Raw genomic sequence first — 288,358 nt, 5'->3', positions numbered from 1 at the left:
TATGAACAATATTGAGTTTGTGATGGCACAATCACATCACAAAAGATTTACCTTCACTCTGCAAACTCAATATAGGCAATAACAGTCTATTACAAGCAGAGCAATACAACATCAAAGGAATGTTTAAAAGAACCAGACAGAACCTTTAAATCAACACAATTGAGTTATCTTCCCCCAAAGGAAGTACCATGGGAGAGTGCATAGCATGGTTTTTCAAGAGGTATTACTAATTTACTATAAGTTACATTTAATACACTTTCAAAATGTGGTTTGTAATCTTTCTCCACTTTTTAGAACACAGAGCAATAAATTAAAAAAGAAACAGTCCCCAAAGAGCAAGAGACTTGGAGGAAAAAAATGATAATAATTTTATTCTTTGAGGTTTAGCATTTCAAATAATTTTTCTACGGCTGAAAAGGTTGTATTGGATCTTTTCTTTCTCAATTTCAGTAAGATTCTTTATCAATGGATCTGGAGGAATAATAGTAAACTTTTACAATTTATATTTACAAAATTAATATTCAAGTTCTGTTAAAATAGCAACATTCATCACAATATTTTCAAAAATAATAAGAATTCTCTTTAACACCACCAATAAAGAAGTAAGCAACTGTATTTTGCCTTCTTATGACTGAGATGAATATTAGAGAGGCTGTGTTTCTTATCCAAGTCATGTCAAAAATGGTAGTAGAATTTATTGTAAAGTAGTACTGCTCATTGTCAGTTCTTAGGTATTTTCTCAGCATTTTACTATTTCCAATGCATTTCTTAATTTATATAACAGTGCTTTTCATGTAATATTAAAAAGTATTGATATGAAATATTACTTTTCTATGTATAAAAAGATTTTACTTTTCTACAAGCATAGCACAGGTTTTGTTGTTATAAACTTTAGCCTAAATCCATATATTTGTGTTTCCCATAAAGATAAAGGGAATGCTTGAGTATTACCAAAACTTCTCATCATCTATTAATATCTGATATTTGCATATATAAAGTCATACATTTCTATATGATGTTAATAGGACTGTTTCTCCAATTCTTTCAAATGTTTTTTGCCTTTTGTTCAATATTTTTGTTTTTGCCTAAGTTATCCTGATTCATACCAGAGACATATATGTGAAAAGGCTTTAAATTCTAGATAATTTGTATCTATCATGGCTTTTCAGTAAATGAATTTTTAGTACTAAAAACACACCCACAGCAGGTGCACGAAACTGCCTGTAACACATGGCATATGGGAACGTACAAGGGTTTGTCCCTTTTGATATAGAATGGTTTTATTGGCATCATACTGTAAGAGTTTATAATAAATCAGATAGTATATGGATTTATACTTAAGTGTCTGGTGTTTGAAAATAAATAATTCATGTTTATAATGCTTTTAATTTTATAACCAGCTTCCTAAATTTTTCAATTGAGCTTTATGTCAAAACCATTTCATCTGAAATTGCCTATTACCAGATAATCTTTTTCAGGTATTTGAGTTGTATTGCTGTTTTTCTTTTTTGAAGCATGCTCTTTTTTAAAGTCCATTCAACATTTTCATACTAATATTGTGAATTCAGATGCAAAATTCTGAGCCATACTTGTCACATTCTTGCCTGGGCAGTAGCAAGTAACTTCATCAGTTATTACATACCCTTGGTGAGTCTTTTTTGGTAAGGGTTTTTTTTTTTTTTTTTGAGTTCCATTATTTGAAACAATTGCTGTGAATGTAATAGAATTTTCATATTTTATATTGATGTGATTGGGATAAGTGTTCCCAACATGTGTTGGTAAGTTTAGCTTGTTAGCTTGTTTACAATTATCAGACCTGCTCCATTCAACTCATAACTAGGAATTCACATTTTCTCCCATCCATTCAACCAATTTTCTCACTAAGATCCGATGTCTAACAAGAAGCTTCATGTTATATGCAGTTCCTATGTTGTAAAGTCAACCACACTGATATTTCTCCACTGTCTGACATAAGCCCAGTGGTTAAAAGAATACATACTCCGGAGTCAAACCTGACTTTGAAATTCTGCTCAACTACTTAATAGCTATGTGACTGTGCCTTGTTTCTCTTCTATAATCAGAGATAACAATAATATTTATAGGTTTTTATAATGATTAAGTCAGCTTTTGTTTATAAAATGCCTAGCATTATGGCATATATTAATAGTATGCCCTCATGAGATGTTAGCTATTCTTATTGAAAAAGTATGTTCACAAAAGCTCTGACACCTTTCAATTCATGTTACGAGTCTCATAAAGTTTATCCAACCATGGAGCCTACTGGCTGTGATAAAACAAAATAAGAATGTTGACTCTTGTGCAGAGATTATAGAACCAACACCTGTTGCCTAACAGTAGTGGGACTCATACCAAATATCAATGAATGAGTAACCACCCTAAACAGCTATCACAGTCATAAGGCAGTTGGTTCTATAGTCTAGACCTGTTTAAGAACTGAACCAAGTCACCTGCTGACTATAACAGCCATTCAGAGAAGTGATATAAAACTTAATGTTAGTGATTATCTCTTATGATATAACATCATGTATATATTGCCTTCCAAGTCTTGCTTAAAGGACACTTTAGAATTGATACTTGTGAGTGTTTCAGTAATAGGAATGAAGCACCATCCATTTTTTCTAAATCATAGCCTATAAAAAAACTGCAATTCAATGACATCTAACTCATCAGCATTTTTAATTAAGGTAGAGAGGAGAATATGACTATTGTCAGAAACAGACAATTCATAGCTGTTGGCTTAATATAAATTTTCTAAAAAAAGACCATATTTTTGACCAGTGAAGCTTGAAATAAGTTTACAACAAATGTTTTATTAAAGTTTATTAATTTTCTTCCAACATTGGTTATTAATTGACCAACTTTATGCTTGGATTTTATCTGGGAATATTTCTTTTGCTGGATTAGTTGTCCCTTTTTGTCCTTGACTATTTTCTACAAAACACAAGCTGGAATCAAGATTCCCGGCAGAAATATCAATAACCTCAGATATGCAGATGACACCACCCTTATGGCAGAAAGTGAAGAGGAACTAAAAAGCCTCTTAATGAAAGTGAAAGAGGAGAGTGAAAAAGTTGGCTTAAAGCTCAACATTCAGAAAACGAAGATCATGGCATCTGGTCCCATCACGTCATGGGAAATAGATGGGGAGACAGTGGAAACAGGGTCAGACTTTATTTTTTGGGGCTCCAAAATCACTGCAGATGGTGACTGCAGCCATGAAATTAAAAGACGCTTACTCCTTGGAAGGAAAGTTATGACCAACCTAGATAGCATATTCAAAAGCAGAGATATTACTTTGCCAACTAAAGTCCGTTTAGTCAAGGCTATGGTTTTTCCTGTGGTCATGTATGGATGTGAGAGTTGAACTGTGAAGAAGGCTGAGCGCTGAAGAATTAATGCTTTTGAACTGTGGTGTTGGAGAAGACTCTTGAGAGTCCCTTGGACTGCAAGGAGATCTAACCAGTCCATTCTGAAGGAGATCAACCCTGGGATTTCTTTGGAAGGAATGATGCTAAAGCTGAAGCTCCAGTACTTTGGCCACCTCATGTAAAGAGTTGACTCATTGGAAAAGACTCTGATGCTGGGAGGGATTGGGGGCAGGAGGAGAAGGGGATGACAGAGGATGAGATGGCTGGATGGCATCACTGACTCAATGGATGTGAGTCTGAGTGAACTCCAGGAATTGGTGATGGACAGGGAGGCCTGGCGTGCTGAGATTCATGGGGTGGCAAAGAGTCGGACACGACTGAGCGACTGAACTGAACTGATTTTCTACAAAGTAGCAAAAGTAGCTCATCCTTTCACTATTCCTTGCTTGACTGCCATAACTATGTTAGAAAACATTCTTCTTTCCTTCCTAAGACAATTCTGTGAGTGGCACTGAAATAGTTAACACTATTTTGGTAGGTACATTCATAGTTCATTTAATATATATTTATTTCTTTTCATTGTGATTATATGTATTTATTTGAGCTTACTCTGTGTCTACTATTTTCCTTTGAATTCCCTCTAGGCAGAGTTTATATTTTCTACTTTTTTTCTCCAATTTCCTCTGTACTTGGTACAGTGCTCTTCAAAAGCACTTAACTATGGCATATAGTATGTACACAAGACCATAACAAAGGATAGATTTGTTTAGGATCCATTCAAAGATCAAGATGTCTTTAATGATCTGAATGGTTCCAAGTCTTATATTTTATTATTTTTTTAAATTTGAATAGGGATCAAAATCTTTCAAGAACAGATATGACTGGCATATTTTCAGAGATTGCACAGCAAATATGAATAAGTAAATCAATGACTGAATGCATGAGGACAGATAGGAGAGTTCCAGCGTCTTTATGTAAATCACAGCCAATTAATGCAAACTAAGAATTTCTAGGTTTTAGAAATGTTCTTTGTGGCCTTTTCAAATACAAAACAAAATGTAAGTATTATATTACTTTATATCTCAATGGTAACTGATAGGCAAGGTGAGGTTCCCATGTATACCTAGTCTAGTTATTAAAGGGGATTTACTGTTTTTCAAATTAAAAACCTTTGATACCTTAACCATATTTCTTCTAAAACTTATGCAATTTTGAGTTATTTCTTAGATATATATTTCTCATTAACAGTTAATGCAACTATAGAGTTTTTAGTTAAGATTATCCTTGATTCATAGGCTAATTTGAGAAGGTTTGCCAAATAAATCCTAATAGGAATAAAAGGCCAAGCACATGTCACCTCATCTTCTAGACCCTTTTGATACTATATGATATAGTATATTATGTGCCCTGATTTTTTCTCTCCAGTGGTGTATAGTCCATTGGATAACTCAACTACTAATTATAGAAACAGAAAGCCTGTTCCTAGAAGGCTAAATAATTGTATGGGAGGGTGATTATGCATATGAATATTCAGTTTGTGAATGGTTTTGTGAATGTATGTCTGTGGTGTTTTGATTTAAATCATCAACTTTGCATTATGATTGTAGAGCAAGTTTTCCATTGTTCTTTGTACTCCGTCCATGCTACGAATAAAATCAATGTCTATGTGCTTTTAGTAATTCAAGGTGGCATTTATAATTTTGTTGCAATATGAATTAGTATAAGCTTATTTAAACAGTCAGTAGTATTAACACAATTCAAGGCATTGCCATAACTCAGGTATAGAAACTCTGGTTTATTACTCAAGGTTGAAGGGCCCTTTATTTAAAATTCACCTTAATAAAACCTTCAAGTTGAATGTAAGCCAATTACTCCGAGGAAGCTACTTAAATATCTTTTCAAAGAAAATCGACTACTGAAGCAGCCCTTTTGAGAATCAAATTAAGAAATTTGGCCAGAAAAAAAGGCACTGTGTATTTGACAGTCAAATTGGACCTAAGGAGTTAGTGAAATAATGCTGAAAGAACCCTGTTTACCCTCTGTGCATTTGCAACACTATAGGATGGGCTCCAGGAGTCCTGTCTTGCTGATATACCTCTCCTGTGACCCCTACAAGGCAGAGAGGCCTGTGATGAGGGTGTCATCACTTCTAAATGTGGTCCTGTTTCTGTATGCTAGCCATTAATGGGCATTACCATAAACCAAATCAATAAGTTCCCGGTATTATTTGAAAACCAAGCTTCCTGGTAGTGGTTATACCATAGCAATAAAATAAACCTAGGATGTTAGAGCTGAATGGGCTTCCCTGGTAGCTCAGCTGGTAAAGAATCCGCCTGCAATGCAGGAGACCCCAGTTCAGTTCCTGGGGTCGGAAGATCTCCTGGAGAAGGGATACGGTACCCGCTCCAGTATTCTTGGGCTTTCCTGGTGGCTCAGATGGTAAAGAATCTGCCTGCAACATGAGAGACTTGCACTTGATCCCTGGGTCAGAAGATCCCTTAGAGGAGGGCATGGCAAGCTACTCCAGTATTCTTGCCTGCAGAATCTCCACGGACAGAGGAGCCTACAGTCCATGTGGTTGCAAAGAGTCAGACACAACCGAGCAACTAAGCACAGCACACAGAGCACAGAGCTGAATACTTCTTCTTATATTGCTTTATGAAGTTTTAAACAAAATAAGCAAAAAACATTCTAGATATGGTGTACATTTATTTGTTTCAATATTTTAAAATTTAAGCTTTATGTCTTTTCTGAACATGCAGAATTCAACTTGAAATGATTTAATGATATCACAGCTCAACTAAGTAAAATCTCAAGATATCTTTCATCTTATGCGTCTATTAGAAATTGCCCTCTATCCTGTAATATGGAAAAGGATATGAAAATTATTTGTATATATATACATGCATGTGTATATATATATATGTATGTATATACATATATATATATATATATATATATCAGTCACTTTGCTGTACACCAGAAACTAATACAATGTTGTAAGTCAACTATACTTAAAACAAAATATCCCTCTTGGTACACCCAGTACCTAGATCTTGGTCTCTAATACCATTTTGCACTAAAAGGAATCAAGACTTCTTAGAGAAATGGCTGAGTTCAGAGCTGGCACAGGATATACAAGATGAGCTAGAACATCTTGTTAGGCCAGAACTAAGGAAGTGCTAAAAATAAATAAATAATGGAGTATGTTACAAAGACTAGGGAGATTGCTTGAAGGTATTCCACTGGTCAAATCAAGAACAACTTTAACATAAAATAATTAAGTACACTAATGAATTATAAGCAATTCAAAAATTTGAAATCAAGATTCATATCAATTATAAATAGATAAATAAGCAAAGAGTAGAGAAAGGAGTATGCTAGATTACATTAAAATGTTGAATGCCAACTGGCAGATAAGAAGGGAATGCAAGAGAGAAAATCAGCATTATGTCATCATCATAGTAAAGACTAGATCAGGCAAGAATGATCAATGAACAATATATATGGAGAGAAATTCTGATGAACAGAATATTATTTACGCTGTCTTAAAGGGTCTTTGGAGAATTACAGGGCAACCCACTCCAGTGTTCTTGCCTGGAGATTCCTTTGGACAGAGGAGCCTCATGGGCTGCAGTCCATGAGGTCGCAAAGCATCTGACACAACTAAAGCGACTTAGCATGCATGCACAAAGGGTCTTAGCATAGATCGCTTATTAGTTCCAGTGGGAAAATGACAGTTATATGGTGGAGAAATTAGACAATACATTGATTGGGTTATGAAAATTAACACCACCAATGAGGAGTGTATAGGCATCACATGCCTTCAGATGAGGTACCCTCAGAAGGCCATAAAGTCACCTAGGTATCATTCTGGCAAAGAGACTTAGAAAATATAAGCAGCATAAGTTAATATTATATAAATTCCAAATTAGGAACACTCTTTAAAAATGAAAGCTTTTTTTTTTTTAAATGGGAGATTGTAGTCTTCAAAATGTCAATAGCATAAAATCACAGAGTAATTAATGGAAATGTCCTGGATTTTAAAAGACTACAGAGACTGCAAATCAAAACTACAGTGAGATATCACCTCATACCAGTCAGAATGGCCATTATTAAAAAAAATTTTACAAATAGTAAATGCTGGAAGGGATGTGGAGTAAAGGGGACCCTCTTACACTGTTGGTGGGAAGGTAAATTGGTATACCCACTATGGAAAAGAATATAGAGTTTCTTAAAAAAACTAAAAACAGAGCTACCATCTGACCCAGTAGTCCCGTTTCTGGGCATATATACAAAGAAAAACATGGTTCAAAAGGATACATGCAGCCCAATGTTCACTGCAGTGTTGTTTACAATAGCCAAGATGTGGAAGCAAACTAAATGTTCACTGACAGATGAATGGATCCAGATGTGGTATGTATACACAATGGAATATTACCCGGCCATTAAAAAGAATGAAATAATGCCCTTTGTTTAACAACATGGATGGACCTGGAGGTTATCATAAAAAGTGAAGTAAGTCAGAGAAAGACAAATAGCATATTATACTGCTTATATGTGGAATCTAAAAAAAAATGACACAAATAAATTTATTTATAAAACAGAAACGGACCCAGAGAACAAACATGGTTACCAGGGAGGAAGGGTCAGGGCAGGGGTGGATAGATTGGGAGTTTGGGACTGACATATACATGCTGCCGTATTTTAAACAGATAACCAACAAAAACCTATTGTATAGCACAGGGAATGCTGCTCAATATTTTGCAATAACCTAATTGGTTTTACATAATATCCTTTACAATTCAAAAGAATTTGAAAAAGAATAGATACATATATCTGCATAAATGAATCACTTTGCTATACATCAGACACTGGCACAACATTGTAAATTAACTATGTTCTAACATAAATTTAAAAAAAAGATTATAGAAATGTTCTGAATTTTAAAAGACTACAAAGATACGAGAACTAAACACGATACCACAGCCTAGAGTGGATCCTCAACTGTAGAGGGAAAAGGTATTGTATTCTAATTCCAGTTCCTAGGACTGAAACTGAAGGATGGTATATATGATAAAGGCATTCTATCAGTCTTAAATTTACTGAAGTTGTTAACTGAACTGTGGTTATCGAAGAGAATATGTCTATTCTTAAGAAATATCCACAGAAGTATAAGTAATAAAGGACCATGATATATATATTATATATATATTCTATACTTTATTAGAAGTATATTACTTATATATGAGTGACTGAGTGAAGTCGCTCAGTCGTGTCCGACTCTTTGCAACCCCATGGACTGTAGCCTACCAGGCTCCTTCCTCCACAGGATTCTCCTGGCAAGAGCACTGGAGTGGGTTGCCATTTCCTTCTCCAGGGGATCTTCCCAACCCAGGTATCGAACCAGGGTCTCCCGCATTCCAGGCAGACACTTTAAACTTTGAGCCACCAGGGAATATAAAACTCACTCTGAAGTGGTTCAAAATTTATGCGTATGCAAGCTGGATTTAGAACAGGCAGAGGAACCAGAGATCAAATTGCTAACATCCATTGGATCACAGAAAAAGCAAGAAAACAAGTTCAGTTCAGTTCAGTCGCTCAGTCGTGTCGGACTCTTTGTGACCCCATGAATCGCAGCACGCCAGGCCTCCCTGTCCATCACCATCTCCTGGAGTTCACTCAGACTCACGTCCATCGAGTCTGTGATGCCATCCAGCCATCTCATCCTGGGTCATCCCCTTCTCCTCCTGCCCCCAATCCCTCCCAGCATCAGAGTCTTTTCCAATGAGTCAACTCTTCTCATGAGGTGGCCAAAGTACTGGAGCTTCAGCTTTAGCATCATTCCTTCCAAAGAAATCCCAGGGCTGATCTCCTTCAGAATGGACTGGTTGGATCTCCTTGCAGTCCAAGGGACTCTCAAGAGTCTTCTCCAACACCACAGTTCAAACGCATCAATTCTTCAGCACTCAGCCTTCTTCACAGTCCAACTCTCACATGCATACATGACCATAGGAAAAACCATAGCCTTGACTAGGTGGACCTTAGTCGGCAAGTAATGTCTCTGCTTTTGAATACACTATCTAGGTTGGTCATAACTTTTCTTCCAAGGAGTAAGGGTCTTTTAATTTCATGGCTGCAGTCACCATCTGCAGTGATTTTGGAGCCCAAAAAAATAAAGTCTGACACTGTTTCTACTGTTTCCCCATCTATTTCCCATGAAGTGATGGGACCAGATGCCATGATCTTCGTTTTCTGAATGTTGAGCTTTAAGCCAACTTTTTCACTCTCCTCTTTCACTTTCAAAAAACATCCAAAAAAACATTTATTGCTTTATTGACTATGCCAAGGCCCTTGATTGTATGGATCATAACAAACTGGAAAATTCTTAAAGACATGGGAATACTAGACCATCTTATCTGCCTCCCGAGAAATCTGTATGCAGGTCAAGGAGCAGCAGCTAGAACCATACATGGAACAACAGACTGGTTCCAAATTGGGAAAGGAGTACATCAAGGCTGCATATTGTCACGCTGCTTATTTAACTTATATGCAGAGTATATCAGACAAAATGCTAGGCTGGAGGAAGCACAAGCTGAAATCAAGATTGCCGGGAGAAATATCAATAACCTCAGATAGGCAGATGATACCACTCTTACGGCAGAAAGTGAAGAGGAATTAAAGAGCCTCTTGATGAAAGTGAAAGAGAAGAGTGAAAAAGAAGGTTTAAAACTCAACATTCAAAAAACTAAGATCATGGCACTTAGTCCCATCACTTCATGGCAAATAGATGGGGAAACAATGGAAACAGTGACAGAGTTTATTTTCTTGGGCTCCAAAGTCACTGCAGATGGTGACTGCAGCCATGAAATTAAAAGACACTTCCTCCTTGGAAGAAAAGCTATAGCCAACCTAGACAGCATATTAGAAAGCTAAGACATTACTTTATTGACAAAAGTCCATCTAGTCAAAGCTGTGGTTTTTCCAGTAGTCATGTATGGATGTGAGAGTTGGACCACAAAGAAAGTTGAGCACCGAAGAATTGATGATTTTGAATTGTGATGTTGGAGAAGACTGTTGAGAGTGTGTTGGACTGCAAGGAGATCCAACTAGTCCATCCTAAAGGAAATCAGTCCTGAATATTCATTGGAAGGACTGATGTTAAAGCTGAAAATCCAATACTTTGGCCACCTGACGCAAAGAACTGACTCGTTGGAAAAGACCTTGATGCTGGGAAAGACTGAAGGCAGGAGGAGAAGGGAATGACAGAGGATGATATGGTTGGATGGCATCACCGACTCAATGGACGTGAGTTTCAGCAAGCTTCAGGAGTTGGTGATGGACAGAGAAGCCTGGCATGCTGCAGATCATGGGGTCACAAAGAGTAGGACATGACTGAGTGACTGAACTGAACATGCAGAAACAGGGTGAGAGAGAACTTGAACTAGTGATTAATCAAATGAGGTCAAATAACTGTAATAAATGTATCTTTTAAACAAAGTATCAGGATGTTATTTGAACTATACTTTTTCTTGAACCTTTTGAAAGATTGAAATTATTTCCAGATAGAAAGTTAAAAATAAGAAACCAGCTCTGCTGAAGCAGCATATACAACAAGAAAAACACTGCTATTTCCCACTGGCAAATTTATTCCAGCATGTAATGAAGTATGCTTAAAGCTATTATGTGACAACTAGGAATTACTGTGTGCCCACATCACAGGTAAACTTGATTCTGATTAATGTAGTAGGCAGTCTTGATAGTTAACTAAACTGCCTTCAAATCAAAGGCAGTGTAGTGCAGGTCATAGGATTGGGTTAACTGTAAAAAGCCTTGTTCTTCAGTCCCTGGGTGATACCTGACACACTCAGGCACTAACTCTGTAGGCTTGGGTACAGAAGATAAGCAAAAAGTCACACAGTGGTTCCTTTGCATTTGCCCCAGCAGCCAAGTTTAAAAGGACAAACAGTCTGTACTGCAAGGCAGGTTAGATGCTTAAATGTCAGAGAAGCCTTGTTAGGACCTATCTGTATGCACAGAAACGATCGTGTGTTCCAAAAAGAAGAGAGTACATTTCACGAAGGGAAATGAGAATAAAAGACTGTATCCTGTTTTACTGTTCCCAGAAGACACAGGAAAAAACCCTTTTAACAATTTAGATGTTGTCAGCTTTACTGACCTATGTTTTGTGTCAGTCTCAAAACCAAGGGAAAACATACAAAATATTTACATGTTTCTCATCTGAGGGCACAACAGGGAAGCCAAACGGCATTAGTCTTCACTTTTAAAGGTGGCATCTACTTTCAAATACTAATGAATTTCAGAACATCGCTAAGATGTAAATCATGACGGATTCTTTGCCTTGTTTGCTCTCCACTACAGGCTCTTCTTATGAAAGGCTAGTGAAAGATTTATTCCTTTCAAAAACACATTCGCTAAATAAAGCCTTCTCTTGTTTTTGCTTGCTCAGAGATAATTTTTTATTTTTTTTTCATTTCATCTTCTTAAAGTATATTTCCTATACAAATGGAATTATTTAGCTGAAATTACTTGTAAAATAAATTATTTATTATCAGTGATGAATAGGTGATTTTTAGTCCTTTTCTCAATAAATTGAGATTCTTTGGTTGAGATTGATAAGCTGTTCAAACTCAGGTGGAATTTAACACGGAGAAGTCTTAAATAACTGAGAGCTGAAGTTGTCAGAAAGGGGGATGAGGAATACCGACACTGCAAGGAGGGAGTTCTCTGACTGGCTTGGGTTCGGTGGCTCAGCACTGCCGCCCAATCTTAGGTACCCCTCTGCACCAATTCTGTATCCGTTTTGAAGTATTTCTCACTTTATAAAGCTCTTTGTTCAACACAGAAGGCTTCTTTCTGTTTGTCATCTTCTGTTCTTTATTAATGAGTGAGAAGATGGCACTTTGGTTAATTCAAGAAGCAAATAGAAATGGGAAGAAAAGTTAGGGTCTTAAATTATAATCCTCTGTGTTAAAAATGGGCTTCCCTGGTGGCTCAGATGGTAAAGAATCTGCCTCCAATGCAGAAGACCCAGGTTCAATGCTTGGGTTAGGAAGATCCTTCGGAGAAGGAGTGCAGCCCACTCCAGTGCTCTTGCCTGGAGAATCCCATGGACGGAGGAGCCGGGCGGGCTACTGTCCATAGGGTCGCAAAGAGTTGGACACAACTGAGCAACTAATGCTTCCCTGTGGCTCAGCTGACCAAGAATCTACCTGCAATGCTGGAGACCTGGCTTCGATCCCTGAGTTGGAAGATCTCCTAGAGAAGGAAGGGAAAGGCAACCCCTACTCCAGTATTCTGGCCTGGAGAATTTCATGGACTGTACAGTCCATGGGGTTGCAAAGAGCTGGGCACGACTGAGCGACTTTCACCAAAGACTAAAAGAGCAACTAAAAACTATTAAAAATAGGTGGGGGGATTTTACCCTAGGGCAAGTCATCACATTTCTTTAGATTTGTTTATTCTTATTCAAAACTTGTGAAACAAAAGGAATTAAATTGGTGAAAGAGATTAAAACTATTCACATGAGTTTCATTTAAATAATAAGCAAATCCTAAGGAATAAGATGGATTCCTGAGCCAGAACTCCCACCTTTATTTCCCTGAGTTACTTTCCATTAAGCCCCCGTTTCTTAGTTTATAAAGTGGCAATAAAACAAGTACTTGTCTCATAAGCTTCTCAGAAGACTAACTGAGATAATTAACAGGGCCTGATAAATAGTAAGTGAAAACAGATACTAGTTGTTGGTGTTTTCACTACAATTATATTAAGAGCATTTTGTTGACCCTGCAAAAGTCATGGCATTGGATCTGCTCACAACACTTGAACTGTCTTTTCAAGACCTCTTGTCCAATCACTATGTCCTTATTTTTCCAAGGTACAATTCTAGAGTCACTAATACCTTTGAGGATTATAAACTTACATGTCTGGTTCTTTCTACTGGGATAACAAACTCTTTAAGTGCAGAGACAAGATGTTTGTCTTGACTTTGGACCTTAGAACAAAGCCCAGCCTGCACTCAACTCAGAACATGTTAACATTTATTAGGCACTAACCAGTGCATTTTTTTTTTAATAGTTCTGTGTAGTCTTGCCACCTCTTTTTAATATCTTCTGCTTCTGTTGGGTCCATACCATTTCTGTCCTTTATTAAGCCCATCTTTGCATGAAATGTTCCCTTGGTAGCTCTAATTTTCTTGAAGAGATCTCTAGTCTTTCCCATTCTATTGTCTTCCTCTATTTCTTTGCATCGATCACTAAGGAAGGCTTTCTTATCTCTCCTTGCTATTCCTTGGAATGCTGCATTCAAATGGGTATATCTTTCCTTTTCTCCTTTGCCTTTAGCTTCTCTTTTCTCAGCTCTCACCATGCAAAATGCGGGGCTGGATGATGCACAAGCTGGAATGAAGATTTCTGGGAAAAATATCAATAACCTCAGATATGCAGATGACACCACCCTTATGGCAGATGAAAGTGAAAGAGGAGAGTGAAAAAGGTTTAAAACTCAACATTTAAAAAACTAAGATCATGGCATCTGGTGCCATCACTTCATGGCAAATAGATGGGGAAAAAGTGGAAACAGCGAGAGACTTTATTTTTTTTGGCTCCAAAATCACTGCAAATGGTGACTGCAGCCATGAAATTAAAAGACGCTTGCTACTTGGAAGAAAAGCTATGACCAACCTAGACAGCATATTAAAAAGCAGAGACATTACTTTACCAACAAAGGTTCATCTAGCCAAAGCTATGGTTTTTCCAGTAGTCATGTATGGATCTGAGAGTTGGACTATAAAGAAAGCTGAGTGCCAAAGAATTGATGCTTTTGAACTGTGGTGTTGGAGAAGACTCTTGAGGGGCCCTTAGACTGCAAGGAGATCCAACCTATCAATCCTAGGGGAAATCAGTCATGAATATTCATTGGAAGGACTGATTCTAAAGCTGAAACGCCAATATTTTGTCCACCTGATGTGAATAACCAACTCATTGGAAAAGATCCCGATGCTGGGAAAGATTGAAGGTGGCAGGAGAAGGGGATGACAGAGAATGAGATGGTTGGATGGCATCACCGACATGATGGACATGAATTTGAGTAGGCTCCGGGAGTCGGTGATGGACAGGGAAGCCTGGCGTGCTGCATTCCATGGGGTCACAAGGAGTCAGCCATGACTGAGTGACTGAACTGAACAGAACTGAACTGAATCAGTGCTAGGCCCTGCTGTAAGCATCTTAACCTTTTATTTCAAATTTTAGTATTATCTCATTCTACCTCTAGGAGGTAGAGAGTATTACAGCATGATCTTAATTTACAGATGAGGAGACTGAGGTACTGAGAAGCTGAAAATTTGATGAAGGTCACACAGTAAAAGATGAATCTGGTGCTTTGACACCAGCTATCTTTCCAGAGAGCCTGTATGGTTATCCATCTTGCATACTGCCTCATGGGGAATGTCCAATATGTATAAACACTTGGACATATCTCTACTCTTCTGAAGCAAATTATAAGATCTTAGCCAAATGGTGTGACCTGCTAACCATGTGAAAATAGCTGGGGCATGTCTGTACTTTGTTCTAAGTAGAATAAGACAAAAGGCTGCTCTTCCCACTAGATTAAGTAGAGTGTATTTCTTAATGCTAAATGAGAAAATCAAATCCCAAGATTTTATAAAATTGAATCTCTCACTTGATTTGAGCTAACCATCCTCAGTCCGGGGAGTCTCAAATTTTAACAAGCATCAGAATTACACAAAAGACTTGTTAAAACAGAGATATGGAGAGCACATGCCCAGAGTTCCTTATTCAGTATAACTGGGATAATTGAATTTCTAGTAGGTTTCTTATAATGCTGACCTGGAAATCACACTGAAAAGCACTGTCCTAGAACAGAATTCAACTTACAGTTCTATGTAATGTACCTTTACAATTCCTTGATTCTTTACTCGAAGTCTCATAACATTTATTTTAAAAAATTGTTATACACAATCATGCAGCTGAACATCACAGATACCTGACCATGATTTCCATTTAAAAATTCTGGAAATGGCATTTCAGGGAGTGATGTCAGCATCATAGTGGAATTAGACGCTCCTCTGTCTCGCCCATTCAATCTACTACTAGTAAAACTTCCAAAACTCAACATAGGTTTCTCTGCCCAACACACCAGGACACCAGAGAGATCCACACACCTGTACATCATAAATGGGGGTGGGGGTGGTGCTGGAACACATAGAAGAAGTGGAAATGGGGGAACAGGATAGGTGGTGCCTGTGATCCCATCCCCTTTCTGTGATGGATGAGCCTGCAGCCCCAGAGAACCCAGTAGCAGCAGAAAAGGGAACATGTGACTCCAGTCTCCCTGTCACAGCATCACCTATGGCCACAGGGAACCCGGCTGCAGTGGTGGCAGGGTTCATCCCTCCAGTCACAGCAGCGCCCACACTCCAGCCCCTGCCCCTAATCTGTAGTCCGTGAAGGTGACAACTCCAGACATGGCAGAGGTGCCCACAACCCTGGTTCCCCACACTACCCTCTACCACCCTCCACCGCAGAGGCAGTGCCTGGGACCCAGGCAGCCGCAGATGTCACAGAGGCACCCACCATCCCAGTGTGACAGGTGGCAACAGTAGCAGCAGCAAGGCGTATGCAAACCTGGAGGCACCAGCAGCAACAAGGGGACCTGCAACTTCCAGCAGAGGTAGTGGTGGGTGGGAAGTGCCAATTTTCAAATATTGCCAGAGGCAGTTCAGGTTAGGGTGGGGGTGAGGTGCAAACTTGAGATACAGCGCCACCTACTGGAAAAAAGAAAGGCCTCTACCTACCACCTTGCTGAATTGCTAGAATCAAAATTTTTAAAGCTCTACCTAAAAAAAGAGGTGTTCACTACTTCCAATGTGCCAGCAGAGAAAAAATCCATCAAGCACCATGAAAACCCATGGTAACATGGTATCATGAAAATAAAATGCCAATTTTCCAGAAGCCAAAGTTAAATTTGCAGAACATTATGTTCTAACTGATAAAGAATTCAAAATAGCTCTCATAGAGAAACTCAATGAACTACAAAAAAAAAAAAAAAAAAACAGAAAGCCAGTTCAATGATATCAGGAATAAAATTACTGAACAGAATAAGTACTTTGCCAAAGAAATTAAAACTAAAAAAGAACCAAATGGAAATTCTGAAACTGAAGAAGTCAATAAATGAGGTGAAGAACCCATTTAAAAAGACATTGAAAATAGAGAATACCACATGGAAGAGAGAATTAGCATGCTACAAGAGAAATCTAGGAATCCCTCAGGTAGAATAGGAAAGAAAACTAAGTATTTTAGAAATGAAAAATTTCTGCAAGAACTATCTGACTGAATTCAGAAAGGCAACACAAGGATATTTATCCTAGAAGAGGAGAGGAGAAAGTTTATTTGAAGAAATAATACTTGAAAAGTTTCCAAATCTGGAGAAGAAACTGGATACACAAATTCACAGCTAAAAGAACACCTAATTATCTCAACACAAAAAGACCTTCTCTATGATACATTATATTAACGCTGTCAAAAGTCAATGATAAAGAAAGAATTTTAAAGGCAGCCAGAGGAAAAGGGATTTCCCAATGACTCAGCAGTAAAAAATATGCTTGCAAGGCAGGAGACACAGGAGACATGGGTTTGATCCTTGGGTCGGGCAGATCCTCTAGAGTAGGAAATGACAACCCACTCCAGATTTCTAGCCTGAAAAATCCCATGGATAGAGGAGCCTGGTGGGCTTCAGTCCAAAGGGTCACAAGAATCAAATATGACTGAGCAACTGATCATGCATGCACAGAGAAAAAGTCAGCAGCTTACAAAGTAATCTGCATTCAGCTAAAAGCAGATTTCTCAGCAGAAACTACAGCCCAGGAGAGATTGGAATAACAAATTCAATATGTTGAAAAAATTTTCAGCCAAGAATACTCTATCCAGCAGAGTTATCCTTCAGAAAGGAGGAAGAAATAAAGGCCTTTCTAGAGAAACAAAAACTGAGGGAGTTCATCACCACTAAACTCACTTTATAAGAAATGTTGAAAGGAGATCCTCTACTTGAAATGAAAAGGCAAAAATACACAAAATTTTGAGGAAGGTGATAGAATCAGAAAACTGCTACTCTATATCAGAGTATATAGTACTTTATATCAGGTTGTTAAACATTTAATTATAGCATAAAGTTTAAAGAGAAAAAAGCAAAAAATAACAATAGTTACTTCAATTGGGTAACAAACTTACACCATAAAAAAGTGATAACTTGGGACAACAAAAGCATAAAAGGGGAAAAGGAAAACTAGAGAACCCATACAGGCAAATGGAGAAAAGATTCTATCAGCAAAAAAAAAAAAAAAAAAAAAAAAAAGGCTATTTTCTCTACAAGACCCTTTATAAAAACCTCGCAGTAACCACAAAACATAAATTAGAGCAGAGACATGAAACATAAAATAAGAGGAAATTGAGAAAAACATCTTGCAAAACCACCAAACTAAAATGGCAGACAGAAACAGAAGGGGGGAAATTTAGGAAAAAAAAAAAAAAGTCAATACAGAGCAACCAGAAAACAAAAGATAGAAGACAAAAGTAAGTCCTCATTTATTCATAATCACCCTAAATGTAAATGGATTGAATCCACCAATCAAAAGACACAGAGTAGCTAAATGGAAAGAAGACTCAACTATATGCTGCCTCCAGGAGACTCATCTCAACATTAAAGACAAACAAAGGTTCAAAGAGATAGGATGGAAGATGAACAAACAAATGGCAGCCAAAAGAAAGTGGGTGAGGCCATAGTCATCAACAAAATAGGCTTCAAGCCAAAAACAGCAACAAGAGACAAAGAAGGACATTATACAATGAAAAAAGGATCATTCACCAAGAAGATATAACATTTATTACTATATATACCACCTAACATAATAGCCCCGAAGTATTTAAGGCAATTATTAACAGATGTAAATGGAGAAACTAACAGCAAGACAATAATAGCAGGGAACTTTAACACCTCATTTATAACAATGAACAGATCATTCAGACCAAATGTCAACAAGGAAACGGGGGCCTTAAATGAAACATTATACCATATAAACTTAATAGATACATACAGAACATTCTGTCCAAATCAATAGAATACGCATTCTTTTCAAGCACACATGGAGCATTCTTAACCACAGACCATACATTGGCACATAAAACAAGTCCCAATAAACTTAGAAATCATATCACACATCTTTTCCAATTACATGGTATAAAATTAGAAACCAAGAAGAAGAAAGTTGAAAAATCACAAATACATAGAGACTAAAAAAAACGCTCCTAAACCACTACTGGATAAACAAAGAAAAATGAGAAATCAGAAAACTCCTGAAGACAAATAAAAATGAAAACACAACATACCCAGATCTATGGGATGCAGCGTGAGTGGCCCTAAGAGGGGAATTTAGAGCACACAGCTAGCCCAGGGGGCGCTCGTGGTGGAGAACCCACTCACCAGTGCAGGAGACGTAAGAGACGCAGGTTCGCTCCCTGGGTCAGGAAGATCCCCTGAGAAGGAAACGGCAACCCACCCCAGTATTCTTGCCTGGAGAATCCCATGGACAGAGGAGCCTGGCGGGCTACAGTCCATGGGGTCACAGAGAGTCGGACACGACTGAAAGACTAACACTGTCTCTTCTACACTAGAAACAAACAAAAATCTCAAGTAACAATCTAACCTTAAATAGAAAGGAACCAGAAAGAGAAGAAAAAATAAAGCACAAAGTCAGTAGAAAAACAGAAATAGTAAAAATCAAAGGGGAAATAGAAAAGACTAAAAAACAACAGAAAAGATTAGTGGATGTAGGAGCTGGTTCTTTGAAATGACAAACAAAATTGACAAAGCTTTAACTAGACTAAGAAAAAAAAGAAAAAGGCTCAGATAAATAAAATCAGAAACTAACCTAGATAGTATATTGAAAAGCAAAGACATTACTTTGCCGACTAAGGTCCGTCTAGTCAAGGCTATGGTTTTTCCAGTGGTCATGTATGGATGTGAGAGATGGACTGTAAAGAAGGCTGAGAGCTGAAGAATTGATGCTTTTGAACTGTGGTGTTGGAGAAGACTCTTGAGAGTCCCTTGGACTGCAAGGAGATCCAACCAGTCCATTCTAAAGGAGATCAGCCCTGGGATGTCTTTGGAAGGAATGATGCTAAAGCTGAAACTCCAGTACTTTGGCCACCTCACGCAGAGTTGACTCATTGGAAAAGACTCTGATGCTGGGAGGGATTGGGGGCAGGAGGAGAAGGGGACGACCGGGGATGAGATGGCTGGATGGCATCCCTGACTCGATGGACGTGAGTCTGAGTGAACTCCGGGAGTTGGTGATGGACAGGGAGGCCTGGCGTGCTATGATTCATGGGGTCGCAAAGAGCTGGATACAACTGAGCGACTGAACTGAACTGAAAGAGAAGTTATAACAGAAAACATAGAAATGCAAAAGATTACAAGAGAATACTATGAACACCTCTGTGGGCTGTGCTTGTGCTGTGCTAAGTCACTTCCATCGTTTCTGATTCTTTGCAGCCTCATGGACTGGAGCCCACCAGGTTCCTCTGTCCATGGGATTCCCCAGGCAAGAATACTGGAGTGGGTTGCCATGCCCTCTTCCAGGGGATTGTCCCAGCCCAGGGATCAAACCCATACCTCTTCCATCTTCTGAATTGGTAGGTGGGTTCTTTACCATTAGTGCCACCTGGGAAGCCCATGTGAAATATAAAATCAGTTCAGTCGCTCAGTCATGTCTGACTCTTTGCAACCCCATGGACTGCAGCATGCCAGGCTTCCCTGTCCATCACCAGCTCCAGAAACTTGCGGAAACTCAGTCCATCAAGTCAGTGATGCCATCCAACCATCTCATCCTCTGTCATCCACTTCTCCTCCTGCCTTCAATCTTTCCCAGCATCAGGGTCTTTTCAAATGAGTCAGTTCTTTGTATCAGGTGGTCAAAGTGCTGGAGTTTCAACTTCAGCATTAGTCCTTCCAATGAATATTCAGGACTGATTTCCTCTAGGTTGACTAGCTTGATCTCCTTGCAGTCCAAGGGGCTCTCAAGAGTCTTCTCCAACACCACAGTTCAAAAGCATCAATTCTTCAGCATTCAGCTTTCTTTATAATCCAACTCTCACATCCATACATGACTATTGGAAAAACCAAAGCTTTGACCAGACAGACCTTTGTCAGCAAAGTAATGTCTGCTTTTTAATATGCTGTCTAGGTTGGTCATAGCTTTTCTTCCAAGAAGCAAGCATCTTTTAATTTCATGGCTGCAGTCACATCTGCAGTGATTTTGGACCCCAGGAAAATAAAGTCTGTCACTGTTTCCATTAATAATAATAAGAAATGAACAAAACAAAAATTTAGTTTCCATCTGACACCATACAGTAGGCCCCCTTTACTCATTTTTCCCTTTCCCACCCCTACCCCTCTGGTAATCATTAATATGCTCTTTGTATCTATCTTTGTTTTGTCTATTATTATTATATTATAATAATAAATAAATAATAATGGGTCAGATACAACTTAGCAACTAAACAATACAACCCCTTGAGACAAGGCAAGATGCCTCCACGGCAAAATCATGATGGAAATTAGGGAGGTCTTTCTCCCAAGGCTTAAAAAATAGCTTCCATTGTGGTAGAATGAACCATCAAGAGAAGGATATGAGAGCAAAGGCTTTTGGGAGTGCAGAGAAGTGCCCTGTGCCCTGTCCTGTGGAGCCAGTGAGGAAATGCTGCACAGAGCATTTAACATGGGCCACAGACACATTCATAGATTTCCACATGCTCACACATTTTAAAAGAACCAGAAAGATGTGTACACGGCAAAGCACAGTGGAAAGTGGTGGGGGGTGTTATCCACACTGACAAAGTCCTGTTTGAGATGGTTAGCAACCTGTATAGGAAATGAGAAGATACCATCAACTCCACAAATGATTTCTTGGTCAGATATACCCCACCTCAACACTTCGGACTCTGTGACCCCAACTTAAACACATTCCCCACAAGATGACAGGGAACCACAGACTGACCAAGATTAATTGCTCACAGCCCTAGAAATTAGTTTGTACAAGTGAATTTGTGACCTGAGAATTACGTTCAATAAAAACCTAGACAGGAAAGTCCTAAGCATTTATACTTAGTAAACAACAATAAATATCATTTATCATCTCACGGGGGTAAAACGGTTTTAGGAATTTCAGGAAATATTTTTAGAAGCCAAAATACTACAGGGAACCCAAAATAGTTCAGATTTTTATGGAAACCCCTACTAGATGGATTGTATTATCTGTAGTATTAGACATAGTTTTCCTCTGCTTGTCAAAAAGTCATTTTCATATACGTCAACATTTAAGTCTTAGAAAATAACAGAAACATATCTAAAATTCTGAGGGGTTATTTTTTTTAAGTGTCTCTGTGGTGTTGTTATTTTATGATTCTCCATTTTCTTATACCCCATTCCAGGATAATAACAGAATATATAAAGTATATAATTAGCACTGTACTTAGAGAATAACATATCTGAAAACTGGGTATAAAATCATATCAAGTTTTAAACATTTTCATTATTAAGGGCAGTAATCCATACTCTTTGTTAAGGCACATAGTTAAATCTTATATAAATGAATGTAGTCCATTTAATCCTTCTATTTTTAAGGGCTGTGAATTTTGTTCATCACAAAATGCCACCGGCATTTAGCTTTCCCGTCTGGAATTCAAGTAGTTTTCCCTTCTAATTTTTCAGCTAGTTGCTATCTTCTTGCTGACTAGAGGACTGAAATATAGCTACTACCTGGGCTCTCTGACATCCAGGTAGACATCTTGGAAACACTGATGGGATTGATAACAGGCCGTTTTATAGGACCTTAAAAGTGACTCAAGAAGTGAACAAGGCCCATTAGACCTTCTGTCATGCATATGATGGGGAAAAATATACCACCGTAAGACCCACTCAATTGTCCCGCTGTGACAGCAGTAGCTATTGTGCGGGAGAGGACTGGGGAAGGTGGCTCCATAAGGTTTTGCCTGGTGTTTATGCTCTGCTGGCTAGTGGGAGTTTCAGGTACAGTACTCTAACAGAAGGGGCTTTGTGATAGGCTATCAGTGACAAACAAGAACGACAACATGCAGCCCAGTGGTTCTGACAAGAAGGAGAAGCTCAACAAAAGGAGAATGACCTATTTCGGTCTCCCATTTCAGTCTAACATTTACTGCCTCACACAAAGCTTACCTTGGTGTGTTGGCGTCCAAACCACATCTGAACCTGGTACAAAATGATGAGAGTCAAGCTGGGATATTTTTAATGGATTTCTTTTCTTTGTACCCTGCTTTGAACTGCTTTTAAACTTACAGATGCTTGGCAGAAAGGTCCAAGCAAAGAAACTGAGAAAGAGAAACATGGGAAAGTGTGTTCCCAGATTAAGGTTTTATTTTTACTTTTACATACATGGTGTGTAGCCTTGTGTGCATTAAATATATCACACTGCCTAGTCTTTGATGTATATATAAGAACATAATAAAATAAGCTTCCTTTTTTTCTTACCAAAAAGACTGCTTTTTCATCAAGATCTATATATAAGCTCATGTCAATAAATATTTATTGAGCAGCTACTATTCAATATTGGGCTTCCCAGCTGGCACTAGTGGTAAAAAATCCGCCTGCCAGCGCAGGAGACACAAGAGAGGAGTGTTCAATCCCTGGGTCAGGAAGATCCCCTTGAGTAGGAAATGGCAACCCACTCCAGTATCCTTGCCTGGAAAATTCATGGGCAGAGGAGCCTGGTGGACTACAGTTCATAGGGCTGCAAAGAGTCTGACAGAGCGACTTAGCACACACACGCACTCAGTATTACATTATATCTTGATGGGAGAGACAGATACAAGGTAACCAATACATGGAAATTGAGACACGCAGCCAAATGATTACAAAGGATGATATACTGTTATCAGTGCCCCATTCCCTATCAAGGCACTTCCAAGCTTTTCCCATGTTCATTAACTCAACAGTTTTACCTTCTCACCTCCTCACTTCTGACACATGACATCATCTATTACCTGAGAAACACCCAGTTTGAGAAAAGTCACTTCACCTGTCATCATATAGAAGTTTTTTTTTTTTTTTTAAGATAATGTGTCAGAGAAGCAGTATATGTATATGTAAACGCTCAGTCGTGTCCGACTCTTTGCGACCCTATAGACTGTAGCCTACCAGGCTCCTCTGTCCGTGGGATTTGCCAGGCAAGAATACTGGAGTGGTTTGCCATTTCCTTCTCCAAAATATTTATTGAAGTGAGTTTATATGTAGTTTTTGATGAAAAAGCATTCTTTTTTGTAAGAAAAAATGAAGCTTATTTTATTTGGTTATTATATATGCATCAAAGACTAGGCAATATGATATATTTAACACATACAGGGCACACACCATGTATGTAAAAGCAAAAAAATAAAACCTTTAATCTGGGAACATACTTTTCCATGTTTCTCAGTTTCTTTGTTGTTTGTTCTTGGACAATTCTTCCAAGGGTGTCTGTTCAAATGGAACCTGCTGCTGCTGCTAAGTTGCTTCAGTCATGTCCGACTCTGTGCGACCCCATAGATGGAAGCCCACCAGGCTCCCCTGTCCCTGGGATTCTCCAGGCAAGAAGGCTGGAGTGGGTTGCCACTGCCTTTTCGGTCAAATGAAACCTAATAGACTTTGATGGAAACCAGAGGTAGTCCTCAGATTTAAAGTTAAAACTCGAATTCAGAGCTATACCAACATGTGATCATTCTCTGGTCTTCCTCCTAATTTTTCCCATGACTTAGTCCAACTTTTATTTCATTTTTATAGTCTCTTGAAAGGGAAAATAAAGAAAAGGAGCGAATTTTAGCCACACTCTATATTCCAAGCCCTGTGCTAGCACTTTAGATAGTGTGTCTCATTCAATCCTCAGCACATCCCTCTGTGATCTTCATACAGACAGGGACACTGAGGCTCAGCAAGACCTCACAGATAGATGGGATTCAAACCTATGTCCGCCTGAATAGGATGTTCTCTATGCATGACACTGATACTATATCAGCTGCTTCCATTGTACAAAGCACAGGAAAGGAGTCAGAAAGATGGTAGGTGCTTATGAATTAATTACATCAGATATTTCACACTTTTATTATTGACCTATGTTCAAAAGTCCCTTTTAAAAAAAAATCAGTCCTGAAAAAGTGTCAGTCTATTATCCTACATCACTCCTTGCTTTCACTATTAAATTTTATTTTCAAAGAATTTATAGGCATTTTAATGTACAGTTTTAGGTTTAGAGAATAATTGAGCAGATAATATCTAACATTTCATACAGCAACTTCCTACCTCCTACCCCTACACACAATTTCCTTTATTATTAACATCTTGCTTTACTGTAGTTGATTTGTTAAAATTGATGAAGCAATATTGATACTTTATTATTAATTACAGTCCATAGTTTAGTGTTCACTCTTGGTGTTGTACAGTTTGATGGGTTTTAACATGTATTCATCATTATATTGCATTAACATATAGAACAGTTTCAGTATCCTAAAATTCCCTGTGCTTCATGTACTCAGCCCTTCCAGCCCTTCCTCCCCTTCATCCCCGCGAGCCCCTGGCAATCACAGATCTTTTTACTGTCTCTATAATTTTGTGTTTTCCAAAATGTCATATAGCTGGAATCATACCATATCTACCCTTTTCAGACTCGTTTCTTCCACTAAGCAACAAGCATTTAAGGTTTTGCCTTAGAATCCTTATGAAAAGTCTTCTCAGGACCTGATACCTCATTTTTTATTGCTCTAAATATCATTTGTTTCAACACACCTACAATATGGCCCCATGATGAGTACTGAGAATACAGAGATGGACAGAGCATAACCCTGCTCTCAAGGATCTTACTGTCTAGCATTGGGAGAAAGGGACTTAAACACAAAAAATTATAACATTCTGTAGGTATTATAATAGAACTCTGTAGGTACAAAAGAAGGGCAAAATGGGTAGAATTCAAATTTACTTCTGGTATCGTCAGGAGTGGGCTTCCCAGGTGGGGCTAGTGGTAAAGAACCTGCCTGCCAATGCAGGAGACTCGGGCTTGATCCCTGGGTGGGGAAAATCCCCTGGAGGAGGGTATGGAAACCCACTCCAGTATTTTTGCCTGGAGAATGCCATGGACAGAGGAGCCTGAAGGGCTATGGTCCATTGGGTCACCAAGAGTCGGACACGACTGAAGCAACTTAGCACATACGCACGCGTGCATAGTCAGAAATGGCTCCCTACAGTACTCCTGTTTGAACTGAGGGATCTGCGAGAGCCAGGGCAGAGCAGCAGAAGCCTGAGGTGGGAAGTTTTAGGTGGGGCAGCAGGATATTTTCTGCTGAGAGTGGCAAGAAGCCCAGCCAGGGGCTAGTAGAATGGACGTGAGCAAACTAACCGCTCAGGTCCCATCCAGGCCTGTATCCTCTCTCAGCTCCTTTGTGTCTCTTCTCAGATGTCACCTTATCCTCTGAGCATCCTACCCAGAACACTCTAGAGAAAAAAGCACACTACCTCATACCCTTTTCTCTTTACCCTCCTTTTTCTCCACAGCAATTCTCAGCTCTAATATGTTACATATTTATTTGTACATGTATGGTCTGCCTCCTCTCACCAGAGCACGTGGCCCCAGGAGCAGGGACTTTAACTTTGTTCATTCCTGGCCCACAGTAGGCCTGTGACAAGCATTTATTAAGTGAATGAATACATGGTGCTGTTTTATCTGTGCCTGAGATGCTTCCTACAGGGAAAAATGCTATAAAAGAATGTATTAAGGCTTACTGGTAAACAAGGGAACATTCTAACCCTAATTTACATATTTTCAACAACAGCGATTGAATCCACAATACTCTAATTCCCCTGACTTCTATATTGCTTGATTTCTCTACATTTTATTGGGGAACAGAAAAAGGAATCTCAAGAGCTTTCAAAAATATCAGATAACTTTATTGACCTTCACATACTAGAACTCTGACAGAACATTTCTCTAATACTAATTCAAGACCTGCTCTAATAAATACACCTTGCTGCAACAGAGTCTGGCACTTATTCAAAACAAGGATCTATTAAACTAAATACTTAAATAATTACTCCCAAGGACAGCTCAATGTTGGCACCAAATATATTTTTATACAGCACATCTTATGACTTTCAGGGTACATTTTTAAATTCTCTCTTTTGTGGTTAGGTCTTGAGGGCTACAACTAGTACACTTTCCCCTGGGAATGCTGTCTTGGAGGAGAGGGAGTGAGGAACCAGAATGCCCTGCGTCTACTGTGTGTATCATGCTTCAAATAGCACGGCTCCCTTACATGGCTAAGGGCTTCCTGGTGGCTCAGCTGGTAAAGAATCTGCCTGCATGCAGGAAACCTGGGCTCGATTCCTGGGTTGGGAAGATCCTCTGGCGAAGGGAACAGCTATCACTCCAGTATTCTTGGGCTTCCCTGGTGACTCAAAAGGTAAAGAATCCACCTGCAATGTGGGAGACCTGGGTTCGATCCCTGGGTTGGGAAGATCCTCTGGAGAAGGGAATGGCTACCCACTCCACTAGTCTTGCCTGGACAATTCCATGGACAGAGGAACCTGGCGGGCTACAGTGCATGGGGTTGCATAGGGTCGGACAAGACTGAGCGACTTTCACTTACATGGCTAAAGCCTGAGCACTGGTTCAACCATGAGAACAATGAGGAAGCGATGACTCTGTTGTGTGGCCACAGTGACTGTTTCAGTTTTGGACAGAGTTGCCCAAGGTGTTACTTCTGCAGGGGGTGTTTTATGAAAATCATTGGCTTTCTTAATCCCATGCCTTCTCTGTTCTTAGATCTCGTCTCCCATCTTTTCCAACCTCATTCATCCATGTTCAATGCCATAACTCTGGACCTTGATATCACTAATAAATATACCACAGCAAAAATGTCTCAATGTCAAGCTCTCACCTTTTTCACATGGATCTCTTCCCTGCTCTCCCCCTTTCCTCATTTTCAGTGCCAGCAATTATTCAATTGAGTGGAGGGAAGTGAAGTGTTTTCCAGTCCCATCATCTCACATCCCCATTTCTTACTTCTCCCAGTCTAGATTCCATGGATAAGTATTACAGTCAATTTGCCTGTAACTCTTTTGTCCCTCTTTCCCATTTACTTATACCTCAACTATGATTAAACTCAACTGCCCACTTTCTCTGCCTCTTTGCTGTACAGGCTGAATGTTCCTTGGGAAAATCAAGCATCATAGATCGATCTTTCTCTAAATTCATGAGTAATAATTGTAGAAGAGCACTCACCAGTGCCTAGGAAGCCTTCTGCATTTCCCATTATCTGAAACAAGTTTCAGATCTTCTTTCTCTTTAAACCTTCAAAAGCCACTCCCCTCCAGAGCTCATGAACTCACCTCATTATTCTCTGAGAAAAGGGTTGCAATCAGATGGGAACTCCTTCAACTTCCCACCACCAACTTTATTAACTTATCTGCATCTACATTCACATTCTCTGCCTTCCTCTAATTACAATGCAAAAAAGAAATTTCCCAGTGCCTAAAGATGTCAGCCCTTCCCCTTACTTTCTGGATTTCATCTGTTCTTCCCATGTTCAAGAAATTCAAGTCTGCAATTATCCTATGACTCTTCATGTATCATTAGACACTCTCTGTTTACTGGATTATTCCAAGAAATATAAACATACGAATTATCCATTAGGAAAAAAATACTCTTTTGATCTCAAATTACCTTTATTACCTCATTTTTCTCACTCTTTCAGAGCAAAACACATTGAGATGCCTACTGACTTCTTTTCATTATCTCACCTTATATCCTCAACCCACCCCAGTCAAGTCTATCTCCCCTCTAACCACTGAGACCGTACTTGTCAAGGTCAAAATAATGTTCGTGGTGTAAAACTGTGATCTGCTGAGATCTCATCCAGTCCCTTGACTCTATTATCTGTGTGCTCCTGACTCTCCATTTTGAAGTCTCCAGCTCTGAACTCTCCCTCTGAGTCTCTAAACTTGTTTCTCTCCTTTGCTTCTCCAGCTAATAGAGTGTCACCTTCCAACCATTTGTTCAAGCAAAATTCCTAGGAGACATCCTTGACTCTTCTTTATCCCATACACCTCCTACCTCACCTACACACATACGTCCTAAACAAGCATCAAGTTTGGCCATCATTTGCTGTAGACTGCAGTAGCTTCTAACCACTTGCTTCTCTTTTAGAGCTTTCAAAATCTTTTCTTCATACAGCAATCCAAGTGAACTTTCTACAATGAAAATAATATAACATTAAGTCCCTTAATATTCACCAATGGCTTCCCTTTCCACTTAGAATCAATTGTAAACACATTTTTGTTTTGCCGATATGGCCTTTTATGATCTATGCAAGAGTATAATTCCAACCTCAGCCCATCCCACTCTTACTCCTCAAAAGAAATAAACCCCCACAGTGAGAGTACTGCTGCCAACACAGTACTGAAACCAAAGTTAATGCTATCATTTTGCCGTAGCATTTCAGTCAATGTTAGGTTGACTTCAAAAATATTCTAGTCTTATGTTTTTGCCTCAATATTTGCTATATGCTCCACTCACAGAATGACCATTTTAATATTCTCTGCATTGAATAGTAAGAAGTACAGTAAAGAATTAGTATAACATTATAATACTCCAAACACTGAAAATAGAAAAAAACCAGGAAAGTCCAAAGAGAATTGCTAAGAAATAACTACAAGCTACCCTTACATTTCAAATACTATACTCCAGAGAATAATGATATTAAGCACAAAATTAGACTAATAATGACTGTGTACAATAAAAATTTGACCTTTAGATCTTGCTTTAAAATTAAACTTACTAGAGAGTTATTGAATAAAGTTCATTAAAATTATTACAACTAATATCACTTGTGATGGTTCACAACTTTATGAATATTCAGTTCAGTTCAGTTCAGTCGCTCAGTAGTGTCTGACTGTTTGTGACCCCATGAATCGCAGCACGCCAGGCCTCCCTGTCCATCACCAACTCCCGGAGTTCACTCAAACTCCTGTCCATCGAGTCGGTGATGCCATCCAGCCATCTCATCCTCAGTCGTCCCCTTCTCCTCCTGCCCCCAATCCCTCCCAGCATCAGAGTCCTTTCCAATGAGTCAACTCTTTGCATGAGATGGCCAAAGTATTGGAGTTTCAGCTTTAGCATCATTCCTTCCAAAGAAATCCCAGGGCTGATCTCCTTCAGAATGGACTGGTTGGATTTCCTTGCAGTCCAAGGGACTCTCAAGAGTCTTCTCCAACACCACAGTTCAAAAACATCGATTCTTTGGTGCTCAGCCTTCTTCACAGTCCAACTCTCACATCCATACATGACTATTGGAAAAACCATAGCCTTGACTAGATGGACCTTAGTTGGCCAAGTAATATCTCTGCTTTTGAATATGCTATCTAGGTTGGTCATAACTTTTCTTCCAAGGAGTAAGGGTCTTTTAATTTCATGGCTGCAATCACCATCTGGACTGATTTTGGAGCCAAAAAAAATAAAGTCTGACACTGTTTCCACTGTTTCCCCATCTATTTCCCATGAAGTGATGGGACCGGACGCCATAATCTTCGTTCTCTGAATGTTGAGCTTTAAGCCAACTTTTTCACTCTCCTCTTTCACTTTCATTAAGAGGCTTTTGAGTTCCTCTTCACTTTCTGCCATAAGGGTGGTGTCATCTGCATATCTGAGGTTATTGATATTTCTCCCAGCAATCTTGATTCCAGCTTGTGTTTCTTCCAGTCCAGCGTTTCTCATGATGTACTCTGCATATAAGTTAAATAAGCAGGGTGACAATATACAGCCTTGATGTACTCCTTTTCCTATTTGAAACCAGTCTATCGTTCCATGTCCAGTTCTAACTGTTGCTTGCTGACCTGCATACAGATTTCTCAAGAGGCAGGTCAGGTGCTCTGGTATTCCCATCTCTTTCAGAATTTTCCACAGTTTATTGTGATCCACACAGTCAAAGGCTTTGGCATAGTCAATAAAGCAGAAACAGATGTTTTTCTGGAACTCTCTTGCTTTTTCCATGATCCAGCAGATGTTGGCAATTTGATCTCTGGTTCCTCTGCCTTTTCTAAAACCAGCTTGAACATCAGGAAGTTCACAGTTCACATACTGCTGAAGCCTGGCTTGGAAAATTTTGAGCATTACTTTACTAGCATGTGAGATGAGTGCAATTGTGTGGTAGTTTGAGCATTCTTTGGCATTGCTTTTCTTTGGGATTGGAATGAAAACTGACCTTTTCCAGTCCTGTGGCCACTGCTTAGATTTGCTGGCATATTGAGTGCAGCACTTTCATAGCATCATCTTTCAGGATTTGAAATAGCTCAACTGGAATTCCATCACCTCCACTAGCTTTGTTCTTAGTGATGTTTCCAAAGGCCCACTTGACTTTACATTCCAGGATGTCTGGCTCTAGAGGAGTGATCACACCATTGTGATTATCCGGGTGATGTAGATCTTTTTTGTACAGTTTTTCTGTGTATTCCTGCCACCTCTTCTTAATATCTTCTGCTTCTATTAGGTCCATACCATTTCTGTCCTTTATCGAGCACATCTTTGCATGAAATGTTCCCTTGGTATCTCTAATTTTCTTGAAGAGATCTCTAGTCTTTCCCATTCTGTTGTTTTCCTCTATTTCTTTGCATTGATCGCTGAAGAAGGCTTTCTTATCTCTTCTTGCTATTCTTTGGAACTCTGCCTTCAGATGCTTATATCTTTCCTTTTCTCCTTTGCTTTTCACCGCTCTTATTTTCACAGCTATTTGTAAGCCCTCCCCAGACAGCTATTTTGCTTTTTTGCATTTCTTTTCCATGGGGATGGTCTTCATCCCTGTCTCCTATACAATGTCACGAACCTCATTCCATTGTTCATCAGGCACTCTATGTATCACATCTAGGCCCTTAAATCTATTTCCTACTTCCACTGTATAATCATACGGGATTTGATTTAGGTCATATCTGAATGGTCTAGCGGTTTTCCCTACTTTCTTCAATTTAAGTCTGAATTTGGTAATAAGGAGTTCATGATCTGAGCCACAGTCAGCTCCTGGTCTTGTTTTTCTTGACTGTATAGAGCTTCTCCATCTTTGGCTGCAAAGAATATAATCAATCTGATTTTGGTGTTGACCATCTGGTGATGTCCATGTGTAGAGTCTTCTCTTGTGTTGTTGGAAGAGGGTGTTTGCTATGACCAGTGCATTTTCTTGGCAAAACTCTATTAGTCTTTGCCCTGCTTCATTCCGCATTCCAAGGCCAAATTTGCCTGTTACTCCAGGTGTTTCTTGTCTTCCTACTTTTGCATTCCAGTCCCCTATGATGCAAAGGACATTTTTTTTGGGTGTTAGTTCTAAAAGGTCTTGTAGGTCTTCACAGAACCATTCACCTTCAGCTTCTTCAGCGTTACTGGTAGGGGCATAGTCTTGGATTACCGTGATATTGAATGCTTTGCCTTGGAAATGAACAGAGATCATTCTGTTGTTTTTGAGATTGCATCCAAGTACTGCATTTCAGACTCTTTTGGTGACCGTGATGGCTACTCCATTTCTTCTGAGGGATTCCTTCCCACAGTAGTAGATATAATGGTTATCTGAGTTAAATTCACCCATTCCAGTTCCTTTTAGTTCACTGATTCCTAGAATGTCGACGTTCACTCTTGCCATCTCTTGTTTGACCACTTCCAGTTTGCCCTGATTCATGGACCTGACATCAACGCACTATATTTTCCCTAAAATCTTTCTGTTTCTTCTTGGCTACTCACAGCATAACACACTAAGTTTAAGCAAAAATCTTAGTAGTCATTCTAGACTCTGATTATACTCAACTGCTCATTAGTCATCAGGCCCCATACTTTCTACCACCTTAATCATTCTCAAATTTGTATACTATTTTGATTTTACTCTCTCTCTATTCCATCTCTTCTTATTCTAATCATTGCATATCCCTCACTAACCTCTTTGCCCTTCCTCTCATCAGTCAAATTCCCATCTCCATCAATCTATTATTCACTCTGATGGTAGATTAATTATTCTATAATTCAGTTTCAATTATGTTACTCTTCAACTCAGATTCCTTTAGTAATTTCTTTGAAATTTTAAAAATAAAATTCAGACTACAGAGCTTGACCTAAATTGACCTTATAATCTTGTTCCTTGCCTTTAGACTGCTTTTTGCCTTATCTGGACTGTAATTTCCCAACTTCACCATTTTAGCTCACTTACTAGTTATCTGAAATTTTACCTCCCAAGGATATCTTCCTTAAGGTCCACTCCCCAAATGTCCCAGGATTCATCTGCCATCTCTTGAACTAGCTGCTTATCATTTTTGCCAGTATGTCCTGCCAACATAGATTCTCTGAAATCAGGGTCATTTTGTTGTTGTTGGTACTTTACACATCCAAAATCTGACACCTAAAAGGTACTAAAAAATATTTAATACATTAATGAGACAGAGGCATCTTCCTCTTTCTCTCCTTTTCTTTCTTTCTTACTTTTTCTCTCATTCTTTAATCGTATCTCTGGAGAATACAATTCATAGCCTGATAGAAGTGTCAGGCATGGGGAAATAATTATAAAACAATGTAATAAGTGCTAAAAGAAGATGAAGTGACAGTTTTACAGAATTTTTGACATATTTTCTATGCAAAAGTTAGAACTGAGCTTTTCCTCTATAAAGGATTTTAAACATAATTTCCTATAAGTAGAAAGTAATAAGCATTCAGTTCAGAAGAGATATTCCTCAGTTTTTGTTTACAGACATAAAGAACAAAGTTGGAATTTTTTAAATTTAAATTTATTTATTTTAATTGGAAGCTAATTACTTTACAATATTGTATTGGTTTTGCCATACATCAACATGAATTCGCCATGGGTGTACACGTGTTCTCCATCCTGAACCCCTCTCCCATCTTCCTCCCCATACCATCCCTCTGGGTCATCCCAGTGCACCAGTCAAAGGCTAAAAAAAAAGAACAAAGTTGGCCTCTTCTTTCTTTCTCTATCTTCCTTCTCATAAGCAAAGGCAACAATTTATTTTAAACATGGATATTATTAGTTCTTGGCAATTTTTTAGTCTGCATTAGTATTACATACCTCATTGCAGCTAAGCTTAGAGGTAAATCTCCAAAAGTTGTATTTTTAAGCTTTGCATTCCCATTTTGATAATTCACTTTCAAGACCAGAGTTCGCTCACATTCCCAGTGTGTTCTTATTCAATTTGGGAAGTGTCCTTTGGGGTATATGGGTGCCAAGGTATAGATTCAATTCCCCCCTGGTAAAATTCATAATGATACTTCAATGTGCATTATGATATTTAATACACCCCCAAACCCCTATGAGGTATAAATTACTATCCCTACTAAACATATAAGAAAAATGGAGTCAAGACAGACAAACGGGTTTACCAGTAGTGAGTAACAAACCAGAATCCAAACCTAGATCATGGAGTTCCAACTCCAGTGTTTTCTCTACATCATGTTGTATGCATTATCAATGCATCTTATCAGTGAATGTGATAGCCAATGAATTTTTACTATTATAAATTCACTGCCACAACAAGCTAAACAATTAAAAGAGCACCCTGATTGCTAATTGGGACCTAAATTTCATTCTTTGTAGGTGTTGTTCGGTTGCTCACTCGTGTCCAACTTTTTGCAGCCCCGTGGACTGCAACATGCCAGGCTTCCCTGTCCTTCACCATCTCCTGGAGCTTGCTCAAACTCAAGTCCATCGAGTCAGTGATGCTATTCAACCATTTCATCCTCTGTCATCCCCTTCTCTTCCTGCCTTCAGTCCTTCCCAGCATCAGCGTCTTTTTGAATGAGTCAGCTCTTTGCATAAGGTGGCCAAAGCATTGAAGCTTTCAGCTTCAGCATCAGTCCTTCCAATGAATATTCAGAAGGACTGATTTCCTCTAGGATTGACTAGTGATCTCCTTGCTGTTCAAGGGACTCTCAACAGTCTTCTCCAACACCACAGTTCAAAAGCATCACTTTTTTGACGCTCAGCCTTCTTTATGGTCCAACTCTCACATCCATACATGACTAATGGAAAAACCATAGCTTTGTCTATATGGATCTTTGTTGGCAAAGTGATGTCTCTGCTTTTTAATATGCTGTCTAGGTTGGTCATAGAAGTTCTTCTAAGGAGCAAGCATCTTTTAATTTCATGGCTGCAGTCACCATCTGCAGTGATTTTGGAGCCCAAGAAAATAAAGTATGTCACTGTTTCTACTGTTTCCCCATCTATTCGCCATAAAGTGATGGGACCAGATGCCATGATCTTAGTTTTTTGAATGTTGAGTTTTAAGCCAACTCTTTCACTCTCTTCTTTCACCTTCATCAAGAGGCTCTTTAGTTCTTCTTTGCTTTCTGTCATAATTTAATTCTTTATATATAATATTACTAAATGTCTCTTCAACAAGGCAAAGACCATTTTTCATAGCCTACTTAAAGATATTTACATTTATCTTAACATGACACCTGTATCTTCTGGTTGAACTTTTGTACTTACAGATGCATGATAAAAATACAAATGATTAAAACATAAATGCCACAATAATAAAAATCTGTTGGTCAATATGAAAGAGGCTTGACTGCATCCATAATCTTGTTCAAAAACATACAGGCTTATTTTTTGTTACTGTTGAAACTTATCTCAGTAATTGAGTTTTTTTTTCTGTAAGCTGTCAGCATTTATTCTGAACTGTGAATTACAACTGAAATCTTTGTAGCAAGTAAACAGAGGAGACACTGTCTAAATTGAGACAGGATAGAGGGATAGAAAAGGAAAAATGGGCTGAAAAATTAGATATATTAGATCAAACAGAAGAAAGTATATTTTATCCCATATTTTGAATTGCTATAACAGAGTTATTCCCTTTGTGATCCTTTGTTTCTTTTATTTCCTCCCAGTATTCAATCACATTTTCAATACAAATCATCGTATTATTTTGCAGAAATACTTTGTGTCCCTTGGTGGATTTATTCAGCTAATTAATGTTAAGAAAAGAATTACTGAAAGCAAATATTGCAAGAAATAATTTCCAAAATGAAATTTATACACTTGAAAGCTGATTCCTACAAAAATGATTTGGCTCTATAAAAAAAGAAGCAATCCATCAGCTCCATAGACCCAGATATGGGCCTGATAGGATTTCTTTTTCAGAGGAAATTACTGCTATGACTGATTCTTGTTAACCCTAGGGGGAAAAAAATCCAATGGTAAGATCTAATCCGAGACTGAAACAGAATGTTCTATTGTCTGAAATGATTGTCTTTGTGTAGTAGTTGAAAGACAAATTAAACGTTAGACTCAAGTGAAATATTCATTTTCCCTCTACTTCACAGGCAACCTCACTTTAACTGAATTACTACTATGTGCCTTTGCCCCTGGACTCCTCTCACATCCTGATAATTAAATTTATACCTGATACTTCATTTTAATTCAGACCCTCAATGGAAGCCTGTCTGCTCGTGAGTGTTAATGTGCCCTGTTCCAGTACACTTGCTTAGATGTGTTCACTGCCTCAAGCATTCCCTTAAACCATCCCATGCTGTTAAGGACTGTGCCAGACACAAATTCCTGTCCTATATTCCTTTCAAAGGTAGTTTTTTCTTGAGAGCTATTACCAACACCACTTCCACCCTCCCAGAAGGTTCTTGCCAGCCCCCTGCACGGTAGGGACACCATAAGAATATTTATATCTAGTAGCTGTTTTTCTGGTTGTGTTTACTTGTCTTCCTATGGGCTTATGAGAGTTGAATAGACCATGTTATATCTTTCAATTGAAATTGCAGAGGCCCAAAACATTGAAACTGGCTGTTCTTTTTTTCTTAATGAGTTCCCAAGTATATTAGCACGAAAATAATATTATTGAACATCACAAATTCTTTCCTTCAGCTTTCAGTGGGAAGTCTGCTGAAACTGACACCTTTGAAGATGTAGTTAAATGATAAATCATGACTCAATGGTTTTTCTATAGCTTAAATAAACTATGCATTTAATTGTGACAGAGCAGTGAAGTATGGGCTCTTAAGTTCAAAACATGCCTACCCTCTAACAACTGGCTTTATGACCTTCAGTAAAGTACTCAAACTACCTGTGCCAAGTTCCTCATCCAGTAACATGACAATAACTATAGTACCTACTTCCTACTGCTATTATGAGAAGTAACTGAGCAAGTAAAGTACTTAAAACAGTATCTTTCTTGGAATTAGACCTCCACAAGTGTTGCTCCTTATAATTGATAAGAATATTATTAAATGAAAAATATTTCAACATATTGTTTAGTTTGAAGACACTATGAAGGCACAATATGGATTCCTGGATAATAATTTTCAAAAAATATTTTTTGGTTACAGATTTCTTTCAGGTAAGTTCTTGAATCATTTTAATTTTCTTTCCTTCTGTCTCTTAGATCTTATTCCTCAGAACTTGCTTTGCTATCATGTTGCTGTTATGAAAGAATGACGCTTAAGTTAAAGACAAGCTTGTTCTAGAGTCATAGTATTTACTGTGATGCAGGGACATTACCGGTCCATCCTGAAGGAGCTCAGCCCTGGGGTTTCTTTGGAAGCTTGATGCTGAAGCTGAAGCTCCAGTACTTTGGCCACCTCATGCGAAGAGTTGACTCATTGGAAAAGACTCTGATGCTGGGAGGGATTGGGGGAGGAGGAGAAGGGGCAACCGAGGATGAGATGGCTGGATGGCATCACCGACTCGATGGACATGAGTTTGAGTGAACTCCGGGAGTTGGTGATGGACAGGGAGGCCTGGCATGCTGCGATTCATGGGGTCGCAAACAGTCAGACACTACTGAGCGACTGTACTGAACTGAACTGAAGCCAATAGAGGCCTCTATATTAACTACTAATGCTATTACTTTGTGTTCCTCAGTACTATCTCCCATGGGATGAACACACTGTTTTGAAAAGGCAGGCAATACAATTTTTAAAAGAATTTCTCCTTCTAAGTTCTTCCTTCCCTACCACCACTTTTGTCTTTATTTACTGTTTTAGAGAATGGCCTGATGGCTTATTTCTGCTCACCTGATAAAGATGAAAGCACATGTCACACTGGAAAACTGAACATTTGTCAGTATACTGGTTGTTTTCATGTTTTTATTATCTCTTAATAGATCTATAATTTCTTGCTCTTGTTTTTGCTTAAAAAGTAGAACTGGAAAGCACTCCAATGCATTACAAAGAAAGTAAATGTTTTGTTTGTCCTAACATTTAGATTGTCAAGATAATATTCTATAATATAAAATTAATTATAGGCATTTTTCATGTGCTTATGCTGAGTTGATCTTGGTGTTGTCATCTCTGCTTAAAATTAATAAGTCTAGTGAAATTAGGTTCTTCCTCTGCCAAACAATATTTGTATGGTACAATGTAATGTTCAGAACCCATCTTTTCAAATACTTACAAGTTAGGTTTAGTCTTCTTCATGAAATGAGTAGCTAGTGGTATCATTATTCTTTTTTTATACTAGTGAAATCAACATTTTCTCATTTTGCCTCCTGAATACAACCCTCATTAGATATTTGAAAGATATTTGCTCACAAAAATGAATTCATTTTCCTCTCAATCATAAGTCAAATCTTCCTGAAAATCTTGCACTTTTTCACTCTAACTATTCCTGTTCTTTATTCAACATTTCAGAAAGAATTGACTTTGATATTATAATGTCTGTGCCTATTGATGGCTGGTTTAAAAAACAAAACCACAGACCTCCTAATGAGAATTTTATGGGAAACAGAATTCAAAGCTGTTCAGTTGCTAACTTCAAGGTTATTTATCTCATAGTGATTCCCATGTCCCTACAAGGAACTTGTTTATTTTGATGTATAAACTAGAGAAACTGGATAACTGAAACTGAAGGTGATCATTTAAAACAAGACCTTTCGCTTCCCTGGTGGCCTAGTGGTAAAGAATCTGCTTGCCATTGCAGGGCACACAGGTTTGATCCCTGGTTCAGGAAGACCCCATAGGCCTGTGGAGAAACTAAGCCCATGTGCCTCAACTACTGAGCCTGTGCTCTGAAGCCACAGCTACTGAAGCTGCAGCCACATGCTGCAACTATTAAAGCCCGCAGGCCCTAGAGCCCTGGCTCTGCAACAAGAGAAGCCACTGCAGTGAGAAGCTCGTGCACCACAACCAGCCAGCGGCCCTTGCTTGCCGCAACTAGTGACAAGCTCCTGCAGCAACACAGACCCGGCACAGCCAAAAATACATACATAAATAAATAATTTTTAAAAAACAAAAATTAAGCAAGCCCTTTTTTCTAGCCCAGCATGCCATGGGGCATCAGGCCCAAAGCTGATCTTAGAGGTCCCTACAGTAGCTAGATCTGCCTAGAATTATGCTTTATATTCTCACTTAAATGCTTATTTTATAGAGTCAGCCCATGCTTGCTTTCCCCCACAATTGTGCACACATTTTTTCCTGGCTTCCTTTGAGAACTTAAACAACATTTCTCCCCACAGGACTATTCTTATAGAAATACATATACTATGATTGTGGCTTTTTATTAGCATTTCTTTAACCTATATGCTCTTTTTTATTTCTTCAGATGGTCATCCACTGCAATGCCTAAATGCTTTGTAGTTCACAGACCCCATACACAGGCACAGAGTTTATTGTGTAAGAATTTGCGTTACTTCCTGTACTCAGCAACAGCAAAATAACTAGCTCGCAGAATTTCACACATGAGCATTCCTCTCATTCGCTGTGACTAGGCCAGCCTTAAGTTATGTTTTATTTAAAGGAAGAAAATGTGTGATGACAAAAATTAAAACCTGAGAGAAAAGCAGATTATCTGGCAAAAAAAGAAAAAAGGAAAGGAATTAAATCCTCATTTCCTTGCCTCTCCTTCTGTTAAAAGTTTCCATTGGGGGACTGTTTTAGTTCTTATTTCTTGGCATTAGTGGGGAATAGAACAGTTTATTTTCTATAAAATGAAATGTAAAACTTGAAAGCAATGTGTACATACACAGGTACAGTATTTATGCTGTTTGGTGTTAAATTTTGGTGTTTATATAAACATATATATATGTTTAACTGTAGGTAACATTCAGATTTGTAAAGTGCATCCAAAGACACTTGACATAACATTTTCTCCTTCTTTGCTGCCAACAGAATTTTGTTACTTAAAATATGTTAAAGGTGTACAACAATTAAAATGAAATATATAACTATAACTATGTATATATAGAGAGAGAATCTATGTATTTTCATTTCAATGTGAAAAATGTATAGGAATATTGAAAGTACTTATATTGCAAGATGGTCCCATGTTCTCAAATACTTTTTACCATGACTATAGTTAACACACTTATTTAGAAAATTCCAGTAAATTTAAGTCAGTGCGATACCTTCTCTGTGCTGTGACTTTCTTATGTCCTGGAAAATTAGACAAACTAAGATCACTCTAATTTTTTATACTATTACTAAATTACAAAATGACATCATCTAATTTAAAAGGTAGGATATTGTAATTAAACTAGTTCTAATTTTTGCTTCAAAACCAAAATGTAATATGATTTTCTAATTTTATTCAGATTTGACTAAAGTGTTACTTTGAATTTGTATGTAGATTATTATCCTATGCGCACTATATTTTCTTTTCCTTTTCCACTCACGTTTACATTTTATTTCTTTTATTGCTGCACTTCTTTAAGCCTCTTGGAATGCTTTCTGAAATGAGGGATAAATTAAAATAAATTAATCAAAATACATTTAGAAATAATCACTTTTAAATGAAAAAACAATAAACACTAAAGTAGACTAATTTTGTAATAAATTTAGGAACTATAGAATAACATACCTTATAAAAGTAATCACCTTTCTAGTAGGAATTTATGTCCCAGGTGGCCCTCGTAGTAAAGAATTCACCTGCCAATGTAGGAGACATTAAGAGATGTGAGTTTGATCCCTCCCTTGGAGGAGGGCATGGCAACCCACTCCAGTATTTTTGCCTCGAGAATCCCATGGACAGAGGAGCCTGATGGGCTATGGTTCATGAGGTCACAAAGAGTCAGACACCACTGAAGTGACTTATCACACACAAAGTTGTTATATTTTCCTTCAGAGGGTTATAAATTGTCCAGACTGTGGCTACACAGTGACAGCCTTCACCCAGACTAAAACCCAGAGCTGTGACAAGGAAATTTGGCCCAATGCTGATTGTATGTGAAGTTCCAGACATCCTCAGCCAGATTGTATGTTACAGCCACCCCATTTCTGAATTCTGTGTTATAGCAGGCTGGCAGAGAACCCACTCTTCAAGGCAGATGCTTCTCCCCTCCAAAACAGCAGAGTCTCCACCAAATGACCTTTTGTGCTGAATCATAGCTAGAGAGACGGAGAGATTCCTCCAAGAACAACCAGCAGTCAAGCCCTGCTGAGCTGACCCTCTCATCTGCCATCAAATTCAAGGTATGTGCTGAACGAAAGTGAAGGAAAGAAAATATTTAAAAGTTATCAAAACTTTTGAGCGCATAAACCGTCTCATAGGGAGATTTTTAAATGGAATCTTTAGTAATGTTGTAACTGAGCTTCAGCATCTTTCTAAAACAAAAATGTATAATCCTTGTTTCAAAAACAACTAGTCTTAAAAAGCATGTAATTTATTTTGTATACCACCTGAAGATTGTTGAAATATCCTGACAATACCAGTTTGGCAAATAATAAGCCTGTGAAAAATATGCCTTTTTTTTTCTAATTGGTATTCATGATAAGGTTTCTATGCAAAAAAAGGAGAAAAAATAATCCAAAATAAATTAAGGTCTGTGATCTATTGAGGCTTTTATTGTTGAGACAATTTGGAATTCTTTGAGAAAATAGTAACCTTTTATTTTGCAATTACCTGTGAAATTAATCATTATATTTACTTGGCAAACCTTACTCTAAAGATATAAATCAGTCAGATGAGTCCCAGAAAAGGCTGAGTTCTCTTTACATCTTGCCTTTTATTGTCAATGCATTGACAACAGATGCTTGCTGCATTTAAGAAAAGAGATCTCTGATTTTGGGAAAGGTTTATGTCAAATTTATTTGCTACAAATAACAGTGTTAAAGGACTTTGAAATGACTACCAACAATCACCTTAAACCAGTGCAACATGGGTTACTGACACCTGAAACTTCCATCACTTATAAAATCACGATCTTCAAAAGCAGTGGCTATGGATCACTTGTCTAAACCCCATCACTAAAAACAATAAGCTAGCTTCTCAACTCAGAGTCCTTTTCTTCTTTTCACTCTCACAGAATGAAAATCTGACCCACTATATAAATACTCACTAGTACATCCTTTAAAATGTACATTGGATTGTATACAGTTTGTGCTTTGAGTTTTTTTTTTTTCTTTTCTTTATCATGTCCAATAGAGATCTCTGAGAAGAGTAACCTAGCCCTTACACCACTACCATTTTCCAGGATGTCTGCCAAATGAGTACTTAGGAGGATGGCCTTTGGGCTGAGAGGAGTGTGTTATCCTCTCTCTGGGCACTAGACACAATCCAGGAGGCTCCCAGGAGGATAGGCTCTGTTATCTGATAGCTCTTTTCCATTTCTGACTAAATAGATGTCAAGAGTTTCCAACGGGTTAATATTTCAATTTAGACCAATAAATATACTCCTATAGCTGCTTTCTTGAATTGAGCATGTAATATTTTTTATTATTTTTAGTTTCTTATTTTCAGAAATGTGGATTCTATCATTGATCTCTCTAATTAAAAAAGAAAATCCAGATTTTTCACCCTTCATTGAATCCAATTAGCAACTACCCAATGTTGCTCCATCTGAGTTTATAAGAAAAGAGTGGTTCACTTTTTCCCTTTGCAATTTATCACATTTATAGGATTTGGGGAGCCATGGGAATCCTATTTTGTCATAGTCATAGGTAATGTTTTTAAATAATATTTGTCTTATCTACATTTTGTCAATTTCCTCTTGTTTATATTCTTTTTCAAAAGCCACTTTACACAATTCCTATTATATATTATGAAGCGAAGCGAAGTGAATTGAAGTCGCTCAGTCATGTCTGACTCTTTGAGACGCTATGGACTGTAGCTTACCAGGCTCCTCTGTCCCTGGGATTCTCCAGGCAAGAATACTGGAGTAGGTTGCCATTTCCTTCTATAGGGGATATTCCTGACCCAGGGATTGAACCCAGGTCTCCCGCATTGCAGGCAGACGCTTTAACCTCTGAGCCGCCAGGGAAGCCCCATTATATATTATGACCCCAGTCAAATATGGTGTGAACATCATAGCGACATTATGATTTAGGCCAAAGTTTGCAACCACTTTGCAATCACTGAAATAACTTGGAGAATTTTGTTCCAGTACTGATGCCAGGGCCTCATCCCCAGAAATCCTAGTTTAATAAGTGTAAGTTGGGGCTCTAGCATCTGTATGTTTCTTAGAAATAACTGTTAAGTGCTCTGGGTAGCGGTAAAGAATCTGCCTGCAATGTAGGAGATGCAAGTTCAATCCCTGGGTCGGGAAGATCCTCTGGGGAAGGAAATAGCAACCCATTCCAGTATTCTTTCCTGGGAAATTCCATGGACAGGGGGCCTGGTGGGCTACAGCCCATAAAGTTGTAAAAGAGTCAGATACGACTTAGCAACTAAACAACAAACAAGCTATGTATTACATTATCATTACAAGGTTGAGAATCACTGACAAGGGCCTAAAGAGGAACTTAGATGCCTTCCTCTGGGTTGGTAGTTACCAAAGGACAGAATAAACTATTAACAATGAAGCTTCACAAACTATTAAAAAAAAATACTGTTTTAAGATTTAATGATGACATTTATAGAGTGTCAAAACATATTCCCCACCAGTCTAAGTATATGCTTCCCACTCCAAGCGAGTATATTTCTCCTCTCCTTTATTCCCTATATTCTGGGAATTTCACAACACCTTAACAACTGAATCAAGAAGCTGGGAAGAAAGAAGAGAACTTGTAAGTGGGAGAAAGAGGAGGAAACTAACACCTGCTGAGCTAGATCTACCAGGAATCAGCATCGTCATTTTCTGTGTTTTCTTTAGTCCTTTCAACCACTGTGAGATGTATGGTATTATATCAGCTTTATGGGTGAGATAACTGCTTCAGAATGATTGTACAGTTTATCTGCATTTACATCACCAATAAACGGTAGAGGAAGATTTCTAATCCAAGATTCTCTTCATATTATTTCCACTAACTCCAAGGAATGAACAAAGATTTGTTTTGTTATTCTTCACTCAGTGGTGAATGTGGAAAGAACAAGACCTCTCCCTGTCCATGGGATTCTCCAGGCAAGAATACTGGGGTGGGTGGCCATTTCCTTCTCCAAAATAGTTGCTCAGTTGTGGCTGACTCTTTCTGAGCCTATGGACTGTAGCCCCCCAGGCTCCTCTATGGAATTCTCTAGGCAAGAATACTGGGGAGGGTAACCATTCCGTTGTCTAGGGGATCTTCCCAACCAAAGGATCGAACCTGGGTCTCCCACACTTCAGGCAGATTCTGTACCATCTGAGCCACTAGAGAAGCCGAGCTGAAGAGTGGGCACTACGTAAAGGAATAGAGGAATGAAGCCACATAGAGCTGCCTAAGTATCTATTTGTTCAGGTAAAATTAAGCATATGAGAAGATGAAAGCCAGAAGTTTTTAATTTAAGGTCTGGCTCTGATACTTTGTTTCCTCTTTTGTAAAGCTGAGGCAATAATGCCTGCAAACAAGTGTAGAAGTACCCAACCTAAAATATGTACCCAAGCCAATCCTGGGGAGTGGTGCCTTTTCTTTTTAATTGAAATACAGTTGACTTAACAACATCACACTTGTTATAGGTACACAGCATAGGGATTCAGTTTTGTTTTGTTGCAGATTATATTCCATTATAGATTACTAAAAGATAGGAAGTGGTGTCTTTTAAGGAAATGTGAGGCTGAGATCTGAAAGATGAGGTGAAGTAGAATGTCCAGACTGAGATAAGACAAGGTTTGGAAGTGAGAGAGAAAATATGGTGCTTTTGAGAAATTAAAAATTTAATATGGCTGAAACATAAAGGAACAATAGTGAAAACTGAGGTTGTAGTGGTTAGAAAACAATGAGTTGGGACTTTAGTGGATGGGCTGGTGGTAAAGCACTAAAGATTTTGTGTGTGTTGTTTACGTTTTGCTTGTTTTTGTTTTGCTTTGATTTTATTATTTTTTTTAATTTTTTATTTTTTTTAAATTTTAAAATCTTTAATCCTAAGTAACTGGATCGGATTAGCACCTTAGAATCTAAAATGGATTATGCTGAAAAGTTGGGGAGTTAACTGGAGGAGGGTCAAGCTGAACTCTAACATACCAGAGAGAGCAGTCTCAGTCCATGAGGTGAGACATGAAGATGGGTTAAGCTAAGGTAGTAGAAATGGAATACTCTGTTTTCTCTTTAGCCACACAAATCTTTTGCCTTTTTCTTTGGGGTTTTAAATACAGCTACCTCTTCTCACTACTGACTTGTCACTTCACAAAAGTTTTTATTACTTGGCCTGTTTTTTATTTCCTGCTTTTACTCACACTAACATAGGTTCATTTTTAAAATTTGTTTTTAATATCTCTCATATCAAAGTAGAAAACTATATGAATATTTTGTAGCTATGAAGCATATTTAGAGATGTGTATGAGTGTCACACTTGTACTGGAAACCAAGAGAAGTACAATATTTGCTCTCACTTACAAAGTCTAGTTGATTGGCTTGGGAAAGATTTTCCCAGTGTCTGCAGACTTCAACAGCTACCGAGCAACTGTTACACAGAGCAATGTTTTCACATTCTCTACTCCTCAATTTACTTGACAAACCAACATTTTGTGTTTTTATTGCTCTTTAAAGCATGTGCTTCTATACAATAATATAAACTTTTCAAGACAGTAGCTGCACCAGGATTCACTTGCACTGAGAGAGCAAGGTCATCAAGGTTATACCAAACTGCTCGATGATGGATTATCCTAGACAGCATTTCCCAAAATCTTTATACAGTATGTCACAAGCAGGTCAAAGATCATGTAAAACTCTTCTGCTGGGCCCTCTATCTTGAGATGCTCACTCCCACTCTGAGTTCTGTACTAGGAAAAGGCAGGAGGGTTTGCAGAGCTTTAAAAATAAGTCATATGAGAAGACCTAAGAAAGCAGGCATCTAAACTGCAACTGAAAAACACTGCCTAATATACATCAAATCTAAGGCAGGGTAAGATATAAAATAATAGAATGTCAAATATTAAGTAAGGTGGGTCTCCTTGATTTGGCAAAGTTCAGAGTGGCTTCAGATTGGTTCGTTAGCTACAGAAAGCAAAACAGTTATTTTGGCAAATGAGAAAACAGTGCTAAAACAATGTTTCTTTCATTTCAAAGAATTATTTTCTGTGGTGTGCTGTTTCACTGTGACATACATGATCTCTCCCTCCTAACAATTTCATATGATTTACAGCTCTTCCATGTTAAACTTTGTTCCTTAATGCTATGTAGCAATAAATTTTGAAATTAAAGTAAAAGTATTAATTTGACATTTATTAATCATTTCACTTCAATGTTATAAAATGTCATTTTGAAACTATTCTGGCAAATTATTTTTAATATAGTTCTCATAGTTGCTACTTCAGTTGCATATAATAAAATTTTAAAATCCTTGACATATACCGCTTGAAGTATACCACATATATATCTGATAAATCTCACATAATTCTTACTGAAATAGGAAAAATGTTTTCTCTACTTCTCAGCAACATAGTATGTAAATTGCTGTATCAATCATGGTGTCAAAGTTGCTCTTTTATCTGAATACAAGACAAAATAAGTTTTTTTCACCTATATTCCTAAACAACTAGTGTTTATTTTTATTACAATAATAAGAATGAGTTAAAATCCTTAAATACACATTTATATACTATTTTATTCTCCTATCATCGAAATAAAGCACAGCATTAGAAAATATTTTAATTTCATATTCTTTATTTCTGTCATATTTTTCCTGCCAGAATTGAAAACATTTTATGAAGACTACCTATTTTATAAAGATTATATTAGTTTTGCCAGTATAGAAACAATCTTAGTGCTTTCAAATTATAAAGAGTTTAAATGTCAAAAGTGAATCTATAAAGTTACCAAAGTCCTACTTTATCTTATTTAGGTATTATTAGATTCTATTTTGTTCTTTAAAAAAAAAAAAGTTAAGGCAGCGCTTCAAAATGTGTAAGAAATCACTCATGTTATATATTTTATAGTACTTTATACAGAAATAAGATACTTGGACAGAAAGGAGATCAAACCAGTCAGTCTTAAAGGAAATCAACCCTGAATACTCATTGGAAGGACTGATGCTGAAGCTGAAGTTCCAGTATTTTGGTCACCTGATGTGAACAGTGACTCATTGGAAAAGTCCCTGATGCTGGGAAAGATTGGGGGCAGAAGGAGAAGAGGGCGTCAGAAGATGAGATGTTTGGATGGCATTACTGATGCAATGGACATGAACTCGGGCCTGCTGCAGGCCATGGGATTACAGAGAGTCGTACACGACTGGGCAACTGAACAATAATGGACAAAAGAATGTAAACGTATATGTGTCTCCAACAGTGAAGAATTTCATCATCAGGTAACCATTAGGACAGTGTTTCTAGAAGAAGTTGAACTCCCCTGCTACTATACTCTAGGGCAACCTGCCTCCCCTAAGCTTAACATCTGACCTGAGTTGACCAAAGGCTAGTACTGACTAGACACTGCCCAGAAAAAACAGTCAGGTCATGCAGATATTGCGAAGCAGAAGCACAGACCAGGAGCGATGAGTACCCCTTCAATCCCCCTCTACCTTCTGCTACATGTATGATCTGGAGCAAATTATGTAAGCTTTCTAACCTTCAGTGTCCTAATCCATAGTTCAGAGGTAATATTTGCACCTTTCTTTTAGATTTATTGTGAAGACTCAATGAGACTGTCCAGGTAGCACACTTGTTATAGTTCTTAGCACTTGTCTCACCAAGGTGAGACAAGCTGCATCACTGGAACCACCTAATTTGTCAGTTTTAGGTACATCTATTGCACCTGCTTTAAGATATATTTTTTCTTCTTATGACTGATAGACGAATGATATCAAAGGGAAGATTTGTCTTTATTTGCAAAACAAGACTATGGGAAATTTAGCCAAGACCAGAATATTAGCTAACATCATTAATTTTACCTAATTGTGTCATACAGAAGTGATTTTTAATAAAACAGCAAATCCATTTCCAAGATTGATTTAGTCTCTCAAGTCTCCAATAACATGCTCAAGTACCAACTGTCTTCATTCTTTTTGTAATTTTGATCACCTGCACTGAAACTAATCATTTCCCTTGGAGAAGGAAATGGCAACCCATTCCAGTATTCTTGCCTGGAAAATCCCATGGACGGAGGAGCCTGGGAGGCTACATTCCATGGGGTCAGACTCGATTGAGCAACTTCACTTTCACTTTCATACAGAATGCTTTAAAGTTAGAGTTGCTAAAAAAAAAAAATTCTTTTTGGTCATTTTCATCATCATCTAGGATCTAAGATAGTAACTTAAAGTAGACACAATGTTATCCTATGTCCAGTCTTTCTGTGTCAATCAGTAATTGCCTTTTTACTTCAGGATAACAAAATTATAACTATAATTCACATATTTCTAAGTTCATCTCAGCTCATTCACAAACAGTGCAGGGATAATCCTGATCATTAGTGGAAATGAAGTGTGGCATAGTTTATGTTTCTTATTATCACGTGGACCAGCCCACAAAATCTTTAGCTCATTCTCAATGCTCAAAGCATAGCCAGTTTTGAGGCATCAAGATTTTCTAAAGGTAAATGGAAATGTAACCTAAAGCCAGCAACTGAAATTTTATAACTTAACTTATTCTTTCATATTTTAGATGCTATCCTTTAAGCAGTAAACCAAATATTTATGCAATTGCAGCTGATTAAAAATAAACTTATTAATAAGCATATTAATATATAGGTAAAAATTATCTGAAGATCTGCATAAAGAAATAACAGGGTATTTTTTCTATAATCTGTATTCACCTTCTCATATTTAACATGTATTTATTGAGCCTCTAATATGAGTCAGGCATTGTACTTGGCACTGAAGATACAGAAATCAACAAAGCAGATGTTATCTCTGAACTCACACTGGACTCCAATGTAAATGATAAAGAAGAAAGCGTACTATAAGTAAGTTCCTTTATCACAAATAAAATGATAAGAAGAGTGAAAATTTTGAAGATGTCACTTATGTAAACCAGAAAACTAGAAGTAAAAATCCAGTGGATCTTTATGCGCCAATATTTGTACTCATACAAGATTTAATAGAATTTTTAAATTTTATAGTAGAAGACATGTCAAATGCAGTTTAAATTTCTCAGTCAGAGAAATTATATTTTCTTACAAGTGATTATTACATTTTTAGAGACAGACACAACAAATAATAAGAAGTTTTATTTAAGAGGAGAAACAAGCATGGGGTTTTTTTTTAGATGAAAGAGGTATAATAAATTTATGAGACCTCACATACAGCTATAATATAATAAATTAGAAGGATTAATAGAATTGTGAGCTACAGTAACCTGCACTAGTAGAATGCCTGTTTTATGGAGCTTGATAATACAGTTTATCGTTGACTCCATGGGAATTCCCACAATATATTAGCTGTGGTGTAACAATAAAGCACACACAGTAGGGGCATGTCCCTTTTGACACACATTCTCTTCCCACACTTATTTTACCAGGGAAACAACTCTGGAGCAGTTTAATTAAACTCCACTGCAATGAATTAGTCCAGGTCTTAGCCCTCTGACAGAGAGGGGCCTGGCAGTACCACAGGGGTTTGTCCCCTTATGATACCAGAGACACTTCAGAAAACCTGGGAAAAAAAAGTGTAGTGTCCCTCGAATGACAGTGTCACCAGGCAAGACTAGAGCTGTCAATCAGGTCACTGAAGGAAGCACTCACCCCCTTTGGAGAAGTGTTTATATTTCCCCATTTGTTGACCATGCAGCAGTCTTTTGGAAAACATCTAAATGCCCTGGGAAGGTTATATTCTATTGCACTGGTTGCAGCAAGATGCACTGATCACTTGAAAGAAAAATAGCTGTGTATTTTTAAAGTCCACTGTGTATTCATAGCTAGCTTTGGAAAAGCAAGTGAGAAAGTAATAACTGAAAATAAACTTAGGATGATGATGAGTTCAAATAAACTCTATTAGAAATACATATGAATAAAAACATTTTCATTCAAAGTAAAAACTCTCCAGCTAAACATGATCTAGAATATCCAAGATGGGAGGGTGTTACAGAAGACAGGTTATTTCCCCAGAGTTTCTGATCAACAGTGTAGTAAGATTACACCCCACCCCCATGACAAAGGAAATCTTACATTATTGATGAATATGCTTATTTTATCTGAACACTGTTTATTAATTCATAAGGGTGTTTGGAATTGAAAAATAAAAATTTACAGAACAATTACATTTTAAACAACTGCTTCTAGCTAGATGCATTGAATACTTAAGTGAGTAAACACAGAAAGACCTCAAAAGAATTTATTAGACAATGGCAATTAGATCTCTAATAACCTGGCTCCGCTGGAATTACTGAGCTCTATTTAGATGCCAGACATGGCACCTTAGTGATGGGTACACCATGTCGCCACCCTGCCTCTGGCTGGGGACCCTGAGAAATGACAGCCCCATCAGGTGTCGTATAAAGCAGCTGACCTCACACTCTTAGCACTTGATCTTTGCACTGCAAGTGACCATTTGTCACTGTTGCCCAGAGATGAAACCCAGGTGACTCAATGTCACCGCTGCCTTTTCAGAAGAATGAGATAATTACAAGTTTTTTTTGTAAGTCTAAGACACAAGATGCAGATTTACTTAGAAAAATAATAGGCAAATTAAAAGCAAGGAATATAATTCTTTATTCATAGGGACTATGCTTTCTAATCATTACAAAAATTATCCAGACTTGGAACTTTTTGACCAAAGGGAAGAAAGGAGAATTATGGTTGCCTGAAAACTTTGTCCTAAATAGGTATCAGTGAATAAAGGTATTTCTACCAGAGTAAACACATTGACACAGAGCATTCAGAAGCTTATTCACAAAAATATTTCTCTTTCCTTCTCAAACAAGGTATAGATATCTAAGATTAGTTTTTTCTATAAATTGGAGTTCACATCATAAAAAAATTCATTCTTTGAATTATGACCATTATGACCATAACATTTTCAAGCTATGGGGATAGTATTATATCCTTTATTTGTTGTGCCTCAGAAATTCCAGAATTTGAGCCAGTTAGTTAAGAGATAAACTCCTCATATTTCTAGTCTTCTGGATTCTTGATCACCTCAGGTGATCCTGAAATCTCTGTGCTGATTTCAAAATAGTAGCTATTGTGTGTTAGTGATCTTGATCTGCAAGTTAGTTACTTGCAGGCACTGTGCTAAGTGCTTTATATAGTATATTTTATAAGTGCTTCATTTTAATTCTCACTAGAAGCACAGGAGTTTGGTATTACTATCGTCATTTTGTTGATCAGCAAACTGAGAATCAGAAAACATATGTTATTTACCCAAAAGCAACAGGGCTAATAGGGAGCAGAGCTTGGATTCAAACTGAGTCTCTCTGACGTTAAAAGAGATGAGTTAAATTCTTAGCTACATTATCTCACAAAATTAAAGTTTTAGAGAGGTTTTCTCACTAGTAAATATTTCCATACTGTAGTCTACTTGAAAAATATCTGATTTTTTTTCAACAAGATTTCTGAGAGATTGAGTCAACTCTTATCTCTCTAAACCCATCCTATCAAGTAGTGACAGAGGCTAAAATATTGTTACACATGGGGAAGCCACTTTATTATATAGACTGAACTTAGTTGCTCACGTGCATTGTGATTGTGTCCATTCTTCATAAACCTATGTCTCCATAGGAAGAGAAAAGTGGAAAATTTTCTTTCCACTGGATATGTACCTCTGACACTGAAAGCAAAGCATTGCTTTAATTGTCAATGGAAGAGAAAGCTGAAACTCAAAGCTATGATAAACTGTCTGGAACCATTTTGCTTCCCATCACTGCTTCCCAACTCCCAGCCTAACCCTTGGTTAGGAGAAATGGCATACATTTGGAATATATAATTTAATCACTTTTTAATTTATTGGAATTTGAAGAGCATGATGTATATTTTTGTGAATTCAGCATCTCAGTTTTAACATTCATGGCCCTTGCTTTCTTAATTTATATTCCCATATTTTCCTATTTTATAGTATTTATGAAACAAAGTTTAGCATCATCCTTTGAACCTTTTATTCAGAAATGACAAGCATATCAATGAAAAATAAATTTTTTATAATTTCAATATTTCCATATAATTAGAATTAATATTTGGCTAACTTTGAATATGGTGGTCCATACCAACACTTTTTTAAAAAATTAAAACAATTTTAAAGTATTTTAAAATATTAAAATGCAAATATATAGAAAAACTTAAATATATAGCTGATGTCAAGAGAAAGAAAGAGAAATGACCAGGTGCCAGAAAGGAGCCAGAACAGGAAGCTTACAAGACACATGGAATCAAAGATATGGGCAAGGTTCATGACCAGCTGCAAAAGTTTCATTTTCTATGCAGGAACAAGAGATTTTGCCTTCAACCTAGGCTCTGTAAAGAGACAGAAACCAGACTTTGCATGAAATTGAGGTCTCAAAAGAAATGTCTCTTCCGTGTAAGAAAAGGACTCCATCCAAAAGTTCAAGACAAAAAAGGACACTGTCACTTCCAAGGGCTCTTCAAGGTTTAGAAAAATAAACATTTATTTTCAAAAGTGAACATTCAGCCTGTGTTATCTTGTGGCATAGGAATCTTTAAAGTCCTCTCCTAAAAGGATTAAACTGAATAAAATTAAATCCAACTCTCTAATTTTAAACAAATAGGAAAGGAAAATGCAAAGCTACTCTGCATTAGCACTATAGAATTCTAAGATGACAGTTGTTTTCATTCAACATGATTCTCTGGCCCTGGACAAAAACACAGACAATCATCAATAAAGCTGATCTAAACTCCAAAGTACAAATCCTAAGAGGAAATGCTCCAACATGAATACAATTAGCAATATAAGAAATGGGGGGTTTAGAACCCATGATCTTAGAGTAATAAGGTAATATGAAGGCAACTACAAACTAGGTGCGTTTTAAACTATCGAGGCGCTAATAAAAAGAAAAAACTATTAAAACAGAATAGAATATTATCTTAAAAATTAAGATATTGGAAAAATGTGTATAACCTCAGGAAAAAAGTAAAAGGAAATTTTGGAATTAAATATAGTAATTAAAAATATAAAGGGTGAATTACATACACAGCAGAATATATGGAACTGCAAGTTTAGAGAACTGAAAGATAGTTCTGAAGAAACTATCCAAGAGTAATATAGTAAGAAGAGAAGTGAAGTAAGAAATATGAAAGAGAATAGAAGTAACATGGGAAATAAAAATGTTGAACACATAGGATATAGGAGTTCTAGGAGGGGAGAAATATATTCAGTAAGATGATGCTTGGTCATTTGCTAAATTAATGAATGGAAGGAATTATTTGATTTAAAAATCATGAAGAGCCCAAAGCTCAATAATAAACATAAGTCTACTTCAAAACACTTCTTGCTGAAACTACAGAATATAAAAGCAGAAAGAAAATATTAAAAGCAAACATAAAGAAAAGAGAGTTTATCTGCAAAGGAATAAAAATCAGACTGGCAATAGACTTATAAGAAGATAAAACAGGAGCCAGAAAAATAACTGTCAATCTAGAATTCTATAACTAGGTCAAATAGCACTCAAAGGCAAGAATGAACAGGTTTCAGGAAATACAAAGAAAGAGGAATAAACTAAACGACAATATGAAGAATAAAAAGATTCAGTAAGTGGAACATTCTCAAAAAAATGATCTGGTCTGGTGTCTTAAAAATATCAACATCATGAGACTTCTCTGGTGGCACAGTGCATAAGAACCTGCCTGCCAATGCAGGGGACATGGGTTCAATCCCCAGTATGAAAAGATTTCACATGCCATGGAGCAACTAAGCCCACGTGCCACAACTACTGAGTCCATGCGCTGCAACTATAGAGCCTGCATGCTGCAAATACTGAAACCTACACACCTAGAGCCTGTGCCCTGCAACAAGAAAAGCCACTCAATGAGAAGCCCACGCACAGCAACGAAGAGTAGTCCCCACTTGCTGCAACTGCTGACGGCCCACACAAAGCAACAAAGACCCACCGCAGCCATAGATGAACGGCGAATGAAGTGAAAGTCACTCAGTCGTGTCCGACTCTTTGAGACCCCATGGGACTGACTATACAGTCCATGGGATTCTCCAGGCCAGAATACTGGAGCGGGTAGCCGTTCCCTTCTCCAGGGGATCTTCCCAACCCAGGGATTGAACCCAGGTCTCCTGTGTTGCAGGTGGATTCTTTACCAGCTGAGCCACCAGGGAAGCCCATAAATAATAAGTTTTAAAAATCAATGTCATGAAAATAAGCGAGGCATAGACTCTACACTAGATTAAGAAAATTTAAGATATACAACAAATAAATGTGGTGTGTAGCTTTGGGTTGATTCTTGGTTTGAAAAAAGATTTTTTAAAATTGAAAACAGGGACAAAATCTGGATATATAATCTGAGTATCAATTGATATTACAGAATTGTCAGTAAATGGTAATGAAATTTTATATATATTAGAGCTATTTTTAGTTTAGATAGAAGCTTAGAGAAGCATGCTGAACTCTGCAGTTAGGGACCATGTAGCACATATCTGTAAATTTATTTGTAAGTTGTTGAGCTAAAATATGTGTGCACATAGATAGCAGGTGCAAACATGGCAAAAAAAAAAAGTTAATAAATTTTTTAGTCTAGATGATAGGCATATGGGTGTATATGGTTCTATTTTTCTATCTGTGTGAAATTCTCATAATTACAAATAAGAGAGAAAGGATGATATATATTCATCCAAAAGATGTAGTAATACATTTTGGTAAGAAGGAAATTGAACTCAGGAAACAATGGTGAACAAAAAAGGTGGAAAGTAATCAATATAAATGATGAAAATAATGACTACTAGCAGGAAGCAGGCAAAACCAATGACGGAAATATGAAAATATGAAACACTCATGAAAATTTGAGAGGTCACTCAAGAAATGCATCTTAAAGTTTATAATAAATATAAAGATGTATATTAATGAAAAGATTTTTAAAACAAGTATGCATATTTTAAAAGGTGAGGCATTCATTGGAAGAACAAAAATAAAACTATTACTTCAAAAGAATGAAAAACAAATTATACATGTCATTCTAGTAGTGAGCAAAATAAGAGAAATAAGAGAAAAGCAAGTAGAAAATTAAATATAACATAGTATAAATAAATAAAAATGCTCATTGAAGCAATAAGCATAAGTGGATTTCAATCACAAGTTAAAAGATTCTCAGATTGAATGTTTAAAATTGTATCTGTAGGGTACTTCTTAAATCTACCACCAACAATCAACATGGATGAAACTCAAAAACATGCTGAGTTTTCTGAAAGTCGCAAAAGGATAAAATACTATGATACAACTTACATGAATGTTTAATACACACAAAAAACCTAAAACTATAATACACAAAGTACTACTCAGCAATAAAAAAAAAAAATGGGTCATTTTTGAAAAGACAAACTTACAAAGAGGGTAGGGAGAGAAGTGGATGTGATTATAAAGGGGGTGATGCGAGAGACAGGATTCCCAGGTGCCGCAGTGGTAAAGGCTCTGCTTGCCAGTGCCGGAGACACAGGAGACACAAGCTCGATCCCTGGGCGGGGAACATTCCCTGGAGACGGAAATGGCGATCAACTCCAGTATTCTTGCCTGGAAAATCTCATGGACAGAGAGAGAGTTGTCTGTTGGACTACTGTCTATGGGGTTGCAAAAAAGTCAGACATGACTTAGTGACTAAACAACAATGGTAACAACAATATGAGAGAGATCACTGTGAGGATGGAATCATTCTGTACAGTGTAGAGGTGGCTATACCAATCTACACTGTGATAAAAATGATAGAACTCTATACAAATGCTGTACCAATGTTGTATTCCTGGTTTTAATATTGTATTATAGTTACATAAGAGGTGAGTATTGAGAGACATTCAGTGACTTCCCTGTTCTAGCCTTTACAATTTCTAATGAGTCAATAATTATTTTAAAATAAAGATGTTTTTTAAATACTATTGCTGTTTTTAACTAAATATGTATATAGTGAAAGTATAAAAATATCTTGATTTGTTTTGTTACATGCTTGATACTTGATATCTACAAAATAATAATAGCAGTGACCCCGAAGATAAGAATTGTAATAAAAATATTTGATCCTGTTATGGTATCAGAAAATAACCCACACAGACAAACCAAACAAGATATTTAAAGATGTGCTCGCTTCAGAAGCACATATACAAGATATTTAAAGAGCAATTTTTGATAATTCCTAAGACCACAGAAGTCCTGATTTTGCATGCTTCCCCTACAAATGAATTTCAGTTCACCATGGATTGGTTCAATAATCTGTCTCCCAAAAACATTCAAATTTCAGTTACCACCATATTTTCAATGTGAGTGACTGCACAAATTACAAACCTCTCTGCTCACTCTTCAAGCCACAGATCACTTCACAAATAAAAGATGTACTTCATGATCAGTAAGCAATCACATCATTTCTTTTCGAAGTCTGTTGGTTGGTGATCAGTCACTAAGCATCTGTTATTCAGTTCACATGTAGACGGTGAAGTGTATAGTTGTGTTGTATCCTTGGCTCGCAGGGACAAACTCATGACATTTTACAAAAATAGATAATCAAAGAGGATTTTGGCCAATAAAGATGGAAGTGCAGCAAAGAAATGTGGAAATGCTGAAGAAGAGAATCAAATATAAGTACAGTTATAGAAGGAATAATTGATTATGTGAATTTAGACACTGTTACCATCAGAGACTCTAGCAAAAGCAGCTTAGTGAAGGCAAACATAAGCAGAAAATGGCTATAATGAAAGACTCAACATGTCCCTGAGAAAGTGACTCCAGCAGAAAGTTTCACATAAAAGGAATTCTCAGAGATATTTCCCCATGTTGAAATGCATAGGATAAAACATTAGAAGTTATCCCAAACTTTAAAAGTATGGCAGTTGACTAACACATAGAAAAGATGCTTACTCTTTATGGCGAGTTTTACTCAAGAAGACAAGCATTGTTCAAACTATTATAAATAAGTTTTTATAAATAAAACATATTAATTCTTAATGTTTTATATTATAGCATACTAAATATTAGTTTTAATATGTTTCATATGTTGCTATGCATGTATTAATACATATTAATTATTACATATTAATATATATTAACAGCAGAAGAGTCTTTGATATTGTGAGACAAATGTTTAAAGATCATAGGACAATCATAATTTCTTCCCACTGAGTTTAAGACTGGTAGCACAGTTATTTTTACTGCCTCACACTACTGTGCAAAGTAATCTGCCTATATGGAAAGCAAGTAATGTACTTGTGCATAAACTGAGTAATGCAGATAAACTCTAAAGACCAAGGTCCCTGGAATGTAGAATTGTGAATGTTTGACTGATTAATGAGAAGAAGGACTGATATCTGCATCTTTAGAGTTTTCAACACTTTCCAAAGTAAATAAATATATTTTTTTTACCATAAACATATTTTTAAATACTTCTCTAATCAAAATTGCATAGAACAAATAAGCTCCCCTTTCTGACCTAGAGGTGGTTCTCAAAACACCCTTGCAGCTTGGGTAACAAAGCAGGGAACTCTTTTGGTGAGAAACTTTCTGAGGAATCTTATCTATATTATATTTAGTCCCCATCCTCAGAGTTAAAGTACAGTAAGGAAAGACAGAAAACCATGATTCCCACACCAAGGCAGTGGCCAGTAAATCCTGCAGAAGAGTAAACTCTTCCCCGATTACATTCCCATCCCAATCTTCTTGTATTCATAATACAGAATTTCCTAGAATGGAAACTACCTGCAGCTTTTGTGTCATTTAATGCTTTTAACAACTTAATGTGGTGGAAAAATATTAAATCATTCCTGAGAAATTTGGTTACAGCTTATATAAATAAGGAGTATGTGCCTGCTCAGTTGCTCAAGTCATGTCTGACTATTTGTGACCCTATGGACTGTAGCCCACCAGGCTCCTCTGTCCATGGGATTTTCCAGGCAAGACTACAGGAGTGGGTTGCCATTTCCTCCTCCAAGCGATCTTCCCAACCCAGAGATTGAACCTGCATCTCCCAAGTCTCCTGCATTACAGGCAAATTCTTTAGTACTGAGTCACCTGGGAAGCCCTGTATAAATAAGACATCTTTAGAAATACTATTATTTTATAAGGAAAGGATAAGGACAATGATTACTCTCTTAAAATACTGAACTTAGTATATAATCAAATCAAACCAAATGAAAAGAAGCAAAACCAGAGAGAACAAAACGTGATCAAGTATCAATTTACCCAAAGTCATTCTTTGAAGGTAGAGTATTTGAAAAATATTAGTATTAATATACAATGAACCTATGTGATATGTTTCTCCATAGTTTCATTATCATTAAGTTGAGAGTCTATAAAATAGTCCAATTTTACTTTTGATTCTAATTGTTTGTTATAAAAAAAATAGGCACATGACTTTTTAAATAAATTCAAATAGATTTAAGGCAGCAAAGTAAAAACAAATAAATATCTCCCTCTACTCCAACCCGAAGTCCTACCCTCTGGATGTAAAATTAATAATTTTGGGGGCCTCATCATAGAAATTTTTGGGACATACTCAAGAAAAAAATACACATTAATTTTATGCATGTGAGAGGCATAATACACCTACTGTATCATCTTTTCTTCCTTAAAGATATATGCTGGTAAATCTTCCAAGTTAGCACATAAAAGTAAACTTCATTCTTTGTAATAGTTAAATGATATTTCATGTACAATTGCACTATTATTTACTTAACAATTTCATATTGATGCACATTGAAATTCCTTCCAGTTCTGACATTATAATCTACTGAAATGAACATGCATGTACTTAAGGATGCTGCTGCTGCTGCTAAGTTGCTTCAGTCATGTCCGACTCCCTGTGACCCCATAGACGGCAGCCCACCAGGTTCCCCCATCCCTGGGGTTCCCCAGGCAAGAACACTAGAGTAGGTTGCCATTTCCTTCTCCAATGCATGAAAGTGAAAAGTGAAAGTGAAGTCACTCAGTCGTGTCCAACTCTTAGCGACCCCATGGACTGCAGCCTACAAGGCTCCTCTGTCCATGGGATTTTCCAGGCAAGAGTACTGGAGTGGGGCGCCATTGCTTTCTCTGGTACTTAAGGATGAATTCTTAGCAATAAAATTGCTGGACCAAAGGCATATGCATTTTAATTGTTGAGAGATATTAACAAATTACCATATATATATAAGTTTACACTAACTGCATATAGTAATAATTCTTTTCCTTAAACCTTATCTTGCAGCATTATTCTATGATTGTAAAGCATATATACTATAAACAAATACAATTTCATCCACAGCTAGCCATCAGATTTTGATCATGTATTCCTCCATGTTATTCTTACCACTGGAAGTGTTTACCTTAGTTGTATAGTTGTTGAGTTTCTGATTTGGGTTCTAACTATGGAATCTAGTTGCACCAGATTTTGACACCCTTTTACAATGGAGGGAATAATTGTGTAATCTAATTTCTAGAAACTTAAATGTGTTAAAACTAACGTGAATGGTACATCCAAATGTTGTCATCAAAGAAATGTTTTTCAACAACAAGAGAGTAGTAATTAGTTTCTGAATGATGTTCTTTGATTTCCACGTATACTTTTTTCAAAATACAATATTTAAAAAGTTTTAGCACTCTTCATGCTCTCCAAAATAACTTTACAATGCTTATCAGATATTATACTAACATCTCCCCAAAACAGATACATTTCAACCTTAGCAATATAATGAAAAATTAACTTCCTAATTATTAGCAGTGTAAAAATGAATAATTTCTTACCTTAAACTCTTAAACTTCTCCAATATTTCTCTTAAAAACTCTACAAAGTAGAAGCTGTGAAACATATGGTGCATCCAAGAAAGAAATCTTTAAAATTTGGACACAAACACAAGGCAGTGGCTCTTTTAGAAGAGCATTTTCTCCACTGCAAACCAGCTGTAGGCAGTCTAGTTAATAGCCTTCAGAAAAGCTGTGCTGTGATATATTAATTTACACCTACTGTGCATTAAATGAGAAGCCAAAGGCCACGTACTGGGCACGTGACTTATTACCTCAACATAATACAGATATTACATTTACTAGTAAAAAATTTAAGGTACGATGTCTGGGAGTTTGTAGGCAACAAAAAAGTAAAGAGCCTGAGAAATTATGGTATAATTAGTTAACCCATGATGCCAAATCATCACTGGTGGCTCAGATGGTAAAGAATCTGCCTGCAGTGCAGGAGACCCAGGTTCGATCCCTGAGTTGAGAGGATCACCTGGAGAAGGGAAAGGCAACCCATCCCAGTATTCTTGCCTGGAGAAACCCATGGACAGAGAAGCCCAGCGAGCTACAGTCCATGGGGTCGCAAAGAGTTGGACACAACTGAAATGACTTAGCACACACAAGTTTTGTCATAGCTTTCCCTCAGGAGCAAGAGTCTTTTAATTTCATAGCGGCAAGCACCTTCCGTAGTGATTTTGGATCACAAGAAAATGAAATCTGTCACTGCTTCCACTTTTTCCCTTCTACATGTGTATGAAAGGGAAAATGTCAGTTGCTCAGTTCTGTCCAACTCTTGGGTATATACTCTTTAATGTGTCTTTGTGTGTCTTTGTGTTTTTTATGGATTTTATGTATTTCTGTCTATGTCTTTTATATGTCTGTGTGTATTTTCTTTTATATGTGTATACATCTATTAATATTTTACTTTTTGTTAACTGGGAATAGAACTGTCACATGACCCACCAATCCCACTGCTGGGCATACACACTGAGGAAATCAGAATTGAAAGAGCCATATGTACCCCAGTGTTTATTGCAGCACTGTTTACAATAGCTAGGACACGGAAGCAATCTAGATGTCCATCAGCAGATGAATGGATAAGGAAGTTGTGGTACATATACACAATGGAATATTACTTAGCTATAAAAAAGAATGCATTTGAGTCAGTTCTAATGAAGTGGATGACACTGGAGCCTATTATACAGAGTGACATAAGTCAGAAAGAGAAACACCAATACAGTATATTAAAGCATATATATGGAATTTAGAAAGATGATAATGATGATCTTATATGCAAGGCAGCAAAAGAGAGACACAGATATAAAGAACAGAATACTGGACTCTGTGGGAGAAGGCAAGGGTGGGATGATATGAGAGAACAGCATTGAATCATGTATATTACCATATGTAAAATAGATGACCAGTGCAAGTTCGATGCATGAAGCAGGGCATTCAAAGCTAGCGCTCTGGAACAACCCAGAGGGATGAGGTGGGGAGGGAGGTGGCAGGGGGGTTCAGGATGGGAGGGCACCTGTGTGCCCATAGCTGATCCATGTCGATGTGTGGCAGGGGACACCATAGTGTTGTGAAGTGATTGTCCTCCAATTAAAACAAATAAATAAAATTTTTTTTAAAACACCTAAAAATTCACAATCAAAAAAATAAATTTTAGTTTTTGTTATACACACACACACGTGTGCACACACATCCCTGTAAGAGGACTGGAAGGACATAAGCCAAATTCTTAACCATGCTTTATGCTATGTTCTTCCATATTGCTTCAATTTTGGGTAATAGTAATGTAGCTATATATATTTTGTATAATTTTTAAAAATTAAAAAAAATAAAGTTTAGGCATTGTTTGGAAAATTATTCTTTAATAATGTTATATTTCGACTAAATACTGTAAGACTAAGTGAAAAGGAACTGTACAAAAACACTGCACCTAGTCAGCAAAGTCATTACTCACAGGCATACAGATGAGTAATTCTGAAGTTGCTATACATATATACTAGAATTGAACACATGAGTAAATTATCACTGATGGTGGGAGCAAAAAAATTTAGTGGGGAAGAAGGGAAGGTAAGAATGAACCATGTGATACTATATTAGGTTTGAAATCATCAATATGAATCATTTTAAGTTAATATAGATATAGATGGATTAAGCAATAACTATCCCTATGTATATATACACAGGTTAGTATACATATCATACATATATTTTCTAGCTCTGACCACTTAGAGTGCCTAGAAATAATAATATCACAGTAGCAGTTAACAAATCACGAACCTAGAACTTGGTTTCTAATACCATTCTCCAATATAAGGAGCCAGGGATCCTTGGCACAGTGGCCAATTCTAGCACCAGATTAGGGAAAATGTAAGCTGATCTTGGAGCATCTTGCAGGACCAGAAAGTAGGAAAATGCCCCCCAAAAGGGGGGCACAGGTGGGGACACAGAAGCCAACATGACACGAAAGAACAATTAAAGCAACAAAACACATAATGTGGTATTGAACTGTAACTCAGAGTATAAAATAAACATCTGAGCTCAAATGGATATAAATAAACGATTAAATAAATAAGTTAAATAGAGGAGAAAAGAAAAATCTCCCATATACGAGAGTTCCAAAGTGTTTGTATGGGTACTCACTACCTCAAGGAGGTAAAGCCTAACTCCTGTGACCCCTTAATTATGGGTTATACTTAGTGACTTGTTCAAAAGAGTGGAGTATGGAAATTTTTTTAAAAGGAAAAAAAAAAATGTAACTTTATGGTTAAGAAAACCCGACAAACATTACATCGGCCAGGTGAACAAGGTTAACATCACTGGTGATAAGTCAAACTCACAACAAGTATACTTAATACACTGTGGCAAGAATCATCCTTTGTCACCCTGATCATCCTCCCAAACAGATTCTTTACCATCTGAGCCACTAGAGAAGCTCCCCCAAACACCCATAACACTAGTCTAAACATGAGAAAAATATTGGACGATGCCAAATTAAGGGATGTTCTACAAAATGTCTGACTGGCACTCCTTAAAAATAAGGAAAGTCTGAGAAAATGCCACAGACCAAAGATGCTAAGGAGACATGACAACTAAGTGTAATGTGGTATGCTACACAGAATCTTGGAACAGAAAAAGGACACTACAAAAAAATCAGTGAAATCTGAATAAACTGTGGAGTTTAATTATTAATTGGGCTTCCCATGTAGCTCAGTCAGTAAAGCATCTATCTGCCTGCAATGCATTGAGACCTGGGCTCAATTCCTGAGTCGAGAAGTTCTCCTGGAGAAGGAAATGGCAACCCACTCAAGTCTTCTTGCTGGAGAATCCCATGGACAGAGGAGCCTGGCAGGCTACAGTTCATAGGATCTCAAGAGTGGGACACGACTTAGCACCATCTTTCTTCCTTCTTAATTATTAATAACGTATCAATATTTGGTTCACTGGCTTGACAAATGTGAACTAATGTAAGATGTTAATAAGGAAAACTGGGTGAAGGATGTACAAGAAGTTTGTACTATGATACAATTTTTTTCTATTTAAATTCAAAAATTTTTAACACATTAAAATAGTTTTTTTTCTAATTTAACGTAAAATTTTCCATCTTAACCATTTCTAAGTAGAAAGTTCAGTAGTGTTAGGTATATTATCACTGTTATTTGCCAAATCTCTAAAATTTTTTCATTCTGCAGTGCTAAAACTCCACACCCATTAAACAACTACTCATGTCCCCCTCCCCCCAGTCCCGGGCAACCACCATTCTGCTTTCTGTTTCTATGATTCTCACTACTCTAAATCCTCATTTAAGTGAAATCATAAACTATTTGTCTTTTTGTTACTGGCTTATTTCACTTAGCACAATGTCCTCAAAGTTCATTTATGTTGTAGTGTCAGTGGGCTGCTGTAACAGAATACCGCAGACTGTGGCTTACTCAGCAGGCATTTATTTCTCATGGATCTGGAGCCTAGGAAGTCTGAGGATTGCAGATTTCTTTCCATTTCTTCACACCGTGGAGAGTGAGCTCTAGTCTCCTCCTTCTCTTAAAGGACACTAGCTCCATCATGGAGGCTCCATTTTCATGATCTTCAGTTCAGTTCAGTTCAGTTGCTTAGTCATGACCGATGACTTTGCGATCCCATTACTCGCAGAAGGCCAGACCTCCCTGTCCAGCACCAGCTCCCGGAGTTCACTCAGACTCACATCCATCAAGTCAGTGATGCCATCCAGCCATCTCATCCTCTGTCATCCCCTTCTCCTCCTGCCCCTAATCCCTCCCAGCATCAGAGTCTTTCCCAATGAGTCAACTCTTCGCATGAGGTGGCCAAAGTACTGGAGCTTCAGCTTTAGCATCATTCCTTCCAAAGAAATCCCAGGACTGATCTCCTTCAGAATGGACTGGTTGGATTTTCTTGCAGTCCAAGGGACTCTCAGAAGTCTTCTCCAACAGCACAGTTCAAAAGCATCAATTCTTTGGTGCTCAGCTTTCTTCACAGTCCAACTTATCTAAACCTAATTTGCCACAAGGCTTCACCTTCTAACACCATTACAATGAAAAGTTAGATTTCCCTATTCAGTCCATAATAGTCAAAGTTTCCCTTCTTTTTAAGGGAATATATATATACATATAGATATAGATATATATGCCACATTGCCACATATTTCCATCCACTGACACAGAGGTTGTTTCTACTGCTTGGCTGTTGTGAATACTGATGCTATAAACACAGGTGTGCAAATATTTTGGGGGGTATATATCCAGAAATGGAATTGCTGAATTGTACAGTAATTTTATTTCTAATTTAGGTATCAGGGTTAAGTTTTTGACCCATTTCAATTAATTTTTGTATATGATATTAGATAAGGTACAACTTAATTGTTTTGATAGTGGATATCCAGTTTTCCTAAAACCATTTGTTAAAGAGACCATCCTTTTCCCATCGAATCATATTGGCGTCCTTGTTTAAAATCATTTGACCATATATGTTAGTTTAGTTTTGTACTATCTAATGTATTTAATTGGTTTACATGCTTGACTTTATGCTAGTACCACAATGTTTTGATCATTATAGCTGCATTTAAGTTTTGAAAACAGGAATTTTAAGACCTCTAACTTTGTTGATCTTTTTGAAGAATTTTTGGTTATTCAGCTTCTTGAAATGACATACAAATTTTAGTACATTTTACATAAATCTAAAATCATTCTAAAATTAAAAATTTATCCAAATTTTCACAGATATTTTTACCTATCAGCAAATGTAGATATTCCTATGTATTTTAATGACAATGAAATATAACATTGTATGTAGCCATTAAACTGATACAATTTCTTATTGATGGACAATTAGGATTTTGCCAAGGTTATGCTCTACAAACTAATTCAGTGAACATTATTGTGCATTTATCTTTTCTAACAAGGGCAATTATCATTTCAGATGTCAGCACTTGCAGCAATTGCTAAATCAAAGGATATGTTCATTTTAAATGTTGATTTATGCCAAACTATACTATAGGAGTAACAGGCAAGTTTGGCATTGGAGTACAAAATGATGCAGGGCAAAGGCTAACAGAGTTTTGCCAAGAGAATTCACTGTTCATAGCAAACACCCTCTTCCAACAACACAAGAGAAGACTCTACACATGGACATCACCAGATGGTCAATACCAAAATCAGATTGATTATATTCTTTGCAGTCGAAGATGGAGAAGCTCTCTACAGTCAGCAAAAACCAGACCAGGAGCTGACTGTGACTCAGATCATGAATGCCTTATTGCCAAATTCAGACTTAAATTGAGGAAGTAGGGGAAAACACTAGGCCATTCGGGTACGACCTAAATCAAATATTTTACGATTATACGGTGGAAGTGACAAACAGATTCAAGGGATTAGATCTGATAGAGTGCCTGAAGAACTATGGATGGAGATTCATGACACTGTATAGCAGATAGTGATCAAGACCATTCCCAAGAAAAAGAAATGCAAAAAGTCAAGACTGTTGTCTGAGGAGGGCTTACAAATAGCTGAGAAAAGAAGAGAAGCTAACGGCAAAGGAGAAAAGGAAAGATATACCCATTTGAATGCAGAGTTCCAAAGAATAGCAAGGAGAAATAAGAAAGCTTTCCTCAGTGATCAATGCAAAGAAATAGAGGAAAACAATAGAATGGGAAAGACTAGAGATCTCTTCAAGAAAATTAGAGCTACCAAGGGAATATCTCATGCTAAGATGTGCACAATAAAGGACAGAAATGGTATGGATCCAACAGAAGCAGAAGATATTAAGAAAAAAAGGTGGCAAGAACACACAGAGGAATGATACAAAAAAGATCTTAATGATCCAGATACCCATGATGGTGTGATCACTCACCTAAAGCCAGACATCCTGGAGTCTGAAGTCAAGTGGGCCTTAGGAAGCATCATTATGAACAAACCTAGTGGAGGTGATGGAATTCCAACTGAGCTATTTCAAATTCTAAAAGATGGTGCTGTGAAAGTGTTGCACTCAATATGCCAGCAAATTTGGAAAACTCAGCAGTGGCCACAGAACTGGAAAAGGTCAGTTTTCATTTCAAACCCAAAGAAAGGCAATACCAAAGAATGTTCAAACTACCACACAATTGCACTCATCTCACACACTAGCAAGGTAATGCTCAAAATTCTCCAAGCAAGGCTTCAGCAGTATGTGAACCAAGAAATTCCAGATGTTCAAGCTGGATTTAGAAAAGGCAGAGGAACCAGAGATCAAATTGCCAACATCAGTTGGATCATAGAAAAAGCAAAAGAATTCCAGAAAAATACCTACTTCTGCTTTATTGATTATGCTAAAGCCTTTGTCTGTGTGGATCACAATAAACTGTGGAAAATTCTTAAAGAGATGGGAATACCAGACCACCTTACTTGTCTCCTGAGAAATCTGTATGCAAGTCAAGAAACAACAGTTAGAACCGGACATGGAACGATAGACTGGTTCCAAATTGGGAAATGAGTACTGTCACCCTGCTTATTTAACTTATACGCAGAGTACACCATGCAAAATGCTGGGGCAGATGAAGCGCAAGCTGGAATCAAGATTGCCAGGAGAAATATCAATAACCTCAGATATGCAGATGACACCACCCTTATGGTAGTAAGTGAAGAGGAATTCAAAAGCCTCTTGATAAAAGTGAAAGAGAATGAAAAATCTGGTTTAAAACTCAACATTCAAAAATGAAGATCATGGCATCTAGTACCATCACTTCATGGCAAACAGATGGGGAAACAATGGAAACAGTGACAGACTTTATTTTCTTAGACTCCAAAATCACTGTAGATAGTGACTGCAGCCATGAAATTAAAAGACACTTACTCCTTGGAAGAAAAGCTTTGACAAACCTAGAAAGCATATTCAAAAGCAGAGACATTATTTTGCTAACAAAGGTCTAGTCAAAGCTATGGCTTTTCCATTAGTCATGTACGGATGTGAGTGTTGGACCATAAAGAAAGCTGAGTGCTGAAGAATTGATGCTTTTGAGTTATGTTGTTGGAGAAGATTCTTGAGAGTCCCTTGGACTGCAAGGAGATCAAACCAGTCAATCCTATAGGAAATGAGTCCTGAATATTCATTGGAAAGACTGATGCTGCTGCTGAAGCTCCAATACTTTGGCTAGCTGATGTGAAGAACTGACTCATTGGAAAAGACCCCGATGCTAGGAAAGATTGAAGGCAGGAGGAGAAGGGGACGACAGAGGATGAGATGGTTGGATGGCATCTGCAACTCAATGGACAAGAGTTTGAGCAAGCTTCGGGAGTTGGTGATGAACACGGAAGCCTGGCATGCTGCCCCGTCCATGGCATCGCAAAGAGCTGGACATGACTGAACAACTGAACCAAACTGATACCATAGATTAGTATTATCAATTTTTCAACAATGCATAAGAGAGTTTACCCTTGTCTCCTTAGAGTTTTGTTTATTCTTTTCATCTCTCCTAACTGAGAGAACCAAACTGATACCATAGATTAGTATTATCAATTTTTCAACAATGCATAAGAGAGTTTACCCTTGTCTCCTTAGAGTTTTGTTTATTCTTTTCATCTCTCCTAACTGATGGGCTAAATTTGATTTCTCCTTGTTGCTTAACTGCATTCATTTGTAATCACGTAATCACTTGTAATCATTTGTATCAAGTGTTACATCCTCAGATTATTATTTCAAAAAAAAATTACAAAAACTTTTTTTTCCAATTGTCTTCAGTAAAAATGTTTCTAGATGTCAAGCCATAGAAACTTACTATAACTAACTTTCGGACTTCCCTGGTGGCTCAGACGATTAAGCGTCTGCCTACAGTGCGGGAGACCTGGGTTCGATCCCTGAGTCAGGAAGATCCTCTGGAGAAGGAAATGGCAACCCTCTCCAGTGTTCTTGCCTGGAGAATCCCAGGGATGGGGGAGCCTGGTGGGCTGCTGTCTATGGGGTCGCACAGAGTCGGACACGACTGAAGCGACTTAGCAGCAGCAGCAGCAACATACTAGAACCAAATCAGTGAACTGACGGTAGTTGAAGGACCAGGTTTTATAAATAGGAGGTGGGAGCTTCTGAGGTTAAGGCCAAAAGAACCATAGGTATGGTCCCTAAAATTGGAGGATTTAATCAGCATATTGCCACACATGCAACGGATAACTTTCAGCTATTCTTTGTATCTTTTATTCAATATTCCAAAGTCCTGAAAGAGAAGTGTCTAATTGGCTAGGTATAAATCACATTCCTGCTCTTTGGCTGCACTAGGGAGAAAGAAAACTGAGTCCTTCATTTTCCACAGGGGGAAATTATTTCTGTCCCTCATCAAGTAAACAAATAATGGAGATTCTCTGGTAGAAAGATGGGAATGCTATTAAAGACAGACTGAGATGATGAGCTGCCTGCAGATTGACAAATATCAACTAAATGGGGACAAAAAAATGCTCAAGCTTAACACCTAATAAATTTTTTCTGTATCTATAATTGATAATTAGTTAAAGAATGCTAGGTGAGCATACCTTCAGATTGACATTATTGGTATCATTAATCTGTGCTTATAAATTTCTTTAACTAAATATTTTGGACATTTTTCATCTTCAGCAAAAGCTAATATGCACACACACATGAATTCATATTTCTAACATGTTAATTTCAATTAAGTATTGAAATGTAAAGTCCCCTATGAATCCAAGAACCTCAAAAATATTACAATGATCCATCTTAATAATACTCCTGAGCAAAGAAACTTCTCTCCTGAAATGAATTCTACAAGCATATGTTTGAGATTCAGTTAACAAAGCAAAAAAATTCTTCTTTATGACATTACAAAGTTAGTTGGTCAAAAAAGACAAACCTATAAACCTTTATGTTTTAAAAAAAATTATATGCTTTTTTATGGCTGAGTAATATTCCATTGTATATCTGTACCATTATGCAGAATAAAGTAAGTCAGGAAAACAAATATCGTAATCCCAAAGAAAGGCAATGCCAAAGAATGCTCAAACTACTGCACAATTGCACTCATCTCACACGCTAGTAAAGTAATGCTCAAAATTCTCCAAGCCAGGCTTCAGCAATACGTGAACTGTGAAATTCCAAATGTTCAAGCTGGTTTTAGAAAAGGCAGAGGAACCAGAGATCAAATTGCCAACATCTGCTGGATCATCAAAAAAGCAAGAGAGTTCTAGAAAAACATCTGCTTCTGCTTTATTGACTATGCCAAAGCCTTTGACTGTGTGGATCACAATAAACTGTGGAAAATTCTGAAAGAGATGGGAATACCAGAGCACCTGACCTGCCTCTTGAGAAATCTGTATGCAGGTCAGGAAGCAACAGTTAGAACTGGACATGGAACAACAGACTGGTTCCAAATAGGAAAAGGAGTACGTCAAGGCTGTATATTGTCACCCTGCTTATTTAACTTATATGCAGAGTACATCATGAGAAACGCTGGGCTGGAAGAAGCACAAGCTGGAATCAAGATGGCCGGGAGAAATCTCAATAACCTCAGATATGCAGATGGCACCACCCTTATGGAAGAAAGTGAAGAACTAAAGAGCCTCTTGATGAAAGTGAAGTGGAGAGTGAAAAGTTGGCTTAAAGCTCAACATTCAGAAAACTAAGATCATGGCATCTGGTCCCATCACTTCATGGGAAATAGATGGGGAAACAGTGGAAACAGTGTCAGACTTTATTTTGTTGGGCTCCAGAAACACTGCAGATGGTGACTGCAGGCATGAAATACAAGACGCTTACTCCTTGGAAGGAAAGTTATGACTGACCTGCCACTGCTGCTGCTGCTAACTCGCTTCAGTCGTGTCCGACTCTTGGCGACCCCATAGACTGCAGCCCACCAGGCTCCCCTGTCCCTGGGATTCTCCAGGCAAGAACACCGGAGTGAGTTGCCATTTCCTTCTCCAATGCATGAAAGTGAAAAGTGAAAGTGAAGTCACTCAGTCGTGTCCGACTCTTGGCGACCCCATAGACTGCAGCCTACCAGACTCCTCTGTCCATGGGATTTTTCAGGCAAGAGTACTGGAGTGGGGTGCCATTGCATAGCATATTCAAAAGCAGAGATATTACTTTGCCAACAAAGGTCCGTCTAGTCAAGGCTATGGTTTTTCCAGTGGATGTGTATGGATGTGAGAGTTGGACTGTGAAGAAAGCTGAGCACCGAAGAATTGATGCTTTTGAACTGTGGTGTTGGAGAAGACTCTTGAGAGTCCCTTGGACTGCAAGGAGATCCAAGCAGTCCATTCTGAAGGAGATCAGTCCTGGGTGCTCATTGGAAGGACTGATGCTGAAGCTGAAACTCCAGTACTTTGGCCACCTCATGCGAAGAGTTGACTCATTGGAAAAGACTCTGATGCTGGGAGGGATTGGGGGCAGGAGGAGAAGGAGACAACGGAGGATGAGATGGCTGGATGGCATCACTGACACGATGGACATGAGTTTGAGTGAGTCCAGGAGTTGGTGATGGACAGGGAGGCCTGGTGTGCTGCGATTCATAGGGTCACAAAGAGTCGGACACAACTGAGTGACTGAACTGAATTGAACTGAATGCATATACATGGAATCTAGAAAAATTGAATTGATGAACCTATTTTCAGGGAAGGAATGGGGATGAAGATATAGAGAACAGACTTGTGGACACAGTGCGGGGGGAGGAGAAACTGAGATGAATGGAGAAAGTAGCATCAAAATATATACACTATCATATGGAAAATAGATACCTTGTAAGAAGTTGCTATATGACAAAGGGAGCCCAGCTTGGTACTCTGAGATAACCTAGATGGACAGGATGAGGGGAGGAGAGGGTGGCTCACCAGGGAGGGGATATATGTATAATCATGGCTGATTTGTGTTGTTGAATGGCAGAAACCTGAGCTCAGATGGTAAACAATCTGCCTGCAATGCTAGAAACCCAGGTTTGATCCCGGGATCTGGGAGATCCCCTGGAGAAGGGGATGGTAATCCACTCCAGTATTCTTGCCTGGAGAATCACATGGACAGAGGAGCCTGGCAGGCTACAGTCTATGGGGTCACAAAGAGTCGGGCAGGACTGAGCGACTAACATATACATGGCAGAAACCAACACAACATTGTAAAGCAATTTTCTCCAATTAAAAAGTAAATTTAAAAAATGATATGACAATTTTGTAGATTTTTTAGCCTTTTTGAGATACTATAAAATACCTAAGTAGTTTGCTAGAATTATTTACTTTTCAGCCAATGATTTAAACTTCACAAACACTGTTTCAAAGATGGTAGAGAAAATGTCTAAGATTCATTCTACTCCTTATCCTAAAGTAATCAGCCTAACCCTTATCAAAACTTATTGTAGTTAGCCAAAATGGAAATTACATCTGAGGTGAACAGTTTAAATCATCAGGGAAAAAGAGTGGAAGATATTATATAATGAAGATGTCCTTGGGCTAATTAAAATAATGTCAAATATCACAAAAACTACTTTTTAAATCTGAGCTTTTGGCAAATGAAGGGGTGAGAAGTCTTGTTATTTTCAGGCAGGAAGGTGGAAAGTAGGCAACTGCTCTCCCAATTCCAGCCATTTTTCTTAGATCATAAATTGTAACCACGTTATGCATTTCATTTGGTTCCAAATTGCGTTTGGTTATGGGTATTCCCTGAAACAAAATCCATTCTCGAAGAACAAAAATTCATGACCAAGAGGATATTGGGTCTATAATTCAACCTTTTCCTGAAACTGTACCTCAATGTATGACTGTAATGTTTATGCTCATGGAAGTATTCTGCTATACATGGATTCTATTCTTAACTTATATGTTAAATTTATAACATCTCTTGGTATAAACATTACTTTTTGATAACACTGCTGATGCTGCTAATTCGCTTCAGTCGTGTCCAACCGACTCTGTGTGACCCCATAGATGGCAGCCCACCAGGCTCCCCCACCCCTGGGATTCTCCAGGCAAGAACACTGGGGGTGGGTTGCCATTTCCTTCTCCAATGCATGAAAGTGAAAAGTGAAAGTAATGTCGCTCAGTCGTGTCTGACTCTTCGCGACCCCATGGACTGCAGCCTACCAGGCTCCCCTGCCCATGGGATTTTTCAGGCAAGAGTACTGGAGTGGGGTGCCATTGATAACACTGCTGCTACTGCTAAATTGCTTCAGTTGCGTCCAACTCTGTGTGACCTCATAGACGGCAGCCCACCAGGCTCTGCTGTCCCTGGGATTCTCCAGGCAAGAACACTGGAGTGGGTTGCCATTTCCTTCTCCAACGCATGAAAGTGAAAAGTGAAAATGAAGTTGCTCAGTCGTGTCCGACTCCTAGCGACTCCACGGACTGCAGCACACCCTTAAAAGATTCTCCCCCTCAGAACGCGCTGGGTTATTATGAGATAAATGACCCTTGAAAACCTCAGTGATTACAACACAGGCATCTACAGATCCAGTCCATGCAGTCTTCACTGGACTTCGTCTGGACTCCCAGCCTTACAGAATTGTTCCTGTTGGGAATATCATTGGTTTTCTTTGTAGTGTCAAAGAAAGAGAGCATGAGAAAATAAATCTCTGTCCAGAGGTGGTATCAGCAAGGCAAGTCACCTCACCTTACCTGAGTTCAACAGGGTGGCGATACATTAACCTTATTCAGGAAGGGGCAACGAAATGTTGGGAAACGATCTCCCAGAAATATGTTCTTACTCTTTCAGAGTTGTCAAAATTACATGTTTGAGCTTGAAAAGTTAAGGACAAGACCCTCAAAATATTTGCCACTTTGGGGGACATCTTAGATGCTCCAGTAGTTACACTCTGCTCTCTTTCAACCTGCAGTTGAACATCTTTCTAGTGTCTAATATTAACTATTAATGCTCTGTTAACATCTATAATGAAATAAGTGGCATTGGTTTACAGCTAAACATTGGAGGTCCCCTGAAGCCAACACTAGACCAGCTATGCCACTCTTCATCTTCAGAGAAGAAGGGGTGTCCTTTTCAGGGTGGAGACTATAGACTACTCTTTCTGTTACTCTGCATCTTACAGTAAACCTAAAGCAAACAATCTAGATATACGTGGGATCAACCTACTGTGTAGAGGATTGCAGCCTCTCTTCCTCTCTTGCCCAGAAAACTTGCCTACCTGCTATTAGTGCTTGAAATTTTTTGATAGTTTTAAATTTTGAGAATGTACCTGCTTAAGCCTATTATCATGTTGGTATGGCAAAATTCTAGAATTTTTCTATTTTTAACTCATTGATATAGAAAAACTTCACCATAAATATACTTGGCTGTTAGGATATTTGAAGTCTGTGAATCAGTGAACACATTTTGTAGGGGTTCCCAGATGGCTCAGTGGTAAAGAATCCACATGCAATTCAGGAGATGAGGATTCAATCCCTGGGTCAGGAAGATCCCCTGAAGGAGGAAATGACAACCCACTCCAGTCTACTTGCCTGGGAAATCCTACGAACAGAGGAGTCTGGTGGGCTGCAGTCCACAGCGTCACAAAGAGTCAGACACGACTAAGCAACTGAGCACACACGCATATTCTGTAGATGCCCAATGATTAAAACTAAAATAAGGCCTCTCATAAACTAGAGAATGCTAGCTAAAGTCATGTAAGAAACATACAGGTGTGACACTGCATAGTAACTCGAAGGAACTACCTAGTAGATGCCATCTACTAACTACATAGCGTTTATTTTGTTGTTTACTTTCAGTTCCATACTTAAAAATGACAAGAGGGTGCCTTCAAAAATATTTACATTAAATTTGATAAAACTGATATATTAATGAGTTAATTTGTCTGATGAATAAAAGAAATAACCAAAGAATTCACAAAAGGAAAGTATTAATAAAAAACTTTTTACTTGATGTTTTGCTTCATCCATAATCAACAAAATATAAACTATTTTTTCCTTCTAATTGGCATAGAATTTTTAAAAAATTTTGAACAAGTCATTTAAAATAGGTGAATATGTATCTTTTGCGTACAACTAAAAAAGTATAATTTCAGTGTGAATATCTTCAATATAACCTACATAGCATTCTTGTCAAAAAATATTAACCTGAATATAGCCATGATAAATATTTTTTAATATAAATTTATTTTAATTGGAGGCTAATTACTTTACAATATTGTATTGGTTTTGCCATACATTGACATGAATCACCACAGGTATACACGTGGTCCCCATCCTGAACCCCCCTTCCTCCTCCCTTCCCATACCATCCCTCTGGGTCATCCCAGTGCACCAGCCCCGAGCATCGTGTATCATACATTGAACCTGGACTGGTGATTTGTCTCACATATGATAATATACATGTTTCAATGCCATTCTCCAAAATAATCCCACCCTTGCCCTCTCCCACAGAGTCCAGAAGACTGTTCTATACATCTGTGTCTCTTTTGCTGTCTTGCATACAGGGTTATCATTACCATCTTTCTAAATTCCATATATATGTGTTAGTATACTGTATCAGTGTTTTTCTTTCTGGCTTACTTCACTCTGTATAATTGGCTCCAGATTCATCCACCTCATTAGAATTGATTCAAATGTATTCTTTTAAATGGCTGAGTAATATACTCCATTGTGTATATGTACCACAGCTTTCTTATCCATTCATCTGCTGATGGACATCTAGGTTGCTTCCATGTCCTGGCTTTTAAAAAAAATTATTAACCTGAATATAGCCATGAGAAACATTTTTTGAGGCCATTTTATGGAAAAGTCTATAAGACAATTGGCTTGAACTGTTCAAAAATACAAAGGTCAATGTTGTTTTTTAGTTGTTAAGTCTGGTCCGACTCTTTTGCAATCCCGTGGACTATAGCCCGCCAGGCTCCTCTGTCCATGGGATTTCCCAGGCGAGAATACCTGAGTGGGTCGTCATTTCCTTCTCCAGGGGTGTTCCCCACCCAGGGACTGAATCCATATTTCCTGCATTGTAGGCAGTTCCTTTACCACTGAGCAACCTGGGAAGCTCCCACAAAGGTCATTATAAAGGAAAAAAAAAAAATAGTGGGAGTAGGAATATTCTAGATTGAAGGAGACTATTTAAATAGGAGACTAAACAGTCTTCTTTAATCTAATGATGACTATATGCAGTGTGTAACCCTTGACTGGCCCCTGGATTGAAAGGGAGGAAAGAAGGAAGGGGAGGGAGGTGGTAAGTAAAGAGGAGGCAGGAAAGGACGAAGGAAAGCTATAGAGCTATATAAAAGGCATTTGGGAAACGGCTGAGGACATCTGGACATGGACTGCATTTTAGAATCTACTATTATATTGTTAAATTCTTGAGAAAATAGTATTGAGATTTTGTAGGAGAGCATCCTTGCTTTTGGGAAATACACAGAAAGACACTGAAGAAGAAGATATGATGTCTGAGACTTTCAAAGCGTTCAGCAACAAAAACAACAAAGAAAATTCAATACTAGGCATTAATCACAATATCATCCATAATAATAATGATTATAGTCTAAATATTCACAGTTTAAATGTCTATATAATCAGGTTGTATATTTTAAAATATGTTTTTAACTAGTTTTTCCTCATGGACTATATATTATTTAAGGGATGCTTTTCTGAAAGGCTGATTTTTTTCAAATGACATAATTTTTAATGTGACTTCTTTAAAATATAAGGAGTACCAAAGAATCACCAAGTTTAATGCAAAGACTAGTAAGGATTTTTTTTAAACTAGTGCGATGGTTGGACGACATCACTGACTCAATGGACATGAGTTTGAGCAAGCTCCAGGAGTTAGTGATGGACAGGAAAGCTTGGCATGCTGCAGTCCATGGGGTCGCAAAGAGTGGGACACAACTGAGCAACTGAACTGAACTGAGTAAGTTTCTGAAGTAGCATTCCAGTTTCTCACTGATCAATTCCTTCATATTGAAGGATTCCATGCAAAGAAACCCACTGGCAAAAATGTGATAAAGAAACACACTATAGTTTCAAACTTTGTTCCCTGTTGTCAAAACAAGGACCTGGTAGGAAAGAAAATGGAGACAGTTGCCAGTCAGATATGTACTATGTAGTTTAAGAAGGCTGAAAAAGTAGATTTTTAAAACACTTTCATATATTCTGGAATAGGTTAGACAATAAGCATTATCAGGTAACACCTTATTAGCAAAATGCAAGAAATATTCAAGAAGAGTAATCACGAGGAAGGAAAAACAAAGTGCTGAAGCATAAAATGTCATAAAGACAAACTTTTCCTACTACTCTTTTTCTAGGATCAGTCCTGGCACCCACATAAAACTTTCTCTCTAGATTCCTTTCCACTGTACCCTGAACAATAATCTTATGTCATCTCTGGCATATAAGCATGGGTTACTGATTTGTTCTATCTCCCTCTTGCCAAACAACAGGAAGAGCAGAGAGACTAGAATTGCAATGTCTTAGGTCTATCGTCTACCAATGGGACCACTTGGAAAGGCAGTTTTCCTGTGGAACCTGTCTTCTCTGACTGAAACCTATTCAGTAAGCCTGTTCATTCCTGACCTCCTGCCCCCTTGACACTGATCTGTCCTAAAGGGAATGCCAATATATCGTCTGTCAAATTTATATTAGAAAGCCAGAGCCTAAGGTCCCTATTTCTATATTGCACACAATGCTTTATGTCAAACTTTGATAAACATGAAATCACATTTTCAAAGGTTAAAAAACAAGTGTCAGTCAGTCAAAAATAGTTGATCACTGTGAGTGTCTCACTGGTTGACCTTGAACTCTTTCATGACTCTGAGGTCAATGGTATGTCATTAGAAGAGGAATTTCTTATAGATTTATGATAAGCTCACTTCTTTGACTATGATCTTGACGTTAGAAACCATTTTAAGTTGTCCATCTTCAAACACCTACCTAGCGAATGAAAGCATAAAGCTATAAAGGGATTGATCATGCTTTCAACTGTGCAATGAACTATTTTCATGCTATGAAATAGATGTCAATAGGAGTTAATACATGCATATCTATGAGACAAAGACTCCTAAGATTTCAACAAAATCTAAGACTCAATAAAAAGGGACAAGGTGGAAGAAAAATAAAACAAAGAAATGTTCAGTATTTACCACACATTCCATTTCCACTTCTATTTTAATTATATATGATAGGAGAAAGTTAGCAGGTAGATTATGCAAGTATATTCAAAGGTGTGAAAGACTTATGAAATTCACTTTCATTATATTATGGCTAGAGAAAAAAATTTAAATATTGCTCTTAGATTTCTTATATGCCACACAAATGTATTAATTAATGCTATAGAAGATTGTCAGAGTCAGTTTTTAAAATAACATACTAAGGGATTAAATATAACCCAAGACAGGGTTACTCCATTTAAATAACAGAAAGTGTCATGTACATTTCTTAATTACTTGCAAAATGTGGTTCTTTCCTAGAAATAATGTTTTGTGGGTTAGTCTTTATTTCTTTGGCTGGTTTTGACTACCTGAAAAATACAAAGAGAAGAAAGAAGTTAATTTGCATCTCTCTTCAGTTTCTCCAAATATCAAAATTATGAGCAACCAGAGTTTATGAGCAATCTGAATTGCACAGATCTGTTGCAGACATAATCACAGATGATTATGACAAACATACTTTTATTTTTTCATTCTTTGAATATTAAAAGTTAGCTTATTACCATCTTTCCAGAAATGCTTAATGGAAATAAAATATATTTCATAACTTCTTAACTATGATTTTAAAGAAAGTGATAACCACTTGAGTGTTCTGCAGAAATACAAGGGCATAAATATAGGCTGCTGTCCCTAAATATGAGTTAAGCTGTGGGTTTCAAATGTTTTCAATCATATGATATTCTGTACTGTGTCTTTCATATCAGATGAAATATGATGAAAATAATGATGGGTAGCTTTATAAATATTTAGCAAACACAATTCTTTCGAGTTTCCAACTCTGATCATCAAGTTCATCATATTTTAGTCTATGTGCATTTCCTTACTGCCATTTCCTAAGACTTAAGTAAAGATGGTCACGAAGGGGAAGACAGCCCATAAACCCTATACTTAGTAACTTTAGACTCACATCTACTTGCAGGAGATATACATGACAGATCTATTGTTCTGTATTAGCAGGACACTGTCCCAGTATATGAACACATGCAAACTACTCAGGAAGGCCTTTGAATATTTAAGGCAAGACACTAGTGGCTCATCCCAGTGGGAACCGAAGAAAAGGGGAACCTGATTAAATTTAATGTCATTGTCACTTTTTTTTCATTGCGAAGAATTATATAGGTAGCCATAGCTACCACACTGTTCAGACAGCATGACCACAATATTCCCCTCAGAGGTTGGCGTCAAGGACTGAATTATTCACTCAAAGAATGTGATTCATTGCTGGATGTGGTTCTTACAAGATTAAAAGAGTCATCAGTATATAAAATTCACATACATATTCTAAGGGTGAAAGTAAAACCACTGCAACCTTTTGATCACTGATTAGGTTTTATAAGAATAATCTGTTAAAAATTACATATTTTTAGTATAGTTTGGACTGTGAATCCAGGTCTCTCTCTATCTCTTTAATTTAAAAATCACTTTGAAGTTTAAAAGTTTTCATATAAACTGTTGAAAGAGTTTAGAACAAGACCTCTTCTTATTCCTATTCCTTTTTAAAGGGAAGCTATTGAATCAATATTTAATTATGCTAGTCTACGGTATGTACATCTCTGAGTAAAACCTGCTAATTCACAAAAAATTTTCAGCATCAGCAAATAAGCGTTACAATAACCTAACAATGTTTATCACACACACTGTCCTATTTATAATTTTCCTTGTCCCAGGTGAATATTTTCAAATGTCTAGAGTAATTTCTATGCACATATTTCACCTAAAGTCAAATAAATATATTTTAAAAAATAAGATAGTTGAAAATTTAAATTTCAGATAGTTTTCACTTACTCGTCTAATCAAATAATACCTCTCACAGAAGAAAACATGCTATTATTTAGCCATGTATGTTAAATTTCTGATTTTTTTTTACTAATATCAGGCCCTGCTCTTTAAAAGGCTATATAAAAGTAAACGAAAGCTGCTGCATTAAGGTAGTCCACCAAGGAAGTAATTGGTGGCTTTTGATAAACTCAGGGGACTAGTAATAAGCTTTCCATTGCAGAGTGTCAGTTCATCAGTTCAAACTCAGTCCATACAGCCCTGACTGAAAGCCATGCCACCTGAGTGTCAGTCACTGGAGTTTATAATATGAACTGGAGGCAGACTCCAGTCTGATTAATGGTGGACACAAGTCTACAACCCAGCACCCACCATCATAACTGGCTCCCTCGTTTGAAGTCTCAGGAGACTGAATGGGCAATGGAATTTGCACTACCAACTCATTCTGGTCTCACCAGGGAAGGATGAAGGCTCCCTGATGGGGCTACTTGGCGAAGCTAGTAATGATGCTATTGTGTCCTAGACCTGTTCTATAGACAAATAGAGAGCTTTCCTCTGTACAAGGACACACTTAAGGACCTTTAAAACACCAAGTAATTCATTCTGCCTACACGGGGTTAAAGAGATGGTCTTTTACGATTACTTTCAAAATAAAAATGTAAATAAGCTTCTTTGTTTCAGTCTACTTGGTAACAATATTGTGAGAGAATATTAACTGTATTGCAAAAAACAATTTGTACTCTTAAGTAAAACCTAAAAAATATTATCTTCTGGTAAAATTTTATTTACTGAAATGAAATTATATCTAGAGTTTTCTTAAATACAATATTATTCCACAGCATGAAAACATATTAACGTCAAATTCAGAGACCATAATTTTTTTCTATCTAAAAAAAAATTCTATGTAGATTCTACGTATTGATTATTTAAATTAGATGCCCACAGAGATACCACTGTATTGAGAATTGGGTTGATTACCATGGAATTTGTGAGACAACAACTGTAAGCAGAGGAAGCTTTGGAGATGCAACTTTCCCCCTGAAATACCAAGGGATATTTTCCTCGGTGTAATGTTAAACAATGTGCTTTGAACAATAAGCTGACAATGCCTTTCCTGAGGCTTGTGGTGTGGTCACGGTGTTGATCTCGTCTTTTCTTCTTAATGTGCTCCCATACCAGAGACACTACAATGGTCATTCACAAAAACTACAGTACGGAGAAGTTTAAGATGCTTCTTCTGTAATGTTTCTTTCTTCTATCTGCAGCTGGGGGGTTACAGCTGGTGTCTCGTTTTTTTTTTTTTTTTTGGTTACCTGAATGGATTTCCGCTTCTTAACTGTACCAGCTTGCCATTTATTATGATGATAGGTTCAATCAGAATATTTTAGTGTCCTTTGGTTTCTGAGTTACCTCTCATTCATTAAACGGTTTTAAAACAAGTTTTGCTAATGTTGAACATTTTATTATTTAATCCCATCAGTTCTATTCTTTTACAATTATCTGAAACTCTCTCATAAAATGACTAAGAGCTGCAAATAAAAATGAGGGAAAGTTTTTAACTGAAATCTGGATGTAGGGGAATTTTCTTTTTAAAAGGCTATCAACAGAAAAGAGGTTATTATAAATGAAATTTCAGTTGCTGTTGAATTACAGCTTCTTGATATTACATCTGTAAATGTAAGAAAAATGAGGCACAAAATAATTAAAAGTAGGTTCACTGCTTCTTAATCTAATATTTTCTCTAGGACTAATGACTGAAAAGACTCAATACAAGGTTACTACTAGCACTGCCCAAAACCAGATATTAAAACACCACAAACTTGAGTGCTTTTAATGACACTGTGATCTGCATGCTTGCAACAACAGCAGCAAATATTGATGATGCTCTAACTATGTACGAGGCACCATACATACTACTTTACATTATCATAATAAATTAATTATCACCTTATCAAATCTATGAGGTAAGAACAAGTGTGCCCATTACATAAACAAGGAAACTGGTGATTAAAGTGGCTAAGTAAATTGCCTAAGGTGCGCAGTGATCTAAACCTATTTGAACTCACACAGCTTGAGTTTAAAACTCTTTCTTAAATGCTGCATTAACAGTCTCACCACATTCATGTCACAATTGGATATTCATCAGCTATGGATTTTTTTATATACTACAGGTCAGGAAGCAACAATTAGAACTGGACATGGAACAACAGACTGGTTCCAAATAGGAAAAGGAGTATGTCAAGCCTGTATATTGTCACCCTGCTTATTTAACTTATATGCAGAGTACATCATGAGAAACGCTGGACTGGAAGAAACACAAGCTGGAATCAAGATTGTCAGGAGAAATCTCAATAACCTCAGATATGCAGATGACACCACCCTTAATGGCAGAAAGTGAAGAGGAACTAAAAAGCCTCTCAATGAAAGTGAAAGAGGAGAGTGAAAAGTTGGCTTAAAGCTCAACATTCAGAAAACGAAGATCATGGCATCCGGTCCCATCACTTCATGGGAAATAGATGGGGAAACAGTGGAAACAGTGTCAGACTTTATTTTTGGGGGCTCCAAAATCACTGCAGATGGTGATTGCAGCCATGAAATTAAAAGACGCTTACTCCTTGGAAGGAAAGTTATGACCAACCTACATAGCATATTGAAAAGCAGAGACATTACTTTGCCAACAAAGGTCCATCTAGTCAAGGCTCTGGTTTTTCCAGTGGTCATGTATGGATGTGAGAGTTGGACTGTAAAGAAAGCTGAACACTGAAGTATTGATGCTTTTGAACTGTGGTGTTGGAGAAGACTCTTGAGAGTCCCTTGGACTGCAAGGAGATCCAACCAGTCCATTCTGAAGGAGATCAGCCCTGGGATGTCTTTGGAAGGACTGATGCTGAAGCTGAAACTCCAGTACTTTGGCCACCTCCTGCAAAGAGCTGACTCATTGGAAAAGACTCTGATGCTGGGAGGGATTGGGGGCAGGAGGAGAAGGGAACAACAGAGGATGAGATGGCTGGATGGCATCACTGACTCGATGGGTGGACGTGAGTTTGAGTGAACTCCGGGAGTTGGTGATGGACAGGGAAGCCTGGCGTGCTGCGATTCATGGGGTCGCAAAGAGTCGGACACGACTGAGCAACTGAACTGAACTGATTCAAATATTATCCATTGGGAGATGTATCCCCTGGAATTCCTTAATATTGGTTTTGATATGTTTTTCTTGACAAACTGTACTTAGCAGATATGTGACCTTGTAAAGTTGCTCAGTCTTGTTCAACTCTTTGCGACCCCATGGACTGTAGCCTACCAGGCTCCTCTGTCCACGGGATTTTCCAGGCAAGAGTCCTGGAGTGGGTTGCCATTTCCTTCTCCAGGGGATCTTCCCGACCCAGGGATTGAACCCGTGTCTCCAGAATTGCAGACTGATGCTTTGCCATATGCCATTTTGTCTCTATGAGTCTCAACTCTCTCACCTCAAAAATGAGATAAGTGATCTAATGTGTGTGCTAAGTCACTTCAGTCATGTCCAACTCTTCATCAACTCCATGGACTATAGCCTGCCAGGCTCCTCTGTCCATGGGATTCTCCGGGCAAAAGTTCTGGAGTGGGCTGCCATGCCCTCCACCACGGGATCTTGCCAATCCAGAGATTGAACCTATCTCTTATGGTTCCTGCATTGGCAGGCAGGTTCTTTACGAGTAGCACCACCTGGGAAGCCCAAGTGAATTAGACAGGTCTCTAAAAGTCAGTATCATTATGACTTTGTCATAACAAATATATGTAAAACTTAATGCTTAAACAAAAACTAACCACATCTTAGCACATGATTTTGTGAGTGAGAAATCTCGGTTGGGCTCAGATGGTGGTTCTTCTGCTGGACTGGGCTGGGTTCAGTCATGTATCCAGGCTAAGCAACAATCTCAGTTTTCCTTGGAATGAGGAGGTTCCTAGACCATGGGATTTTCAGTGCTAAAATTCAGAAAGTTCCAGGCAAACCACATTGCATCCTATATGTATCTGTGGTCAGCTGGCATTCAAGGTTTGACTCACATGTGTGGAGACTGGCTGGTTATCAACAGATGCCACAAGGTAAGTGAGCCACAGATCTGATCATCCTGCCAGGTTCATTCACATCATGGTGGGTATAGGATTCTCATGAGCAGCAGGAGAAGCAAGTCCCTATGAGAAAAGTCCCTATTTGTATTACATTTGCTACTCTCCCATGATTCAAGGCAAGTCATATGGCTCAGACTCAAGGTTCAGAGTACTGTTCCAAGCTTACTGGTGATTAGCAGAATGCAGTTCCTTGCAAGTGTGGAATTAAAGTCCTGCTTTCTTGCTGGCTGTCATCTGGCATCAGTCTGAGCTCCTAGAAGCATTCCACAATTGCCTGACATATGCTCCTCTCCACAATGTGGCCCTGTGCTTCTTCAAGGCCAGAAGGAAAATCTTTCCACCTCTTTTAGGAGCTCACCTGATTAAGTCAGACTCACCTCAAGTAATCTTCTGATGACCTCAAACTCAATTGACTAGGAACCTTAATTATATCTGCAAATCTTAATTATATCTGCAAAATGAACATGGTCACAGGAGTACCATCCTATCAGAGTCCCAAATTCTGCTCACATACAAGGGGAAGGGATTACTCAGAATATGTGAGAGATCTAAATCTTAAGATCTACCTTCTCTTTCCAAATACAGGAAAGACTAGCTTGCAGAAGTATAAACCTCTATATTAATATTGAACATGTCTTGTGCTTAAACCCCCAAAGAATTATCTTTACCAGGTTGTACCATTTCTATTCTTTTGTTGTGTCATTTGCTTTAAATGAAAAATTACCTTTTTGTGTTTTGTAGGAATAATGAAATTATTTTCCAAACTAAACTCTATAGTCCCTTTAAGAAGCTCCATGTGAGAAATTTATTTTAAAGCTTGCTAGGAGATATTTTGATTTCCTTGAAGAAGTAAAAAAAAATTCTCTCTTATTCTAGAAACATATAATTGATTTTATCTGTCTTTTCTTTTGACTGCCATGAACTATAGCCAGATTTAAATGAGTCTTTGTTCTTTGTATACAGTGGATGGAGAGTCCTCTCCATTCTTAAATTTGAATTCATATTTTTCTAGTTGGGTTTTAACTAAATATTATAATGTTATAACATTAATTATTTTGGAGTTTTCTTGAGCAGCTAAAATTCACAATGGTGTTTTATTAATTTGTTTAAATATTCAGAATTACAAGAACGACATATGTTCTTGCAGTCAAAATATGGTCTAAAAATATATCAAAAAATTTGGCATAAAAAATGCACTTGCATTACTTAAAATTTTAGTTAAGATTCACAATATCGTGCTTAATTCAAAGTCTAGGCAACACAGTGAAGGGAGAGAGTATGAGCTTTGGAGCCAGCCAAGCCTAGATTTGAAACAGGCTCTGCTACTTGTTATCTGAACAATCTCATGTAAATTATACACGTATTGGGTCCTTGGCTATCTCATCTATAAAGAAAATGGATATTCTACTTCAGAATTATTTTGAGGGCCAAAATGAGGTAAATATGTAAAGTATCTATCCTATTGACTGGCATTTATTCTATGTGACAAGTACTGCCCCAGACCCAGGGACCCAGCAGTAAAGAAAACAGAAAGACATCTGCCTTCTCTTGGAGCATGTGCTCTAGCAGAAGAACATAACCACACAAATTACTACATAATTATAATTTGATAAATGATAAAAGAATATAACATGAGTATTTAATGTATTCCTAATAAACCGTTATACATATATATATGCAGTTACAAACACCCACATATAAATATAACTATATACACATTTCTATCAAACAGTCAACCTGACAGATCTGGGAACTTGGGCCTTTTCTCACTGAAAATCTTTTAAATGTGTGCTTCCTTTTACTTATTCATTATTTTTGGCTGAGCTGGGCCTTCATTGCTGCCCATGAGCTTTCTCGCTAGTTTCAGCAAGGAGCTACTCTCTAGTTGCAGCACACAGGTTTCTCATTGCAGTGGCTTCTCCTGTTGCAGAGCACACGCTTTAGGCACATGGACTCAATAGTTGCAGCTCATGGGCTTAGTTGCATGTGGAATCTTCCCAGACTAGGGATTGAACCCATGTTCCCTACATTGCCAGGTAGACTCTTAAGAAATAATTTCAGTTTCTGTGTGACATATATCTCTTGTTTAAATTGTTCATATGTATGTATTACTTTTATAATGTATAATAAATTCCTAAAATAAAATTTACTTTCATTATTAATCCTTACAACTATATAAATATAGAAAGATAGTATCTGTAATATGCATAAAAGATAATGCTGTCAAATGAAAAATTTTTTCAGTTTAATTTTCATCACTAATGAAGTATAAAGAAGAACAATAATATAAGAAATAAGGCGACTTAAAGGGGTTGCCAGTACTTTAATGCAAGTACTTCAAGGATCTTCACATCAGGGCCCTGCTCTTTATACTTAGTGGCTCCTGTTGTTATGGCCAGGACAAAGAAATTTTCTTTTGGAAGTTAGATCTAAACAAGTCTGCTCAATGCTAATACCTCCAGGATGGATCAGAATGTAGGCAAAGAATCAGAAAAACTTGAACGTTAGACCTGGGATGGAGAGAGAGAGAAAGAACTTCAAAAAAATAAGGATGATCCAGTGAGGAAAGTATTTCACAAGGTATCTAGGTTCACCTACATATTTCTTAGAGAATTTGGTGAGAATGCTGCCTCATGACAATGTATTATTTGAGATAAACAAGTTCTAGTTCCAGGAGACAACGTAAACAAACCTGCCTGATACAGGTACAATTTCCTTGAAAATGGAAGGGCCAAAGGTAAAGTTTGTCATTAAGGCAGAGTTTATTTACTCTTAGAATTCCATGGAAATAAATTACAGTATCTTTACCATAGCAACATTATTCACATGAGGAGAAAATTTTGTTTGGAGGACTTAGCCTCTGGGTTTCCTTCATTTATAAGTAGTTCTTTTGAGTTTTCAGTGCATATTCTTAAAGGTAATCATAAAGCAGCTAGAATTAACGGCAATCTGTTTGTAGAACAGTTTTTGAGTGAGTGAAGTCGCTCAGTCGTGGACTTTGCGACCACGCGGACTGTAGCCCACCAGACTCCTCCATCCATGGAATTCTCTAGGCAAGAATACTGGAGTGGGTTGCCATTTCCTTCTCCAGGGGATCTTCCCAACCCAGGGACTGAACCCAGGTCTTCCGCATTGCAGGCAGACGCTTTAACCTCTGAGCCACCAGGGAAGCTAGGAGGTGTCAAACATTATCTCGCTTTGTTTATTTGAGCCCCCTTTACAAAGTCACTTTCTTGTTGATCTGTTTCTCCTAGTTTCCTTTGGAAAGTCATCAATAGTGTACATTTCCCAGTGAATGAAATCTTTAATAAAGGATGTTATTTTAAGGCACATGAAAATAAACTACTAGAGAAAAATGTGCAACAATAGTGATTTATTTTGCTAGCCTCTTATTGTAGTGATCTGTTTGATTGGGGTTTTTCCTTCCCTACAGAATTCATTATTTTCTGGCCAATAAACTTAGTCAATCTTATGTCAGTAATCAAAAAAGAGAAAGAATCTTTTGAATAGGTTATCTGGAAAGTGAATTATATAGAAATTAATTCTCAAAACATATTGAGAAAACAAAAAATTGTAGACCAACTAATAAATTTACTAGTTACTCCAACAACTAAAATTAGATTAAGTGTGATTTTAAAAATTCACTGCAGATTCCTTAGTGATCAAATATAGTGATCATATCCTCAAAATATTTTGAGAATTAAGGAAATACAATGCTATAAAATTACAATTGTCCTAGGGAAGAATGCTTAGGTTACCAGTAATCTGGAGGAAGACAGACCATCCCATGGTTAAGTACATCATATATTTCATATCACCAAATGATAACTTCTGATTACACACCTATAAAGATGGCATAATTGACAATTTACAGGTACATCAAATATTGTGACTCACGCTGTGTAGAAGTATGCTCAATACTCAGTAGCCCTATGAGGTTTGTTTCGTAGAATAGGAACTTGTAAAATAATGCCTTACACTTGTTTACTTACTAGAGTCTATTCATTTCATAATTGAATCCAAACTATGAAAAATGTCAAAGGAAACTGAAAGATTTTTATTTTTCTCAGTTTTAATAATATCTGAAAACAAATGAAAATGCCAATTCCCCTAAAGATAATCAGTTACAGTTTCATTCAGTATAGTTCTCTAAAAAGTTCAATTTAACCCTTTATTATATTTTTTAAAAATTAGCTTTTTTTCTGTTCCTTCTTGAGAGGGAAAATAGAATAAACATATAAGAAAAAAGAGAGCAGAATAAATATACACAAAAAAGACATAATTTTAAAAATTAAATAATGAAAGGTCCAAATGCAACCACATTCAGCTGCCAAACCAAAAAAAAAAAAAAAAAGCTCCAGAATGACTTGAAAGTCAGTAAATATGAGCTCTCTGTAACTTACAGAAGGATATCGACAGAACATTACAAGCCACCCCTACTATGCAAACTTTGGATGACTTAGGCATATGAGTAGGGTAGGGATATCAGAGAGCAAATGTATGGGAAAAGATAACTGAGTTAGAGTACTGTTACAAGATACAACAGCACCTGTACAAAACTTGCCAGAAGCCAGAGAACTGCTTTACTCTGCAAAGGAAGTGTGGCATCTAGTGGACATTTCATTTCTGCAATACCTCTCTGTATTTTACAGAGAAATAGATGCAATAGAGGGTAGATCTTTGTGGCTTAACTGTCTTGTTGTTTCTGCTATTAGTTTTAAATAAGCCATTTTTCATCTTTCATGAAGTGTGATTTTTTTTCGTGTGTGCTAACTTGGCAATAAAATCAAGCTGCCCATATGAAAAAACAAATTGTTTAGAATCTATAGTTCTATAAAGTGATTCTTATCTGAGTATGTATACATTTTACTTTGAAAAAATATTGCAATGTGAGATTATTGAATTATATTTACATGAAATAAAATCCTTTTTGTTTTTCTTGGATATTAAGCTTCCCAAATGTGAACTGCTTTAAGAAAGCTGGAACAAACATATTAGCATATGAACATACTGCTTCATATCATGAACATCTTTTACAAGTCAGAGATTTCAAGCATAACAAATACTGCATTAAAATTCATAGAATTTCAAAGTACATGTTGAGTTTATTTTGGAAACCAATATTTTCAAAATAATGTATTTTAAATGATAAGTTAGAAACAAATTTCAAGCTCTGTTGATTTGAATTATTCCCTGGTAAAAGGTAGACATGGTTCCATTAAAAATTTACTTCTAAATATTCCTCATGACCCAAAATACATTAACATACTACATTATTTCAAAATTCACTTTTGCCTTCTTATTAAATCAGTCAAGTGTTTTAAAAAACTTACAAGAGTACAACTTGGTAAAAGTTAAACAACTTCAAAATAGTTTAGTGTTGTTCTATAAATTGACTAAACTCTCAAGTTATCAAAAACCCTAAACAATATTTTACTCTACACTAAAATGTTTTTTGTCTACTGTTAATATCTTGATGTTGCCATAGATTTGCTTATATGGAGTTGGCCTTTTAGCAACAGGAAACTTTGAAGAATAATTTGTGAATATCAGGTAGGCAGTCTGTAATGGTTTGGGATTTTCACCACTTGGGGGAACAGAGCATATACTTCTGTTCATGGTTTGGTTCCCCCCTAGTGGACATCAAGTAATACTGTAAATAAAAATTCTCACTTAATATTCCAATGGTCAAAGTAATAGGAACAAGTGTAGGTACAGCAAAGAGAACTAAAGTTTGAATCTTACAGTTCATATTTAACTCCGTATCTAACCATCCATTGTTCAAAATGCGGAGAATGACCTTTAAAGAATCTGTAAATCCATGAAGAAAATTATATACTTGTAAAGTTAATATTTTGATGATTTGAAAAATATTGAAACATATGGAAACTTTTTTACTTATTTTCATGGTGAAAGTGAAAGTGTTAGTGACTCAATCCTGTCCAACTCTTTGTGACCCCAAGGACTGTAGCCCAACAGGCTCCTCTGCCCATGGAATTCTCCAGGCAAGAATGCTGGAGTGGGTTGCTATTCCCTTCTCCAGGGGCTCTTTCCAATCCAGGGATCGAACCTGGGTCTCCCGCATTGCAGGCAGATTTTTTACCGTCTGAGCCACCAATAATCCATACTTTATTCCATAAGAATTTTGTAAATTTAGGAAAACCCCTTCTTCCACTTCTTATATCACTCTGCAGTGACTTATAAAGTGTGCAACAGTATTTCTTAAAGGGAAAGCCCTTCTTTTCCATATATTGTACTCCTAGCATATAATATTCCTTCCACACCATTCTAGAATACATGAAAGAAGGAGAAAATGAGATAAAGAATCAGTGAATTTTTAGTGTAATATTTGTGTTTAACAGAAATTTAATAGAACTTTGAAAAAAAAGTAGAGAGAGAAAGAGAGGAGAAAGATGGAAAGGGGAGGAGAAAAGTGAGTGGAGTTGCTCTGCAACCTCAGGGAAAAAGGATTGCCCTGGTATTGACATTTCAGCACTGTACTGTACAAATAGCCATGGCAAAATATAGTAACTTAACAAAACTCCATTCCACATAACTGCAAACAATATCAGTAGCAATTATAACAGTTTCTACAGATATTAAATACGTAAGTTTTCCACAATGTCTAAAGCACTACAGAAACATAAGTACTGCTGTCTTTGGTAGCAGATATAATACCTAAGACTTATAGAATCTTACTTACAAACTGGTAAACATAGTATTAACTGATATATATAGATCACTTCATCTGAGCTTTGCAACAACCCAAAAGGTAGGTTTTATTTTGTCCTGATTTTGCATAGGAGGAAAACAAGGCACAGAGAGGTTAATTCCCCAAAGCTACACAGTTAGAAGACAGTAAAAGAAGGAGTCAGACAGCAATCCTAGATCCTAAACCTGTGTTTAACCTTTGAATCTCTGGAATATTACATTGGTAATGCTAACAACAGTAATGTCAATAAGAATCTGCAAATACATCAAGTATACACATTAGAACTAAATTAGACCTCAATTTGGGGTAAATTCTACTTCAAAATAACAAGCAGAGCTACCATACATTATAGGTATTGATACTATCCTTCAGATTTATTTTTACATTTGAGAAAACAAGCAGCAAAAATGCCCTCTTGTAGCATCAGGTTGTTGCTGAAGATTAATCTTTTAAATAAAAACAGAAAAATGACAAGCTGTTGTACCAACTTGTAACATGAAAAAATGTATTTAATCCAAGATATTCATAGAATTACTCTTTAAAAACATTTTAAAGCAATGAACTACTCATAACCTTTCAAAGCCACTGGATTAAAAGGAGATTTACCTTTTTCTTTAAAAACTGCTTACATAAAGGTTTTGAAGTTCACCACTTTCATGATAAAAGGTGCAGGTTTATACAAAAGTATTATTCTTCGGGGGATATTTAGAAGTGGGTTAGTTTTATAAAATGTTAAATAAGTATTTCATGAAGCTATAAAAGGTCAAAATATCAAATCTGCCAAATAGTACCACTGATACATTTTAATACCAATCCTTATAATATTTACCATCATTTCCCCACAATAAAAATAGTATCTTCTTATTTCATGATTAATTAAGCTCTCTAATAATGTTAGTTTCAGTGATATGATCTGATAAGTATTACAGAGCTGTAATTATATGAACCTCTTATCACCAGGAAAGATAAAAATTGATCTTTCATAAATTTTCCCTTTTGCCATTGATATTTTTCTGATTGCTTTACAAGTGGGGTTTTTTATTTTTAATAGATCCCCCAAACATAAATATCAATATATTAGAGCCCAAACCAAAAGTAACAGAGTAGGTTACTCAAAGAGTAAATGACATATGGGTAATAAAGGAAGTAAACAGAAGCCACAAAAATTAGGCACCCAGAACTGCTTTAGGTGTTTAAGTTATTTTATGAAAGCGAAAGTTGCTCAGTCATGTCCAACTCTTTGTGACACCAAGGACTATATAGTCCATGCAATTCTCTAGGCCAGAATACTGGAGTAGGTAGCCTTTCCCTTCTCCAAGGGATCTTCCCAACCCAGGGATCAAACCCAGGTCTCCCACATTGCAGGCAGATTTTTTACCAGCTGAACCACAAGTGAAGCCCAAGAATATTGGAGTGGGTAGCCTATCCCTTCTCCAGTGGCTCTTCCCGACCTAGGAATTGAACTGGGGTCTCCTGCATTGCAGGCGGATTCATTACCAACTGAATTATCAGGGAAGCCGTTATTTTATTTGGGTGATTCTCAAACCTTGGCTACCAGCCCAGCAGCACAATCATCACCTGCATACCTGTTAGAAATGCAAATTATCAGACCCACATCAGAACTGCCCAGTCTGAAACACTGAAGGTGGGGGCCAGCGATCAGTGTATTTGTAAGCCTTCCAACTATCCAATTTAATCCTCACAATGATCCTATAAAATTAATAATTTCTATATTTTACAAACAAAGGTTAAACAACTCTCTAGGTCAGAATACTGGAGTGGGTAGACTTTCCCTTCTCCAGGGAATCTTCCCAACCCAGGGATTGAACACAGTCTCCCCTATTGCAGGCAGCTTCTTTACCAGGTGAGCCACCAGGGAAGCCCAAGAATACTGGGGTGAGTAGCCTATCCCTTCTCCAGCAGATTTTCCCAACCCAGGAATTGAACTGGGGTCTCCTACATTGCAGGCAGATTCTTTACCAGCTGAGCTATTAGGGAAGCCCAAACAACATCCTAATGGTACCATAAAAGAAAAGACAGAAAGATTCAATTGCATGTTGTCTACAATGGAAACATTTTAGACTCAAAGACATAAACAAGTTTAAAGCAAAAAGATGAATATATATATATAAAACATGCAATTAATAACCATAAGAGAGTTGCGGAGGGTACACTAATATCAGACAGAATAGATTTTAAGACAAAAAGTATTTCCAGAGACAAAGAATATCATTTTAAGATAAAAGGGTCAACTCATTAAGATGATATAACAATTATAAACATCTACACATTCAACAATTTATAACTGATATAACAGTTATAAACATCAACACATTTTTCCAGTAGTCATGTATGGACGTGAGAGTTGGACTATAAAGAAAGCTGAGTGCCAAAGAATTGATGCTTTTGAACTGTGGTGTTGGAGAAGACTCTTGAGAATCCCTTGGACTGCAAGAAGATTCAACCAGTCCATCCCAGTGGAAATCAGTCCTGGGTGTTCATTGGAAGGGTTGATGTTGAAGCTGAAACTCCAATACTTTGACCACCTGATGTGAAGAGCTGACTCATTGGAAAAGACCCTGATGCTGGAAAAGATTAAAGGCGAGAGAAGTGGACAATAGAGGAAGAGATGGTTGGATGGCATCACCCACTCAATGGGGATGAGTTTGAGTAAACTCTGGGAGTTGGTGATGGACAGGGAGGCCTGGAGTGCTGCAGTCCATGGGGTCGCAAAGAGTCAGACACAACTGAGCAACTGAACTGAACTGAATTGACACATTCAACAACTGACCCTCGAAATATACGAGACAAAAATAACAGAATAGAAGGAAGAGATACATAATTCAAATATAATAATGGTGGCTCCAATACTCCACTCATAATAAGGGGTAGAGGAACTAGACAGAAATCAACATGGATACAGAAGTTCTGGAGATTACTATCAACCAACTTGACTGAACTGACATCTGTAGCACACTCCAGACAACAGCAGAATAATTCTTTAGTGCATATGGAACATCATCCAGGATATACCATAAGTTAGACCATAAAGCAAGTCTCAACAAATTTAAAAAGATTAACATCATGCAAAGTATGCTGTCTGACTATAAGGGGATTACATTAGATATCAAAACAGAAGAAAATATAAGAAAGCTACAAATATTTAGAAAATTTAAACTGTACCTCTAAATAACTCATGCATCAAAGAGAAAAAAAAAAAGAAAATATTTGTGAAGTGTTGCTAAATCAGTATTTAGAGAGAAATGCATAGTTGTAAATATGTGTATTAGAAAGGAAACAGAAAAACTAAGTAGATCTGGTAAGTAAAGAAATGTAACTAGTAATTAAAATCTTCATACAAAATAAAAATCCCATGTCCAGATGGCTTCAGTGGTAAGTTCTTCCAAACATATAAAGAATAATACCAACCCTTCACAAATTCTATCAGAAAACAGAAGAGGAAGTAACATAGCTCATTCTAAAAAAGTGAGTATTATCTTTATGTCAGAAAAAAGAAAAGCTGATCGAGAAAGAGAGAAAATACAAATTACCAAAATCAGAAATGAAAGACATCCCTAATGATTTTACAGAAATTTACATTATCATAAGGGAAGACTGTCAACAACTCTATGTCAACAAATTGGACAATGAAGATGATATGGACATATTTTTTAAAAAAAACAAAAAGGTTGTTACTGAAACTGACTTAAGAAAAATAGAAAAATTTAATATACCCACAACAAATGAACCTGAAGTAGCAATCGGCAATCTTCCTATAAAAGTGAAGCTCAAGCCTACATGGCTTTAGTGATCAATTCTACCAAACATTTAAAGAAGAAAGAACATTAATCTTTCCCAAACTCTTCCCAAAGACAGAGGAGAAGGAAATACTTTCCAACTCATTCTATGAAACAAAGATTATCCTGATACCAAAGCCAGACAAAGATATCTTCACTACAAACTAATATCCCTCATGAATATACACTCAAAAGCCCTCAACAAAATGTTAGCAAACCAAACCCAGGAAGGTATCAGAGGGACAATGTACTATGACCAAGCAGGATTTAAACCCAGAATGCAAAGTTGGTTTAATATCCAGGTAGAAATTAATATCTTAATAGAAAAAAGAACAAAATACACATGATGCTCTTAAAAGATGTAAGGTACCTGAAAAAAATTCACTCATGATAGAAACAAAAAAAAACAAAGAATCTCTCCACAAGCTAGGAATAGAAGGGAATTTTCTTGATCTGATAACAGGAATTAATGAAAAACCTACAGCTAGCAGTATACTCAAGAGCTAAAAGACTGAACACTTTCTCCCTAAGTACAAGGCAAGGATATCTGCTCTCATCACTTCTTTCCAACATCGTATTGGAGATTCTAACCAGAGTAATCAGGTGCTATAGACTGTGTTGCCCCAAAATTCATATGTTAAAACCTAATCCCCAATGTGATAGCAATTGGAGATGGGTTTTTCTGGGGAAGTGGTTTTTTTGGGGGGATTACTGTCCTAATAAAAGAGATCCCAGAAAGTTGCCCTTTGACACTGTGAAGACCCAGAGAGAACAGGGCTATCTGTGAACCAGGAAACTCATCCTCACCAGACAGTGCCTTAATCTTGGCTTCAACCTCTAGAACTATGAGAAATAAATTGCTGTGTAAGCCACCCAGTTTGTGGTATTTTTATTATAGCAGCCCAAACAGATTAAAACATCAGGCAAGGAAAAGAAATAAAGGAGAGAGAGAGAAGAAAAAAAAAAAGGAGGAAGGGAGGAAGGAAGAAAAGAAGGGTATTTATATAAGAAATGAATAAATAAATTATTAACAGGCAACATGAACTAATATGTAGAAAATTCCAAAGAATCCACAACAAAGCTACAAGAACTCAATGATAAGAAGAGAAATAAATCACTTTAAAAATAGGCAAAAGACTTGAACAGTCATTTCAACAAAGAATGTACATGAATGACCAATAAACATATAAAAAGAGTCAACCAGTTACTAGAAAAATGTGAATTAAAAATCACTTCATACCCACAAGGATGGCTATAAAAAAGACAAAATAAGAAGTGCTGGAGAGGATACAGAGAAAAAAGAACTTTCAAACTAAGCCACTTCAAAAAATATCTTGGCACTTTCTTTAAAAATTAAACATAAATGTACCCTACAACAAGTATTTCTAGTTTCAAATCTCTACCCCTGAGAAATGGAAACATACATTCACACAAAGACAACCATGAATGACTGTGTGGATCACAATAAACTGTGGAAAATTCTGAAAGAGATGGGAATACCAGACCACCTGACCTGCCTCTTGAGAAATCTGTATGCAGGTCAGGAAGCAACAGTTAGAACTGGACATGCAGCAACAGACTGGTTCCAAATAGGAAAAGGAGTACGTCAAGGATGTATAGTGTCACCCTGCTTATTTAACTTCTATGCAGAGTACATCATGAGAAACAGCTGGGCTGGAGGAAGAACAAGCTGAAATCAAGATTACCAGGGGAAATATCAATAACCTCAGATATGTAAATGACACCACTCTTATGGCAGAAAGTGAAGAGGAACTAAAAAGCCTCTTGATGAAAGTGAAAGTGGAGAGTGAAAAAGTTGGCCTAAAGCTCAACATTCAGAAAACGAAGATCATGGAATCTGGGCCCATCACTTCATGGGAAATAGATGGGGAAACAGTGGAAACAGTGTCAGACTTTATTTTTGGGGGCTCCAAAATCACTGCAGATGGTGACTGCAGCCATGAAATTAAAAGACGCTTACTTCTTGGAAGAAAAGTTATGACCAACCTAGATAGTATATTCAAAAGCAGAGACATTACTTTGCTGACTAAGGTTCATCTAGTCAAGGCTATGGTTTTTCCAATAGTCATGTATGGATGTGAGAGTTGGACTGTGAAGAAGGCTGAGTGCTGAAGAATTGATGCTTTTGAACTGTGGTGTTGGAGAAGACTCTTGAGAGTCCCTTGGACTGCAAGGAGATCCAACCAGTCCATTCTGAAGGAGATCAGCCCTGGGATTTCTTTGGAAGGACTGATGCTGAAGCTGAAACTCCAGTACTTTGGCCACCTCCTGCAAAGAGTTGACTCATTGGAAAAGACTCTGATGCTGGGAGGGATTGGGGGCAGGAGGAGAAGGGAACAACAGAGGATGAGATGGCTGGATGGCATCACTGACTGGATGGACATGAGTTTGAGTGAACTCCAGGAGCTGGTGATGGACAGGGAGGCCTGGCGTACTGCGATTCATGGGGTTGCAAAGAGTTGGACACGACTGAGCGACTGAACTGAACTGAACTGAACTGAACCCCTCCCTGGTTATATTCTTAAGAGTGCTGGAAAGCACTGATAAGTAAGCAGGATGCACATCTCAACAGTATCACCAGAACACTGTCTTCTAGTAGGAGCTCATCTGACATCTAATACCAAAACCAGGGGTTGGCTCTTCATTGATGTATCTCATCCTCAAGGGAAAGTTTATTTCTCATTCATTAAAGTATCTCTGTTTCCAAGATCAGCAACATCAAAGAGCTATTCAAAAACTGGCATGTTTGGACATCTTCCCTGGAAGTCCAGTGGTTAAGACTCCTCACTTTCACTTCAAGGGTAGAGAGTTTTAATCCCTGGTGTGGGAACTAAGATCCTGCATGCTGAAACTTATATAATACTATAAATCAACTCTAACTCAAAATTGGGGAAAAAAGAAACCAGCATGTTACTATTGTTTAGTTGCTAAGTTGTGTCCTTGTGTCTGACTCTTCTGCAACCCCATGGACTGTAGCCAGCCAGGCTCCTCTGTCCATGGGATTCTCCAGGCAAGAATACAGGAGTGCATTGCCATTTCCTTCTGCTCTCCATTTTCTTCCTGACCCAGGGATCAGATCTGTGTCTCCTGCATTGGCAAGCAGATTCTTTACCACTGAGCCACCAGAGAAGCCCCACATGTTATGAGGACCTGTAATTAATAATCAATGAAAAAATAGCACGGAAGCCAAAAAAAGCAAATCATGTTTAATCTTTCATTTGCATCCTGAAGTCTTACAGGTCCTTCTAATTTTTATTATCTCACTTCAAGAGATCAGACTAAAAGGAAGAGTAATTTGCATTATGTTTATACATTGTTATCATAAAGCAGAATTAGAGATAATTGAAGATTTTAAATATATTTTACATGAGAGAACGTCAGGCTTGGAATTGCTTCAGAATAGTTTAACAGGAGGAGACAAAGATGAAGTTGATAATTGCTGAAACTGGATATTGTGTCCATGGGACTCATTACACTATTTTCTATTGAGCATATATTTGAAATTTTTTATAAGAAAAAGCTTTTAAAAATCCATGTGGATTGCAAAAGTGGACATTCTCTCACACAAAATTAAATAAGAGCATAAATTTTCATAACCTTTTAAAAATTAATGTATAAATAACTTTCAAAAATAAAAATTTTATGCAAAGCAAAGGAAGCCACTAACAAAATGAAAAAGCTACCTCCCAAATGGTTTAAAACATTTACAAAAAAAAAATAGAAAAAATATAAAGAACTCAAAATCCAATAGCAAAAACAATCCAATTTTTAAATGGGCAGGATATCTGGATAGACATTTTCCCAAAGATATACAGATGACAAATAGACACGTGAGAAGATGCTCAACATCACAAATTAGTGGGGAAACGCAAGTCAAAACCATGATGAGATATCACCTCATACATGTTAGAATGGTTATTATCAAAAAAGATAAGAAAAAACAAGTGTTGGAGAGGATGTGGAGAAAAGGGAACCTTCATATACTGTTGTTGTTGGAAATGTAAATTTGTGTAGCCACTATGGAAAACAGAATGGTGGTTCCTCAAAAACTTTAAAACAGAACTACCATATAATCCACTTGCTCTTTGGAAGGAAAGTTACGACCAACCTAGATAGCAGATTCAAAAGCAGGGACTTACTTTGCCAACAAAGGTCCATCTAGTCAAGGCTATGGTTTTTCCAGTCGTCATGTATGGATGTGAGAGTTGGATTATAAAGAAAGCCAAGTGCCGAAGAACTGATGCTTCTGAGCTGTGGTGCTGAAGACTCTTGAGAGTCCCTTGGACTGCAAGGAGATCCAACCAGTCCATCCCAAAGGAAATCAGTCCTGAATATTCATTGGAAGGACTAATGCTGAAGCTGAAACTCCAATAGTTTGGCCACCTCATGGGAAGAACTGACTCATTGGAAAAGATCCTGATGCTGGGAAAGATTGAAGGTGAGAGGAGAAGGGGATGACACTGGATGAGATGGTTGGATGGCATCACTGACTCAATGGACAAGAGTTTGGGTAAACTCCGGGAACTGGTGATGGACAGGGAGGCCTGGTGTGCTGCGGTCCTTGGGGTCACAAAGAGTCAGACACATCTGAGTGACTGAACTGAACCATAAAATCCAGAAATTCCACTTTGGGGTATTTATCTAAACAAAATAAAAACACTAATTTGAAAAGATACCCCTGTGTTCCCTGCAGCATTATTTATGATAGTCAAAATATGGAAACAATCCAAGTGTCTATTGATGGATTAATGGAATACTACTCAACCACAGTAAAGGGAAATCTTGCCATCTGTAACAACATGGATGGATTGTGAAGGCATTATGCTAAGTTAAGTCAGACAGACAAAGACAAATACCATAAAATTTCACTTATATGTGGAATCTAAAAAATAAAACAAAAGTCATAGATAAAGAGAACAGAGCAGTGGTTGCCAGAAAGGAGGGGGGAGTGGGTAAAATACGTATAGTGAGTCAGTAGATACACACTTTGAGTTATAAGTTCTGGGAATGTAATACACAGCATGGTGACTATGGTCAATAATATTGTAGGACATATTTGAAAACTTCTAAGAGTTAACTTTGTATGGTGAGAGATAGTCACTAGATTTATTATGAGGTCTGCAGTGTATACAAATATCAAATCATTATATTGTACACCTAGAACCAATATAATGTTATATGTCATTATACTTCAATAAAATATTTTTAATAGATCAACAGCTAATAAGATGAGGAAATACTGTAGCTGTCTTTTTCATGAGATAAACTCGTATGTCCTAAGCTAGAAATGGTCAATGTTAAAGAGTGTTAAATACTTTTTAAAACTGAAAACCAATATTATTGGTATCATGCATGTGTCTATTATATCTCATGTATATAACTTCGGGGGGGAAAGTTGAAATGAATATAAATGTTAGAGGTGCACCTGATGCGAAGAATTGACTCAATAGAAAAGACCCTGATGCTGGGAAAGATTGAAGGTAGGAGGAGAAGGGGACAACAGAGAATGAGACGGTTGGATGGCATCACTGACTCTATGGACATGAGTTCAAGCAACCTCCAGGAGCTGGTGATGGACAAGGAAGCCTGGTGTGCTGCAGGCCATGGGGTCACAAAGAATTGGACATGACTAAGCAACTGAACTGAACTGAACTGTAGAGGTTAATGCAGCAAAGGTCTGCTTTCATTCGTTACTGTAAATACTTGGTATTTTCTTAAGTAGTGGGATTATAGGTGATTTTTATTTGTTCTACTTAAGATCACACTTCATGGCAAAGTTGAACAATATATCCCAGTAGTCTGGCCCCAGAGGTATCACTTTAAACTACTCACTAAATTGTCTTTATGTGGAGCAGCATATAAAATAAAAATTAATAATCTCAGAAATATTTTAGTTCTTCCCTATCATACCCACCAGTGACTCTACATTCTTGATTCCAAATATCTCTTACCATCCTTGAATCAAGAGCGGCTTTTGTTTCACATAGCCTTGACCCATAACATTTCAGGCCCTAGTTATTTCCTCAGAGGTCTACTTTACAGAAAAGAAAGAACAAAGAACTACTTACAGTGTTTTTAAAATAAATCATTGTTAATTGCGGTGCCCTCAAAATTACAACAACTTAGTTTGGGTGTGTAATTAAGCCAATTATCTTGAAAATGCTACTAAAGTGTTCAGTAGCAGCCACTCCTCTGGCCTCCTTTGCCTGGCTTCCCTGCCATTGTTTGATGCTTCTGTTGGGGGCCAGAAGAGGGGAGGTGGGGAAAGGGGGAAAGAATAAGCATAATAGCCTCTTTGTTACAGAGTCACAGGTTAAAAAAAAAAAAAAAAAAAAATCCTCATGCTAGAAGGTGACAGGATCCCTTCATCATTAATCCCAGGATGACCCCACCCCACCCTCCAGAAGTGCTTAGACTAAAAGGTTCTCGTGTATATGCCTGTTATAAACAAGTCCCTTTGCCCAACTCTTGTCTCTCTCATTCTACCTCCCCTGGAATTTCTTCTTCCTAAGGCACTTTATTTAAGTGAAGACACTCAGTTACATAAAGGAGACAAAGAACATTTTTTTTGCCTGCCCAACTAAAAGAGTCCTCCTGAAATGAGTTGAGATAGGATTAGTGAAAAAGAATATCTTCTGCCAAAGAAAGCAAAAAATTGTTGTTAATAGAGTCCAGAATTAATTAGATGGGCAGTTACATTGCTAATTTTTTTCCCTATCTCCAGAATCTTTGAAAAGACTATGATTCACCCAGCATATTTTCTGGCCAAGATTTTTTTTTTATGGAAAATTTTGCTTTACCTAGACAAAGTACATGAAAGGAATTTAAAGTACATGTAAGATTAAAGAGGTCCTATTTTTTTTTCCCCAAAGTGTATTTTTAAATTATCCTGACCATTTCCATTTCTTTTTAAAAACACTTTAGTCCAGAAACTAGTGCACCAAGTGTGTTTACCAAGTTGAATATGAAAATATTTTTGCTCTTGGAGCTCTGAATAAAACTCCACAACATATTCCACAGCATATATGGTGAATTACTAAGATTTGTTTGTTAGTTACAATACCAGGCTTCCCTGGTGGCTCAGAGGTTAAAGCGTCTAAATGCAGGAGACCTGGGTTAGTTAGAATAGGAAAACAGGGTCCAAGATGGTGGTCAGAGGAAGCAGTGACTAAAAGAACCACACAGAGGGCAAACAAAGAAAAGAGAAAGCCTGTAAAATAGGGAAACTACAAGTTGGAGTGAAGACTTCCTATGGGAAAACGCACCCAACATGCACCCTTCCCTGATTAGTCTCAGTGTAAGCCCTATTTTGCATGGAGCAGAACCAATCAGGCTCTAGGGACTGCTTAGGGGAGGGAACAAAGGACATAAGAAGGGAAACAGGGATGATGGAAAACACTCCTGCAGGGGTTGGTCCACTCCCAGGACTGTATTGTTTGCTGCTTATTTAATAAATCTTGCCTGCTTTGTTAGGACCAACCTGAAGCCAGGACAGGCTCTAAGGGGCAGGCTAGGCCTGAGGTTTAGTCTCTAGGAAAGCTGAGGCACTGGGAACTCCCACAGGCGGTGTAGCTCCACCAATCAGAAAAAATCCCCGTAGCCCCCTGCCCACGCCAGACCTGAGCCAATCCGGATAGGGATGTGAGGTTTAAAAGTCTCGCGCGCGTCCACAGTTTAACCAATCAGCTATGCTGTTACAGGAACAAAGAACCGTCTGTATAAAAGTAGATGTGATTCAGAGCTTGGGGCTCTGGACAAGACTCCACCGCGCTGGATGAGAGGAGCCCTAGGTCGAGCTAGCAATAAACCCCTTTATGCTTTCGCATTGCTGTGGATGTCTTATTCTCTCAGTTTTGGGGACTCGGACACTGGGCATAACAGCTTGAGCTGTCCTGGTCTGTCATTTCAATTCTTTGCTATGACAAGAACCGAGGGAGAAGAAATGACCCAACAGATCGATACTGGCCTTAAATCCCATGTGCACCTATATTTAGATGAAATATAACTATCTTTAATAAAAAGTCCCTAAAAAATTATGCCCTGAGTTAGCACATACAGTGATACTCTGATGCCCAATAATGCTTACTGGATTCTTTCATCTACTAAAACTTTTGGGGGACTTTTCTCTCATAGTGAAATGAATACACAAACTTTTTCTGATCTTCATATTAAATAATAAAACTGCCTGCCATGGCAGCTGTTCCCCATAACAGAAGTAGTAGTACAATATTCAAGCTAAAATAAATGACAATATGTTAATTTGTAAGTTTCCATTAACAGATACTCTGAAAGGTAGAGAAGATTTGGTATCCTAGCTAAGAAATTTGAGATTCAAGAAATGAATTGCTTTAGTCCATTTGAGCTGCCACAATAAAATACCACGGACTGGGTAGCTTATAAGAAACAGAAACATTTCTCACAGTCTGGAGGCTGCAAGTATGAGATCAGGGTGCCAGAATGGGCAGGTGAGGGTTCTCTTCTGGACTGAAGGTTCTTGTTGTATCCTTACACGGTAGAAGAAGCTAGCAAACTCCATGGGATCTCTTTTATAAAAGCACTAATCCCATTCATGAGGGCTCCACTCCATGATCTAATCATTTTCAACAGACATACCTACTAATAACCATCATATTTGGTGGTAAGGATTTCAACCTTTGAATTTGGGAGGAGGGACACAAACATTCAGAACATAGCACTAACTGAATTTACCCAAGATCACTTAGCTAGTTAAGTAACAGAACCAGAATCTGAACTTAGCTTTGTCAGATTCCAAAGTTCATGCTTTGCATTAAGGGCCCTACACTACAGCCAAATTAAACTATGGCTAGCTTTTCAATACTCCTGCCTGGAGAATCCCATGGATGGAGGAGCCTGGTGGGCTACAGTCCATGGGATTGCTGAGGGTCAGACATGACTGAGCAACTTCATTTTGACTTTTCACTTTCACGTACTGGAGAAGGAAATGGCAACCCACTCCTGTATTCTTGCCTGGAGAATCCCAGGGAAAGGAGAGCCTGATGGGCTGCCGTCTCTGGGGTCACACAGAGTCGGACACAACTGAAGTGACTTAGCAGCAGCAGCAGCTTTTCAATATGCCATGCTGGTTCATACTTCCTAGCCTGTGCACATGCTTGGACTGCTCACATCTTACCAGGAAATTTTCCCTCATTTTCCCTCTCTCCAGAGATGATCATTCACTCTTTCCATCACTGCTTTAGCTGAAGCTTGCCTCTCTTGTTGCCCTTATTAATAATATTATTAGTATTCTATTAGTATTTCAGTGGACTATAAGTATTTACATTAGTAATTGACTAGACTATAAGCTCTTTGAGGACACATAATTCCATTCCATTTCCTAGTAAAAAATTGTTATTATGACTTACAAATAATAGGAATTTGCAGAGAAAACATATTTTTTTTAATAGTCTATTGGTGCTCCATCAGTTCAGTTCAGTTCAGTTCAGTCACTCAGTCATGTCTGACTCTTTGCGACCCCATGAATTGCAGCACACCAGGCTTCCCTGTCCATCACCAATTCCCGGAGTTCACTCAGACTCACATCCATCGAGTCAGTGGTGCCATCCAGCCATCTCATCCTCTGTTGTCCCCTTCTCCTCCTGCCCCCAATCCCTCCCAGCATCAGAGTCTTTTCCAATGAGTCAACTCTTCACATGAGGTGGCCAAAGTACTGGAGTTTCAGCTTTAGCATCATTCCTTCCAAAGAAACCCCAGGGCTGATTTCCTTCAGAATGGACTGGTTAGTGAAGGAAAAAAATGAAAATAGTAACTAGTAATTACCTGTCAGGCTATCCTGAAAACAAAATCTGTTCTAAAATCTGGCTGTATAATAGAATTCCTTAGGGGAATCAGAAGATACAAATAATCGGATTTGATGTCACATCTTCTGACTCATAATCTGTGAATGGGTAGCTCATGAACCTGTATGTATCCAGATCCCCAGTGCAACTAGATTTTCAAACTACAGATTAAATGTTCTACACTATATAAACCCTGATGACAATGCCTAGCCTATGGTAAATGCTTAATAAATGTTAGAATTTAAGTGATTATACTTTACAAATGCCATCACTTCAGTTCAGTTCAGTTCAGTCACTCAGTTACAGCCAACTCTTTGTGACCCCATGAACTGCAGCCCGGCCTCCCTATCCATCACCAACTCCTGGAGTTTACTTAAACTCATGTCCATTGAGTTGGTGATGCCATCCAATCATCTCTTCCTCTGTCGTCCCCTTTTCCTCCCACCTTCAATGATTCCCAGGATCAGGGTCTTTTCAAATGAGTCAGTTCTTTGCATCAGGTGACCAAAGTACTGGAGTTTCAACTTCAGCACCAATCCTTCCAATGAATATTCAGGACTGATTTCCTTTGGGATTGACTGGTTGGATCTCCTTGCTGTCCAAGGGACTCTCAAGAGTCTTCTCCAACACCACAGTTCAAAAGCATCAGTTCTTCAGTGCTCAGCTTTCTTTATAGTCCAACTCTCACATCCATACAGGACTATTGGAAAAACCATAGCTTTAACTAGATGAACCTTTGTTGGCAAAATCATGTCTCTGACTTTTAATATGCTGTCTAGGTTGGTCATAACTTTCCTTCCAAGGAGTAAGTGTCTTTCAATTTCATGGCTGCAGTCACCATCTGCAGTGATTTTGGAGCCCAACAAAATAAAGTCTGTCATTGTTTCCAGTATTTGCCATGAAGTGATGGGACCAGATGCCATGATCTTAGTTTTCTGAATGCTGAGTTTTAAGCCAGACTTTTCACTCTCCTCTTTCACTTTCATCAAGAGGCTCTTTAGTTCTTTGCTTTCTGCCATAAGTGTGGTGTTATCTGCATATCTGAAGTTATTGATATTTCTCCCGGCAATCTTGATTCCAGCTTGTGCTTCTTCCAGCCCAGCATTTCGCATGATGTACTCTGCATATAAGTTAAATAAGCAGGGTGACAATATACAGCCTTGACATACTCCTTTTCCTATTTGGAACCAGTCTGTTGTTCAATGTCCAGTTCTAACTGTTGCTTCCTGACCTGCATACAGGTTTCTCAGGAGGCAGGTCAGGTGGTCTGGTATTCCCAGCTTTTGAAGAATTTTCCACACTTTGTTATGATCCACACAGTCAAATGCTTTGGCATAGCCAATAAACCAGAAGTAGATGCTCTTCTGGCACTCTCTTGCTTTGTCATACCACCTTAAAATTTACAAAGCACTCACACAAGAATTATCCCATTTGATCTTCAGAACAATAAAAGGATCAACATAATTCTCTATTGCCCCACATTATTCAATGGATTGTAATCACTTAAATGCTGTCTTCTTCAAATGGAATGAATTAGAGAGGTGGAAACCTCTTAAAAATAAGGTCTTCCATAGTCTGAAAAATATCCATCTGTTCTTCCAATAACAAGTTGTCTACCATGACTCTTGACTTCCAGTATTCAGACCTCTAGCCTCTTTCTATAGTTTTTAGGAATCTGGCATTAGGAACATCTTTTTTTTTTTTTTTAAGAGTGCTCATTAGGCAAACAACACTTCTGTTATAAGGAATATCTTTATGGAAAATAAAAAACAACATTTAATAAGAGTGCTAAACCTGTACCTTGCAAGAAGGAAGAGTCTCAAAATGTTGAGAAAAGATGCTGCTAGAAATCTAACACCAAATCATGCAGTCCTACTCATTTCCTGGTGCAACTCCTTCCAGATCTTTGCTTCTGGATGGTCCAGCAGGACAGTCTAGAGGTGGTACTGAGAAATTAAAAAGCATCTAAAGTAATGAGTGATCTCTGTCAATAAATGACTACAGAAGTAGTTAATAAGACATTAAAAAATAAGTATACATGGTATGTTTGGTGTCAAATCAGGTGGTAAATAGTTTGCTGTAATAGGGATGCAGAATCTCAGCAACACAGACATGCCAATTAAAATGTGAGATGGAGACTACTAATACAATGCACCAGTCAGGAAAAAAATGGCATGGATGTGCAAGTCACATTACAGTAAAAAATGATCTTAACACAAAGTTTGAGAGGAAATCATCCTTATTGTTCAGGTCTCTTGGAAATCTGTAACTATGTAAAGTTCCCAAATCCTAACCGTAGGCATGCAATATCACATGCCTAATAATCTAGCAAATTAAAAAATGTGATTTAATATGAAATGCTTAATGTTGTTAAATTTATTAATTTAATTTTACATATATAAATAAATTTGACTGATATTAGATGTGATTTTGGTTTGAAAATTATAAAATACTTTAGCTTGTTTATAAATATTATTTCAAATATGAAGAAGATGCAGTAACAAACCTCTAAGTTTAAACTTATCAGGTTTTTAAGGAGCATTTAAATGCTCACAAAGATTTGTCGGGCTTGAAAAGCCTTCCTTGATTAGTTTAAAGTACTTGGGAAAATAAAAATGTGAAATTCGTGATTATACTTGAAATTTATGACTTCAGTAAATTGGGTGTTCTTTTAAATATAACTATGTGTGAGTATTAAAAACCTCAACTAACTAGAGAGTAGGAATATGTCAGAGGTAGGGGTAAGACAAAAATAGAGTAAATAACTAAGCATTAGTCGTAGAAGTGTGTCTACCAATTTGTTCTGGATTCTTTACCACTGAGCCACCTGGGAAACCCAACAAGTTAAAATAGAATTGATGACTAACAAGGTACAAAAGACAAATAGATATTAACTTTTCTAATTAATTTTAAATACCTCTAAAGTATGTTCTGGGGCTTCCCCAGCAGCTGGGTGTTAAAGTATGTTTCAATTATGTACTTTATCAAATTTAACTTTATGCTAATACATCTACTGAATTAAAACATAAATGTGAAAAAAAACCCACAAAGTTATATTACAGTAAATGACTGTTAACTGGATTTAAAATAAATATTTCCATGTTTTAATCTCACAGACTAGTGCAAACTAGTTACTATTATTGAACACAGGGATAAATATAACAGACTACGCTGTTTGGGGAAGTGGTTTTAAACAGTCACAATTATTTTAGTTTAAGAACTGCTTTATAAAGTTCAGTTCAGTTCAGTTGCTCAGTCGTGTCGGAGTCTTGTGACCCCATGAATCACAGCATGCCATGTCTCCGTGTCCATCACCAACTTCGGGAGTTCACTCAAACTCATGTCCACCCATCAAGTCAGTGATGCCATCCAGCCATCTCATCCTCTGTCGTCCCCTTCTCCTCCTGCCCCCAATCCCTCCCAGCATCAGAGTCTTTTTCAATGAGTCAACTCTTTGCATCAGGTGGCCAAAGTACTAGAGTTTCAGCTTTAGCATTATTCCTTCCAAAGAATTCCCAGGGTTGATCTCCTTTAGGATGGTCTGGTTGGATCTCCTTGCAGTCCAAGGGACTCTCAAGAGTCTTCTCCAACACCACAGTTCAAAAGCATCAATTCTTCGGTGCTCAGCTTTCTTCACAGTCCAACTCTCACATCCATACATGACCACTGGAAAAACCAGAGCCTTGACTAGATGGACCTTTGTTGGCAAAGTAATGTCTCTGTTTTTTAATATGCTATCTAAGAGGGTCATAACTTTCCTTCCAAGGAGTAGGCGTCTTTTAATTTCATGGCTGCTATCACCATCTGCAGTGATTTTGGAGCCCAAAAATATAAAGTCTGACACTGTTTCCACTGTTTCCCCATCTATTTCCCATGAAGTGATGGGACCAGATGCCATGATCTTAGTTTTTTGAATGTTGAGCTTTAAGCCAACTTTTTCAAAACTCTCCTCTTTCACTTTCATCAGGAGGCTCTTTCATTTTCATCAAGAGGCTTTTTAGTTCCTCTTCACTTTCTGCCATAAGGGTGGTGTCATCTGCATATCTGAGGCTGTTGATATTTCTCCTGGCAATCTTGATTCCAGCTTGTGTTTCTTCCAGCCCAGAGTTTCTCATGATGTACTCTGCGTAGAAGTTAAACAAGCAGGGTGACACTATACAGCCTTGACACACTCCTTTTCTTATTTGGAACCAGTCTGTTGTTCCCTGTCCAGTTCTAACTGTTGCTTCCTGACCTGCATACAGATTTCTCAAGAGACAGGTCAGGTGGTCTGGTATTCCCATCTCTTTCAGAATTTTCCACAGTTTATTGTGATCCACACAGTCAAAGGCTTTGGCATAGTCAACAAAGCAGAAATAGATGTTTTTCTGGAACTCTTTTGCTTTTTCCATGATCCAGCGGATGTTGGCAATTTGATCTCTGGTTCCTCTGCCTTTTCTAACACCAGCTTGAACATCAGGAAGTTCACGGTTCACGTATTGCTGAAGTCTGGCTTGGAGAATTTTGCGCATTACTTTACTAGCATTTGAGATGAGTACAATTGTGTGGTAGTTTGAGCATTCTTTGGCATTGCCTTTCTTTGGGATTGGAATGAAACTGACCTTTTCCTGTCCTGTGGCCACTGCTGAGATTTGCTGGCATATTGAGTGCAGCATCATCTTTCAGGATTTGAGATAGCTCAACTGGAATTCCATCACCTCCACTAGCTTTGTTCATAGTAATGCTTTTTAAGGCCCACTTGACTTCACATTCCAGGATGTCTGGCTCTAGGTGAGTGATCACACCATCATGATTCTCTGGGTCGTGAAGATCTTTTTTGTACAGTTTTTCTATGTATTCTTGCTACTTCTTCTTAGGCAAAATCAAAAACAAAAATTCTTCTAAACCATGGTCAGAAATTATTATAATAGCCTATTAAATGCAATTTTGAAATGCCTTCTATAAAGATTATCACATATAACAGACACAGACAGAAATATCTAAAATCCAAATTACTTAAGAAAATCTCCTATATAATATAAAAAACTTATCCTACAGTTTATAAGATTCTAAGGGAAACCATTAAATGCATACAAAAAAACTCTCAGTGTGAATTCTCCTGACTTTTGAGAACGGAGAATACATTTCAATTTTAAAACGATTTTGTATACTTGTTCTTTTCTAAGAACTTCACCTATTTTCACAAGCTGAGGGTATAATTGAGTGAAAAGTATAACTGAGTTTTAAGTCCTCCCTGCAAAAGATGGTCAGAAGCATTCCAAATACACAAAATTTAAAGGGTGAACATAAAAGGCTAATTCTACTATCTTAAGTGTAAAAGAAAGATATTACTAGACCAGATTGCAGTCACTGAGAGTATTAGACCCACTCTTATTTCTTCATTTCTGTCTGATTCCTTCCTCTGCTTCAATCCTTCAACAACACTGGACCTAGCTATTCTTTAAATACCACCTACCACACTGAACTTGTATTGATTCATTTACACCTTTTGACATCACAGTTTGTTTTTTTCCCTCATGCTGTACCATTCATTTCCTTTCACCCTGTTAATGCTATAGACATGATTTTCCCATAAACTCTAACCCAAATCTTTTTTCAAGAACAGGTACACTAAAATTTTTAGCTTATCTTTAGATGTCTCTCAGATAATCCTGTTTTCACTCAAATTCACAGATTTAGTTTGTTTACTATCAAGCTGAAATACTGGCTGCCTCCTCACTGGCTCTAAAACCTCCAGGCTCCCTCCCACTTTTCAAATCATTCCTCAATCTCATTTGAGAAGACAATGGCAGCAGTGACTATCAGCAAACATATGCTGTCTTCCAGATCTCAGTATTTCATGTCCCACCCCAGGACACAAGCATGAGTAACACTAGGCTCACACTATTCTGGGTTTCCTACTGCTATCTTTGCTCTTCAAGTTCTTACTTTGTCCTTGGAGACAAGTCTAAAAGAGCTTAAATAGGGTTATCAATCTTGCAGGAAACAGTGCCAGTCCACAGAACCTCCCCCTTAGCCCCTCCCTCTGGCTCTGATTCACATCTGTTGGCTCCTATCCAGTCCAAAAACATACAGATTTTTTCTATTCAAGGTTACCTGATCTGGAATCCAGGTAAAGGCAGACAGTATGAATTATTTTATTGATAACAAAGATGAAGCAAGAAGAGCCTATATGGCAATTTTCAGGGATGATCAAGTATTTCAGGAGGTTCTAGTTATATGTGTTTTCCATCTATTGGTAGTTCTTCATAATGCTCCATTTCAGATAGGATTTTAAATGGCATTTAATTTAAATGTCTCAAAATCAGTTAATCAGCTTCAATTACAATTTCTCATACAAAACCTACAGCAGGCATCACCAAGTTGGTACAGAATTAGTTAGGACATACTGACACCCAGTTTATTAATATTCCTTAATCAGTTTTGTGCTTGATTTTTTTTCTTAAAATTTCAGGGCAGATATGCAACATTTTGGATGTTCAAGGTCTATTCTATTTTAGGAATTATATTTTTACTGCTACCCCTCTTTGTTTAATAGATCTCATAATCCAAACAGTGTTTAATTTAATAAAGGTGAATTTGCCTTCTTTAAGCTAGTGGGCTGTCTTTCTGGTTAGGCAGCTATAATTGTCCTGCTCTTTAAAGCCACATTTCAGCTTTATCACAATTTTTATCTCTAACTCATATAAATCAACTCTAGTGTGAAAGCTAAAATAGTGTGAAAGCTAAAATAAAATACTTGACAATCAAAGAGATGACTTTATTCAGGCTACTGTAATAGGGAGATCATTTGTTAATAAGGAACATCTCAAGGAAAAGTAAATGGGACTAGAGTTTTACAGAGATAAAACAGACTTTAAAAAAAGAATTCAGTGAGGGAGGAAGGGGGATGGGTCTTATCTCAGAGCCTGTCACAGCAGGGAAGTCTTATTCTAGCCATTGCTTGGAACACAAAAAAGTGGAAAGGAAGGTTCCAGTAACTCAACACTCGGATGAAATTCAACACTGTTAAGACAATGACAGTTGTTCAAGACAAATGAATGTCATTCATCCTGAACAACTCAGAGCTGATTATAAACTTCTGGAGTGGCAGGAAGCAATGTATGAGAAACAATCTCTCAAGGATAGTTGCTGGCATTCATTATTCCTGTCAAATTAGTTGAACCATTTGTTGAGAGGTGGTATCAAACGTCAATTGCTATAGGCCTAAAGGCCCTAAAGACTTAGACATTTTAAAAGTGGGATGTCTGAAAGGAAAAAGAGAAATACTAGCATAAAACTTTATATAATAAAGAGTCAACAGTTGAAACTTGAGGGTGACAGGGCCCAGGACAGGCTACCCCAAAATGTGCCTCAATGACATTAATTTGAATTATAGTTACTTAAGAAAAACCTGATGCCAGAGGGACACTTTGACCCTCCTCTCTGGCTCCTTGAAAGCAGGAAATAAAACTCTGTTATGAAGGTGCACTCTCTGCATGTAAAGGTAGAAGGACACTCTTCTCACCAGGATTAGGGAATTCTGTAGAGATGACTGTGTAAACAAGCCTTGTTACTTCTTTTTTTACTATCCCTAAGCCCAAGTTCTGTTTAGATCCTTAATCAAGCACCCAAAGCCCAAGTTTCTTTGTCCTGTCAATTTCTTACAAATTTATTGTTTCTTTGTCTAAAACATACAAGAGCTGCCTACTTTGACCACTTCTTAGGTGCCATTCTCTGAGACCTACATACACAGGAATTAGAATTTGTTTCTTTTTCTCCTGTTAATCTGTCTTGTGTCAATTTTATTATTAGTCCAGCCACAAGAACTCAGAGGGGTAGAGGGGGAAATTTTCCCCTCCCTAACAAGAGTAACCAGTTCAGGGAATTCCAAGAGGCTGTTAAGGCATATTTTTTGGTTATTCAGCACTACTTGTTCAGTTTCACGCTCTCAAGCTAGGACGCCAATGTTCTTGGTGATGTTGTTCACCTGCTTACACCTTACATAGTAAGGGCATGCTTAGCCCAAGCATCTCAATGGACTTTCTCAGTGATCCAGACAACAACTTGTTCAGGAAGAAATCTGACCTACACATGGGCTATTAGAGTGAGTCCTTCAAGGTTTATATCAGGTCATTCATCTTGCAGGGCATCTTCTAGTCCTCTAGAAAGGGTGAGTTGCAAGGAAGCCTAGAGTCCTGGGGATTTGAGCAGTCAATTTTCAGTTCTTCATGATGTAGAGTCAGGCAGAAGGGAGATAAACTGGAAACAGTTTGGATGACTATAGCCAGATATTAAAGGATACTTCTAGAATTTAAAATTTGGTAAGAACTGACAATTTCAGCAATGTAATAGAACTGAATCCAACTTACAGGTAGGTACCCAAATTCGTTTTTTCCACAGGGAAGGGGTAGAAGTGATTGAAATCTCTGCCAGACAGGACATAATTTGCATATGTATAGCTTATCTGTAATTTACAAAGAGGTATGCAAAGAACTCAAAGCCAGGAGTGAGGCTTCCATCTGATAGCTGGGAAGCATGTGCTATAACTGGGGCAATTTTCCACTGAAACAAAAAATTTCTTTCTACCCTTAACTACCTTTTGATTGAAACTAATCATAAAAAAATTATTCTTGCTCAAAAAATAAAACTGCTATAAACTATATTTAGCTTGATTATTTGCATAGGTATAGTGATATCAGCAATTTCCTATCTCAGTTCAGTGTGCGACTCTTTGGAATCCCATGGACTGCAGAACTCAAGGCTTCCCTGTCCATCACCAACTCCCACAGTTTGCTCAAACTCATGTCCATCAAGTAGGTGATGCCATCCAACCATCTCACCCTCTGTCGTCCCCTTCTCCAGCCTTCAATCTTTCCCAGCATCAGGGTCTTATGCAGTGAGTTAGCTCTTTGCATCAGGTGGCCAAAGGACTGGAGCTCCATCTTCAGCATCAGTCCTTCCAGTGAATATTCAGGACTGATTTCCTTTAGGATGGACTGGTTGGATCTCCTTGAAGTCCAAGGGACTCTCAAGAGTCTTCTCCAACACCACAGTTCGAAAGCATCAATTCTTCAGTGTTCAGCCTTCTTTATGGTTCAACAATCACATCCATACATGACTACTGGAAAAACCATAGCTTTGACTAGACACACCTTTGTCAGCAAAGTAATGACTCTACTTTTTAATATGCTGTCTAGGCTGGTCATAGCTTTTCTTCCAAGGAGCAAGTGTCTTTTAATTTCATGGCTGCAGTCACCATCTGCATCTTGGACTTTGGAGCCCAAGAAAATAAAGTCTGTCACTGTTTCCCTTGTTTCTTTTAATTTCATGGCTGCAGTCACCATCTGCATCTTGGACTTTGGAGCCCAAGAAAATAAAGTCTGTCACTGTTTCCCTTGTTTCCCCACCTATTTGCCATGAATTGGTGGGACCAGATGCCATGATCTTAGTTTTCTGAATTTTGAGTTTTAAGCCAGCTTTTTTATTCTCCTCTTTCAGTTTCATCAGGAGGCTCTTCAGTTCCTCTTAGCTTTCTGCCAGAAAGGTGATGTAATCTGCATATCTGAGGTTATTGATGTTTCAATCTTGATTCATTCAGCAAGCTTGTGTTCATCGAGCCCGGCATTTCTCATGATGTATTCTGCATGTAAGTTAAATAAGCAGGGTGACAATATACAGCCTTGACATACTCCTTTCCCAATTTGGAACCAGTCCATTGTTCCATGCCCAGTTCTAATTGTTGCTTCTTGACCTGCATACAGATTTCTCAGGAGGTAAGGTGGTCTGGTATTCCCATCTGTTTTAAGAATCTTTCAAAGTCTGTTGTGATCCACACAGTCAAAGGCTTTAGCATAGTCAATAAAGCAAAAGTAGATGTTTTTCTGGAACTCTCATTTTTTCTATGATGCAACGGATGTTGCCTATTTGATCTCTGGTTCCTCTCCGTTTCTAAATCCAGCTTGAACATATGGAAGTTCTCAGTTCACATATTGTTGAAGCCTATTCTGAGAATTTTGAGCATTACCTTGCTATGCTTGCTAGTATGTGAGATGAGTGCAATTGTGCAGTAGATTGAGCATTCTTTGGCATTGCCTTTCTTTGGAATTGAAATGAAAACTGACCTTTTCCAGTTCTGTGGCCACTGCTGAATTTTCCAAATTTGCTGGCATACTGAGTGCACCACTTTCACAGCATCATCTTTTAGGATTTGAAACAGCTCAACTGGAATTCCATCATCTCCACTAGCTTTGTTCGTAGTGATTCTTCCTAAGGCCCACTTGACTTCACATTTCAGAATGTCTGGCTCTAGGTGAGTGATCACATCATCATGGTTATCTAGGTCATGAAGATCTTTTTGTATAGTTTTGTATATTTTTGCCACCTCATCTTAACATCTGTTTTTTGTTAGGTCCATACCATTTCTGTCTCTTATTGTACCCATCTTTGCATGAAATGTTCCCTTAGTATCTCTAATTTTCTTGAAGAGATCTCTAGTCTTTCCCATTCTATTGTTTTCCTCTATTTCTTTGCACTGATCACTGAGGAAGACTTTCTTATCTCTCCTTGCTATTCTTTGGAACTCTGCATTCAAATGGGTATATATTTCCTTTTCCCCTTTGCCTTTAGCTTCTCTTCTTTTCTCAACAATTTGTAAGACTTCCTCAGACAACAATTTTGACTTTTTGCATTTCTTTTTCTTGGGGATGGTCTCAATCACTGCCTCCTAAACAATGTCATGAACCTCCATCCATAGTTCTTCAGGCATTCTTCAGAAATAATCCCTTGAATCTATTTGTCACTTCCACTGTATAATTGTAAGATATTTGATTTAGGTCATACCTGAATGGTCTAGTGGTTTCCCCTACTTTCATCAATTCAAGTTGGAATTTGGCAACAAGGAGTTAACGATCTGAGCAACAGTCAGCTCCCAGTCTTGTTTTCGCTGACTGTATAGAGCTTCTCCATCTTTGGCTGCAAAGAATATAATCAGTCTGATTTAGGTGTTGACCATCTGGTGATGTCCATGTGTAGAGTCTTCTCTTGTGTTGTTGGAAGAGAGTGTTTGCTATGACCAGTGCATTCTCTTGGCAAAATTCTGTTAGCCTTTGCCCTGCGTCATTCTGTACTCCAAGGCCAAACTTGGCTGTTACTCCAGGTGTTTCTTGACTTCCTACTTTGCATTCCAGTCCCCTATGAGGAAAAGGACATCTTTGGGGGTGGGGAGGTGTTAAGTTTTAGAAGGTCTTGTAGATCATCATAGAACAGTTCAACTTCAGCTTCTTCAGTATTAGTGGTTGGGGCATAGACTTGGATTGCTGTGATATTGAATAGTTTGCCTTGGAAACAAACAGAGATCATTCTGTCATTGTTGAGATTGCACCCAAATACTGCATTTCGGATTTTGCTGTTGACTATGAGGGCTACTCCATTTCTTCTAAGGGATTCTTGGCCACAGTAGTAGATATAATGGTCATCTGAATGAAATTTGCCCATTGCAGTCCATTTTAGTTCACTGATTTCTAAACTGTTGATGTTCATTCTTGCCATCTTTTGTTACCAGGAATGCTACTGGGATTTGGTGGAGTAGAAGGATGTGCACTCATCTTCTCAAGCAAACTCCAAAATTGCAACTCACTGCTGAACAACCATCAGCAGGAGAATGTTGGATCCCACCAAAAAAGACACCCCACATTCAAGGACAAAGAAGAAGCCCCAACAAGATGGTAGGAGGGGCAAAATCACATTTAGAATCAAATCCCAGACCTGCCAGAGACACTCAGAGGGCTCAAACGAAACCTTGTGCACACCAGGACCCAGAGGCTCCATGGAGACTGAGCCACATTGGCCTTTGAGTGTTTGAATGGGTCAGCAGTGGCCTGCCACAGGGCAGGGGCTCTGGCTGCAGCAGATCTGGGTCATGCAGCATTACCCGCCATAGAGCTACCGAGCAGACAACCCACAAACTGAAGAATAATTATACCAAAGAAATTCTCAGTCTGTTAAGAAAGTTCTAGGACCTACAGCTGATTTTCCAACCTGGGGATCCCACAAAGGGACTGAGAGCCCCCAGCGAGTTTGACTTTGGAGGCCAGTGGGATTTGATTACAGAACTTCCACAGGACTGAGGAAACAGGCCCATGGAGGGCACAAATAAAACCTTGTGCACACCAGGAGAAAGGAGCAGTGTCCCCACAAGAGACTGAGTCAAACTTGTCTGTGAGTGTCCAGGAGTCTCTAGTGGAGGCATGGGTTTGGCCTCAGGCCAATAAACAGGGAGGGAACACAGACCCATCCATCAACAGAAATTGGATTAAAGATTTACTAAGCATGACCAAGACCCAGTTTCCCCAAGTCAGTCTCTGGCATCCTGAAGCTTCCATAAGCCTCTTATCTTTATTCTCAGAGGGCAGACAGAATGAAAACCACACAGAAAACTAACCAAACTAATCACATGGACCACAGCCTTGTCTAACTCAATGAAATTATGAGCCATGCCATGGAGGGCCACCCAAGACGGACAGGTCATGGTGGAGAGTTCTGACAAAACGTGGTCCACTGGAGAAGGGAATGGCAAACCACTTCAGTATTCTTGCCTTGAGAATCCCATGAACAGTATGAAAAGGCAAAAAGGTAGGACACTGAAAGATGAACTCTCCAGGTTGGAAGATGCCTAATATGCTACTGAAGAAGAGTGGAGAAATAACTCCAGAAAGAATGCAGAGATGGAGCCAAATCAAAAACAATGCCCAGCTGTGGATGTGATTGGTGATGGAAGTAAAGTCTGATCCTGTAAACAGCAATATTGCATAGGAACCTGGAATGTTAGGTCCATGAATCAAGGTAAATAGGAAAAGGTCAAACAGGAGATGGCAAGAGTGAACATTGACATTTTAGGAATCAGTGAACTAAAATGGAATTTACCATCTAGGCTTTGTTAAGTTTGCTTTGCTAGAAAATGTCATATGAAATCTCAGATTAAAGATTTAAGAGCCTCTTGAGGCTAGGAAGCCAAGCCAAGAACTTGCTATGAGGTTTTGCGGGCAGAATCTATGCATCTGAGGTAAATCCTCTCTTCTCAATATCCCAGAAATAACCTAATGTATATAGCACAGGGAACTCTACTGAATATTCTGTAATAACCTATATGGGGAAAGAATTTGAAAAAGAATGAATATACACGTAAATATAAATAACTGATTCACTTTGCTGTACACCTAACACTAATGCAACACTGTAAATTAATTATACTCCAATAAAAAACGTTTTTTAACTTAGCAATTTTTAAAAAAATCTTTGAAATATCTTAAGTCTCCTGAGCTTGCCAGGAAGTAACTTCCTTGGTCGCTTGTTAGGCAGAAAACACTGTAGCCAGGTAACAGGCTATTTTTCTCAAGAGGGCTTTATAAGCATTGCTCTACAAAGTCAATCTTAGTTCCTTACAAGTTCCTGGTCATACCAACTAAATGACCATCATTCTCAGGCAAGGTCTCAGTTGTATAACCAATTCTTTCAATTATGTTCTTGTAACAAGACAGATTATTTCTGAACCTATGAAAATAACTATATTGCTGTTAAAATAAGAATGCTCAATAACAGTTTTCAAGTTCTAGAGAGTCAAACAGGAAGAAAGAGACCATTTACAAATGCTTCATTTCAAAAATCAGAGTCTACTAAATTGTCATAAGCTATAGATAACTTAGGAGAAAACAGAAGGTATTCTTTATATATAATAAAATATGACATTAAAACATTAACAACACTCCAAATAAACATTACAATCACCTCTCATGTTAGTTCCTTTAATCCTATGTAATTAACACTTACATTACTTGATCTAGGGTTACCAGTCTCATATGCCCTCAGCTTCTTGACTGGAGTTCTGGAAATCCCAACTCGGTCTACTGGTATGGTGTCAAAGTTGTTTAAGCAATGTTACCAGAAGCCTGTACCCAATAATACCTGGCATCATCTTTTTCCACAAAGCACTGAGACAGTCCTTTGATGCAGTATTCAGGCCTGTAGCTGATATTAAGAGTTTTCAGGAAAGCATAAGAGAAAAACCACTTACCTAGAAGATATCAGATTCAAATAAAAGTTGTGGCCAATATTTTTTAATAACTGAAATTAGGACTAATAATAGTATATTGCTGTTATCTAACTAATATCAAGGAAAACCTGTAATATCAGAACTCTGATAAACAGAAACATAGACAGGGAGGGCATTGCCAATTCTCTTTGTACTTCTCACACAGCATACAATTTCTAAAACATCTGTATTAACATTTTACCATACAAATCTAATTTAAGGAAAGCTAAGGATCTCTTCTGATTTGGTAAGTTTCATTCAGCAACTCTACATCAAAAACAAATGAAGTCTCTGGGGATTCAAAATAAACAAGACACAATCTCTGTCTCCAGAAATCCTGGCATTACAGTTTAGTGTAGAAAATACACAGTCATGAAAGCACAGAGTAGCTTTTCTGTGCCCAAGCTGGGGAAGAATGAGGAGAGTGAGAAAAGGGAGGCAGATGAAGGGTTACACGTGGCTCTTGGAGAAATAATCCCCAAACTCAGTAGTTTGAAGAATGAACAGGAGATAAAGAATCTGTGAGACTTTTACAAGAGCTAGTAGAGTAAATAGATAGGAAGGTAATGAAGCTATTGACAAGAGAAGCAGCAAGATCCTTGAAGAGATAGAAATCAAGAGAACAGATCAAGAACACTGAAACACAAGAGGGAATTTAAACTAGACAAAACAGAATTTTCTCAATAGTGAGATCTGCTGCTGAGTATGAATCATTGTGATTCGTATAGGAATTAGTGTTTGAAGATGCCTATATTTGAAACAGTTGCCAAAGAAAACAGGAAAGAAAAAGAAAACGGTCCAAATATTATAAAAAGGTCTTTCCATTGGCACTCATTCCCTGAATAATACTGAAGATAAAATATTTCTGGAGGCACCAATCAGTACAATATGAAACCTTTTCTAGCAGGGTCAAAGAGCCCTGGTGCTGGGGTGGAGAAGGCAGACTGTGATTGAGTACGGAAAGACCTAAGATCTGGAGTGGACTCAAGGATCACCAAACTAAGGAGGAATCAAAGGAGGGGAGGATTTGGTGCAGTTGACAGTAGAGTGGTGGGATACCCTGAGATAACTAAAGGAGAGGACCACTTCAGCTCTTAATCTTAACCTAAAACATTACAAACAAGTCACTGTATTACACAACCTCATCCTCACATCAACACTGTGAGGTAAAGTGGCATATTTCAGAAACTGCAGAATCCTAGATTTTGTAGAGAAAAACATTCTTCCTAAAATTTTTTATCAAACAAACTCTTGAGCCAACATAGATTAGAGGATATTTTGGTAATTAACTGATTTTATTGTAATTCCATAGTATGGATGGATCTGCTCTCACAGTAAAATTTTGCAGCTAATGATTAGGATAATGTACTCAAACATGCTTTTTAAAGTTTATTCAGTCTAACAACTGATGAATGGATAAATAAACAATGTGGTATAACCAAGCAATAGAATGCTGTTTGATAATTAAAAAGAATGAAGTACTGATATACTACAATAAAATCACTGCAGATGGTGATTGCAGCCATGAAATTAAAAGACACCAAGGATTGAACCCGTGTCCCCTGCATTGCCAGGCGTATTCCTATCCACTGTACCATCAGGGAAATCCAGGAAGATTATTTTTAAAATACTATGATATTTTTACATAATACAGTCTGGTCTCTTTTCTTGGAAACATGTTATCATGGAGATTGCCATATAATGTATTTCATGGTGCCTGTACTTCTATAATTGAAGTGATTTAAAACCAATTGTATTGAATTTTGCTCTAATACTAAATATAATATTTAGTGCTCTGAAATACTAATACTTTAATGTGACATTAATACTCTAGCCTCTGTTAGAAACAAACTCATAAAATTTTACAGTTATTGCTTATTTTAATTACAAAATACTGCTGAATCATTCATCAAAGACTTAAAATTTTCTTCAGCAGGGACTCTAACCATTAACTTCAAAATGTCATTTGGAGAGATCATCTCTTTATTTCTTCAGGGCTTTATTCTACCACATCCTAGGGCCAAAACATGTTTCCAATCAACCTTATATTCTTTGTAACAGTCTCACTTTTTAATGCATTTATTCATTCATCAAATTTTTACTGAGCAGCTCTTATATGACAGGTGGTGAAAATATGCAACAGACACTACCTCTAGAAGGTAAGAGTCCAGGAAAAATGTATAACTTAATGAATAATTAAAATAGTGAAGGCACTGTGGGAGCACATAGCAGGGAGACCTCAACAGAGAGAGGAGTCAGGCTAAGGCATTTTAAAGAAAGAGATCTCAAAGTTGAGGCTTGAATAATGAACAGAAATAGTGAAGCACTAGGTAGGGTAGTTCAAAGGAAAAAAGTATATGAAAATGGTCAGAAATGAGGGATACCATCAAGCTTCTTAAAACCGAAAATTTCCAAAATCCTTATAATCACGATTCCTGCAAGCTTTAGCTATTATTTCCAAATTCTTGACATTTTTCTCTCTTGAAAAGTATCTATCTCAAAGCAATAATCAGATCTGTTATCTAGCAATCAGTATGCATGGGACTTCTCTTGGTCAAGAGCTTCTAGGTACAACTGGGTCAAGGCCAGAGGAGTAAGAGCAACACTTTTATTTATTTATTTATTTTATTTATTTATTTTTTTTAGAGCAACACTTTTAAAAACTCATTTTGTGGGGAGTAGAGGCTAGCTGGTGGAGTACGGGAATGTAGAGCTTGTGTCTCCTTGCAGGTACATCAGGAGTACTCAGGTGCAATTCTCTTAGAGTGCCTGTTGGACACTGGTGGAGGATCTCCAACACTCCAACACCTAGGGTGTATGGCAGGGATCCCTACACAACCAGGCAGGATGTTGTGGGGAAAGGAAAGGGGGAAGGAGAGTGAAAGCAGGATAAAGCCAGCATCCCTGAGGGAGAGGTGGGGAGGAGAAGTTCCCACACTTGGGGAGGGCAGGCCCACTCACAGTGAAGGTATCAACAGGGGCAGAGGGGGATCCTCAGAGGACCAGGGGATCAGAGGTGAGCACAGCAGCTGGTGTGTGAAGGGCAGAGTGGAGTGAGAGCTACATGCATGGTATGTGCCACAGCTTTGAGTGCCCTGGCCAGATTTGTGTGTTTCCTGGTGAGGAAGGAGGGTGAGTGCTGGAGAGTGGGGTTTGGAGGGTGGGCCCCGGGAGGGGACAACAGTTATTGGTGGGGAAGGAGCCTGGGGCAGTGAAAGGAGAGGCTCCACAGCTGCGAGGATTGGAGGGGGAGCCTGGGCCACCTTAGAGGCAAGGTCCATTGTCAAGTGGCAAGCAAGGGGCAGGGCCACCATTCCCCAATGGCCCAGCCTCCATGGGCAAAGGCAGGGGCACACCCCTAAGCAGGGTCAGCCGCCACTCAAACCAGGGTCTGCCTTACCTGCTCAGGCCCTAGGGAGCCTACTAGCATCCTGGGCCTGGCCCCGACTCCTGCCAAAGCCCCTTCTGACCACATGAGTCTCAGGCCTGAGCCCTGCCCCTGCCAGGGACTCCCAGGGCTGCACAGATCATGGTGGCCCACCTGCTGCCCCTGAGAGAGCCATGCCTCAGCCAAGATCTCCTCTGCCCAGTGAACCCAAGCACTGACCCCTCCAAAGCCTCTTCCAATAAAGTCAGCTCCTGCACACTTGCACATGGAAGCTTCTGCCCCAACTGGCCTGTGCAGTGACATGTGCTCTGGGTCAGCTTCAGCAACAGATGCTGGTGAAACGAACACACTGCAGAAGCAGGGCTGACACAAGGTCCAGAACCAACCTCCAGGTCTTGGAAGGCCTCTTGAAGAGGTTGGAGTTGAGTGTAGCTCACTGTGGGGTCAAGGACACGGATAGTAAAGGTAACAAGGAATTTTGCTTTTATCTTTTATTTTTATTATTTACTTATTCTTTTTTTTAATTTTTGTGTTATTGCTGTTTCATTTTTATTTTTTCTATTATATTTTTAATTCTTTTTTATTATTCTGCTCTTGTTTGTTGTCTGTTTTGTTGTTGTTGTTGTTGGTGGTGGTGGTGGTGATGGTGGTGGTGGTGACAGTTTATTTTTTTGATATTCTTGTGTTATTTTGTTTCTTTTTTTGCTTTTAATCTTTTTAAAATTTTTTTAGTTTTGTTTTTATCATTTTTGTGCGCTTATCTTTTGTTCTCAGAGCTTGTCATTTAGATTGCTTTTTAGATTATGTTTCATTTTTTGTTTTCTGTTTCGGTTACATTTGTTTTCATTATTGGTTTTGGCATGCAGGCTCTCTTCTTTGGGTGGTGTCTTCTTCGTTTTTTTTTGTTTTGTTTTGTTTTTCTTTCCTTGTTTGTTTCTTGTCTTTGCTTATTGGTCTATTTTTAGTGACTTGTATTTGTTTTTGCTATCTGTCCAGTTATATTTGTCTGGTTACATTTGTCTGTTGGTTTTCTTTTCTTTATTATGTGTTTGTTTTTGTTTGTGTAGCTTTGTTTTTATTTGCCTTGGGCTTTGTTTGTCTCTTTTTAATTTTGCTTTTATTTTGTTTAAGAATTTTGTGGAAAATTCTTAAAGAGATGGTAATGCCAGACCACCTGAACTGCTTCCTGAGAAATCTGTATGCAGGTCGAGAAGAAACATCTAGAACTGGCCATGGAGCAACAGACTGGTTCCAAATAGGGAAAGGAGTACATAAAGGTTGTATATTTTCACCCTGCTTATTTAACTTATATGCAGAATACATCATGAGAAACGCTGCTGGAAGAAACACAAGCTGTAATCAAGATTGCCGGGAGAAATATCAATAACCTCAGATGCACAGATGATACTGCCCTTATGGCAGAAAGTGAAGAGGAACTAAAGAGCCTCTTGATGAAAGTGAAAGAGGAGAATGAAAAAGCTGCTTAAAACTCAACATTCAGAAAACTAAGATCGTGGCATCTGGTCCCATCACTTCATGGCAAATAGAAGGGGAAACAGTGGAAACAGTGTCAGACTTTACTTTTTTGGGCTCCAAAATCACTGTAGATGGTGACTGCAGCCATGAAAAAGACACTTGCTCCTTGGAAGAAAAGCTATGACTAACCTGGATAGCATATTAAAAAGCAGAGATGTTAGTTTGCCAACAAAGGTCTAGTCAAAGTTATGGTTTTTCCAGTGGTCATGTATGGATGTGAGAGCTGGACTATAAAGAAAGCTGAGTGCCAAAGAATTGATGCTTTTGAACCGCAGTATTGGAGAAGACTCTTGAGAGCCCCTTGGACTGCAAAGCAATCAAGCCTGTCAATCCTAAAGGAAATCAGTCCTAAATATTCACTGGAAGGACTGATGTTGAAGCTGAAACTGCAATACTTCGGCCATCTGAAGCGAAGAACTGACTCGTTTGAAAAGACCCTGATGCTGAGAAAGACTGAAGGCAGGAGAAGGGGATGACAGAAGATGATATGGTTGGATGGCATCACCAACTCGATGGACATGAGTTTCAGCAAGCTTCAGGAGTTGGTGATGGACAGGAAAGCCTGGTGTGCTGCAGTCCATGGGATCACAAAGAGCTGGACATGACTGAGTGACTGAACTGAACTGACTTTTGTTTTTGCCACACTAGGCAGCTTGCAAAGTCTTGGTTCCCAGGCCAGTGGCCTGGCCTGAGCCGGTGGTGGGAGTGCCAAGTCCAAGACGCCAGAGAACGTAAGGCCCCAAGGAATATCAATCAGTGTGAGCTCTGCCTGAGGTTCTCATCTCAGTACCAAAACCCAGCTCCACTCAACTGCCTGCAAGCTCAAGTGCTGGACATCTCTGGCCAAACAACCAGTAAGCCAGGAACAACAAAAATGAGATGACAGAAATATGTTGCAGGAGCAAGGTAAGTATGTTAAAGGAGCAAGGTAAAAACCTATAAGATCAAATAAATGGAGAGGAAGTAGGCAATGTACCTAAAAAAGAATTCAGAGAAATTATAGTAAAGATGATCCAAAATCTTGAAACTAGAATGGATTGAGAAAATGCAAGAAATGTTTTAAAAGGATGTAGCAGAACTAAAGAACAAGCAGTGATAACACCACAATAACTGAAAAGAAAAATTTACAAGGAGGAATTAATAGCAGAAAATCAAGGCAGAAGAATGAATAAGTGAGTTGGAAGATAGAATGGTGGAAATAACTGCCAAGGAGCAGAATAAAGAAAAAAGAATTAAAAGAAATGAGGACAGCTTCAGAGACATCTGAAAGTGAAAGTGGAAGTCACTCAGTCGTGTCTGACTCTTTGTGACCCAATGGTCGCAATACAGTCCATGGAATTCTCCAAACCAGAATACTGGAGTTGGTAGCCTTTCCCTTCTTCAGGGGATCTTCCCAACCCAGGAATCAAACTCAGGTCTCTCGCATTGCAGGCAGTTTCTTTACCAGCTGAGCCACAAGGGACGCCCCAAGGACAACATTAAATGCACCAACGTTTGAATTATAGGGGTCCTAGAAGAATAGAAAGAGAAAGGGTCTTGAGAAAACATTTGAAGAGATTACAGTCGCAAATTTCCCTAACATGGGAAACAAAATAGCCACCCAAGCCCAGGAAGTACAGAGTGTCCCATACAGGATAAATCCAAAGATAAACACACTGAGATACATATTCATCAAACTAACAATAACTAAATTCAAGGAAAAAATGTTAAAAGCAGCAAGGGAAAAGCACTAAAAAGCGCGGGAATCCCCATAAGGTTATTAAGTGATTTTTAAGCAGAAAGTACAGAGGCCAGAAGGGAGTGGTAGGGTATATTTAAAGTGATGAAAGAGAAAAACCTAAAACAAAGATTAATCTACCCAGCATGGATATCATTCAGATTCAATAGAGAAATCAAAAGATTTACACATAAACAAATGCTAAGACAATTCAACAGCACCAAAGCAGCTTTTTAACAAATGCTAAAGGGACTTTTGGGGACAAAAGAGAAGAAAAAGACCTACAAAAACAAATCCATATCAATTAAGAAAATGCTAATAGGAACATATATGTCAATAATTACCTTGAATGTAAGTTAAATGCTCTAACCAAAAGACATAGACTAAACAGACACAAAAATAAGATCCATATGTATGCTGTTATTTAAGAGACCCACGTCAGACAGAGGAACACATGAAGATTAAAAATGATGGGGTGGAAAAAGATATTCATGTAAATGGAAATCAAAAGAAAGCTAGAGTAGCAATACTCATATCAGATAATATAAACTTAAAAATAAAGATTGTTACAAGAGACAAGGAAGTACACTACATAATGATCAAGAAATCAATCCAAGAAGATATGACATTATAAATGCTATGCACCCAACATAGGAGCACCTCCTATACATAAATATAGGAGTACATAAGACATAATGTACATAAGACAAATGCTAACAGCCATAAAAGGGGAAATCAACAGTAACACAATAATAGTGGGAGACTTTAACATCCCACTTACACTAATAGACAGATCATTCAGACAGAAAATTAATAAGGAAACAAGAATTTAATGACACATTTGACTGGATAGACTTAATTGATGCTTATAGGACATTCCATCCAAAAGTAGCATAATACATTTTCTTCTCAATTGTACATGGAACATTCTCCAGGATAGATCACATCTTAGGTCACCAACCAAGCCTCAATAAATTTAAGAAGACTGAAATCTTATCAAGCTGCTTTTCCAACCATAGCACTATAAGCTTAGAAATCAATCACATACAAAAAAAAAAAATCTGTAAAAAACACAAACACATGGAAACTAAACAATATGTTACTAAATAACCAAAAGATCACTGAAGAAATCAAAGAATACACAGAAACAAATGACAATGAAAATACGATGACCCAAAATGTATGTACAGCAAAAGCATTTCTAAAGGGAAAGTTATAGCAATACAATCCTACCTCAAGAGACAAGAAAAATCTCAAATAAGCAACCTAACCTTACACCTAAATCAACTGGAGAAAGAAGAACAAAACCTAAAGTTGGCAGAAGGAAATAAATCAGAAAATCAGAGCAGAAATAAATGAAATAGAAATGAAGACACAATAGCTAAGGTCAATGAAACTAAAAGCTGATTCTTTCAGAAGATAAGCAAAATTGATAAAACTTTAGAGCAAGATTCATGAAGTAAAAAGGGAGAAGACTCAAACCAATAAAATTAGAAATGAAAAAAGAGAATTTACAACTGACACTTCAGAAATATAGAGAATCATAAGAGACTACTACAAGCAAGTACATGCCAATTAAATGGACAATCTGGAAGAAATGGACACATTCTTAGAAAGGTACAACCTTCCACGACTGAACCAAGAAGATATAGAAAATATGAGCAGACCAGTGACAAGTAATAAAATTGAAATTGTGATAAAAAATTTTCCAACAAACAAATTCAGAACCAGATGACTTCACAGGTAAATTCTATCAAACATTTAGAGAAGAGCTAACACTAAATCTTCTCAAACTCTTCCAAAAATTTGCAGAGGAAGGAACAAACCCAAGTCCATTCTACAAGGCCACCATCACCCTGACATCAAAACCAGATAAAGATATCACACACACAAAAAGAAAATTACAGACCAATATCATTGATGGACATACACACAAAAATCCTCAACAAAATACTAGCAAACAAAATCCAACAACACATTAAAAGGATCATACACCAAGATCAAGTGAAATATATCCCAGGGATGCAAAGACTCTTCAATATTTACAAATCAATCAATGCAATACACCATATTAACAAATTGAAGGAAAAAAAATGTGATCATGTCAATACATGCAGAAAAAGCTTTTGATAAAATTCAACACCCATTTATGATTAAAAACTCTAGAAAGTAGACATTGAGGGAACCTACTTTTTTTCACAGAATTATAACAAAAAATTTTACAATTTGCATGGAAACACAAAAGACCGCAAAGAGCCTCAACAATCTTGGGAATGAAAAATGGAGCTGGAAGGATCAAGCTCTCTGACTTCAGACTACATTATAAAGCTACATTAATCAAGACAATATGGTCCTGGCACAAAAACAGAAATACAGATCAATGAAACAGGACAGAAAATCCAGAGATAAACCTATGCATCCCTGGACACCTAATCCATGACAAAGGAGGCAAAAATACATAGGGGAGAAAAGACAGTCTCTTCAATAAGTAGTGCTTGGAAAACTGGACTGCTGCTGCTGCTAAGTCACTTCAGTCGTGTCCAACTCTGTGTGACCTCGTAGACGGCAGCCCATCAGGCTCCCCTGTCCCTGGGATTCTCCAGGCAAGAATACTGTAGTGGGTTGCCATTTCCTTCTCCAATACATGAAAGTGAAAAGTGAAAGTGAAGTTGCTCAGTCGTGTCTGACTCTTAGCGACCCCATGGACTGCAGCCTACCAGGCTCCTCTGCCCAAGGGATTTTCCAGGCAAGAGTACTGGAGTGGGGTCCCATTGCCTTCTCCGAAAAAACTGGACAGTTACATGCAAAAGAATAAAATTAGAACTCTCCCTCACACCATACACAAAAATAAACTCCAAATGGATTAAACACCTAAATGTAAGTCCAGACACTATACAACTCTTAGAGAAAAACGTAGGCAGAACACTCTGTGACATAAATCACAGCAAGATCTTTTTTGACCCAGCTCCCAGAGTGATGAAAATAAATACCAAAATATATAAATTGACTTAATTAAGCTTCAAAGCTTTTGCATAGCAAAGAGAACCATAAACAAGATGAAAAGACAAAAGAGAAAACAAGAATCGGAGAAAATACCTGCAAATAAAACAACTGACAAGGGATTCAACTCCAAAATGTACAAACAGCTCATGCAACTCCACCCTCGTCCAATCTAACATGTTTCCTAAATTACTGCAATGTCAGTAATGCACTGTAGGCCTCCTAAATGGTCTTCACAATTCTACCCTTCTGTTTATTCTCAATACTGCAGAGTGACACGTATAAACACATAAGCCAGATCATATAATTTTCTAACCAATTTCTCCTATACTTGTCCCTACAATTTCTCCCTATCAGACTCTGTTTAAAAGCCAAAACTTTACAGTGGCCTACAAGGACATACATGACTTGATCTGGTTAGCTCTTTTAACTTTTCCAGCTTTTTTTCTTGCCAACCATTCTGCTCCCATTACACTGGCCTCCTTACTCTTCCTTAAAAATATCAGTCATGTTTAAGGCTTTTCACTAGTTGTTCCCTCTACCTTTCCCTGATACTCTCATGATTTACCACTTTACCTTCATTTCTTTGATAAAATCTCATTTTAACAATCAGACCTTTATCCTAGCACTCCTTGTCCCCCTTAACTCCTCTATCTTATTTTCCATAAACTTATTGTCTTCTAATATGAAACAATTTATTTTTGTGTTTATTATTTTTTATATATTCCCACTAGAAGCCCCATGAGGACAGAGATCACTGTTTTGTTTATTGAAGCATCTCAAGTGCCTGGAACAGTGTCTTCCACATGAGAGGCATTAAATAAATATACCTACCAACCTATCCATCCATACATATATATGTCCAGCTTAAAAACAGTTAAAAAAGCAAATAACTACTAACCACTCAGGTCAAGAAACAGAGCATTATTTGCACTCCTGAAAATCCTTATGTGGCCACCCAAACATGTCCTTCCCTGACATCACTCTTTTTTCCCACAATATAATTTTAATGCTTAGGATCTCTTAATAAAATATTGATGTATCTATAATCTTTAAAGCTTAGATAAATCATAGCTGAGAAGTCACTTGGTCCAGGGGCCATTTTTAATGTTAGAGTTTAAATCACCTTTCCAATCACCTTTATTGTTCTTTTAAGTGATTCCTGTATTTCAGCATGCTGTTAAAGCACAGATTATGAGGCTTCCCTAGTGCTCCAGGGGTTAAGAATCTGCCTGCCAATGCAGGGGACACAGGTTCAATCCCTGGTCCAGGAAGATCCCACATGCTGTGGCAACTAAGCGCATGCACGACAACGACTGAAGCCCATGGTCTTGAACCCTTGCTCTGGAATGAAGGCCAGCACCCACTGTCTGCAACTAGAGAAAGCCTGCACACAGCAATCAAGACCTAGTGCAGCCAAAAATAAATAAATCCTAAACACACACACACACAGATTATGAAGTCCTATTTTCCGTTCAGTTCAGTCACAAAGTCGTGCTGACTCTCTGCAACCCCATGGACTGCAGCATGCCAGGCCTCCCCGTCCATTGCCAATTCCCAGAGTTTACTCAAACTCATGTCTGTAGAGTTGGTGATGCCATCCATCCATCTCATCCTCTGTTGTCCCCTTCTCCTCCTGCCTTCAATCTTCCCCAGCATCAGGGTCTTTTCAAATGAGTCAGTTCTTTGCATCAGGTGGCCAAGGTATTAGAGTTTCAGCTTCAACATCAGTCCTTCCAATGAATATTCAGGGCTGACTTCCTTTAGGATGGACTGGTTGGATCTCCTTGCAGTCCAAGGGACTCTCAAGAGTCTTCTCCAACACCATGGTTCAAAAGCATCAGTTCTTCAGTGCTCAGCTTTCTTCACAGTCCAACTCTCACATCCATACATGCCTACTGGAAAAAACAGCTTTGACTAGGCGGACCTTTGACTAGGCAAAATAATGTCTCTGCTTTTTAATATGCTACTCCCAGGGTTTCTGATTTAGGGCATCTAAGAATTTTACTTCTAACAAGTGTCTTAGTGATACTAATGGTGCTGAATGAAGAGTTATATTTTAGAACCACTGATCTCCATAAATAATCCATTTTTTTAACTTTTCAAATTTATAGTGATAAAGTTTCATGTAATGGTCTAATTTTTCCTTTTCTACCTCTTGATCTACAGCAATATCTCCTTTTCATGTCTAATTGTATATCTTTGCTTTTTTTCTTTTGTCATGGCCAAGATTTGTTTTCATGGCTCATCAAATAAAAGTTTGTGGGGTATTTTCCTGTCAAATATGTTTTATTACTATTTAATATCAGCTTTTTATTTAATTTCTTTATAAAGTTTTTTCTAATAAGTTAATGATGAGTGTGTCAAAGTTGTATTACAAACTTTCTGCAAGGGAAAAGCCAATTCTAACCTGGTCCCTTGGTAAAAAATGGCTAGAAGTAATTGCTTAAATAGTCCACCAAAAAAAATTTTTGGTATAAAGTCACTAGACTCAAATGTGGCAGTCAGCTGAGTAGATTAAACTATTAACTATATATATATATATATATATATATATATATATATAGAGAGAGAGAGAGAGAGAGAGAGAGAGAGAGAGAGTGCGTGTGTGAGAGAGAGCTGACTCATTATGCTAAATGACTTGACTCTGTGTAGACCACAACCACAATTTTAAGAAGAGAAAATTCTTCAAGAGAAGGGAATACCAGACCAACTTACCTGCCAAAGTGAAAGATGTATGCAGGTCAAGATGTAACAATTCAAACCAGACATGGAACAATGGACTGGTCCAAAATTGGAGAAGGAGTACATCAAGGCTGTATATTGTCACCTTGCTTATATAACTTATATGCAGAGTAACTCATGCAAAATGTCAGACTGGATAAAGCACAAGCTGGAATCAAGATTGCCAGGAGAAACATCAATAACCTCAAATATGCACATGATACCACTCTAATGGCAGAAAGGGGTGAGGAACTAAAGAGCCTTTTGATGAGGGTAAAAGAGGAGAATGAAAAAGCTGGCTTAAAACCCAACATTCAATAAAGGAAGATCATGGCATCCAGTCCCATCACTTCACAGCAAATAGATGGGGAAACAAGGGAAACAGTGGCAGACTTGATTTTTTGGGCTCCAAAGTTACTGTGGATGGTGACTGCAGCTATGAAATTAAAACACTTGCTTCCTGGAAGAAAAGTTATGACAAACCTAGACAGTGTATTAAAAACCTGAGACATTAACATTACTTTGCCTGCAAAGGTCTGTCTAGTCAAAGCTATGGTTTTTCCAGTAGTCATGTACAGGTGTGAGAGCTGGACAAAAAAAAAAACAGCTGAGCACTGAAGAATGTGGTACTGGAGAAGACTCTTGAGAGTCCCTTGAACTGCAAGGAGATCAAACAAGTCAATCCTAAAGGAAATCAGTCCTGAATATTCATTGGAAGGACTGATGCTGAAGCTGAAACTCCAATTCTTTGGCCACTTGATGCAAAGAGTCAACCCATTGGAAAAGACCTTGCTGATGGGAAAGATTGAAGGCAGGAGAAGAAGGGGACGACAGAGGACAATATGGTTAGATGGTATCACTGACTCAATGGACAAGAGTTCAAGCAACCTTCGGGAGAGGATGAAGGACAGGAAAGCCAGGCATGTTGCGGTACATGGGGCCACAAAGAGTTGGACACAACTGAGTGACCCACTCACTCCTATGGATAGATCAATTAAACAGAAAATTAACAAGGAAACACAAACTTTAAATGATACGATGGACCAGTTGGACATAATTGATATCTATAGGACATTCCACCCCAAATCAATGAATTTCACCTTTTTCTCATGTGCACATGGAACCTTCTCCAGGATAGATCACATCCTGGGCCATAAATCTAGCCTTGGTAAATTCAAAAAAATTGAAATCATTTCAAGCATTTTTTCTGATCACAATGTAGTAAGATTAGATGTCAACTACAAAAAAAAAAAACTATTAAAAATACAAACATATGGAGGCTAAATAACACACTTCTGAATAACCAGCAAATCACAGAAGAAATTTTAAAAATCAAAATATGCATAGACATAGACTGGCGATTCAATTCTTACATGATAGTATACATGTTAGAATGTCATTCTCCCAAATCAGTCTGATGCAGGATACAGCATGCTTGGAGCTGGTGCATGGGGATGACCCAGAGAGATGTTATGGGGAGGGAGGTGGGAGGGGGGTTCATGTTTGGGAATGCATGTAAGAATTAAAGATTTTAAAATTTAAAAAATAAAAAAATAAATAAAATTAAAAAAAAATAAAAAATAAACAAAAAACAAAAACAAAATATGCATAGAAACAAATGACAAAGAAAACACGATAACCCAAAACCTATGAGATTCAGTAAAAGCAGTGCTAAGGGCAAGATTCATAGCAATACAAGCTTACCTCAAGAAACAAGAGAAATATGAAATAAATAACCTAACTCTACACCTAAGACAGCTAGAAAAAGAAAAAGAACCCCAGGGTTAGTAGGAGGAAAGAAATCACAAAAATTAGAGCAGAAATAAATGAAAAGAAACAAAGGTGACCATAGCAAAAATCAACAAAGCTAAAAGCTGGTTCTTTGAGAAGATAAATAAAATAGACAAACTATTAGCCAGACTCATAAAGAAAATGAGGGAGAAGAATCAAATCAATAAAATTAGAAATGAAAATGGAGAAATCACAACAGACAGCACAGAAATACAAAGGATCATAAGAAACTACTATCAGCAATGATATGTCAATAAAATGGACAACTTGGAAGAAATGGACAAATTCTTAGAAAAGTACAACTTTACAAAACTGAACCAGGATGAAATAGAAAATCTTAATAGACCCATCACAAGCACAGAAATTGAAACTGTAATCAGAAATCTTCTAACAAACAAAAGCCCAGGACAGAATTCACAGCTGAATTCTACCAAAAATTTAGAGAAGAGCTAACCCCTATCCTACTCAAACTCTTCCAGAAAATTGCAGAGGAAGGTAAACTTTCAAATTCATTCTATGAGGCCACCATCACCCTAATACCAAAACCAGACAAAGATGCCACAAAAAAAGAAAACTACAGGCCACTATCACTGATGACCATAGATGCAAAAATCCTTAACAAAATTCTAGCAATCAGAATCTAACAACATATTTAAAAGACCATACATCATGACCAAGTGGGCTTTATTCCAGGGATGCAAGGATTCTTCAATATTCGCAAAACAATCAATGTAATACACCACATTAACAAATTGAAAGATAAAAACCATATGATTATCTCAATAGATGCAGAGAAAGCCTTTGACAAAATTCAACATCCATTTGTGATAAAAACCCTCCAGAAAGCAGGCACAGAAGGAACATATCTCAACACAATAAAAGCCATATATGATAAACCCACAGAAAACATTCTCCTCAATGGTGAAAAATTGAAAGCATTTCCCCTAAAGTCAGGAACAAGACAAGGGTGCCCACTCTCACCACTACTATTCAACATAGTTTTGGAAGTTTTGGCCACAGCAATTAGAGAAGAAAAAGAAATAAAAGGAATCCAGATTGGAAAAGAAGTAAAACTCTCACTGTTTGCACTTGACATGATCCTCTACATAGAAAACCCTAAAGACTCCACCAGAAAATTACTAGAGCGAATCAAAGAATATAGTAAAGTTGCAGGATATAAAATTAATACACAGAAATCCCTTGCATTCCTATACACTAACAATGAGAAAATAGTAAGAGAAATTAAGGAAACAGTTCCATTCACCATTGCAATGAAAAGAATAAAATACTTAGGAATAAATCTACCTGAAGAAACAAAAGACCTATATATAGAAAACTGTAAAACACTGATGAAAGAAATCAAAGATGATACAAATAGATGGAGAAATATACCATGTTCATGGATCAGAAGAATCAATATAGTGAAAATGAGTATACTACCCAAAGCAATCTATAGATTCAATGCAATCCCTATCAAGCTACCAATGGTATTTTTCACAGAACTACTACAAAGAATTTCACAATTTGTATGGAAATACAGAAAACCTCGAATAGCCAAAGCAATCTTGAGAAAGAAGAATGGAACTGGAAGAATCAGCCTGCCTGACTTCAGGCTCTACTACAAAGCTACAGTCAGCAAGACAGTACAGTACTGGCACAAAGACAGAAATATAGATCAATGGAAGAAAACAGAAAGCCCAGAGATAAATCCACGCACCAATGGACAACAAAGGAGGCAAGAATATACAATGGAGAAAAGACAATCTCTTTAACAAGTGGTGCTGGGAAAACTAGTTAACCACTTGTAAAGAATAAAACTAGGACACTTTCTAGCACCATACACAAGAAATAAACTAAAAATGGATTAGAGATCTAAATGTAAGACCAGAAACTATAAAACTCCTAGAGGAAAACATAGGCAAAACACTCTCTGACATAAATCACAGCAGGATCCTCTATGACCTACCTCCCAGAGTAATGGAAATAAAAGCAAAAATAAACAAATGGGACCTAATTAAACTTAAAAGCTTTTGCACAACAAAGCAAACTATAAGCAAGGCGAAAAGACAACCTTCAGAATGGGAGAAAATAATAGCAAAAAAAGCAACTGATAAAGAATTAGTCTCAAAAATATACAAGCAGCTCCTGAAGCTCAATTCCAGAAAAATAAATGACCCAATCAAAAAATGGGCCAAAGAACTAAATAGACATTTTTCCAAAGAAGACATACAGATGGCTAACAAACACATGAAAAGATGCCTAACGTCACTCATTATCAGAGAAATGCAAATCAAAACCACAATGAGGTACTTTCTCATGCCAGTCAGAATGGCTGCTATCAAAAAGTCTACAAATAATAAATGCTGGAGAGGGTGTGGAGAAAAGGGAACCCTCTTACACTGTTGGTGGGAATGCAAACTAGTACAGCCACTATGGAGAACAGTGTGGAGATTCCTTAAAAAACTGGAAATAAAACAGCCATACAAATCAGTGTGTATACTGGGCATGCACACCGAGGAAACCAGAATTGAAAGAGACATGGGTACCCCAATGTTCATCACAGCATTGTTTACAATAGCCAGGACATGGAAGCAACCTAGATGTCCATTGACAGATGAATGGATAAGAAACCAGTGGTACATATATACAATGGAATACTACTCAATTATTAAAAAGAATGCTTTTGAATCAGTTCTAATGAGGTGGATGAAACTGGAGCCTATTATACAGAGTGAAGTAAGTCAGAAAGAAAAACACTAATACAGTATATTAAAGTATATATATGGAATTTAGAAAGATGGTCACAATGACCCTATATGCGAGACAGCAAAAGACACAGATGTAAAGAACAGACTTTTGGACTTGGTGGGAGAAGGCAAGGGTGGGATGATTTGAGAGAATGGCATTGAAACATGTATGTTATCATATGTGAAATAGATCACCAGTCCAGATTCAATGCATGAGACAGGGCACTCAGGGCTGGTGTATTGGGATGACCCTGAGGGATGGGATGGGGAGGGAGGTGGGAGGGAGGTTCAGGATGGGGAACACATGTATACCCATGGCTGATTCATGTCAATGTATGGCAAAAAACCACTACAATACTGTAAAGTAATAGCCTCTAATTAAAATAGTTAATTTAAAAAAAAAGAAGACCCTCCTCCAATCACCCCTGCCTCCTGGTTTTCATACCCTCAGTGTAAAAGGTTAGTCTGTGGGAGAAACAGAATACAGTAGAAGTGACGGCATGTCAGGAATGATATAAGGTTATAAAAGAGACTTCCATCATCCTCTTTTTAGATTACTTGCTCTGGCAGATGTTAACTCCCATGGTCAGGGTCATTAGTAAGTTCTTGAAGTCCCCAAATAACCACATTAGTGAGTTTGGAAGTGAATCCTCCAGTCTTACCTGAGTCATTCAATGACTGCAGCCCCAGGTAGAAACCTGACTGCTATCTCATAACAAACACTGAGCCAGAATCATCTGGCTAAAGTCACTTCCAGATTCCTGATCCTGAGAAACAATGTGAAAGGATAGATATTTGTTGTTTTAACCTACTATGTTTGGAGGATAATAGGTGCTATGTGGATAATAGTACAGATATTTAAATTATTGAAGTTTTTCTACCAAGGCTTTTGGAATGCATAAAAGTATAATTTGTACCAGGTAGAATAAATAGAAGAGGATGAAAAGTGGAAGATTATTAGAACATTAGAATATTTAGAACTATTGTACATTTTCCTTTGCTGGAATCTAGATACTTGTGCAAGCAAAGGAACAGTAAGATTGCTATAGAAACAACATATATCACCCTCTCTCAAGCCCTCTAATATAGATGGTTAAGCAGGTTTAAACATCCGAGGGCTTCTTCTTTTTTTATTTCCTTCTTTCATTTTTTTTTAAAAAATTATTATTCGTGTAGAAACTCATCTGGGACTGACTTGGGTCTGGCTTACAATTTACAGAAATGCAGAACACTTACTTTTAATGATGTTCAACAATCTTTGGGGACAGGTCCTAACATATGTGCTACAAACATTTCCAGGACAATAAAAATAACTATGTCAATTTCAAACAGGAATGTGTTAGAAGGAGGCTTTGTGCCAGTATTTGTTGAAAAACTTAAAACAATCATGAATCAATGACCAAAAATATAAGATTTAAGGAAAACTGGCCTGACAAAAAACTAGTATTTCATACATTTTTTTTCTTAATAAAGTCACTAAAATTTTTATTTTGAGTTTGTTTTAAACAAACCAGTGTATTTTAAAAATGAATTTGATAATCCCTACATTTTTAAGGTCATATTGTTTTATAGAAATCACAAGGAAGACAAACACAAAAAACTCTTAAGCAACAAACAGATAAATAATAACTTTACAAAACCTCAGAAGTTCACAAAACCCATTGGTCACAAAATCCTAAAATGGAACACAAATGTTTTTCAAGCACTAGGAATCATTAGACCTAATGTTTTCATTTTCAGATAAGAACCAAAGTCATATTAATAGCTGACAGGATTTTACTGAAGGCTCATACATGCCAGGGCTTCCCTTGTGGCTCAGCTGGTAAAGAATCCACCTGCAATGCAGGAGACCTGGGTTCAATCCCTGGGTTGGAAAGATCCCCTGGAGAAGGGAAAGGCTACCCACTCCAGTATTCTGGCCTTTCACTTTCACTTTCATATATGCCAAGCACAGTGTTAGTGAAAGCGTTAGTCGCTTAATCGTGTCCAACTCTTTGCGACCCCACGGACTGTAGCCTTGGAATTCAATAAAGTAGAAATAGATGTTTTTCTGGAACCCTCTTGCTTTTTTGATGATCCAGTGGATGTTGGCAATTTGATTTCTGGTTCCTCTGCCTTTTCTAAAACCAGCTTGAACATCTGGAAGTTCACGGTTCATGTATTGCTGAAGCCTGGCTTGGAGAATTTTGAGCATTACTTTACTAGCATGTGAGATGAGTGCAATTGTGTGGTAGCTCGAACATACTTTGGCATTGCCTTTCTTTTGGGATTGGAATGAAAACTGACATTTTCCAGTCCTGTGGCCACTGCTGAGTTTTCCAAATTTGCTGGCATATTGAGTGCAGCACTTTCACAGCATCATCTTTCAGGATTTGAAATAGCTCTACTGGAATTTCATCACCTCCACTAGCTTTGTTCATAGTGATGCTTCCTAAGGCCCACTTGACTTCACATTCCAGGATGTCTGGCTCTAGGTGAGTGTGAGTGATCACACCATTGTAATTATCTGGGTTGTGATTATCTTTTTTGTACAGTTCTTCTGTGCACTTTTGCCACCTCTTCTTAATATCTTCTGCTTCTGTTAGGTCCATACCATTTCTGTCCTTTATCAAGCCCATTTTTGCATGAAATGTCCCCGTTTTCTTGAAGAGATCTCTAGTCTTTCCCATTCTGTTGTTTTCCTCTATTTCTTTGCAGTGATCGCTGAGGAAGGCTTTCTTATCTCTCCTTGCTATTCTTTGGAACTCTGCATTCAGGTGCTTATATTTTTCCTTTTCTCCTTTGCTTTTTGCTTCTCTTCTTTTCATATATTTGTAAGGTCTCCTCAGACAGCCTTTTTGCTTTTTTGCATTTCTTTTTCTTGGGGATGGTCTTCATTCTTGTCTCCTGTACAATGTCACAAACCTCTGTCCATAGTTCATCAGTCATTCTGTCTATCAGATCTAGTCTCTTAAATCTATTTGGCTTCCACTGTATAGTCATAAGGGATTTGATTTAGGTCATACCTGAATGGTCTAGTGGTTTTTCCCAACTTTATTCATTGTTCCTTATCTTACAGGAAATATAAAATGTTTTTAAAATGATTCTAAATTTTTTAATATTACTTAGAGCTTCTTTAGATATGAATACATATTGCGAATTAATCTGTTATTTTAACATATCTTTTATAAGCTGTGACTTTCCTAATTTATGGAAATGGATGAAACAAAATGTCCCTTGCAGAATCAGTTCTTTTATCTCAAAATGTTGTCACGTTCACAGTTAACTTCATGATTAGGAACTGGAATTCACATACAGTAAAGAACTGTTTAATTTGTGACTCACGCTATATAGATTTGGGGTGGCTTGGTGCCTCTGGCAGTTCAGACCTGTAATGACAAATCATTGCTGGAATAATGATTTTTCTGTTCACTTTTTAAATCCTTCATCAAATAAATAAGTACACTTAAATAGTTTCACTTAGGTAGGTTGAGTATGGCAAAAATAGATTTGGGATTATGCTGTTTAATATACCTTTCCCAGAATTTTTACTAAGAATTCACATTTAACCAATTACATTTTGATACCTATTTTCCCCCTATAATTTAATCACCAAACTCAACCATTAAATAATAAAGACGTTTGTATATCAAATTGTTAAGAGTACATTTACATATTTTTAAATTATTTCTCATTTAACCCAGTTAAACTTGGTGAGTTTCAGCCTGAGCTCAAGTCCTTCATTCCTTTGTTCCCAAAATGTTTATAGAGCATCCATTTTGAAGAATGCTTCAATAGGCTCTGACATGCAGCTTATAATCTATGAACAGGGACAGAAAATTATACAAGCAATTATACTACAGTGTGATAATGACATCTGATAGGGAAACACTGTATAATTTAAGATCTGACAATGATTGCAGGAGGGCATCAAAGTCAGTTAGCTAAATAAAGTAGGTCAAGACATCACCAGAATGCAAGGAACAGTCTTTTAGGGTAAGAGAACAATTTGTGTAAAAACTGGAGGGAGAATGGTACACATGAGGAACTGAAAGTCCAGGATGACTACAGTGAGGATAGGAGGGTCATGGCTAAAGATAACTAGAGAGGAACTCAAAGGTCAAGGGGCAGAACACAGAACCTTGGAGTCATTGTTAAAGATGTGTACCTTTTTCCTGGAGCAATGGAGAGCCACATAAGTGTGTAAAACATTCCTATCTGCCCTTCCCCCCTTTCTTTGTCAGTTTCTGCTACAAAGATAGGACAACCAAGTTCTCGTTTTCCAGGCTTCCCTTTTATCTAAAGGTAGATATGTGACCCAGTTCTGTTCAATGAACTGATAGGGGCAGTCTTCTGACTGGCTTTCTAATAAGGAGATAAATGAAAAAAAGAGCTTATTGCACTTCTCTTCTTGTGTTTAGAATTGTGCAGCCCTCTGACAAACAACCATAAGATGATAATATGTGGATGAAATGCTAGGAATGTTGGAGAAAAAGGAAATCTGGGTCCTTGATGAAATTTTGACCACTTCTGAGATCAACAGCCAGTAGCTTCTTGTAAGGAAAATAATAAAAGGGCTAACGATTGAAGCCATGTTAGTTTTTCTGCTTCTTACAACAAAAGCCTAACTTTTGAAACAGGAAATAAGTGCGTGGTGGGGAGGGGAACAGGACAGAATAAATTGGTCTTTAGGCATGATTTTTATAGAAGCAAGAAAAGTTCTCCAACAAAAAAACTTGTCTCACATTCAAATATTTCAAATTCAATTAACCTCCTAACTGGTTTGCTGATGATTCAACCGCAAGTCTTTCACTAGGCAATGTAAAGTCAAATTTAAACTGCAACAATATATGGCAGAAATAACCACTGACAAAGTGTTTGTGATAGATTATTTCATTAATTGAGGGATCCAAGAAATGGATATGTAAAGTTGGGGTACAAATGCATGACAATTAGAATGCTGACCCTTACACATACCTTGACCAGATCTTTTTCAGCCACACTTATCTTCACCCCTTTGCAGAAGACACAGAAACATTCATAATTTAGTATTTATCTGCAAATATTGTTTTCAGTCACAAAGCCTCATTCCATCTTCTTTGTTTGCCGTATTCAAACTCATCCTTTTAGGACCCAATTCAATCATCTAGCCCATAAAACCTAAAACTATTGAGGCAGAAATCAAGTCAGTGGCTGGCAAGGACTGGAGAAGGAGGATGAAGACTGATGACAGAAAGACAAGAAGGAACTTTTGCGGGGTGATGAAAATGTATATCTAAGTTTTGGTGCTGGTTATAGGACCACATACATTTGTCAAAACTCATCAAACAACACACCTAAAAGCGGTGAATTTTACCGGATGCAATTTATACCTCAATAAACATGCACTTAAACACACACACACACACACAGGAATAAGGGAGTGAAAATAAATGAATGACAAACAGGACACATTTACCTGAGACTTAATTTCCTTTCGTGGAGTGCTTACTTTTTTAAAGAATCATCTTAAACCACAGCAATGATGAGCACAAATAAAACTTGAACGGTGGGCATTTCAGGTAAGTCAATGAACAAAGGTACTTCTGGGAATTCCTTAAGTTTTTTAATCTAATTTGCCTAAATAGAAAAGTGACTGGTCGATTCTGTCATTCAGAAACAACTTTGACATGGATTCAAATATAGTGCAAGTCATCTATAACTCATAAAAATGAAGTAATGCTTTCCAGTATACTAACTGAAAAGTGCTTTTCCAATCAGTCTCAGAGGTAACTTATATTAAGAGGAGAGACTAGGTGTGCTATACAAATTTCAAACGGAGTCAAACTCTGAACTTGTAAAACATGAAGTATTTGGTCTATACTGTATTTTACCACATTAGACTTCTGATCTTTTTATATGTGTTTTAAGATTAATTGTAATATCTAGGTAAAGAGTTATCATTAAATACCGTAAATTGGTGGTAATCTGGCAACAAATTAAACTGATTTTAAGTTACAGCTGTGATGGATTACTAACCTATCTTTCCCTCTTTAAAGACTTCAGTTTAAATGTGTCCTAGAACATAAATTTGAATGCTTATTACTTCCAATCACCACTGAACAAGGGTGTGTGTCTGTGCAAGGGTATATACACAGCACTTGTCTCACCTTTCATGAATTTCAGTCTCTGCTCAGAAAAGGCACAAGCCTAAAATTAAAAGCGAAACATTAAACCTGTGTAGAGTGTTACTCTACATCACCTGGGGCAATGTCTAAGATCATGTAAGATTCACAGTTTCATTTATTTTTGCTCAGATTTTTAACAGCATTTTCTACAGCACCTGTGGGGTAGTAGGAAACAGCCCGTTTGTTTTCCAGTTTTAGTTCTGCCTCCTACCAGCAAAGACGGTCTAAGTCACTGACACTTAATCTTTCCCAGAGTCAATTTCTTCATTTACAACATGTAAAAATAACATCTTCATGAATATAGTCGATAAATGAATTGATTTATTTATAAACATAGTATAGTCTACAATCTTTATCCACAATTCTTGCTTTACAGCATGGAAAAATCAATAACGTTATTGTAACTGGTCATAGCACAGGCTTGTCTACTGGTGGAATGAAGAGTGGAAAATTTCAGAGATGTATTCAACATATATTTATTAAATATTTATTATATACATGGCTATTATAGTATGCACCTGGGATACAACACAATTTCTGTTTTCCTCAAATTTATTATAACATGACTAAATATTATCCCTTTTTTACAGTGAGGAACTAAGGTTCAGAGAAAAAATATGCCAAATAATTATTTAATTGGTCTATGTGACAATTGCTACGTGTAATGATATGTGAGTGCCTTGCCCAGTTCTTGATCTGGAATCAGGAATTATTTAGTGAACTACATCAAAATGTCCTCTAGGGAAAAACGAGCGGCCTTTCAATCAATTCTACCTGATTGATGGTTGTCACTATCCAAAGTTGATGTCATCATTTCCCCCAAATGAGTTCTTCCTCCTCTTCCTTTTTTCCCTATTTCAGGGGGACCAACTTCTACATCATTGTTTATTCCAGAATTCTCCTCTCCACCCTCCCCCACCCTGCCAACAACCCCTACCACATCTCAAACTACCAGTTGCTGCTAAGTCACTTCAGTCACGTCCAACTCTGTGCGACCCCATAGAGGGCAGCCCACCAGGCTGCCCCATCCCTGGGATTCTCAAGGCAAGAACACTGGAGTGGGTTGCCATTTCCTTCTCCAATGCATGAAAGTGAAAAGTCAAAGTGAAGTTACTCAGTCGTTTTCGACTCTTAGTGACCCCATGGACTGTAGCCTACCAGGCTCCTCTGTCCATGGGATTTTCCAGGCAAGAGTACTGGAGTGGGGTGCCAGTCAATTCTACTTTATAATTTTGTTTCAAAATTCATCCTGTTTTCTCGATCTTTACTATTGCATTACGTCAAGAGGCACATTGGAGAAGGCAATGGTACCCCACTCCAGTACTCTTGCCTGTAAAATCCCATGGACAGAGGAGCCTGGTAGGCTGCAGTCCATGGGGTCGCTAAAAGTCGGAAACGACTGAGTGACTTCACTTTGACTTTTCACTTTCATGCATTGGAGAAGGAAATGGCAACCCACTCCAGTACTCTTGCCTGGAGAATCTCAGGGACTGGGGACCCTGGTGGGCTGCCATCTATGCGGTCGCAGAGAATCAGACACGACTGAAGCGACTTAGCAGCAGGAGCAGCAAGAGGTACATAATAGCAAGTTCACCAGATCTCTGCATTGTAAGGATACATATTTTGCTTTGTTATTAGCAAATCACCTGTGGAATGAAAACTTGACTACCCTGGGACTGTCCTATTCTTCACCATCCTTTCAACCATTAATTGTTACCATCATCCATTAATGATTCTTGCTTACATTATTATTTTAAGGCTGCAAAGTAGTGGTTTGGGCTTCCCTCATAGCTCAGTTGGTAAAGAATCTGCCTGCAATGCAGGAGACCCACGTTTGATACCTGGGTACAGGGAAGATCCCCTGGAAAAGGAAATGGCAATCCACTCCAGTATTCTTGCCTGGAGAATCCCATGGACAGAGGAGCCTTGCAGGCTACAGTCCATGGGGTTTGAGTGACTATACCACCACCACCAAAGTAGTGGTTTAACAGTTTTATCATTTCTCTATATTTATTTGCTGTCATTATTTTTACAGAACTAGGCCTTCATTTTTGCTGCACTCCAATTCAATGTTTATAAACACCAGAGTCAATTTTCTTAACTATAAATGTTTAAAACTTCCGATCTTTTCCTCTGCCCTGAGGATTAAGTACAACGACCTCTAAAGGACTTCAGCCTTTTCCCTCCTTGTCACCACTTTATCTTCTTCACTGGTATATTTTTACTCACTTATTTGTAGCCATCCTTCAGGAATCTGCCATCACTTCTCCCCTAGTCATCTTCAACAAATTATAAGAGCCCCTCTAGTACCATATACTTTACTTTCACTATTATAGCATATTCGGTACTATTTTGCAGTTTATGGTTAATTCTCTCACTGACAGAATTTAAGCTATCTGAAGAAATACAAGAATCACATCAGTCTTGTTCATTCTTATATTTCCCAGCACCTCTTATAGTTCTTTGGTACAGGGTAGTGGTTAACAAAGATTAATTAAATAAAATAATGGAAGCTATGTAATATATACAAATCTATATACATTATAATTTATGACTGACTTAAAGAATTTATATGGAGCAGGAAATGGCAACTCACTCCAGTGCTCTTGCCTGGAAAATTCCATGGACTGAGGAGCCTGGTAGGCTACAGTCCGTGGGGTCACAAAGAGTTGGGCACGACTGAGCGACTTTTTACTTTTACTGAACAGTAGAGTTCCTTGGACTGCAAGGAGATCCAACCAGTCCATTCTGAAGGATATCAGCCCTGGGATTTCTTTGGAAGGAATGATGCTAAAGCTGAAGCTCCAGTACTTTGGCCACCTCATGCAAAGAGTTGACTCGTTGGAAAAGACTCTGATGCTGGGAGGGATTGGGGGCAGGAGGAGAAGGGGACGACTGAGGATGAGATGGCTGGATGGCATCACGGACCTGATGGACGTGAGTCTGAGTAAACTCCGGGAGATGGTGATGGACAGGGAGGCCTGGCGTGCTGCGATTCATGGGGTCGCAAAGAGTCGGACACGACTGAGCGACTGAACTGAACTGAACTATATCAGTGTGGAGAAGGAACTGGCAACCCACTCCACTATTCTTGCCTAGAAAATCCTGTGGATGGCTGAGCCTGGTGGGCTGCTGTCCATAGGGTCGCACAGAGTTGGACCCGACTGAAGTGACTTAGCGTGCGTATAGAATTTATAAGGATAATTTTAATTTAAAATGGTCTTTCACATAATTTGATTATTGAAAGCCTAAGCCATTGGGTAAGATGAATTCCACTCTAAAAATAATATTTACTTGACATTAACAATGGCCAAATCCTATCGTAAGCATGAATTATTTTAAATTTAATCCATAGAAACCCTCTAGCATGAGTACTATTTTCTAGAATGGGTACTTATACAACATATATTTGAACACAAGTGTCTTTAGTTTCACAATGACTGTTAATTTTTATTACTTTCTTATGAAGAGTTCACCTTTCTCAATATAGCTGATTATAAGTGTATAATCCATGACTACTTTTTGAAGTCATGTTTTTAGTTCAATAACACTTCTACTTTCAAGAATACAGACGTGTAACAAAAGGCATTTGTAATATTATCAAATACCTAAGTAGGAACAGTCCACAGACAACATACAGTGCATAAAAATGTAAAATATTAACATGTAATCTATTCCTAGAACAATGTTTTGACTAAGATCTGGCGGTAAGAAGTCTCCTGAATTATGTTTAATGTTTATTTAATTTGAAAGGGCTAAGGGAAAGAAGCCAATGGCACCCCACTCCAGTACTCTTGCCTGGAAAATCCCATGGACAGAGGAGCCTGGTGGGCTACAGTCCATGGAGTCGCTAAGAGTCGGACATGACTGAGTGACTTCACTTTGACTTTTCACTTTCATGCATTGGAGAAGGAAATGGCAACCCACTCCAGTGTTCTTGCCTTGAGAATCCCAGGGACGGGGGAGCCTGGTGGGCTGCCCTCTATGGGGTCGCACAGAGTCGGACACGACTGAAGCGACTTAGCAGCAGCAGCAGCAGCAAAAGAAAGAAAGACTTTATTTTCTTTTGGAATCTCTTCGTAAAGGCCAATTTAAGAAGAAAAAAATATATGTACAGGATTGATTACAATGATCCAGCCTGACTTAAATCTATTCTGAAGCATAACATCTGCAGAGTGTCAGATAAAAAGTACAACTTCAAGGTAAGAATCACTACAACAAAATGAGATACTGCAAGTACAAATATAGTAAAATGTGCACTCTGATGTATGATTTGAATGATTCAAAGTATCAAGCACCATTGTGCTTAATACTTTGCATTGTAGACAACAACAAACAGTGGTAACAAAGTGTTGTGAAGAAACTGAATTGCACCGGGACAGTGGCAGAAATAGCAAGGTCTTGTGTCTATATATGAGTGAACTCGTTTCCGGCTGAAAGTATACTGATAATTGTAAGACATGAATAAATAGAAAAAAAAAAAAACGGGAAAAAATTAGGGTGGAAATAAACAAGCAAGGAAAAGATACAACCTAAGATTTGCTCTTTAACAAGAAGTTACTAAAAACGTGCATTATTTAGAGTTTAAATCCTACCTTTTTCCAGAAAAGTAACTACAACAGTTAATAAAATATGGCAAGTAATCAACAAAAAGGTGAAAAATATTCATTATTTTTAATCCCTTAAATTGTTAACAGCAGTTAATAGAGGTTTCAAGTTCTAGAAGTCACATTCAAGGATAGTTTCCCATGGATTTATCCAAAATTATTTGGATTGAGGATCTCTTTGTCAGAATTTCCTAATGTGATATCCACAGAATACTTGGAGGTCCACGAACCTGAAATTATGTACAAATCCATCATGTGCATATACAGTTTTCTGAAAGGCATTCCACAGCTTTTTAAAAATCAGGTTCTCAAAAGAGGTTCATTACCATCCCCTGCGCTTCTCCAAATAAAGAATGATTAATCTGGGAAAATAAGTATTTGCTTACAAATTGATAATATTTGTCTGTTTCCTGTTACCAAGGAAGAAAAATCTATTCAGTTTTATGATTTGGCATCTTGTGTTTTCCATTTCATATTGTGTGTGGGAGGTAAGATTACACAAGTTTAAATTTCCATTACTAACCAGGTGTGGTTTACATTTTTATGATATCAAGTTAAAGGATCCAAGTTTGCAAATCCCATTTTTAATCTCTGTTGCTCTTTCTTATTTTACTTGGTTTCTTATTCAATTCAAATTTGGAAGGGTTTCTCCTTCTCCAAATTGCTTCATGGTTTTATTTTGGTGAATATAAGGCAAAAATAAATAAAAATTAACTTACCACAAAGCCTTTCCTCCTATTTGATGAAGAAATTTGAAGATTCTAGCAAACATTTTCACTGAGACCATTTCAAAACTAACAAGTAATTAACAGGATTTTGGCAGCTATGGGTTCTATGGTGAAACAGAAACCATAGGATATATATGTGTACAGGAAGAGATTTACCATGAAGGATTGACTCATCTGATTTTTGAGGTTGAGTGGTCCCTCTGCAAGCTGGAGGTCCAGGAGAGTCAGTGGTGTTTTTCTAGTCCAAGACTCAAATTTGAAGGCCTGAGAACAGGTTTGAAGGAAAGAAATGATGGATGTACTAGCTCAAGCAGATTCAGCGAGTGGGACTTTCTTCCACCACTTTGTTCTATGCAGATCCTCAATGGACTGGGTGATACCCACCCATATTGGTCCAGGCAATCTTCATTAGTCAGTCTACCAATCCAAATGGTAAGTTCTTCCAGAAAGACCTTCACAGACACACCCAGAAATAATGTTTTACCAGCTATCTCAGCATCCTTAGCCCAGTGAAACTGATGCATAAAATTAACCATCACAATAGCACCCCTACATAAATATTTATTTTAATGTAAAAGGTGAATTCTATCTCCATAGGTACCCTTGATAGTAATTTATTTCTGACATCTTAGTCACTACATTTAAGTAATCCTACTGATGAAATTTTATTTTATGGCCTACATTTTAGACACTTTATCTTAACTACCATGTTGAATCATAAATAACACTTTAATACAATAACTGTATATTTCTAAAGAAGAGGTGCCTTAAACCTCCTTTACACTACTTAGAAAGAACCATATACACTATTGTGGGAAATAATTCTTCTGGCAAAGAAGGCAGAGAGAAAATGTGACAACACATAAACAAAAGCTATCAAATGTTGACTGGTGGACTCAGTTACTCAAAACTTCAGGTGAACAGGAAATAAGCCTAAGATTTCTAGAGTTTCTGAATCTCGGTATTTTGCATGCTAAGTTGCTTCAGTCGTGCCCAATTCTTTGCAACCCTATGGACTGTAGCCTGCCAGGCTCCTGTCCATGGGGTTCTCCAGGCAAGAATACTGGAGTGGGTTGCCATGCCCTCCTCCAGAGGCTCTTACTGGCCCAGGGATGGAAGCCATGTCTCTTAGGTCTCCTGCATTGGCAGGTGGGTTCTTTACCACTAATGCCACCTGGAAAGCCCTCTCAGTATTTTAAGACAGGAAAATAAGGACCATTTTAGTTATAACTGAGAGAATCAGTACATTTGAGACAAAAATGTTGGAAAAAGTTGGATATGTTCCAATTATCTATTTCTACATAACAAAGCCACCCCCAAATTATTGGTTAGCCATTTGATTACAGATTACAATTTTGTAGGTCAGAAATTTGGGCCAGGTATACTCAGTAATTCAAATTTTATAACTTCTTTTGCATTTACTAGTTGAAACACTTTTATAAGTAGCCACTTACCTTCATCCATTATTTGATTACTCAGTAGAGCCCTTTATAGACAAAGGGCAAGATAAAAGCGTGATTCTCTCTCCATACTTTTCACGGTAATTGTTTCCTTTCACTCTCTAAACAGTTGTTTTAAATATCAGAAAAAAACTCATATATGTAAACATATTTAATGGCTTTCAAATAACTGCAATTTTTAACCATGTTGAAGTTCAAATTGTACCATCTTTGACCCTTGGTAAGAGCCTCTTCAAGTTGACTCCTGAAACTTTTTGACATGATCTTAGTGGTCTTTCATAATTTCTTTGCTTTTGCTTTATGAAATCATTCCAGGTTCATTCTGTACATTTCCTATGCTGACTGGAAAAAAGTCCTGGCTTTCTTTAGTGGTAAATGATATTTCAAGACCACAATCTTGGAGGTAGGGAATAATATAAGCTTTCTTATGCCTTTCCAGGGGACACAGATATTATATATTATGTATATCGAACCTCATAAGTTCATGCAAATATTTTCAATTCAAATAAAGGACCATATCTGCACTCTAGGATTTGCACTCTAACCTCCTCCTAACATGTCTACTTCTCCTTTCTTTAAAGTCTAAATTTTACTAGAATATGTCTTGGTGTTGGCCATCTGGGTTGATATTCTCAGGTAAATGATATATTCTTTCAATAAATAGTTTCAAATCCTTATGCATTTTAGGAAATGCTTTTTGAATTATAGCTTAACTTACTTGTTCCACACCTTTGCTTTGGTTTCCTTCTGTTCAGTTCAGTTCATTTCAGTCCCTCAGTCGTGTCCGATTCTTTGTGACCCCATGAATCGCAGCACACCAGGCCTCCCTGTCCATCACCAACTCCTGGAGTTCACTCAAACTCACATCCATCGAGTCAGTGATGCCATCCAGCCATCTCATCCTCTGTCATCCCCTTCTCCTCCTGCCCACAATCCCTCCCAGCATCAGAGTCTTTTCCAATGAGTCAACTCTTCACATGAGGTGGCCAAAGTGCTGGAGTTTCAGCTTCAACATCAGTCCTGCCAAAAAATCCCAGGGCTGATCTCCTTCAGAATGGACTGGTTGGATCTCCTTGCAGTCCAAGGGACTCTCAAAGAGTCTTCTCCAACACCACGGTTCAAAAGCATCAATTCTTTGGTGCTCAGCTTTCTGCACAGTCCAACTCTCACATCCATACATGACCACTGGAAAAGCCATAGCCTTGACTAGACGGACCTTTGTTGGCAAAGTAACGTCCCTGCTTTTCAATATACTATCTAGGTTGGTCATAACTTTCCTTCCAAGGAGTAAGCATCTTTTAATTTCATGGCTGCAATCACCATCTGCAGTGATTTTGGAGTCCCAAAAAATAAAGTCTGCCACTGTTTCCCCATTTATTTCCCATGAAGTGATGGAACCAGATGCCATGATCTTCGTTTTCTGAATGTTGAGCTTAAGCCAACTTTTCACTCTCCTCTTTCACTTTCATCAAGAGGCTCTTTAGTTCCTCTTCACTTCTGCCATAAGGGTGGTATCATCTGCATATCTGAGGTGATTGATATTTCTCCAGGCAATCTTGATTCCAGCTTGTGCTTCTTCCAGCCCAGCGTTTCTCATGATGTACTCTGCATAGAAGTTAAATAAGCAGGGTGACAATATACAGCCTTGACGTACTCCTTTTTCTATTTGAACCAGTCTGTTGTTCCATGTCCAGTTGTAACTGCTGCTTCCTGACCTTCATGTAGGTTTCTCAAGAGGCAGGTCAGGTGGTCTGGTATTCCCATCTCTTTCAGAATTTTCCACAGTTTATTGTGATCCACACAGTCAAAGGCTCCGGCATAGTCAACAAAGCAGAAATAGATGTTTTTCTGGAACTCTCTTGCTTTTTTGATGATCCAGCAGATGTTGGCAATTTGATCTCTGGTTCCTCTGCCTTTTCTAAAACCAGCTTGAACATCTGGAAGTTCATGTTTCACATATTGCTGAAGCCTGGCTTGGAGAATTTTGCGCATTACTTTACTGGTGTGTGAGATGACTGCAATTAAGTGACTTTGATTATAATTATGTTGGACCTTCTTTGCTTATCTTTAATATTTATTATTTTGTCTTGAAATATATTTAGCTTTATATTTTTAGTTTTCAAGTTTTAACATTCTTTTCCTCCTCTATTTCTCTTAAGGCATTATCAATTATGTCTGTTTATCTATGTTTTACGTCCAGTTTAATCCAAGATTTCTTTTTTCTTTTACTTCTCTTTCTTGAGGTGTGTCAACTCTTTCCTGAGATTTGTAAGCTTTGGTTTATGTTGTTCTTCCATAGCATGCATCATTTTGAAGATTCTCAGCTTATTCTAAAACTTATTTCTGTTTATCTATCTACTCTGAAATTTTGTCTCGTTATTACTACCATTCATTCACTCAACAAATATTGATGAGTATGTACGTTGTGCAGACAGTCATTGTAATCTGAAGTTGACCTATACAAGACAAGTAAGCTTATTGTTTAATTCAACTAAAATTATATATTGATAATGCAACAAAAAGTTGACTAGTTTGCCATATTTATAATTATTAAGATCTAACTGTGTTTAGTCTCAACAAAAATACTTTTACACCATGAACTGGTCATTCTTGAAACCTTCATTTCTTTACTCCTGTAAGCTGGATTTATGTCTCTGGGAACATTTTAAAGAAGATATATTTCCAAGATATAAAATTAAAATTTTTTTTTGCACAAATAAATAATATTGGGCTGGCCAAAATACTCATTTGGGTTTTTCTGTAATAAATTAATATCTTAACTTTTTGGCCAACCACACACACACACACACACACACACACACACACACACACGATCTAGAAAATTGCTGAGTCCCAATCCTTTCCTCCGCATCTCTCTAGATACTACAGAAGTACCTTCAGGCATTTAGTTTAATGAACAAGTTTTTTACATTTTTTTTTTTTGGTCCCTTTATAGGCTCTATAAAGGGGTTTTTTGGTGGGGATGGGGGGAAGGCTTGCAAGACTTTTTTTTGGTAAATTCTTGAAATTAAAAAAAATTCTTTAGGATACTTTTAGGGGACAGTCTCCACAGTATAAATCAACTATACTTCAATTATTTCTTTAAAAAAACTTAAAAGTAGAAAACAATAAAAAAAGATTAGTTGTTACCATAGTGAGAATGAGCCAAAAGTTTTAGCAAAATTTACAAATCTAATGAATATTTTATTCCTTAAAATAACCAAATAGGTTTGTTCAAATCATCAGGTGAGTTCTTGGAATAAGGTGGAATGCTTTTGAGTACTTGGTTCTCAAAATGCTCTGCTCACATGGCTCCAAAATGCCTAACAGTGACTTTTCCCCAGGTCTTTTCTGTCGAGGGCCAATTGTGTTTCTAGTATCTATATCCTTAGACCCAATGTGTAGCCAAAAAGTCCCTAGGTCAAAGGGGTGATAAAGTGGTAGGGCGAAAGTAACTTTGCCAAATACAATACAAGACACCTTGTTAAATTTAAAGTTCAGATGAACAACATATAACTGTTTAGTATGGACAAGTTCCAAATATTGCACAGGACATAATTATGCTAAAAAATACTCATTGCTTATCTAAAACTCAAACTTAACAGAGCATACTTTTTTAAAAATTATGCCAGCTCCTAAGTAGTGTCAGACTTGGAGAGTTGAGGTGGGTGTCCATATGCATGAACACAAGCCGCTAATGGCAGCAAAGATGTCAATAGTATCATCAACCACAATTAAAAGATGAGGAAACTGAGATGTTATTTACAATATGACCAAAGTCATCAAGCTAATCAAATCCATTTTCAACGCTAGATCCTTCTGAACGTAAAGCAAAGATTCATTTTTTCTATTACACATACAGCACAGTGACTACAGTTAATACTACTGTATTGCATATTTGAAAATTGCTGAGTAGATCTTAAAGCAAATAGTTTTCATTAACAAAAAGAATTTACTATTTATAAGTTAATGCATAAATCTAGGGCATTTCATGGGATATCAAGGATAGGTACAATGGAAATCTCAATTGTTCAGTCATTGATCCTGAATCTTATGGACCCAGATAATTAATTACAAAATTAATTTTTGTAATTATGGGTTTATGTTACACAATTCAAATTGTGGGTTTACGTTACACAATTCAAAATAGTGTTAATTTGTTTACAACGACCAATGTATTTGGCAGAAGAATGATTTACAGAAATTCAAGGTAAATGCCAACCAGGGGATCAAATTACGATTCAAAAACTGTCTGTTTATTCTAATGTTGGAGTAAAGAGAGGAAATATTCTTAAGGTAATACTTCTATCAAGATACGTGAATTGTCATATTCCACTCTAGGAATAATCCCAACAACAGTGCAGAGGCAGTTAATACGCTTTTAAATTCAACATACCTCGATTTTCCCTCTTCACTACTTAACATCTGCAGGCCTCAGTTTCCTTTATAAAAACAGGCTTCTTAACAGGGTTGCGATTATACGTAATGCCTTTAGAACAACGGTGTTATACTTTATAGATTATATAAATGTATAGATTATGTCAGATATTATATTAAATATTCTTATTAGGCTATTTATTGTCATTGTGTTATTTATTATTGTTCTACTTAACAACTTTCCGGCTAACCTGGAGAAACAGGCCACAAGCGCGCTTCCAAGGGAAAGAGGCGGATACGGGTTACCATGACAACGGCGCGCGCCTAGACATTTTTCCCCTCGCACGTCGCTGGGGAAGAGAAAAGCCTAGGTTGCGTGTTGCGTCATCACTACGCGCTCATTGGGCTTCTCCGTGCTGTTTTAGAAGGTCCCGGCCCGGCTACCGTCGCTGCACGCCAAGAATTATTTTTGCTTTTCAGTCTTTGTTAAGCGCACCGAAGTTGCAAGACTGTAAGTACTAGGGGGAGAGTGATATAGAGCAAGCAATCGTTGAAAGAGATGCCGCAGCAGTCTGCACTGCTGAATCTTCCCTGTGTTTTCTTGATCCTATCAGCTTCCTCTCAGCTGGGCTCGCGCCGCGTCAACTTCCGGGCGGGTGCCCGCCACCACGGCCTCCGCCGCTCCCCTGCTTTGGCCCCTTTGTGTCCCTGCAGTGTCGAGGCACGGGCCCTGGCACGTCCTTTCTCGAGGCAGGGAGCATCTTAGTACAGGGAGTCTCTCACTGTGGGCGGGCGCGCGGCCCGCCGGGGAGTTAGCGTGGGAAACGTGCCCGCGCGTGCTGGGGTAAGAGGAGGTTGCGCGAGGGTCAGCGTGTGGTTCTAGGAAGGAAGGGCGGGGGTGGGGGAGAGAGGGAGTGAAAAAAAGCAATGGAAAATTTTAAAAGGATACCCCTGTCCACCTGATTGTTATGGCCTAACAATGAAGCGCAGCCATAACAGTCATGCTGAGCCACTGGCATGTTTGCGGGCACTTAATTGCCTTGGGAATGAGCTGCTGTGGCTTTGTATTTTATATTGTTTTCATGGCCTCTTTTTCTCTTTTTAATTTCTCCCTGCAGATAGTTCATTTAAAGCTCCAAACCCCACGAAGTGGTAGTTTATATCAATATGAATCTTTTCAACCTGGACCGTTTTCGCTTTGAGAAAAGAAATAAGATTGAGGAAGCGCCCGAAGCAACCCCTCAACCCTCCCAGCCTGGCCCTTCTTCACCAATTTCTCTTAGTGCTGAAGAGGAGAATGCTGAAGGGGAAGTTAGCAGGGCAGGCACCCCTGATTCAGATGTAACTGAAAAAACAGGTGAGTTACAATGTTGGAAATTGATACAGCATCAAGAGAGTTTCCTGTTTTTGTTTTGTTTTGTTTTTTAAGAAGAAAAGCAGAAGAGATTCTGATTTTTGTTCTTGATGTTACACATACTGATGCATTGTCCTTCACCATGCCCTTTTACATACAGCTTTGGGACTGCCATAGGCACCATGTACCTCCAACTTATTATCCATCCACAGTTGTTTCACTTTTGGGTAAGTTCTTAAATACGGCCCAGTGATGGCAGCTAAAATCAGAATTTAGGTCAGAATGGCAGCTATGGGAAAAAGAACTAGGTGATTCAGTCCTTTGATAGATTTTGAGGCTGTTATTGGCAGACGTTTAAATTCATTCCAGTATTTCTCCAAAAATAATTGATAACTTGCTGTGAGCTAAGACTTTATTCAAGGTGCCTGAAGAAAACGTCTATGAACAGATGAAGAGCAGGTCACATTCAGATTTTGCCAACCACCTGACTTCCAAAGTGCATATGAATAATTTTTTTCCTTTGAGGTTTTTTTTTTAATATGGACCATTTTTTTTTAAAAGTCTATTGAATTTGTTACCATATTGCTTCTATGTTTTGGTTTTTTGACCTTAAGGGATCTGGGATCTTAGCTCCCTGACCAGGGATCTGAACCCACACCTCTGCATTGGCATTTGAAATCTTAACCATTGGACAACAGGGAAGTCCCAATAATTGGTGTTCTTCATGGTGGTTCTTCATTTTTTTTAATCTCTTCAGCAAATTGTTACCAACAGTAGGGTTTGAGAAGGAGCCAAAAATTAGCATTCCCATCTTAATCTGTGTTCTTCTGACAGTTAACCATTAGTATTCATTTGAACTGCTGCTGTGTTTTAGTCATAAATGGTGAGTACTTCACATTCTCTTATTTAAAACAAGCCTGCAACATATTATCCACATTTTGCAGAAATGAGACCTGGTGAGTAAAATTGGGAAGTTAATAGAACCAGAGCTCAAATCCAAGCAATCTAATTGCTGAACTTAAACTTTTAATCATTTATGTCACTCAGTTTCTTATGAAGGATGAAAGGAATATTAGAAGTTATATTTTAATGTTTATTTCAGTAATACCCTTTTTAGTGTAAAGCTCAGTATTTCATAAGCAGCTTTTAAATTACAGAATTGGTAATATATGTCTTTACCCTTGATAATCCCATTTTGTTTGCTGTTCTACTTAAATATAACATTGAAGACAGTCCCTACAAGTTATCATTAGAATAACAATTTAAATACTTAGGTGTAATTGGAACTTGATGGAACAATTTGGTAGATTTGACTAACTGGTAATTAGGAGTCAAATTTTGAAAGGCTTTGTTTATCTGAAGAATTTTGAACTTACCTAAATTTAGACCACTGAAAGATTTAAAAACATCCCTGTGTGTATTCTTTCAGCAGATAATTTTGTTTGCATAACATGCTGTTGTTAAGGTCTAAACATCCAGGTACTCTAATATTTTAACAGTAAATATTTTAATCTGTTTATTCTGTAGGGAAGGAAAGGCCAGGGTTTAGGCATGGGATTTTGAGTCCTTGGAAGCCTCTGCTTCTTCATTTTAGTTAAATGCGACATTGGACAAGTCACTCAGATTATCTGAGATCCACAGTTTTTTCATCTCTAAAATAAAAACACTTTGTAAATTGGAATTTAATGAAATGTTTCAGTTATTTATCAATATTAGTAATGTAAAATTTTTAGTTGCTTTTTCTAATCAGAAGGTGTTTTTTCTGCTTTCCTTTTTTTCCCTAAGGAGACTTCACTTCTTTTCTCTTTATTTGGGCTTTCCATATGTAAATTCCTTTTAAAACTGAGACTGCCTTTAGAAATTGTGGGGTAAGTCTTACTGACACTTGGGAATTACCCAAAACTCAAGTTTGTTCCAGGAATGGTGAGGGCTCATCCTACTCGGAAGAGAGAACTTTGCTTACAGAAAAGATTATTGTAATTGATCCTGTAGATTTTTGAGAATCTTGAAAAGTAAGGCAAAGTTTAGATTTAATATTATAGGTACTCCAGAGGTACTTGTTTAGTTGCTAAGTCGTATTTGAATATTTGCAGCCTCAGGGACTGTAGCCCACCAGGCTCCCCTGTCTGTGAGATTTCCCAGGCAGGAGTGCTGGAGTGGGTTGTCATTTCATTCTCGAGGGGATCTTCCTGACCCAGGGATCGAACCCAAGTCTCCTGCATTGGCTTCCAGATTCTCTACCGCTGAGTCACCAGGGAAGTCCTAGGGTAAAATAATGAAAGAAACTTGTTTCGGAAAAAAAAAAAAAAATCAGACTGACAGTCATGAAACCTATGTATTGCTAGAGTGTAGTGTTTAAAGGGAGAGAAATCATTTGGGAAGTTCTTTTAATCCAAACAATGATGGCAGTACAAACAGAAGAACAAGGCTTAAGCGTTTCAGAGTAAGAAAGTGTAAGATTTTACATCTGGGTCCTTGTGTAGGAATGAGATAAAATGAATGTTAAGAATTTTAGTTTAAGCAATTGAGGGGAATAAAGGTAGTTCTATACATTAGAATAGATATGAAGTACCCACTGTAAGACCTTGGGTATGCCTTTAAAAATTCAAATGAGAATCAAAGGTCCTGCCCTGAGTTTGAAAGTGAAAATCGCTCCTGTCCAGTTCTCTGACCTCGTGGACTATACAGTTCCTGGAATTCTCCAGGCCAAAATACTGGAGTAGGTAGCCTTTCTCCTCTCCAGGGGATCTTCCCAACCCAGGGATTGAACCCAGGTCTCCCGCATAGCAGGCACATTCTTAACTAGCTGAGCCACAAGGGGAGCCTGCCAGTTTAGCAGTAGCCCGAAAGCAGCTTAACTTAGCATGGGGGGAGAGGGCTGCTGAATTAAACCTCAGGCCTTGGGCCCATGGCTTCCCGGGTGGCGCTAGTGGTAAAGAACCCTGCCTGCCAGTGCAGGAGACATGAGAGACCCTGGCTCTATCCCTGAGTTGGGAAGATATCCTGGAGAAGGGAGTGGCAGCCCACTCCAGTATTCTTGCCTGGAGAGTCCCAAGGACAGAGGAGCCTGCTCCAAATACAATCGAGCATGTGTACACACGGTTCGGTGGAGGGGTCAACACACTAAAATTGAATTTAAGACTGAATATGGACATTGGGAAATCAATGGACGTATCATCAGTGGGATATGAATATTGACCTTTCTTTATCATCAACCAGTAATTTACTCTTATTATGTAGAATTATGCTACATTTGTTTATTTACATCAGTGTTAGGGTCTGAGTCCACTTACAGGATAGAAATTGTAGGTGGTTAAAATTACTTGTTATCACTCTTTCTCAGATAATCCAGTTATTCTACCTAAGAGTTAAGATTTTATTTGATACCACTCTCCTTCAGTTACTGTGCCACAGGGACAGTTTCTTGAATATGCCAAACCCTGTTCAATCTTTCCTTCTTCCTATATGCTTTTCCATCTGCCTCCGAGACACTTTCTGTTGTTACCTGCATGTGACTCTGCTGGTGCATTAGGACTTAGTGAAATGTTACCTTTTTTAAAGAAGGTCTTTCCTTGATTACTCTCTAAAGTATCAACCCTCACCCCCTTTACTGTATTTTTCTGTATAGTATCCATCACTAACTTTGCATTATGTATTTATGTTCCACTTATTAGAATGTAAGATCTGAGCACAAAGACCTGGTTTACCTATCTGTCCATCCCCATTGCTCAGAACAGTGATTGGTGTATAGCAGGCCTTCAAAGTATGCGTTGAAAAAAGGAGTATTGAATGATGAATAGGTGATAATAGTGCTGTGTACATATTTTTAAATGTCCCACTTTCTCTTTATGATCTTGAAACAGTGTCATAGCCATCAGTCATCTTTAGCCTTGGATATTTGAACTACCTTTGATAGAGGACAGGCTCCCTTAATCCAGCATTTGGCTATGAGGGCATACACTTAACCTGTGGGTCGCCTCCCCCGACCTCGGTTTATTTTACTCTCATTAACACCTGGAGTTATCAATCGTTACTACTTACATTTTCTTTTTTATTTTACTTTTCTGGGAGCATAGCAGGTTTGGAGAGAATAAAGCAGTGACAAATGAGTGTGAGAGGAGAGAATCTACTGTTTAATGCATAAAGAATAAAACATTGAGCTAAGCCTGATCCTCAAGGAGCACCAAGAGGAAAGAACACATAAATATATATGGTTAAAATAACACAATGTGGTAACTTGTAATAAGGGAAGATATTAGGCAGTGTAGGACCACAATCTGATTCACAGTGATAAAATTATTCCTCTTTCTGCAGAGAATCAAGAAAAATCATAAAGAAATGACTGAGTGAACACTAAACAATGACTCATTGCTTATTCAGTGAACAAGGGATAAAAGCATGTTGCCTTGGAATGTGGTATGCAAATGGAATAGGTGAAGTTATCTATGGAAGAAGAGGTGTAGGGCAGTATGCATGAAGCAGAAAAGATTTAAAAACAAACACTGGTGGGTTTTATGAGGCCTGTTTATATGCTCTCCCAGGGAGAATGGACTTTATTTGGTATACATTATAGAACATGGGAGAAATAGTAATGAAACCGTTGCAATAATTGAAGCCTAAATATAGGGAAATGACAGAGGTGGCAGTTTAGAGACATTTTATATGATATGTATATGATGATATTTGATGATCAGTTAAATGTGGAAGATTTAAAGGTAATGCAGATATTCCTTGCTTGGACAGCTGAGTGAGTAGCACTATCAACTGAATTAGGCAGCAGGATTAAGAGGTAGATACCAAAACATGTTGAATTTGAGTTACCGCTTATGTTTTAGTAGCAAGGTCTAGTAGAGGGTTGAACATTGGAGTTTAGGGCTCAGAGAATGGTTGGAATATGAGAAATCAACTTTGGAGTCATCCTTGTGGTAGTTCAGTTCACTTCAGTCGCGCAGTCGTGTCTGACTCTTTGCGACCCCATGAATCATAGCACACCAGGCCTCCCTGTCCATCACCAACTCCCAGAGTTCACTCAGACTCATGTCCATCGAGTCCGTGTTGCCATCCAGCCATCTCATCCTCGGTCGTCCCCTTCTCCTCCTGCCCCCAATCCCTCCCAGCATCAGAGTCTTCCAATGAGTCAACTCTTCGCATGAGGTGGCCAAAGTACTGTAGTTTCAGCTTTAGCATCATTCCTTCCAAAGAAACCCCAGGGTTGATCTCCTTCAGAATGGACTGGTTGGATCTCCTTGCAGTCCCAGGGACTCTCAAGAGTCTTCTCCAACACCACAGTTCAAAAGCATCAATTCTTGGGTGCTCAGCTTTCTTTATAGTCCAATTCTCACATCCATACATGACCACTGGAAAAACCATAGCCTTGACTAGACGAACCTTAGTCAGCAAAGTAATGTCTCTGCTTTTGAATATGCTATCTATGTTGGTCATAACTTTTCTTCCAGGGAATAAGCGTCTTTTAATTTCATGGCTGCAGTCACCATCGGCAGTGATTTTTTTCCCAAAAAAACAAAGTCTGACAGTTTCCCCATCTATTTCCCATGAAGTGATGGAACCAGATGCCATGATCTTCGATTTCTGAATGTTGAGCTTTAAGCCAACTTTTTCGCTCTCCTCTTTCACTCATCGAAAGGCCTTTTAGTTCCTTTTCACTTTCTGCCATAAGGGTGGTGTCATCTGCATATCTGAGGTTATTGATATTTCTCCTGGCAATCTTGATTCCAGCTTGTGCTTCTTCCAGCCCAGCGTTTCTCATGATGTACTTTGCATATACGTTAAATAAGCAGGGTGACAGTATACAGCCTTGATGTACTCCTTTTCCTATTTGGAACCAGTCTGTTGTTCCATGTCCAGTTGTAACTGCTGCTTCCTGACCTTCATGTAGGTTTCTCAAGAGGCAGGTCAGGTGGTCTGGTATTCCCATCTCTCTCAGAATTTTCCACAGTTTATTGTGATCCACACAGTCAAAGGCTTTGGCATAGTCAACAAAGCAGAAATAGATGTTTTTCTGGAACTCTCTTGCTTTTTCCATGATCCAGTGGATGCTGGCAATTTGATCTCTGGTTCCTCTGCCTTTTCTAAAACCAGCTTGAACATCAGGAAGTTCATGATTCACGTATTGCTGAAGCCTGGCTTGGAGAATTTTGAGCATTAGTTTACTAGCGTGTGAGATGAGTGCAATTGTGCAGTAGTTTGAGCATTCTTTGGCATTGCCTTTCTTTGGGACTGGAATGAAAACTGACCTTTTCCAGTCCTGTGGCCACTGCTGAGTTTTCCAAATTTGCCCCCCCCAAAAAATGTTCTAAACAAAATAGATAGTAAGAAGCATCAGTATTTAAAAATGGATAAAGGAAGGGAAACCAATGAAAGATATAAAGGATGACAGAATAGTAAGCAAATGGTAATGCCCTGAAAGCAAAAGAGAGTTTCCACGTAGGTGTTGTATAGTGAACAGTATCAAATGTTGCAGAGAAATCAGTTTGAATGAGATCTGATCAGAGACCACTTTCCTTTGAAATTAAAGTTCCTGTTGGCCCATAGCAGTTTCAATAGAAAAGTAAGCAGGTGAAGACTCCTATTCCAACAAGGGAAAGAGAGAAACAGCTTGATGAGGAAATAATGTCAAGAAAAGATGTTTGAGGAAATTGAAAACTGAGCATATATTTTAGCTGAGGGAAAGAAGCTAGTGGAGGGGGAAAGGATGAGCGACGGGGTGGTATCTGATGAGAGGCATCAGGGAGGTAGGAGCGCAACCGTAACTGGACTGTTTAACTTTGAGAAAAAAATAAAGACACATTTTACCCAGGGGAATGGGAGTGAAAGAGAAAAATACATGATTCATAGGTGGTTCTGAGGTTGGAATGGAGGAACGCTTTAGTGTATGCTTGATGGATTTCTTTCCTTAATGAAATAGTCTTCTACAGTGGTTGCCATTTTGGTGTGGTCATCATGTTGAAAGTAACTGTTGTTAATAAGTAAGAGGAAAAATTTTTTTAATTATACCAGTTCAAAAAAGATTTCCAAGGAGCAATGCTCTGCCACTTACGGATTGTGCAATCTTAAGTTATCACTTTTGGACTTCACTTCCTTTGTCTGTTCTCTGAATTCAAAATGAATAAGATCATTTGAATGATGAAGCTGCGTGTATCATTTTAACCTCTGATTCTTTAATTATTGAGTGATACTTTAACTATTGAGTCCTCTTAAGTGTGTGTGGCCAAAATGTGAATCCTTATTTTATCTTTGGATAGAAATTCTGGTTTCCTAATGTCTGCTAGTATTATTTGAAGAGTCGTATTTGTTAAAAAGATTAGTGCTCAGTTGTTCTAAAAGTACTGTGAGTCTAAATGTTTTAAATTCATTTTAAATGTACATTTTTTTGTCTGTTTTCCTTTTCTACCTTTTTAGTTTTTGTGCTTTGTTCAAAATAAAGTGTTATATAAAAATGATTATGACAATTGTGTAATGGAGAGACTCTAATGTAGTATTTTCATTTAGCGTTGGTATTCTTTTCATTTTTTCATTTTTTTTCCCTACCTATATTTATTCTAGGTTGTTGGTTTTGTTTTTTTAGATAAAATAGTATTATGTATATTGTAATGCAGCCCACTATAGACTTTTTGGGGGGAGGTCCCCCGAATGCCATGCTGCATGTGCTTAGTTGCCCAGCTGGAAGTGCAAGTCTCATAACCGCTGGACTGCCAGGGAAGTCCCCTCAAAGTAGATTTTTAAAAATATTTTCCATGTTCATATAGAACATGCTATACTTGAATAGGTTTTAGTGACTACCGTATGTCTTATACATTGATGTATTATAATTCATATAGTTCCCTGTTAATAGACATTGGTTGTTTAGGATTATTTCTTTTTTTTGTTTTAAAGAGTGCTGTAGTGACCATTCTTTTATATTGATGTTTTTGCCTGTGTACAGTCTGTAGAAAAATTCTGGGAAATGAAATTGTCACGTTAGAAGGAATATGAATTAATATTTTAGTAATTGCCAAATAACCCATCATAATAGTTTTACCAGTTTGCACTAAACTACAGCCTGGTTTTCAGATGTCTGCTTTTTCATACCAGGCCAGAATATTGCAAACCTTTCTAATCTTTAAAAGGCTAATGAACAATTAAATTGCTTTAAGGTTTTTTTTATTCCAGCCTTTTAATTCTGTTTGTTGTTTACAACAGAGAAGTTTTCCATTTTTAAATGGTCAGTTCATATTTTTCTTTAAGGCCTATGGTTTTAGGTCCCGATCAGAACTGATAAAAGAAAGCCATTCCCTACCACCACATTATAAATATATCCATCCATATTTTCTTCTTTCACAGCTGTGGGATCTTAGCTCCCCATATAGAGATTGAATCAGGCCCTCACCAGTGAAAACCCAGAGTTCTAACCACTGGACCACTGGGGAATTCCCTGAGCAGTCATATTTTGAAAGCAGTCTTTTTTTTTGAGCAGTAGGTGTAACAACAGTGGGTTTAAAATACTTAGTAAACAATGTTATAAACAACTGTTCTGTCATCCAGGCTTTGTTCCATTTATTTATAGACCATAGGCAGAGTAGATTTAGCATAAATTAGCAGTGGTTTCAACTAAAGTCACCAGCTATATTAGCCCTTAACAGGAGACTCAGCCTATCCTTTTAAGCCAGACTTTGACTTCTCCTTTCTAGCTCTGTAGGTCCTAGATGGAATCTTCTTCCATTAGAAGGTTGTTTGGTTGACACTGAAACTTTCTTGTTTAGTGTAGCCACTTTCCTTAATTATCTTAGCTAGATCTTCTGGATATCTTGCTGCAGTTTCTACATCAGCACTTCCTGCTTCATCATGCACTTTTATGTTATGGAGACAACTACTTTCCTTCAGCCTTATGAACTAACTGCTGCAAGCTTCAAACTTTTTTCCTTGCAACTTCCTTACCTCTCTCAGCCTTCATAGAATGGAAGAGATAGGGTCTTGCTCTGGATTAGGCTTTGGCTTAAGGGAATGCTGAGGCTGGTTTTTAACCTTTTATCCAGACCACTAAAAGTTTCTCTATATCAGCAATAAAGCTGTTTGGCTTCTAGTTTGTAGATTCACTAGAGTAGAATTTCTAATTTCCTCCCAGAACTTTGCCTTTGCATTCACATCTTGGCTAACTGCTGCAAGAGGCCTAACTTTCAGCCTGTCTTTGCTTTTGACCTGCCTTCTCACTAACCTTAAACATTTCTGTCTTTTTATTTAGAGAGAGGAATGTGCAGCTATTCCTTTCTCTTGAATACTTAGAGGCCATTGGAGGGTTAGTACCTGACCCAATTTATTGCTGTGTCTTAAGGAATAGGGAAGCTGGAAGAGGGGGAAAGTGATGAAGGAAATGGCAGGTGGATGGAGCAGTCAAAACGCATAAAACGTTTTATCAGTTAAGTTTGCCATTTTATATGGATGCTTTTGGGGCACCTAAAACAATTACCATTTCTGTCCTTTATCGAGCCCATCTTTGCATGAAATGTTCCCTTGGTATCTCTAATTTTCTTGAAGGGATCTCTGGTCTTTCCCATTCTGTTGTTTTCCTCTATTTCTTTGCATTGATCGCTGAGGAAGGCTTTCTTATCTCTTCTTGCTGTTCTTTGGAATTCTGCATTCAGATGCTTATATCTTTCCTTTTCTCCTTTGCTTTTTGCGTCTCTTCTTTTCACAGCTATTTGTAAGCCCTGCCCAGACAGCCACTTTGCTTTTTTGCATTTCTTTTTCTTGGGGATGGTATTGATTCCTGTCTCCTGTACAATGTCACAAACCTCTGTCCATAGTTCATCAGGCACTCTGTCTATCAGATCTAGTCCCTTAAATCTATTTTCATTTCCACCGTATAATCATAAGGGATTTGATTTAGGTCATACCTGAATGGTTTAGTGGTTTTCCCTACTTTCTTCAATTTAAGTCTGCATTTGGCAATAAGGAGTTCATGATCTGAGCCACAGCAAGAGAGTTCCAGAAAAACATCTATTTCTGCTTTATTGACTATGCCAAAGCCTTTGACTGTGTGGATCACAATAAAACTGTGGAAAATACTGAAAGAGATGGGAATACCAGACCACCTGACATGCCTCTTGAGAAACCTGCATGAAGGTCAGGAAGCAACAGTTAGAGCTGGACATGGAACAACAGACTGATTCCAAATAGGAAAAGGAGTACATCCGCAAAGTACATCATGAGAAACGCTGGGCTGGAAGAAGCACAAGCTGGAATCAAGATTGCCAGGAGAAATATCAATAACCTCAGATATGCAGATGATACCACCCTTATGGCAGAAAGTGAAGAGGAACTAAAAAGCCTCTTGATGAAAGTAGAGAGTGAAAAAGTTGGCTTAAAGCTCAACATTCAGAAAATGAAGATCATGGCATCTGGTTCCATCACTTCATGGGAAATAAATGGGGAAACAGTGGAAACAGTGTCAGACTTTATTTTTTGGGACTCCAAAATCACTGCAGATGGTGATTGCAGCCATGAAATTAAAAGACGCTTACTCCTTGGAAGGAAAGTTATGACCAACCTAGATAGTATATTCAAAAGCAGAGACATTACTTTGCCGACTAAGGCCCGTCTAGTCAAGGCTATGGTTTTTCCTGTGGTCACGTATGGATATGAGAGTTGGACTGTGAAGAAAGCTGAGTGCTGAAGAATTGATGCTTTTGAACTGTGGTGTTGGAGAAGACTCTTGAGAGTCCCTGGGACTGCAAGGAGATCCAACTAGTCCATTCTGAAGGAGATCAGCCTTGTGATTTCTTTGGAAGGAATGCTGCTGAAGCTGAAACTCTTTTACTTTGGCCGCCTCATGCAAAGAGTTGACTCATTGGAAAAGACTTCGATGCTGGGAGGAATTGGGGGCAGGAGGAGAAGGGGACGACAGAGGATGAGATGGCTGGATGGCATCACTGACTCGATGGACGAGAGTCTGAGTGAACTCCGGGAGTTGGTGATGGACAGGGAGGCCTGGCGTGCTGCGATTCATGGGGTCGCAGAGTCGGACACGACTGAGTGACTGAACTGAACTGAACTGAAAACAATTGCAACAATAATATCAAGGATCACTGATATCCGATCACCGTAAGAAACGTCACCATAAAATATTTGAGACGTTACAAGAATTACTACCAAAATATAGCAGAGAGACATGAAGTGAGCAAATGCTGTTGGAAAAAATGTCAGTAACCTTGCTCAACATATGGTACCATCAACCTTCAATTTGTAAAATAAAACCACTGTGAAATTCAAGAAAAGAGGTATTCCTGTACTATAGATTTTAATATGTTTTTGCTTTTTCTTCTTCTTGGACCTGAAAGTTTAAAGGAGTGGTTTGTTTTGTTTTTCTTTTTTTCTTTTTTTTTAATTTCCAAGTAACTGAAATTTTGCTTCAACATTCTTATTAACATTTACTTCCAATTTTACGTTTTGTGACCAGAGAATGTAGTCTGTAATATTTCATCTTTGGTGAATTTACTGAGATATTCTTTTTGGCCTACTAAAGAATTTCTATAAAAGCTCTGAGTACTTGAAAACACATAATCTAATCACAGATTTATTTATATGTCAAAAATAATGAATTATTATTTATATCTTTTTTCAAACTGGATTAAAACGTGTCATAAAGTCAGTTTCTTGGATCCTGGCTGAATGCATATAATTTATTTTTCAGAGTGCAATAAATAGAAAATTATCAAAGTGTAACAGTACAGCTTATGAGACCTTTGTTATATAACTCTATCTAGTGATCTGTATGTTTAGGGTCATAATCCATAATTTGTCTCTTACAGTGGGTACCAATCAAAATAGTTAAAAAAAATCTTTTTATATCTTAATTGTTTTGGTGCTGTCTTTTCTATTAAGAGTTTAAACAAGGCAATTAAAGCCTCATGTTTGTCTCTGTTGACTTTTTGCTGTATGTATCCTGCCATGTTTGTGCATTTCATTATTAGAATGCATTTGTACATGTCAGTTTTATTTTTAATGTAGATATAAATTCTGTTATTAAAAGGTACTTTTCAGGTTCAGCACTTTGACCTTGTCCATGATAAATCAGATTACTCTTTCCTTTACATTTTTTCTATTTATCTTTACCTTTTCTTTTGGCTTAAGCCTGAAATGTTTCTTGTTTCTCATTTTAAGCTAGTGTATTAGAAACTGCTGTTCAGTCTTTTAGTGTATTCTTTCTCTTTTTTGATAGCTTTCATCAGAGATAGTTTGATTTATCTAAGATGCTGAAGATCCCTGTCTACTGTGGCATTCAAATTAAGACTGTCCAGATTGTATTTTCTTAATTTTTTAATCTTTATTTTTGGCTGCACTGGGTCTTCCATTGCCATGCAGGCTTTCTTGCGGTGAGTTGCGGAGCACAGGCTTTTCATTGTGGTGGCTTCTCTTGTTGCAGAGTACGGGCTCTAGAGCATGCAGGCCTGCAGGCTCTAGAGCACGGGCTCAGTAGTTGGGGCATGCAGGCTTAGTTGCTCCTCGGCAGGTGAGATCGAACCCAGGTCTCCTCCACTGAGCCACCAGGGAAGCCCAAGACTGTCCAGAATTTATAATCTGTGTTTTTGGTAATAAACCTTTTAAAGGGGCAGTTGTGTGATGTGCTTCACTAGGAATGGCCTTGAAAGTCAGTTGCCATATTAGAGAATTGAATCATGTAGAACAGTACACAGTTATGGCAGAAAGGCACACTTACATAAGTCTACGGAACAGAATCAAAGGTTTAAGTGTTTTCATTCTACTTTGGCCTCACCTTTATTTGTGGATTAACAAATTGATTTAGACTTTCCTGTGTGAATGCATAATCTCCCAGCAGTGATTTTTTTTTTTTTTGAATAGTTTTTGATCTGGGATCCCTTGGAAAGGTAGAATCAGTGGCAAGTGTTTAAATCCTTTTGTGTTATGGTAGACTTAGATATCAAAATAAATTAAATGTATACTGGAAAAATTTAGGATATAAGTTTGTCTTCTGTTTGCACACCACTAATGGAGAATTTCATTTGCACTTATTCCCTTGAATCTTGGAATCTTCTTGCATATGCTAATGATATAGGTTCCTATTGCCTTTGATAATGGGAAAATACCATCTTCTGTTCCTAAAACAGGATTTTAAAGTTATTTTTACATGAAAGGACAGGCTGTTTTCCCTTATGTTCCTTTAGCATTTTGTTGATTCCTCTCACATGGCACAAATTATGATTCATAACATAGCTATTTATGTACATGGATCTTTAGCTCCTATTATTAGTTTCTTTAGGGCAAGTGGAACTGTAACTTGCCCTTTTTTTTTCCTTTTATATCCCCCACCTCTTGGTACAGTGCCTTAAATACAGCAGGCATGCAGTAAAGTCAGTTGAGTAGTAGCCAGTGTCTTATAATTGTTTCTAGTTTTCACATTGTTTCCCTCATTTCTATAGTTTTCTTTTTTGCTTCCTTCCTGTCTCCTTTGTGCTGCTGCTTAAAAGTGCCTTCTTTGCTTGAGTCATAAAATGTCATTACATCAGGAATATCTCTTCGGCCATTGGCTGTTAGCTATTTTTCCTGTTGTTTACTTCTGAAAATAGTCAAAACAAACAAATCTAATCATTTGAGCACTATTCTAATTCCAGATTATTGATACTAGGAAGTTGATATTTTATATAAAGCTCTTATTGTATCCCTTTAGTCCTCAAAGTATGACCTGTGAATTTTTGAGGTCCCTCGGACCCAAAAGGGTTAAAACTATTTCATAATAATATTAAAATATTGCTCACCTTTTTCACTATATTGGTATTTGCACTCATGATGCAAAAGCAGTGGTAGGTAAAACTGCTAGTGCCCTAGCGTGAATTGAGGCCAAGATTCCAAGCTGTTCTAAATTGTCATTGTATCCTTAAAATTTTTAAATGTTAGTTTCACTTAAGAATGTTCTTGATGAAGCAGCAAAAATAGTTTTTAATAAATCAACCTTTATCAGTAGGCACCATTTTAATATTTTTTGAAACAGAATGTGAACTCCCCTTTGCTGCATGCTGGAGTGCAGTAGTTGTCTCAGGAGAAAGCATTTGAGCAGTTGCTTAGAGTTTGAGCTGAGCTTGTCATTCTTTCACAGAATACCATTGTTATTTAAAAGAATGACTGACAAACCACATTATGTAGACAGGTATTTAACAGACTTTTTTTTTTTTTCCAAAAAATGAACTGATACCAAGGAAAACAACTGACAGTATCTATGCAAGTGATAAAATTCTAGTTTCAGAGGAAACTTTTGAGTTTTGAAAAACATATCTACAAATGTGATTTGACAATCTCCAGATATTTAGAGACCAGTGGTGAGATTAATGAATGTCATTTTTGTAAAAAAAATATGACGTGTCTCAACATTTGGAAGATATGCATTAATCAGTGAGTGAACCAATATTTTCCAAAAGATAATGCACACAATGTTTTAAAAAAATAATGTGTGGGTTAAGGGGCTGTTAAAGTGCAAGATTGACTGGAGGGTTTTAATGTAACAGAATGAAAAGTTCGTTCTCATCATTTCAGACTCCACATTGCAACAACCTTCAGAAAAACTACCATCTGTCAAATGTGGGTTCAGTGTCAAAAAATACCCACAGTAAAGTAAAAAGGCTATTTTTTATTTTTGAAAAATATTCCTTCCTTAACTATATAACTGTAGTGAGGCATGATTTCCTTTGTAAACCAAACATAAACAATACACTTGAACAGATAATTGCACAAACAGATATGAGACTCTAGCTGTCTTTCTATTAAACCAGGAATCTTCACAGATTTAAAACAGTGCTACTTGTCTCACTGAATTTGAGGGATGAGGGGAGGAAGGAATATAGTTTTCTTCTTATTTTTTTTTAAGAATTCCTTCCTTCCTCTTGTTCTTGTTTTCTTTATGGTTGTGCTGGGTCTTCGTTGCTGCACTCACGGTTTCTCTAGTTGTGGTGCGCCGGCTGCTCATTCCAGTGGCTTCTCTTGCGACACACAGGCTTAGTTGCCGTGCAGCATGTGGAATCTACCTGGACCAGGGATTGAACTGATGTCCCCAGCATTGACAGGAGGATTTTTTAACCACTGGACCTCCAGGGAAGTCCTAAATAAATTCTTAAACATTTTCTTAGTTACTGTTTTCTGATGAGGTAAATATTATTACCAGCATAAGCAAAGACTCTTATGGAGCCCTCATTTTCTTTAAAAGTGAGAAGTTTAAAAGAGGTCCTTAGTTTGAGAAATGCTTTTGTATTATAATCTTCCCTCATTCCTCCATATTATCAAACCATTTCCTCTGCTGTTAGTTACTTGCCAGTCAGGCTGTGAGGGTGCCACTTGGTTCAGGGTACTATACATGTTTAATGTGTATATGTACATATATTTTTTTTTTCCACAGTAATAAAAGATGTTTTTCACTTTTCACAACCAATAGCTAGACAAAAAAGAATTACAGTTGCAAGCCATAATGGAAACATGATTAACCTAACAATATAAAATAATTACATACAATTTGAGGGGTTAAGTAGAGTGATGTGATAAGTGGAAGTGCATACATGCACGTTTTCCTCCATTCAGCCGGTCTGTCTTTTGGTTGGTGCGTTTAATGCATTTACGTTTAAGGTAATTATCAATATGTACGTCAAGTTCAGTCCCTGGGTTAGGAGGATCCCCTGTAGGAGGGCATGGCAACCCACTCCAGTATTCTTGCCTGGAGAATCCCATGGACAGAGGATCCTGGTAAGCTCCAGTCAAAAAGGTCGCAAAGAGTTGGACAAGACTGAAGCAACTGAGCACATGCGTGCATGCACGCACACGACCCTATTACCATTTTCTTAATTGTTTTGGGTTTATTTTGTGTAGGTTTTTTTCCTTCTCGTGCATACTGCTTAGAGAAATTCCTATAGCGTTTGTTGTAAAGCTAGTTTGGTGGTGCTGAATTCTCTTAACTTTTGCTTGTTTGGAATGCTTTTGATTTTTCCACTGAATCTGAACAAGTGTCCTGCTGGGTAGAGTGTTCTTGGTTGTAGTTTCTTCCCTTTCATCACTTTAAATATGTCATGCCATTCCCTTCTGGGTTGTAGAGTTTCTGTTGAAATCAGCTAATATAGGCTAATGAGAGTTCCCTTGTATGTTGTCATTTTTCCCCTTGTTGCTTTTAATATTTTATCTTTCTCTTTAATTTTTGTCATTTGATTACTGTGTGTCTCAGTGTGTTCCTCTTTGAGTTTATTCTGCTTGGGATTCTCTGTGCTTCCTAGACTTGGTTGACTGTTTCCTTTTCCATGTTAGGGAAGTTTTCAGCTATTATCTCTTCAAATATTTCCTCAGGTCCTTTCTCCCTCTCTTCTCTTTCTGGGAACCCTGGAGAAGGCAATGGCACCCCACTCCAGTACTCTTGCCTGGAAAATCCCACGGATGGAGGACCCTGGAAGGCTGCAGTTCATGGGGTTGCTGAGGGTCAGACACGACTGAGCGACTTCACCTTCACTTTTCACTTTCAGGCATTGGAAAAGGAAATGGCAACCCACTCCAGTGTTCTTGCCTGGAGAATCCCGGGGACGGGGGAGCCTGGTGGGCTGCCGTCTATGGGGTCGCACAGAGTCGGACATGACTGAAGCGACTTAGCAGCAGCAGAAGTCTTTTAGGCTGTCTTCATTCTTTTTCATTCTTTCCTCTATATTCTGTTCTGCAACAGTGACTCTCACCATTCTGTCTTCCAGGTCACTTACCCATTCTTCTGCCTCAGTTATTTTGCTTTTGCTTCCTTCTAGTGTATTGTTCATCTTTGTTCTTTAGTTTTTTTGGGTCTTTGGTAAATATTTCTTGCATCTTCTCCATTCTTTTTCTGAGATCCTGGATCATCTTCACTATCATTATTCTGAATTCTTTTTCTGGAAGTTTGCCTATCCCCACTTCATTTAGTTGTTTTTCAGGGGGTTTTATCTAGTCCTTTCATCTGGGACATAACCCTCTGCTTTTCCTTCTGGTTAACTTTCTGTGATGTGGTTTTTGTTCTAGTGCTGCAGGATTGTGGTTCTTTTTGCTGCTTCTGTCTGCCTTCTAGTGCATGAGGCTGAAGCTTGTGTAAGCTTCTGATGGGAGGGACTGAGCATGGGAAAAACTGGGACTTACTGTGGTGGGCAGTAAAACTTTAATCCAATTACCTGCTGATGTGTGGGGTTTTGCTTCCTCCCTATTAGTTATTTGGCCTGAGACAACTGAGCCCTGGGGTCTGTGGGCTTTATGGTAGGGTTAATGGGAACCTCCAAGAGGGCTTATGCTAAGGGGCACCTTCCATGACTGCTACTGCCAGTGCCTTTGTCCCTGTGGCCATCCATTGCCAACCCACGCTTCCACAGGAGACCCTCCAACACTAGCAGGTAGGTCTAGTTCAGTCTCCTGTGGGACCACTGCTCCTTGCCCCTGGATCTTGATACTCTCAAGATTTTGTTTGTGCCCTCCAAGAGTGAAGTCTGTTACCCTAGTCCTGTGGAAGTCCTGTAATCAAATCCTGCTGGCCTTCAAAGTCAGAATTCCTGGGGATTCCCAGTCCCTTTACCAGATCCCCAGGTTGGGAAGCCTGACATGGGGCTCAGAACCTTCCCAATAGTGGGAGAACTTCTTTGGTATTATTGTTCTCCAGATTGTGGGTTACTCACCTGGTGAATATGGGATTTGATTTTATTATGGTTGCACCCCCTCCTACCATCTCCTTGCAGCTTCTTTGTCTTTGGTCTGGGGTGTCTTTTTTTTGGTGGGCTCCAGTGTCCTCCTGTTAATGGCTGTTTAACAGCCAGTTGCAGTCTTGGTGCTCTTGCAGGAGGAGATGAACATGTGTCCTTTTACTCTACTCTCTTGAACCAGTCTAATGTATATTTTTTGATGGTGAACATTGCATATCCAGTAAAAGCTCTTAGTAATTCAGTACCTATAAGAGAGTAAAGTGAAAGGCACTTAGTCATGTCTGACTCTTTGCAACCCCTGGAGTATATAGTCCATGGAATTCTCCAGGCCAGAATACTGGAGTGGGTAGCCTTTGCCCTCTCCAAGGGATCTTCCCAACCCAGGGATCGAACCCAGGTCTCCCACATTGCAGGTGGATTCTTTACCAGCTGAGCCACAGGTGAAGCCTGTAAGAAAGCCCAACTTTTTTTTTCTATCTTATTAATGAAGCATATTAAATGTGAATTTTAAAATTATGTCCTCCCCATATATTTTGTATTATAATCTGTATATAATAAGTAGGGCTTCCCTGGTAGCTCAGCTGCTAATGAATCTGCATGCAATGCAGGAGGCCCTAGTTTGATTCCTGGGTTGGGAAGTTCCCCTGGAAAAGGGATAGGCTACCCGCTCCAGTATTCTTGGGCTTCCCTGGTGGCTCAGATGGGAAGGAATCTGCCTGCAATGTGAGAGACCTGGATTCGATCCCTGGATTGGGAAGATAAGAGAAGATTAAAGAAAAGATGAGTATATAATCAGCTCAAGAAACTCTAGTGCTCCTACTACTCACTAAAAGAATTTTTACCACCCGCCACTCCTCTGCCCCCAAACAAACAATAAGACTTCTTTGAAAAGCTTGTTCTTCACTTTTAAAAAAGCTTTTTAAAGAAAAGTGGACAGTCCAAATCATTTTGTCATAGCCCTTTTAAAAAAGCTGGACACCTGTTGAACTGTTAAAATTACATGCATTCAGTTCAGTTCAGTCACTCAGTCGTATCCGACTCTTTGCGACCCCATGAGCCGCAGCACGCCAGGCCTCTCTGTCCATCACCAACTTCCAGAGTTTGCTCAAACTCATGTCCGTTGAGTTGGTGATGCCATCTAACCATCAAATCCTTTGTTGTCCCCTTCTCCTCCCACCCTCAATCTTTCCCAGCATCAGGGTCTTTTCAAATGAGTCAGCTCTTCACATCAGGTGGCCAAATATTAAAGTTTCAGCTTCAACATCAGTCCTTCCAATGAACACCCAAGACTGATCTCCTTTAGGATAGACTGGTAGATCTCCTTGCAGTCCAAGGGACTCTCAAGAGTCTTTTCCAACACCACAGTTCAAAAACATCAATTCTTCAGTGCTCAGCTTTCTTTATAGTCCAACCCTCATATCCATACATGACTACTGGAAAAACCATAGCCTTGACTAGACGGACCTTTGTTGACAAAGTAATGTCTCTGCTTTTTAATATACTGTGTAGGTTGATCATAAGTTTCCTTCCAAGGAATAAGTAAGTGTCTTTTAATTTCATGGCTGCAATCACCACCTGCAGTGATTTTGGAGCCCTAAAATATAAAGTCAGCCACTGTTTCTACTGTTTCCCCATCCATTTGCCATGAAGTGATGGGACCAGATGCCATGATCTTAGTTTTCTGAATTATATGCATTAAGTTTAGGTTAAATTTATGATGCAATAAAGGTCTTCATTTTTAGTTTTATTTGTGGTTTGTGATATATCAGGACCACTGTGTAAAAGCAGAGTTCATAGTACCTTTAATACTTATTTGATAAGAATTAGACTATCATTTTATTACTTTACATAAAAATCAAAATTTGTAAGTATCTTCATACAAATGGCAGTTAACATAGCTGTGATTTTTTTTTTTTTCCCCAAAGTGGTTTTTCACCCTAGGCACATAAACATTTATAAAATTGTTCTGTTTGAACAGTTTTGTGATTTGCTTTTCAGTAATGTTGCTAGGACTTCATTGCAGGAAGAAAAATGTTTTTTTGTGTCCTCTGAGAGATTGGTTATGTAAGCCTTGGTTAATGTTATTTACAAATATGTCTCAGGAGCCTTATGATAGTGATTGCTATCACTTTATGACAGTTAATTGTGGGAAGGTCAAGAGTTTTAACGTACCAGGATTTAGACTCTGGGTCTTGGATTTTAGGTCTGATACTTTCCCTTGTATGACTTTGGACAAGTTGCTTCCTCTGAATCTTAGTTTGTCTATAAAATGATGATATAATGTCCCCTTGGGGTTATTGTAAGTATTGAAAATGTGTTTCACTTCTGGACTTGATACTGAATAGTGGCTAATGGTAGCTTTTGTTTTTTAAATTGGTATTTTTTAATTAAAATTCATGTGATCATTCCTTTTTAAAATGTATCATTAATTGGGTCTCGTATCTATGGGTTCTTATCTACAGATCAGCTACAATGGAAATATTCAGAAAGAAAAATTCCAGGAAGTTCTAAGTAGCAAAAAAATTTGCCACATACACACTGCAACCTTTTATGTAACTTTCACGTGTGTATTTACAACTCTTTACATAGTATTTACATGAATCAGGTATTATAAGTAATACAGCTGTGTGCATATGTTCTATGAAAATACAGGACCATTTTATTTAAGGGACTTGAACATTCCCCCATTTTGGGAGTGGGCAGGGAAGTCCTGGAACCAGTCTCCCTAAACCTCACAGATAATGCAGGACAACTGTATTCACTAAACCAAGACACTGAACACTTTAATATGAATTCCTTAAATCAGGAATTCCTCCTCCTGTTTATAAGGGAGAATAATTTTGAAACTCAGCCCTTGGAGAGAGGAGACTGCAATAGAATATTATACTCACCTGCTTTGGATAACAAGTGATGCTGACTTTATTAGTGCTGCTGCTAAGTCGCTTCAGTCATGTCCGACTCTGTATGACCCCATAGACGGCAGACCTCCAGACCCCACCCCGTCCCTGGGATTCTCAAGGCAAGAACACTGGAGTGGGTTGCCATTGCCTTCTCTGGACTTATTAGTGAGGGCTGCCATAACAAAATAACACAGACTGAGTGACATAAAAAGCAGACTTATTTTCTCCCATGTCTAGAGGCTAGAAGTCCAAGATCAAGGTGTCGGTGGGTTTGGTTTCTTGTGAAGGCCTTTCTCCTCAGCCTCCTCCTCCCTGTGTGCCCACGTTGCCTTTCCCCCATGCACACACATCCTTGGTTTCTCTCTAAGAACATCAAGTCATTTTGGATTAGGTTACTAACCTAACTGACTCATTTTAACTTGGTCACTTCTATGAAGGACCTGTCTCTAAATATGTTACATTTTGAGGTGATGGGGGTTGGAACTTTAGCATAGGAATTTTGGAGGGGACATAATTTTTGGACATAATATTCCCTGGTGGCTCAGATGGTAAAGCGTCTGCCTGCAATGCTGGAGACCCGGGTTCGATTCCTGGGTCAGGAAGATCCCCTGGAGAAGGAAATGGCAATCCACTCCAGCACTCTTGCCTGGAAAATCCCATGCACAGAGGAGCCTGATAGGCTACAGTCCATGGGGTCTGAAAGAGTCAGACACGACTGAGCGACTTCACAGATATAATTTGGCCCATAACACCAATATTTGCATAAGAGCTAATGTATGTTGGATATTAACAGTGTGCCAATTTCTAAATTAAATTCTTAATATATATCTTCTAATTTTATGTGTACATTAATCCTGTGATTATTAGCATCTCTCTTTTATAGAGGACACTGAGACTTAAAAAACTTGACTGAGAGATGGGATTGAAATTCAAGTCTTTTGGGCTCTAGTGTCCATGTTCTCTTAGGTAAGAATTGAGTACTAGGAAACAAAAGCACAGAGAAAAGAGGGTTGAAATATACAAACCGCTGTTTTGCAGTGTCCACTAAGGTCTTGCTGGTAAGTAACCTCTGAAGTGCAAAATCATTTAATACCAGCCCTGGTTAACTATTAATTTTTTCTTTGAAAATTAGGAGGAGGTTTGGTTTAATATGGAAACATGAATGAAGCTAAAGATTTTTGGCACGTGATTGTGTTAAGACAGATTTGCACAAACAAAATTTGTCTAATTTTCAGGTTGCTCAAAATGCCTTTCTGCTTTTTGTCTTTTGCAGAAGATTCTAGTGTTCCAGAAACTCCAGAAAATGACAGAAAAGCAAGTATATCATATTTCAAGAATCAAAGAGGGATTCAATACATTGATTTGTCTTCTGATAGTGAAGATGTTGTATCCCCAAATTGCTCCAGTACAGTTCAAGAGAAAAAATTCAACAAAGACACAGTGATTATAGTGTAAGCAACTTAATAGGTTCATTATATTTGCATGTATAACCCCCCCTTTTTTTTTGTAAAAGTTGACTTATGTTGAAAATTTTTGATAATCTCCACCCCACTTTTTTCCTTTTCCTGACTGCATCATAGTCATTTTTCCTAACGTAGAGACGTAAACACGTGTGTGTGTATGTATATGTTTATGTGTATGTGTGTAAGAGAGATTGATTCTGGACTGATTTTCTCTATTATTATTATTTTTACCTCACAAGTTGGCTTGTGGGTTCTTAGTTCCTGAACCAGGGATTGAGCCCAGGACACGGCAGTAAAAGCACTGAATCCTAACTAGTGGACCACCAGGGAATTCCCTCGGTTCTGATTTTCAGGAAAAAAGTTCACTTAGAGTAAATATTTAATCTTTTCATTCTCCATAGATAGGGAATTTATTTTACCAGGTACCTTTGATCATTTGTAACTACTTCCTGATTTGTTCTTGAATCTGATTGACATTTTTGGACATTTTGGGGATACATTCAGTGAGCTAGTACAGTGCTTATATGATAGATAGAAATGTAGTAAGTAAATAAAAAATGCAGTATGCCAAATAATAAATCTGATGGGCAAAGGCGAGGGAGGGGGGATACAGGATTTGGGGCCAGGGTTAAGGGCCAAGGGTAGAGTACATGGTTGGAAAAGACTTCATTAAGAAGATGTTGCTTGAGCGGAGATGTGAATATGCTGGGAGGGGCATTAGGAATATCCTGCTTAGTGACCTTTAGTGGTGTTATGCCTGTTTAGGGAGAAAGTAGTGGGTTCCATCATCATGGCAGATAGATGGGGAAACAGTGACAGACTTTATTTTCTTGGGCTCCAAAATCACTGCAGATGGTGACTGCAGCCATGAAATTTAAAAGACGCTTGCTTCTTGGAAGAAAAGCTATGACTAACCTAGACAGCATATTAAAAAACAGAGACATTGCTTTCCCAATAAAGGTCCATCTAGTCAAAGCTATGGTTTTTCCAGTAGTCATGTATGGATGTGAGAGTTGGACTATAAAGAAAGCTGAGGGCCGAAGAATTGATGCTTTTGAACTGTGGTTTAGGAAAAGACTCTTGAGAGTCCCTTGGACTGCAGGGAGATCCAACTAGTCCATCCTAAAGGAGATAGTCTTGGATGTTCATTGGAAGGACTGATGCTTAAGCTGAAACTGTAATACTTTGGCCACATGATGTGAAGAACTGACTCATTTGAAAAGACCCTGATGCTGGGAAAGATTAAGGGCGGGAGGAGAAGGGGTCGACAGAGGATGGGATGGTTGGATGACATCACTGACTCAATGAACATGAGTTTGAGTAGACTCCAGGAGTTGGTGATGGACAGGGAGGCCTGGCATGCTGCAGACCATAGGGTTGCAAAGAGTTGGACACAACTGAGTGAACTAAACTGACTGACTGGGGCTAATGCTAGAAAGTGAAGGACCTAAGGTCACAAGGTGAGGAGTAGAATAGGGAAAGGACTTTATCAAGTTAATAAGCCCATAGGCTATTTGGCTTTTATTCTGAATGAGAATAAAAGGAGCTAAAGGATCATACTGAGCAGAGGAGTAAAATGACCTGATTAATATGTTTAAAAGTCTTTAAGGGTATAGGGAAGTGGTAGTAGAATCATGAATACTTTTGTAATAACCAAGGCCAAAAAAAAAAAAAGGATGGAAGCTTAGACCATTCTAGTACCTATGGGAGTGAATAAGAAGTAGTTAGATTCTGGATATACTCTTAAGGTAGAGCAGAGAGGCTTTATTGATGGATTGCAAATGGAATGGGAGAGAAGGGAATACGGATGACCCTAAGATAATTTGACCTGGGCAACTGGAAGGATGGAGTTAACAGTAATTGGGATAAGGAGTACTGTCTTGAGTATGATAGAGGACAGCGTTAGAAGGAAAGATTGGCAATTAAGTCTTGGACATGCTGTATTTGAGAAGACTTTTGGACATCTAAGTGGACGTGTCAGGTAGGCAATTTAGATTTATATCATTAGGTTCTGGAGAGAGGTTTAGGTTCCACATCTAAATTTAGGTGTTGTCAGGATGAAAACTGCAGTGTTAGTCGCTCAGTTATATCTGACTCTTTGTGACCCCATGAACTGCAGCCTGCCAGGCTCCTGTGTCCTTGAAATTCTCCAGGCAAGAATACCGGAGTGAGTTGTCATTCCTTTCTCCAGGGGATCTGCCTGACCCAGGGATAGAACCTGGGTCTCCTGCATTGCAGGTCCTTGATACTAAAAGATACATGATTAGATAAAATCACTAAGAGACACTGTAGTATAGTTGGAAAACAGACAATGCCTTCGTTGGAGGACTTAGGCCAGGGGAACTCTTGATTTTAGGAATGGAGCAACATGAGAAGAAACTTATAGAAGATTCTAAGAAGGAGCAGTCATTGAGGTAAAACTCAAAAGGTTGTGTGATGAAAGGCTGAGGAAAGTGATGCAAGAGATCAAGACTGTCCTCTGCTAAGATGAGGATTTCCTCTTAAAATGAATTTCCTTTTATACATAAGCTTAAGTGAACATGCCTTTGTCCTGAATTTTACTCTGAAATAAAAAACAATGATGATCCTGTGTGGTAGATCCTGAGGAAATTTGCTACATTAGCACTCCAAATTTTACTTTTTATTTTGAAAAGAATTTAAATTCATAGAAAAGTTACAAGAAAAACCAGTTTCCACAATCCTTTTAAAAAGATTCATCCTTTGTTAACATTTTCCCACATTTGCTTGTCACCTTCATATAATATGGACTTCCCTGGTGGCTCAGAGGTTAAAGCGTCTGCCTTGCAATGCAGGAGACCTGGGTTCGATCCTTGGGTCGGGAAGATCCCCTGGAGAAGGAAATGGCACCCCACTCCAGTATTCTTGCCTGGAGAATCCCATGAACAGAGGAGCCTGGTGGGCTACAGTCCATGGGGTCGCAAAGAGTTGGACATGATTGAGCGACTTCATTTTCAAATAATAACAAAGAGAATTATTGTATTTTTATTTATTTTTTTATGACTGCACTGGACTTTCTCTAGTTACAGTGAGTGGGGACTACTCCAGTTGTAGTGCTCAGGCTTCTCATTGCATTGATTTCTCTTGTTGCGAAACATGGGCTCTGGGCACTCAGGCTTCAGTGATTGCAGCTCACAGGCTATAGAGCACAGGCTCAGTAGTTGTGGTGCATGAGCTTAGCTGTCCTACGTTACGTGGGTTCTTCCTGCACCAAGGATCAAACCTGTTTCCCCTTAAATGTAAATTGACGTACTTGTTCCTCCACCAAGAATGTCTTGTAATGAAAAAAAAAAATCAGCTGAACGAAGCTTTGTGCTTAGTAATGTAGTTGTTTCTCCCTCTGGTTTAAGTTCCTTATCTTTTGATGGACAGATAACAAACAGTTGGATTTCAAGGAAGGTGGTTAGTCCATGAATCATATTTTGAGTGCTACTCTATAGTAAAATTTTCTTCAGCATCATGCACTGGGTTTAGTTCATCATGTGTCTTTAGTCTGGTTTAATCTGAAATTATCTCAGCCTTTTTTTTTGATTCCCATAATTTTCGTTAATTGTGACAGTAATAAACCAGGTTTTCTAGGATGTCTATCACTTTCTACATGGCTTCCCTGTGGCTCAGACAGGAAAGAATCTGCCTGCAATGCCAGAGACCCAGGTTCGATTCCTGGGTCAGTAAGATCCCTCGAAGAAGGAAATGGCACCCCACTCCAATATTCTTGTCTGGAGAATCCCATGGACAGAGGAGCCTGGCAGACTACAGTCCACTGGGGTTGCAAAGAGTCAAACATGACTGAGCAACTGACACTTTGATTTTTTCAATTTCTACACCCCTAATGCACCCAAGAATTGATGCTTCTGAAGTGTGGTGTTGAGAAGACTCTTGAGAGTCCCTTGGACTGCAAGAAGATCAAACCAGTCAATCCTAAAGGTAATGAGTCCTGAATATGCACTGGAAGGATTGATGCTGAAGCTCCAGTACTTTGGCCGCCTGATGTGAAGAACTGATTCATTGGAAGAGACTCTGATGCTGGGAAAGATCGAAGGCAGGAGGAGACAGGCATGACAGAGGATGAGATGGTTGGATGGCATCACTGACTTGATGGACATCACTTTGAGCAAGCTCCAGAAGTTGTTGATGGACAAGGAAGCCTGGTGTGCTGCAGTCCATGGGGTTACAAAGAGTTGGAAACGACTGAGCAACTAAACTGAACTGATACCATAGATCAGTTTATCAGTTCTTCAACAATGCATAAGAGAGTTTACCCTTCTCTCTGTAGAGTTTTGTTTGTTCTTTTCATCTCTCCTAATGGATGGGCTAAAGTTGAATTCTCAAGCCTGAAATTAGAATTTGCCGTTTCTTCAAGTAGCACCTTTTTAAAGGAATGGCATTTGGAAATCTGGGAATGAGGTGTGTTCTTTCTTTGCTGTTGGGTGAAACAGGATTGTCATTGCCCTTTGAGCAAGAATGGGCTAGGATATGAGAGAGAATGTTGTGGGGTTTTTGTTGTTGTTGCTTTTAAAATCATAAGTTTGTGATAATATATTTTATTCTGACCTAATACTGTAAGACTCTTCCTTGCCTCTCCTCTGTATTTCCTTCTCTGATAGTGAGACCTCTGCTTCCACCAGTATCATTATATTTGCTAATTTGTTGTCACCCAGTGTACGTATAATAGTTTCAGAATTGCTGCTGTCATACTGCTTGACTGTAAAGCCCACTAAGAGTCTAAGATTTGTTCATAAGTTTTATGTTGTCTTTAGGTGAAGGATGGTTACAGTACTTCGATTATTTATTGAAAATTTTCTTTGTTATTCACTTCAAGTGTAGTTCATTATGTTAATTTTTGTTTGTATTCCTTTTAGGGTTTTTTTCCCTTGTCCCTTTTAAAAAAAATTTTACCTTCAAATAATTAAAATATTGACATGGTTCCAAAAATTGAAACTCTATATAGAATGTGCTTAGAGAACAATTGAAGTAGGAAATGGCAACCCACTCCAGTATTCTTGCCTGGAAAATCCCACGGACAGAGCCTGGCAGGCTGCAGTCCATGGGTTTGCAAAAAGTTGGACTTGACAGAGTGTCTAAGCACAAAGAAGTAGTAACTTCCTGTCCCTTCTCCTACCAGCCTCTTCCTCCTCCCACCTCAGAACTAACCAGGTAGTTTTTTGTCATACTTTGTTTTTCTTTCATGTGTCTTTTTTTTCTTCTTTGCTGCACAGAAGTAAGCACTCTATATCTTGTGCTGTGTATGAATAAATAATGTGTATGTATGGGACTTGCTTGGTGGTTCAGACGGTAAAGTGTCTGTCTACAATGCGGGAGACCTGGGTTCGATCCCTGGATCGGGAAGATTCCCTGGAGAAGGAAACGGCAACCCACTCCAGTACTCTTGCCTAGAAAATCCCATGGATGGAGGAGCTTGGTGCAGGCTACTGTCCATGGGGTCGCAAAGAGTCGGGCACGACTGAGTCACTTCATTTCTTTCTTTCATTTTGTATGTGTACATTTATTATTTGTTTTATTAACTTCAGTTCAGTCTCTCAGTCATGTTCGACTGTGATCCCATGGACTGCAGCATGCCAGGCTTCCCTGTCCACCAACTCCTGGGCTTTGCTCAAACTCATATCCATTGAGTCGGTGATGCCATCCAACCATCTCATCCTCTGTCATAAATGAGATTTATTAACTTAGAAGTATGTATATATATCCTGGAAATCATGTCAGCTGATAAAAATCCCTATTGTTTTCACAACACTGTTTTCCATAGTTACAGTCAGTTACAATCAATGCATGGGCCTTTTTAATTATCAGGGTTTCTTAACCTTGACACCGCTGACATTTTGGGCCAGGGAGTTCTGTGTTATGAGGGGCTGCTCTGTATGTTGTAGAATGTTTAACAGAATCCCTGACCTCTACCAGTATTTGGAAAACTCAGCAGTGGCCACAGGACTGGAAAAGGTCAGTTTTCATTCCAATCCCAAAGAAAGGCAATGCCAAAGAATGCTCAAACTACCACACAATTGCACTCATCTCACATGCTAGTAAAGTAATGCTCAAAATTCTCCAAGCCAAGCTTCAGCAATACGTGAACCGTGAACTTCCTGATGTTCAAGCTGGTTTTAGAAAAGGCAGAGGAACCAGAGATCAAATTGCCAACATGCGCTGGACCATGGAAAAAGCAAGAGAGTTCTAGAAAAACATCTATTTCTGCTTTATTGACTGTGCCAAAGCCTTTGACTGTGTGGATCACAATAAACTGTGGAAAATTCTGAAAGAGATGGGAATACAAAACCATCTGACCCGCCTCCTGAGAAATCTGTATGCAATTGAAGAAGCAGCAGTTAGAACTGGACGTGGAACAACAGACTGGTTCCAAATAGGAAAAGGAGTACGTCAAGGCTGTATATTGTCACCCTGCTTATTTAACTTCTATGCAGAGTACATCATGAGACACGCTGGGCTGGAAGAAACACAAACTGGAATCAAGATTGCCTGGAGAAATATCAATCACCTCAGATATGCAGATGACACCACCCTTATGGCAGAAAGTGAAGAAGAGCTAAAAAGCCTCTTGATGAAAGTGAAAGAGGAGAGTGAAAAAGTTGGCTTAAAGTTCAACATTCAGAAAAGGAAGATCATGGCATCCGGTCCCATCACTTCATGGGAAATAGATGGGGAAACAGTGGAAACAGTGTCAGACCTTATTTTTTGGGACTCCAAAATCACTGCAGATGGTGATTGCAGCCATGAAATTAAAAGACGCTTACTCCTTGGAAGAAAAGTTATGACCAACCTAGATAGTATATTCAAAGGCAGAGACATTACTTTGCCGACTAAGGTCCGTCTAGTCAAGGCTATGGTTTTTCCTGTGGTCATGTATGGATGTGAGAGTTGGACTGTGAAGAAGGCTGAGTGCCGAAGAATTGATGCTTTTGAACTGTGGTGTTGGAGAAGACTCTTGAGAGTCCCTTGGACTGCAAGGAGATCCAACCAGTCCATTCTGAAGGAGATCAACCCTGGGATTTCTTTGGAAGGAATGATGCTGAAGCTGAAACTCCAGCACTTTGGCCACCTCATGCGAAGAGTTGACTCATTGGAAAAGACTCTGATGCTGGGAGGGATTGGGGGCAGGAGGAGAAGGGGACGACAGAGGATGAGATGGCTGGATGGCACCATGGACTCGATGGACGTGAGTCTGAGTGAACTCCAGGAGATGGTGATGGACAGGGAGGCCTGGCATGCTGCAATTCATGGGGTCGCAAAGAGTCGGACATGACTGAGCGACTGAACTGAACTGAACTGAACCAGTTAAATGCCAGTAGCACCTCCCTAGGCAAGACAGTCAAAAATGTCTCCAGCCACTGCCACATGTCCTCTGAGGGCAAAATTGCCTCTCTTTTGAGAACCTCAGATAGAGATAATTTTATTTCTTGGGAATGGTCTTGCTCCCTGTCTCCTGTACAGTGTTGCTAACCTCCGTCCATAGTTCATCAGGCATTCTATCAGATCTAGTCCCTTAAATCTATTTCTCACTTCTACTGTGTAATCATAAGGGATGTGATTTAGGTTATATCTGAATGGTCTAGTGGTTTTCCCTAGATTATTCAATTTAAGTCTGATTTGGCAATAAGGAATTCATGATCTGAGCCATAGTCAGCTCCCGGTCTTGCTTTTGCTGACTGTGTAGAGCTTCTCCATCTTTGGCTGCAAAGAGTATAATCAACCTGATTTCAGTGTTGACCATCTGGTGATGTCCATGTGTAGAGTCTTCTCTTGTGTTGTTGGAAGAGGGTGTTTGCTATGACTAGTGCATTCTCGGCAAAACTCTATTAGCCTTTGACCTGCTTCAGTCTGTACTCCAAGGCCAAATTTGCCTGGTGTTACTCCAGGTATTTCTTGACTTCCTACTTTTGCATAATGGAAAGGACATGTTTTGGGGGTGTTAGTTCTAGAAGGTCTTGAAGGTCTTAATAGAACCATTCAACTTTAGCTTCTTCAACATTACTGGTCAGGGCATAGACTTGGATTGCTGTGATACTGAATGGTTTGCCTTGGAAACGAACAGAGCTCATTCTGTTGTTTTTGAGATTGCATCCAAGTACTGCGTTTCAGACTCATTGACTATGATGGCTACTCCATTTCTTTTAAGGGATTCTTGCCCACAGTAGTAGATAAAATGGTCATGAGTTAAATTCACCCATTCCAGTCCATTTTAGTTCGCTGATTCCTAAAATGTCAGTATTCACTCTTGTCATCTCCTGTTTGACCACTTCCAATTTGCCATGATTCATGAACCTAACATTCCAGGTTCCTATGCAGTGTTGCTCTTTACAGCATGGGACCTTGCTTCCATCACCAGTTACATCCACAACTGGGTATTGTTTTTGCTTTGGCTCCGTTTCTTCATTCGTTCTGGAGTTATTTCTTCACTGATATCTAGCAGCATGTTGGGCACCTACCGACCTGGGGAGTTCATCTTTCAGTGTCCTACCTTTTTGAGAACCCCCTATTCATGGGGTTCTCAAGGCAAGAATACTGAAGTGGTTTGCCATTCCCTTCTCCTGTGGGCCACATTTTATTAGCACTTTCCACCATGACCTGTCCATCTTGGGTGACATGGCTCATAGTTTCATTGAGTTAGACAAGGATGTGGTCCATGTGATTAGATTGGTTAGTTTTCTGTGATTGTGGTTTTCAGTCTTTCTGCCTTCTTCTGGAGAAGGATAAGAGGCTTATGGAAGCTTCCTGATGGGAGAGACTGACTGAGGAGGAAAATGGGTCTTTTTCTGAAGGGTGGGGCCATGTTCAGTAAATCTTTAATGCAATTTTCTGTTCATGGGTGGACCTATGGGTTTTAAGGGACTAGATATGATAGACAGAGTGCCTGATGAACTACAGAGGTTCCTTACATTGTACAGGAGACTGGATTCAAGACCATCCCCAAGAAAAACAAATGCAAAAAAGTAAAATGGCTGTCTGAGGAGGCCTATAAAAGAAGAGCTATAAAGGAAGAGAAGCGAAAAGCAAGAGGAAAGGAAAGATATACCCATTTGAATGCAGAGTTCCAAAGAATAGTAAGGAGAGATAAGAAAGCCTTCCTTGGTGATCAGTGCAAAGAAATAAAGGAACAATAGAATGGGAAAGATTAGAGATCTCTTCAAGAAAATTAGAGATACCAAGGGAACATTTCATGCAAAGATGTGCTCAATGAAGGACAGAAATGGTATGCACCTAACAGAAGCAGAAGATATTAAGAAGAGGTGGCAACAATACACAAAAGATGTGTACAAAAAGATCTTTACAACCCAGATAATGACGATGGTGTGATCACTCACCTAGAGCCAGACATCCTGGAATTTGAAGTCAAGTGGGCCTTAGGAAGCATCACTATGAACAAAACTAGTGGCGGTGATGGAATTCCAGTTGAGCAATTTCATATCCTAAAAGGTGATGCTGTGAGAGTGCTGCACTCAATATGCCAGCAAATTTGGAAAACTCAGCAGTGGCCACAGGACTGGAAAAGGTCAGTTTTCATTCCAATCCCAAAGAAAGGCAATGCCAAAGAATGCTCAAACTACTGCACAATTGCACTCATCTCACATGCTAGTAAAGTAATGCTCAAAATTCTCTAAGCCAGGCTTCAGAAATACATGAACTGTGAACTTCCTGATGTTCAAGCTGATTTTAGAAAAGACAGAGGAACCAGAGATCAAATTGCCAACATCTGCTGGATCATCGAAAACACAAGAGAGTTCCAAGAAACATCTATTTCTGCTTTATTGACTATGCCAAAGCCTTTGACTTTGTGAATCACAATAAACTGGAAAATTCTGAAAGAGATGGGAATACCAGACCACCTGACCTGCCTCTTGAGAAATCTGTATGCGGATCAAGAAGCAACAGTTAAAACTGGATATGGAACAATGGACTGGTTCCAAATTGGAAAAAAAGTACGTCAAGGCTGTGTATTGTCACCCTGCTTATTTAAATTATATTCAGAGTACATAATGAGAAACGCTAGGCTGGATGAAGCACAAGCTGGAATCAAGATTGCCAGGAGAAATATCAATAACCTCAGGTATGCAGATGACACCACCCTTATGGCAGAAAGCAAAGAACTAAAGAGCCTTTTGATAAAAGTGAAAGAGGAGAGTAAAAACGTTGGCTTAAAGCTCAACATTCAGAAAACTAAGATCATGGCATCCAGTCCCATCACTTCATGGCAAATAGATGGGGAAACAGTGTCAGAATTTATGTTAGGAGGCTCCAAAATCACTGCAGATGATGACTGCAGCCATGAAATTAAAAGACGCTTACTCCTTGGAAGAAAAGTTAAGACCAACATAGACAGCATACTAAAAGGCTGAGAGATTACTTTGCCAACAATTGTCCATCTAGTCAAGGCTGTGGTTTTTCCAATAGTCATATATGAATGTGAGAGTTGGAATATAAAGAATGCTGAGTGCCAAAGAATTGATGCTTTTGAATTATGATATTGAGGAAGACTCTCTGAGATTTTCTTGCAGTGCAAGGAGATCCAACCAGTCTGTCCTAAAGGAAATCAGTCGTGAATATTCTTTGGAAGGACTGATGTTGAAACTGAAACTTCAATACTTTGGCCACCTGATGCAAAGAGCTGACCTATTTGAAAAGAGCCTGATGCTGGGACAGATTTAAGGAGGGAGAAGGGGACGACAGAGCATGAGATGGCTGGATGGCATCACCAATCAATGGACATATGTTTGCGTAAACTCTGGGGTTGGTGATGGACAGGGATGCCAGGCGTGCTGTGGTTCATGGGGTCGCAAAGAGTTGGCTACGACTGAGAGACTGAACTAAACTGATAGAGATAGTAGAAACTCTGACAATTGGTGGAAGTCTCTCAGGGAACATCAATAGATAATAAAGAGCTGAAGGTAGAATCCTAGGTAATTAGTCAGTTCCGTCTCTCAGTCAAATCTTTGCGATCCCATGAACTGCAGCACGCCAGGCCTCCCTGTCCATCACCAACGGCCGGAGTCTACCCAAACCCAAGTCCATTGAGTTGGTGGTGCCATCCCACCATCCTCTGTTGTCCCCTTCTTCTCATGCCCTCAATCTTTCCCAGCATTAGGGTCTTTTCCAATGAGTTGGCTCTTCGCATCAGGTGGCCAAAGTGTTGGAATTTCAGCTTCAACATCAGTCCTTCCAGTGGTCACCCAGGACTGATCTCCTTTAGGATGGACTGGTTGGATCTCCTTGCAGTCCAAGGGACTCTAAAGAGTTTTCTGCAACACCACAGTTCAAAAGAAACAATTCTTCGGCACTCAACTTTCTTTATAGTCCAATTCTCACATCATACGTGACTACTGGAAAAACCATAGCTTTGACTGGACACACCTTTGTTGACAGAGTAATGTCTCTACTTTTTAATATGCTGTCTAGGTTGGTCATAACTTCTTTTCCAAGGAGTAAGCGTCTTTTAATTTCATGGCTGCAGTCACCATCTGCAGTGACTTTGGAGCCTGAAAAAATAAAGTCAGATGCTGTTTCCACTGTTTCCCCATTTATTTGCCGTGAAGTGATGAGACTAGACGTCATGATCTTAGTTTTCTGAATGTTGAACTTTAAGCCAACTTTTTCGCTCTCCTCATTCACTTTCATCAAGAGGCTTTTTAGTTCTTCTTCACTTTCTGCCATAAGGGTGATGTCATCTGCATATCTGAGGTTATTGACATTTCTCCCTACACTCTTGATTCCACCTTGGACTCCTAGATAATACTGGAATTAAAAAAGGTAAAAAAAGAAAGCCTTCTATACAGATTGAAGGTGAAGTTGAAGTCGCTCAGTCGTGTCCGGCTCTTTGCAACTCCGTGGACTGTAACCTACTAGGCTTCTCCGTCCATGGTATTCTCCAGGCAAGAATACTGGAGTGGATTGCCATTTCCTTCTCCAGGGGGTCTTCCTGACCCAGGGATCGAACCCAGGTCTCCCGCATTGGAGGCAGAAGCTTTAACCTCTGAGCCACCAGGGAAGCCCAGATTAAGGACAGAACCCATGGTGAGGGTTGCGGGTGGGCTGCATTTTCAAAGAACAACAGTGTTTGAGACCACAAAAGAACAGATAACTAATGAAAGATTTGGGGGTTTTGTTGTTGTTTTAAATCACATTTGACTTTATAGAGGATATTATTGCCCTTAGAACAATTACCCTGAGGCGATGGGGCAGAAGATATATAATAGTAAGTTGAGCACCATAAAAGATACGAAGAAATAAAAATGCAATCTTGAACACATAGGCTTGGAGGGAAGCAGTTAGAGAGAGAGATTCAGGGGAGAAGATAGTAGACAGTTAATTCCTGTAGGCATTAGGCCTGGAATCCCTTAGTCCTGAGTGTGTGTGGAAATGGAAGGGAATAAATAACTTGATTTGAGACCAGATAAAAGAACACAAAGTGGTCATTCTTGTTCTTGTAGATTTTTTCTTTTTTTTTTAAAGCTTTAGTCATATTGGCAAATAATAGATAATGAACATTTATATGCCACCTACATTTAACATTTGTTACTATTTTCCTGTTGCATTATTTTTCATTATTATTATTAGCTGAAGTATTTTAAAGTGAATAATAGATAACCTAACACTCGTCCCCTTAGTACTTGTTCTATATCCCACTTACATAAATACTACTATCAGTGAGCAGTTCTCTAAATCGTGTAATTCCCAGTTTATATTTAGGTTTCTTGTGTTTTGTAGCTAGTTTTTCAAACCAGAATCCAAATAAGAAACATTTGAGTGTCATGACTCTTAATTAAGTATTCTTTGATCTTAAAATAGTACACTCCCCTCCTGTCTTTTTAAAGCATTTTAACTTACTGAAGAAATCAAGTCTTCTAGACAAAATAGACTTTTCTGGTTGCTTCTTCATGATTGTATTGAATTTATTCCTCTATCTTTTCTATCTCCTATAAATTGGATGTTAAGTCGAAGGCTTGATAAGATTCACTGTCAGCATGTAAACTTCCTACATCAGGAGATATATGTTTGTCCCACAGAATGGTGATGAATCTGATCACTAATTTAAGGGTGTGATGGTCAGAAGAGTAAGGACATTTAAAGTGGTTATGCAGTGTGAAAATTGTAAAAGGATTCCAACGTGAAAGCTTCATTTTCTCAGTGAACTCAGAGGCAAAAACCACACTTCCAGGTTAGGAAGTGTGAATGTAGTAAGTCAGGGTGAAAATTTAGAGTTGAATGTGTAAGGAATGAGAAATCTGGGTGTAATGGAAAGGGAGATATGTGTAATTGTCTTCATTAAAGGAAGAGATTTACTTAACCCTGTTGCTTTAGAGCAGTTTTTCAGAGCAAGATTCAAGAAGTCAACCCAGAAGTTTGTTAAAATATATACTTCTGGTCCTTCACAGTCCAGTTTATATGTTTCAGGAGATTCTTAGGCATGACTGGTACCCCACCAGGTGCAGCTGAACTAAGTAAAGAGAAAGTTACTAAAATACAGATCCTGGATATGTGTCTAAAAGAGCTGTCCAAAAAACAAAATTAGTTGCGTAGCAAAGTCTGCATTCTCTGGCACTAGGAATATACTTGACTATATTTCTTTCTCTGATCTCTGTAACTTCTATCCATTTGTTATACTTCTGCTTTCTGATCTTCAGAATGCTTACTGTGGTAGAAAATCAAAATTTCAAAATGAATTATATTGTTTGGGAGAAACACGAATGAGATTTGGCTCACAGTGTCTTTTATTTAAGATAAACATATGAACTGAAATGTAATGAGATTAAAGTTAGTCACTGTTGGATGAAGCCTTGTGTAAAACAAATGCTCCCTGTCTGCTAAAGAAACATTTTGTTCTTGGTAGACAGTCTAATATTGAATGGGCCATTTTGATTTTAACACTCTGATTCTGATCACCTAGGTAGACTGTGAAAATCCTTTGATATTTTTATTAGTGTATGCATCATAATTTCTCAGGAACAACGTGACAACACCCATCTTTTATTCAGGGCACAGGTGAAAAAAGTAGGAAAGAGAAGGCAGGTATGCAATGGATGAGTATATTAACAAAATGGTTCAAGTTTTTGCTGTTCTTTTCTATCCTAGCCCAGAGAATTTGAAATATGTTCAAAGCATGCCGACTTTCAGAATGTAGATTTATATGCACAGTGTACTGAAATAGAAAAAGAAAAAACAACTTGTTTTAATCTTTGACAGATACACATTACATTTATTATTGAAAAGAACTGCAAATATATTGTATTATATATGTACAGTTATGTACAACTATAATGAGATAACATTAGTAATACATTAAAATGCTGTTTTTTTCCCTCTGAAAATACTTTTAGTTCTGAGCCATCTGAAGATGAAGAGTCCCAAGGCCTTCCTACCATGGCCACTAGAAACAACAATGATATTTCAGAACTGGAAGACCTTTCGGAATTGGAGGACCTTAAAGATGCTAAACTTCAGACCCTGAAGGAGCTTTTTCCACAAAGAAGTGACAGTGATTTACTTAAGGTTATACCCCTTTCTAGTAATTGGTTATTACAGCTGTAGTGATGCTTAAAATGTCTCCTGTATCCAGTGCTGTATTCAGTAGATAGTCATTTTTCTAAAAATATCTTATATTTGAAGAAAATTAATTTAATAATAAAGGCAGATGCCAGAGATTTACTTGTTGAATCTTACAGTAGGTGAGGTTTATTCACCTATAAGTAATATAATAACTTGAGCGTATCTGTATCTTCCCTGTATCTCATGTGGGTTGTGAAGTTTTTTGAGTTTGAATGGTTCTGAAATGGGGATAACCCTCTTCTCACTAGAAACATAGAAATGTCCAGAGGCTTTTTTCCTTAGTTTGCCCGTAATGACAAGGAGTTGCTTTTCGCATTTAGTGCCATGTGACCAGGGATGCTAAACATGGTACGATACTGAGAACACTCTCGTGTAACAGAAGAGTCCTGCCAGTGGCACCCTTGCTGAGAAGTATTGACTGAACGATAGAAACAAAACAAGTGGCTGTAGTTTTACTGTTACAGTTATCTAGCTCTCTTTTTATAAGAGGAAATAAAAACTTACCGTTCAGTTAAGTTGTAGGTAGAGAATAAACCTCTGAAAATTAGTAAATAGTTTATCCCTAGCTCTGCCACTTAGTATTTGAATGAGCCTCGGGGAATCATTTAATTACAGGTTCATAGGTTTTTCACCTTTGTTTTTTATCATCACCATCCCTAGCATCACTCACCCCAGCTAAGGCATGGACGGCACCATATCTCTGTGGTCTAGGCAGGCAACTTTGAAGTGGTGGATATTGGCACATACCCTTTTTAAGAGAGGTAGCTGCTGCTTCTTTGGTAAGATATGACCATGTGAAATCAGTGACAGCCTATTTTTATCAGATAATTCAGATTTTCAAATAAAAGGCTGAATTTTTATTTGGTGTTGATCATCAGCTTAAGAGCTTTATTGAGATACAGTTTAAATCTGTAAAGATCACCTGATGTTTTGGATTTTAGCATATTTACAGAGTTGTACAATCATCTGCTAAGTCACTTCAGTCGTGTCCGACTCTGTGCGACCCCATAGACGGCAGCCCACCAGGCTGCCCCGTCCCTGGGATTCTCTAGGCAAGAGTACTGGAGTGGGTTGCCATTTCCTTCTCCAATGCATGAAAGTGAAAGGTGAAAGTGAAGTCCCTCAGTCGTGTCCGACTCTTTGCAACCCCATGGACTGCAACCTACCAGGCTCGTCCGTCCGTGGGATTTTCCAGGCAAGAGTACTGGAGTGGGGTGCCATTGCCTTCTTTGTGTATAACCATCACCATAGTCTAATTTTAAAACATTTTAATCATTCCAGAAAGAAACCTTGTACCTATTACCAGTCACTCCCCATCTCCGTTCCCTAGCCAGCCACTAATCTCTGTCTCTATAGATTGGCCTATTCTGGACATTTCATGTCAGTGGGAACATACCCCATATGTGTTTTTTTCTCTTTTTTGATTGTACAGCATTTAGGACCTTTGTTTCCCCAAGGAGAGATTGAACCAGTGCCTCCTGCAATGGAAGCACAGGCTTAACCCCTGGACCACCAGGAAAATCCCAGTGTGATCTTTTATAACTGACTTCCTGCACTTAGTATACAGCTTTGAAGCTCATTCATGTTGTATCGTATTTCATTCCTTTTTATAGTAACTAATTTAAAGAAAGACAAAACCAAAAATACCATTCAAGTCAAATGAAACATGTCTGAAACAGAAGTGATCTAGGCCTACTAGTTTGAACTCTTTTAGGTTTATATTATTTCCTTTGTTCTCTGATATATTTAATATGAATCTTTTTTCCCAAATCATTCTGATAACCTTCCTATTGTTAGCTAAATGAAACTTGAATGGTATCGAGTCTACTTTTCCCCTGCAAGTAGTGTTCCTTGCTTCCTGATGGTTTTTTCCCCATAGGAAAAGAAGGAAAGAATGTAGCCACTAGTAGCAACACTGAAAGTATTGGAAAGAACTTTCAACAGAATAAACATGGTGGAGTATTAAAATAGTCAACATAAATCGCAGTTTAAAAATACTTTAGCTTGAGTGCCAATTTTTCATGTAGTTCAACGGGGTTTATTCCCTATAGAAGCATTTATCTCTAATTTTATAATTACAGTGGTAAAGTTGAATTGCTACATGAACTTTGTGTGTCTATTTCACTAGTGTTTGAAATTTGGGGAATTTAGCATAACACTTGCTCCAAAGCAAAGCACTCCCTGGAAGTAGTCTGGATTTCAAGTGATCTCCCATCATTTTAAAAGATTTAAAGATAACATTTATAAATTATTCTTCAGAGGCTTTTAGACCCATATAAAATAATTCAAGGAGCTATGAAATATAAACTTAGTCCTACACTTGATGAGAATATGCTTTGTCTATTTTGAAAATGAGGAAAGGCTTACAAGATACCAGAGGCTCCAAGAGGAAGAAAACTAGTATCGAAAAGAGCATTATTTTTTTGTTTTGAGGCTTTTAATACAAAAATAGCTTATTTAAAAAATTAAGATCTTTTTAAAACAAATAACCCGTTGGAAGTACAGGAAACTATGGCAAGAGAAAAGTATGGGAGTTCTGAAATCTGCAAGTGTGAATTACGTAAGTCATATATTAATATGTTCTTGAGTAAGTTGAAGCAATTTAATTTTTAGCAATTTAGAAATAGAGCATATTTCAAGAGTCCTTTATCCCACTCAAGAAGTACTAGATTTAAAAAATAATTCCAGAGTTTATTTTAAATGCCTATCAGAGCCTGTCTTTCCTTCCCCTCTCCCTCTCTTCCTTTCCCTCCCTTTCTCTCTCTCTCTCTCTCTCTCTCTCTCTCTCTCACACACACACACACACCCCACCCACCCAGTACCTGGACTCACTCATAGATAGGAAGTTTTTGAGACTTCAGGGCCCAGTCTTACAATTAAAATAACAAAAACCTTGAGTATAGTGTTCTATTTTTTCTTTTATAATGGTGATAAGTAAATCTATTAAATACATTTTAAGATAGACAAATTTAGACTTTTTAGACAAACCAGATATTCTGAAAATTTATCATCTGACTTACTGAACTTAAGCTATTATGTAGCTATTTCTCCACTTGTTGTCTATTTAATATATTGGTTTATATATTTAATATATTTAAATATTTGGTAAGTTTGTAAAATAATTCTTAAAAGTATTATTTTTAAAACAATCTTTTCTCATTTTGTTAGTTGATTGACTCAACAAGCACTATGGATGGAGCAATTGCTGCTGCCTTGCTGATGTTCGGTGACGCAGGTATGCCTGACTTAGTTTCAAGCCATGTTGAAGACAATATCTTCTCATTTTTATTGCTCATCAGTTTACCAAGCTTCTTCATGAGTTCTTACAGGAACCTTAGGAAGTATTAATAGCTTCAGGGGTTTTAGATGAAAACAGTGAAGATTAAGAAGGTTTAAAAAAATAAGAAAGTTAAGGTTAACTGACTAACTTACTTGAGGTCTTACTTACCTGGAAGCTGAACTTTCTAGGTTCCATTTTCTTTACCCCCTCCCAAAAAAGGGGAGGGAACAGTTTCATTGGTAATTTTGCTTGTCCTCTACAGATCAAATATCTTAAAAGTGAAGTTTTGGGAGATATATGTTCTTTAATAAGTGTCCTTTCTAATTCATTGTAGTTTTACTTCTCTAAATGAGAGTCAGGAACTTAAGAAAATCCTAGCTTGTAATCAGCATTCCTTCGTGTACTATGCTATAGTCCAGTTTTAGAATACCAAATAAATACTTTTATATAAGCACCTCCAATTTTTTTCAGTAAATGCTGCCTAGAATTTTTTTTGTACCAAGCAAGTAAAACTAACCTATAATCCCACTGCTAAATAAACTACTTAAGAAATGAAAGCAAGCCTAAGTATTATATATAATCATTTGAGTACAAAATATAGTATTGGTTTACATTTATAAGAAAAGTCGTTTGATCATTTATCTTGGATAACTTGTCATTACAATCAAAATTTATCTAATTACAAAATATCTCCATAATATTCCTCTGTGACACCAGTAGGATTAATTTATTGTTTCTCTACACATAAACATCACCAGATGGTCAGTACCAAAGTCAGATTGATTATATTCTTTTCAGCCAAAGGTGGAGAAACTCTACACAGTCAGCAAAAACAAGACCGGGAGCTGACTGTGGCTCAGATCATGAACTTCCTAATGCCAAATTCAGACTTAAATAAACTAGGGAAAACCACTAGCCCATTCAGGTATGATCTAAATCAGATCCCTTACAATTATACAGTGGAAGTGACAAATAGATTCAAGGGATTAGATCTGATAGAGTGCCTGAAGAACTATGGATTGGAGGTTCGTGACATTGTACAGGAGGCAGTGATCAAAACCATCCCCAAGAAAAAGAAATGCAAAAGGCAAAATAGTTGTCTGAGGAGGACTTACAAATAGCTGAGAAAAGAAGAGAAGCAAAGGAGGAAAGGAAAGCTACACCCATCTGAATGTGGAGTTCCAAAGAATAGTAGGGAGAGATAAGAAAGCTTTCCTAAATGATCAGTGCAAAGAAATAGAGGAAAAGAATAGAATGGAAAAAACTAGAGATCTCTTCAAGAAAATAGAGATTACAAAGGGGGCATGTTATGCAGAGATGGGCACAATAAAGGATAGAAACGATATGGACCTAACAGAAGTAGAAGATATTAAGAAAAGGTGGCAAGAATACACAGAAGAACTGTACAAAAAAGATCTTCACTACCCAGATAATCAAGATGGTGTGATCACTCACCTAGAGCCAGATATCCTGGAGTCAAAAGTCAAGTGAGCTTTAGGTAGCTAGTGGAAGTGATGGAATTCCAGCTGAGCTATTTCAAATCCTAAAAGATGATGCTGTGAAAGTGCCACACTCAATATGGTAGCAAAATTGGAGAACTTATCAGTGGCCACAGAACTGGAAAAGGTCAGTTTTCATTCCAATACCAAAGAACGGCAATGCCAAAGATTGTTCAAACTGCTTCACAGTTGCATTCACCTCACATGATAGCAAGGTAATGCTCAAAATTCTGCAAGCGAGGCTTCAACAGTACATGAGCCAAGAACTTCCAGATGCTCAAGCTGGATTTAGAAAAGGCAGAGGATTCAGAGACCAAATTGCCAACATCTGTTGGATCATAGAGAAAGCAAAAGAATTCCAGTAAATCTGTTTTATTGACTACGCTAAAGCCTTTGACTGTGTAGATCACAACAAACTGGAAAATTCTTAAAGAGATGGGAATCCCAAACCCCCTTACCTGCCTCCTGAGAAGTCTGTGTGCAGGTCAAGAAGCAACAGTTAAAACCGGATATGGAACAACAGACTGGTTCTACATTGGGGAAGGAGTATGTCAGGGCTGTATATTGTCATCCTGCTTATTTAGCTTATATGCAGAGTGTATCATGCAAAATGCTGGGCTGGATGAAGCACAAGCTGAAATCAAGATTGTGGGAAATATCAATAACCTCAGATATGCAGATGACACCACCCTTATGGCAGAAGGCAAAGAGGAACTAAGGAGTCTCTTGAGGAAAGTGAAAGAGTAGAGCGAAAATGCTGGCTTAAAACTCAGCATTCAGAAAACTAAAATCATGGCATTCCGTCCCATCACTTCATGGCAAATAGATGGGGAAACAGTGAAAAAAGTAAGACTTTTATTTTCCTGGGCTCCAAAATCACTGCAGATGGTGACTGCAGCCATGAAATTAAAAGACACTTGCTCCTTGGAAGAAAAGCTATGACCAACCTAGATAGCATATTAAAAAGCAGAGATGTTACTTTTGTCAACAAAGATCCATCTAATTAAAGCTATGATTTTTCCGTTAGTCATGTAAAGATGTGAGAGTTAGATCATAAAGCTGAGCACCAAAGAATTGATGTTTTTGAACTGTGGTGTTGGAGAAGACTCTTGAGAGTCCCTTGGACTGCAAGGAGATCCAACCAGTCCATCCTAAAGGAAATCAGTCCTGAATATTCATTGCTAAGAATGATGCTGAAACTCCAATACTTTGGCCACCTGATGCAAAGAACTGACTCATTAGAAAAGACCCTGATGCTGGGAAAGATTGAAGGTGGAAGGAGAAGGGAACAACAGAGGATGAGATGGTTGAGTGGCATCACTGACTTGATGTACATGAGTTTGAGCAAGCTCTGTGAGTTGGTGATGGACAGGGAGGCCTGGCGTACTGCAATCCATGTGGTTGCAAAGAGTCAGACATGACTGAGGGACTGATCTGACTATTAATTAGCATTGATGTTTACATTATTTCATTACTACAATACAAAAGAAAGTAGCTTTACAAGTAAACCTTTATGGTTTTATTTCTGTAGCCTAAACTTCAAACCAGGATGCTGAGTCAAAGGGTATGCACATTTTGAAATGTAATACGTAATTCAGTGTTAATTTTAAAGGTTATGCCAATTTATGATTTCATTAGCAGTGTGAATATGTACCCATATTCCTAAGTGGATTTTTTAAAAATTATATACAAAAATAGAAAATACCATAATGTGTTTTCATGGGTCGGTTATCTTTCTTCTGCAGTTATCTACCTCAGCTTAACCCCCTGCTTGGATTCCATAGATGATATTACTTTATCGACATGAAATTTTTTTTTCTTTTATTGAAGGATGATTGCTTTACAGAATTTTGTTGTTTTCTGCCAAATCACAACATGAATCTGCCATAGGTATACGTATATCCCCTCCCTTTTGAACTTCCTTCCCATCTCCCTCCCCATCCCACCCCCATTGGTACAGAGCCCCTGTTTGAGTTTCTTAGCCATACAGCAAATTCCCGTTGGCTATCTGTTTTACATATGGTAATGTAAGTTTCCATGTTACTCTTTCCATACATCTCACCCTCTCCTTCCCTTTCCCCATGTCCATAAGTCTGTTCTCTTGTCTGTTTCTCCGTTGCTGCCCTGTAAGTAAATTCTTCAGTACCATTTTTCTAGATTGCATATATATATGTGTTAGAATACAATACTTACCTTTCTCTTTCTGCCTTACTTCATTCTGTATAATCGGTTCTAGGTTCATCCACCTCATTAGAAATAACTCAAAGGTGTTATTTGAGTTACTTTGAGACACACTCAAAGGTGTCTTTTATGGCAGAGTAATACTCTGTTTTCCACATGAAATATTTTAAATCTCTCTTTTTCACCAGTTTGAGCAAGGGAAGGATATTGTGTGGTGTGTGGCTGCTACCCACAGTGAATATTAAGATTCTTCCTTTTCTTTTGCTTACTGGCTGTGTAACCTTGGGCAGTGTTGCCTAAGTTTTCTCTTTCTGTAGTAAAATAGTATAATAATAGTAGGAAATTCTTAGGTTGTTATGAAACAATGATAGTTATTGCAGATTTCTTATTATAGTGAGTGGTGGATAGTAAGTACGTAGTCCATATTAACATTTCTGTGCTTAAGGGCCGTCTGATACTAAAAATGGTACAAGAGAGTGTTGTGCCTTCATTACTGTATCCTGCTGTAAAAATTCTGAAAAATTGTAGGCCCTGTTAACATGTTGAGTTGCTAAATGGGCTGGGGAAATTTTATATATTCTTTCTTGTCCTCATAATATCTCATATTTCAGAATCTTTCCAATGAAAACTTTGTTAAATAACTATTCGAAAAAAAAAATAATAACTATTCCACAGCAATGTGTCTTTTTTGTCTTGAGCAATTTGTATTATTCAGCTTTATTTATTACACAAATACTTAGTATGTATCTACTGCTGGATGCCAGATGCTGTTTTAGGCACGGAGGGTACATGCTGGGACAAAATGGACACAACCTCTGCCTGCATGTAGTTTACAGTACTTACTAATGTTGAACTTCAGAGTTTTTTTACTTGTCATTGTTGTACTAAACTTTGATTTTACTTCCTTTTTTGGACGATATTGTCAAATGGCAAATTATAAGGAAAGGAGAAATTAAGGTTTTCTTGTTTTTTAAGTAAACTTCCGTGCTTCTTCTTAGAATGGATAGTATAGTCATATCAATCATCTTCAGTATAGTACACCTGAGGTAATGTATAGAGTGACAGCTTTGTCTCACTAACAGAGGGTCTTTTTAAATGCCTTGGACAATTCTCAAAGAGTCTCCAAATTCTGATGTTGGACATTGGTTTTACCACAAATTACAGTCTTTTATATGCAGTATCATCCTGCATATTAAACAATAAAGGTATGTTTTTTACATTGCCTTCTGAATGTTTTCATTTATGAATACTAAGTTATAAAGACAAAAATAGGTATCCAAAGTTTTTACCCTACTTTAAATGGTAAAAATATGAATTTACTGATGTCGTCTGGAATCTAGCTGGTTCTTCCACCTCTGTATGTTTGTGCTTAGTCGCTCAGTCATGTCCAACTCTTTGCAACCCTGTGGACTGGGGCTCCCCGGGCTCCTCTGTCCATGGGATTTCCCCAGGCAAGAATACTGGAATAGGTTGCCATTCCCTTCTCCAGGGTATCTTCCCAACCCCAGATTCTTTACCATCTGAGCTACTAGGGAAGCCCTAGTTCTCTATATATGTGTCAGTATAAGAGTAGGTAAAAACATTTTTATGTGACTGTGATTCTGGGTTTTGTGGTTTTTTTTTGTTTTTTTTTTTTTTTTGCTGTTTTGTAACCATATTTATTTCTAAAAGCCTACTCAGTTCTTTATAATGGTGTATTCTGACTTGTCTAGTAGCTTATTGACAGGCACTTAAATGCTTAGGTAAAATTTTTATGTATGCCTAAGGAATCATTCTCCCTCAGTTTTTTGTAAGTAAATTCCTGGAAAAAGATTTGTTGAACTCAAAGACACACACATCTAAAATTGTGAGGTGTATTATTTAGATTGCCTTCCAGATAGGCGATAACAATTTATAATGTTTTAACGTGACTGCCCACAGTGTGCTATGACTTCCTTTTACTACTCCTTTTGATCTCAGGATGGACAAAATGGTGCTGTGTTTTCCCTGTCTTTAGTTATTAATGATGTTGATCATCTTTTCTCTTTCTTTTTCCCTTAGTGTTCTTTGCTCATATTTTCTTTTTTGCAGTTTCATGTTTTACTTTTTATGTTTTAAATATGCTTTTCTTTATTTTAAGAAAGGATTAAACATATCTAGGTGACATGGTGTAATCACCTAGTTTGAAAGTCTTTTCAGGCTTTTGAGTATTAGAATATTACTAATGGTCGTTATTAGTAATATGCCTAATTACTGGACATGACTGAGCTACTGAACTGAATTGAATGGTAGTCACTTAACCCCAGCAAATATGTGGGTGATGATAGAGTGGGTGCCAGCAATTAGTTGGTGTATGCAGAATGCACATTTACTTTGTGAAATAAAGGGGGAAAAATTTAAGCATGCATACTTAAAGCATGTAATTATTATACATTGAAATGTTGATTGCATTCAATTTGGTTATAGCCGTATTATGACATTTTCATGCTTACAGCTTAAAAGCTGTTGTGTCTGTACGTATTTTGAATATTCTTACAACTTTTATTTTTAACTGCATAGTTAGGGTACTGATATAGTTAATACTGAAAACTTAAACCTTTGTAAGCTTTCAGCAAATACTTTCTTACAAGCACTGCAGTATGTCTCTGGAATTTGCTCTCTGAAAGTGAAGGTGCTGAAGTATATGAATGTATACAAAGTAAAACATAAGTAACATAGCTTTTCCAAATCATGTAGATTGAGTTTTTCTATCTATGTGACAGAATGTGCACATTTCCTGTTACTGTCATATAGCACTCTCTTGTGTTGTGCTCTCGTTTTTAGGTTAAAAGCATTCATCTCTTGATTTCTCTGTTTCTCAGTTCCTCCTAATTGGTAAAATGAGTATATATTTACTTGGTAGATTTGTTGTGGAAAGTAAATGAAACAGCAGTTTATAAAAGCCCACTGCACAGCCTGGTACATAGTAGGTACTTAAATATTGACAATTATTTGATGCTATTCAGATAAGCTGATGGGCTCAATCTTTTTCACTACTGAACGTTCAGTCATTGAGGAGAACCTCTTCTTTCTACTATAGAATTACTTGTCAATTCAAAGATATACATTATTAGCATTAAATAATGTGATAGTTTATAAATATGTATAGTCACAGTGATTTCTACTTTTGAAAGTCTGAAAAGGATCTCTCTTTATTTTTCCTTCAATGCTGTTAACATTTATTGAATGTAGTCATATGTAGAAGAAATAATATTGTCCTGATATCAAGAGAACTGTCTGTTAAGTGTAGTTTGCCCTTTTTTTTTTTACATTAATGATTCTTACACTGTATCAGTGTGAACTTTGCATGTCCTTGTCTGTTTTAGAAGGTGGTGGACCCAGGAAAAGAAAATTATCTTCTTCTTCAGAGCCATTCGAGGAAGATGAATTTAATGATGATCAATCTATGAAAAAGAAGAGATTGGATCATGTGAGTTACATTTGAATTGCAGCGTCAAAATTAGCTACTTAAGCACAGACTGTGTTGAATCGGAATTTACAAAAATACACCTCAGTGAATCGGTCTTCTCTCACACAGCAGTATTAACTGCTTATCTCTGAATTAGAAAACTGATTTAAAAAATATTCCAGTGGTGTAGTAAAGTGACTTTTGGGGAAAATATACTTTAAATTTTATCTTGTAAACTGTATATGTATATACATATAGTTGTACAACGTTTACATCAAACAGCTGTTACTACCACCAGCACCATTTCAAACTCCTCAGTGATAACTACTTATAATTCCTATAGATGACGCCTTTGATATTTAACTGCTTATCTAAAAATAATATCAGTTATGCTTTGACTGGGTTATTGTGGTTTTCTGTTAACTTTGAAATAGATCTACTAAGAGCCATCCCAGTGAGTCTAGACATAGTCCTCCGTGTCTGCATTCATGACAGCACAGTTTCTTTTGGCGATCAAAGTCAGCCACCCCAGTTAGCACAGTAACCCCTTTCTTTGCCTGATTTAGTCTCCACCCTAATTTAATGGGACAGCTGTTGTATCCCTCCGTAGAAGTATTCTTCCCTTGGTAGGAAGTAAAAATTCTGAGTTTTAGGTTTGAATAACCACTGGTATAAGAGAGTAGGCCCACATTTTAGTTTATAAACCTGTGTATAATGGCCATGGAAGAAATAGCATAATATTTACTGATGGCTGATTCAAAGCATTCACTTTGCTTTTACGTCTGTTGAATAGCATGTTAGCCTTGTGGGGTGTTATCGACAAATTCACATTCTAAATTTTCATTAAGTGATACCACTGCTCTGTAAGCCAGCTGCATCTAGGCATTGAGACACATGGTAAGATCAGTGAATTCCATTGGGCATGAATCCGTTGATGTACTTTTCTTGCAGTGAAATTGGCTCCCCTGGTCAGAAACATTGATTGCTGTGTCACAGCAATTGATTAAGCTTTTTATATATCTGTATGTGATGCCTTTGGGTTCCTAGGGGCACTGTAACAAAGGACCACAAACTGAGTGGCTTAAACAACAGAAATATATTATCTCACAGTTCTGGAAGCTAGAAGTCCAAGATCAAGATACCAGAAGGGTTGCTTCCTTCTAAAGGCTGTTACATCCCTCTGTGACTAGCTTCTGGTGGCTTGCTGGCAGTCTTTGGTGTTCCTTGACCTGTAGACCTCTGCCTTATCTTTACAGTGTATGCTCCCCATGTGCTTGTCTGTCTCCACATTTCCTCTTCTTCATTGGATTAGGGCCCACCCTAATGACCTCATTTTAGCTTGAGGTCATATTCTGAGGTACTGGGAATTATTCAGCAGAAGACTTTGGAGGGACATAGTTCAATCCATAATTGCTGTTGCCAAATCCAGGTGGGTAGGAAAGGCTAATCCATACTCACAGTAAATTTCTTATTAGTGTCCCTTTCATGATGAAAGGGATTAAATGTCATCAACTTGCCACCAGACAGTTGACTGAATCTCTCAAGGAATGGGTCTCACTGTCATGGGAATTCATTGATGGCCTCTGCTCTTGGCAGGTCACATACTCAGCAGTAGCCATAGCCGGGTAAATCTTGGTTTGAGAAAGTCTTGATGTGCCTGCACAGACTCAGTCCATGTTGCCGTGGTCGCTTGTGTATAGGCACATTGAGCATGCATCCAAGTGGCTGGGATCTTATTTTGGTTCCCAGAATGAAGCATCTTGTCCCCATGATTATTAAAAGCTCCTTCCTATGCATTAGACATCCTTTGCTGAGCATTCATATGGGATGCTCTTATCCTTATATTTTGTTCTCAGAAAAACTTCTATAGTGCACCTCCTCCCCAGACTTCTGGTCACTGATCTTCCACTCTCATTCTTCTGCTGAGATGATATATCATTTATCTGTACTTCTGGCCATCTCTTTCTATATAAATGGACAATAAGTTTTACTACCCAAAGTTGTGTACAGCGCTGCTGTCGTAAGTGGAATTTTGTTATATTTTTCACTTTCAGCTGGTTCTAACTAAGAGTTATGTACTCTTTGTAAAATAATTTCAAGATTTTTCTCCCACTTTATCTGAACATCAAGAATTTCCCATAGTGCAGTAGATATTGTTGATGGAGGGGCAACAATAAAGCAGAATTCAGTCCCATGGGAGTCTGAGACACCTGTACATGCAGCTTATTTGTGCTTCCTGAACCTGCTTAAGTACAGTCTCAAATACACCGTCACCTTTTCTGCTTGAGGATGGGATGCTACTGCTCATGCTCAGATACAGTCTTGGTAGATCACACAACAGGTCACATAACAGCTCCCATCTCATGGTCACTTGATACTCCATGTCAGCCATTTGGTCTTGTCACGACCCCCCTTTCAAGCCAAGAATTGTTTCACAAAGATCAGTTTACAAGTTTGTGTTTTTCTCTTCTTTCACATTTGTGAAGTATTCTATTTGAAGAAAGTACTCGTTCAACATCTCAAACATATTGAAACATTGTGGTTCCGAAATACCAAGCAGGGACTTCCCTGGTTGTCCAGTGGTTAAGACTGCACACTCCCCAAGTCAGGGGACACAGGTCCATTCCCTGATCGGGAAACTAAGATCCCACATGCTGTGGGATATGGCCCAAAAAAAGAGAAATAAATACCAGGCAGTGTATAAGAAAAGGGAAAGTATTGAGGAGAGGCTTGAAACAAATGTTTGGAAAGAAATGAGAACATAAAGGAATCCACATTGTGGACCATCAGAGTGCCACAAATAATGAAAGTTATGTGGCTAGGCCACCTTAAAATGCTATGAAGTCAGTAAAAAGAAGCATGAAGAAATGAAAGGGAACATGATTCAACATCTGGATTAAAAACCAAAGGATGAAAATATCCAAAACAGCCATTTTCATGTGTACCTTTATATGTGCATATAAAGATCTTAAATAGGAAATCACCATATGCTGCCTTCTCTTAGTGTCAGTAGTGGTTGCTGTAGTATTTTTAAATGATGTTACAAATTCTGAGGCCATCAGCTGTTATACCAAGTGATGAATGCAGATGAGGAAACTACAAGATAATTTTATAACAGTGGTGCAGCAGTAAACTGGCAAGGCAGCTGTATATTGAATTAAATTCTTAATTTTGATGAAACAGGTATCTGTTAATGAACACATGCATCAAAAGACTCAAATCTGAAAGATAGAAAATGTATTCTAGAATTTAAAGCTTTGAAAGTACCAGTATTGTAATGTTCAGCACCAACTCCAGATAGTGATTTGGAACTGAAGACAGTGGCAGTTTTGTTATTGGTGTTTAGCTGCCAGTTGTGTCAACTCTTTTGCAACCCTGTGGACTGGAGCCCACCAGGCTCTTCTGTCCATAGGATTTCCCAGGCAAGAATAGTAGATTGGGTTGCCAGGTCCTTCTCCAGGGAATCGTCCCAACCGAGGGATCTAACCCAAGTCTTTTGCGTTGGCAGGCAGATTCTTTACCACTGAGCCACCAGGGAAGCCCAGGGTAGTTTATCACTTAACAAACAGAACCTCTTAAGAGAACTGTTCAAGTCAGTCTTGGAGTTCACTATGCTGCTGCTAAGTCACTTCAGTCGTGTCTGACTCTGTGTGACCCCATAGATGGCAGCCCACCAGGCTCCCCCATCTCTGGGATTCTCCAGGCAAGAACACTGGAGTGGATTGCCATTTCCTTCTCCAGTGCATGGAAGTGAAAAGTGAAAATGAAGTCGCTCAGTTGTATCCAACTCTTAAAGACCCATGGACTAGCTGCAGCAAAAATGGATGGACCGGCCAAATCTGCATTGATATATTTACTTAATTCTTCTCTGCTATAGAGAATTATTGCAAAAATAGGACCCAAATGAAAACACTTAGCTTTTAAAATTTTTGTAATTCATCAAGCCTGTCCCTCTACAGAAGCTGAACTCAACCCCAGTTTTTTTTCGTTTGCCTCCAAAAACCATTCTCTGATACAGTCTTTTGGTAAAAATGTGTTAGCAGCATTTATGACTTACTATTTAAAGTGAGCATTTAAGATATTAATTACTGTAGTTGAAGGTGAGGATGCAAATATGGTTTTAGAAGTTTGAGAAACTTAACTTTGGAGTAGTCATTGCCACCATTTTTAGAAGCCTAGACTGATGACAAAAGAGTGTTTGCATTATGTATTGTGGAAAATTTTTCTTCACAGTGACTTGTGATTTTGAAGAACTTGAACCCTCAGAGAAATGTTTTAAATTCACAAGTGTTAGTTTAGGAAAACAGATTGGATTTGAGGAGATAGAAAATGAGGATATTGAGGAGCTAGGGTCCCAACCTTTTTATCTCACCAAAAACCTGCTGATGCCATGTGGATGTAGATGATGTTGAGGACAGTGACAGTGAAATTCAACAAGTTATATCGTGACAGATTAGCAGTGTTAACTGGCATTTTAAACGTCACTGAAAATAATTGTACTGATGTGAAGATACAAATTTGGTTTTAATGCTGAACATAGTAGGAGAGTTGTACATGGCATGCAATTGAATCTTCAACCTTCCAGGCACTTTTAATATGAGAACAGGAGGCTAGTAAAGTAGCTGACATTTATTGATTTTATTTATTTGCTTATTTTTAACATAATGTTTATATTTTCAGCCATACACTAGAGATGACACAAGGACAGTGACACATATCTTTCCATTGCTGCTCATTTTCATATAGCTCTTCATTTACTATTGCATAGTAACTCATAAGCTATAGCCGTTCCAATGCTCACATTCCAAGCAGACTTGAGTTCATATTTATTGGAGTGTTTATGCATTTCTTAATCATTTAATGTGTAAAAATGCACTGTCCTTCTTTTAAGATTTCCTTCTGTTTTTTTAATGGGTCACTAATACCAGACCACCTGACCTGCCTCTTGAGAAATCTGTATGCAGATCAGGAAGCAACAGTTAGAACTGGACATGGAACAACAGGCTGGTTTCAAATAGGAAAAGGAGTACGTCAAGGCTGTATATTGTCACCCTGCTTATTTAACTTCTATGCAGAGTACATCATGAGAAACGCTGGACTGGAAGAAACACAAGCTGGAATCAAGATTGCTGGGAGAAATATCAATAACCTTAGATATCCAGATGACACCACCCTTATGGCAGAAAGTGAAGAGGAACTAAAAAGCCTTTTGATGAAAGTGAAAGTGGAGAGTGAAGAAGTTGGCTTAAAGCTCAACATTCAGAAAATGAAGATCGTGGCATCCGGTCCCATCACTTCATGGGAAATAGATGGGGAAACAGTGTCAGACTTTATTTTTGGGGGCTCCAAAATCACTGCAGATGGTGACTGCAGTCATGAGATTAAAAGACGCTTACTCCTTGGAAGAAAAGTTATGACCAACCTAGATAGCATATGCAAAAGCAGAGACATTACTTTGCTGACTAAGGTCCGTCTAGTCAAGGCTTTGGTTTTTCCTGTGGTCATGTATGGATGTGAGAGTTGGACTGTGAAGAAAGCTGAGCGCTGAAGAATTTATGCTTTTGAACTATAATGTTGGAGAAGACTCTTGAGAGTCCCTTGGAAGATCCAGCCAGTCCATTCTGAAGGAGATCAGCCCTGGGATTTCTTTGGAAGGAATGATGCTGAAGCTGAAACTCCAATACTTTGACCACCTCATGCAAAGAGTTGACTTATTGGAAAAGACTCTGATTATGGGAGGGATTGGGGGCAGGAGGAGAAGGGGACGACAAAGGATGAGATGGCTGGATGCATCACTGACTCGATGGACATGAGTCTGAGTGAACTCCGGGAGTTGGTGATGGACAGGGAGGCCTGGCGTGCTATGATTCATGGGGTCCCAAAGAGTCGGACACGACTGAGCAACTGAACTGAACTAATGAAGTTCTTGAACGTGATACCTCTAACACAATTTTCCTCAGCCCAGTGGCTTTTTATTTTCATGATTTTGCATGGTGCAATAATTTTTGGAAATGGATGTGTCATGTTATAGTGGAACAGACTGTAGTTGTCAGCGGAAGAGGACATGACCTTTCCTTGAAGCCACATGGGTCTCTGCTGTGATTTTCCTTTGGGGATTGCCAGAGACTTTATGCAGCATCCTCATGAGCCACAGAGTCTTTGATAAGCACTGCGTCTACTCGCTGGTCACAAAACCTAAGTGGCAAAGCACTTGCATTGCATCCTGGACCTACTCCAAAGCCTTCTCTTGATCTAGGCCCCATTCCTAACAGTCTTACGGATTCTTCATCAACAGATCAGAGTAGCATACACTGAACTGAAGTATACCTTGCCTCCAGCATCCCAAGAGGTCGACTAAAGTGTTGTACCTCTTTCTCAGAGGCAGCAATGTCCAGCCATTTGTCTTTTGTTTTTTCTTTTCAGAGTAAAATTTGTAGCATGCTTCACGTTGGACCTCCATATAATTCATGAAAGTGGTGGACCCCAGAATTTGAGGGTGGTAGGCTTCCCAGGTGGCACAATGGTAACAAATCCACCTAGCAGTTCTGGGAGATGCAAGAGACCTGGGTTCAGTACCAGGGTTGGGAAGATCCGCTGGAGTAGGACTTGACAACCTGCTCAGTATTCTTGCCTGAAAAATTCAGAGGAGCCTGGACCAGCTGTAGTCTATGGAGTTGCAAAGAGTCAGACATAACTGAGAGCCTGAGCATTCAGCATATTTGCCGCTCTAGCATGCGTATATCTTACTAAGGCCATGTAAAAACCACCACTGCTTCCTCCTTGTTAAGTCCAACTTACGTGATGTCTTCAGTGTAGAGGACCAAAGTGATACACTGTGGACTCTGCAAAACTATCAAAGTCCTTAGGTAATAATTTTTGAAAGAGAGTTGAGACTTACAGCCCTGAAAGCATGAAGGTGTATTCATCACTTACCCTGCACCTTCATCACTTACCCTGCCCAGGTGAAAATAGCTTCTTGTCTTCCTTAATTACTGCTAGACTAATAATTGTGTAGTAACATTGATTTTCTCCAGTAAAAATACATCTGGTATGGGAGCTGAATGTGGGGTCATCATCTGTTGTTTGCGTATGATAATCTAAAATAATTCTCTAAGACCCATTTGCTTTGGTATAGGCCAAGGAGGCACATTACATTGGGATCTGGGATGGTGGTGCCAATCTCTGCAATTCCTTCAGTGATATAGTGTGGCTACTTTGTCAGAGGGACAGTTCTAGGGCCTTAGATTTGGTATTTTCTACAGCTATGGCCCTTACTCCATGGGTCAAGGAGCTGATGTGGAATTTCTGCCAGTGCCAAATATGTCAGTTCCGACTCTGCATTCTGAAACTAGAAGTGTAACTGCAGGATTGATTCATAACTCTTGGGCCCACTGATACGATTTGAGCCCAGAGTTCATGTATCACCTGGCTTCTGTGAAGTTCCAGAATAACCACTGAACTGCATAGGTATTTTCAGTCATCAGGGATTAGCAGAACTGACAGAAGTGTGGGGTCCAAGATCAAAGAGCAAGTGATAGACAGACAACCTGCTGAATGTTTAATACGTGCTTTAATATATTTAATTCCCAAAAGATAGTTTAGTTCAGTCGCTCAGTTGTGTCCGACTCTACCACCCCATGGACTGCTGTATGCCAGGCTTCTCTGTCCATCACCAAGTCCCGGAGCTTATTTGAAACTCATGTCCATTGAGTCGGTGATGCCATCCACCATCTCGTCCTCTGTCGTCTCCTTCTCCTCCCGCCTTCAATCATTCCCAGCATTGGGGTCTTTTCAGATGAGTCAGTTCTTTGCATCAGGTGGCCAAAGTATTGGGAGTTTCAGCTTCAGCATCAGTCCTTCCAATGAATATTCAGGACTGATTTCCTCTAGGATCGACTGGTTACTGTTTTCCAAATAACTTTTTTCTTTAGATGAGATTCACATAGCATAAAATTAACCTTTAAGAGTTCAGTGGCATTTAGTACATTCCCCATGTTTTGCAAATATAAGTTCTATCTAGTTCCAAAATATTTTATCACCCAGTAATATCATGCTATATATCTTAAGCAGTTTCTCCCCATTCTCTTCTCCCCCTAGCCTCTGGCAACCACCAGTTGGCTTTTTGTCTTAGGATTTCATATAAATGTAATCATATGTGACCTTTTGTGTCTGGCTTCTTTTATTTAGATTAATATTTTTGAGGTTCATCTATGTTGTAGCATGCATAAGTACTTCATTTCCCCCCTCCCTTTTTTTAGGACAGAGTTATATTCTATTTTATATGCATATTACGATTTGTTTATCCTTAATCCTTTGATGACATTTGACTTATTTAAAATCATGAATGTTCTGTGGGAATAACTAAAGTTTAGGAAACACTTAGGTAATGGAAAAACACTGATCTAAATACCTAAGTTTCTGTTTGTACCCGAGCTGGTCATTGTCCATCTGTGACCTTTAAAAGGATTGTTCTTGGAGTTTCAGTGTCTTCATCTGTAAAGCAAGGATGGCAGAATGAATTTTTGATAGCTTTTCAGTGCTTTCTCCAAATATTGGTGTTTCATTATTCCCCTTCTCAAAAATCTCATTGCTTTCTGAATGAAGACTGATCTCAGTTTGGCATTCTAGGCCTTAAGCAGTATGAGCTCTGGTTTAATTTTTCAACCTTATAGCCTTTCCATAGTCTCTGTGCTCCAGCCCAAACAGGCCAATTACTATTACAAAAAACATGTCCAGTTTTCTTCTTCCTACTGCTAACTTCCTTAGCATTTTATATCTCTAGCTAGTGGAACTTCCTCTTATTCCTGTTTGTGAGGGAGGTATTGCTCACAATTTAGATATTTCTCTGTTAGGTAATGAAAGAAAAAATAGCACTGTTGTTGGACAAGAAAGGAGGTAGAAGAGAAAGTGTGAAGCTACTTTTTTCCCTTTTGTGTGTAGAGCATGTGGTACAGTTCTTAGCAACGTAAATGGATGCTTTTAGATTGACCAAAATACAAGATTTCTCCTATATGTGAACCCAAGAGATCTTGTTTGTTTGTTTTTTATTTAAATGTGGAACCAGTTTCTTCAAATGAAGTTAAGTGACAGAGGAAAGAGATAGTGTATGAGTAGCCAGTTACTCCCAAATTAATGTTTAATTTATATATTATTTAGTTACATACAAGTTTCTTTGTTAACTGTGTCGCTTTTATGTTGTGACTCAGCAGTTAATATTTATACCTGAATTATTTCAAGTTAGTTTTAGTATCATTCTAGTTGTTTTACCAAATATCTCTCATTTTGAGCATTGTATCAATATGAGTGAAGTATGAGTTACTGGATATGTAGTCAGGGTCTTTGAGTGATCTTAAACCAGTAATATTTTTATTCTTAAGATGTAAATTTGTCAGCTTTCACATGAACAAAAAAAGCATTTTTGAATTCTTAATGGAATGTGAAAGCTTTCAAATCAAGTCAAAATATAAATGTGACTGTCTTAAGACTGTTTTTCCTGATGATCTCTTAAATTGGTTCTCTTTTCTTTTGTCCCCATTAGGGAGAAGAGTCAAATGAATCTGCAGAGTCTAGCACTAACTGGGAAAAGCAGGAAAGTATTGTGTTGAAATTACAAAAGGAATTTCCCAATTTTGATAAAGAGGTGAGTACTCATATATAGGTATTTAATCAGTGTGTGCTGTTTGTATTACAAAATAGATAGTCTTTGAGGTCAACTGCATGAAAAGCTTAGAGTGATTTTTGCATTTTTCTGATTATATTTAATTTAACTCTTGTTTATCAATATTATAAAACATATTTGTATAACTTGTTTACCATGTTTATTTGCCTTAGTTGATACTATAATATCAACATTATAATGATAACATCATGTAAGCTTAATAAATATAATTGTAGTAATAGTTGTCAACTCATATATAAAATGCAAAGTCATCTATAATCCCAAGTAACTTCTTTTAGTTTTCTTCATATTCTCAACCTTTGATTTTTTTGTAAAGAATTTTAAAGTGTAATATCCACTTTAGTGCCTTGATATTCCATAATCTTTAGTTTATTTGCTAGGTAGTAAAAATACTTTCAGAGTCAGTAAAGACCCATGGCGAGCATGCCATTACTAAAAGAGCCTCTGTTTTATCATATTGTGCTTGGAAACACATTATTTGTTTCACATTGGGAATACATTTATACCTGTATTGATTTATTCAGGTATACACACATCTGCTAAATTCTGATGAGCTAAAGGCAAAGTCTTGTGGCTATACTGGTTCTTTACATATGTTCAAATTACATTTTGAAGTTATCAGTTTATGAAAAAGCTTAACTGCATGTTGAAGTTAAACTGAGCAAACATTTTTTGATATTCTGGTGTTCAGAGTACTCCACAGCAAGAGTAGAAATGCAGAAACTGTCAAGCTTCCTGCCCTTTGAAGAAAGACTGTTGTATATTTATGGAAGTGAAATTGTATATACAGAAAGCATTTGTAAAGAGCAACGTAAAAGCAAGTGTGAAATCATCAGATATGAATTCTTTTAAGTTTTTAAGTGATTTATTTTTTAAAGTATAAAACTTTTCTTTTCAACAAGTCATTAATTCTAGATTTTTAATAAAAAGATCAATGACTTATTTCTAGGAATTAAGGGAAGTACTCAAGGAACATGAATGGATGTACACAGAGGCTTTAGAATCTTTAAAAGTATTTGCAGAAGACCAAGGTAATTATCTGTTCTATATTATTATAGAAAATTCATACTTCCCAATATATTATATTGTAGTATGTAAGAAAATAGTAAACCTATTAGTTAATAACCAGAGAATGGGATTGCAAGAGATATTAGAAACCAGTTCCCTGTATTCCTTGTAATCATTGTAAGATAGATGTCCTCACCTACACTATATGAATATCAAAAGCATCAGAATCAGTATAAGGTGAGTGTCGCTGGCATGGAAGAAACTCACTGATCCCATAGTGGAATATTTTTAACTTTAGGAACATAAGGGTAGAGAAATAGTGGGGAGAAGTTGAACAACACATGTTTAGTAACATTCTTAAGTAGGAATCAAGTAGACTAGCTCTTCTTAATTACAAAGCCAGTTTTTTAAAATCCCAACACAATAGCTGTAGGGTTTTTGTTGTTTTTATTAATGAATTATTTTAGGTAATGCTGTACAACAAGTGCTCTTGATGGCACAGAGAACGGTATTGTGTGGAGAAAAGAAAGCCAATATCATCAGTTCTGAGTCTGAAATAAGATTCAGAAGAGAAGGATTACGAATGTGAAGAAATTCAATTTATTTTTCTTATTTTTTAATACTTGTACAAAAAAGAATGTATGAAAATGTGCAAGTCTCAAAGCTCTTTGAATAAGTAAAGCATTCTAGATAATAAAATAATGATTATAGATTAATTGTTCATATTTCTTACTAGTATGTAAAATAAATGTACCTTCTATCACAGACATCTTAGAAATCCATGGAATATTACAGATTAATCAGTGATAAAGTAGTGGTGCTTTTTAATAATATATGTAAATCACCTTTAGTAAAGATGAACCTATCTTTAGTAAAGAACCATCTTTAGTAAAGATGAATAGTGGAGATAGGTAATGGGAAAACTAATTATAAAATGGATAGTTTTAATTTATGATGAGCATTGTTTTTCTAACAACCATCAGTTTTGGCGTGGGGATGGAGCTGCTAAATACCATCGTGGGTGTCTTATATATGTGCAGCTGCCATTTACATTCTCAGGATCTTTGATAGAAAATGAGGATTTATATTTAATTCATTTTAAGAAAGAAGTTATCACCTGTTTTTGAAACTAATAATTCATTGTATAATTTCATACTCTACTTCAGTATTTCTCTTTAAGGCAAATCAAGATGTAACAATAAATTGTAATTGAATTCTGCATTGAAAAACACATGAATACTGTTTTAAATATTTTTCTTATATGAAATCTTACATCTTATATGAAGTCTTATATCTTTATATTTAATTTATATCTTTCTAATATAGTTATTTTTGTCTTTCTTTGTACTCAGATATGCAATATGCTTCACCGAGTGAGTTTCCAAATGGAAAAGAGGTTTCTTCAAGAAGTCAAAATTATCCTAAAAATGCAACTAAAACAAAACTGAAACAGAAATGTTCCATGAAACCACAAAATGGTTTTAACAAGAAACGTAAAAAAAATGTATTTAATCCTAAAAGAGTTATTGAAGACTCTGAATATGATTCAGGTTCTGATGTCGGTAGTTCGCTAGACGAGGACTATAGTAGTGGTGAAGAAGTGATGGAGGATGGCTATAAAGGTAAAATCCTCCACTTCCTTCAAGATGCTTCAATTGGTGAACTTACTTTGATTCCTCAGTGTTCTCAGAAAAAGGCTCAGAAGATAACAGAACTCCGGCCCTTTAATAGTTGGGAAGCTCTGGTAAGGCTACATTTTTTTTCCCCCTCTGTGAGTGTGTGTGTGTTTTCACTGTATCGTTCATAGTCAAGGTGTCTTCAGCCTAGGGAAGCATAGATGGGTGGCCTTATCCTGTGTAGAGTCAAACATTACTTACCATTCTAAGCCAATAGTATTTCAAATAGTGTCATATGACCTAATTTTGAATGAATTAGGGGGTGATTTTCCTGAAAAACCCTAAGCTGATTGGCTGGGCATACTGTCACTCATTTTTTTGCATAGAAACTTGGTTCATTTCACTGCAGAAGAAGAAATTAGAGCTTACCATTAAGGAAGGAGTTGTTTGCTAGCCTGTTCTGATCTGTTACTGCTGAGACACCATGCAGAAAGCAAGAATGTGGCAGAAATTTTACAACAACTACTTGAAGAGCAATAGCAACATCCAGGGGAGCTCCATGATTCAAAATGCCAGCCTAAGTGTTTTATGCTTCACCACAAAAGAAGTAGTTGTTTATTTTCTTTTTCTTTTTGAAAGTGACAGCTCAATCTCTTAACATGCTTTTCTTGGTTAAACAACGCGGCCATTTTATGGAGTGTAGCAGGCTGCAGCGTTTTTAAGTGGAAAGATAGAAAAGTGTGTGGAAGCCTAGAATTCAAGCGTTAGGTGAAGGGAAGGCATAAGCATTGGTAAGTACACTTTGCATGATCATTCTCTGGAATTTCATTTCCTGTAAACAAGTTTTATCTAAAATACCTGTATTTTGAGTTTTATAAATGTCAACACTCAGCAAATCTTATTCATACAGAAAAAAATAAGAACTCTTGTCTTTTAAATTTTGCTTTATCTTTTATGAAAATGTGGGCTTTTCGAGCATGAATTCTAAACAAGCCCTGCTGTGAAAACAATATAGATGATTTTTTATAGCTTTAGAATATGAAGTAACTCTTGATGCTTTATAAAGTTTTAAGTTTTATTCAGTAACTTAAGGAGTAAAGTTGCTTTGTGATTAATTTTGTACTTGGTCAAATCTGTGTGAACCTAAGTTCCCTTGATGAGTATCTTGAAGTGGCAGTGGGGGAAGGTCCCTGAACAATGGCTTGTAAATAGCAATTTTTTAAAAATTAAAATATTTGGAAAATAAAGAAACAACATTACTGATATTCTGTGGGTTTGAAAATAAATAAATAAAGACATTCATTTTGCCTAAAGCTTTTGCTTTTACAGAGAACATCTGTCAAAGCAGGCCCTTTCAAAACTTGTTTGGCTTTGCCTAAGTGATTTATTTGTTAAAGTATTTGCTGAAGGGCTTTCTTGTTCTTATTTTCTTCCTTTTCTTCTTTCTTTTAATCTTGAATGGTCTCCTATGTTGTTGCAGAGTTGGGTTGCTCAGGCTTGTTGAGATTCTGATTTATTTAATAAGGAATGCAATTATCTGTGCCAGTGTGTTTAGTCACTGTAACCACTTGCCCACATATCTTACAGTAAAAGTAAATTATACCAGAGTGATATGTCCCAGATGCTTTGAAAAATATTCAACAACTTAGCATGTAGAAAGCATATTTCCCCTACTAATTAATTGGCATAGTTTAAATTAGTCTTGACATGAATTTAGAGATTATCTACTTAAACCTCCTAAAGCATCTTGCCCCCTTTCTTAAAGTTGAATACAGAGACTGTTTTCACTAGCCATTCATATTATGTTGATTATTTTACATAGCAGTTAAAAAGCAAACTTGGCCACTTGAGTTTAGCATATACAGTGCTTTAGTAAAAAAGTAAATGTAACTTTTGGGAAAATTAGTAAATGTTAGTAAAAGTTAGTAAATGTAACTTTTGGAAAATGAAGAGTTAAAATTAGCAGGTCAGTGTGTATGAGCTTGACGTTTTAATTTGTTTAGGACTTTAAACTTCTCCTTTCAGTTACTTTAGGATTTTGAATGAGACTAGTTTAAAGAGCAATTTAACGTCTTAAAAGTTACTAAAGGAAAGTCAGTATTATGTACATTTTGGTAAAAAAAAAGAAAATGCATGTTATAGTTTACTTCTTCCCTATTAATCAGAGAGGCTTGCAAACACACCTGTGAGCTACTTCAAACAGAAACAAATAGCATTTACCTTTGTTTTCATAACTACTATTTTTAGAAATTATGAGAATCAGTTGAAATTTTAATTATGTCCCTCAGTCATACTCAAGTGAAAATTACAAGGCATATTAAGAGCAGTGTACAAATGTCTAGTAAACTAGACATTATTATTGAAGCTTATTTTAGTCTTAAGGATTGGAGAATTTGGCAGAGCTTTAAAAACTCATTAGATATTTCATTACAGTGCAAACTGAGCCAATAAATCAAGTGTACACATCTATTTTAATTATGATTTTTGCCCAGATGACAGTCTCCATGATGTTGATGGGTTAAATGTAATCATTAGTATTTCATTGTCTTATTTTATTATAAAATTAATTTGAATGTGAAAATTATCTTAGTGTCTTTTAAAACAAAAGTTAAGTTGAACAATATGATTATGACTTTGTCTGAGAAGCACATTTTAAAAAAATACTCTGAGATATTCTAGTCACCTTTATTTTACATGAGGAAAATTATGTTTTTTTAACAAAATAAGTGCATTATGTGAGGGTATTTATGTTTGCAGCTTTATATCCTTTTTAAAAATGAAAATCTAAAGATTGTCCAATTTTCCTCATAATTTTTCCATTTCTCTTATTTTTCTGCTTAATAGCAGTAAAGTATGTGAGAAGCCACATTGTTAAATCATGTACTTTGGAAATATAGCCAGCCAAAATGTTATTAGTTTAAAAACATGTACTGTTAATGTGGTATTGGCGTTTTTATTGCCAGATTTCACACATTTGATGGCACCAGTTCATCCACCGCTTACTGAATTTTTATTTAGCTTTTTGCAAAGTAAGGTGGAGATACTATTATGTCTGTGATCTTGTATGTTGCACCTTTATACTTTAATCAGAACAGTAGTGTATACTGATCAATTGAAGATTCATGAGTAGCTAACTCTATGTAAATAACCTAAAATGTTTTCATGTATGCACTTAATTCCATAACATTTAGATCAGTATAAATGCAGTTTTCTTTGACTATTAACCAAGCAAGCAAGGTTTAGCTCACATGGAAACACTAAGCTGCTTGTTGTGCTGCTCCAATCCTCTAGTAACTTATACTGCAAGTTTTCTTTCGCTTTGTTTTCCTGGTGGTTATTGTAAAATGTCTGTGAATTTGTTACTTGATGCATTGTGATGTGTACTACTTCCTGATAGGGTGGCTTCGATAAAATGAAGAAGATTGCTATATTCAGGCTTTGTTTTCACTTTTGTTAAGTTTGATAAATATTTATTTTGAAATCACATATGCATTTGAATACTTTGTAAGCTGCTGTGCCACTTTTTATTTAGGGGGGAAATTAAGTGTGCTTTTAAACAATTTTCCCCTTCCTGTAGAAATTCAGTTACTTGTGCTGTAAGAGCGACACATGGTGGCAGGAGATAGGTACTTCAGTTTGTGACTATTTTAAAAACATTAATACTTTTTAATCAAAGAGATGGTAATCAGTGCCATGTTGATGTTCTTTTTTTTTTCATTAAATTATCCAGTTACTATCAATTACTTTTCTTTCCCTCTGAAAGAAATAGCTTTATCATTTTTTTAAAGAATTTGTTTTGTCTAAAGTTGAAACAGTACATGCAAGAAGAAAAAAGAAAGTCAAGTTTAGCCAAAATTCTACCAAAGATAGTCACCACTTAAGATTTATTGAGTATCCATCTGTTTATGTGTATGTTTGTATATTTCACATTATGTAATTAGGGTCATATTTTTATGCTCATCAATAACTTTAGATTTCTTAGTAGATTCCGCTTTTACAGAGTACTTTGTATTTCTTAAGTCTTGTTTTAGTGAAGCTAAGTAACTTACAGGATTGTTAAATGCTTTTTGTCTTTAGAGCAGTGACATAACAGTAGTTTTCTTACACCTTTTCTTAAGGGGGAGATGCCCATTTCCCCTGCCTCCACACACACTTGATGAAAATATTTTGAAGTTAAATGTTGGATTTTTTAATGTTTAGTGTTTATGCATATATTTAGATAAAAAGGTTAAGTAATTCTACAGCCTTGTTCTCCCTGAAAATCCATAGCAATCCATCCACTTCCTAGCCCATTTCTTGTGCTGCAAATAATTGCTTCCATATCTTGTCTGATTCTTATCGCTTTTATATCTCTAGGTAATATAAACATAATGCTTTTCTAAATTTTTCAGTTGCAGGGCTTATTTGTTGACATGACACAAGACTTTATAGCATTGGGGTAGGATTAGCTCTCTTCTCACTGTCTGTCTCACATGCCCATTTTCCAGGCCTAGCAATATGTTAATAATGTGATAATTTTGAAAATCTTTTTTTTAGTATCTACTTTGTTAGACTATGCAAATACCTTTCATAACTGAACCTTGTAATATACAACATGATTGCTTTTTTTCCCTTGCTCAGCATTTTGTTTTCCCTAATTATTAGCTGTCTTGATTCTTCTCTTGTCTTAGTTTTTGTATATATACTTGTTACTTCAATTCTAGACTCTTCCCTAGTTGTCTAAATTTCCCCTCGGTTATTAAACACTTCAGATATTTTATCAGTTTTATCTTCTTGAAAAAGTCTTCTGGAGTCTTAAGACCTGCTCTGGTTTGGACTGGTTGTTCATAGGTCAGATGATCAGTTGTGACATTGGGGTCTGATTTCCCTGACATCCTGAGGAAACTTGTTTTTCTGTCTTTGTGTTTCATGCCTCTTTATTTAGTCCCTTGGTTTCATAAATACCTGCTAGGAAGTTGTTGAATAATAGAGTGAAGCTAAATGGCCTCGTTTTAAATCCCAGTTCTGACATTTTCTGGTCATTACATGACCTTAAGCAAGTTCTCTCTCTGTTCCTCTGTTTCTTCATCTGTAAATGGGTTGTAATTATGGTACTGACCAGTCTAAGGATTGGAAAGTAAGTGCCTGTTCAGTTGTCTGTCTCTTGAAAAACGTTAGCTGCAGATACCCACAATATATTATTAGTGAAATGTTAAGAAACCATTGTAGTTTTCTACTCATTCATCAGTGTCATTTCTAGACATACTGAGTCAAACTTTTTGGATCAAATCATTTTTCTGTCTTTTTAACCCACTCTGTGCTTTAAAACAGGTTTATGACAGGTGACATTACCCACAGTATGTTTAAGACTACTTTTTTTAGCCTCCCTTTGGTAATTTGACAAATTCCTGTCCACTGAGATATAACAGAAGTATACTGTGATTTTTGAAAGAATCCTTAAAGGATCTCTTCTTCCTGTTAGGTGTGATGTTGGGAACCACATGCAAGGATATTGAAGCAACAAAGTAGAAGTTTTGGTTTTTGGAACCACTCTACCAGATCTGAACTGCTCCCTAGAGTCTTGATTTACATGAGAGAGATGTTTTGCATTTACTATTACTTATTACTAAAGCTAATATTAGCAAATTTATCAAACAGTGAAACTTTTTTCTCTTTCTGATGAGAAATGAAACTGATGTCTTACATTCATTGACAGTGTATCACTACTTAGATCTAAATTCTAAACTAACAGCAATAATTTGGGTCATCTCTAATGTTGGCTGTCTTGTATGGAAGGAGGGGTAAAGAGTGTGAGAAGCTCAGAGAGTTAAGTTTTGAAACTTTGACTTCAAAAATATCCAAAATGTCAAGTTCACTAAGTCTCAGTCAGACTGTTACAGCATTGTGAAATGAGTTGCGTTTTGCACACCCCATCGTTGCCCCTACAAGAATATTAGACAGAAAAATTAGAATAGTGTAGCAATGGCACCCCACTACAGTACTCTTGCCTGGAAAATCCCATGGACAGACGAGCCTGGTACGCTGCAGTCCATGAGATCGCTGAGAGTCGGACACGACTGAGCGACTTCACGTTGACTTTTCACTTTATACATTGGAGAAGGAAATGGCAACCCACTCCAGTGTTCTTGCCTGGAGAATCCCAGGGACGGGGCAGCCTGATGGGCTGCCTTCTGTGGGGTTGCACAGAGTTGGACACGACTGAAGCGACTTAGCAACAGCAGCAAACCTTTGTGTACTCATCACCAGCTTCAGTTACCCCCTTGAATCTTGTTTCATCTGTCTTCCCCGCTACTCCTCCATTCCCTGTCTCCCCCCACCTTCCTCTGCCTCTCTCCCTCCCTCCTGCCCCAACCCTTCCTATAATCTTTGGTGAAGAAACTGGATCATTTGTTCTATAGCTTCCCAGTTTGGGCTTTTCTGGTTATATTTTCTGTGGAATTAGAAGTAACAAAATTGGAATTAGATGTTCCCACCAGTACTATTAAATGGTTGGTGATGTGTTCTTTTATCAGGAAGTGGTAATGTTTGGTTACTTGTTTGTTTAATGTATGTTTATATCCTGCTTCTCTAAGTTCTGACATATTAAATTGATCTTTTTTAGTCAAAATTGTTCTTTGCGATTTCTGGCCTCATTACTCTGAAAGGACTTCCTCGATTATATTGTACACGTGAACTTCTGTTTTTTTTTCCTTGTGAGATTCAGACATGACTTAGCAACTGAACAACAACTTGTAATACCAGTTGTTAACACTTCAAATTGTATGTTGTGTGTCTTTCCCAATGACTGTAAACCACATGAGAACAGGGAATATGTCTGTATACCAGGTATGTTTACCAGCCAGGGTAGTGATAAATAAAATTGTTATTTTATGTAAAAATAAAGCACACAATGGCAGTTATTTGCAGAAAAAAGGGGGTTTTGCTTTTTAACTTTCACAGTTTTATTTTGTTTTATTTGGGGAGTTACTAGTTTTTAGTGAAAAGAGCATTGACTGGAGTCTTTTTATCCTGCTTTGTAACCTTGGGAATTGAGCCTTGATTATTCATCCGGAACTGGTGGACTGATCTTGCAGTTGTGGGGACTTAATGAGTCTTACCTAGCAGTCTCTGGCACATACAAAGCACACTGTATGTTCCTTTTTTTTTTTTCCTGGCTATTCTTGTTGGTTCTCTCTCACACATACATATCACAAACACATACCCCATAATAGACATGAGATTATTTTGGGGGGTTCCATTTAAAAATAAAAATATTGTAATTAAAGTTCTAGTAGAACCTCCTTAAAATCTTCAAGGCACTGATTCCTACATATCCCCTTCTTTATGTGTAAATCTTTTCCCTGAAAGTACCAAATGGAAGGTTACATTGTGATTATGAATGTATGTTGTCCTTGTGAAAATATAAAGTAGTGTGCAAATAACTTCGTATTTCATAGTGCCATTTTTTGGCACGCTGCATCTTTGTTTTGTTGTTTTTTATTCCTGCAGTGCAGTAATAATATGGCTTTGGGACAGATTAAAAATTTCATTTCTTACCAACTTACTCTAAGTTAGATATAAAAAAATGTATTAATATAAACTATTTTTTATGAAATTTTCTCAGTATATCCACTACTAAATTTCTATTGCTTGAGCTTTTCTTTGAGCTTAGAAATATTGTGATAACAGGGATTATTTAGAGTTGTTAATGAGATTCTTGTTACAACTTGAAAAAATATGCCAAGTAAGATGTCATGAGTCAAAATCATGTGGTTTTTATCTTGATAAGATGGTTTTAGTTTAGTTAGCTTTATTCTGTTCTGAATTTTGTTTATTTTTCTTTTTGTCCAACAAACAGCTTTCAGATAGCTACTGGGATTTTTTCTAATCGTTTACACAAAAAATATTTTTTGTACAGTATTTCAGGGTATATTATTTTTCAGTTCTGTGGAAAAATTCTATATCTGTTAAAACTTCTACACTGTGAAGTAGTCAATATCTCCTTTAGAAAAATAAATACGAATATATTTTGAAAGAAATTCTGAGTTTTCACACAAAACCATTTATCCAAGTCTTGTATTGAAATTGATATTAAGTTTAATCAAACTATCAAATTGGTCACAGTTAACTTTTGATTCAGGCAGTATCTTTCCAAGTATTAGTCTCAGGTTAGGGTAAAATATCAAGGGACAATATCAATAATTGGAGTTCTGAAAGCTTGCGGGGTTGCACTTTGATGCTAGATAGGGAAAAATATGTTTCAGAAAAATTAATCTTATAGTCATATGACTGTATGTCATATTCATAGGAAGTGACAAAAATAAGAGATCTGGTCTCCAGTTATTACATTTGGCATTGTTACCTTTGGTAATAGACATGAATCGAGTTTTAAAGGCAAAAAAATGACTGATAGGAGACATTAACAATTACATTAGAGTTTCTCCCATAAGAAAACAGCTACTAGAATCAAAGTATTTTGAAGAGAAAGATGTATTTTATTTCAACATGATGAGTTTAAGATGGCAGTGAGATTTATCAAAGAGAAATACGATAATGAAAATGCCGGTTGTCTTTGCACTTGATTAAGGAAGGTCATTAATAAAAGTTTAAGAAACTTTTTTCCATCACAAAGAAAGAAATTGAGATTGACTCTCCATTTGACTCCAGATCTGAACTGTTAAATTATTATTCTTTTCATGCCATAGTTCACAAAGATGTCCAAAACGAATGGCTTATCAGAAGATTTGATATGGCACTGTAAGACACTGATTCAAGAAAGGGATGTAGTTATAAGGCTTATGAACAAATGTGAAGACATTTCAAATAAACTGACAAAACAAGTTACCATGCTCACTGGAAATGGAGGTGGATGGAACACAGAGCAACCCTCCATTCTAAACCAAAGGTAACACTTGTATGCACCTATTTATTGTTTTATCTCAGTTGTATAAGGTTTTTTTTTTTTTTATTTCTATATTGTGCCTTGGAAACTTAACCATGGAAATGATAGGAAAACTAATGTCAAAGGGAAAACCAGGGTTTCCTAAAGTGGTCCATAAGTGGTGTGTGAAATCTTTTCCATTGATCTCCTCTCCCCTTCTCCTCAGTCAGGATATTTTCCTCCATTATCACATTGTAAGTTAGAGGGAAAAAATATTATGGTCTTATATAACCTACGTTTTCCTTGTGATGACAGATAATTTCTTATACAGTCACAGAACCTGAAAAGATGGTTTTAGCTACCTCTTTGCTTAATTTAGGGCTTCGAAGAGTCAGCTGCTCAATTGTATCAACGTAAGAATTTGTCTTAGTTCAATTTCTTTTTAATCATGAATATCCTATATATGTGATTAAATGTTTTAAATGCTTTCAGAAGCCCAAATTTTTAAATCTTTTTGAGGTAAAAACACATAAAAAGTGAAAAGGACACTTCTATTAAATAGATTATGTAAGGAAAATTGATTTTTTTAAAAAATACATGAAGTATATTCCCCCACCTGTTGCTGTCAGTAAAATACCTTGTCAGAATTCTTGCAAAAAATAAGCACTAATGTATTTTCACTAAAAAAAAAAAAAATTGTCCAACAACCAGAACATAACTAACAAAGCATTTTGTGATTGTGAACATCCCTACTTTGCATGATGTTGGGATATGGTGGGCGGACGGTTGTTTTGAACTTCTTTTAAAAGTATTTTTTTAAGTTGTCTGGAAACCTAGAACTGTTCAGAATGCTTCCATTTTAAAAAAGGTATAAAATTGTTTACTGTGATAGTACATACAGGCAGAAACATGGAAACAATTGAGGTTTCTAAGATCAGAGCCTCGTTAGAATTACTTATGGTATATCCATACTCTGCAGTGTTATGTAATTTTTTAAATGAATTATTTCTGTTCAGAATATTTCTGGTAGGTATATAATAAGATTAGCACCAGGGCCTCATTAAAATTAATTACCTTCATTGGTGATTTTTTATACTTCTGATATTTTACTAAGTTAATGATCAAAGCATATTTGCTGATCATTGGTTAATTTAAAAAATCAAGATTAAAAAAAAAATCAGGATATGGTTACTGGCCTTTAATAGTAAGCTACAATCTTTTCTGTGCCCTTCTAGGGTGCTATGGGATGGTGTAGGGAAACGTGATGCAGTTCCCACAAAGAAGCTCTTTTCTCTGTTGCATAGAAAGAACTATGACCATGTCAGCAAATTCATCTCCTAAAAGTGTAGTTGGAGCTGCTCCTTCTTGTTCTACAGCATTGGATATGGGGAGTTCTTCACTCTACAAGGCTTACCCAGTTGAGTCTACTTTATCGTGATTTGGATTTTAAAAAATCAAGTGCTTTATTGCATCACTTAAAAATTTTCTCTCTTAAACCCACATCCACAAAGTCCTGTCACTTGTAAATAGTATGATCAGGTAATAAAGGTATCCTTTCCATTAGACTGAAGACTTTTTTATGAAATATTGAACAGATGAGAAAAATAGGTGTTGTTTGTTTTTTTTTTTTAGGTGCTTATTGGATCTTGTCCAAAGTACAGCTTCTGAAGCCCTATACAGATAGTCTAGAGTTTATTTAGATACACTTTTAGGGGGTGAAATTTGTTGTCTTGGCTTTGTTTTAGCCAGTGTAAGTTGCACAAGCAGCTTGCAGATTTTTACTTGGTATACTGGCCAAGCATAATGGCCAGTAGAAACATTTAAAGTACTTTCCTTGCCTTGGGAAAGGGTTTATTAGTACTGAAGAAAATATTACACAATCCTGATGAATAACCTGTTAGGCTTTTACTTAACAGAATGAATTCTTTGTAGTAAAGTTTATTTTGAAGCAAAATTTTGTTAACTATTTTCCTATTATGAATTTATAAGAATTATAACAGAAAAATAACCTTTTAGAGATAAAAGAAAATACAGACATAGTGTAACCATGACGTTTTTACCTGTGTAACCTGTTAAAGTCCTGGCAAAAGAAAAAATTCTCATATGTATCTCAAAACCATTAACATTCATAATCACTATTTTAAAACATCAAAATTAAAATTGCCTTAAGTCAAAATATAATAAGACAGCAAGGGAAAAGTTAAAGAAGCAGAACTCAGCATTACTCCTATTTTATTTCTATCACAAATGTAGCCACCTCTCAAGCTTTAGCTTTAATCAGCATTTTATCAGCTTTATACTGTTCTAACTGAGAAGATATCTCACGTGTTCAGTGTAAAATAATATCTATTTATGTGTGTCCTGTCTTTTTCTGCGCTAAATCTACTAAGGTTCTTCTGATCGTGTTCATCCTCAACCTGACAGGATGATTCCATATCCTTGTTCCTAAACAGTTGCTGTGAAACCATTTGACAGTGACATCAAATGCAGAGCTATACTGCAGACGTAATCCAACTAACTCAGAGTCCTATGATATAAATATTTTAGTAGCTTGGATACTGCTATTAGTACAAACTATTAATTGTGGTAGTATTTTCAGCATTCATGTTATACTTAAGGGATATAAATTTTTGATCAGCTAGCATCCCTAATCTGTTTCATATGAACTACTGCAAAAAGTTTAGCCCTCTACTTCTGCATTTTACACTTAAATTTAGCATGTTGTATATACTCCAGTTTTCTATTTCAGGCCTTTCTCACCTTTCAAAATAATTTTGAAGCTAGTGTTCTCTGACAGGAAATTTAAGCCCAATTTAATTTCGCTCTGAAAAGAAATCAGAGTAACTTATATCTGAAAGGATTTTACCCCCTTACAAAACAAGTGACTTTAAACATGCTGCCTTATTTTCTTTCATGACCTCAGAAAATCTTAAAATCACTTTTTTCCTCATTGGGAGGTAAGAAAATCTACAATGTCGGATAGTTATGGTCCCTTACTGAGAAGAGATCACTTACCCACTTCACAAGGTCCTGGCTATACTTCATACCATTCGGATAACCCTGAGCAGTTTATATTCTTACCTGTAAACTTATGGTTGGGGTTCACATGCAGTCAAAAGTTTTTAGAAAATGTTGAAATGTCAAAATTAATGGGAGGTGTAATTGTATAGCAACTAAATATTAGTGACTGACAAAGACTATAGCTGCCCTGTTTTAAAACTTGTCTTAACAAGTGAATTGGGAAAATGTTTGCCAAAACTGCATTTTCAGTGATCCTTCTGCTTTCTGAAAAGATTTGTGTTATGGGCACCAGTGCTGCAACAGACAGTTGCTTGTAATTTAGATAATTTAGTTACTTGTAATTTAGATAAACCGAGCAGAAGAGCAAATAGACACATACATGTACTCAATAAAGGTATTTAATGTCCTGATCAGAACAGCTACTATAGCTGCTTTATGAGTGTGAATGAAACAGTTGTATTTGAATGGAAAATTCAATGTAGAAGGTGGTTCTCAAAAATCTCATCACTTTGTAAAATTTTATGTATAGTTAAGAATATTTTAATAGACTCATTTCTTAACGTGTTAGTGATGCATAGATTCAGTCATTTTTGTTTGTTAAAATATTTTTTGCCTATTTGTGATCAGTTTACATTGAGATAGCATATTGGCTCTTGGCATACATTTATAAGTGATGTAATGTGCCTACCTTATCGAGTTTTTCATCATTGTCACGGAATGTGAACCTTGATCTGTAGGGGATGATTTTAAGACGTTAGGAATGACTCAGAAAAATAATAGAAAGTTCAATTTAAAAATAGAAAGTCGTGACTGTAGAGTAGGTGGGTCAGAGAGAGAAAACTTTCATGTTTGCTGTTTAGTGATTGAAGGCAGAGCTCTGGATCAGACCTGGATTGAATGCCAGCTCTACTCTACCACTGCAGACACAGATTTGGATAACTGTGACCTTAGGCAAGTTACTTAACTTCTTTGAATTCGAGGGAGGATTTCTCCCTGGATGATCATTTCTCCAGATGATTATAGTAATAGTACCTACTTTATAATGTAGGTTAAATAAGTAGTAATGCATGTAAAGCCCATAGTAGAGTGTCTTGAGTCCAGTTATCAGCATTAATTCTGACTACCAGTATAGTAGAATTTATTTGGATCTGAAAAATTGAAATACCTTCGATAGTATATTCTACTTATTATTACTTTTCTAATGACATAGAAATAATACTGTCTAAGAAGACCAAAGACATTTTAAGAAATGAACTGTAAAGGCTTCAGCAACACTGCTGACTTTTTTCTACCTCTACTTTTAATTTTTTCAGATGAGAAATGTTTTGCAGATTGCACACCCCACAGTTGAAGAATAGGTTCTGATTTAAGATGGATACCTTTCTACCTTACTTGTTTGACCACTGTTGTAGTTAAAGTGTCTCGACTTCAGAATTTGACCCATTAACCATTTATCATACCATGGCTGTGTCTAGACACATTCCCTATGTGTAGATAGGATATGTGTAGCAGAAAGTAAAGGGACAGAATAAAAGCTGTAGAATGAGGAGCATGGCCTTGTCTTAAGTTTTTATGTTAATGTGGGGTTTAAGGCAATAGCACCCCACTCCAGTACTCTTGCCTGGCAAATCCCATGGACAGAGGAGCCTGGTGGGCTGCAGTCCATGGGGTCGCTAGGAGTCGGACACGACTGAGCGACTTCACTTTCACTTTTCACTTTCATGCATTGGAGAAGGAAATGGCAACCCACTCACCCACTCCAGTGTTCTTGCCTGGAGAATCCCAGAGACGGGAGCCTGGTGGGCTGCCGTCTGTGGGGTTGCACAGAGTCAGACACGACTGAAGCTACTTAGCAGCATTAGCAGCGAGTATAAGAATATGCTTTTGAGTGAGAGAGACTTTCTGAGTTAAAATTTTATCCATAAGATTTTGCTTTGTAGTTATGCAGCCTCAGGCAAATTGCTGAGCCTCAGGTTTTTTCATCTGTTAAAATGATAATAGCCTAACTCTATGGAATACTTAAAGATTGAATGAGGTAATACCTGAAAATGATATTTTTGTGTATCTGTGTATGTAATAGATGTTCAGTAAATACTAGTTTTTAACAACTTGAACTTTCAGAAAAAATCTATTGTTTTCGTCCACTGTAACGCTTCCATTTTACCTTTCAAGAAAGTTAATCCCAGGGATTAATCTGTTATGTGTTCACAAATTAAATCACATTTTGACACTTGCCTGCTGTTTTCTATTCATTGGTATTTATTGACGCCTAGCAAGTTTACATTTATACATAGTTCAAACATAAATACACAATGCATACATGCTCTGTAATTATATATACCAGCGACATTAAAGGTGATTGGCATTCATTCAGAAAGTGTTTATTAAATCAGCCTGGCAAAGTAGCAAGTTATGCTTATGTTTTTGTTCTGATACTTTTAAGTTCCTCATTATGCTAATACTCATTCATATGAATGCATTTTTCTAAATAAATGTTAGCTTTGTAATATGTTACCATAGTTAATAGTCTAATTATTTATGTAATTAATTTCATAGCATTACATTTTAACTGAATATGATAATACCTTTTGTAATTCTTATTGCCAGAAGAAGTAAATCAACAAATACAGAATGCAATTTGAGAGACTTTTTAAAACGTGTTATGTTTTGGGTTCATTTTCTTAAGTGTAAATAGCTTTTATTAATAACAATAAGTTAAAAGGTAAGACCACATCTAGATACTTTACTTTTTGTGTGCATTGTAAACCTAAACTGCGTCTCAGAAAACTAGTAGAGAAAGTTAATAGAATTATAAGTCTGTAACATTCGGTAACTTTCTCTTTACCAGTTTGTCACTCAAGCCCTATCAGAAGGTTGGTTTGAATTGGCTGGCATTGGTACATAAACATGGACTTAATGGCATTTTGGCAGACGAAATGGTAAGTAGTACTCCATTTCTAGGATATATTATTAGTAGGCATCCTTGCTGTCATTTAAAAAGTGAAAATCTCCCTTGACCCTGTTAGTTTACTGCTCTTACCAAAGTATAAGCCCTCTTACCCTTCTCAGTTTTCTATTGCTTATGTGAGTTTTAGCCTCCGTACTTCCTCTCAGAAATGAAAATAGTTTTTTTTATCTTTCTCATCAAATTAATAAATATATATTTTTAAAATTAGGTGTTACATAAAAATACATAGGGAAAAAAACAGTATCACACATAATCCTGTCACCTTAAAATAAGTATTTATTTTGCTGTACCTTTCCAGATTATTCTGCAGATGTGTTTGAACGCACCGTACATATATACACATGTACATACATACATATTACACTAAAAGAGATGTTACTGCATGTGCTTTTCTATAGCTGCCTTTAAAACTGATCGTAGATACTTGTCCTTGTCAGTAAGTCAGTCTACACATTTATCATCACCGTCATCTCAGCCATTTTACTTTTATTAGAGATCTCTGAGTTTCTGTTCTTTTCCCAATCACATTTTACTTGAAGGTAAGCTTAGGAAGTTCATTACAGCCAGTAGTCCAAGTATTGTCATGTAGAAACTTGACCTTTAATCTAACTTGTACCTTCCTTCCATCAGGTATACTTTTAAAAAAGTATTTATTAAAAATGAATCATGTTCAGTGGAAAAAATGTTTATTGAATATATATGTATTAAGTTGTGGTGGGGGTGGTGTTCACTCTCTTAAATCATGTCCGACTGTTTGTGACACCATGGACTGCAGCATGCAGGCTTCCCTGTCCTTCACTATTTCCTGGAATTTGCTCAAACTCATGTCTGTTGAGTCAGCGATGCTGTAGTCCAACCATCTGATCCTGTCTTCAGTCTTTCCTAGCATCAGGGTCTTTTCCTGTGAGTCAGCTCTTTTACACTGTATAGAGTTTCAAAATAAAAATTGACAAGTCAAGATAATAACCGTTGTCCTCTGTTTCGCTTCTAGTAAAATAATCGTCAGTATTTTAAGACAATTCCTACATGTACCTCATACTTTTGTTAAAACATACAAGTGATTTAGAAGAGTGAATAATATATGCGGGATTTAAAAATAATTAGAAGTTATATATAGAATATAGAATAGTATAATTGTGGAAACTGGACTTGGGAATCAAATCTGGGTTCTGGGTCTACATTTGTCCTTCATGGGCCGCCTAACCTTTACCAAATGATCTAATCTCTCAAGGCTAAAGTTAGTAAAGCATAGGTAATTCCTATATCATATTTGGTATCAATGAGATATGTTATGTGGAACTGTTTTTGTATCCTGTAAAGTACAATATTTATGATAAGGTAGTGTCTGTTAGGGCTTCCCTAACAAAATATTAAAGACAGGGAGACTTAAACAACAGAAATTTCTCTTAGTTCTGGAGACTGGAAGTCTAAAATCAAAGTATTGGCAGGTTTGGTTTCACCAGAGGCTCCTGTCTGGTTTGTAGATAGACACATTGCTGTGTCCTCACATGGCTTTTCCTGTGGGCACATTCAGTCTTTCTTCTTAGAGATAAGGGTTGGGCCCTTACCCTTACGACTCTATATTTAACTTATCTCTTTAAAAGCTTTATCTCCAAAAAATCTTAACATTTGGAGTTAGGACTTCAACATGTAAATTTGAGGTTGAGAGCAATTCAGTTCCTAACATTTCGCAATGTTTAGCTCTCCTGAGGAGCTATTCTTCCTCTCTAGCCTTTTTTGAAGAAGGAAATGGCAACCCACTCCAGTACTCTTGCCTGGAAAATCCCATGACCGGATGAGCCTGGTAGGCTACAGTCCATGGGGTCATGAAGAGTTGGACACAACTGAGCAACTTCACTTCACTTTTCATGCATCGGAGAAGGAAATGGCACCCCACTCCAGTGTTCTTGCCTGGAGAATCCCAGGGACAGGGGAGCCTGGTGGGCTGCCATCTGTGGGGTCACATAGAGTCAGACACAACTAAAGCGACTTAGCAGCAGCAGCAGCCTTTTTTAAATATAATACTTTATTGATGTGCATACAAATTTCCAGCTTAGTGACTTTTTACATGTATGCACACCCATGTGACTGCCTCTCAGTCAACATTTCCATCATCCCAGAAAGTTGCCTTATGCTCCTTTTCAGTCATAAACATCACCACTATTCTGACACCTATCACAGTACAATAATTTTTTTTTATGATTTCTGAACTTGATATGAATAGATCCATACAATATATACTGTTTAAGTAGTTTCTGGTTCATTTGGTACATAATAAAATTACTAAGATTAATCCATGCTCTTCCATGTATCAGTGGTTGGTGGTGGTGGTTGCTTTTTATCCACTTTCCTGGCAGTTTAGATTATTGATGACAGTTTAGATTATTTCCAGTGTGAGGTTATTGTAATAAAAGTGCATCAATATTCTTACCCAAGATTTTTCATGGACATATGCGCTCATATCTCTTGAATATATTCTTAGGAGTAAAATTCCTGAGTAATAGGATGGGTTAGTCAGCTGTTTTCTATCAATCCAATATGTATTAAATGGTTGCTTTATATTAACAATTACCAAAATTATATCCTTTATATGCAAGCAGAGGTCTTTCATTTTAGTGTGTATCACATACTAACTAGCAGTTAAAATACATCCCACTCTTTACGTTGTAGTATCACTTGGAGATTATGATCTGTTTTATGGTTATTGAGAACTAAGAATTTAGTAGAGTTGCATTGTGGGGAATCATAAATAAATAAGACCAGAAATATTCTTTTTTCTTTCCTTTTCCCGTATTTATTTGGGTCTTTGGTTTGTTTTTATATTTAATATGTTTTCTTTTAAACTTTTATTTTAGGGCCTGGGAAAAACTATTCAAGCCATTGCATTTCTGGCGTACCTCTATCAGGAGGGTAATAAAGGTCCTCATTTGATTGTTGTTCCAGCATCAACTATAGGTTTGTTACTACTGTGGACAATTTTACTCCACTAAATAGTGTTTTATATGAAGGGAAGAAAAAGTGTGTGTGTGTGATTTCTTAGTTTGTGGAGGTGGATGTTCATTTTTGTGATTTCCTCACAACTTTTCTCCCTTTGCGTATGTGTGTTATTATATTGGAAGTCTTTTTAAAGAAAATAACTCCAGTATAAGTAAGTTATTCATCTTATAAATTATTACAGATCAAGTATCATTTGAAAAGATTATTTGTTTTCATAATACTTTTAAATTGTTTCATGAGTAACTAATTTAAGGGAAGCTAGGTGATTTAAACTTATAACTAAACATTTATTAAGTGAGAAATATGCAGTTCATCCCAATTCAAATTACTGTTTCATTCTTTTTCAACTGATTGTAGACTGGAGTCAGAGAATATATGTATGAACGTAACACCACCCCTAAAAAAAAGAAATGTCAAAATTAGAAATTAATAATCATCTGTAAATATAATGATTGGGCTTCTGCTCTTTATTTTGGTGCCACCTGAAAATCTCAGGGATAACACTGTGAAGTCTGTGATTTTTCAAAATCATCTTCTGTTAACTTTTTAAAAGAAGAATTTCCTGGTAGAACTTGTTAGACTTTAGTGTTCATTTCATTGCACACATATATCCTTTGTAGCAGATGCTACAAGTAATATCTCTTTTGTCTCATAGATAACTGGTTAAGAGAAGTTAATTTATGGTGCCCCACTTTAAAGGTGCTCTGTTACTATGGTAAGAATTTGTCATTATTCTCTTAGCTTTGGAAACGTCTTTAAAATCTTAACATACAGTTAAGTACAATAAATACAATCAATTTGTATGTTTCATCGTTAAATTCTAGGTTCTCAAGAAGAACGTAAACAGATTAGATACAACATTCATAGTAGATATGAAGAATACAATGTAATCGTGACCACGTAAGTATTGAGAAAAAAAAATTGGAAGAGAAAAAATTGTTTTACAGCCACCAAATCTTTTTTTAAAAATGTTTTAAAAATAGTAGTAGTAAAATGAAATAAAATTTATGCTAAGGACTATGCAACAAAAGTAATAGAATGAACTGTTGAAGATTTACGCATTTTTCAGTTTGGTGGATAGTACCATAAAAGAGAGTGAAAAAGTTGGCTTAAAGCTAAACATTCAGAAAACGAAGATCATGGCATCTGGTCCCATCACTTCATGGGAAATAGATGGGAAGACAGTGGAAACAGTGTCAGACTTTATTTTGGGGGGCTCCAAAATCACTGCAAATGGTGACTGCAGCCATGAAGTTAAAGACGCTTAACTCCTTGGAAGAAAAATTATGACCAACATAGATAGCATATTCAAAAGCAGAGACATTACTTTACCAATTAAGGTCTGTCTAGTCAAGGCTATGGTTTTTCCAATAGTCATGTATGGATGTGAGAGTTGGACTGTGAAGAAGGCTGAGTGCTGAAGAATTGATGCTTTTGAACTGTGGTGTTGAAGAAGACTCTTGAGAGTCCCTTGGACTGCAAGGAGATCCAACCAGTCCATTCTGAAGGAGATCAACCCTGGGATTTCTTTGGAAGGAATGATTGTAAAGCTGAAGCTCCAGTACTTTGGTCACCTCATGCGAAGAGTTGACTCATTGGAAAAGACTGATGCTGGGAGGGATTGGGGGCAGGAGGAGAAGGGGACGAGAGAGGATGAGATGGCTGGATGGCATCACTGACTCGATGGACATGAGTCTGAGTGAACTCTGGGAATTGGTGATGAACAGGGAGGCCTGGCGTGCTGCGATTCATGGGGTCGCAAAGAGTCGGACACGACTGAGCAACTGAACTGAACCATAATAACGCTTTTTAATTAATTCTGTAGGAGACCATGATTAAAAGAATTCATCCAGAATTCATCTTTTCTTAATAAAAGAAACTCCATTTTCATATATAGTCTTGTACTGCTAGCTGCTGTTAACTGTTATTTCTTAGATTCACTCTGCCAGTTTAATACAATGAACAACTAAGCACAGCACATTATATTCTTAACAGAAATGTCTTAGCTTCATGTTTTTTTTTCCTTACTGCTTCTTAAAATATAATAGTTCATAAAGCAAAGTATGTGATAATTGCAGATCACATAAATTGTACCCAAATTGGCCTCTTCCTAGATGTGTAGAGGTTGTCTAATTGCAGCACATAAATTGTCTTTTATATTGCAGCTTTTGTAACTTGGTTACATGCACATCCTCCTCCTGGTAGCTCAGATGGTAAAGTATCCACCTGCAGTGCAGGGTACCTGGACTGGATCCCTAAATCAAGAAGATCCACTGGAAAAGGGAATAGCTACCCACTCTAGTATTCTTGCTTGGAGAATTCCATGGACAGAGGAGTCTGTCAGGCTATAGTCCATTAGATTGCAAAGAGTCAGACACAACTGAGTGACTAACACATATACACTTACATGTACATCAATAATTATTGGATATAACTGCATCAGTACTTATTTGAGTACCAGCTGTGTTAGGTACTAGCTATTAAAAATATATAAATAAAATAATTTTTTAAAACATTAATCTCACGAGTCCACGCTTTTAAAGGTTTGTTCTTAGAGACTGATTTTTTATTTTGGTGACAGGTATAACTGTGCTATCAGCAGTTCTGATGATCGTAGTTTGTTTCGTCGGCTGAAACTGAATTATGCAATTTTTGATGAGGGCCATATGCTGAAGAATATGGGCTCCATCCGCTACCAGCACCTTATGACAATTAATGTAAGAGAATGTTCTCTGAATTTTTCCAAGTATGATAAAATTTCAGATGGTGTGTGTGTATGTGTATGGTATCTTATATTAGGCACCAGTAAACTTTTTCTGTATAGGACCAGATAAGTAACTTTTCATGCTCCATGAGCCATAGATAGGTACTATCACTTGTTTTTTGCTTTTTCTTTTTTTTAAACCCTTTAAAAATGTAGAAACCATTCTTACCTCATGAGCTTCAGTTTGCCAACCTTTGTACTGTAGGATAAATTTATGGATATCAGAGGTAATCTATCTTTTTTCATTGCTTCATAGAAAAGTAATGTGGGAACATGAGTTACCCACTTATAAACTGACTATTTTATACATTCAATATTTTATTACTAATAATGATTTCAATTTTTTTCTCCTCCAGTGAGGGAGATAACCAAAAAGTATATAGATATTTTTTTTTTTTAAGGCAACGCTAATCTAAACTTTTATCTTTGTTCATAGGCAAATAACCGTCTGCTGCTCACAGGCACACCTGTGCAAAATAACCTGTTAGAACTCATGTCACTGTTGAATTTTGTTATGCCGCATATGTTCAGTAGTAGCACCAGTGAAATACGAAGAATGTTTTCTTCTAAGACAGTAAGCATAAATTCATATTTTTTTCTCAAATGTCTTACTTTGTGTTTTATCTGGATCATTTTTAAATTTTGTCTTTTTTCTTGTTTTCGTCGGACTTGTGTCCTTATGAAATAAGTTTGAGTGGTTGATATCCCTGTATTTGGATGAGTTGGGAAGTCAGCCAAAATACAACGGGAAATAAACTGGAGGCTTCTATAATCATTGTGTGAAAGTTTTGGTTTTTAATATCCTGATTTTCTGAATCATCGTTTCAAATCAACGGATAGCTCAGATATTTAATATGTGGAGAAAGTTTGATCATATCATTTTCTTTTTTAAAATTAGATAAATGAGCGTTTTTTTTAATAGGTAAACTATAAAGCCAAGCAAAGATAGAATATCCCAAAAATTCATATACTGGGAGATATGTTTTGCATTAACACTCCATAAATTAAAAGTCACAATAAAGAAATCTTATTTAGAAGAAAATATGGTTAATTTTTTCCCTGTTACTTAGAAAAAGTGAAAGTGTAGTTTTCAGGAACTCTGATTTTCCAGCACAACAATGTTTATATAGGTTCTTGACACTCTCCCAAATCACATGTATTTTGTGAGAATTTTCTAATAATCTTCTACTGCCAGCTGCCTTTCTAATTTCACTAATATATTCCCTCCCACTTGGTGGCCTTAGCAGATCAGAGGATATGGAGGATTCCTTTAAAATCTTAGAATAAAATTCCTTTTCTCCAAAATTAACAGGTTTTGGCTAGGAACTACCCTATTTCTGTAGACTAATGATTTGCATCACCTGCACTAGCTTTCTTTGGGGGCCATTTTCCACAAATAGATACAAGTTTCTACTTCTCTCTCTCTTTACCTCCACCCAAACTCCCTTAAATACACACATATCTTTTTAAGAGAGTTATCTGTGTTAATCAGTAATGACTCATCAGTTAGTTACTTCTGAACAGTATCCTAGTGCAGTTCAATTTTCGTTACCTCCGGAGAGTACATGATTTGTCACAAAACCTGAAAGTACATGTGGAGTCTTAAGAACTATGTCAGCCCAGAATTCAAGTTCCATCTAGAATGAACTGAATTTCTACGGGAAACAACTCAGAATGTAGTGAGGGAGAGTTTTATGTTGTGTAATAACATTAAAATGTCATGTTCTTACTTTACTTAGAAATCAGCAGATGAGCAAAGTATATATGAAAAGGAGAGAATAGCACATGCAAAACAAATTATAAAACCATTTATTCTCAGAAGAGTAAAAGAAGAGGTAACTCTATCTGTGTATTTTTATTATGATTGGTTTTAAAATCTTTTTTACTCTTTATTTGAATGATCTGCTTAAACTGTTTTCCTTTCACAGGTTCTCAAGCAGCTACCCCCCAAAAAAGATCGAATTGAGTTATGTGCAATGTCAGAGAAGCAGGAACAACTGTATATGAATCTCTTCAACAGATTGAAAAAGTCTATCAATAACCTAGGTATAACCTTATTTTCACAATTTTATGTAAAGAATAATCCTGTACTGGGACTACTTTTTTGTTTAATCGTATGATAGTGGGATTTGCTTTTTTTTTTTTTTTAAGTTGGAATTTGAAGAAATAATTTTAAAACCTTTTGTTTGCATTGAGATATATTTCAGCAAGTGGCCATCAACTTTTTTTTTTTTTTATGTGTACTTTTTGGATCACAGAAAAAAATACAGAAATGTGCAATGTCATGATGCAATTGAGAAAAATGGCCAATCATCCTTTATTACATCGCCAATATTACACAGCTGAAAAACTCAAGGAAATGTCTCAGCTTATGCTAAAGGTAAGGATATTCTATGCTAACAATAAGCTTTATTAGCACTATTAAGCTTGAGATTCATTGTTAGTCTAAAAGTCAGACCACTGAACCTAATAAAGATATTAACCCTTTAACCAAATATTTAAGAAAAACATTTTTAAGACAAAGTTGAAAACAGTTAGGAGACATAAGAGCCAAGAAGGACTGACAGTCTACATCAAGAGTCAGCCAGCTGTGACCGTGAGGCCAAATATGACAGTAGCTAAGTTTACAAATAAAGTTTTGTTCTAACACAGCCATATGCTTTTGTTTCCGTGTTTTCTGTAACTGTTTTATATTAAGCTCATGGGAAATTTTAGACATGTAAAAGTGGAGAGAATTGTATAATGAAAGCTTCTACCTGTGTAACCTTCACCCATATTCTACAGTTATCATCTGGAATGAGACTGCTATCTCTTGTTTCACCTAGAATCTTCCCCAGGATTATTTTGAACCAAATTCTAGACATTATTTCAACTGTAAATATATCAGTATGTTATCTCTAAAACAGTAAGAACTTCTTATCTGTATTATAGCCGAAAAAATAATTATTAATTTCCTTTCCAAATCTGTAGCACTGAAAGATCTGAACAATTTTATTAGATTGTTCTAATCATATTATAAATTATCTTCATTTTGAGGTGTATATTGTTTTGTTTTATTTTGAGGAACCTACACATTGTGAGGCTAACCCTGACCTGATCTTTGAAGATATGGAAGTTATGACAGATTTTGAATTACATGTACTTTGTAAACAGTATCGACATATTAATAACTTCCAGTTAGACATGGACTTGATTTTAGATTCTGGAAAATTTCGAGTTTTAGGATGCATCTTGTCTGAATTGAAGCAGAAGGTACTAAAGAATAATATTTCTCCCTTATATGTTTTCCCAATTAGTTCAGCTACTTTAAAAGTAGTTCTGGCATGATTTGACTTTCTTGAAGTTTTAGCCTGTGTTCTACAGTCTTCTAGAAATTAATGTTTTGAGCATTTTTTGGATATATTTGGGCATGTTTTCCTGATTACTTTTCCTCCATCTAATAGAAGTTAATAGAATATATATTTTTAAAATAATCTTAATTGTCATTATTTCATAGGTGGCATTCTATATAACTACTTCAAAATTAGTATTTTGAAGATACAATGGTAACATAAATTAATCCTTATATGTGAGCATTAACATAAATTAATGCATAATGTTCCATGTGAAATAGATTTGTAAGATCACAATCTAATTAGTATTTTTTGTAGCTATTCCTATTAATTAGTCTTAAAAATCAATTTTAGGTCCAAAGTTTAGATAATTTATATATAATCTAAAATAAGAAATTTATCTTCACTATGATTACTTGATTATTATTATTAAAGAGGCAGTTTTTCATTAGATACTTACCATTTTATTTTTTATGTATCTAACTAATATATGTATTTCCACAGGGTGATAGAGTTGTATTATTTAGCCAATTTACCATGATGCTGGATATTTTAGAGGTTCTCTTAAAGCATCATCAGCATAGGTACCTCAGATTAGATGGGAAGACTCAGATTTCTGAAAGGTTGGTATACTTTGGTTTCAGAAAATGTCTTACTCTCAAATAAGAGTAACTGTTAGAATTTTAAACGTCTAGAGCTTTTCATGGAATTGTATATTGCTTTGAATCTTATGTTTGTTCATTACCCTAAGATGAGGAAAATTTAATTTTTGTTCTGAATCATATTCAGATATATTTTGAAACAGCTAGTAGAGTTATATGTATGTCAGTGCTTTTCTCTTTGAAAATCATTCCGAGCCTAAAGCACATTATCTTTAAACCAAGATTACCTTAAAATCTTGGACTTTTCTTATTTTGAGGGTAGTTGAGTAAGTTTGGGGTTTTGGTTGTCTTAAAAGCAGTGCTTTTTCTAGTGTGTTTAAACTGCATTATATCTTTGGTTTATTTTTTTATCAGCTAGAGTAAGTTTTTTTTTCCTGCGTTGAATAGGAAGAGAAGTAATACCAAAGAGAACGAACATTATAGTTTAATCTTGAAATGCATAGTTCATCAGGGATATTGTCTGTGAGTCATAGCTGACTGACTCTAAGAAGGTTAATGATCACAAAGCCATATCAAAATTTAGAAAAGCCAAGAGTCTTTTAACAAAAGACAAAATTAATTAGGAATTAATCAAATCTGCATAGTTATGGCACCCCACTCCAGTACTCTTGCCTGGAAAATCCCATGGACAGAGGAGCCTGGTAGGCTGCAGTCCATGGGGTCGCGAAGAGTCGGACACGACTGAGTGACTTCACTTTCACTTTCCACTTTCATGCATTGGAGAAGGAAATGGCAATCTACTCCAGTGTTCTTCCCAGGGACAGGTAGCCTGGTGGGCTGCCATCTGGGGTTGCACAGAGTCGGACATGACTGAAGTGACTTAGCAGTAGCAGCAGAGAGATAAATGGTATAGAAAAGGAAAATAACTAGAGTGCCAAGAGCATATATTTACATCTTGAAGTTTATTTTCCATGTGATGTGATTGCTTTCAGTTTTCACTATAAACCTTTTTGTGAGATTTAACATAATATATTTATCTTCTAGGATTCATCTAATTGATGAGTTTAATACCGATATGGATATCTTCGTCTTTCTGCTGTCAACAAAAGCTGGTGGCTTAGGAATAAACCTGACTTCAGCAAATGTTGTCATCCTTCATGATATTGACTGTAATCCTTACAATGACAAACAAGCAGAAGATAGATGTCATAGAGTAGGCCAGACAAAGTGAGTGTTTGCAGTTGAAACTTATTTTTAATTAAATGGCAGTTTAATTTCTATAGAATATTAGAATATGATCTGTCAGATGTCCTCTCTTAGCTTTTTGTTTTTGTATTTTCAGCAAAGCAAGGCTCCTGTGGTATTTTATACCAACAGTGTTGGATATGAACTCCACTATATAACCTATTCATATTCTAGTAATTAAAGCAGGGAATTCCCTGGAGGTCCAGCGGTTAGGACTATGCACTTTCACTGCCAGGAGAGCGGGTGCAATCCCTGGTTGGGAAACTAGGATCCCACAAGCTACATGGTGTAGCCTTAAAAATAAAACAGAATAACCTCCCACCCCTAGTCCATATCGGTCTGCAACTAATGAAAACGAAGTCCTGCCAGTGGCCCAGCCCCTTTGAAAAAGATTAGTAATTGAAATAACTTCTTGTTAAGCCGTGTAAGAGCCAGACAGATTTGGTAACGTGATACGGTTGCTACCTTCTTACCTCATAGGAAGTAGGTTATGTGAGCTGTAGGTATTTTAGGTGAAAGTTAAATTAGACATTGCTCACAGGACATAAAGAGGTGAAAATACCTATAATTCAGCTCTGTTCTCAATGTAAACAGCAAACAATCAGTCTTTGTGGGGTATTTTACTGTATTTCCAAAAGACATTGATAAGTTCATTTATGAACCAAATATTTATTAGTACTTACTGTAGAACTAAAACCTCCTATGTAATCTCTGTACTTTACAACACTTCATGCTTTTTGTACTAAATTATATCGCTTGGAACCTGATAAGCAAAGCATGTTCTTTGTTAAAATGAAATACCTACCTGAACCCAGGATTGTTTGTTGTAATTCAGTTATACCAGCAATTTTTATAGATACCTTTTTCTTATCTCTTGAATCAATAAGTGACATGCTCAGAAAATGTCAGTCTTAAGTAGTGTGAATAAAAGAACTTAAATTTATGGATGTATTCATTAAAACAATTTTCTAATTATTCTTAAGGCACTCTTAAGTGATTTATGTATTTCATAGTTTATATATATCAAATAATTTTATATTAAGTAACCAGTGGACATATCTTGTGTTTTCTTTAGAGAAGTACTAGTTATAAAATTAATAGGCCAAGGGACAATTGAAGAATCCATGCTAAAAATTAATCAACAGAAATTGAAACTGGAACAAGATATGACCACAGTAGATGAAGGTAAGTTTTTTGTCAGCATAAAATATGGAAGGGCATCAATTTAGCAGTAGCAGGGAGTAACAAAGATGGTCTGAGTCCTTGATTGGTATGCAGATTATGGATAGCACAGGAGAAGATAAGCATACTTGTGTCAAAAGTACTGCAATAACTAAGATCATTTTGCCAGAACTGATAAAACCACTTTGATTTTGAAAAATCCTGTCTCTTCCATTCTCAGTCTCTGACACAAAAATATCCCAGAAATAAAATTGGGTCCATAATTTTATCTGCAGTTTTATAATTTACTTACTATATTAGAAATATTTATGAATCCCGAGCACATGGCACAATATTAAGTTCTTAAGAACTATGACATGTATATTAATTTCATTTTGACTAGCAAAATACTCATTACTCTAGAGTACAACACAATGCACTTATTAAAAAATTGAATAATTTTAAATTAAAGAGCAATTGGATATTAGAAACAGTCATCAAATAGAACTGTCTCCATTTCCTCCATCTTTTTGAAGAGAATGATTTTTAAAGTTTTAATTTTTTATTAAAAAGGTAAATAAGGCCACATAGTTCAAGATTCCTAAGATATAAAAACGCAAATAAAAGCCTCCTTCCCACCCTATCACCCAGCTTCCTCATAAAGTTTATTTTTTATTGTATGACCAGTTATTTCTGCATCTTACTTTTTTATGTGATGGTAAATTTTGGATTTCATGGACTGTTTTCAAGTCTTTGACAAGTTCAGAGGCAAGCATGTCAGTGAATTTCCTGAGAGTTTATACAGTGGTTTGTCATCTTATGCATTTTTTTACTGAAAGGAGAAGAGTAGATAAAAGTTTTGTTTAGACTATAGCTGGGGTCTGTATGAGTGACAAAGAGAGACACCTGGATAAGTGGGGTCTTGTTTAATTGAAATTTTCTTTAAGTCAATGATGATATCTTTGGACTGAAAATAAGTTTAGAGGAAATTATTTCTGTCTGGATTTGTGAGTTTTGTCTTTATTTTCACATTCAGATTGTTATATAGATGCTTTTATTTAGTGAACCTGAGGAATAAATACTATGTGGTCTATAAATAGGATATGATCCAGGCTATCTATATCTGTCTCTATATCTTTATCAAATCAGAAAGAGAAGCTGTAGACTACTCTGCTGGCAATGTGGACATGAGCACAGGGGAAGTAGCCCTAATATTATTTGTAGGAATTTGAGAAGATTTTTAACAGGGAGTAACACTGAATCAAACTGGGCTTTGAAAGGTGATTAAGAATTCACCAAAAGTAGAGAAAATTGGAAAGAAGTATCCTTCATAAAATATTTTTATCAAGCTTGTAACACCAGTTTCTGACCTGCAGGTGACGAAGGAAGTATGCCAGCAGATATAGCCACGTTACTAAAAACATCAATGGGCCTGTGAAATGAGAATTGTTCATTCCTAACTGATGAGGAAGTATCAACTTGGTGCACTCAAGGACATTTACATTATGATGACCATGGGGTTTATGAACATTTATAACTTTTTATAATTTCCATATTACATTTCTCACAGTATGGACAACTTTTTTGCCACTAACTGAATTCTCCAGATGCTCACATGTGAAATTTCAAAAAAAGCCACGAATATGTAGTCTTGAGGATGTTAAATAATCATTTTACAAAACAGTTTTCTGAATGGGGATTAGTTGGTGATTGTTTGTAACAAATACGCTAATGCTTTAGAAATGTCAGTATTTTTGTAATTATTTCTACCTCCAAATATATATATATATTGTCTTTCACTGGATAATGTGTGTAGATTTTTACATGTGCCTTATTTGACAATGCTTATGTCTTGTTTTTGCTCGTCTCATTTGAAGGTTCTTTTTTATTATGTTAAAGAATGCAGCTGTATAGATTATATAGCTTTCATTTTATTGCTATTTGAAACAGATGTTCACCACTGTCAACAAGAACTCAACCTGAATTTAAAGGTGGCATTCCATATACTAACCCCCAGCCCAGGTCCTCCCAAGTACTTCTGTTAACACAAATTTGTTTGGCTAGGCACTAAGTTGTTTTCCAGTGAATAGTAACTGAAGAACCCTTTATCTTACTCCACGAAGTAAATCCTCCTGTTCATTTCCCAACTGCACTGACTGTGCTTACTATTCTACCTATTCTTGTGCATGTTTTCATTATTTTCCCTCTCCTGGCTTTTGCTTCTATTGAAACTGTTGCCCAGTCATTTCTGCTCCACTTCTCTTTACTCTAAGTAGTAGTTTATTCCTGCCACATCTCCACATATCAGCAAAATGTTGGTGACATTTTTCTAGTCTGGCAGAACTAATCTGATTCACTTCAAAGCAGACTGAATGTGACTTCATTTTAAGGCAGCATTAGGTACTGCATGGAAATAGGTCATTAACTTTGAATTCTTATCAAAATATAATTTACCACTTTGCAGAATTTCCAGTACAGGACCTCCTGAAGAGAGAGCCATTCTTCAATTCCAATTCAGTGTGGGTGACAAAGTGAAATTTAGAAGTAAAGTTGTCTACTTGATATTTAAGTCTTTATTAAATCTTTCTTTAAATTTTTGCCTGTTGGTCTATATTGCTGTTTTTATTATGCATCAGTTTCTTTGTATAACTTGTGAGTTTCATGTGTTTTGTTTTATTATGTAAATATCATTATAAATAAACTTATTTATAAATCAAAGATTTGTTCATTATTGAAGATTATACTTTAATGACATCCTGACTTTCTAAGTTTTAGAGTAATAGAACTCTTCAGTTGAAGGCTAATGAAGCTCTTATAGTGATTCTTCAGATATAGACCCTAAAAACTCATGACTCAGTAGACTTATCCAGTCTTGAAAGTGAAAGATTGAAAGGACTCTGCAAATAGTACTACTACCTCCTTCTACATCATGGTACCCAAATCACTTATATTGTTGAGAATGTTACCTTCTAAAAATCTTAAATGGGTTCCTTGTAACTTTCTGGTATTAATGTGTCTTCAGTGATAGGCTGTTTCTTTTGTTGTTGTTTAATCCATATTTTTATGTTTAATTAAATGTAGTTGGGTTCTCCTTATAAAGCTCTGTTATGTTTTTGGCTTAATAAAAATAATTATGATCATAAGTTGTATTATCATACATTTTGTAGTAGTTTCTGTATTGAGCACAGATGGTATTATGTGCTTAATATTGTCTCTTTCTCAGTAAACTGGAATCATTACTTTGGATGTATTCTCATTAGTCCTTTTATTGAACTAATAGCAATAAAATTCGAAATCCATCATCAGTAAAGAGCATGTGAAGCCACAGTTGTTGGAGTAATGTTTGGCCAACTGAAGCACCGTATGTGTTTTTAATACAGGTCACACAGGGATAAAAGACATAAAGTGAAGTCGCTCAGTCATGTCCGGCTCGTTGCGACCCCATGGACTGTAGTCTATCAGGCTCCTATGTCCATGGGATTTTCCAGGCAAGAGTGCTGGAGTGGATTGCCATTTCCTTCTCCAGGGGACCTTCCCGACCCAGGAATTGAACCCAGGTCTCCTGCATTGCAGGCAGACGCTTTACCGTCTGAGCCACCAGGGAAGCCTTAAAAGACATAATGTGTTTTCATAACTCTTAGTCCTGACCCCGCAGTCTTGTAACTTTATACCAATAGATAATGTATGTTGAAATATTAATATTGTTCCTCATTGTTGGTGTTATTGTATAATGATGATTAGATAAGACTATCAGGACATTTGGTTTCCATTTGTATGACCTTAAGATATTTAAATGGTCTATAAGGAATTGTTTGTTTTAACTTCCCGAAAGGTATGGTTTCTTACTAATTATAAATACAACATGCAGTTCATTTCTGCTGTGATTAATTCATGTACTTTCACCCTTGCTTACTTGCTCAGTGAGGATATGTTTAAATACTGGATGGGATAATGGAATATGTTGTTCTTTTCAGTGAAGACTACCTAAAGGTTATGATGATGCTATGATTGAAATATTTCCTTATAAAATCTGCTGTGGTTGCATTTTATGTTGAATCATGATATGTGTTAACAGTGGGACTTTATATTATAGAGTTTTCATAATTTATATAAATATATTTATCACTCAGTTCTATTTTCATTAAAGCTTGTTAGAATGTAATTATGTGGAGGAAAATCAATATACATAAGAGGGAAGAAAAGTTTCTACCTTTATTATCTAGAGTATTATTTGAATTTCTTCTGTGAAGGACAATTTTTTTTCCCTCTAGACTGCCCTGATGACATATATGAGGACTTTGCAATGAGAAGTTGCTTACAACCTATTATCATTTCTTAACAGCTACTAACAGTAAGAAAAGTAATCTGAAGAAACAAGGTACTTGAGAAATACACTTTGTTTTTCAGTGTAATTGTTCGTTTTTAATTTTTTATTGAAGGATAATAGCTTTACAGAATTTTGTTGTTTTCTGTCAAACCTCAACATAATCAGCCATAGGTATACATATATCCCCTCCCTTTTGAACTTCCCTCCTATCTCCCTCCCATCCCATCCCTCTAGCTTGATACAGAGCCCTGTTTTGAGTTTCCTGAGCCATACAGCAAATTCCCATTGGCTATCTGTTTTACTATCTATTTTCCCATTTACTATTTTATTTTTTTATTTAATAAGTTTCCATGTTACCCTTTCCATACATCTCACCCTCTCCTCCCCTCTCCCCATGTCTATAAGTCTATGTCTGCTTCTGCATTGTTGCCCTATAAATAAATACTTCAGTCCCATTTTCCTAGATTCCGTATATATGTGTTAGAATAGGATATTTATCTTTCTGACTCAGTGTAATTCTTAATAATGTGTACAGTAATTTTTTTCCTCAGATTTCATAGAACATTGTTATAAAGAAAGAAGCACCTTAAACAAGATCACAATTAGATGCCTTTTCTTTCTTTTCCTACACCCTGTCCCCACTTTTTGCTTCTCAACTATATTTTCTTTCCTCTGCCATTCATTTCATGGATAAGGCTATCTGTTTTGTTAATCTGTTTCCTGATATGACATACTAAGATTAGACAATTCAATAATATTAACATGTATATTGAACTAAAATGTTATTTTCCAATATAATTACGGTTTAAAATAGATTGCGATAATCCAAATATACAGTTAATTGAAAGGTTTCTATGTAAATGGCTTGTTTATATGGGTAGTTCTTATACAGTCATATAGAACTATAAAAATGATTCAAGTTGAAAGTGTAAAATAATCCTCAGGAAAAATGATTGTTCCATAACCTTTAAAAATTTTGTCATTATAAAATAAATGTATAAGGAAATGAATGAAATAGGAAAACTAATATTTAGTGCACTGTAAAATATTAGAAATGTTGAGAAAATTTAATTTTTGTAAAAAATTTATCAAAGTAATTTGAACATTACCTTCCTGTAAAACTTGGAGTCAAGAATTTTTTTTTTTTAACCTTCGCAAATAGTCATAATCCTAGATTTCAATCAGCTTCCAACATTTCATTGCTTTTTCAGTGTTACGAAATAATGCCCCTCACCCCCGTGGTTTTTTCTTTTTAAATAGACTTTAGTAGAGGAGATTTAGGTTCATAGCAAATTAAGCAGGAAGTACAGAGGGTTCCCATGTACCCTTGTCCCCACACAACACAACTTCCCTCCCTATGAACATCTTACACCAAAATGACACATTTGTTACAATCAGTGAACCTACATTGAGACATCATAATCACCAAAAGTCCACGGATTCCACTAAGGTTCACTCTTGAAGTTGTACAGTCTATGGGTTTGACAGATGAACCTATTACAGTATCTTGCAGAATAGTCTTACTGCTTTAAAAATCCATTAAGTCCTCCATGTCTTTTCATGGCTTGATAGCTCATTTCTTTTTAGCAATGGAAAATGTTCTCTTATTGGGTATACCACAGTTTTCTTATCCATTAACCTACTAATGTAAATTATTACTAATTATTGTTTCCAAGTTTTGGCAATTATTGATGAAGCTACCAACAACATCAGTGTGCTGGTTTTCTTGTGGACCTGTTTTCAGCTCCCTTGGGCAAATACCAAAGAGTGTGATTGCTGAATTATATGGTAAGAGTATGTTTAATTTTGTAACAAATTGCCAAACTCTATTCCAAGGTATATGTACTATTTTGCATTTATATCAGAAATGAATAAAAGTTCCTGTGGCCCCACATCCTTGCCAGCAGTTGGTGTTATATTTTGAATTTTTACCTTTATAATAGGTATGTAATAGAATCTTATTGTTTACAGTTCCCTAGTAACATATAATGTTGAGCATCTTTTCATATGCTTATTTGCCATCTGTGTGACTTTGATGAGGTGTGTATCCAGATGTTTTCATCCATGTTGTAATCAGGTTGCTTATTTTATTGTTGATGTTTAAGAGTTCTTTATATATTTTGGATAAAGTCCTTTTGCAGGTATTTTGTTCCTGTCTGTGGCTTGGCTTCTCATTCTTTTCATCCTCTGTTCTTTCAATGTGAAGGATTTTTCACCAGTCTCACTTCCTCCAGGGCATCTTCAGCTTTGTCACAGCCACTTTCCTCATTTATGTCAGGAAGTTTGCCTTCACCAAGTTCTTCAGACTGCGTGTGAAGACCGTCTTTCCGTTGATGTTCAGTTTGAGTTTCACTCCAGCATTACCACTTTTCTTTACTGCACTTTCATCTTTGTTGGTGAGTTCTCTTTTTCTTTTTTTTTAATACTTTTAATTTTATTGGAGTAGAATTGACTTACAATGTTGTTTCAGCTGTACATCTAGGTGATTCAGTTATACATAGATTCCTTGGTCATATAAGTAATTACAGTACTGAATAGAGTTCCCTGTGCTATACCATAGGGGGTCCTTGTTGGTTATCTGTCATATATAGTAGTATATGTATGTTCATCCCAAACTCCTGGTTTATTCCCCACTACACACACTTTAACCTTTGGTAACCATGAATTTGTTTTCAATTTCTCTAAGTCTGTTTCTGTTTTGTAAATAAATCCATTTGTATCTTTTTTAGATCCCACATACAAGTGATACGATATTTTTCTGGCTTACTTAACGTAGTGTGATAATGTCTAGGTCCATCCATGTTGCTGCAAATGGCATTATTTCACTCTGTTATGGCTGAATAGTATTCTATTACGTATATGTTCCACCTCTTAGCCCTCTTCTGTTGACGGGCATTTAGGTTGCTTCAGTGCCCTGGCTATTATAAATAGTGCTGCGATGAATATCAGGGTGCATGTGTCTTTTCAGATTATTGTTTCCTCTGGAAATATGCCCAGGTACATGATTGCTGGATCATATGATAGTTCTAGTTTTAGTTTTTTAAGGAACTTGCACACTGTCCTCCATAGTGATTATAACAGTTTACATCCCCACCAACAGTGTAAGAGGGTTCTCTTTTCTCCATACCCTTTCCAGTATTTATTATTTATAGACTTGCTTTTTGGTGACGGCCATTTTGACTACTGTGAGGTGATACCTCATTGAAGCAACAGCTTTGATTTGCATTTCTCTGATAATTAGTGACAGTGAGCATCTTTTCATGTGTTTCTTGGCCATTTCATGTTTTCTTTGGAGAAATGTCTCTAGATATTTTGCCCATTTTTTGATTAAGTTGTCAGTTTTTTTGACAGAGTTGCATGACCTTTTTGTATATTTTGAAGATTTAATCCCTTATCTGTCACTTCATTTGTAAGTATTTTCTCCTGAGGGTTGTCTTTTCATTTGTTAATGGTTTCCTTTGCTGTGGGTGAGTTCCTTTTTTCAGTTATCCATTTTTGTAAAATGTCAAGTGGGTTTATCACTGAGAAACAAGCAGGCAGCACAACAACACGCTTTGCTGTCTGTGCATAAATGACAGGTGTGCAGTGGCCAGTCAGCAACAGACTGTGAAAAAAGTGGCACGATTGCTCGTCTGTTATTTACATAGTGACTTGTGGACTGAAGCGTGAGCAGCAAAATGTGTGCTTTATACAGTTACTCAGGAATACAGCATGGAAACTGAAATCCAGACCATTTCTTTTTTTGGAAAATACGTGACTAAACCACTGTGACTGAAATTCATGCATGTCAGAACTAGTGCAAAGCATGGCCTGCCTGCATTGTAGACTGTTTTACCTGGTTATAGGTAATGTGAAGCTCCTCTGGAGAAAAAAAGATACTGGAAAAAAGTCTTTTTTTTTTTAAATCCCCTTTCCTCCTCTTGTTTCTTTTAATAAGCAGGATATGGCAGAAGTGACGGTGTTGGCGGAGCTGAGGGGATGGTGTATGCGCATGATGCAGCGTGTCAATGTAACTTCTTATCTGGTGAGAGTGATGCTGTGAAGAAGAGTAAAGGTTGGAGGCGACCAGCATTACCTAGAGTTTGGTCTGGGGCCTTCGCAGTATCCAGTCAGCGATGGCAGGAATGCTTTGGACTTTCTTCCGTAATGTCACCAGCCTGGGGTGGATGTCCAACAAATCAGGTTTAAAGACCAAAAGTGTGGTACTGCAAATTTCCCAGTAGAAGTCTGCCCAAGTTACCTAGTTTAAAGGAAACAAATTTTCATTGGAATATAAAAGGCCTAATTTCTTAATGTAAAAAAAACATTGTTTTTTTAAATTCAGAATAGTCTGTAATTACAAAAGCAGAATGTGTATGTGATAGAAAATTATAGATAACACCATACTCCCAAGCCCAGAGGTTACTCATATTAACACTTTGGTATAAGGTGGTTTTTCTATGCATATGTGTGTATTTTTACTAAAATGAGATATTACAGTACATACTCTTTTGTAACTTGATTCAATCTCCACCTTTCTGTGACAATACATTTTTATGTTATCTAATACCCTATCAATGCTTTTCCATTTGTTTCTCAAATGTCTTTTATAGGACAAACCAGTATCCATTCTGGGACCATGCGTTTCACTTGGTTATATCCTTTAACTCTCAATTAAGAACAGTACCTCCCCTTTTTTATTCCATATCATTGAATTATTGAAGATTCCACACTAGTTCTGCACAATGTCCTGCCTTCAGGATTTTTATAATTATTTCATCTTTACCTTGTTCCTTTATATGGCAGAGTAAAAAGGAATAGAGTACAAGTTATCTCTAGAGAGTACATGGCTTTAAATTAAACACTTTAAATTAAATACTTTAAATGGCTAACATAACATTATATTGGATCACATCAGAAGACATATGTCTGACCATTACTATAACTGGCCACTGTACAACAGGATAATGACAGCCTAGTCCTACTCTTGTATACCTTTTTTGTTTGTTTGTTTTTAATTTGTACACTTGTTTTGTTCCTTTATGACTAGAAACTAATCTGGATGATGTTACTTTGGCTCCATATAAATGTCAGTCAAAGAGCAAAGTTTAAATATAGACTGTTCTTAGTTTTGCTTTTGTGTGGGATTTAATAATGCAGATTGCTAGTGTTTTATGAACTTGCTCAATAAACATCTGTCAACATTAATAGGACAGTTTATTGGTTAGAGGATTCAGAATTCAGTCAGCAAATATTTATGAAGTACCTACTATGTGCCCTGTACAGGTTAAGTGCTGGGATTGATTAGAGAGCAAGATGTGGTGCAAGACCCTTCTCTGATGAAGTTCTCACTTTAGAAGCAGGAAGACAATCAAACATGGAAAGTGTGGTGCAGGGGATTGGCCAAGATTGTGGAGTAGAGAGCTCGCCTCCCTCATCTCACCTTCTCTTACAAGCACACCAAAAATCACAAGTGTCTGCAGAACAACCATCGACGAAAAAGACCAGAATCTACCAGAAAAGATCTACAGCTAAACGCATAAAGAAGGAACTACAGTGAGACAGGTAAGAGGGGCAGATTCATAATATAATTAATCCAGTCCCTTATCCTGCTGGGGACAGTTGACAAATTACAGAATAAACATGCTGCAGAGGCTCTCCCACTGGAGTGACTTCTGAGCCCCAAGTCAGGGCCCCTAGCCCAGGGGTCCTGTAGCAGGAAGACAAGACCCCAGAGTATTTGGCTTTGAAGACCAGCAGGGTTTGATTTTGGAAATTTTCAAACAACTGGGGGAAACAAAGGGAGCACACGATCTCACACCAGGATCCAGGGCAAACTCAGCACATTGATAGGCGCCTGGGCCAGATCTATCTACCGGTCTTGAAAAGTCTTCCAGAGAGGCAAGAGGGAAGTTGTGGCTCATGCTTGTTCTCTGTGTTCATGCTAGAAACAGAGAAGCTGGCAGCAGCCGTATATGGGAGCTTTCTACCACATGGACACTGGTAGAAAGTGTTCCCTACTCCTACTCCTACATACTGGAGAGGGTATTAAGACATACAGACCATTATGTATAAAATAAGCTATAAAGAAATATTGTACAACACAGGAAATATAACCAATATTATGTAATAATTATAAATAGAGTGTAAGTTTTAAACTGTGAATCACTATGTTATATACCAGTAACATATAATGTTGCACATCAACTGTACTTCAGTTAAGAAACAGAAAACAAAATCCACGTGAAGTGATAAGGGTGGTTGAAGACAGAGTGATGAGAGAGGTTCTCAGGAGGATACAGAGAGAAGTCCTTTAAGAGGTGGCGTTTAAGCTAAGGCTTGAATAATAAAAAGATCCAAACGTGCACTGATTTGGGAATTAAACATTTCAGGTAGAAGGAAGAGTGAGTATAAAGGCTTTCAGGCAGGAGTATGACTTGTATCTAAGGGAAAAGCAAAACACCAGAGGAAGGGAGGAAGGGAGAAAGTGCTGAGAAAAGGAGTCTAGATTACAAAGAAATTTTAATAAAAAGCAGAAGAAAAAATATTTTAAGCCATTCGAAATTGTTCAGTCAATAGGGCAGAGAAAGGAACAAAAGACATGGCAAGTTTGCTTCTCTGTCTCCTCAGGACTCAGCAGGTAGTGACGAGAGTAAGTCCCAAAGTGTGACAGAAAGCAGTATCTTCTCTCCTAGAATGGTGTCTCGTTGAAGGCAGCCGCCCCAACCTAACACAGCTTCTCAGTCAGATTTAGATTTGAACTTTTTCTTGGCAAGACTACTTCATAGGTGACGGTGTGCTCCTCTATTAGCTGGCCCATAATATCTCATTCTCTCCCTTTTGTGATATTAACAGTTGTTGATAATCAGTGCTTAGATCCATTGATTCATCATGGGCTGGAAGATAGCGGTGGTTTATTTTAATCTCTCCTTACTTATTAACTAAAAGCATTTATGAAGACAAACTTCGTCCTGTCTTTTTTTTTTTTTATCTTGAGGTTTAATTGGCATAAGAATGGCAAGATAAATGCTTTATTCAACACCCCCCCCCAACCCCACAGACACACACACACTTTTTGGGTTTCAGTTTTCTAAATATAGACAGTCTGTCTCTGGCTTAACAGTGGTTCAGCTTTACAATTTTTTGACTATACCATGGTGCAAAAATGATACATATTCTTTAGAAACCACACTTTGAATTTTGATATTTTCCCAGGCTAGTGATAGGCTGCCTAGAACTCTCCTGTGATGCTGGGCCGTGGCAGTGAACCATGTGATCAGGAGGGTAAACAACCGATTTACTTAACAACCATTCTGTTTTTCACTTTTACTACAGTGTTCAATACTTACATGAGACATTCAGCGCTTTATTATAAAGGTTTTGTGTTTGACAGTTTTGCTCATCTTTGGCCAGTGAGAGTGTCTACAAGTTGACTGCTAGGTCCTTGACACAACTCCAATTTGAGGTTGTTTTTTTTTTTAATAATTAATTTGGTTCTGGTATAACAAAGTATTCCCAGCTCATGTTTTACATTTCCTGTCCCAAACTGAGAATGAGCTGTTTCTCCAAGAAACTAGTTACTTTTAGAATTTGGAGACAAGGATCTGGGTCCTAGGGTTGCCCAGGACAAGTAAGTTGGTCATTTTTTCAAGAAAAAGACACACAATGGTTTTTTCTTTACCCTGAAATAAAGTACATTGTGAACTGAAACTGGTGTATGATTAATATTGTTTGCCCTGAGAAAATATTCCTAATGAGATGTGTATAGTCAAATCACTGTGTTTTACCACTGATGATGTTTCTTAAAATAGTTTTTTAGTGATAAGAGTACAGAGGTATTTCTCCACATACTCTATTCACCAATTTGACACAAGTTCATTTGTTTCACTTTGCTCTAGTTTGTCAGTGATAGCTTTTTAAAATGTTTTTCTTAATTGTTATATACTTTAGTATGTTCTCCCAAAGTTAACATCACCAAGAAAGGTTTATTCAAAGAAGTCTAGCTTTTGTCCCTCTAACCTACTTCCTACTTCTCTAACCTACTTCTTCCCTATGGGTAACACTTTTTTCAATACATTTTTATAGTTTTTGATTTATCCATGTATAGGTACATGCATTTTTTAAGATATAAAACATACTCACAGAGTCACCAATAAACCACTCGTTTTCCCCTAAGTATGTGTCCAAACTTTGCAGAAGAGGAGGTGCATCACAGGTAAGTAGCTCCTTAAATATCTGATTCTAGGGGAGAGAGCAAAGATCACTCTAAGGATAATAGGAAGAAAAAGAGTTGAAGAGGAAATAGATCACATTTTTGTCATCAGTTCTTATAGTCTTTTTCATTTATCATGACTAAATCATTCATCAGTAAAATCTTTTCATAGTTTTTAATCCTGATTTTTGTTAGTGAAAATTATTCCATTATGTTTTTACATTTCTAAAATCCCCCCACCTTTTTGGGCTCACTCCCTTTAAAGTTAACTAGTGTAACTAAAGGTAAAGAAATTAACTTTATTTTCTGGGGCTAGATTCCTCCAGTTTGGCAGTCTTATACTTAACAGAAGTAGTATGCTTTGGGGCCTTTATGACTTTCCTCTCTTTGACTTAACATTGTACCTTAGAGTGAGATCCTCTGCCTTGAATATTATCTATAAAATCCATCATTAATGTGTCCCCTTTTGATATAATATGTAAGATATTATTACAAAGCAAATAATATTCTTGGGGAAAAAACTGAACAAATATACCCACTTAAATAATTATCTTTGTTTTTACTTAAATCTCTGAAGAACAAATAATTTATTCATGGTGTCTTTCTTGGTAAGAATTGTTTATTTGTTTATGAAAGCTGGGCTGGTTTGTATTGTGGATATGAAATATAAACTAACTCAGAAATACTATAAAATATGCATATATCATCAATATTCATAAATGACCATAATAAAATTCAGCCTTTATTAATGTCAGATAGTGGATAACTCCTTCATCGATTCACTGAGTTACTATTATGACTTAGCTAGGTAGTACAGGTTATTATTATAAGATAATGCCTTATATTGAGGAATACAGTTTATAAAAGCTTCATTACACCTTTACATATGTTTGTCACATATCACAAACAGAAGGTTGGGAAGCTTGTCATTATTTTGATTTTATATGCTTTCTGTGGCTCTGTACCACCTTTGTATATATGGTTCTCTCTTTATGGTAAATATATTCATGGTTCTAAAAATAGTGGGAGTCCTTTAGCCCCTTATACAAAATTTGTGAGCTGAGAGGCAGTAGGCCCAGAAACTTGACATTTCCCACAACTTAGCTTAGCTCAGCATCAGTTGGGGAGGCAATAGCCAGCTTGGCTGTCCTAGAATAGCTGGAAACAGGAGGGAGTTCAATGGAACAGGATGTAGATGCTGTACAGCTTTCCAAAAACGCCTGTGTGCTCACTTGGGTAATTCTACTTTTCCTGCTGTGCATTTCCACAGTGTAAGAGGCACCAGTGCTTTGCATATGCAGTGCCAGATGATAATCTTATCTCTTCACTCTTGACTTCTCCTTTAGCCTAGGTTCTCTTATTGTCTGGTGAGAATCATCTCAGTCTAATGAAATGTAGATTGCTAAACAGCATAACCATTTGTGTTTTGAGTCATTTTAAATATTCACCAGAATAACCTAAAGAAGATAAAGTGTTTTTATGTGCTGTGCTTAGTCATGCAGTCGTATCCAACTCTTTGTGAGCCCATGGACTATAGCCCACCAGGCACCTCTGTCCATGGGGATCCTCCAGGCAAGAATACCTGGGGTGGGTTGCCATGCCCTCCTTCAGGGGATCTTCACCACCCAGGGATCAAACCCAGGTCTCCCACATTGCAGGCAGCTTCTTTACCATGTGAGCCACCAGGGAAGCCCCAAAATGTTATTATACATCCTTTTTAAAATATATTTTCTGATAAACCCTCAATAGCCATTCTTATATTTCATGGATTCAGAAATTTCCTACCTCCTTCTCCGGAGTTATAAGGCAGTAGATTTGTGCACACTGAAAAGTTATTGCAATAGTTTTCTATCAAACAACCTTTACAGGATTTAAGGAGGTTTGTATATTTCTCCAAAGAACCATTTTAAAATCCACACTTAACCAAAATCATTTAGTATTGGAAATGGGCCACTGATGTTCCTTCAGTCCTGCTTACCCTTCATCCCCCACCCACAAACCCCTGCCTTGTTCTTCAGATGAGAAAACTGAAACAAATGCATTGTATAAGCACAGAAATTCTAGTTGATAGATTCAAGGATTTTCAATGTGACCAATGCTCAGAGACAAATTTTGCCTGTAAGTTTAACTTTCTTAAATTTTAAATTAGAAATGGAATTTTTATCACTGATACATTGATAATTAAATAAATTTGATAGATTTTGTTTTAAGCACATATAGTAAGAGGACTATTTTCACTATCTTGACTTTTTCATCTTTGAAAATTTTACCTGACCACAAGGTGGCAGCAATGCAACCACTACAGAGAGACTAAGTGACAAGATACGGAAGAACTGTGTTGTTTTTCGTTGTATTCTGGTCAGGTCCTACTTTCTAATCAGATAATCCGATAGCCTGGCTATTTGCAATAATTCTGCAACACATTGTCCCTTCATATGATTTATTCATAAACTTGGATTATGTCCTGTGAATGTTGGGTTTTATTTTGTTTTGGGGTAGGTAGTATGTAAAAGCATTGTTATTCTAACACAAAGGTAAAGTTACTCTCATCATAAATGTTCAAAGGCATTTTCTGTTGGGAGATTGCTTCTGTTAAGGAGCCTCAATCACAGAAAGGTACAAAGTAGAAAAATAGAGAAAAGCAAGCCAACACGGGACAAAAACCTTTAAATACTTTTTTTTCTGAAATGAGGATTATATATCTGCTTGTTTCTACATTTATAAGGATATGTGAAACGTAGATGTCATGTCTGACAAAAGGAAAAATGATGAGCACTGAAGTGTATAATACTACTATTAATAACTAATATTTAGTAAACACTTTCCACCTAGCCATGGATACTTATTCTACTATTTAATCCTCCCAACATACTTCAAGTGGGCTTCCCTGGTGTCTCAAAGGGTAAAGCGTTTGCCTGCAATGTGGGAGACCCGGGTTCAGTCTCTGGGTTAGGAAGATCCCCTGGCGAAGCAAATGGCAACCCACTCCAGTATTCTTGCCTGGAGAATCCCATGGATGGAGGAGCCTGGTGGGCTACAGTTCACAGGGTTGCAAAGAGTCGGACGTGACTGAGTGACTAATACTTTAAAGTAGATTGTATGCTATCCCTACTTTATAGACATTGACTATGAAAATTTATAGGGAGTTAAGTGACAGCTGGTGAAAAGAGAATCAGGGTTCAAGTCTGGCAGTCTGACTCCAGAGCCCAAATGTGTTTCTATCATCAAAGCTGAGCTTTTATTTAAGACTTTGCTCTGGTTAATCAAGTATGTGTGTACATATATACATGTGTGGGTGTCTCCCCCACACGCCTTATATTTATATCAAGGAACCAGCAAATGTGAATACTTTTATGTTCCAAATATCTCTGTTTAAATCAGAGGGTCCTAATCAAACAAATGGTATTTAGAATAAATGATGGTGGTGGTGGTTTAGTTGCCAAGTCGTGTCCGACTCTTGTGACCCCATGGATTGTAGCCCACCAGGCTCCTCTGTCCATGGGATTGTCCAGGCAAGAATACTCGAGCGGGTTGCCATTTCCTTCTCCAAGTAAATATGCTTAAGTAAACTGATAAGACTGCCATTTGTTCTGTGCTGTAGCTTTTCTTTGGTGGCTCAGATGGTAAAGAATCTGCCTGCATTGCAGGAGACATGGGTTTTATCCCTGGGTGGGGAAGATCCCCTGGAGAAGGGAATGGCTACCCACTCCAGTATCCTTGCCTTGGCGAATTCCGTGGACAAAGGAGACTGGCGGGCTACAGTCCATGGGGTCACAAATGGTCACAGCTGAGCGACTAACCCTTTTACTTCACTTAAGCTATAACATATACATAATAAACATATACATAATATATACATAATACATATACATAATAAATACTCCTGCACAGCTGATTTGAATGACTGCTGGCCCTGTGACATTACACTCAGTGGTTAAGAATGTGGAGTCTGAGCCACAGTGTCTGGGATTTGAATTCTACATGTACCACTTAACAGCTAAATAACCTTAGGCAAGTTATTTACACTTCTACTTGAACCTCCATTTCTTCATCTGGAAAATGAGGATAACAATTTCCAATATTTAAAATGAAGAAGCCTTGATGATAAAAGATATGAATACTGGGGATGTGCCTCAAGTAAACAAAGGAATAAATAAAAACAGAAGAAAGCATCCAGGAAACAGGACTCCAGCTCAAGAGAAAGATATTCCTGGGATGGCAGTGAAGGGAAGTCCAATGGTAAAAGCTGTGCAAAAACCTAGACAGCTCTACAAAGGAGAATGGCAATCTCTGGCTGGATATCTCCAAGGAAATAATGGAAACAACAGATTATCTGATATCATTGACTTTGTGGAATACATTATTGGCAGGCTATTGGGTAGTGTGGGAAGGTTCAGCAATAAAAGTGAAAAAGAAGCAAATGAAAAAAGGCAATTACTCCTTTGAGGAAAGTGAGAAAGGAAATATCATCAAAGTATACCACAGTGCACAGTTCTGCACACTAATTTCATAGGCATTCTAATGTAATGACTCGATTTCACCACAAAATTTTAATATTAGGAGTTTGGGAGAAGGGAATCAGAATGACTGTGAAGGAGATAGATGGTCATTAGTCTCATAAGTCTAACAAAACTATCTAAAATTTGTGACTCAGAGAAAGCCATATTTACATATCCTATATGGAGATGTCTAAATCCTAAAGAAAGAGCTAAAAGTGTTAAAATGAGGGCTGCACCTGAGGAAGGGTTAATACAAAGAGGTAGGGCGGGAATCACTGTAGTACTTTGTTTTAAACTTTTTACTATAACTTGATATTTTAAAACTAGAGGTATGTTTTATTTTGATAAAAAGGAACTTTTAAAAGCACCTAAAATAACATTTGGCAGATGGATATGATTAATAGCAAACTGATCACATTACTTTTATATCTTGTCTTTTCTCTGCCCAAGGAAAACGAGACATGAAATCATCCAGTGTGTCCACAATTGCATCCACTTGACATTGTTCAAGTTCTGTTTTTCCAGCCAAATCTATGGAATAGAGAGAGGACATTTTATGCCCAAGAATATACTCAATTTAATTGACCATTGTAAAGCTTTTTTGTAAAAGGCAGCATATTCATATGGTTCAAAAATTCTGAACAGTATACAGTAAAACAGTATCCAGTGAAAAGTAACTTCCACCTCTGCTCCCATTCACTTCATTTTGTTCCCTACCTACCTATCATATTGGTAACCATTTTCATTCATTTATCTTATATTTTTCTGTTGTTTCTTAATGAAAATAAGAATACGTATCCCACTCAACATGCACCTCTCCCCATATATCCTAGTTTTTCCTACAAGTTCTTTAAGGGCATCCTTGCCCTTTTTTCAGGTACATAGGATTATGTGGAAGTGCCACTATTTACTTAACTAGCCTCAACTGATTAGGTTTGTTTCCAGTCTTTTGCTAGTACAAGCAATACTGCAATAAACAACCTATACATATATTATCATTTATCTTGTAGAAAGAATAACTGCTACTTGTACAGATAATTTTTTGTCAAGAGCATGTGTTTGCTTTCTAGAAACTGTAAGTTTAAAATAATAGAGATAGTTTGGTGGTTGTTTTTTTTTTTCCTGCCATTTGATCAACATTTTGCTAAGGAATCATTGGTCTTCCTAAATATATTCTCATTGGTGTCAATTTAAAATGCTTCTGTGTAGAAGCATGCTGAATTGGTTGCATTTCTGCAAAGGAAACATTAACAAAATGAAAAGAACCCACTGAATGGGAGAAAATATTTTCAAATGATATGATCTATAAGGGGTTAAGTACCCAACATATATAAACAGTTCATACAATTCAACATCAAAAAGGCAATGCAATTAAAGAATGGGCAGAAGAACTGAATAGACATTTTTCCAAAGACGAAATGCAGATGACCAACAGGCACATGAGAAGATGCTCAGCGTCACTAAGCATCAGGGAAATGCAAGTCAAAACCATGATGAGGTATCACGTCACTCCTGTTAGGATGGCTGTCATCAAAAAGAACATGAATAACAAATGTTGGCAAGGTTATGGAGAAAAGGGAACCCTCCTACACTGTTGGTGGAAATAGGTGTGGTCATTATGATATGCACGCTAGCAAAAGTTTGGGTTCAGATACATCTGTCTAATTTTTCAGCTATATTCCAAGAAGGGATTGAGAACAAAGAGGTGTGGGGCAGGAGAGACTGGGCAATATAAGATAAAATTAATTGTCTAGGGAACTCAGGGAAAATTAAACTGATAGAGATGGTATATTTATACTAACTTGGCATTTAATTCCGTTATCCCTTGCACTGTATAGTTTAATCTCATTCAGTAATAGAGCTGCTAAATGAATAGTAAATATATGCCATGCATTTTTTCAGTTATCAAGAACCTTAAAGAATATATTACCTGTGTTTCTGGTCAAGTATCTTGCTATTGCTAGACTCTGGTGAAGGTTAAGTCCATCAACTTCCAAAATGGGGATTTTGCCAAATGGAAGAGCTTAAAATAAAATAAGCAAATAATCAACTTCCAGAACAAAATCAAGTCATAATACTTTTGTTTTACTGATAATTGTGGAAACAAAGCGTGAGAGTAACATTGCAGAATTCGTGAATATTTATACTGTAAGGGATATTGTCAGTTACTCAGTCATGCCCTACTCTTTGGGACCCCATGGACTGAGCCCGGTGCCAGGCTCCTCTGTCCATGGAATTCTCTAGGCAAGAATACTAGAGTGGGTTGCATTTCCTTCTCCACGGGATTGTCCCAACCCAGGGATCAAACCCAGGTCTCCTACATTGCGGGCAAATTCTTTACCCTCTGAGCTACCAGGGAGCCTATCTAGTGCAGGGGTCCCCAGCCTCTGGGATCTAATCCTGGCGACCTGAGCTGATGTAATAATAACAGAAGTAAAGTGCACAATAAATGTAATGCACGCGAAGCACCCCAAAACCATCACCACCCCCACCTTGGTCTATAGAAAAATTATCTTCCAAATCTAGTCCCTGGTGCCAAAATCTAGTCCCTGGTTGGGGGCTGCTGCTCTAGTGGAATCTTTACATTTCACAAGTTTAAAAAAAAAAAAAACTTGTTAGAAAAACAAGCTGGCTCACAGATACAGAGGACAAACAAATGGTTACCAGTGGAGAAAGGAAAGGGGACAGGCAATATAGGGGTGGAGAAGTAAGAAGGACAAAGTATTATGTATAAGATGAGCTACAAGGATATATTGTACAACGTGGGGAATATAGCCAATATTTTATAACAACCATAAATGGACTATAACATTTAAAAATTGTGAATCACTATATTGTACATCTGCAACTTATATTGTATGGCAACTGTACTTCAAATTTTTTTTAGAAGGGGGAAAATGAGTTGTTAGAAGAACTGCTACAGAATTAGTGACAGAACTGGGTCTAAAATCCAGGTTTACATCAATGCTTAGATATACTATCTCACATACTTACTGTGTAACTTTTTTTAAAAACTTCTCTTTAAAAGTCTCATTAATTTTTCAGTCTTCTGAGATTATATAAATTATTCTTTAAAACCATAGTCTGAGGAATATGGAGTTTTGATAATTGAGTTATGGTAAGGAATTTAGCCAAACGCTGATTCTGATGAGGGACTTTGAAGTATATAGTAAGGCAACAAGCATATTTGTACAAATATACAACAGACTCAGAGAAGGTGTTTTAATATTTCTCTGTAAATCCTACTTTGTTTTCTTATCGAAACCCATTATATTTTTGTCAGAAAGTAATTTTTATTCTTTATTACAGAAACATTCTAAGTTGAAGATAAATACAAATTCTACCACATAATTATAACCATTTTAATATTTTAATTGCTTTCCCATATACATGTAAATTGGAGTAGGAAATGGCAACCCACTCCAGTATTCTTGCCTGGAAAATTCCATGGACAGAGGAGACTGGCAGGCTGCAGTTAGTGTGTTGCAGAGTCGGAAATGACTGAGCAGCTAAGCACACATGCATACATATAAATATAGAATCATAATGTATATAATGTTTGTAAACCACTTTTTTTTTTAATTTGATGATACCTTTCCTTTTTTCTTTTTTTTACTTCTGTTTTTCCCTGCTTGTCTGCACCGTGCAGCCTGGGGGAATCTTAGTTCACCAACCAGGGATCACATCTGTATCCCCTGCCACGGAAGCGCCAAGTCTTAACCACTGGACTGCCAGGGAGGTCCCTGATAATACCTTTTTAAACCTTTCTAAATCAAACTAAACACCATCTTTTGAACAGCATGCACTCTGCCATATGAATTAATCACGATTTTCCCTACCTGTGCCTTGCTTGCTCAGTTGCTTCAGTCATGTCTGATTCTACAACCCTAGGGACTGTAGCCTGCCAGGTTGCTCTGTCCATGGCAAGAATACTGGCAGTGGGATGCCATTTCCTCCTGCAGGGGATCTTCTCGACCCAGGGATTGAACCATCATCTCCTGTATTGCAGCTGGATTGTTCACCACTGAGCCACCTTAGGTTTGGACATAAAATTATTTTGGAACGAGGGAAAAGAATAAAGTGCCACTTATAATCCCATGACCCTAATTCAACTGCTAGCATCAGCCTTCAAGTGTCTTCCATACGCACTGAATAGTGCAAGATGAACTATAGTTCACACCGAGAAGAAAAACCTCTTTGAATACTCACCTAAGTAAGCATGCCTCTTACTGTTCTAGGTGTTTGAGAGACTCAGTGAGCAAAACAAAGTCCCAAATAAAGCTGACACAAGTTGTGATGCCTTAGTGAAGCATACTGTGTGATGAAGAGTAAATAACATGCCTAGCATTTTGGGGGTTGCTTCCCTCGTGCTAGTCATTGTACTAAATATTGAACATGCCCATTAGGTCTTCAGGTACTTACAACAGCTCTATGAAGTAGGTATTAACTACCATCTCATTTTATAAATGAGGAAAAGTTATATAAAAAGCCCAGATCACACACCTGGTAAAGGTGAGATCCAAACTGAGGTCAGTTGGAACTCTTGCTCAGCTGTTTTTAGTTCTAAGAGCCATGTTTTGAGAAAGATATTAAAACTCAGAGCAAACCCAGAGGATAGTATCCAAGTTAGAAAGGAGTCTGAAAATCACATTATATGAAGATTGGCTGAAGAACTTCACACTGTTCACTGAAGGAGGCAGAACAAACTAAGTGGAACATAAAAGCCATCTCCAATATGGCACAACTATCAAATGGAAAGAAAAATCTTACATATTCTAACCATCTCTAAAATGCAAAACCAGAACCAAAAAAAAAATTGTTTTTCCAAAAAGAAATTTTTAAAGGGCAGATTTTTAACTCAAGATCAAGAATAATGATTTTACCGTTGGAACTGTTAACAGTGGAATGTGTTTTCTTATGAGATGGTAAGCATTCAGCTACTGGAAGCCTTTGAGCCAAGCTTGGGATGATTGCCAACAGTTGGAATACAGGGCTGCATCTAACAAGAAGAAATTTAAGAAGACAAATACGAAGTCCTTTATTTGGTTCCAGAAAAAAATAATTTCAGAGTGTTGGAGTTGTAACTTAACAGGAACACCTGTCAAAAAGCTTTAAGAGATTTAGTGATGCTGAACGTAAAGCCTCAGTATGCTATAGCTGCCAAAATAGCTACTGTGATCTTGGTAAAATGTCTTAGAAAAATGTCTCAACTTGTGCCAGGAGTGATGGTCCCAGTCTACTGTGTGCTGTTCTTATGCCTGGAACATTGTGTTTCCCCATAGGTGCCACACGTAAAATAGCAGAGTCTAGCAGGGGCCTGTTCTACTTGGGTGTTGAGAAACCTAAGCCAGGGGAAATAAATAAATAAATCTCCTCTTCAGGAAGAGGAGACAACTGTCCCTTGAACCTACATGTGATTGCATATCTCAGTCTATAGGAATCAGTGTCTAAAGTCAAGGCAGGGAAGGTTAGACTTAATTTCACAATGATCAGAGAAACAATCAAGGAGGTTCCAAAGAGTCGATATCTAAATAGAGATACACGTGCGTGAGTTACCTAGGGACTCAGTTCTGGATTCAGCCAAAGACTCTTTTATCTTCAGAGCATTTTCATTGACTACACAGCAATGGCTTTTTCTCTATGATATTTTAAAGATTCTAAATTTCTTCAAATAATTGGATGTGAGAGAAAAAAAAAAATTTGTTCTTCCCTTATTAAAATGGTAATTCCAAGACCAATATGTGAAAGCCATATGGAGATAATTTCAGTTTTGTATAAGGAAGTTTTTTTTTAAAGTTTTCCTCCCCTCTACTTTCTGTTCTTCCTTCCCAGAATTTCATGGAAATGTTGCACCTCTTGAACTGACTGATTCTCAACTGTCCTTATCTTTTTTCTCTTATTTTTCATTTTTTCCCTATTTTGTTTTCTGGAGGATTTACTTATTTTTCATCATTTTATTTGTCTGTTTGTATCGACATTAGCTGAAGAAAATTTTGTCTCTGAGCACTCCTTTTAGATTGTATAGAGTATCTTCTCTTTTCTCTGAGGATGGTATATTTTTTTAAGTTGTTTTCTTTCTACACTATCTTGACATCTTCAGAGATGAAAACGGTTTCCATCCCCTACTTCAGAGATGGACTCGATAGTTCTAAGGTTCTTCCTACCCCCTTTGCCAGTGATTGGTTCAGAAATGGGCACATGGACCAGCCTGAGCCAGTGAGACATGAGAGGTTTGCTGAGGTCTCCTGGGAAAGCTTTTCTTCCTTCTGGGAACACTTAAGGGAGCAGTGTTAAGTTTTCTCCTATAACCTCTCAAAATTGCTGCTCAACACTGCCAGGCTGGAATTTCAGCAAATATATTGCTACCAGCTTCTTGATTCAGCCAACACAGTGAGGGGGGAAACTGAATAAAGCCATCCTTGGAAACCTGGCCTTCTGGATTTTCAGTTATATGATACAATTTATGTCCTTGTTATTTAAGCCATTTGGTTTTCTGTTAAAGCAGCTTATCTGATCCATTGTCCAAATGCTATTGATAGCTGAGCAAGCCCAGTCAATTCCAATGGTCAAAATTTTAACTTCTGTATTCCTCCATTTCAGCTCTTCTGATAGAGCTTTATGTTCAGTTATTTTGATATGCTCCCTCTGTCAAGTGTGTTTTTTTACCACAAGTAGGAAATGTCTGGGTCACATAGCATTTATTTAACTTGCCTGAACTGCTGTTTCTTAATGTAAAGCTACATAAGCTCTAAAAACCTTTGTATTTTCTTTTCCCCCGAGAAGAGACAAAAGGTTCTAGAAACATTTCCTCTTCATACATTTCCATCAACAATGTTTATGCTACTTACTTGACTTGATTTCAGGCCAATCAGCTTGGTCTATTCTGTGGTCTTCATATTTTATGTCCAAATAGGCAAATATATAACGAATAATTTCTGCTCTCCCCCTCATATTAAAATAAATGAGTTTGTAGTTTGGCATGGTGTGATTCTGGAAAGAGTGAAATAGAGGAATTATTTTAACAGCTCTAGAGATGTTTCAACATTTTTCTTGAAGGACTTTTTGAAAAATTAATGGCATTGTCTGAGATAACCGGAGACATTAGAGGATATTTCAAAACCAGAATTATAAATCATTATCTTAATAACATATGGGGAAGATTTGATAGAAATAAGATCCTGACTCTTTAAGAACTAGCTGGAACATTTCAGTGAAATAACCAAATCCAGGTTTTATTTATAAAAAGATATCAGAGAGTACCTATACATCCAACTTTGGAGAATGGAGTTAAAAACTTTGCATTTTAGGATTTTTTTTCTTCTGCCTTTAGACACTTGTAATGAATGGTGTTTGACATCTGCTTTGTTGTTTGCTTTGGTGACACAGCTGAGTTTGTGGGGACAGCTGGGTAAGGATTGCAAGGGCAGGGTACGTGCAAGAGGCATGTAAACCAGCATGTCAATTTGTCATGCTGTGATTCCATTCCCCCACCCCCACCCGTTGCTTTTTCCTGAAGGAAGGGAAGACTAGGGGAAATACTGCTCTCTTCTCTTACTGCATCCATGCTGCTGAGTTCTATTGTGTTGCTTCGACATACAAACAGACCCCATATTGGGGACTTCTGTTGGGATGGGATGATGGTGAGCATATTTCTTTATTCCCTCTGCAGGGGAGCTAAGAAGAAAGACACAAATGTTTCTAATATTTCAGGAAGTTTGCTAAAACAGGCTATATTGGTTAAATGGAGGTCGTCGTAATTTTGTGAGTTTTTTGTGATTTGTACAATTTCATTTCTATTAGCTATAAACATTTAGTAATTTTAACCACTAATAGTAGAATGTATTGCAATCTTATAATGATTAGGCAACTGAAACACATTTTCATTTGAAGTTCCATTCTTCCACTCATTTTCTGTGTGCCTTTGGGTGAGTTAACATAGTAGTATCTCCAAATTTCAAAGTCCACTTTTTACAAATAGAGATACTAATATAGATTTGGAGATTTAATGCAGTAACACATGTAAAGCGTTTAGCACAAAGCTAGTCACTGAAGTTTTAGCTGTTAATAGCTTTGAATTCATTCTACTCAAGAATAAACACCATGACTACAGCACACAAAAATTTAATTAAGTAAAAATAATAAATAGCATTTATTTATTTAAAGTACTGAGCTTAAAGAGTTTATTCTCTACTAAGGAAGTCTTTCAGAGATATGAATGGAATATTAGATAAAAAGTTGGCTGAATTTGGAATGCAAAGTGCCATCTGAAATAACTTCACATAAAAGATAAAACATAAATCATAAAAATCTAGATTGTCTAGCTCATGTCTTGAGTGCATGTGATCTCAAGTGTCTATCTGTGGGGATGCTGATGGGGAACAACTGTCTGATTGTTTTTCTAGACGCCCTCTGGATCCAGGAAACAGTGATGGCAATTCCTAGCATATCTATTTCTCTAGGCCCAGGTTTTTTCATACCTTGGTGCTGTGGAGGTGGCACTCCTTGTAAGAGACAGAGTCACCCTAACAGTCGTGTCCTGTCCACCTCCATTAGCTAGTCGAGTCCCCACCCAGGTGAAATGTGGCACATACCACACATCAGCATGTGAGGGAATGTTCCCTAAAGAATTCACTAGAGTAAACTAATGAAAATTCCAAGGTTTACAGCCCCAGATTCCTTTGGGATGAAATATGCATATAGGATATCCACATTTGGGGCACTAAATGAAGTGCCCATCAGAACAGTGAGGTTGTTTTCCAAGTTTCTTGGAAATATTGAGCTCAGAAATAGTGGAAAATATATGAGAACAAAAAAAATAGTGGATAGAAGTGTGAAGTAATACATATCCTTCTGAAAAAAATTTTACATAATTGAAATAAAGGGTCCACTTTTATGCAGGATACAAAATGTAATTGTTAGGATTCCTTCGTCTATTTGTTTAAAATCTCAAAAAAAACCAAAAATAGCTCTTAGAGTGGAAGTGTTGTTCTTAATTGGAGGTTTTATTTGAAAAGCATTTCTTGTTGGGGTCCTTTAATTGGACCAGAAGCTGGTGATCCAGAGTCAAGGATAAGAAAGTGAAAGAAGGAAAGAGGCTAATATTCCCTGGGTTACGCAGCCAGCTTCTGCCCTCCAGGGAATTAGCCAGAAATAGAAGGACACGGGGACCCAAGTCTGGCGGAACAAGGGTGCTTTATTGACTTCTGTGTGACTATATATACTGTATTACAAGGTAGCTTCTTCAGATAAAGATCAAAAGACCAGGTTTTACAAGTTACCAAGGAAATAAGGAGCAATAGAGGCCATAAGGCCAAAAGGCAATCCATATCAAAAGAGGGTCATAAATAATCCCTTTCTCCATATGCAAAGGCTAATTTAGGAAATCCTATGCAAGCATCCAGTTTCTATGATCTCAGTCCTGGGAGTGGCTTGCCACTCCTCTCCTCCTGACAGGAGCTGATAAGGAACAGAGGGCTCAAGAGAGATAGGAAACAGCACACAGGAATCCTAAACATTAAACATTCTCTGACAATTTCCTGCTATTTAATTGATTTTTATGCTATTGGTCAGTGCTCCTGAGGAAATTATGAACTTCTTATAAACATTATCTGTGAATATAGACTCATATTTGTCCATGGGATCAACATTTTAAATTAAATATAATCTTTACTCATTTGGTCAAATACCACATAATTCTACATGAAAATGAGGAGGTTGTTAATTCTGCAAAATCAAACTATTTTACATTGTATTTAATTCAAGTAAAGACATTTAAAAATTCCTAGCATGAATTGGTAGCTGTCTATATTTCTCTGCAAATATATCTTTACATCTAAAATTTGGCACAGGCCCATGGACATCTGACAAATGCTTATCTTGCTTTCAAGAACATGCTTTCAACAGTCATAACTCATTAATGAAGCTTTACTTTAACATCACATTTCTGTAGTTACTTGCATAGTTATATTTTCTACCAAGCAAAAGTCTGGTTTCTTAATTTTTACAGTTATAAAACTCCAAACTTGAAGACTTTTATTTTTTAAGATATATGTGCACATTTTACAACAGAAAACCAGTAAGTACTAAAGATAAAAACTGTTGGAAGCATACACTGACTCTAAAAATCCTTTCTATATCTTATAAGCTTTTGCAGAAAAACTATCAAAAGGAATTCCAAGTAAATGTTTTCATGGCCAATGAAAACATAAGGAAATTTACACTAAAATCTAAAATAGAAGAACATATTTTTTCCCTGATAGCATTTAACAGTATATCTGTAACAATATACTGTTGATATGCGAGAAGAGATACCCCGTGTCCAAGGCCAGGGCGGCGGCCAGGAGGAGCTACCCCACGTCCAAGGGGTGGTGGCTGCGCGGGTGTAGAAGGGCCTAAAGGAGCTACTCCACGTTCAAGGTCAGGAGGGGTGGCAATGAGGAGATACCCATCGCCCAAGGTAAGGAGCAGTGGCTGTGCTTTGCTGGAGCAGCCGTGAAGAGATAACCCACGTCTAAAGTACAAGAAACCCAAGTGAGACGGTAGGTGTTGCAAGAGGGCATCAGAGGGCAGACACACTGAAACCATACTCAGAGAAAACTAGTCAAATTAATCACACTAGGACCACAGCCTTGTCTAACTCAATGAAACTAAGCCATGCCTGTGGGGCCACCCAAGATGGGCGGGTCATGGTGGAGAGGTCTGATAGAATGTGGTCCACTGGAGAAGGGAATGGCAAACCACTTCAGTATTCTTGCCTTGAGAACCCCATGAACAGTAAGAAAAGGCAAAATGGTAGCATACTGAAAGAGGAACTCCCCAGGTCAGTAAGTGCCCAATATGCTACTGGAGATCAGTGGAGAAATAACTCCAGAAAGAATGAAGGGATGGAGCCAAAGCGAAAACAATACCCAGTTGTGGATGTGACTGGTGATAGAAGCAAGATCCGATGCTGTAAAGAGCAATATTACATAGGAACCTGGAATGTCAGGTCCATGAATCAAGGCAAATCGGAAGTGGTCAAACAAGAGATGGCAAGAGTGAACGGTGACATTCGAGGATTCAGTGAACTAAAATAGACTGGAATGGGTGAATTTAACTCAGATGACCATTATATCTACTACTGTGGGCAAGAATCCCTTAGAAGAAATGGAGTAGCCATCATGGTCAACAAAAGAGTCTGAAATGCAGTACTTGGATGCAATCTAAAAACTGACAGAATGATCTCTCTTCGTTTCCAAGGCAAACCATTCAATATCACAGTAATCCAAGTCTATGCCCCAACCAGTAACACTGAAGAAGCTGAAGTTGAACAGTTCTAGGAAGACATGAAAGACCTTTTAGAACTAACACCCAAAAAAGATGTCCTTTTCATTATAGGGGAATGGAATGCAAAAGTAGAAAGTCAAGAACACCTGGAGTAACACGCAAATTTGACCTTGGAATGCGGAATGAAGCAGGGCAAAGACTAATAGAGTTTTGCCAAGAAAATGCACTGGTCATAGCAAACACCATCTTCCAACAACACAAGAGAAGACTCTACACATGGACATCACCAGATGGTCAACACCGAAATCAGATTGATTATATTCTTTGCAGCCAAAGATGGAGAAGCTCTATACAGTCAGCAAAAACAAGACCAGGAGCTGACTGTGGCTCAGATCATGAACTCCTTATTACCAAAATCAGACTGAAATTGAAGAAAGTAGGGAAAACTGCTAGACCATTCAGATATGACCTAAATCAAATCCCTTATGATTATACTGTGAAAGTGAGAAATAGATTTAAGGGCCTAGATCTGATACATAGAGTGCCTGATGAACTATGGAATGAGGTTCGTGACATTGTACAGGAGACAGGGATCAAAACCATCCCCATGGAAAAGAAATGCAAAAAACCAAAATGGCTGTCTGGAGAGGCCTTACAAATAGCTGTGAAAAGAAGAGAGGCGAAAAGCAAAGGAGAAAAGGAAAGATATAAGCATCTGAATGCAGAGTTCCAAAGAATAGCAAGAAGAGATAAGAAAGCCTTCTTCAGTGATCAATGCAAAGAAATAGTGGAAAAGAACAGAATGGGAAAGACTAGAGATCCCTTCAAGAAAATTAGAGGTACCAAGGGAACATTTCATGCAAAGATGGGCTCGATAAAGGACAGAAATGGTCTGGACCTAACAGAAGCAGAAGATATTAAGAAGAGGTGGCAAGAATACACAGAAGAACTGTACAAAAAAGATCTTCATGACCAAGATAATCACGATGGTATGATTACTCATCTAGAGCCAGACATCCTGGAATGTGAAGTCAAGTGGGCCTTAGAAAGCATCACTACGAACAAAGCTAGTGGAAGTGATGGAATTCCAGTGGAGCTGTTTCAAATCCTGAAAGATGATGCTGTGAAAGTGCTGCACTCAATATGCCAGCAAATTTGGAAAACTCAGCAGTGGCACAGGACTGGAAAAGGTCACTTTTCATTCCAATCCCAAAGAAAGGCAATGCCAAAGAATGCTCAAACTACTGCACAATTGCACTCATCTCACATGCTAGTAAAGTAATGCTCAGAATTCTCCAAGCCAGGCTTCAGCAATACAAGAACCATGAACTTCCAGATGTTCAAGCTGGTTTTAGAAAAGACAGAGGAACCAGAGATCAAATTGCCAACAGCCGCTGGATCATCGAAAAAGCAAGAGAGTTCCAGAAAAACATCTATTTCTGCTTTGTTGACTATGCCAAAGCCTTTGTGTGGATCACAAGAAACCGTGGAAGATTCTGAAAGAGATGGGAATACCAGAGCACCTGACCTGCCTCTTGAGAAATCTGTATGAAGGTCAGGAAGCAACAGTTAGAACTGGACAGGGAACAACAGACTGGTTCCAAATAGGAAAAGGAGTACATCAAGGCTGTATATTGTCACCCTGCTTATTTAACTTCTATGCAGAGCACATCATGAGAAACGCTGGACTGGAAGAACCACAAGCTGGAATCAAGATTGCTGAGAGAAATATCAATAACCTCAGATATGCAGATGACACCACCCTTATGGCAGAAAGTGAAGAGGAGCTAAAAAGCCTCTTGATGAAAGTGAAAGAGGAGAGTGAAAAAGTTGGCTTAAAGCTCAACATTCAGAAAACAAAGATCATGGCATCCAGTCCCATCACTTCATGGGAAATAGATGGGGAAACAGTGGAACCAGTGTCAAACTTTATTTTTGGGGGCTCCAAAATCACTGCAGATGGTGATTGCAGCCATGAAATTAAAAGACACTTACTCCTTGGAAGAAAAGTTATGACCAACCTAGATAGCATATTGAGAAGCAGAGACATTACTTTGCCAACAAAGGTCCGTCTAGTCAAGGCTATGGTTTTTCCAGTGGGCATGTATGGATGTGAGAGTTGGACTGTGAAGAAAGCTGAGCACTGAAGAATTGATGCTTTTGAACTGTGGTGTTGGAGAAGACTCTTGAGAGTCCCTTGGACTTCAAGGAGATCCAACCAGTCCATTCTGAAGGAGATCAGCCCTGGGTGTTCTTTGGAAGGAATGATGCTAAAGCTGAAACTCCAATACTTTGGACACCTGATGTGAAGAGTTGACTCATTGGGAAAGACTCTGATGCTGGCAGGGATTGTGGGCAGGAGGAGAAGGGGACGACCGAGGATGAGATGGCTGGATGGCATCTCTGACTCGATGGTCGTAAGTCTGAGTGAACTCCGGGTGTTGGTGATGGACATGGAGGCCTGGCATGCTGTGATTATGGGGTCGCAAAGAGTCGGACATGACTGAGCGACTGAACTGAGCTGACCTGTAACAATAATCTCACTTTGCTAAAGCCTTTATTTCATAAGGATAATGAACTAAAAGGATGAACTTAAAACACATCCCTTCCCCCACCCCCACCAAGGGATGCCGTGAGGATCAAGTTCAGGGTAGAGAAGGTGATGGAAGGGAGTGAATGGTTGTTTAGTGAGCCAACCACTTACTATCTGAATGCCCTTTGGCAAGTTAGTGTTTCTGGCTTTACTTTCCTTACCTGTAAGATGGTGATGAAAATACTGTGTGTAAAGTACCAACGAGATCAAACCAGTTAATCTTAAATCACCCCTGAATACTCATTGGAATTATTGATGCTGAAGTTGAACTCCAACACTTTGTTTGGCCACCTGCTGTGAACAGCTAACTCATTGAGAAAGACCCTGATGCTGGGAAAGATTGAGGGCAGGAGAAGAAGAGGGTGACAGAGAATGAGACGGTTGGATGGTGTCACCGATTCCATGGACAAGAACTTGGGCAAACTCTGGGAGATGGTGAGGGACAGGGAAGCCAGGTGTGCCAGGTGTGCTACATGGGATTGCAAAGAGTTGGACGTGACTTGGGTACTGAACAATAAAAGTACCACCAATACAGTGCTCAGTGCATGGTATTTACTGAAAAAAAAAAAAGAAAAAGGAGGAGGGTGAGAATAGTTAAGAGAGAGGGATGGTTCCCCCTAGCAGTGGGGAAGAGTCCGGCTTTGTGTGATTCAACTGGCCTCAAATCCTCGAGATCGTGTTCTTTGGTAAAACCTACTCTGCTACAGGGACATAAAAAGTGAAAGTTATATAAAAAGAAGATACAAAGTTAGAATCAAGAGAGAGAAACTTTGCCTAGACCAAATGAACAGAAATGAAATGCAGTGAGCAGGATCTGGAATTCTGCTGGCAGCACTGGGCAGCCTAGACCTTAGCTTTTTTCAGAAAGAAAAAGTGAATGACTAGTCATTCAGTCGTGTCCAACTCTTTGTGACCCCATGGACTGTAGCCAGCCAGACTCCTCTATCCATGGAATTCTCCAGGCAAGAATACTGGAGTGGATTGCCATGCTCTCCTCCAGGGGATCTTCCCCTCAAGGGATCGAACCCAGGTCTCCTGCATTGCAGGCAGATTCTTTACCATTTACCACTGGGAAAGCCCCCAGGATAGTTTTCAGAATAAAAGGGAATAAAATCCTCTACACAGGATGGGAGGTTGGAGGAACCTGCTTGAAACATAGGTAAGGAGTGGAAAGGAAGAGACAAAATTGTCCTTCTTTGCAATCAAATGATTACCCATATTCAAAATCCAAGAGACTCTAGAGGTAAACCTGATCCTAAACTTCAAATGGAAATGCAAAGGACTAAAATAGTCCCCTAAAATTTAAGAGAATAGAGGAGAGAACTTGACCTACCAGATAGCAAGACATATAAAAAGCCATGTAATTACGGTAATGTGATGTTTGTTCAGGACTAGATACAGGGAGATGCATAGAGTCTGGAGACAGAACCTCAGATATATGACAGACAGGATAGTACAGTGGGCTTCATAACAGGAGTAAGCTAAAATGTTTGGGAGACAAAAGAGGAAAGATACACCTAATTAGACCCTGACTTCACATGATACATAGAAATAACACCCAGGTGTATTATAGACTTGAATATGATTTAATGGGCCTGTGCAAATTCCAGTGTCATGCTGGTCACTTATTTCCTGTTAGCTTCATCTCTGAGCCCTGTCATAGTCATTCTGTGTTAGGGGAAGCTGCATTTATTTCCTGAAATGATTTAGAAACAAGAAGGAAAACGTTTGATCATCCTTAAGGGTCTCCTGTACACCTAGAAACTAACTGCTACTTTTCTCCCACTCCGCACCAAGTCATGAGAAGTTCCTGATTCGGCAGATAAACAAAAAGCTTACTTCAGCTTCTTTTTTAAAAATAAGATATAAAGATTCTTAAAGAACACAGGGGTGGATGACTAACTAATACCCTGGATAGGTATTAGTTATCCACATAAAAACTCATATGAATATAGCCATTAAGTGCAAAGAAAATACAGCTTTTGATATTTGCTAAACTTGTTTAGAAATTAAATACTTTACATAGAAAATAGTAGTGCTTTTGAAAAATTCTATACTGGGTATTTCCTTTCTTTCTCCTAGGTTTGTAGCTCTTTTTTACTTTATGTAACACTGATACATTTCAGCCAAATGACAACAAAATACAGAAATGTTTAATCCCAGAAGCAATTTTCATGCAGTCATTGAAAATACAAACTATCTTTATAAACCCATTCAATTTTAACTAAGTCTTTATTCTAATCTGTATATTGCTGTAAGAGTACAGTGAAACAGAGTCTCAAAAATTCTAGTGTCTCTGCTAGAAAAATGACAACATCCAAATTCAACTCTCCGGCAAAGGAGGCTAAGATTCAAATATTTTGTTAAGCACTTTAAAGATTTAAACAGATTATTTGAAAATGGGATAGAATTTGGAGAGTAATTTTGATGGATTGTTGCTTACAAATAAAGAATTAACAATTTTACAGTTCAATCTAAAAACAGGGCATAAGACAGACACGTATAGAATATGACAATAATTAAGCCTAAAATGGAGAGTGAAGATTATAGCATTTCTAATCTCGGTACAGTTCAGTCATATCACTTACTTGGGCTGTGTCTCTGTGGAGTTTCTAGTATCTCCTATGCTCTTGTATGATTGCATTTGGGTTTATATGATGAGTAAGATCAAGCCACAGTGATCAAGATCATCGGTCACAAGCCAATGAGAGAAGTGACTTACTTCCATCTAAGTCTCTTCCTTCATTTGTTAGATGAAATGTGCCCGCCTAAAAGTATAGAGACTTCCAGTTATTCTTGGCATTTTATAGGCTCTCTTGTATAAATAGCCCGAGTTATTTGCATACAGTTAGTAAAGTCAGTGATAGGTGTCTATTGCTACATGTTCATTTATTTTTAAGACTTTTTTTTTAATAAGAAAAAGAATCATAGGTCTGAAGAGAAAAAGAAAATTTGAGAGAGAGTAAACCCTCTTTACAGATATATACACAACTTGCTCCTTACCTCACTAGCTTTCCTTGGTAAGTCCTCCACTAGTCCTTGGCTGACCACCTCCTCCCCAGAACCCTCCCCAAACAACCTCACCCTTCATCTACTCATCACAGTGTCTGACAACACAGTGTATTTAATCTGTTTGTATTCATCCTCCCCCAGTGCTATGTAAGCTCCATGAACAGCATGTCATTGTGTTAGTTTACTGTTGTGTCCTCAGTATCCGCAGGAGTGCACACCCGTAAGCACTGATGTGTATTTGATGGATGAATGTCCCAGTGTATGTTTCCCCACAAGTCATTTTTAAATTTTTTAAATTTTTTTCAAGTCATTTGTTTAAAGAGGCTCTCTAAATTCTCATTGCTCATAGTATATTTCACTTGCACTGTTATAAGGGCTGAAACTAAATCCCCCTAACCAAGGTCCTTGACTGAGTTTGTAATTAATCTCTTGGTTTAAAACTGTATTCCGCTTCTTGTCCCCTCTGACCTCAATATTGTCCTAACAGAACACTCACCAACCAGAGTCAGATGACTAAGATTGCTGTTGTTGATAATATTTTTAATATACCAAGATGGCTGTTATCACTGTCATAGTTCAGTTCAGTTCAGCCGCTCAGTCGTGTCTGACTCTTTGCATCGCCATGGACTGCAGCAGGCCTGGCTTCCCTGTCCATCACCAACTCCCAGAGCTTACTCAAACTCATGTCCATTGAGTCGGTGATGCCATCCAGCCATCTCATCCTCTGTCATCCTCTTCTCCCACCTTCAATCTTTCCCAGCATCAGTGTGTTTTCAAATGAGTCAGTTCTTTGCATCAGGTGGCCAAAGTATTGGAGTTTCAGCTTCAGCACCAATCCTTCCAATGAATATCCAAGACTGATTTCCTGAATATTAGAATGGACTGACTGGATCTCCTTGCTCTCCAAGGGACTCTCAAGAGTCTTCTCCACAAGACAGTTCAAAAGCATCAGTTCTTCAGTGCTCAACTTTATAGTCCAACTCTCACATCCATACATGACTACTGGAAAAATCATAGCTTTGGCTAGACGAAACTTTGTTGGCAAAGTAATGTCTCAGCTTTTTAATATGCTGTCTAGGTTGGTCATAACTTTTCTTCCAAGGAGCAAACATCTTTTAATTTCATGGCTGCAGTCACCATCTGCAGCAATTTTGGAGCCCCCAAAAGTAAAGTCTGTCACTGTTTCCACTGTTTCCCCATCTATTTGCCATGAAATGATGGGACTGGATGCCATGATTTTAGTTTTCTGAACGTTGATTTTTAAGCCAACTTTTTCACTCTCCTCTTTCACTTTCATCAAGAGACTCTTTAGTTCTTCTTCGCGCTCTGCCATAAGTGTGGTGTCATCTTCGTATCTGAGGTTATCGATATTTCTTCTGGCAATCTTGATTCCACTTTGTGCTGCATCCAATCCAGCATTTCTCATGATGTACTCTGAATATAAGTTAAATAAGCTATCATAATTAATCCACAAATCCAGGTTGTTTCTCAAGGGCAAGGTGAGCTAACAGACCCCCAAGCATGGACCACTTGGCCAGAGACATCCTGTGACTCCCAAAACTTCAATTAAGAAATGTCACAGGAGTGTCACAAACCAATAATTAATCCCAGCTTTTTGGTTGTTTCCCTTAAAAAATAAAAGCCTAATGAAAGACCAAGCTGGAGTAGATCTGAGGCTTGCCTCCCACTCCCTTGCTTGATGTCCTGCAATAAAGCCTTCCTTTCCTGCAAACTCCCACTGTCAGAGTTTGGCTTTCCATGCTGTGTGTACATGAGCCCTTCGCTTGGTTTCAGGATCATTTTGTTTAAAACTGGAGGGAAAGATTTCCCTATGGCAACTACAAATTGGCAATTGCCATCTACAGCTACAGGGATTAAGTCATGTGCTGCTGCTGGAGGTGACTTTCAACTCTCCCCTGAAAGGAACTCAAGCTGGAGAGCAGAAACAAGGCACTTTCTTCTCTGGGAATACCAGAAGAACAGGTCTTCAGATAGATTCTTTTTATCTCCTCATATCCAGAAAAGCACTAACATCCTTCTTGGCAGTGACTACTCCTTGTGAATAGCAGTAACGTTCACAAGACTAGCAGAAAGTTTCTGCAAAAAATATGTGCTTGATCACATGTACTCTCCCTTCCTCAAAATCACACATATGCTGACCTTCCCCCTCTACCTCTTTGGAGTAATTTCCTAGAGCTATCTGTGTCTCCTAGGTTATAGTCCTCACTTTGCCCCAAATAAAACTTCACTCATAACTCTCACATATACATTTTTTTTAAGTCCCCACCTGTGTCTTGTTGATGAATCTTAAACAGATTAGTAACAAATGCCTAAATGTTTTAAAATTTATTTTTTCAGTCTTTAGTGCCGAAATTAATTCCAGCTACAATATTAGAACAGCTCAGTGAAAAGGTACAGTGAAATAAATACCTGTCAGGATATTACTGAACCTGAAGATTATCCATGAAACATTTTAATGACAGTCTAGTTTTTAACTTCCAGAAGGCAACAATAGCAACCTATCAATCATTTAACATTTCCTATTTCTAACTGCTTTAAACTTTGAAAAGTGTTTTAATATCCATTTATTATAAACATAGAAATGAAAAAAATATATATATGTGCATGCATGCTTAGTCATGTCCAACTATTTGTGGACTCATGGACTGTGACCTGCCAATATATATTAACCTACAAAAAGTCTAATTAAGAAGACACAAGTACAGGACTTCTCTGGTGGTCCAGGGGTTAAGGCTTCTCCTTTCCATGCAGCGGTTGCCAGTTTGATCCCTTGTTGGGTAACTAAGATCTCACATGCTTCAGGGCAGCTCAGCCTGTGCACCATACCTAGAGAAGAAGCCACATGCCACAAATGAAGAGCCCAGGCATAGCAGCAAAGACCCAGTGCAGCCCCCCCAACCAAAAAAAAAACAACAACACACACACACACACACACAAGTACAGCCCGTTACTGCCAAAATGACATATGTCACTCAAAATCAAGTGCAAATGGAATGGAAGCAGTCCAAAATCAACACATTGCATTAATACCTTTCACTGAGTTTTAGCTTACATTTTTTAAAAATCTTTTTGTCCTCACCTCGATTATTTTTAATCCCCACTTCAGAGATGAAGAAACAGAGATGCAGGTGGATTAGATAAATTGGCCAGGAATTTGGAATGGGACAAGCTAGAATGAAAGCCTAGGCCTTCTGATGACACATTTAATATTCTTTCCCTACATAATGCTTCAGTAGAAAAAAAAATTAAACATGCAAAAATGATAGCACTTTGCTCATTTTCTGGAACGATTTTTTGCTTTACAACCCATTCTGCTTGGCTGACTTGGCTGGCAGAGAACAAATCATCAGTCAGGGGAGGGGTAGCCGTTTGCTCCTTGGTCACTGATCAACACAGGCTGTCCTAGAGGTGACCCGCTGCCTTTGTGTGTGTAGCATTCATACTAGCAGCTCCATGCTGCTTCTCTGCCTCCTTATCCTCATTCTGCCCAAATGTGACAGTTTAGTCACTTACAATGCCACCTGAGGTTCCAGCTGCCCACCAACCAACACAACTATCCCTTCAATGTGGTCTTGCCACCTCCTGGGCAGCACAACAGGACCCTAGTGGCCTTCTGCTCAGGAACCACAGGTTTCCCCCCTCTCTTCTGTCCCCAACCCAAGTGTGAATACTGCAAAATCTCCTGCTACCAACTGTAGGACTTGGGCAAGTTATTAACCTGTCCGTGCCTCAGCCCCTTTGTCTTTAGATAAAAATTCACTCCAACAAATATTTATTGAGTACTTAATCTCTGCCAAGTGCTCTTCTGGGTAATAAGAGAGAAAGCGGTAAACAAAAGAAGACAAAAATCATCACCCTTGCAAAGCATTCTTAGGATAGTAGTAGTAACTCCCTCACAGGGTTTTGAAAGCATTTAATGAGTATATAGTGCTTCCAAAAGTGCCTGATGTATAGTTAGAGATCTGTGAGTATTAGCAGTTGTTAATATCATTAGCAAGTGTCTGAAGAGGGAATCAGTTTCCTTCAAGAGTCTATGCTGATGAATTCTTGCATTCTCTGTAGTTAGGTTTTGGAGCTAAGAGCCGGGATAGAAAAGCAGTTGCAGGGCAACTTTTATTTTTCATGTTGCTTCATCCTCTCCTGAGGAGAATGAACACAAAGTCAACTCTCTGTCTGAACAGAGGGAAGGGAAATGCGAGAAACGCAAGATGAAAACCCTGCGTGGATCACGATCGCACAGCTCCTGCCCCCAGCGGGGTGATTATTTCTTCATGCCACGTGCCCGTTATGGACACCCTGAGCATCTAGATTGGACTGCGTGAGTAACTGTGAATAACTGTGGCAATTTGTTACACTTTGTCCACACAATCATTAGAAGGACTATTATAATTTGACTGTATCTTCCTTTCCTCCATTACTCCCAAGTTGGAAGCCAACTGACAAAATTATCAAGTTCCTAACTGCTGTTCAAAACCCAGTATTCACTCAGAGTCCAATTTTTCCTTGTTTTCCTTACTCTCCAACCTGCACAGTAGTGTGGTCTTTCAAGGTACTGAGGAGACCTCTGGTCTGGAGCCCTGGTGTTGGAATTCCAGCTCAGCTGCTTTCCAGCTCTGGAATCTTAGGCAGATCCTCACCCTCTCTCAGCGTGTTTCCTCTTCTGTAAAACAAATGGTGATGATAAAAAAATCATTCTTATCAGAGTAGAAAAGATTAAACAGGTTAATATATTCAAGTAACTCTGCATTGCTTAGCAAGTGGTTTCTGGTTGGTAAGTTTGAGTGATTATTACATATTTCTTCAATAATGGAAAAATAAATATAATATTATAAAAATAGCTCACATGTTAGTTCCTTCTTATTTTTTTTTTTTAATTTTGGTAAAGGGGAAGTGGTCAATCAAACCCATTTCTACTTTTCTAACTGCACTGTTGATGGAAAAAGAAGGAAGTCTCCAGGAGAACCCACAGAGCTTCCTTCTCTACTTCTAAAGCTTTCTGGTGTATTCTACTTAATCAAACAATTTCCTTTTCATAGTCAGTTATTTGAGAATTTGAAAACATCTACAACTGAAGTATTTAAACCTAGGATTAAGAAAGCAGGAAATGAAGAATATGTTTCTTTTTCTGCTCCTAACCTATTTGGGTAATTGAAATGTGCTTGCAAATTTTTAGTATCTGTATTTTCCCAGATTTCAACAGGGACAGCACTATTTTTCTTACCTGATGCTTCAGTTACTGTGAAGAATAATACAGTAATTATCACCAAGAATGTGAGTAAATGTTTTTCTACCTAGACTTTTGGCTGAAAGAGGATTCCCAGATATAAGAAAATAATATAAATAGATAATATTTGTTGATTCCTTCCTGTGGGCCAGGCATTGAACAAAGGGCTTGCAGTGTATTGTCTCATGTAATGCCCACAAAGTGACATCATAAATAATTACATAACTTGAGTGTGGTTACATTACTGACAAAGGCTTGTCATGAAAGCGTTTCTAGATGTAAAATTCCTTAAATATTTGAATCTTATTCATGAGGTTTCATGTTTACTCTTCTATCAAGAATGAGGAAAATAGGCATCAAAACAGAGTAAGTTAACTTGTTTTTCAAGAATTTTCCAGATTCAATTACTGTCCCCTCTGTATCATCACAACATACACTATAGGAGGAAGGGCCATGCATTAAACCCCACCTCTGCCTTCACCCTGTCCTGTTACCCAAAAGTGGCTCATCTCCTCTAAGAATGTCAGTCCTAGGGAAAGAAAAGTTAGCCATGTGACCTCCAAATTCACTTTCTGCTCTATTATTCAATGACATAATTTTCCCTGAAGACATTTCCTCTGTCTTGCATAAACAGCAAGTCCAAAGGGACAAAGTTCATGGACTGTAGATTACAATGGCACAAGCTATTTGTCCTCAAATTTAGCAACATAGACAAGATACTCAGATCAAAGGAAGGTCACCCTCTCTGATAATCCCAGGTCACAGGATGGGAAGGACTGCCTCTTTAGAGGCAGTGAAGTAATACACACAGGAGCATAATTTAGAAAGAATGTTTTGGTGAGAGTAAACCCTCTTCTAGAAGTTAGTATGCAGCAAGCAACCCAAGCTGTATCTATTAAAATGATTTGTATATTTGAATTTTTAAAATACATTTTGAAAACATATTAATGCAAAGAAGTGTGTTTTTCCCGTGAAATTTAGCAAAATGAAATTTTGGAAAAGAATGTATCCAAAAATTTCCAGGACTCTGTAACAAACTGACTAATAATAGCAAATGCTGGTATTTGTGCTAATCAGTTACCTAGTACTAATGTTTTAATTTGTCAAATTCTCAAAGCAACAGAGCCAATATTTTAGCACATTTTAGTTAATGTGCCTTCAGAGTCTTTGTTATTAATCGCTGCAATAGATGGCCTCATAAATATATCACTAGGCTGAATTAAATAACAAAACTATATGATAAATATATTTCTATATTATTATTTAATATAAATATAAATCTATGTTTCTAATATATTTACATTTATATTAATTAAATAAATTTTATAAATATTTATGTGTATCTTACTTATGCATTTGTTTGTTATTTATGGTTTGTTTGTTATTTATATTTCTTACTCTACCAGGCTTCTGTCATTTGCTGACACTGTTTCTTAGGATTATTTAACTATACATTAACCTGGTCATACATATCAAACAAATTTCTGATCTAAATTCTTCCTCCTAAGCGTTTTTTTTTTTTTTACCATTTCATTCTAGAAACTGGCTTTGCATGCCTTTGTATCAAGCGTGTAGGATTTCTAGCAGAATCTGTCAGATTGGCTTGCATTGCAAATAGGAAATTGCTTAGAACAAAGGAAATCTTGGTTTTGCTGACACAACTAACATCTGCTGTCCTGTGTCTACAAAGGAAACAGAGAATTCTCCAGTGAAAGGAGAATTCTAAGTGATGACTACAGAAATTAAATGAAGCTTCAGTTCTTGGAACACAGACTTATACAAGAATATGAAAATAAACACCATTGCTATAAGCAAAGGAACAATGGTTTTCATCTACAGCAAATTAACAGATCCAGAAAACAATGAATAAAGTTATGCTAAAAATTATTTTTCTGGCCTCCAAAATAGTTTTGCTACATAAGTACTTCAGTCCTTCATGAGCGTGAGCCATAGGGAGAGAAAACATCATTGTTTTCATCAAGTTGCTAAATGCTGAGACCTAGCCCATGAAGCGGAGAAGGCAATGGCATCCCACTCCAGTACTCTTGCCTGGAAAATCCCATGGATGGAGGAGCCTGGTGGGCTGCAGTCCATGGGGTCGCTAAGAGTCGGACATGACTGAGCGACTTCACTTTCACTTTTCACTTTCATGCATTGGAGAAGGAAATGGCAACCCACTCCAGTGTTCTTGCCTGGAGAATCCCAGGGACGGGGGAGCCTGGTGGGCTGCCGTCTATGGGTCGCACAGAGTCAGACACGACTGAAGCGACTTAGCAGCAGCAGCAGCAGCCCACAAAGGCTGGAAATGGTATGTTTCCTGGCAGTATGTACGTCTTGTTAATATAAACAGTTTCAATAGCTCGTAGCAAGTTACAGGCTTCAATTAGCATGAACCACTGTAGTCTAGAGGAAAAGATCCCGAATTGTCTCTAAAGCCTGGGGTTTGTAAGATTTTTTATAAAGGGCTTCCCAGGTAGCTCAGTGGTAAAGAATCCGCCTGCCAAGCAAAAGATGTGGGTTCAGTCCTGGGTCAGGAAGATCCCCTGGAGAAGGACATGGTAGTCCATTCCAGTATTCTTGTCTGGGAAATCACAGGACAGAGGAGCCTGTTGGGCTGCTGTCCATGGAGTCACAAAGAGTCAGACACAACTTAGCGACTAAATAACAACAATATAAATGGTAAAAAAAAAAAAAAAAAAAAAAAAAAAGGACATCTGTAGATTGGTGTCGCAACCAAAAGAAGATAAATAAGTATAATTCTGAGAAGAATTGAATTCTTCCTAAATATTAAACGGTCCCTATGGCCCATGTAAAGAATGTCAGACACCACTATGCTGTGATCACAATGTTTTTGTCTAATTGTTGTGGGAGTGGTTTTGACCATTTGGCTATTCACTTCCTTCCTCAAAATCCATCTGTTTTCCTCTCAAATTTCTATTCCTTTCAAAGAAGGCAAGCCTCAATCAAACACTTCTGTTTAATCAAGAAATTAAAAGCATAAAGAAATGAGTAACTAACATGAGATTATCATCCAGTTAACATTTACACAACCAAAATGTTGGAGAAGGAAATGACAACCCACTCCAGTACTCTTGCCTGGAAAATCCTGTGGACGGAAGAGCCTGGTAGGCTACAGCCCATGGGGTTGCAAACAGTCAGACACAACTGAGCGACTTCACTTCACTCACTTCACTTCATACTTTATCACTGGAGAAGGATGGCAATCCACTCCAGTATTCTTGCCTGGAGAATCTCATGGACAGAGGAGCCTGCCAGGCCATGGTCCATGGGGTCGCAGAGTCGGACACAACTGAAGTGACTGAGCATGCACGCGGGCAACCAACATATATTGAACACTAGTACCAGCACTATGAGATTTCTCTTAGAAAGATACTGTTTTATAACACGTGCTTTTGGGTGTCTCATAAACATTGTAAAAGAAAAGACTTCGTAAGACAATTTTCAGTTTTTCATCACTCTCTTAGATAAAAAAAGATGCTTTGATAGACAGGTGCAAATATTCTCTTTGCCATGCAAATTTATCCCCCTATTGCTTATGCTATTTGTTAAAAGGACCCAGTTTTCTATAACTGATGCAACACTTGGAAAGAGGATTTGCCAAACAACTGATAATAATTTTGTGATTTGTTTGGCAAGTAGTATTTTCAGTTTGCTCTAATAAATTTATATTTTGTTTTTTTAGTGGTTCATGAAATATTGAGTGACCTAATTCCATTTTCCAAAAGACCAGACTAAGAAGCAGATTTTAGGTTAATGGAGACTTGCTAATTGCAGACGTTTGGTAAGGCTCAATTTGAATAGAGAAGCTTTCTTTTCTATAAATAAATAGAAATTCATATGAAACTATTTGTTATATTGACTTAAACTTCAATAGGCTGCTATGTTTTCGTAAGTGTTCAGAATCAAATCTTTGTCTTTTATTTCTTTGAATGTAGTGGTGCTTATACCTCAATTTTAACGTTTTCCTTGTTTTCCAATTTAAAAGAGCAGATAAGAAATAAGTGCTCCGACCACAGCAGTCTCTTCAGTTACACAGCTCAAGCAAAATGGGGCTCAGATGAATATCAGCTACCAAGATTAAGTCGCTGTTCATGGTTCATTCTTTCAGTTTTAGAAAACACCGAGTATTATAGTCTTTTTTTTTTTTAAAGAAAAATCAAAGTCATCTTTTATCTTTTACTGAAGTCAAAGGCAACTTTTAACACCCTATGATTGTCTCAAAGTGAAGTTTGAACTTAAAGCCAGTTGAATGTTAAGTTTTAGTTCTTACTCTTTGTATCCTATGCATTAAGCCCTATTTATAAATTCAAAGAATAAGGATAGAAAAACTCCTAAAAATGTGCTTTTTAAAAAAAAATAACAATAAGTGTTCCACTACCATCGTAAAAGAAAGAAAATACTTTTTTAAAAAGTGTTGAAGCTTTTTGTGCATTATCTTGAAAGTTGTATAATGGATAGGCTCAAATTAAATGTATGGATTGATCTCCTTTTCAGGAACTGAAAAAGCACAATTCTTATACATACTTTACTTGGAGTTTTAAAAACTGTTTTCTCTTTTTCATTATTCACATCTTTAGTTTGAATCCTATGTTTCAATTTCCATACTTGTTCTTTCAAGCATCTGGTTAAGCATGACATAATAGTAACATATGTTTGTATCCCCATACCACACTAAATGACGGTGTAAGTACACAAAAGGTGTATTCAGAAAGGACAAAGAGATGAAGGGAGTCAAGCATACAGAAAACATTTCAAAAAATATTTTGGCAGACAAAAAGTAAGTTGGAGGAGTGGCACTTGATTATATCCATTCCCTCGTAGCTCAGTCAGTAAAGAATCGGCCTGCAATGCAGGAGACATGGGTCAATTCCTGGGTAGGAAAGATCCCCTGGAGAAGAAAATGGCAACCCACTCCACTATTCTTGCCTAGAAAATCCCATGGACAGAGGAGCTTGGTGGGCTACATATTATGGGGTCGCAAGAGTCAGATACAACTTAGTGACTAAACCACCACCACCAGTCATAGTTACGAACCAAGTTTCCTAAGGGTGGGGAGGAGGACATATACTGAGAAGACGTCATCCCAATAAAACTGAAGAACCTGCAAGGCACTAGGAACACAGAACCCACAAAAGTGTACTTGAGATTCAGGGCAGAAAAAAAGGAGATTGGTCAAAAGTCAGCAGGGAAAGCATTAGATTGCTAGTTGCCTTATTCTTTCTCAACCACCAGTGCCCATCACCAACCCTTCTATCTTTAAAAAAAAAAAAAGGAGGGGGAAAAATGTGGGGAAACAGAGACTATGCAAAGTATGAGATATAAAATCAAATATTCTAAGTATTGAATTATTTCCTTATATATAACTTTGGAAAATAATTTCCAAAAAATTAAAGTGAGAATATTGCAATCAGCCGGAGTATTTAGTATGTTCCTTTCATAATAGCAATAGTTGTAGGGCTGTTTAAGGCACATGGCAGACCTGTAATGGAGATCTTATTAGACCTATTATGGAGATAAGAAAATTAAGCCTTACAGGAATTAAGTAAGCAATTTATCCAAGGTCAAACAGCTATTAGGTAGTGGTCCTAGTACTCAGACTCAGAGCTGTTGATTATAACCCTTATGCTCATACTGCTATCCCTAAATTCTTCGAAAAATTTTGATTTACAATCACTCTGAACAAAGGGAAGACTGTTCGGGATAAGGAAATAAACGTAGTGGATTGTCCCCTGTAAATTTTGTTGTTGTTGCTGTTTAGTCACTAAGTAATTAGAAGTTCCAAATTTGCCACCAGGGAAGCCCTCCTGCAAATTTAGAACTTCTAATTGCTTTGTTGTTTAATTAGATTGATGAACTTGAAATGTTAGGTGAAGGTGGTGAAGTCACTCAGTCGTGTCCAACTCTTGCGACCCTATGGACTTCTCCAAGCTTCTCCATCCATGGGATTCTCCAGGTAAGAATACTGGAGTGGGTTACCATTTCCTTCTCCAGGGGATCTTCCCGACCCATGGATTGAACCCGGGTCTCCGGCATTGGAGGCAGACGCTTTAACCTCTGAACCACCAGGTTAAGACTGGTATAAATACTTTTAAGTATTATGTTTTCTCTGAAGCAGCAAATAAACAAAATGAAATTTAGAAATGAAAATTAAACTGAACAACGTGAGTCAATCCTACCCAGAGTTTCTTATCTTTTTTTCTGTTAGTCATTTCCTCTAACGCTTGTTTTTCTCTTTGCCTAGTGAGTTCTAAACTCATCCTCTGATGGAAATTTTCCTGTGGTGAACAGTTGAGACCAAAGTACCTAATGTGATTTATACCCATTTAAATATTAGCTTAATATATTTTTTTTGCATTCTCTACCAACCTCTGTCAGGTTGCTCACATATCAATTTGCATGTTCACATATTGATTCTGCACAGGAAGAGCTGGGCAGACCATCCTCCAGGAGAGCTGAGCTGAGGTGGGGTATGGAGAATTGAGTAGAGTAGGTGAAAACCTGGATTTGTGGGCTGATCTGGAAGGAAAATCTTTACAGCATATCTTTTGTCCATCTGCTTCATCCAGCATTTTTAGGCAGGCTGAATAAAATGAAAAGTCTATCCAGAATAATAGTAAACATGGGGGAAATCTGCGTGGTAAAATGCTTTGTGAAGATCATATGCAAATGGTGGAGAGGCAGTGCAGTGCAGTGCTGCCTACCTGGCATAAGTCAGGTGAGGTTACAGATGGGCTGAGGCCCTTGACCTTGTTCCAACCTCCTTAGCTTGTTCACAGCAACAGGGAAGCTGTTCCTCCACCAACCCACTGCATGGTTACCCAACTGGGAAGACCTCAAAATTATGAGCCTGGTTGGATTACCTCAGGTCATTTTGTACTGGAAACTTCAGGACAATGCTCAACCATCAATTACACTGGACATCTTTTCCTTCCACTCCGGTTTCATAATGTCTGCTAAACAGACTTCTGATAAAGTATATCTTTAAGTACTAAGGTTTGCAAGCTCTGGGTAAAAGGCTGTAAAAGTCAACCTTTTCAAAGACCTACAAATGAAACACCAAAAGCTTGTTAAAATGAATTGCCTGATAACCTTTCTCTTTACATTTTTTTCTGCTTTAACTGTATTTTCAATCTCACTTTTTCCTTCCTGTAGAGATTTTTTTTAATGTTTCACAGTAAAAGCACATTTTGGTGCATAAAACAAATTCATGTTGGTGGTGGAAATTTGTTACTTTATTGGTAAATTTAATATACTCTGTCACTGTGCAAAATTTGTGGTTTTATGCCATGGATGAAATGATCAATTTAGCTACTCTGCCATGTATATAGAGATAATATTTTCAGGCAAAAGGAAGAGACCAAAAATTTTTCTTCAATTTGTTTGGCTATTTTTCTTTGTTCCAGTAGTAAATATTTCGTACAGAATTTTTTGCATCATCTCTTTGTTAATTTTTAGTAGAGGAATTGTTGAGTAACTGGTTATGTGCATTTTAAGTGATAATACCAATTGTAGACTGATATCTAGAAAAGTTGCACAAACTAATTCTCCAGTTAATAGGACTTAATGCTAATTATTTTATTCTTTTTCACTCTTATGAGTAAAAACATCTCATAGCTATTATTGTTTTGTTTTTCACTTTTAAATCTTTTTCTTTTTGTAAAATGAAACACATGTACAGAAAACCACACAGAAAAATATGGGCATCTGAGTGCATTATTATAAGATAATGCGTGCACATTCAGTTGCTCAGTCATGTTCAACTCTTTGCAACCCCATGGACACCCCATAGCACGCAAGGCTCTTCTTTCCATGGGATTCTCCAGGCAAGGACCCTGGACTGTGTTGCCATTTCCTCCTCTAGGAGATCTTCCTGACCCAGGGATCAAGCCATGACTCCTGCTTCTCCAAGATTGGCAGGTGAATTCTTTACCAGTGAGCCATCCAGGAGGCCTTTTATAAGGCCTTTTCATACTGTTCATGGAGTTCTTAAGGCAAGAATACTGAAGTGGTTTGCCACTCCCTTCTCCAGTGGACCACATTTTGTCATAACTCTCCACTATGACCCATCCATCTTGGGTGGCCCTACACAAAATGGCTCACAGTTTCTCACAAGGCCATGTGATCAGATTGGTTAGTTTTCTGTGGCTGTCGTTTTCATTCTGTCTGCCCTCTGATAGAGAAGGGTAAGAGGCTTATGGAAGCTCCCTGATGGGAGAAACTGACTGAGGCGGAAACTGGGTCTTATGCTGATGGGTAGGGCCATGTTCAGTAAATCTTTAATCCAACTTTCTATTTAGGGGCAGGGCTATATTCCCTCCCTGTTGTTTGACTTGAGGCCAAACTATGGTGGAGATAATGAAGATAATGGTGACCTCTTTCAAAAGGTCCCATGCGGGCACTTCAATAAGTCCCATGCAAAAGCAAAGGAAACTATAAGGAAGGTGAAAAGACAAACCCTCAGAATGGGAGAAAATAATAACAAATGAAACAACTGACAAAGTATTAATTCCCCAAATATACAAGCAGCTCATACAGCTCAATACCAGAAAAACAAATAGCCCAATCAAAAAGTGCCAAAAAAATACCTAGACAGACATTTCTTCAAAGAAGTCATAATAGATGGCTAACAAACATGAAAAGATGCTCAACATCGCTCATTATTAGAGAAATGCAAATCAAAACTACAATGAGATATCATCTCACACCAGTCAGAATGGCCCTCATCAAAAAGTCTACAAACAAAAAATACTGGAAAGGGTGTGGAGAAAAGGGAACACTCTTGCACTGTGGGTGGGAATGTAAATTGATACAGCCATTGTGGAAGATAGTTTGGAGATTCCTTAAAAAACTAGGAATAAAACCACCATAAGACCCAGCAATCCCACTCCTAGGCATATACCCAGAGGAAACAACAATTGAAAGAGAAACATGTATCCCATTGTTCATTGCAGCACTATTTACAATAGCTAGACCATGGAAGCAACCTAGATGTCCATCGACAGATGAATGGATAAAGAAGTTGTGGTGCATATACACAATAGAATACTACTCAACCATAAAAAGGAACACATTTGAGTCAGTTCTAATGAGGTGGATGAACCTAGAACCTATTATACAGAGTGAAGTGAGTCAGAAAGAGAAAGATAAATACTATATTCTAACACATATGTATGGAGTCTAGAAAAATGGTACTGAAGAATTTACTTATAGGGCAACAAGGGAGAAACAGATGTAGAGAATAGACTTATGAACATGGGGAGAGGGGAGGAGAGGGTGACATGTATGGAAAGAGTAACATGGAAACTTGCATTACCATATGTAAAATAGATAGCCAATGGGAATTTGCTGTATAAACTCAAACAGGGGCTCTGTATCAACCTAGAGGGGTGGGATGGGGAGGGAGATGGGAGGAAGTTTCAAAAGGGAGGGAATATATATATATATACCTATGGCTGATTCATGTTGAGGTTTGACAGAAAACAGCAAAATTCTGTAAAGCAATTATCCTTCAATAAAAAATAAATTAGAAAAAAAAGAAAGGTCCCATGCAGGCACCACTGCACTCAGTACCCCCAACCCTGCAGCAGGCTACTGCTGACCCACACCTCTGCCAGAGACTACTGGACACTCACGAGCAAGTCTGGGTCAGTCTCTTGTGGGGTCACTGCTCCTTTCTCCTGGGTCCTGGTGCATACAAGATTTTGTTTGTGCCCACCAAGAGTCTGTTTCCCCAGTCCTATGTAAGTTCTGTGGTGGGGTTAAGGTGACCTCCTCCAAGAGGGCTTATGCCATACCCAGGTCTACTGCACCCAGAGCCCCTGCCCCT

At 37.6% G+C, this 288,358-nt stretch overlaps 2 protein-coding genes across 7 annotated transcripts; one reads left to right on the top strand and one right to left on the bottom strand.

Annotated features, from left to right (window-relative positions):
* SMARCAD1 (SWI/SNF-related, matrix-associated actin-dependent regulator of chromatin, subfamily a, containing DEAD/H box 1) lies at positions 152,150-242,529 on the top strand. 6 transcript variants are annotated; one of them, XM_005681418.3, is made up of 24 exons: positions 152,150-152,260; positions 152,868-153,106; positions 174,961-175,138; positions 189,511-189,682; positions 192,908-192,974; positions 200,044-200,147; positions 209,665-209,766; positions 210,755-210,836; positions 212,166-212,557; positions 221,114-221,313; positions 227,159-227,249; positions 230,134-230,233; positions 230,931-230,990; positions 231,100-231,175; positions 232,857-232,992; positions 233,476-233,613; positions 234,779-234,874; positions 234,968-235,085; positions 235,298-235,419; positions 236,103-236,291; positions 236,876-236,994; positions 238,018-238,200; positions 239,294-239,403; positions 240,756-242,529. In XM_005681418.3, exons 2-24 carry the CDS (start codon positions 152,917-152,919, stop codon positions 240,815-240,817), a joined length of 3,087 nt encoding a protein of 1,028 aa, XP_005681475.1. In that variant the 5' UTR covers positions 152,150-152,260; positions 152,868-152,916; the 3' UTR covers positions 240,818-242,529. The 6 variants fall into 6 exon arrangements, with proteins under 6 accessions (XP_005681475.1, XP_013819984.1, XP_013819986.1 ...); XM_013964530.2 differs by having other exon boundaries at positions 200,047-200,147; positions 240,756-242,522; XM_005681420.2 differs by lacking the exon at positions 152,150-152,260 and adding an exon at positions 152,368-152,593 and having other exon boundaries at positions 200,047-200,147; positions 240,756-242,522.
* HPGDS (hematopoietic prostaglandin D synthase) lies at positions 247,037-273,014 on the bottom strand. Its single transcript, XM_018049305.1, has 6 exons — positions 272,843-273,014; positions 263,245-263,386; positions 258,327-258,419; positions 256,818-256,927; positions 251,828-251,926; positions 247,037-247,946 (listed from the first exon to the last, which is right to left on the bottom strand). Exons 2-6 carry the CDS (start codon positions 263,375-263,377, stop codon positions 247,782-247,784), a joined length of 600 nt encoding a protein of 199 aa, XP_017904794.1. The 5' UTR covers positions 263,378-263,386; positions 272,843-273,014; the 3' UTR covers positions 247,037-247,781.

The sequence above is a fragment of the Capra hircus genome, chromosome 6, assembly GCF_001704415.2.
Source record: "Capra hircus breed San Clemente chromosome 6, ASM170441v1, whole genome shotgun sequence".
Taxonomy (NCBI): domain Eukaryota; kingdom Metazoa; phylum Chordata; class Mammalia; order Artiodactyla; family Bovidae; genus Capra; species Capra hircus.
Note: the sequence above shows the minus strand (reverse complement) of the source record. Positions and strands in the feature narration are given on the sequence as shown.

Coding starts and splice junctions, on each gene's coding strand:
- SMARCAD1 (XM_005681418.3), top strand. CDS start 152,917: ATGAATCTTTTCAACCTGGACCGTTTTCGCTTTGAGAAAAGAAATAAG. Junction 153,107..174,960: donor AGATGTAACTGAAAAAACAG/GTGAGTTACAAT, acceptor TGTCTTTTGCAG/AAGATTCTAGTGTTCCAGAA. Junction 233,614..234,778: donor GAATGTTTTCTTCTAAGACA/GTAAGCATAAAT, acceptor TACTTTACTTAG/AAATCAGCAGATGAGCAAAG.
- HPGDS (XM_018049305.1), bottom strand. CDS start 263,377: ATGCCAAACTACAAACTCATTTATTTTAATATGAGGGGGAGAGCAGAA. Junction 258,420..263,244: donor TTGGCCTGAAATCAAGTCAA/GTAAGTAGCATA, acceptor TTTTATTTTAAG/CTCTTCCATTTGGCAAAATC. Junction 247,947..251,827: donor AGTGGTTTATTGGTGACTCT/GTGAGTATGTTT, acceptor CCTTTAAACTAG/GTAACTTGGGCAGACTTCTA.